At 43.6% G+C, this 288,358-nt stretch overlaps 3 protein-coding genes and 1 long non-coding RNA gene across 12 annotated transcripts; 2 read left to right on the forward strand and 2 right to left on the reverse strand.

Moving 5' to 3' along the window:
• The first annotated feature begins 29,059 nt into the window (after positions 1 to 29,059).
• On the forward strand, positions 29,060 to 57,024 carry ENO4 (enolase 4). 4 transcript variants are annotated; one of them, XM_047825202.1, is made up of 14 exons: positions 29,060 to 29,257; positions 35,917 to 36,045; positions 36,815 to 37,005; positions 39,153 to 39,286; positions 40,933 to 41,102; positions 41,192 to 41,323; positions 42,676 to 42,729; positions 43,909 to 43,965; positions 46,051 to 46,218; positions 49,047 to 49,172; positions 50,692 to 50,887; positions 53,154 to 53,221; positions 53,745 to 53,862; positions 56,353 to 57,024. In XM_047825202.1, exons 1-14 carry the CDS (start codon positions 29,093 to 29,095, stop codon positions 56,481 to 56,483), a joined length of 1,839 nt encoding a protein of 612 aa, XP_047681158.1. In that variant the 5' UTR covers positions 29,060 to 29,092; the 3' UTR covers positions 56,484 to 57,024. The 4 variants fall into 4 exon arrangements, with proteins under 4 accessions (XP_047681158.1, XP_047681159.1, XP_047681160.1 ...); XM_047825203.1 differs by having other exon boundaries at positions 46,054 to 46,218; XM_047825204.1 differs by lacking the exon at positions 53,745 to 53,862.
• Positions 57,025 to 58,016: 992 nt separating this feature from the next.
• On the reverse strand, positions 58,017 to 160,758 carry SHTN1 (shootin 1). 5 transcript variants are annotated; one of them, XM_047825339.1, is made up of 17 exons: positions 160,272 to 160,521; positions 146,071 to 146,123; positions 135,131 to 135,191; positions 127,542 to 127,636; positions 121,514 to 121,682; positions 119,380 to 119,477; positions 117,343 to 117,424; positions 113,657 to 113,751; positions 106,651 to 106,797; positions 103,643 to 103,796; positions 101,848 to 101,947; positions 96,396 to 96,478; positions 89,782 to 89,891; positions 86,552 to 86,605; positions 80,675 to 80,795; positions 76,388 to 76,612; positions 58,017 to 58,028 (listed from the first exon to the last, which is right to left on the reverse strand). In XM_047825339.1, the coding sequence occupies exons 1-16, from the start codon at positions 160,327 to 160,329 to the stop codon at positions 76,416 to 76,418; spliced, it is 1,677 nt and encodes a 558-aa protein (XP_047681295.1). In that variant the 5' UTR covers positions 160,330 to 160,521; the 3' UTR covers positions 58,017 to 58,028; positions 76,388 to 76,415. The 5 variants fall into 5 exon arrangements, with proteins under 5 accessions (XP_047681295.1, XP_047681291.1, XP_047681293.1 ...); XM_047825335.1 differs by lacking the exon at positions 58,017 to 58,028 and adding an exon at positions 59,433 to 61,208 and having other exon boundaries at positions 76,420 to 76,612; positions 160,272 to 160,518; XM_047825336.1 differs by lacking the exon at positions 58,017 to 58,028 and adding an exon at positions 72,941 to 76,262 and having other exon boundaries at positions 76,420 to 76,612; positions 160,272 to 160,757.
• On the forward strand, positions 159,988 to 205,605 carry LOC125147903 (uncharacterized). Its single transcript, XR_007145345.1, has 3 exons — positions 159,988 to 160,337; positions 205,028 to 205,165; positions 205,392 to 205,605. It is a non-coding gene; the product is annotated as an uncharacterized LOC125147903 (long non-coding RNA).
• A 48,905-nt stretch (positions 205,606 to 254,510) lies between these two features.
• VAX1 (ventral anterior homeobox 1) lies at positions 254,511 to 260,109 on the reverse strand. 2 transcript variants are annotated; one of them, XM_047826368.1, is made up of 3 exons: positions 259,869 to 260,109; positions 258,503 to 258,697; positions 254,511 to 254,551 (listed from the first exon to the last, which is right to left on the reverse strand). In XM_047826368.1, exons 1-3 carry the CDS (start codon positions 260,107 to 260,109, stop codon positions 254,511 to 254,513), a joined length of 477 nt encoding a protein of 158 aa, XP_047682324.1. The 2 variants fall into 2 exon arrangements, with proteins under 2 accessions (XP_047682324.1, XP_047682323.1); XM_047826367.1 differs by lacking the exon at positions 254,511 to 254,551 and adding an exon at positions 256,099 to 256,680 and having other exon boundaries at positions 258,510 to 258,697.
• Positions 260,110 to 288,358: the final 28,249 nt, after the last annotated feature.

A 288,358-nucleotide genomic window follows, 5' to 3' on the forward strand; every position in this document is an offset into this window, starting at 1 on the left:
AGAACAAGGAACGTGGCAGTATGTGATCCATAAATCGTGGTTCCGTACAATCAGTGAGTATGAAAAGCAAAACTTATCTTGATAGGATAGAAATTAAAAGCAAAGGGAAACAGCAGATGCCAGATGGTGGAAGACCTACCTCCATCACACCCCCGTGTGCCTCCTGGCATGGGAGTCACCCCTGCTGGCAACCCCGCCTGGGGAGCCCCTTCCCCTGGCCTGTTAACCTCTCACCAGCCCTCGCTGCCTGTCTTTGGGCCTCTCTGGTGCTCACAGCTGATTGGTTACTTTGGCTCCATTCTCTCTGGGAAAGAGCTACAGACGGCCCAACCCCCCACGACCTGGGGACCCTGACTTTTCCTCTTCCTCCCGGACAGCTCGCCCAGGCCCGGCGTTCCCTGAGTCTACACCCCACCCACAGTGGTTATTTACTGGTTCCAGATTCACATTTTCCCAGCTCCAAAGTCCTCCTTTTGCCATCCTTTCTGCCCCCAGTGCCCATCATCTCCTCTGCACACCCCCACACCCCTCTTATCTATATGGCTCCACTTAGATTTCCCGGATCCACCCATCCCCTACCCCCAACAAAGAGGGAAAAAGTGATGCCCGTCATTCATTACCTAGGGTGGGTAGGAGCTACGTAGAGCACGGTAACAATATGGGGGTGTCATTATGTTAAATAACGTGTGTATTGGAAACGTACCTTGTGAGGAGATCTGAATGTGACCCTATGTGCTCAGAAATAATGCATATGATAAGAGGCTGTTAAAAACTGAGAACAAACTGAGGGTTGCTGGGGGGGGGGGTGGGGGATGGGTATTGAGGAGGGCACCTGTTGGGATGAGCACTGGGTGTTGTATGGAAACCAATTTGACGATAAATTTCATATATTATATTAAAAAAAAGAGAAATAATGCATATGTTTTTAATTGGTAGCGATAGGCTTGTACTGAATCAGCTGCGTTGGAATGAGACAAATATGTCTTCACCAGCAAAACACAGAAAACCAAGGAAAAACAATACATTTTCTGCATTTCGCCAAACATCTTGGTCAGCAAGACACTTGTTGACACAAGACCGTCAGAGAGGAAGAGACTCGTCTTGCCATGTTGGGGGCCACCATAGAGGTGGGAGGTAGAGTTGGGGGTTTGTGCAGAGGACAGTCACTGTGGTCACCGGGGGCGGGGGGGGGGGGGGTGGTGGGATGCAGGATGTACCCGGCCTGTGCCAGGACTCAGGAGTGGCGCCTGCCCGTTGTTTCTGCCACTGGTGTGGCCACAAAGATCGTGACTACGTCAGCCCTCATGACCAATCGGCACCACTCAACATGGCAGACCGCCCCGTCTTCCTAGAAATACCTGCTTGGTTTGACTTTCAGGACACCTGGGGGGTGCCTGGGGGGCTCAGTCAGTCAAGCATCCAACTCTTGATTTCGGCTCAGGTCATGATCTCAGGGTCGTGGGATCGAGCCCCGCATCAGGCTCTGAGCTAAGCGTGGAGCCTGCTCGGGATTCTCTGTCTCCCTCTCTGCCTCTCCCTCTCTCACGATAAGTAAACAAACATTAAAAAAATAATAATAACACCTGGTTTCCCTCTTCCATCAATGGCACAGCACCCCAGACTTCTTCACCGGCTGTTTCTCACTTCTGGGAGCTTCAAATGTGGGAGGGCCTAGGCACTAGTCCACAGACGTCTCTTTCTTTTCTATCAACACTCTCTCCCTGGGGGGTCTCTTCCAGCTTCACGGCCTTAAATGCCGCCTGTGTGGGCGATGACCCCACGCTGACAATTCTAGTCTGGGCTCTGCCACCTCCAGCTGCATGTCTAACGGGTGGCAACTCTAGTAAACAGGCCCCGAACCAGTGGCCCAGCCCCCTCCTCCCAGAGCCTGCCTTTCCCCAGCCGTCTGCACCTCCGTAACTGCCGACTCGCTCTTTCCATCTGCTCAGCCCCAACGTGCCGGCCTGGCTCTCGCCTTCCCTTTGCCACACTCCACGTCCCGTTGCCCAAAATCCCGGGGCCTCCCCTCTAGCCTTTGTCTGCATATCATCACGGCCACCCCGTCACCCTAAGCGGAATCAGCACTGTCTCTGTATCTTGCGAAAGCATCCTCACAGGCCTCCCCGCCTCTCCTCTGCCAACCCCACTGCCCACCAAACTACTCACAGCGTAACCACTTCAAACACGTAAGTTGGATCATGCCACTCCTTGGCCTCCCATCTCAGAGGAGAAGCTGGCCTCCTACAAGGCACCACCAGGCCTCATCCCCCAGCTATGTGGCTTCATTGCTGGAGCTCCGACACGCAGGCAACTCCTACCTCAGGAACTTTGCGCGAGCTGTTCCCCTGCCCAAGGTGCTCTTCCCTCAGATATCCACATGGCTTGATCACATACCCTCCTCAGGTTGCTGCTCAAATGTCAGCTCCTCAGTGAGGCCTTCCTGGACTTATTTTAAACTCTAGCCCCGTGTCCACCCCGTCATTCCCTATCCCCTATTCAGCTTTAGGTTTTCTTCTATATCATCTGACATGGTTGTTAAGATTTACACGCACACAGACACACGAACGTAAGCTCCATAAGGACAAGAATTTTTCTGTTTTATTCGTGGCTGTCTTCTAATGTCTAGATCAGCGCTTGGCACATAATAGATGATAAATTAACAATCGTTGACTGGTTTGTGGTTCCGTGTTGATTCACCTGAGTCACTTGCCATCTTGACTGCTTGAGAGGAAACCCTGGGCCTCAGAAGAAGGTTGGCCTCAGACAGTCCTACCACAGTGCCCACTGTGGGCAGCCCAGAGCTGGACTCACCTGTAAACCACCTCCGTGCCCCTTACATCTCAGGGGCCTCAGAGCCTACCATGGGGCCTAGAAAAAATATGAGTAGACAGATGCTTGTTCACCTATTGAAATCCAGATAATTCAGGCCAAAGAGGAGCCTGAATTAAATGAGGTAATATGATGCCATGGGTGTGGTTTAAAAGAACCCTTTTCATGCTCTGCTTATCCTCTGGTGTGCTCTTCCACTTTGGGCACAGTAAACTGAACACCTATGTTCACCTGAGAACGTGGAGTTTCTAGTATCTTCCCACATTCACACTTGCTCCCATCATCGTCCACATAGGAACTTCCTCCATCATGAGTGGAGGGGGCACAGAATAAGTCATCATGAGCCTTGGGTTCTTGTCTTCCCTCCACACTTACCAGCCGTATGCGTGACTTTAACCCATGTAATCCTGTTTCCTCATCTGAGGTTAATTCTCTTATAATAAGAGAAGAACTGGCTTGTGAGTTTGGGATGCAAGATTCAGAAATGGCTTATTAAAGGAGATCTTAACTAGCTTGAATGAAAACCTTAATGAGGGTGTGTTTGCTACATTTGTGGATAGGCTGGAGGACAAAGATATCATGACCAGGGTCAGAATCAGCATCCAGAACAATCTCAGCATCTATGAACAATGGGCTGAATCTAGAAACATGAAAGGGAAAGGCCAACGCACTACCTTTGGCTCCCCAGGGCTACGTGTCCAAGTATACAGTGTGGGAAGCAAGGCACAAGCAGCAGAAGACTTGAAAAGGTATGATAGTTTTCTGTTAACATGAGTCAAAGGTGTGAGGTTGCTGTGTAGACCGCCCCACGCCACTTCATCCCCTCCCATCAAAAGCTAACTTTGTCTTGAGTTATTTTCATGGAATTGTGTCCATAGGTGTAAGGTGAATTCCACTGTACACAGCCCAGTGGTTTTAAGGACTACATTTAAAAAGGGATGTGAAGTGGACAATCCAAAAATGAAATTAAGACCATTATATCTATGGTAGTATAAAAAAACCATCCAACATTTAGGAGTAAACTCGACAGAAGTGTAAAACTTACATTCCGGAAACTAAAACACTGTTGAAAGAAATTAAAGAAGACCTAAGTGAATGGAAAGACATCCTATGTACATGGATTGGAAGCCTTAACATTGTTGGCATGGCGATACTCCCCAAACTGATCTACAGTTTGAGCACAATCTCTGTTAACAATCCCAGCTGGCTTCTTTGTAGGAACTGACAAGCCAATCCTAAATTCACATGTAAATGCAAGGGATCCGGAGTAGCAAAACAATCTAGAAAAATGAGAGCAAAGTTGGAAGACTCATACTTTGTAATTCCACAGTTTACTACAGAGCTTCAATAATTAAGACAGCATGGTACTGCTTAAGGGCAGCCAGATCAATGGGACAAACTTGAGAGTTCATAAATAAACCCTCACATTTATAAGCAGGGAACCTTTGACAAGGACGCTAAGACAATTTAGCGGGAGGCAGAAGAGCATATTTAATAAATGGTGCTGGGACAACTGAGTATCAGACGAAACCGTGAGCTGACCTCTATATCACAGCACATACAAAACCAGCCTCAAAACAGACAAACGACCTAAATGTGACAGGTAAAACTATAAAACTCTTATTAGAAGAAACAAAAGAAGAAGGAATAGACATAAATCTCTGAGACCTTAGATTAGGCAATGGTTTCTTAGATAGGATACCAAAAGAACAAGCAAAAAGTAGACAAAAATAGATACATTGGACTTAATCTAAATTTAAAGCTCTTGTGCTTTCAAAAGACACTAGCAAGAAAGTGAAAAGACAACCAATAGCATGGGAGAAAATATTTGAAAATCATGTATCCGATAAGGGAGTATATGTATCTGTAATACACAAAGAACACTTATAAGCAAATAATAAAAAGATACAAACAAATTAAAAATGGGCAAAGGATCTGAATGGACATTTCCCCACAGGAGATACAGAAATGGCCAATGGGCACATTGGTTGCAGAATAGTTCAACAGGAGAAGATATCAACATCTACAGGCATCAGTGAAAGGCAAATCAAAGCACGATGATATATGTCACTTCACACCCACAAGGATGACTATAATGAAAAAGACAGATAGGGGGCGCCTGGGTGGCGCAGTCGGTTAAGCGTCCGACTTCAGCCAGGTCACGATCTCGCGGTCCGTGAGTTCGAGCCCCGCGTCGGGCTCTGGGCTGATGGCTCAGAGCCTGGAGCCTGCTTCCCATTCTGTGTCTCCCTCTCTCTCTGCCCCTCCCCCGTTCATGCTCTGTCTCTCTCTGTCCCAAAAATAAATAAACGTTGAAAAAAAAATTTATTAAAAAAAAAAAAAAGAAAGAAAAAGATAATATCCCACAATCCGGCAATTGCACTATTAACCAAAGAATACAAAAATACTGATTCGAACGGATACATGCACCCCAATGTTTATAGCAACATTATCTACAATAGCCAAACTATGGAAAAAGCCCAAACGTCCATCAACTGATGAATGGACAAAGCAGATGTAATGGAATATTAGCCGTAAAAAGAGTGAAGTTTTGCCATTTGCAACAACATGGATGAAGCTGGAGCGTAGTATGCTAAGTGAAATAAGTCACTCAGGGAAAGACAAATACCACGTGACTTCACTCATGTGGAATTTAAGGAACAAAACAAATGAGTGAAGGGGGAGAAAAAAGAGAGAGAGAGACAGGCAAACCAAGAAACAGACTCTTAACAATAGAGAACAAACTGGCTGTTACCGGAGGGGAGGTGGGTGAGGTGGGTGGGGGGACGGGTGAAATAGAGGATAGGGATTAAGGAGGGGGCTTGTGATGAGCACCAGGTGCCGAATCACTACCTTGCACACCTGAAACTAAGATTACACTGTATGTGAACTAGAATTTGAATAAAAACTTTAAAAACACACATATTAACAAGTGTTGGTGAGGATGTGGAGAAATCTGGAAACTCATATGCTGCTGGTGGGAACATAAATTGGGGCAATGGCTTTGGAAACCAGTCTGGCAGGTCCTCAAAAAGTGAAACACAGAGTTACCAAATGACCCAGTAGTTCCTAAGTATATACTTCAGAGAAGTGAAAACATGCATCTGCACAACTTGCAAGTATTATTCATAATAGCCAGTGAGTGAAAACAACCCCAATGTCCATCAGTGGACTAACGAATAAACAAAATGTGATATATCCACACCCTAGCATACTATTCAGCAATGAAAAGAAGTGAGTACTAACACAGGCTACAACATGGACAAACCTTAGCAACATTGGGCTGGAATCAGGGGCTCCTGGGTGGCTCGGTTAAGCATCCAACTTTTGATTTCAGCGCAGGTTATGATCTCACAGTTTGTGAGTTCACAACTCTGTGATACACTGAGTCACAGGATTACACACTTTATATGAGTGAAAGGCATGCTATGTGAATTAGAGCTCAAAAACAGTTATAAGAAGAGGGGGCACCAAAAACTGGGTCTCAGAATGACAATAGGCTATAAAGTCACATCCTAGGAGGAAAAGCCGAAGAGAGTAGAAGTGAAACAGAAAGACTCTGGGGAAGAAGCCGTTTTCAAATATTTGAAAGGCTCACACATGGAAAGCCAATGAAATGACCATGTGGCCCAGAAGCGGATTCTGCTCCTCCTTTTGGACTGTTCCCCCCCTGCCTATACCCCCATAACTCCCACACACCGTTCATGGTCCCGCTTACATGTTAGCCCCAGGGATGCCCTCCAGGACTCCCCCCACCCCACCCCTGATCTTTGCCGTGTGCTCTCCTAGATTCAGAGCATTTCAAAGATTCTTCATTTGTAATGACATATTTATTTAGTCATTGGGCTATATAGTCTGAGGACCTCACTAAATTACTAGCTCCATGAAGGGACTCTGTTGGCTTCCATGCACTATTGTCTCCCTGGAACTTGCCACAGTACCTGGTATATAGGAGGTAGTTAGTAAGTATTGGTTGGGGGTGCCTGGGTGGCTCAGTTGGTTAAGCGGCAGACTTCGGCTCAGGTCATGATCTCGCGGTCCGTGAGTTCGAGCCCTGCGTCGGGCTCTGGGCCGACAGTTCAGAGCCTGGAGCCTGTTTCGGATTCTGTGTCTCCCTCTCTCTGACCCTCCCCCATTCATGCTCTGTCTCTCTCTGTCTCAAAAATAAACGTTAAAAAAATTTTTTTTAATAAATAAATAAAATTTAAAAAAAATAAGTACTGGTTGAATGAATAGATGAATGAGCCCTAACTGTTAGAAAATACAAGCAGACAGCGTAAGGAGGAAATTTCTGGAATCAGAGCTGCCAACAGACGCAATGAGCTGCCCTGCGTGCCCTTGCACCTTGCTCCTCTTGGAACTGTTCAAGCATATGGTGGACAAAAGTGTCACAGAGCAGGTGTAAGCACCAAAGAGATGGTCAGACAAGATTTCTCTCCCTTCTACTTTAAAATCTCATGAGGGGCGCCTGGGTGGCACAGTCGGTTAAGCGTCCGACTTCAGCCAGGTCACGATCTCGCAGTCCGGGAGTTCGAGCCCTGCGTCAGGCTCTGGGCTGACGGCTCAGAGCCTGGAGCCTGTTTCCGATTCTGTGTCTCCCTCTCTCTCTGCCCCTCCCCCGTTCATGCTCTGTCTCTCTCTGTCCCAAAAATAAATAAACGTTGAAAAAAATAAAAATAAAAATAAAATAAAATAAAATAAAATAAAATAAAATAAAATAAACTCTCATGAATAGTTCATATATTCCGGAAAAATTCTAAAAGGCAGATAAGAAAAGTAAGTAAATCAAATCACCCGTGATCTCCCTACCAAGTGATGGCCACGGTTAACGCAGTACATTTGACCCTTGAACAACACAGGAGTTAGAGGTGCTGACGCCCTGCACACTGGAAAATCCCCGTACAAATTTTTACTCTCCCAGAACTTAACTACTAAAAGGCTACTACTGACTGGGGAGCCTTAGCAATAATATAAACAGCTAATTAACACACATTTTGTATGCTGTATGTATTATAGACTATATTCTTACAATAAAATAAGCTACAGAAAATGTCATTAAGAAAATCACAAGGAAGGGAAAATACATTTACAGTACTGTACTATACATATCAAAAAGAAATCCGCATATCAGTGGACCTGCACAGTTCAAACCCAGGTGGTTCCAGGATCAACTGTATATCCTTCTGGACACTGGCCGTGTAGTGTTTCATTATATGGACACACACTGTTTTAATTACTACAGGATTATGTGAATCTTTGTACATTCCACGTTGTTTAATCATAGCTCATGGCTCATACTTATTGGCTATTAAATTAGCGCCAGGCACTGTGCTAAGCATTCCATATGCATCGGATTCTCCTAAAACCCAATGAGGTAGATACTTAGTATTATTTACATTTCATATTAGAGACAGGGAAACTGGGGTTTAGAGAAATCACCCAATTCTATCATGATCACAGGCTAGCAAATGCAGAGCCAGATTCAGATGCCACTAATCTGACTTCAGACTCTAGTGAAGGTCCCACTGATGTTTGCTCAATGAAAAACTGAACGAATGAGGGAATGAATGAATGGCTGTGTGCTCAACTGCCCACACCAGGAAGAATTAAGCTTCTCTTTACCAGCCGGTTGGTTCTTATCTTACAAAGCTCTAAATGTGAGGTCGCTCATCTCTTCTTGGCTCACTCGGTCTCAAGGCTAAACTCGGGGTCCGACTCCCACCGGCCACTGGACACCCTGCCTCTAGGGGAACCTCCAATACCTTCTCGGCTGAGCCTCCCCACAGTCTCTGGTGGTCCAGGCTTCCGTCACCCACAGAGCCACCTTGGGCAGAGCCCACCCTGGCCACTTCTGGCCACCTGTCCCCAGGGGACGTGCGGAAGCTGATGGGGCCCCGGGGCTGCTGCGATGCGGCTGTGTCCACGTGTCCACTTCGAAGACGCGGTGCCGCGTCCCGCTGGTACAGGCGCTGCCGGTGCTGGTGCCACCGCCACCGCCAGTGCTGGTGCCACTGCCACCGTGCAAGTGCCACCGACACTGTCAGCGCCGGGCTCACCGCCTCTGCTGCCGCTGCCGCCACGCATCACTGGAACTGCGGCCCAATCAGCACCTCGGGGGTGGGACACTGCTGGCACCGCAGCCGCTGCCCGCGCGCGCGGCACCGAAACTGAAACTGAAACTACCGCCAGCACTGTGGGGGCGGGGCAAGGGTGGGGGCTGGGAGCTTTCTGTCCCCATTTGCTCAAGCCCACCCCCCCCCCTCCCCCGGGGCAAACGAGGGACGGACTGTTCCCTCGCCTCCAAACGAAGCTTCACCAGGGACTGTCTTGGGCTCTCCTGGGAGAGGACTTCTTGGCTCAAGCAAACAGGGCCCCGGAAAGCCCGGCCCACGTTCCCCAGCCGGCTCCAAACCCGGGCGCGGCGCAGCCGCAGAGGGGAGCCGCCTCTGCCCACCGCTCCCCCGGCCCGTGGAGCGGGCGCCTTCGTCCCACACTGCGGAGGCCGAGAGACGCGCGTGGCCTCTCTCCGAAAATGCCGCAGACCTCACAGAACACATCTGCGAACTCACCTGCGAGTCTGCCCCGTTTTCCGTCCAGTCCTGTTTCTCAAAGATACCACTCGTGTTACCTGATTGTGCGTAGGTCTCAGAGTCCGTCTTGGAATAAGGCAGGAAGTTAGGGAAGTAAAAGGAGATCAAATGAAGAGCTGCGAAGCGGATTTATGGATACGCATTTTGAAAAGGAAAGCCCATTTCCAACTTTGGGGATTTTTTCTGGAGACTTCCAAGGGGCCGAAAATCTTGGCCAAATGACCTGGGAGCTCTAAGTGGAAAACAGGGCTCTCTCAGGAAGCTTTTTTTTTTTTTTTAATGTTTATTTATGTATTTTGAGGGAGGGGGAGAGGGGTAGAGAGAGAGGGAGAGAGAGAATCCCAAGCAGGCTCCGCAATGTGGGGCTCGAACCAAGGAACCCTGAGGTCACGACCTGAGCCACAATCATGAGCCAGTTGCGCAACCAACTGAGCCCCCCAGGGGCCCCTCTCAGGAAGCCTTCTAAATATGAATTACAGAATGACTGCTCCCTCCTGCTTTTTGTAGATAGGCGTCACGAACGCTGCTGGGCACCGCTGATCCTGGCCAAGGTCAGCATCCACGGGCCACCACCCTTCCTGACCCTCCGTGGTCTTCAGCCCAGAACTCCTTCCTTAAAGAGCAGCACCCAGACTCTCAGCCTGCCCAGATAAGTTCATATTAAGGTTTTAATGTCATCACTCCATGCTTCTCGGTCAGAAAGGTCACAGACCATGAATGCCACAGCAAAGCAGGAAAGGGTCTCATCCTCATGGACCTAAGTGGTTCTCAGAGGATGGGTAGGGTCTGGTAAGGCCAAGAGGAAGGGTTCCAGAAACAGAGCAGAGGAACAGAGAGAGAAGCAAAGGGCATGACTGGTCAGTGGCAGAAGGAGGGTCAGAGGACAGCAGGGAGGGATCACCCAGGGCCAGTGGATTGCTTTAGAAATCAATAAGAACCTGACAGCTTATAACGTTTTAGAATCTGATTTTAAAACTGGGATTTCATGCTCATGTGGGGTAAAAATAAATGTGAGAAATGGGCACCTTGTATACAAACAACACATTTACTTTTTCCCCTCTAGAAGCAAGCCATAGCATGAGCACAGAATCCAGGAGAGAGGTTTTTGCCCTTGAACTGGCTATTCCTGAACCTTCACCCAACTTTCCAGATCCCACAGGTGCCTCTTAGATCTAATAGTTTTTGGCTTTGTGCTAAGGCTATTCTCTGTGCTGGGTCATTAGTCATTCTTGTCCCTCTGCATAACACAGAGCACCTTACAGGAGGCACAGTGGTCACCTGTGGCAGAGAATGAGACCCATGCTTGCCAGACTCAAGAAGACTGAATGATGAAGAAGAGTGTTTGGACAAAGTAGGACTCGTCTCTACACCTGAGACAACGCATTGTGAAAAAACTCAAAAATGTTCTACCTAGACATCTCCTCCTCTGATAACCATCTGGCTTAAACGTAATATGACACCGGGGGCAGAACCTGGAGAGCTTCAAGGTCTGTCTGCAGGAGGATCCTCGTCCACGTACATGCTGTCTCACCCATGCTACAAAGTGGGTTAACACAGGCTATAAACTCACTACCCAAAGTCAGAGAGACTATAATGCATGTATATTCCTTCCAACTGTGACTGGTTCTCTCTCTCCCTGCCTCTTAATCTCTTTATATACATATATATGTATATATACCTCATTTATATATACTACCTTCATTTATGTATACATACCTACATAGACATATGTGTATTTTGTGTATATAACTATATGTATGCATATAGAATATGTATAGTGTACATGTATATACGTATATAAAAGACACATATAAAGAGAATAAGAGAGGCAGGGAGAGAGAATATGTGTGTAAACACACACACACACACACACAAATATGTAGTGCAATTCAATTCCATTCAATTTCATTAAATTCAACCCACATTTAGAGTCTTTGCGATGCGCTAGTCGACACAAGACCCTAGACACCGAGTCACAGAAGAGTGAAACCGACCTCCAGCAGCTCGCCATCTAGAGGGAAGATAAACTGAACCCACACACCGGCATGGTGGCCACTTAGAATGGGAGGCAGTGTGGCTTGGTGGTTTTAGATCAAGGGTGGTTCATATGTGTGCATGCATCATGCTGGCTGGGCGAGGCTCCCGCCCTACCACTGTCAAGCTCTGTGACCTTCAACAGGCAGTCTGAGCCCCAGGGTCCTCATCAATGACATGAACATCGACACCAGCACCTTCTTCATGGAGCAGTGAGAAATTAACGATATCACCAGTGAAAGCGGTTACACTGGCACACAGAAGGCATTCGATAAAAGGGAACTTCTACTGTTACAATTATTATTCTTATTGAGAAAAGGGTGCTTTTGTGTCGAGGGGCACAAAAGAAAGAAAGGTCTGTGTAACTTGGGGGTGTCAGGAGGAGCTTCGGGGAAGAGGTGGCATAAGGAACAGGTGTTTGTCAGGAGAACAACAGGGACAGAAGGCATTCCGGGGATATGAAAGAGTTTGTTCAAAGGCCCTGAGGCATGAAACATCCTGGCATATCCTGAGAACTGCCAGCAGATCAGCACAGCAGAGTGAGGGTTCAAGGTCAAAAAGAAGCCACAGTCAGATCTAAAAGGCCACCAGAGAGCTTCAAACAATGGGATGACAAGATCAGACTTGCTTTCGGAAAGGTTTAGGTACTATCCAACTGAACATGAGTTCACCTTCCTCAGGTCACCGTTGTGAGGACCAGTTATCACAAATACCACCAGACCATATTAATGCCACAAAACAGAAGACTTCTTGTCATTCACATGTTCTTTCCTCTGTTCACGAGTCTTCAAAAGCTTCTTGTTGTTTTGTTTCAGTTTTAGTAAATAATTGGCTGACTTTTACATGCTGGCTTCATTGCTGCAGAAGGTTTTCTTTACCACTAATGTCTTACAGAACGATTTTCATTTTTGTTTTGTTAATGTTTACTTATTTTTGAGAATGAGAGAGAGATGGAGTACAAGCAGGGGAGGGGCAGAGAGAGAGGGAGACACAGGATCCGAAGCAGGCTCCAGGCTCTGAGCTGGCAGCACAGAGCCCAACATGGGACTTGAACCCACGGACCGCAAGATCATGACCTGAGCCAAAGTCAAATGCTTAACGGACTGAGCCACCCAGGCGCCCCTTACAGAATGATTTTTACATACTCATCTTCCTAACCACAAGGAGGGTCATTCACCCTCCAAGTACACAGACAGCGATCACATGCGGCGGATCAGATCTGAGAGACGGAGGCGGATGTGGGAGGCAGAGCCATGATCGGGGTTAGTACTGGAACTAGAAGGAAAATCATATCCCGGGGAAAAAAGCAGTAGGGGTGAACCAAGAAGGTCACAGAAGAAGAAGAAGAAGAAGAAGAAGAAGAAGAAGAAGGACACGTGCCGTGACACAAAAGGGGTGGACAAAAGTGCAAAGTGGACCTCTTAAGGGCATTTAGTGACAAAGGAGGTCCTGGAGGGAAAATTTGGAGACAGGCAACTAAACTGTCTAAATGTGTCTCGATTCATTTGCTCACGTTATCATTCATGAGATCAGCCTATTAGTCGATTCTCCGAATTCTCTTTGTTCAAACATGTTCTGGGTACAGAGAAAATAACGTGACACTGCAGAACAGCGCGTGGTTTCCGACCATGAAGGACTCAGCACAGGAGAAAAGAGAATTCCTTCTGCTCAGGTGCGAGTGGGCACCTGATACGTGCCAGGTATTGTCCTAAGTGTGGCTTACATATGCTGTCTCGTTTAATCTTCATGCGACGCCATTGATAAAATCAGCAGCCAGGGACAGTCTTCTTTCTGGCCCCATTTTCCATTGCTCCGTATTAGAGCAAACAGAGGCAGCAGGCGGGAAAGAGAGCTGAAAACTGCCAGTCGGCAGATACCTCCATCACTTTAGACGCCACCGCCCCCACCCCCCAAACTGACATCAAAGGGTCTGGTCTTAAGATTTTCCGAAAACAAACATTGCTTCTTGCAATACACTTTTTCCCTTTGGTTTCACAAGCATTGACCCCCCTCCCCAACCTGCCAAATGCAGTAATCCTGCCATTCCCTTCAGACCAGTAAACATGCTCGGTGCATCGTGTGCTCGAGTGCAGGTATATCCAATTCAGGCACAAACAGGGAGTGCCGTCATCCCCACAGGACCTGCCAGTGGGTCAAGTCCAAATTCTGGACTGAGATGCACTATCTGAGTGCCTCTTTGGGCTGTGGTTGCTGCAGCCTGGAGCTCCTGAGCACCAGGCGTTGTTTGCTTAAGTTGTTAAAAAAAAAAAAAAAAGTAAAAAAAATATATATACATATATATAATAATCCTATCAACCTCTCATGTGGCACTCCAACTTAGCATGTATTTTGGGTCAACTAAGAAACTCTAAGAGCACTGCAGGAACAATTAAAGTGTGAAAGGGATACCAGGGTGGCTCAGTCGGTTAAGCGTCCGACTGCAGCTCAGGTCATGATCTCCTAGTTTGTGGGTTTGAGCCCCACGTCGGGCTGCGTGCTGACAGCTCAGAGCCTGGAGTCTGCTTCAGACTCTGTCTTCCTCTCTCCCTGTCCCTCGCCTACTCAGGCTCTCATTGTCTCTTTCTCTCAAAAGTAAATAAAAAAGTTAATTTTTTTTTTAAAAAGTAAGTGTGAAAAATAGCAAGATCTCCATCAATTGCTTTGTTTCTCAGACAAAAATTTCTCCCCTGAAAAGTCAAATGAGCAATAAGTTATTTATTGAACACCTACTATGTGACAGGTACTCTGTATCCAATTGCACATTACAGGATTTCTTTTTCGTTACTGTCTTCCCTTCTTTGAAATATTTAAAGCATTGATCAGGATGCTTTAGCTGTTTTGTCTTCAAGCAGTTTTATTATTATGAAATGTCTCCAGAAGCTTAACACTGTTAGCTAGGCAGAGTTTTCTGAGTCTTTTTTGGTCTCTTTTGTTTTCTTCCTACTATTTTTATTTTTTTTTTAATTTTTTTTTTTTTTTTTTTTTTTTTTTTTTTTTTTTTTTACCTAAAACTTTCCTCTTCTTACTCTCTGATTTCAGGGAGAAAAAAATCTAGCATCTGGGTCCTGAGACCACTTGAAATGTCTGGGCCGAGGACTGCTAATGACCTCCCAGAGATAACCCAAATTGCTGATTTAGCAAAGCCCATTCTTGACCTTGACACAAGACAAGACAGGCAAAGGGAGAGGACTTGCCAGGCAGCAGTGAAAGAAGACAGATCGTGGAAGGGCTCAGATCTCCCCGGGCCCCCTCCCCCATTCAGCAAACACCTGGCTGAGTTGGAAAACATGACCGGTCCAACCTTCCTATTGGCACCAATTGAAGCTGTCAGCTCTCGGCTTGTCACCAGTTGCACTGGGAGGCCCCGGGCAGCCACAAGAGCCCTAATTAGGCAGAAATGACACTTCTACAACTGACCTGCCAGGACCTTTGGCAAACCATTTAACATCATTAGTTAACATTTTTTAAAAGTGTGAATGTAAATGAACAGCCACTGGTTTTCAATGGAGTTTGTCGGTGGCATCTCCCCCGCCCCCCCCCCCCCCCAGCTCACTCTTTCTCTTTTTACATGAATAGCCCACTTGTTTCCTCCAGAATTGGAGGGAGGCACCAGGGAAAATGGAAGAAGAGGACCAGTCCTCTGTGAGGAGAGACGTTAAAGCATAAACAAGCCCGAAGGACCCAGAGACATCTCTTCCTGCCTCGGTAGAGGCCTGAACACACACAAGGCCCCAGAGCCAGCAGGGCAGGGCAGGGCAGGGCAGGGCAGGGAGGGGACAGGTGTGTGCCCAGCCAGGTCCTGCTCCGTGAGCTCGGCTTGTGAGCGTGGATGTCGGCTGTGGCCCATCCCGTGCGAAAGCAATTTCATTTCCTGAGTCGAGGGTGCTTCTGAAATACTTTCTCTCGTACCTCTTACCACTCGTCGGCACTCTGAACAAGCAGCCGCTCTGCGGTGGTTTAGCAAGTGTCTTACGTGTGCTTCAATCTAGCTGTACCAGCTTTAAATGTACCCAGTCCGTCTCTAGACAAACGAAATTCCAGGGGTAACTACTTCCGACGCCAGTTTGGTACTTACGCAGATGAGTTCGTTTCCTACCTGAAGCTGGTATTTCCCACCTTGAATCACACTTGACTTTGCTCTTTGCTGCACACCCACAGAATCTGTACACGCCAACATTCTCCATCTGCAGGAGGGGGGAAAACTTCACTGTGAAAATGTCACCTTATCCATTTCCGCGCTGCTCTCGAAGCGTGTGTTTGTGCCGGCTGACAGCTGGAAGAGGCTGCCCGGAGCAGAAGGGAGGCCAAGGCACAGGTGGGCAGCGGAGGAGCCAGGTTTCCCCCAGGGCCTTTGCACTTACCACCTACTCTTTGGGTGGCCCTGGTAAGGTGTGTTGCCCGAGTCTCAGATGTTTTTATCTGTAAGACAGAGATAATGCCTTCCTACTTCAGATGAGAAAAACAAGAGATGGAAATATCATGAGAACTGGGAAGCACCGTGTAAATAAAGATACGGAGTGCCAGATTAATTAGACGGCCGAAACTGAGGCACTATGCCAGGTTCTCAGCTTGGAGAGATGAAACTGAGAATCTGTCCTCTTGCTTCTCAAGGCAGGCTGGACAAAGCCACTACACCACTGGCACATCCCACGTCCCTCTCTGTACCCTCCCCCCCCCCCCCTCCTGTCTCCCCACCTCCACTCCTGCTTCTTCTTCTCCAAAGAGCCTTAAGAATAACAAAGAAAAGTGCATGGGTGCAAAGCAAATTCTTAAAACCCGTGGTCATATTAGCTCTTTAGCTTCTCTGCTGGATCCTAGGCAGCACGAAAGGGGAAGCTCATTTGTCTACCTCTGGATTTCCAGAAGCCCTGAGGACAGTGACAGGTATACAGTAGATGCACAATAAATGTTTACTGTGTCGAAATGCAGTGCAGCTTCCAGACACGTGCTTATAGCAGCTGGAAGGTGTGCTTTACGGAGGCAGCCCAGCTCCTGGATTTGGGGGAGCTTTGCTTGTCCCTGAATTAAAAATGAGTAAAATCAAGCGGGCAGCATGTGGTGGAGAATGCCTGCAAGTCGCCATGAGAGAGAGAAGCAAAAGCAAACAATCTGAGTTTGGGGCAGAAAGAGAGAGAAAATACTGGAAAACGTCCTTAATAACAGTAAATGGGAAAGGGAGAGAACAGCTCATCGTGATGGAGTATTTAGTGCTTTTAAGCTAAATACCTCAGCATATTAAGCAAATAGAGAAAAGCCAGCTAGAAGATGTCAGCAAATTGAAGGGAACGGTGCTCAGAAAGCTCAGAAAGCCGATAGGAGGTGTCTGGTTTTGACCCCTTTTCCCATCACATGCCTGGTCTGCGCCCGCTTGTTTAGTGTTGCTTCTCCTCTCCAGCTGGGGAGCTTATTGAAAAGCTCTTGCTCCCTGCCTGGTTTTGGCACATTTTCTGCAGGTGCCTCCTACTGTGGCCACAATGGGCTGCTAGGGAGGTTTAGACCTGTCAACAGCTCCAGGGGAGGGGGTGGCGGAGGGAGCGCAGCCATTGTCTTAAAGGGCCAGTGACATTGTGCGCCTTGGAGCCTGCGGCACCGGCACCTGCTAATGAGATGAATCCTTTCTCCCCACTTGCTCTTTCTCTCTTTAATGATTTAACTTGATCGCTTTGGTTCCTTTCTGGACAGGGAATTGCTCCGTTGATAATATAAAGTAATTGCCTGTAAAACATTGCTCTGCAGCAACTACTCCTTCCTTGGCTGAAAATGTCACAGCAATTGAAAAGCTCTTAGCCCAGTTCAAGAATGAGGTTGCTCGAGAGAAGGGTCTTTGCATATGTCACCAAGCACTCTTGGGTTGCGAGAGTTGCGAGTTCTTGGTGTGTCTAATTGAGTTTTAAGACAGCGACTTCTCCTTCCTTTATCACAGTATGATTTAGTGTGTGACTGGGGACAACTGACCAAGCTGAACTAAAAACTCCCTGGACCCTAGAATTAGAGTACGTTCATGAACAGCCACTGTTTTCTCAATCCCTGTGCCATTCTTTTCTCAGAGCCCCGAATTCGGAGGGAAGGCTACGTGGGTCAAGTGTGATTTAGGAGAGCATCTTCATTCCCATTACCTAAGAAGAAGGTATCTTTGTCGAGTAGGGACTGGGGGCCTTGGTTTTGCTAAGTGGGATCGATGCTCTAATTGTCTAAGATTTTCTGATTTTTTTTCAGACCTGTCACTTGGCGGCAGCAGTGACACACTGTGGGAATGGGGACCACACGCCTGAGTTTTGATAAATACTTTATTAGTCACTGCCATGCCAATGTGGGGAGTAATTCACCTGGAGAAAAATCGCTTTGTCATAGGCATGAACCTGCCAGCAAAATAAACAGTGGTTAGTGACGGTTTCATTTTCTCTGACAGGTGAAAGCCTGAGTCTGTATCTGAATGAGAGAGAAACTTTCTTCGCCCTAAGTGGTGGGAAGCACCACTTGCTAAATGAGATGCTGCCGCATTACTAATTCGGGAACAAAGCTTCAGGTGAATCATCTTCCAACCAGATGAGCCGTGAATAGGTTTTGAAGCTGATGAAGTAAGGGCAGTAGACATGCTTATTACTGTACTTTATAAAAAGGCAAAAACATCTGCCTGCTTACTTGACAAACTCGAGTACAGAGAAGGCAGCTACAAAAAAAAAAAAGGACATTTAAAATTATACATCTGAAGAAAGCTGCAGAATTTTTACAGCTAACCCCCTCAAAGATCAGGCTACAAGTTCCATTACTGTAAATAGTGAAGCACTTTCTTCTTGGAATTTAGGAACTTGGGATTTTAGATTTTTACATCTTTTAATATTGTCAGAATATGTCTGATATTCAGTTGGGGCAATTACACATATGATACCAAAATATACTGCACATAATAGAAGTAGCTTTTATCTTTTACTCATCTTTCCTTTATCCATAATGAAACAAATAAAAAAAAATTTACCCATTAAACAAACTGATTCCTGAATAGAAGAATTATGTTGACTGGCTTTTACCAACAACTAGTTTTTTTCTGTGTGTGTGTGTGTGTGTGTGTGTGTGTGTAAAATGAAGGCATGGAACTAAATGGCCCAAAAGTTTTGCTGGCTCTATGATTTTCTTATCTATAATGATGATTCCTGTAAGGGAAACAAATAAGCAGCAAATATGACCACATGGTTATTTCTAACAGCTTTGCCTATGGGACAGGCGGTCAAGACAGAGTAAGGGCAGGGTGAGTGAAGTCCCTGCAGCCACGACTAGGAGAGCCTGGACTGTGGGGCTAGAGTCCCAAACCCCCTTGCAAAAGATGGCTCAGGAAGCAGGAATGCAGGGAAGGTGGCCCTCGTGGTGGGGGGTATGGGAAGGTGGTGGCCGGTGTCCTCCACATGAACCCCCAGAGTATTCTCCACATTTCTGGAGGGGGGAAAAGAACATGTGAAGAAGAGAAAAGCAAGTCAAGCAAGCACATCCATCCTCCGTGAGACGAACGTCAAATCTGACAACAGCCACAGGACTGGTTTCACTTTTGTATCCTCCCCTCTCATATATTTGCACATGATGCAAGAGGTCTGAATAGAATTCCAAAGTTCAGAGATAACGAAACGGGGATTCACATTTTATTGCTCATGTGGATCTTTGCAGCACATTTGAAACCCCCTGACTTCACAAGGTAGAAATTAACCTTGGGTTACATACGTTTGAGCCTCAGACTAAAAAGGATTTGTCAAGATGTTGGGCAGGTGTTTGAAAATAAAAGAATGCATTTTAAAATGCATCATTTCCTGTGCCTGTGCACAACTAAGTGATGAAATGTACACAGAGCGATGAGAATTATACCCCGGGCTAAACTGTGATTGTTCTCTAGGGTAATCGTTGACATTCTTCATAATCAGATTTGTACATTGCCACAGACATTTCAACCTGAGCCATTTATTTCGTGTTTACGTTTGCTACTGACATATATCCACTTAACGCAGAGAACTGTTAAGATCCTTTACACTCACGCAAAAAGTTAACATCAAGCTCATGGGCAATAGTACCTGTTGCAATGTTTGTACTCCAGATACAAGTTGTACTTACTTCCCAGTTAGAAAATAATACCAATTTAAAATTTGCTTTATAGCTTCTGAATTAAGATAGAACCACTCACCAAGGGAAGAAAAAGATTTTAGTATTTCATCCCTCGGCAGAATGCATGGGCTCCTTCTCAATCAACATTGCAGCTGCAGCGTTTGTGAGGGAGTTAGACAACAGAAGCTAAGGCAAGCACAGGCTTCACTCCCCTCCCCCGCGAGGACCTTGGTTCTACTTTGTTTCTTACAATTTTCTTAGAATTGCATACTGCAAAGTTTCCTTTCTTTAAAAGTCAGAAAGCACTCAGTAGCCAAAGAAGTGTTACCATCCTGTTTCTCTCTCCAGTTTGTGTGACACGGGATCACAGCCCCCTTCCAGAGTTCAGCTTATTTTAAAATATCCAACTGAGCAAGATGCACTTGAGCAGTCAACAAGTATGCCTGGCCCAAAGGACTAGTTGGAAGATGCCGACCATTAAAAACCCTACATGTTTACCTGCATATCTTGTGAAAACTAGAGGAGCTAGGCTGGCATGAGGTGTATCTCCTGAAGTCCAAATTTGGAGAGCAAGGTGAGTTGCTCATAAATGCCATAATCACAGGAGCTGGTCCTGATGTGGCAGTTAAGCCTTCACCCTAGAGGATACAAGGGTGGGTGTGTGTGTGTGTGTGTGTGTGTGTGTGTGTGTGTGTGTGTGTGTGTGTGTGTGTGTGTCTTAGCACTAGGGCTTGGAAAGAATATGAAAGGTTCAAGGCATGCCCCTAGTGAGTTCAAATCAAATGCAGACAATACATACAAGGGAAGGTAAAAATGATTATTTTTAGTTAAAAAAAAAACAGTTGGTGATTCCTTCTATTCTCATATAACAAATAATACTTGGAAATAAAGTCTATCGCAAATACAAATTAAAAAGATCTTGAAATTTTGAATTCTTCATTTTGATTACATTTCCTGCTTTTGCAGATTTATAATTATCTCAAAAAAAGACAACTGTTTTCCAACAATAAGTTTATAAGAAATGTACAAAGAAATATATTAACTGAACAGATTTTTTTCCCAGTGGTCTTAGTTAAGAATTCACAATGCCTAGATTTTCAATAAAGTAATAAATAACCATACATAGGACAACATCTATTCTAAAGCATTTAAATTGATAAACACACGTTTTAGTTATTTCAAATATCATACTTTAAAAGTTGTTTTTGTTCTTACTCTACAAAACATAGTCTTTGATTCTTTCCCTGTAAAAGACAGTCTTTGATTTTGTATTCTTAAAATCAGCACACAGGCCTTACTTTCCCCTTATATACTGTCAGCTTGGCTAGCAAGAAAAAAGAAAGCATTTAATGATTAGGAAACCAAAGTTTAGGTCAGATACGCACGTTAATAAACATTCCAACAAGTGTGGGCATAGAATAATTTTACAGGAACTTTACTTTTAATACTGCAGAAGGAGAAAAATTCTTTAGAAGGCACAGATACCTAACTGAGGTTAACTGAGACACTCTTTGCTATAAAATGCCCCGCCTCATGAGTTTGTTACGTGGTCTCCTCTCTTTTCAAATTCCCATAAAGATTCCAAGGCAATATTTGTGTAATTATTATGAGTGCAAATATTTGGCCATGAACTTTGGGGAAGAAGGTTACCTAGGATGGCTCGGGGATATTTTAAATCACCTGGTTGTTCACAAACCAACTCCAATTTTTACAACAGTCTAACAGCAGCTGTTGAACAAGGGCCGCTCAGCTCCTTTAAGGAGTCTGGCCAGTTCCCGAAAGGGCAGTGGCAGAGGGCGGACCTTCGGTTACCCATGTGGCTACACTTGGCTGTATCTCTGTGCACACAGAAAGAAGTGGAGACCAGGGCAGGCCCCCAGATACTTCTCTTCCCACCTCAGTTTGCCTCAACTATTTTTTTCAAGTGAAAGTGCTGTCACACAAAACCATCTTAATACTGATCATTCTTTATTCCTGTCTGAACACGACTGTCTTAAATTCTCTCCTCCTTTCCTTTCCCTTCCTCTCTCCAAACTACAGCATTTGAATGTGGTTATGCTGACTGTAGCCCAAGCAGAAGACAGGCATCATTAAAAACATTTTTAAAGTATTTCCATTTCAGAAATAACATTTTAGTCTTTCATCCTGACCGGATCTCTCCTTAAGTATTAATGGAAACATTATTCTTCTGAGAAGCAAATTCTGACCATTACTGCTCTTATTTCTACAATATCTACCTAAGATTTTGGATGCCCAAACACAAAATATAATAATGGTATTTAATTAAAAGCAGGACCCCTTATTCCTTGCTAACATACAATTCTGTGTATTTTTTAATTGTACAGAAATTTAATCTAACACATTAGATTGGCATTAGAGATTCATTCACAAATGTCACCTTAAATAATTCTGGAACTGTGTAGGGCTCCAATGATACTTATAAATGATTGTCATATGTAAAAAAAAGATGCAATTAAATCAAATCAGTACTGAGAAATTTGCCTAAGATGATTTTATTTGCTAAAAACGCCTGGGAACTTCCTCTCCAAATTTACTCCCCCGAAAGAAAACATTCTCATCTGCATCTATGACTACAATTTTTAAAAATAGTCAAGGAACACAAAGTTTCAAATGTCTTAAATGAAACAAACAACACAAGGTAAATCAAGTTAGAAAAAGAGCAAACACCACCAATGACCCTTCATTTTGCCAATAAGAAAATGTCAAGAATCAAGTCCTAAATTTTTGACAACTGAATTTTTTAAATCCCCCAAATAATATTTGACAACTTAACGTTACCATGAGATTCATGACCGGGCCAGTAGAAATCATCAGTTATAAAGGCATAGAGTGTTTTGATTTTGCTAATAAGAAATAGATAATTCCTCTTAAGCAGATTAACTTAAAGTAGATTTTCAGGGAAGCTAAAATCCCCTTCAATCAAGTTCTTAAGTTTAATTACAAAAGTCAAACAATTTACTGGCTCTCACTCAAGCGCAATAACAAAATAGGCGGACACACGACTCTCAGAGGCTGGGAAACAGACCAGATCAATGTTTGCAGCAGTTACAGAGAAAACATTTTCAGACGTAACTAGATAAAACATCTAACTGGTCCTCTTAACTGGGATTTCTCCTCTCTTTCTTCTTTGCTGCCCCCTATGTGGGAAAGATGCTTAACATTTTCCTCATTCAAAGTAAATGCAATTACTATATTTATGTTGCTACTTTTATATTAAGAGAAGAAGTACAAATTAGAAAACCTGGCCTTTGTAGAATATTTTATATGTATTCATTTTGCTTTATTAGCCCCTTAATCACGTCACAGAAATACTCTTAAGTTGTCTCTAGTTCTACAAAGTTAAAAAAGTATCTACTTTAAAATGGCAAAATAGCTTACTTGAAGAGTTTCTTTTGCCTCATTTTTCCTCTTTCTTTTTACTGTCTAAACTCACTGGATAATTGCCCTACTTCCAATTTAATTCTTCCTATATAGAAATTGTGTGTCTATATCCTGAAAAATACCAATTAAACTGCCAGCAATAACATCTCCAACAGTATCTTTTGGTCTTCAGTGTCAAAGCCCTCTGAACAAATGACCGGAAGGCTAAATCTAATACAGTCTTTGACAGGATGCCAGCTTTGAACACTCACATTGCAACCGTGGCTCCGGCTTTCTGCTTTATTTGGGGAACAAGAGAGAAATAACACATCAACTCTATAATTTTGCACGAATGGTAAAGGTTAAAACAAAAGTGATAGATTACCAGGAGGTCTGATTATCTCAAAATGTCATTAATATTGTTTTAAGAGGGGGGGTTCCCCTTATCATTTAATCCAATTCCACCTGAATTCCTGTACAAAGTCAAATAAAGGTTTTCAGACAAATAGAGTAAAACTGCTAAAAATGTTATTTTCCTTCTCCTTAATTTCTTTGGCAATAATGACATCATTTACTATGTATTGGGCATGGTGGGAAGAAGGCTCCGTGGATTTTCCAATTTAATCTCATAGCAATCCTATGATATTGAAAATATTAGTTGATGAGGAAATGGGCTCAGAGAGGTTAAGTATCTTGTACAAGGACACACAGCTGGAAACTGGAAGAACCGGACTCTGACCCGTGTGGTCTGGTTCCAAGGCCCAACACTTCTAGGCCTTCTTGGCTGTATCCACTATCCAATTTTCCCTGGGTGAAGCTTTACCCATTCTCTTTCTAACATAATCCCTGAAGAAATATTTTAGGGCAGAGGTTCTCAACCTTAGCTGCACCTTAATATCCCATATAAAAAAAAAATTCCTCTGTGTGGGCCCCACCCCTGGAGATTCTAATTTAATGTCTGGGGTAGGGCCTAGGCATCAGTGTTTTTTAATACTACAGCAGGGAATAGATACCCCTCTTCTTCAAGGGGCTTAGATTCTAACAGTGTTCAGATGTTACCTGAATTTGGTAGAATCCCCACATGATTCTAATATGCAGCTCAGATTGAGAGCCAGTGATCAAGAGATTAACACCATTTTCCCAGACTCCTTTCTCCATGCCCTCAATGTGAGCAGCTCAACTGGCTTATCCAGAAAGGATGGCCAAGAGCCTAACAATTGCTGACATGAGACCGTGGAATCTAACTACCAAGAGTTCTAGATTTGAGAGGCAGCAGAGCGCAGCGGGAAATGCATGGGCACTGGGGTCAGCTGGTTCAAATTCCATCTCCACTATTTGCTTACTGTATCACCTTGGGCCAACCCCTTACCTCTTGTGGTTGTTTTGCAGAATTCAATGGGATGATGTAAGGAAAACCTCAGGCATATAAAAGTTCTCCATCAACGGTAGTTGCTGCCCGGGTTTTTGTTGCTATTACTAGCCCAGAGGTAATGACTATTGCCAGGAGACATTGGTAGTGAAAAAAATCAAATTACAAAAACATTTTATTATTAGTCTAATCATTCCTACTTTTATTCCTTCGCATTGAATTTACAGCTATTTATATTGCAATTAGCTTGGCAACCCTCATTCCTGACAACTGGGCCAGGAGGGGTAACATTACCACTCCCATCTTTAGATGGGGGAAAAGGCAACATTTCCATCTATTCTCTCTCCAGTTTCTAGGATTCTAAAGATTAAAGACACCTGCAATCATGTTCATTAGTTCCCTATGAAAAATGATATTCAACACAGATGGCAAATGCAGGCAAGAATTAACAGGCACTTGATAGCAACCCCAAAATAACACCTAAATAATCACTTCTGAACATGAAAGTCATGGCAAACAAGTTCCAATTTATAGAAAGGTGTTAGAAAGGATTAGGGCGAAATGAACAAATATGTTTTTCTTTATCCTCATTCATTTAGGAAATGTCTGACATAGCTTAGAAATTCTTTTTCAAATGCAGACTGAAGCATGATTAATCTCCTCCATGAAGGGTCTTCATTTAGCAGATAGGACTAGACTGGTATGCCCTGATATTTTATCTCGAATCAAAGCTACAAAATAGGAGACGTCTAAGATGAAGAGACCTGATTCAATGGCTCTCAGTCAAGGTCCCCGAGAAGCCCCCATACTATAGGCAAAGAGCTCACAATTCCAAATATGCACCAGACACATGCCCGACCTGGAGAGCAGCTTGCCTATAAATGTATTCTTTGTCACATGTATGGAGGTTATGTGAATGAAACACATATGCTCCAGACATACTATTGAATTCATAGTCACTGTATATAACCACTGTTACATGGGGGGGGGGGGGGTAGTTTCTTCCATTTTTTTGGTTGTTAAAAAGGAGTCTTCATACTCAAAAAGTTTAGGCAACATTGATCTAGACCAGCCACTCATTTTATTGATGCGGTCTAGATCTTGGGGACAGCTGGGACTCCAATCTGTCTTCTAATTCCCAAATGTCCCTTGTCCCCTACCACACCCATCCACTGCGGGCACCCCATCTGTGGGATGTCAATAGTCATGGCGGTGTCCTCTCTCTAAAGGAAGAGGGTATAGTCCTACCCTCTGTCCCTGGATATCTTCCAGAATTTTCCTTATCTCCTGAGTCTTTCCTTTCCCTTTCCTTGCCTTCTTTTCCTCCTTTCAACTCCCCTGTTTTTACCCTTAGAGTTAGCTGCACTCAATGCCTTTCAAGCTCTGATGTTCTCTGAGTGCCCTTGGACATTTAGTCTCAATATGAAATGGAAATATAGTCACCAAGGTACTAAAACAAGGAATGTGATAAGTATGTATACAATACGCATACACGTGAATGTAGTTTACAGCTAAAACCCCAGTACTTCTAACATCTATAAAAAATCAGAAAATTGGAATATTCATGAATAGTCATTTTATTTACTCTGGATCTGTCAACACTAATAGAATGTTAATAAACGCCTAGCATACCAACTTTTCAAAATGCTTTCACGTCTCTTAATGCAGTTTATTGTCCTGATGGCTCAGCAGGATGTAAGTGCTAGGATCAAGGCCCACGAGAACTTAAGTGCCGTGAAGGGAAGAAATGTTACCTATTTTGTTCACTGCTGTTTTCCTAGTGTCTAGTCTCTGCCACATGGTAGGCATTCAATAAATATTTATTGATTGAGTGAATGACAGAAGTTAACAGGGATGGCAGTTTTAGCTATTTATTTAGCCTACATGTAGTTTTATTTTTAAGAGGATGGCAAGATTCTATAAAGGAACAACGGACTCCCTAATATCTTTTCAGCCTTTCATTCTCCTTTAATTTCAGTCTTTAATTTGACTTAATGTTATTCCTTCAAATATCTTAATGTAATTTTTCAAAGTTATACAAGTAGTACATTCATTTTAGAAAAATCAGATACTACTAATAAAGAAAATTAACATTCCCAATGATCCCATTACCCAAAGACAATACACTTAATATGCCAATGTATATTCTTTCAGAATTTATTCTTACGCATATGCACACACGCACATCTGACACTTTCCAAAAACTCTCTGTCTTAAACTCCATGATTTAGATTGTTTTCTTTTTTCCCTAAGCTTTTTTTTTTTTTCTTTTTTGGCTCACTGCCTCTTAGAGCACCTTATCCTCCTCCTATGTCCTAAATATATTTCTTCCCCAATATTTAGGTCCTTGCTTCTATAGGATTTTTCCCTTTTCCCTCCAGAAGATTCGTCTATCCTTATTTCAACTTTAAGTGCCATGTGGATGGGTGATCTTCATATCGTCAGTCTTCCCTTCTCTCTGAGATACCAATGCTCCACAAGCCCCACACATCTAAAACCAGGTACACCCTATTCCTTCCATCAAAACCACATCACTCACTCATCCACCCCATTTCTATCAACTGTAACAGAACTCTAGGAGCCATCCTCAAAGGCATAATCTTTGGTCCCCCAACCCCACATCCAGTCACTCACCATGATTCCCATCCTTCTTCCTATTAACTCTGTCATCCACGTCTTGCCAGTGCTATCAGTGGGCTTTAGGCCCTCACATCTGCATCATTTTCTACCTGTGTCTCCTGCTTTCTGTACAACTAACACCCTCCAAGCTTACCCATTGCTGCCAGCTAACTTCCTAAAACACCATTTCCATCCTGCCCATGCTACTTTTCTATCCTGATGTCTCTTTATTACTGAAAACAATCCTTTGCTCTAGCCAGCCTAGTGTATTCATTATTCACTCAACTCCAAAACATTTTAAGTATTTATTAGGCATTTATTATACGTAAAATCCACTCATTCACTCAACACCTATTTACTGAGCAAAGATCTGTAAAGTAATGTACTGGGGACACCATGGCGAACAAGACAGACCAAGTCTCTGTCCTCATGGAATCTAGAGGCTGGTGGGTTACAGAGGGGAGACTCCAAAAGATGGTGGTCCCAGCCCAGGGCACTTCCAACCTTCCATTTAAGTGTCAAACGAGTCAAGACATCCCTGAAGGCTGAGCTTTGTGGCCCAGACTTCAAGTGGGAAAGGAGTTCAGAAGGGAGGGCTGAGCGAGGAGAGCTGATGTGGAGCACCACGTCTCTGCAGATGTGGGACTCAGCTGGGCATTGAAGGATGGGCGTCCCAGAGAAAGGGGTGCCTTCCATCCATGGGGATAGGAGGAGAGGCGCACGGGTGGGATGGAAACACCAGCAGCAAAAGCACGGGCTTATTTCGTATAAAGGTTCATTCAACACCTATTCAGCAGAGCACACGTTCTGTCCCTAAAGGCCCGGGCTCTGAGGGACATGTGAAGAGTACTCAGACCGGGCTCCTACCATAAAAGGATTTCCATCTAGCAAGGAGGATAAGGCAGGCCCATGATGATGGCACATCCCAGCAAGTGAGATGTTCCATCAGAGATTTGGAGACAACACTGAGGGAGCTCAGAAGGGGGTACACGTCTGGGTTTCTGTATCAGTTTTATAGAATCACATATTTTTAGACATCTACCTGCCTCGATTGAAAATATCTTAAAGTGTTTTCTCACTCACTTTCTCATTTTATCCCAAGGGACTTGTGAAGCAGGCAGAATAGACCGGATTGTTTTCCAGAAAAGCCAAATACAACAGAGATGTTTTAAGCGATCTACTGAAGTCAGGAACACTTATAGGTAAGAGTAGAACAAGAACACCTGCCCGTGTCGGCCCACTCCCGCCTAAGTACCTAGAGCAGAAGGCACAAGAAGTTCTATAATTGCACTGACACCCGGCAGGTGTAAGGAAGCCAAGGAGGCAGTTGGATTTAAAAGGGCAGGACTGAGGTGGCCTCTGAAGGTACTGGAGAAGGTATGTGACCCAGTGCCAGTCTTACAGTCCCACTTTTCCTTCTCAAGTGTTGCCTGTATCGTTCCCCACCCCTAGGCCTGTCCAAGCCATAACCATTCGGGGTTTACCCCGATTTTTTTCGGCCCACACTGGTTTTCCCTTCCAGTGATTTCACCCCACTCATTTCCCAGCGGAGGGGCAAGAGGGCAGGGGGTGGGATCGCGTATCCGGTTCTCTCCTGCGCACCAGTGTGCCCCGCCAGCACGCTGCTGGCCTCGGGACAGGCGGCTGAATACGGGCGAATGAATGAATTCCTGGCACCTCCACGGGCCAGCGAGGATATATCCGTCCCCAGGAGTGGGCTGGCAAGGTGTGCCCGCGCCACCCGGAGGAGCTCACCCACCGCGAGGGACCAGGGAGTGTGCGGGGGGGGGGGGGGGGGGGGGGAGGGTAAGCAAGAAGGCCCGGTGCCCAGAGCGCGCCACCCGAGGCTCCGGTCCCCCGCTGGAGGCCGGGACTAACGCTCCCACGCCTCCGCAGAAATCGTGAACTCTTTCCCCATCAGGAAAAGTGTCGGGGAAAGTGGTGGGAAACGACGCCGCCACTGCGCGAGCGTCAGGAGTGGAGGAGCCCTAGCCCCAGGCCCAATCCCTCAGGAAGAGGAGGGAGGAGCACGGGAGGAGCCATGCGCACCTAAGACCGCGGCAAGAACCCGGGCGAGAAGCCACGCGAGATCTGGGGTCGGGAAATCTCATTGCGTTGCCTAGCGACGGACAGGACGCTCGCGGGCCCCCAGGCTAACCCCAGCTGTAGCCTCAAATCTCCTACCATGGGGGAAGAAGGCGGCGGCCGCAGCTGTGGGACCACTAGGGAGCTGCAGAAGCTGAAGCAGCAGGCGATGGAGTACTACCGGGAGAACGACGTCCCGCGCAGGCTGGAAGAGCTGCTCAACTCCACCTTCTACCTCCAGCCTGCCGACGTCTACGGGCACCTGGTAGGGACCTGGGACTAACACCCTCTTCCCTCCAGCCCCTCTCCCCCCGCCCCGCGCTGCGGCAACGCCGTGCGCCTGCGCCGCAGAGTCGCGCACGCGCGCCGCCGCCACAGGCTTGAGGACCGTGGTCGTGCGCGGGGAGGCTACCCCGAAGGAAGAAGCGGTGCGGAAACCTGGGCAGGAGGAATCTCGAGAAAGTGGTGGACAGGAAGCAGTTAGAGGAAAGTGTGGTGTAGGCGCATTCGTGGCTAAGGCGACAGCTCGGGCCCGGCAGGCTTCTGAGCCGCCCTGCGCGGTTGCCAGTTCTCTTTAAACACAGACCTTAACACCGCATAGCTCAGCTTGCAGCCTGCCGCGGCCTCCGTTTGACCACGGGTGAGCTCCCTGGCGTTTGCCACAGCTTGGCCTCAGCCTACCCCGTGGCCTCATGCCCAGCCCGCTCCTCATTACTGCCGAGTCGCACTCTGATTTCAAGCGTATGTACCTTGCAGGGTGCCCTCTTCCTGGATGCCCGACCCCATCTGACCAGCTCCTACCCAAACTCCAAATTCACATCAGTCTTGCCCGCTTCACCTGGACTGATTGTCCTTGAGGGTTCCTAAATCATTTCCTGTCCGTAATGAGGCCCTCCATAGGCTTTTGAGCTCCATGGAAAGCCTTTTCCTACCACCTCCCTCGTCCCTATGCCCAGCACAAGATCAGGCATGTACCTTAGGCTTAAGCAATGAGCAGTTGAAACAAGCGTTTTCTCACTTCTAGATCCGTTAAGTACTAGCCACCTACCTTCTGGAAGGCAGTGTGGTTGGAACTGATAGGCGTTTGCACGAAGGTGAGGCAATATGACAGCAGAGTATGTAAATGCAATAAAGAAGCACAGTGTGTTTACAGGGTTCAAAACAACATCTTGTTGAGGCAGTTGGTATGGAGGATGTTCCATGACTATTTATTTTACTCAATCGTGGCCTACAAGTGAAAGCTGTATGTTGGGGGAGGGCAGTGCTGAGCTCTTTGTGCTATGTGATTTGTCGCTTAATCTTTAGGACCACTAGGGGGTAAAAATTGTGATTTCGTTTTACAAATGAGGAAACTGTGGCCCAGTGAATTTAGATGATTTTCCCAAGGGACACAGTGAGTGACAGTGACGAATCAGACCAGGTTTGTGTCCGTAGTACCTCGCGATTCCACGGAAATAGTGGACACTCAAGCACTCACGTGACACAAATGAACGAATGCGACTCTGAATTCCATTCCCTTCCCACTGTCTCTTGCTAGAGGAATTCTTGGAAGTTAACTAGTCTAACTTCTTCATTTCACAAAGACACCAAGCTCTTGTCTCACAGCTACTTGGTGCAAAAGTTAAGACTGGAGATTTGGACTCTGGTTCCTCGGTGTTAATGTTCCTCCCAGTCTACTAGGCAGCCAGGACTTCAGTTTGTATGGCTCTCTGGGAGCTTATACCTTGGTTATGGATAAAAGTCACTGATACATAAAATAACTGGAGTACTAGATAAGGTGATACATGATTGTGTGCTAGACTGAGGGACACATCACTGCATGCCTATCAAAGGAATTCAGGGTTAGGGAAGGTCCCTGTAGGCTGTAGCATCTGAGAAAATTTGGGCTTGGACTTTGAAGCAAGTTCGAGAATTGGACTGGCAAAAAGATAATGTTTTTTTGTTGTTTTTTTTTTTTTTTTTTTTTTTTTTGCTGCTGCCCTGGTTTTGGCCATCCTTATTTTCATCTAGTCTCTCCCTCTATTGAGTTCAACCCGAATCGTGCTGCCAAAGCAATGCTCCTTTAAAAAAAAAAAAAAGTTTTTTGTTTTTTTTTTAATTTTTAAGTAATCTCTACACCCAACGTGGGGCTCAAACTCACAACCCCAAGATCAAGAGTCACACACTTCACCAACTGAGCCAGCCAGGTGCCCCCAGAGCAGCGTTCCTAATCTTAAATCTGACCAACAGTCTCTTGCTCAGAAACCCCCTGTGGCTCCTTACTATTCCCTGAAGCCTAAAGTTCCTCACTTCCCTCCCCTTGGCTTATCCTGTTCCCTCTACCTGAAGTGTCTTCCCTTGACTTCTTCTCGTCTGCCAGTGGAAATACTACATATTCCCCAATGTTCAGCTCCAATGCCATTTCTTCTCTGCTTCTGTTATATACTAGAGGAATTGAAGCAATGAGGAAGATGCTTGTGGGCAATAGCAATACAATACCATTTAGTCCCTCACCATAGAATTCATGATTGAAAGAGTTTGTGATGCATCTGATCTGATTGCAGATCTGATTTAATTCTTAGCCCTGCCACTTAGTAGAACTATCATATTGATGTTCCCCAATGAACCATACCACCAGTGTGACTGGTCTTATGTAAATCTCTCCCACACTGACTTGGGACTTGGCCATGTGACTTGCTTTGGTTAATAGCACCTCACCAAGCATGATGCAGACAAAGACATGGTAAGTGCTGCCATTTTGAGGCTGTACTCCTGGAACACTCCCTCTTGGAGTAGTTATCCAGGAAGTCCAGTTACCCTGCTGGAGAGAGAGATCAGGTAGATAGGCTCACAGATGTAACACCTCCAGGATATCCTGTAAGAAAGACATGCCTGGCCAGCCCCTAGGATGTTCTAAGCATCCTGGTTGAGACCCTAGACACATGAGTTGAATCATCTTGGATGCTCTGGACCCAGTCAAGCTTCCAGATGACTGAGTCTGAATAGGAGACTCCAGGCAAGATCAGCCAAAAGAATTACCCAATTGAGCCCAGGCCAGCTTTGTAGAGTCATGGGTGAATAAATGGCTTTAGCCACTAAGTTTTGGAGTAGTCTGTTACTTAGCAGTAAATAATTAAACATTGGTCGTTTTACCCGGTATAATTTATTTCTCTGGAATTCAGTTTGCTCATCTGTGGAATGGAGATGATAGGATTTCCCTTACAGAGTTGTTTTGAGAATTTAATGACATAATGTATACAAAGTTTCCAAGGGTGTATCTGACATGTGTTTATACAAGATTTAATTTGTGGAATCCTAAATCTGCCAGGCACTGTGGTGTGACACAGTGATAAGGCACAATCACTCCCTCAAGGCACATATTAAACACTTAAGAATGTGAGTTCCTTTTCCCTCCTAACATAACATTATACGTTGTGGATGCTCCTTGCTAGTTGCATCAAATTCACTACAGTACACAATGGATAAGCTAAATAATATTTTTGTCTCCTGATTCTGTCTCAATTCATTTAGGCACCTACTTTGTAACATCCAAACCACAGTCCTTAAAATATATGGATGGCTTGAAAATGGACTTTCGCTTTAGCAGTGCTGGGGCCCCACCTGCGAGCTGGCACGTCGCTGATGCGTACTAGATGACCTGCTATGTAGGTTGAGGTCATTGGATTTCAAACCGAAAGATGAGAGGCCTGGTCTGCGGTGAATGCAGATAAAGAACCCAATACAATCTGATGATAAAGAGGTTGAGGAGAGTGTACCTTCACCTTTCCTTCTTCCTTCTCTCCCAGCTCCTACTCCTGTGTGTAGAAACACCATCTTGTATCTTTTTACTCAGGCGTTTTGAGTGGCTTTCGGCCTCAGCTTCATTCTCTTCCGCCTCTTTCTTGGATCACTTCCAAATGGCTTCTGCTTTTCCACGTCAATGAAACTGCTATTACTAGGGTTCTGACAACCCTCTTTGAACACGTGAACTGGTGGCGAAATACAGCCTCTGCAGAAGTCTTCACCACTAAAATATCAGATGCCTTGCTGAGAGGAATAAAAACTGGCCCACGGAAGTTTTCCTGTTTGCATCACAGCATTCTAGAGACCAATTGACTTTGGTATCTTGGACAGAAGGATAGGTGAGGGCCTGCTAAAGAGTGACATGGGGTCTTTAAGAAATGTATGTGAAAAAATTCCAAAGTGTGTCATGTTTGACTAACAGTCTGCTTCCCAAAAGGAGTCTCTTTGGAGAAACTAAGTAATAATTTTCAAACAACTATCCTCCTCCATTGCGTAGCTGGAATCATCTAATTAAAACAAATCTCTTTATTTCAGTGTGAATTAATTTGGCTGAGACTCCAATCCTGAGTTAGTTTTTGTTTGTTTATTTTTGTCCTCCCTTAAATTCATATGTATGTCCATATTTCACTCTGAGGCACCATCACCAAACCAGAAATGGAAGCCAACATGGCAGGTAGAAGATTATCCGCGTCTGGAATGGCCAAAGTTAGTGGGGGCCTCATATTCCTGACATAAAAATAGGGAGCGTATCACCACATTCCTCGGGCTTAGTTTTTTTCCCCAAATGCTATGCATTTGAAAGTAGACTTTGTGCCCTTCTCCCTTCCCCCATCAATAGCAGTTGACGTGTTTTCTGGAATCAGCCTGCCTAGATGTGAATCTCAGCTCAGACAGTTATTTTGAACTCGTGGGGAAAACATTTAATCTCTTTCTACTCAGCTTCCCCATGTATAGAGTGGAGATAGCAAAAATAGTACTGATCCCATAGGGTTGTTATTAGGCACAAATAATTTGGGTAAAGCAATTAAAACAGTGGCCAAAGCAATGATATATTCTTTTTTTAAAAAAACAACCAAACCTATGAAATGGGGAAGTTTATTTGATTTCTAAAATTATATTGTGGATTTATGTCATTTAAAACTGACTTTAAAGTATAAAAGACTTGTTTTCCTTTTTTAAAAGTTAAAATGATGTTTCATTTTGATTGCAAATAAATTCATGCTTTATTTAAAAAAAAGAAATAAATGTATGTGAGTTTCTGCTGAGAGTTCAAAAGAGAACAGCAATCCCTATCAAAATAACACCAGCATTCTTCACAGAGCTAGAATAAATAATCCCGAAATTTGTATGGAACCAGAAAAGACCCCAAATAGCCAAAGGACTCCTGAAAAAGAAAACCAAAGCTGGAGGCATCACAATTCCGGACTTCAGGATGTATTACAAAGCTGTAATCATCAAGACAGTATGGTACTGGCACAAAAACAGACACATAGATCAATGGAACAGAAAACCCAGAAATGGAACCAGAAACATATGGCCGACTAATCTTTGACAAAGCAGGAAAGAATATCCAATGAAATAAAGATAGTCTCTTCAGCAAATGGTGTTGGGAAAACTGGACAGTGACATGCAGAAGAATGAACCTGGACCACTTTCTAATACCATACACAACAATAAACTCAAAATGGATGAAAGACCTAAACAAAACAGGAAGCCATCAGAATCCTAGAGGAGAAAACAGGCAACAACCTCTTTGACCTTGACCACAGCAACTTCTTACTTGACATGTCTCTACAGCCAAGGGAAACAAAAACAAAAATGAACTCTTGAGACCTCATCAAGATAAAAAGCTTCTGCTCAGGGAAGGAAATAAGCAGCAAAACTAAAAGGCAACTGACAGAATGGGAGAAAATATTTGCAAATGACAGATAAAGGATTTGTATTCAAAATCTACAAAGAACTTATCAAACACACACACACACCCCCAAAACAAATAATCCAGTGAAGAAATGGGCAAAAGACATGAATAGACACTTGTCCAAAGAAGACATCCAGATGGCTAACAAACACATGAAAAAAATTCTCAACACCACTGATCATCAGGGAAATACAAATCAAAACCACAATGAGATGCTACCTCACCCCTGTCAGAATAGCTAAAATTAACAACTCAGGCAACAGATATTGGCAAGGATGCAGAGAAAGAGGAACCCTTTTGCACTGCTAGTGGGAATGCAAACTGGTGCAGCTACTCTGGAAAACAGTATGGAGTTTCCTCAAAAAATTAAAAATAGAATTACCTATGACCCAGCAATTGCAGTACTAGGTATATATCCAAAGGATACAGGCGTGCTGTTTTGAAGGGGTACATGCACCCTAATGTTTATAGCAGCATTATTGACAATAGCCAAAGTACGGAAAGAACCCAGATGTCTATCGACTAATGAATGGATAAAGAAGTGTGGTACACAATAGAATATTACTCAGCAATCAAAAGAATGAAATCTTGCCATTTGCAACAACATGGATGGAACTAGAGGGTATTGTGCTAAGGGAAGTCAGTCAGTCAGAGATAGACAAATATCACATGACTTCACTCATATGTGGAATTCAAGATACAAAACAGATGAACTTAGGGGAAGGGAAGCAAAAATAATGTAAAAACAGAGAGGGAGACGAACCACAAGAGACACTTAAATACAGAGAACACACTGAGGGTTGCTGTAGGGGTTGTGGGTGGGGGGATGGGCTAAATGGGCAAGGGGCATTAAGGAAGACACTTGTTGGTATCATCACTGGGTGTTGTATGTAAGTGATAAATCACTAAATTCTATTCCTGAAATCATTATTACACTACATATCAACTTTGGATGTAAATTTAAAAATTAATAAATAAATAGATAGATAAGTAAATATTTTTAAAAGAGAACAAATCACTCCATGTACCAAAGACTGGGCATCAGGCTAATCCAAATTTCAGTTCATGAGGCCGGGGCAGTTCCCACAGAGCTGCTAGCCTGATCCCCGCAGGACGAGGACACTGAGGGAGAAGTTTAGTAGAAACTAGAGTAAATGTGAATGACCTTTTAAAGACAAATTAGTTATGGTGTTGTCATCTTTGTTTTTTTGTGTGTGTCGAAGGCAAACTGTTTCTCTAAACTCGCAAAGCCTCCCACCATATGCAAAGTAGTGGGGAGAAACGTATTGGATGGACTGGGGCTTCCAACCCTACAAGTGGAAATATTCTGCACCATTCAAAACTTCCCCAAGGTACGAAGCAGCTTAAATGTATTCTTCACTGTGTCCTGATGCCACTGCATTTATTAGCATTTATTGTCTAAATTGTAGAAAATTCATGTTTTGAAGTTCAGCGTTTGTGAAATATACACGCACAATTTGTAGGTAGTTATGTACATAAAGCAGGAACCATGCAGTCAAACATGATGGCTTTATTATGTTTAAGTGTCATATTGTTACAGACATGACCTGCTACCCTGAAGATGATCCAAGATGGAGACGTGGGGCAAAAATAGGTTTAAAACTCTGACATTATTAAGGTGATAAGTTCTGTAAATCTACAGGGATGTTTATTCATAGTGTTTTTATATGGATTTACATAGATTCGTAGATATGTAGGCCGAACTACATAAAGACAAATTCATTTTAGTAATTTTAATAATTCATTTGAATTGCTACATATTTGTTAGAAATAATTTTACTACAGTCTCTGGGAGGAAAATAATTATGATTAAAATCTGTATCCTTTTAGTTATTTCCTGGACAGGTAGTGATAAAAATGAAGTTCAGTGTAAGGTTTTTATAAGCGTACATTAACCAGGTAATAATTTTAAATGCTCCTTGAAGTTGGGTTCCACACTGTTTCAACAGTTATAAAAATATCTCAAAGAAAATTATATATTCTCGTTTTCCCTTTGAAACTGGTGATAAAATATCATGCACATTAAAAGCTGGATACGTTCAATTTCTTCCTTTCTGCACAAGGTAGGGAAAACGTAGAACACGCTTATATTATTTTCAGAACATATGTTCAGTGGTGATCTCAACGCACTTTGAAGTCCATGAGAACGCTTTGCCCGAGCAGGCTGAGGCCGAGGAAGTGGAAAGGTCTGAGGCCGTCAGCACTGCTGTGCAGTGGGTCAACAAAACCATCATGGAGGAGCTTCGGGGCATAGCCCCCTCCAACCAGGCCGAGGTGGACCAGGTGCTCAGGTAAATCTTCCACTTGCAAATGGACGCATCCAGTACAAATGTATCTCTTTTCTTTTTCTTTCACCCGCCAATAATATGGGTCTGTTGTATCTAGAGGGTACAGTCAGCAAGTTGATTAAGAAGCATATGCTAAAGCAGCGAAATGCAGCATAAAATACCATTTTTCTTCTGAAAACCTTGTTTTTAAAGTTTTCCTGCGGGAGGCCATGTAAGGCCTTTCAGTCTCTTTCCACGCAAAGGATTCAGGATAAGTTTCAGTAGAACGTTTCTCAGGAAAAGCACGAAGAATCCAGATGATGTTCTGTCCGGCCCCCTACCTCATACGCCATCCTTGAGTGTCTCCTACCCTTTCACGTAGTCACACTGGGTGATGCTTCTAGTCTGCCCCTCAGCCACAGACAAGTCCTCCATGCTTGTCCATAGGTGGACTCTAACATGTGAAAACCCAGGAAGGGGCTGCTGGGGCTGTGTAAGTATTGTCCAACACCCAACTGAGGAAGGGTTAGCGTTACTCTTCCTTTTGGGGAGGTCCGGTGCCACAAGCCTCTTGGCCCAACAAAGGTCAACCGGATTCTGTCTCTCTCTATACTTCACCGCTTGCTTACTTATGCATAATATCACGTTTTAGTTTGCTTCAGAGTTGGATCATAACCTTTGTAAAAAAAAAAATTTTAATGGTTTTTTGGTTTTCTGTTTGTTTTTTTTCCCTCATCTGCTGTGATCATATTCTTCATTTTCTTTCCCAGTGTAGTTTTTCTCCTGCCTTCTATTCCATTCCATTTCTTTTCTCCTGGAATTTTTCTCCCCCAAACCTCCCATCTCGACTGGTTCCTCTCTATCTGCTAACAGAGAGGCCGTAGGACATCCCTTTATTTTCCCCCTACTTTCTCAATCCTGTATCTTCTTCTTTCTCGACTTGTGGGATGGAAAGTTTTGGAGTTCGTACGTGTGCGGAAATGCCAGCACTTTGCCCTGATGGCTGACAGTTTACCTGAGTATAGATCTCATTTAAAAGCAATTTCTCGGGGCCCCTGGGTGGCGTAGTCGGTTAAGCGTCCGACTTCAGCCAGGTCACGATCTCGCGGTCCGTGAGTTCGAGCCCCGCGTCGGGCTCTGGGCTGATGGCTCAGAGCCTGGAGCCTGTTTCCGATTCTGTGTCTCCCTCCCTCTCTCTCTGCCCCTCCCCCGTTCATGCTCTGTCTCTCTCTGTCCCAAAAATAAACGTTGAAAAAAAAAATTTTTTTTTTTAAAAATAAAAGCAATTTCTCTCAGCACTTTGAAGGCTCTGTCCCACCAACACCTGGATCATTAATAAGTGGAATGTAATTCTAATTCCCATGTCTTTGTTCTTTGTTGGCTTTTTTCTTTTCCTATGGAAGCTTTGAGCCTCTTCTTACCCTGGGGAAGCTGAACTTTTATAGAGGTGAACCTAAAGGGGCCTTCCCCAAGTTTTTTTTTTTTTTTTAACTGTTCACCTTAAGTTCTCCTCCCCATCAAAAAAAGGAAATGAAGTCCTGCCCATTATGCTATATATTTCACTGTCTATTCTTGACTCAATTTTCTTTTGATGGTCATTTACTCAAAAAGAAAATCCAGTAGCCCTTAATCAAATTAGATCTTCAATTTTTACCTTGAATATACAAACGACTGGGCTCACATAATTTGTTTAATGTTTATTTATTTTTTGAGAGAGTGAGAGATAGAGTGCGAGTGGGGGAGGGGCAGAGAGCAAGGCAGATGCAGAATCTGAAGCAGGCTCCAGGCTCCGAGCTGTCAGCACAGAGCCCCATGCGGGCCTCGAACTCACCAACGGTGAGATCGTGGCCCGAGCCGAAGCTGGACTCTCAACCGACTGAGCCACCCAGGCGCCCCTCAAATAATTTTTAAAACGAACACATACAACCTGCAAACATTTATTTCTAAACATTTATGTATTTCCTTCCAAAAGTAATCTCAGCTCCTCCACACAGTTTTGTTACAACACCATCATTTGGGGGCCTTGGAGAGTGAAGCTGTGATCTGCTTTTAAGTGGCTAAAAAGCAGAGCTAATTATTGACACACATTGAATGGAGGTCAGGTCAGCACTAAAACACGGCCCAAATTATGAGTGGTCTTCATTGTAAAGCCATGTTTTCTTGCCATTAAGGACATTCTTTGAAAGTAAAGTACAAGAAGAGAAGGAGAGAAGACAGCTGGAAAAGGGCCTGGAAGACCAAACAATAGCCATCCCTTCACCTCCACCTCCTCCACCCCCAGCAAGAAAAAAAGGACAAAGGCAAGGTCGGTGACTCCTGTTACAGAACCTTCCATAACCACTATGTGAGGAAGAAAGGCTGATGTTTGGACCGCCTTTCCGATCAGAGTCTGCTGCAGACCTAGGCCGGGCTCCCCACCAGGTACCATCCATCCTGCATGTGACTTCCTTGCTTGAAGCTATGATGTCGAGGATCTTAGGCGGTTTTACCCCACCCCACCCTCTGTTTTCTTTGTAAGGAAAAAATACTTCTTCCCCAGAGGTGAGCACTTACCAAAGGAAGCGTACCGGAGGGTGGCGATGCCGGATGGGGAAGGGGAAAGTGGTGTGGGGGACCTTCAACTGCCCCGCAAAATATCCATTAGCTCATCAAAAAAGCCACTCCATACTTTAAAGATTAGCAATATCCTTTGATACGGATAACCAACATTTTCTCTGTCCTGTTAATACCATATAAAGAAAAATTAGGGGAGGGGGGTAAACCTTGCTCTTTTAAGGCAAATAATCAAAGTTATCATGGCCCTTTGTTCCATGCTTTCCAACATATTGTGAACTTCAGCCCCTCCAGTGCTGCTGGTATTGTAAACAGAGTTTTATGTCTTTCCAACATGCTCCTTGAGGACATGAATCATGTCTCATTCAACTGAGCACCTCCAGCGCCTAGCATGAGGCAAACGCACAAACACCCAATAAATGTGGGTTTCCTTGAAGAAGAAAGCACCAGAACCAGGAGGGGATCAAAGAGAACATGGAGACATGGTTTCTTATTTCCTAGATTCAGATGCTGAGGCCCAGAGAGGGAAGGAGAGTCGCCCACGGCAAACAATCCTATGAAACCAATCTCTTGGGACAGGGAGATAGCCACTGCTGAATTATAGGTAGAGATCAGCACTGGGTGTTTATTTGGCGGCTGCTGTTGACTGACAGAACGTGGAACGTAAGAGAAGTAGGAGGGGACAGGAATTTGCTAAAGAGTTACTAGGTACTCTGCACTTACATAGCTTTTTCCACTTACCTTACCTACCCGAGCCAGACCGGCAGCTGGGGGTAGGGCAGAAAGGGCCCTAGCGATTTACAAAGGACGGCGTAGCACCTGATCAGGCTGGCTCACGGGGAACAAACGAGAGTCAAAGATGGGTGAGGGTGAGGGTCAATGGCTGGGTTTGGATGCCACTTCTAAAACAATGAGGTGTCTGGGATTGGCCAGAAAGGTAACCAGTTAGATACATGTGCATGAAGAGACATTCAACAAAAAGCTGGGTACCAAGGAGCTATGGCAGGTGTAGAAAACAAAGGACTTGGAATCCAAAGACTGTCCAGATCCTCTTTATTCACATTCTATTAGACATTGGGCCAATCTTTTAACCTAAGCCCTAGTTTACTTATATGTGAATGTGGGCTAACAGTATCTACCCCATAAAATTGTTGAAGGAGTTAATATTGAATGTCTTAACCTTTCTTAAGAGTGGCATAATCCATGGCTAAGGATTACTTGAACATCACACAAAAACTTCTTGGGGGTTGGGGTGGAGAGCATTTTCTGGCTAGCCTCAGTTTTCCCCCTTTCTTTATACTGGGCCTTCACATCTATAAGTAAAGCATTAAAAATAGATAGTTTTATCATAGTCAAATTTCCTAGAAAGGAATCTTTTATCACTCTTTTTCCTTCTAGGGAGGACAGATACTCTTACAGAGAAGCCTATCTTGCCTCCAGAACCTGTTGAACCTGTCCTCAGTGGCAGCATGGCCGTTGGGGCAGTGTCACTAGCTGTGGCCAAAACCAGTGCCATGCTGGACAATAACCCCCTCTACTTAAATATTGCATTACTGAAGCACCCTCAGGTTAGTATCTATTATGTGCCAAGGACCCACGAGTATCTCCATAACAATGAACCGTGTTTCTTGTTTCTCCTTGTTCTTCCCTATTTCAGGAGCAGCCGACAAAGCTAACTATACCTTTGCTAATGGTATCTCTGGTCAGCTGTGGGAAGTCATCGCCCGGGAAGTTGAATTTAATGAAAGAAGTGATTTGTATACCCCATCCTGGATTAACAGCTAAACAAGTACCTTATAGTATATCATACTGCTTTTTCTAAAAAAATATACTCCACCATCGATGAGTCTTTAGTGAGGATCGCTAAGGTTTATGACACTGAAGGAGAGAGAATTCATTATAAAATGAGAAAAAAAAAATACTTTAGGAAATCAGGGACTTGGGAAGAAAGCAAGACGTCAAAAAAAAGGGGGGGGTGGCACATTTAGGCCACCTTCAATTTCTGGTTCCTTTCAGCACTGACATGTGCCAGTGACTCCCCAAGAAGCCCCGGGTGAGTAACCTGGCAGGCCTTGATAGTGCTGGAAGGTTGTCATTTGGGGGAGTTGAGGCATCTTTATTTACTGGCCGATGCACTGTGGCAGCAGCGAGAGGAAGCTGGCATTTTCCTAGCAGCCAATTCTGTTCAGTAAGAGCTCCGGGGCCGAGCAGACTGCTTGGCACAAAAGAGAGGTTTGGTGCATGTTTACAGAATGAATGAATCCTAAGTTGCATCTTTCTACTTAGTCGTGTGCTAGCGTCTGTCTTGTTCTGCCGTGGTCTGAATGAGCCAATACGCCTCTTTAAATCTTCGTGAAATATTCTACCAGTTAGGCACTGGGAGGAACAAATGTTCATGTTCTATAGCAGATGTTTTCAGAAAAAACATGCAGGATGTTTCATCCCCTCTGGTAATACATTGAGTGATATTTTTTTATCCAAGCTAGTGAAAATCATTAAAAAAAAAATCTCAAGATAATTTCTTCATGATAAAGAATTCTTTTTTTATGAGAATAACCATTATCTCCCAATGTATTGATTGTGGAACACTAGGAATCCATCGCTGGCTCACCATCCATCAGATCATGTTCAGATGCTGGCACCAGAATCTTCCCTGCAGTTAATATCTGTTGTGCTATTGGGTACCAGAGCAGTTGGCATGCCATTCTGTATTTGTCTTCGTATGCAGATCCCACAGTCATTAGACTGTGTCGACTTTTTAAGTGACAGTGGCTTTATACTAATTCAAACACTATCATGCAGAATCCCTGGGTGACCTGTGACATGTACTGTAAAAAGGTTGGTCAAGAGACTGAAAGAGAATGAGGTCCACTTGATCCAACCAACTGAACCTGTCAATTCTGAACAATGGAGAAAGGACTGTGAGAAGAGTCTCGCTCATTTTCAACCAAATAAAAATTGAGGGCTGAAGAGTCACATTTAATCTTCTGATTTGACAGACCATATCCAATCTACTAACCAGGATACATTGTCAGGGGCCCTACAAATATTCAGTTAGAAAGAGCCAGCGTGTGGTGTAAGTTTTTATATTTAAATTTTCTAGACTGCAGTTGTGGAAGATCATGATTGTTCTACTTACAGGGTGTGGAGATGCTTCTGGAAATTCAGAAACATATTAACAAAACAATTGAAATGGTATGTGAAGAGGATCTATGGTATGGAATTGCTGACAATATATACAAATTATAGTTCATTACAGTTCATTAACTCAGTATTGTTGTTATTGATGTGTGAAATGTATTAATTTGCCTTGGGTTTCCCATAGGAGGCAAGCTTCTACATTCCCTCACTGGCTGCGGATCCAGTTTCTAATGGCCTTCAACAATCTCATCAGCTGGCTTTATGCTAAGATCACCCCTTAGGATTTGCAAAGAAAGGATTTGGCCCCTAGGATGTGCGAGGCAGTTTAGTGTAATGGTTAAGGCACAGACTCTTGTGTCTGCTTGGGATCTTGGTGTTGGGCAAACAGGAGCCTTTGGCCAGGCAGCCCTTGAGAGGGAAGCCACAGAAGCCAGACGATGACAGGCAACCATATATATGAGCCACTGGTCGTGCCTGTGCTTGTCTTGTTCACCAGTGTATGTCTCCTGCCACGCACATCACTTTGCTTCCTGAGTGTGGTATTTTTAGCAGGGGATAGAAAGTTCAGCTGACTCCATCGTGAAGAAAAGAAGTAGGATATCTGTATTTGCATATACTTGGGTGTGAACCATACTGATTCTTGACAAACATACCCGGATTTACAGAGCCTGTGAGTGCTGGGTATTAAAAAGCATCCTTTAAAGGCTGAATCCTGGATCTAGAACACTGTCAACACCCTACATTGTGGGTATTGAAAGTCACCAATTATCTTTGGAAAGTATCTTCTAATCTCAGATGACATTACACATACCAGATTCATCAGATTTAATGACCTTTGGCTGTTTCCAAAAGTCAAGTCCACCCTGCAGGACAAAGGGTTTGTACCTTAACAACATTCAAACCAATCTAAAAGCAAACCCCACAGTGGTGTTTCTCCTTAAGGGCAAGGAGGGGACTTCGTATGAGAGAATAATAACTTATTTACCTGAGTAGAAATACACGGATATGTTATCCACATACCCCATCATTAACATGCACTTGAATTCGAAAAAACGGTTTGGAGGTTATCAAAATAGGGAGGGGCTGGTAAGGTCCCTGTGTGTGTGTGTGTGTGTGTGTGTGTGTGTGTGAGTGCACACACGTGTGATTCACAGTGCGACAGGGCCCAGAACAGTGGACGGGCCACAAGACCTAATAATTGCAAGTGACTCATCTTCATCTTCTGTCCCACAGCCGCCTCCTCCAAAAACAGAGACAAAAAAAGGGCATAATGGAAACAAAAGAAGTCAAGTAAGTTCATGTATTTCCTTACCACACTTCAGTATGACACAGTTCGTTTATATCCTCTCTGCCCGTGTTCCTCTCCCAGTCACTGAGCTCCAAGACCAGGGCTGACACAAATGCAAACAACACAGTGCTCCTCCTCCAAGAGCGAGAAACCGGCAGAGCCCAGGGCTGGGAGATCTTTCCATCCTCCCTCTCTGGCCACAGGCTGTGGGCCAGCAGTTGTCTGTCCAGCCGACATCTCGGAGGGCACGGAGAATCATTTATAAGTAACAGGATTATATTTGGAACCTGATAGGTGAAATGCTGGGGAAGGGGAATTTCTGCTAAGTACATGGGAAAGGTTTTCGATCTTCATCTTACCCCTATCAAGTGAGAGAGAAACAAAAGGCACAAAAAGAGAGCCGTCTCTTTCATCGCGTCCCGCAAAGTCACCAAAGCACCATATCCAGAACCATTACGGGGGCTCAGATTTTGTCAGCGGCGTCAGACAAACAGTTCTTGTCAAGACTGGCCAGGATGGCTGCAAGAGCCTCAGGAAACCGTCTGACCTTGATCAGTCAATGACTCTGGCGATTGTGGGTGCTCTGACAGACACATCTGTTCCATGCCTAACCTTTCAACCATATAGTTAGAATAACCAATAAGAACCCCGGAGATAATGCAAATGGTCCTAGTTGCTCACCCGAATGGAAAATTAAAGATGGAAAATTAAATCCCTCCTCAAAATTGGGAGAGAGAAGAGAAATGTATGAAAAAATACACCAGAAAGTAAAGTGCTTGACAGTTGCATCTGTTGGGATGAACACAACACTCTAAAGTTGGACCTCGTAAGAGCGCTTAGGCGATGATGAACAAGCCACCCGGTATCAATGCTGTTTCCCTCGTGCCAGCAGGTTGTCCTCTGTGTTCCGAGAAGCTCAGACCAAGATCAGTCCTCCTGTGATCAGCTTTGCTACTTTTTATTTCTGTTAGAAAAAGCTTAATTGGTCGATTCTAGAGAGGCAGCCATACTAGTGGAGGCATGAACTCTGGAGCTAAACTTCCTGGATTAAAATCTGTTCCAAGTTACTTAGCTCTCTATAATATGGGATAATAATAGTACTTGCTTCATAGGTTAACGTAAGGAGTAAATGTATTTATGTAAAGCATTTAGAATGGTAGCTGGCATTTAATAAGTGATAAATAAACTCTAAATAAGTCATACTTTTGTAGTTTAGAAGACTCCAACAAAACTCCTCAGTTGATATACAGAAATTTCCCCAACTATTCCTTTGCCAAATAAAAGGCTCCTCTCGCTGACATTAAAAATGTTGGATGGTTCTTATAATTGACTAGTGTTATCATCAGAGAAATGGGATAGTTACACCTAGGTTCGTGCACACACTTGGGTTTGCTCTTGAGTTTGGCATGCACACACACACACACACACACCCTTCAGAATTACTGATTGTGCTTCAACTATGTTATAATTGGATAGTGGCAATTTATGATGAGGCATATCAGGGCTGACCTTGCAATAGAAATTCATGGCTTTCCCTGGGCTGCTCCGGGTCCCAAACATTCTTCCATCCTCAGCAACGCATTTTAGCAGAGTTCTTCACTCCTTTTTCTCATAAAACGTTTCCTGAAGGAGGGTTCCAGCCTTAATACTTATATTCTTCCAAAGGAAGACAGAACACAGGAAAGAGCGTGTTTGGAAGTAGATGGAGAAGGACAGAGTTAGGGACAGGCTGGACAGACGTTTACAGAGACCAGGTGGAAATTTACTATTTTGGTGGTTGCAGCTCAGGTCAGCCCATGTACAGTGAAAGAGCTGATATAAGAGATTACACAGGCAGACCAAAGAGACTAGTGTATTCCTGGGTCAAACTTGAAACCTTGGGCTAAGGAAATTATTCCAGATACTTTGGGCAATCGTACGCTGGAAGGTCATGCAGAGATGAGAGGAACCTGGATGTGCCGTTAGTGGAGACACAGAGACACGTCTAGAGGGCTGTATCTGGTTATAAACAATGCCTAGTTTATAACCAGGAAGCTCCAAGAATCTTACTGTGCTCAATTTACATGCATCATTTGGTTTGGTTACAGCAGCCCATCACCGGCAAGATGTCCCATCTTGGCTGTTTAACCATTAATTACGACACCATAGAGCAGCCGCTGCTCCTCATCGAAGGCATCTGTGCAAACCTGGGGCTGGACCTGGGGACCAATCTGCATCTAGCCATCAACTGTGCTGCACACGAGCTGATAGATTATGTAAGTTTCTGCTCCAGAACACTTACTTTTTGTTGGGTCCCAGTATTTTTAAATTAGAACTCAAAACAAGTGTTTCTGAACATTTTCCAAACAGATTCTGTTGTTTTTATTAATATCGTGTGAGGGGACAAACATAAATGCCAACCTGAGAAAGCCAAGTTAGCTAATGACCAGAAAATACCATAACCATATAATTAAAAAAGTTTTTTAATGTTTATTTATTTTTGAGAGAGAGAGAGACAGAGAAAGAGACAGAGAGTGAGCAGGGGAGGGGCAGAGAGAGAGAGACACACACAGAATCCCAAGCAGGTTCCAGGCTCTGAGCTGTCAGCACAGAGCCTGACGCGGGGCTCGAACTCATGAACCATGAGATCATGACCTGAGCCAAAACTGACGGAGCCACCTAGGCGCCCCTATGATCTTTAAAAATTAACAGAAAATGGCAAAATAATTACATATAGAAATCCTGTAACAAAAATTAACATGGTTGCTTACATTGCAATTATGAGAGCTGTTGAAAAATAATTTAACAAGCTGGCATGTCCTGCTGGGTTCACTCATTTCATTGGTAAGTGCTGAATTTGTCAAGCATGAAAAGTGAACCCATTGTTTAACTGTGACTTGGTAAGCCCTTCTGGACTAGTGGTTCTCAGAATTTCTGCTGTGACTCACTTTATTTTGTTTGTTTATTTTGAAAGAGAGCAGGAGTGGAAGGGAGGAGGAGAGAGAAGGAGAGAGAGAGAGAATCCCAAGCCGACTCCACACTGTCAGTGCAGAGCCCGATATGGGGCTTGAACTCATGAACCATGAGATCATGAACCCGAGCCAAAACCAAGAGTTGGACACTTAATTGACTGAGCCACCCAGGTGCCCCTGTGACTCACTTTTTAAATATAAAAATACTTGCAAGTTATTGACATTTATGGAGAATGTATTTTTATCCAATTAAGCCCATCACAGTGTTACCCACAGCCTGGGTTAGGACAGAGCTTTAGTGACGAAGCTTTACCCAGAGACCACACCACAAGCAGGCAGTTATTTTAAAAAGAACAGAAAACAGGTTCACTTTTAAAAAGCTGCAGTCCTCGCTTTCTCGGGGTTAACACGCCTGCAGTTAATGTTAAAACTTGGGAAACTAACATGTTAGGAATGCTGTTAAAAGTTGCCAGTCTGATACACATACACATACTTCTGTTCTTCAAATACACAAATGTTGAGTCTGTGTTTTACAGAACGCCCAGCATGTTCACATACACGTGTGGTGATTTGGTAATTAATGTCAAATTCAGGGGAAATGAGCAGAGAGGATTCTGCTTGAACTTGCAATTCTTGAAACTTCAAAGGAAAACTTGAACAGCGTATGAGAACCCTAAGTTTCAGCTGACTTCTAAGTCCTTTTTAGTTTTCTAAAGATGCTAAGTGCATGAAGGAATGTTTAATATAATTTCCTATTCTCCACATAATGATTGGTTCCTAGGCATACTATTACAAAAAATAATTGCATGTTTTCATCAGCAATGTATACCAAGAACTATGAATATACTGACTCGTGCTAGCTAGAATGGGGATTTTTTGCTTATATTCAGTAAAATGTATTAGCTTGATAGCAGATAATTCTTACAATGTTAGTTCAAAGCCATTAGCTTTTCTGGGGCCTCTGGGTGGCCCAGTCAGTTGAGCGTCCGACTCTTGGTTTTGTCTCATGGTTCATGGGTTCAAGCCCCTTGTTGGGCTCTGTGCTGACAGTGTGGAGCCTGCTTGGGATTTTCTCTCTCTCCCTCTCTCCCTGCCCCTCCCAACTCACATGCGTGTGCATGCATGCTCTTGTACTCTCTCTCTTTCAAAATAAATGAAAATAAACTTTTTAAAAAGTCCTTAACTTTTCTTTACTGACAAGATAGGATTTTTAATGCTTTGCAGTAAAGAACTAAAAGACCTTGCTGCTTTTTAATCTGAAAAAAAGAATAAAATCCTTGCAGTTAGGGACTTCTAATTCCAGTGGAATCCCTGCCATTAGCAGCAGTAACAAGAGGGCGTTAGCAAACCAAAATGTCATTCTGTTCCATTCTGCCTCCTCCCCAGTACCTAGATACACCCCAGGTGCCGTCCCCCCAGGTGCCGTCCCTCGACACAGACCTGGAAGTCAGTGCGATGTTTTGCAGAGAGATTACACTAGATCCTTAAGCCCTGTTTCCTCGATGACTCAGGGGCTTTCCGGACTTCAAATCAGTGGGGTTGAACTGGAACTCTACTTTCAAGACCGTACGGTTCCTGCCGGAACTTGCCGCTACCTGAAAAGGAGATGCCTTCACACGGGTCACTTGACGTTTCATAGCGGCTGTTAGTATCTCAGAATCACTCTGCTTTCAAATGTTAGGATATCCACAGTAGAGGAAACAAGCTAGTCTTTTACTGTGAGTGGAAAGACGGCGGGTTCTGGTGAGTGGGGCCCCTGTGCAGTGCTGTCCTGTTTTACAAATTTATGTCCTCGCCCATCTGTGCAAGCAGCCAGGCAGCGAGCGCCACGTCACAAACCTAAGCAAGAAATGACTCCTCTCCTTCTGTGTACTTGGTCTTTTGCGCGCCAGGCTTCATCTGAAGTCAGTGGTTAGAATCCGCAGGGCACGAAGGGGCACAGTGACTCGATTTCCCCAGGCTAATATTTAACAGACATTCAAGGTGCATAGGTTTCTAAAGGGCGTACAGCCTGAAAAGAACGTTCACAACCTTTTATGTGCGATGAGTAAATGCGAATGGGAATCCCACCTTTCACACTGGAGGAATTCACCATTTATCCCGTGCTTTGTTATTGTCCGAACACTTCTCAGGGCAGAGGGAAGTACGAAGTGATGACGGGAACGTACAAAAACGCAGCCGAGATGGTGGACCTGTACGGGGATCTGATCAGCCGGTTCCCTTCAATTATCGCCTTGATCGATCCTTTCAGGAAGGAGGTAACCGGATCCGCCTCGAATTTTATACCCACACAGAGCAAACTCATTCTTTTGGATTGGTCATTCGAAATACTGCAGTCTGGGCGGGGGCTGAGTTGTTTCAGCATATAGGAGGAAAGGCAGGCACCGAGCAAACGCATAGCAGAAACACAGTTACATAGGAGTGTTCCTCTCCACCGCATGAAACAAGCTAGCCCCGAGCACTTCAGGGTACCGTGTATCTACGAGCAACCTAAGCCAGGCCGGGCGAGCCGCTGTGCTAGCCGCTGCTTCAGCAAGTTCATCACACGCCCTTGTGAAGTGCTCCCGGCAACAGGACGCGGGCTAGGTCAAACGCTCGTAACCGAGATCCACTCGCCACACAATGCACGAAAGTCACAAAGCTGTACTTTTTTTTTCTTTTTAAATATTTGAGAGAGAGAGAGCACGAGCAAGCGAGCGAGCCAGCGTGAGCGGCAGAGGGCCAGAGAGAGAGGGAGAGACAGAATCCCAAGCAGGCTCCACGCTGTCAGCATAGAGCTTGACACGGGGCTCGATCTCACGAACCATGAGATCATGACCTGAGCCGAAATCAAGAGTCGGACGCTCAGCCGACTGAGCCACCCAGGCGCCCCACAAAGCCGTATCTTTCGTAAGGTTTCAGATAGTGAGGTTTGGGGATCCGTGCCAGCAACTGCACGTGACAAGGGTGGTCCATGTACCACAGGCCATCGCTCTCCCTAGTGCTCCAGAACTCCAAGACTTCATGGTACGAACTGAAGAACTGCTAGATATGCTGAACAGATACCCTCTCTGAGACAATGCATGATTTAAATTTGGGGAGTGAGGATGGCTGCTGCCTCTCACTTGTTGGCCCAGTGCCTCTGTCAGCCATCACTCCTGTCACCGCCTGTGCCTCATCCCGGCACTGGCAGAGCCCCGACTGCCACAGCTTGTCCCGGGGCTCTGACCTCAGCCGGTTTTAATGCGACAAACTGCCCCTGTGTCGTGTGTTCTCGTGGGACAGGCTGGAATCTGGTACCGTGGCTTAGAGGATTTTGTATACCATCCGTTAAAAAATAACAAGCACTCCATTTCATGTGATGGTCTCACCAATAAAAAATAAGGGTGTTGAGAATGAGAACCTAGGGCTCTCGCAGGGGCGTTTCCTTCAGTTGTTCGTTCACCAGATAGAACAGTGAGATCTGGCCAAGCAGTCATTACTGGTGTCATGGATAATACCGGGGGTAGGAGTAGCTTGCGTTTGAAGGACTTCATTGTGGAGCATTTAATGTGCTAAACATTTTATTTGCTAGATCTATTAGCTCAAATTTAATTAATCACTTGAAGTTTTGTTCCATGAAGCTTGTTAATTTGTGTGGCTGTGATTCAGGTATCATTCAGCCACTGCTGGTACAACAGAAAACTGTTTTGTGGCTCTCAGGAAGATCGGTAACTTTGAATATGGGCCATAAGATGCCTGTTGTTTTGTGACTATGCTTAATGCGTTATAACTATCAATTCTTAAATATTTACCCAGGACTCTGAACAGTGGGACAGCATCTATAATGCTCTTGGTTCCAGATGTTACATAATTGCAGGAACTACATCCAAAAGCATTTCTAAACTTCTAGAGAACGGTAACATCAGCATCCCCAAATCCAGTGGGCTGATCATCAAACACACCAATCAAACTACGATGTCTGACTTGGTGCAAATAACCAATCTTCTTGACAGTGAGTAAAAACATAGATCTAACAGGCTCATAATGAACTTAACTTGGTTGTAAAAGGAGCCAAAAATAGCACAGTTAGTATCAGTTTTATCAGTTTTTATCAGTTTTATCAGTTAATACAAAGCATGGCATTCATCTTGGAAGGAAAACAAATTTCCAACCCTCTGCGAGAGCTTTGATGCTGGAAGACGGAATGCAGCTAGCTTACTGAGTCACTTCAGTGTTCCGACAACAGCCCCGGTCCAGAAGGTTGACCCCTTTATCGAGGGCTACCACACAGGTGTGGCTAAGGACAATGCCTTATCAGCTTCATACCACACTACAGTGATCCCACTTGTCCATGTTGATTTTTTTATTTTTGAGAGAGAAAGTGGGTGCTTGTGTGTGAGCAAGGGCAAGGAAGAGGGAGGGAGAATCTTAAGCAGACTTCGTGCCCAGCAAGAACCCCAAAGTGGGGCTCGATCTCACAACTGTGAGATCATGACCTGAGCCAAAATCAAGAGTTGGATGCTTACTGACTAAGCCACCCAGGTGCCCCCACACTGAGGTTTTCAATTCCTCACAAGTTTCAAACTCTTTACCAACTTGAGGGCTTTGAACGTGCTGTTCCTTCAGGTTAGAATGCTTTGCCCTGTATCATTTACTCAGCTAACAACTCCTGATCCTTTACATCTCCTTTGCTTAAAGGAAACCTTTTCAGATGTATGTGCCTTTCCGGGCTTCCTCGCCCCTACCTGGTTGCTCTGAACCTTTCTCATAGCCATCTATGCTTTCTCTATATCCTACTGGCCACAGTTACTTGTTCAGTTATTTAATGTCTAGTAGCCTCCATTAGACTGTAAACTCCCGTGAGTTCACAGGAGCCTCGTTCACTTACAGTGCCTGAAACATGAGTGGGTCTCAGGAACTAGGCAGAAGGCTGGAGCAGGACTCAGGGCCAGACTGGCAGCCAGGGTCCTGGGCTGGTGCCAGAGAAGGGAATGGAATGCACGTAGTCACTGTCCTGCAGAGGGCCCAGTCGAGGGCCTAGGCAGTGCTGTCCTGTAGGAGGTAGATGGGAGGCCCCAGCCCTGGCCTTTCCTCCAGGGCCTCCCTCTCAGCAGGCAATCACTTCAGGTTGCTACTCTAGCTCCTGACTCTAAAGCACAAACACTGTCTCTGGAGGAAGAATCCTGGCTCTTTGTAGACTGGCAAATTTCAAGGGGTTCTGAGATCCTCAAATGACTGATTAAGCACCAGCGACACTGTTTGTCTCATAAGTAAACACTCAGAACGACAGTTTCCTTTGAATAATATTCTACATGATAAACTGTGGAATCCAATGAGGCATATCATCTCCCCAAATGATGCCCTTTTACTTCCTGTAGATTTTGTCTCAAAGATGCACACTTTTCTACACTGAACATGGACAAGATGGAATCATGTCCCACAGTTGTGGTCTTAGAAATGTGTCAATCTAATTTGAGCATTTCTCCCCTTTAGTGGTCATAAAGGTCTTACAACTTATGGTAGCTTAGATTTGTTGACAGGTGGCATTCATGTAGGGTTTAGCATCTGAGATACCAGAAAGGCATAAACAGATAAAACTAGGGTAACAAGTGGCACCTGGGGGGCTCAGGAATAAGTGTGTCACTCTGGATTTCAGCTCAGGTCATGATTTCACCTGAGATCAAGCCCAACATTGGGCTCCTTCTGTCCCTCCCTCTTCTCCCTTTGCCCCTCCCCCCTACATGTGCATTCTGTTTCTCAAAAAAAACAAAAAACAAAAAACAACTAGGGTAATAAAAATACAATGTTTAGATCAGAATTCTCTGCTGGTCAAATCATTGATTCTTCACAGGAAAGTTTTAAATCTCTAGCAATTTTTTAAAAAATTTTTATTTTTGAGTGAGAGAGAGAGAGAGGGAGGGAGGAACAGAGAGAAAGGGAGACAAAGCATCCGAAGCAGGCTCCAGACTCTGAGCTGTCAGCACAGAGCCTGATGTGGGGCTTGAACTCACTAACCCCGAGATCATGACCTGAGCCGAAGTCGGACGCTTAACCGACTGAGCCACCCAGGTGCCCCAAATCTCTAGCAAATTTTAAATTTTGGTTCCAGAGGCATGTATGTATATATATGTATGTATGTATATATATATATATATATATATACACACATACATATATGTATACGTATATATACATATATGTATATACGTATGTATATATATACACACATTTATTGTTTCTATACCATCTAAACCTGAAAAGAATTCCTCTGCTTACAGGTAAGAAGCACATCGCTGTCTTTGGAAGTACAGAAGCAGAGTCTTCTGATGACAGCCTTGTCGATTTGGTAAGTGCTAAAAGCTGGTCAATTGCAGAATTGCCAAAACACTGCTTTTATCTCGAATTGGTATTTCAGAGAAATGCAGTCTTTGGCGGAGAAAGTCATGTAACCTTTTATGAAAGAGACTTGCTTCCTCCCAGACAGCTGCCTTTTGTAAAGAGCTAATCTTTGAACTTTTAAAAAGAAGAAAAATTGAAGTCCTGGGAAAATGATGAGCACACTGAAATGGCTGGGGTGTGCCCTTGCCATCTCACCGCCTAAAATGAAGTGGGAAAGGCCAGAATGTTCTTAGATAAAATCAGCACGCTCACATGACTAGTAAAGCATCTGATGTTTAGTCACGCTCTTTACCTTTTGCCGCCGTCCCTTTGTAAGCGGGCCGTGTTGCCTACATAAAGATAAAATACTGACTTATGAGGAAAACCAGAACAGCACGCGGTGTCCGCTCCCCTTCTCCCTAAAGAACGGTTCGTATTTTGGCAACACGTGACTTCTCGTTTAAAATAAACTTTGTCCCCCACCCCCTTAGGCCATTGGACTCGGTGTCCGGTTTATCAAGTTGGGAGGTCTTTCTCGAGGCGAACGGGTGACTAAGTACAACCGCCTTTTTGCTATAGAGGAAGAACTTGTCCAGAAGGGAGCACTGGGTACGTGCTGCTTTCTTGCTTTGTTTTCACTTCGCCATGAATAAGCGAACAAAGATTGGGAGAGGGGGAATGGGAGGCCCTCAGCGGGAGGGCAGGGGAATCCAAAGACTATAACTAAGTGCTGACAACACTGGGGTGGCATTTACCACAATGGGCATTGTTTTCTTAATGGATTATCTATTTACCTGAATGTTTAAAACTCTCGCCCTTCCTCTCCATGAATAAGCTGCATGGTGCTTTTCAATAGAATTAATTGATTGGAATCTCCAAGCCTACCTTTTGTTATGCTCCAAATTATGGTTAAGGTCTGGCTGCACAGCCCCTGAAAGTTAAAGGCAGATGTTTTCCTGATGAGTCTTAGAAACAACTCCTTTTCCTTCAGACGAGTAGACAGCATGTTAAGTCTGTCATACGTTGGAAAGGCTACGGTCTCAGGAGAACCGAGGGAATTTATGAGGTAAACTATTTCTTTTTTATGAGGTAGAAATCTCTGCAGATTTGCTTGGATAGGAGCACCTTGTACGTACTGGCTACTTGGAGAGAAAACACCCCAGATACCCATTTTTACCCTTCATGTTACTGGGATGGCCAGAAGTAGGCACATAGCACACAGAGATATTTAAAGAGACCACGTTATCGTCTTTGTAATTCAAACAACAAAGACACCGATGGAAGCCATAATGATAAATTTGCTATGTTTAACATATGTACTGACCTTGAAAGACACCCTAAGCTTCATAGAAAATAAAAACATGGGGTGCCTGGGTGGCTCAGTCGATTAAGCGTCAAACTTCGGCTCAGGTCATGCTCTCACGGTTCGTGGGTTCGAGCCCCGTGTCGGGCTCTGTGCTGACAGCTCAGAGCCTGGAGCCTGCTTCGGATTCTGTGTCTCCCTCTCTCTCTGACCCTCCCCTGCTCATGCTCTGTCTCTCTCTCTCTCTCAAAAATAAATAAAACATTAAAAAAATTTTTTTAAAAACATAATGGAGAGACTGAGGAGTGTAAGGGCAATCAGAAATTAGTGTGTGTTGTTGGATGTGTAATATCAGGTTGGTTTTTCCAGATAGGCAAAATCATACTGCTCCTATATATGATTATTCCTACCTGGTTATTTTATGTCATCCTGCCTTTTAGAAGCCTCAGGTTCCAAAATGACCCACCACATTTCTAGCCAGACCTCCCCACAAGAGAAACAGCTGCTTCAGGGCATCAGAAAGGATCCTAGTGACCAGAGGCCCGGCCCAGCCCCTCCTCCCTCAGGGACAGTGCCAACCAAACATTCTGGAACAGATTAGCAGATTACAGACATGCCTCATTCTATTGCATTTGGCTTTACTGCACTTCTCAGATACTGCGGTTTTTTACAGAATGAAGGTTTGAGGCAACCCTGCCTCAAGCAAGTCTGTCCGCACCATTTTTCCAACAGCATTTGCTCACTTCACATCTCTCTGTCAGGTTTTAGTAATTCTGGCAAAATTTCAAACTTTTTCATTATTATACTTCTTATGATGATCTGTGATCCGGTGATTGACTTTGAGAGCTCAGATGATGGTGAGCATTTTTTAGCAATATAGTATTTTTAATTAAGGTATGTACATATTTTTAATGTGTATTTATTTTTGAGAGAAGGAATTGAGTCGGGGGTGCAGAGAGAGAGGGCGACAGAGGATCCGAAGCGGGCTTCTGCACTGACAGCAGTGAGCCCGATGCGGGGCTCAAACTCACAAACCGTGGGATCATAACCTAAGCCAAAGTCAGACACCCAACCGACTGAGCCAACCCAGGCGCCCCGTACATTTTTTTTTTTTTTAGACATAACGCTACTGCACTCTTAACCAACTATGTTATAAACATAACTTTTATATGCACTGGAAAACCAAAAAACTCACTCAACTTGCTTTTTTGTGGTGGTCCAGGACCACACGGGCAGGATCTCTGAGGTGTGCCTGTGATGAGAATTCTTGTCATTGGCCTGTGGCCAGTACAGCACATTGACAGTAGTCAATAAATGAGAAGTAGTCAATAAATGACCAAAAACTGGAAAAACAAATGTCCCCACTAAGAGAATAAGTAGGAAGTCCTGTAGAAGCTCAACCCTTAACACAGGCACTGCCCGCATGGACTGGACTGGACTGAAGTCTGCAACTGTCTATGTTGGAACAGTTAGCTGACAATGGTTTGTATTCATGTAGAGGACTGGTCTTCCCTCTAGTTCATCTTCTTCCTCTGGTCCTTTTCTGCCAAGCTTCTGCCCAAAGTCCACCATACGCCAAATGTTCCGGAAGGGTACCACACAAACTGAACAAGAATACCGCACAGCTAACATACAACCCAAGTTGGGCCCGGTTTTAAATGGTCCCAGGATCTTTTCTCACGGTGACGTGACCCCTCTGGGCGGTTCTGAAGATGACCTCCTTTACGTCACGTAACAACAGCCAACTTGGCACCACTGGGTTAACTGTAACCTTTACTGCTCTTGTTGTTTAATAGGTTTCAACGAGGAACACACATTTTTTTCCTTGCACGAGGAAGCTGAAAAGGCCACCATGGCTGGGGGGCCGCCTGAGCTCCTGGAGCCCATCTTCCCCACAGAAGTGATGGAGGGATCAGCCAAAGCGTGAGCGTCTTCTGGATGGGGCCACGGACAACCCCGACTTATGGCCACTTGAGACCCGTACAGCTGAGGTGCATCTCTGTGTTGGTTTTGCTCAAAAACGTCCCTAACTCGCGTGCTCCGTTTGACTCTTTGGATTTCACTCTTTGGTAAAATCGGTACGTAGCCCTTCGGCCTGAAATCATACCTGTAAACTGCGTCTTCCAGCCACCCATTTCCATGGGGATTCTGTCTGTATACCAGCCCTCCTGTCCATCGGGGGGCCACGACCCAGTAAAAGAGCCCAACGCTTTTGCTGTTGACTCCTCACTGAGTGCAGATTCTAATTCCGTGCCAGAAAGCACAGACGCGTTTCTGTAGTAGCCACAGCCTCACGCACAAGTATGAGACGCCATGGTCTGTGTGACCGCCAGCTTCCTCTTCCCTCCTTACCGTTAATTCCCTTTTTCCTGATTCCCTCCCCCGAATTTTCGTCTTTATTATATTACTTATATGCCTGTGCGTGTCCTTAGATCCTCTTTGGAAAAAGAAATCAGTATAAATGAACAAAACACATTAAATGAATAAATAACCTTAAGGTTCCTAACTGCCCAATTATTTATACTACAGCATCTAACAAACAGGGGACTAAAATTGATATACAGGCTGACTGAAGTGCCCTTCGTATAAGCCAGCGTCGGGGCTATAGCAGAAAAGTACCAGAAACAAATTTATTCAAACACATACCTATAGATCTAATAGTGTCCTACTGCTTTATATATAATTTAGCTTCTGTTAAAAGTTACCATTTGCTTTCCTCTAAAGCTATGAAAATTGTTATGCACTGACCTGCGGGAGAGTTGGTGAAGTTTAGATTTCCAATGTATTCTGTATGTTTTTACTGAGCACGCTGAGAAGCTTCCCTTTTGAAGAGTACCCACGGGGAAACTTAAGGGCCTTATGGTAAAGCCAAGGGCTTACGCTCAAAGCAACTACTGAAAATTGGCTCAGGGGCGGGCTCTCTCAGAGCACACGGGGCGGCGGTGGGAGAACCCTGTCGCGATCTGTGGTTGCTCCTGCCTGTCCCGGTGCTCAGCAACACGTGATGGGGTAGGAGAACCTGGCAGGGAAGTTCATTTTACAGGCAGGCAGCACATGACTGGCGTTCGACACAGCCTTCGCACATAGCCACACGCACCTGAAATACGGGGAATCACCGGACAGTCTGCCCTGGACCGTGACACAAATTATAATTAAATGAATGGAACCAGAGCAAAAATATGCAAACTAAGTCAGTAACTAAATTAAATGAACCAAAGAGGTCATTTATATCCTCAACCGGGTTAGTGCTTTCATTTGCACACAGGCACACAGCCTGTCCACCTTTTCCTAACTTGAAGCCCAGGGCCGCCAATGGAGAGGAGCATTCGAATTTCTTCATGTAATGAACACTGCTTCTACTTACATTTTCTCTCTCTCTCCCTACATACATGTCACTATATCGTAGACACAAAACACGCACTATACACGCTGTAGAAGTTATTATTTATAAAAGAGGTCAAAGAGACTAGTCCTACGTCCATTGTGAATGAATGGGGTTGGGGAATGTTAGTGCCAGGAAGAAACTTCCAAACCGATCCAATCCTTTCAACAAGGGCTGCTTGAGGATCGTTCTAAGCTCCCGGATGGTGATGGACGGTGTCCCGTCTCCACAACTTACTGCCACATACGCTGAAGTTGTTCCAGGATAGAAGTCATTAAACACACATGGGAAAATCATCCAGGGTTCTGTGACACAGACCATCATTTACCTGACGTACAATCTAAAGATGGTCTAGAAAGAGAATGGATGGTCGTGTTTGCCTGTCCTACTCCATTTTTCCAACAAACGTGTTATTGTGTGTTAACAAAGAGGCTGAGGAAAGAGGAATTCCTGGTGAGTAGCCCGAGCCACGTCACCCGTCCTGCTCACTCGGGCAAAACAAGGCTGGCCGGGTACAGCCCTGCGGGGTCCTGCCAGTCAGTGTTTCCACGGGACCGCCCAGCTGCTGAGACCACGGTGCGAGGACTTTGAGACCAGCCCAGGCACAAGAGGGTGTTAGAATTTTAACTACATTCTTCTTCTTTGGGGAAAGAAGGGAGACACCTTCTTTAATAGCAAGAGCACAAAGTATGTCTATCCCTTTGCCTCACGCGGGCAATAAAAACGCACCAGTACTAGTCCAAAACTCTGTAGCAGGTGAGCCATAGTTCCTGTTCCAAAACAGAAGAAATCATTTTTTAGAGAAAACAAAACTTTAAAGTTGGCAGTCCCTTCCAACTTTAAAATGGTATAAAGATCATCTATTAATTTGCGGGTGTGTGCAAATGGCTAAGAATGACCTTGAAGACACACACCCCGGTCTTCCTGTGTCCTCCTGTCCTGGACTAACAGCTTGTTGACAACGGCACCCCAGCAGGGACGAACCTCCTCACAACTGATGCGAAAGGGGCAATACTGGAGGCAGAACAAGAGGAGTTAAATCCTACATCAAACTCCTCGAGATCAAATTAACTTTCAACGCTTTGTGATCACGATGAAGGAAAGAAAGTGGCTCGGACAAGACAAGAACACTTGCAAAGCCCGGTTGCTAATCGATGTCTGGCCCGGGAAGCGCATCTCACCAAACAGGTCACCTCCCTACCCTGGAAATGAGAGGGGTTGCGTAAGTGCGTCACCCCCTTGATGTGTGTGATGACTAGGGAATGACAAGTGTACGTGTCTTTATGTTCCTAAATGTGTGTAAAACACATGCCGGCAGCCTCATGACAGACACAGGAAGGAGAGCACGAAGAAGCACGGAGCAAAATTCCTCAAAGAAACCATCTTGCGGACGATTAAAAATCGCTGATGTCATCCAACGCGTCTGCAATTCTCTTGCTCAAGAATGACAAGTTTGGGGACATAACCCCAAAATCTCAATAACCACAACTGACCTTTAATGGGAAACTGTCAGTGCTTTTTAATAAGTGTGGTGAGGAGACTTCAAATCACAGCACAACAGAACTTGTGTTAAGTGTTAACGCAGTTTGTAGTCAGTGGATCATACAGAATAGTATTCAGTTAGGAACGTTATAGCCGAAAAACATTACATTTTAATTCCCCGTGAGTAAACCAATAAGTAACTGGAAAATCATCACTGGAAGAACATGGAAACAGTCAAGCATAACAAACCTACAGAAGGAGAATTATCTCCAAATTTAGGAAGTACATTTATTTACCTGCCCACCCACCTCTTCAAGCCTATGCTTAGCACACGTGCAAAAATAAAATACAACTACTGCAATTATTACTATCATTTTCTTCTGCCCTTAGGTGAGAAACACCTGACAGCTACATGCTGAGCCGCGCTAACAAAACTAAACCGTTCACGTTCTTTAATAGTAAAATTACCATTACTGAATCATTGTCATAAAAAATGCATTCAAGTACCTTACCACTTATTTTAAATAAACACCAATTTTGAAACAATCAACTTTGAAAAGCTGTATAAGTTTTTTTTTTTTTAAAATCCCTGATTACATTTCTATTTATTCACCGTGGTAGACTGAAACACTGTATTTTTAGAGACTAACTACCACTTAATTTCTTTAAAAAAACACACGCACACATACAACAAACCTGCATAATGTGGAACAGCAGTGAAGGAGGAAAAAATGTGCTTGTCACTTATCTTGACTGTACACAAGAATCGCGATAAACCACGGCACTGGTGCCACGTTCGTACGTGAGAAAACAGTTAACTCCTAGCACGGAGCACACTGTTTACCAAGACAATACTCTATTAAGTCCAAGGCTGGGACTCTCCCCTCCATTCTTCATTCAGGCCACCAGAGCATTCCCACCGACGTCCTTGGGAGGCTCTGAACACGGTGAAGTACACACGGCTTTTCCGTTCCGTAGCTGACAGTGTGTGCAAGGAGCACGGACCATGGGAGTACTGGCTTGGCAGCTGCAGCTCCTGAATTTTATGCTTTACCTCGGGATAGGCTACAAAGTGATCTGTATGCCACGTGCCTAACAATCTCCATGCTACTGCAGTTTCTCTAGCAAAAGAAGATCAGCCCCCAAACAGAAGCTTCTCTGGGGACTTTTTAAATCCTCTTCAGTTGGTCAGTTCTGGTTCTCCATTTATCCATAGAGCCGCGAACTTTCAGTATTACGTTTGTTCAGTGGTTTGCACGTTAGCTAAAAAGACAAACGCCTGAATTTTTTGTAACCTTCTAGAAGAAGTCACACTTAATACACTAATTTGAAAAACAAAAACGAAACAGCTTATCCCTATACAGAAAAATAAAACCTACATAGGATGTGTATTTTGCTAAACAACTTACTTATGTTTATAGGTAAATTACTTACAAAAGTGACACCAGAATAGAACCTGTACCGTGAGTCCAGTGACAAGAACAGAATATCGCAGCCCCCTTGCCAATACGCCGGAACTGATCACTACTCGGCGAAGAGGGCTGGTACACGAGTCGGCTTTCGCATCAGCAGTGAGAGCTGCCTGCGTCTCTCGTGTTTTCCATGCTGTCTTCTTTGTATTCTGGTTTCATTTTGCCTTCGTCATCCTTGCGTGGAGTTAAATCTTTTTCAGTGAGCTGGTCTTTGGTTTGGGGTTCGTGTGTGGAAACAGGATCTAAAACTACAACAGGTCCAGCTTGTTGCTCTTTGCCAAAGCACTGGCTCCTGCATCCGGCGTTACTGGGAGGCCTGGAGGAAGAACATTTACACAAAACAAAACAAAACAAAAAAGCAGAGAGAGAGAAAATATTTGGCTTCCATATTCCTGGATTCAGACCAACCAACCAAAAAAAAAAAAAAAAAACCCAAATGCTCTAAGTCTAATTAGCATGCACAAAGTGGTCTTTGAGGTGCCAGCCATTAAAATAAAAAGGAGCTATTAGATGACATATTAGGAGCAGGAGGCCAGGAGAAAGAAGGCGGAAAAAGTCAGAGCAATTAACTACGGAAGTGTTAAAAAGCCAAATTCACCTACCTGCTTAATTACACACTCTTCTCAAGAAGTGCAAAGCTCTTGGGTGCCTGGCGCAGGCCGTCCCACTGCGCCCAGACTCCTGTCCCACCTTCTCTTAGCCAGAAGGAGCCAGTGACACCCCCCACCCCTGCCACCCATCCTGTCCCTGGGAACAACTAGCTGCAGATCAGCTCTGAGGAGACCACCCCGCTGAGCGAAGGAAGCCAACCCCATCCCGGATGGGCAGCTGAGAGACGTGCCTGCCACTGCCATTAGTGACCAGAAGAAATCTGGCGAGACCTGGGGAGGGGCGAGGGAGGAACAAGGGCCGATGGAAGAATCCAGAGGATAAGCTAAAATCCTAAGTGACCATCAACTTTTTCCCTAAAGGAGAACCCTGTTTCTGGCGAAATTTCTTAATGAATTTCAGAGGTGGCTTCCTTCCCCACAGAAGCTTCCTCTCTTCCCTTCTATTCTAAGGCACGAAGCTACTGCTTCTCAAGCTGTGTGAGTGACAATCTCCTTGTGAAAACAGGGACGTCTTCTGTGTCTTTTCCTGCCACGTGTCAGGAAGGCGGGACAGGGGCCCTTCAGACTTCACTGGCCTTCGTGGCAAAGGCTACGATGCGAAGCTCGAACCAGCACACCCCTGTCCTGCCTCTGGTGAGTCCACTGCTCGACCAGCCCTTCATGGGAGTTGGTGCCGCTACAACTCCCTGAGCCCTGGAGCCATCCAGACACTCCCTCACCCCCTACGACTCCTCGCCGGTGGAACTCACCACAGTCACGATGCAATGAGTGCTGTGTAACGCGTCTGTCTCTTTAATTAAGAGGGAGGCGTGCACAAAACTGGGACCCTCGGCTTCGTTCACCTCCACCCGGCACCTAGCGTGGGCCCACGGGTGGCATGAATAAACGAGTGAATACTAACGAGATGTGAGGGGCTCAGAAGCCCACGCTCTGGCGTGGCCAGGTCTGGAGGTCTCTCTCGCGCAAGAAAGCATCAGAACAAATGCCTGACTACTGAGAAAAGGCAGCCTGTCTGCTCCGGCCACAGGTACCACGACCTGAAACCCGACGACCGCGGTCTTCCCGCCTTCTGCCGGTACTGTGAAATCTGTCCTGATGCTTGAAAACCGCTCCGTCTGGCCTTTCGGTTACACTGCATGACTTGGCCACCATCGACAGTGACTAACACACGACTCGGTCTTCTGTGGCAGTGGCGAGCGCACAGATGACCGGGAGACAGAGGAGAGCCACGCCGCGGTGAGGACAGATCCCTTTGTTTTGGCCTCAGTTTGACAACGCCTTGTCATCAGAAAATGCCAGGACACCTTCCATCAACCTGGACCACAGATCCGCCTCTTAGGACATCTGCTGCTGTGCTTCGGGAATCAACAGGGGATACAGTTCCCCCAGCGGTACTCGGTTTGACCTTCTCTGACCCAGACAACGCCTGAAAGACTGTGTGCACTAGGGCACGGTCACGGGAGCAGAACCACTGCGAGAGACCTACGAGATTCACGATTGGAATGAGGCTTCAGGCAAGGGAGAGAGCGAGGCTGTCTGGGTAAGTCTGTGGCCTCTGTGTCCGACGCTGGACCTGAATGAAGTCAGCGGTTCTGGCAGCTGAAAAGGAACATGGGTGAAAATTGACAAGAGACTGAGGACAAACCGCAGCTCTGTCTCTTTCGCAGTCTCCAAACCCCACGACGTAGACGACCTGCAGGAACCACACACGGACCTGGTCCAAAAGGTGGAAAAGCTGGAGGAGGAGCTGGGGGCCGCTGGGAAAACTGTGGGCCAAATGCCACCACGTGCTAACTAGGGGACACTGCGCATGGACCGTCACGGCGTCTGCCCTCCGCGGACCTTCAGAGCCTTCAAAACAGAACAGAAATGACACCGGTGTCACTTCTGCCTTCTAAAGCTCACGCGAATTTGTCTTGTGGCCCACGCTAACCTGGAAACAAACGGGCACGGGAATCCTAGGAAATGAAGCTCCAGCCTGGCTCAGCTGTTTTGGCCCCAAAGCCACAACAGTCCGCAGGCCGGTCACCGGTCTGGCTCTGCCATGTTGGGTCTGAGCCCACTGCTACGTGAGCCAGCCGGTCTGCTCGAGGCATGAAGCTTCGCCTCCTCCTAAGTGAGCAGCTTCCGTCAACCCGTACTGACCTTCGGCACTTTCGGAGAACTACCGTGGATGTTTTCACGCCCGTGTGTGTCTGCAGGTGAAGGGGTGATGAACACACCCTAAAGAAAGCTTCTCGCATCGGCTGGAGGTGAAAACTTCCAGGAAATGCTCTCAGGCTTCCACAAGAGCAACAAGGGGATGTCGACTCAATTGAAAACTCAGAAACCTTGCGTGGTCGGGATGAAATTGGCCCGGAATTGTCTTAGTGCCTCAACTACAGATTGATTCATTATTAAGTCACCCGTAGGCTACAGCGAGAGAACTCCGTTGGTTATCACCGTGGGCAGTTTCTCTGAATGCACGCACTGAGAGTCCGAGTAACTGATTTCTCACGGATAGTGACCACTGACTGGGAATCCCAATGGGTTCAGGCCAAAAGGGGCTACGGCAGGCAATCATCGAGTCCAACTGGTCCTTTAACAGATGAGAACAATGAGTTTTGGAGGAGAGAACCTGGCCTACAATCACATGGTTCATCAACGGCAGAGGCAGTGCAAGAATCAGGAGCTCTCTCCTTTCCTGCTTCTTCCACGGTGCCATGCCACTTACCAAAGGTGTCTTCTCTCAGAAACTGGACAATAACGCCACAGGCTAATTTTGGCACGTTTACTGATTTCTTTCTCTCTGAATCCCTGTTTTCAGATGCCTCTTTCCGAGTCCATCCCTTCAAACTATCCTTTGCCTCCTTTCCCTGTGTGACTGGTACCTCCTCCGGGTTTGAACACATTAGGTCTATTCCAGGTTCCCATGGGGCGCTTCCCAGGACCCCTTCTGGAACGATGGACCTTCTGCTGCAGCCTCATTGTGGCTCCATCCCCATCATGGGAAGGGCCAGAGTGTCATCAGTGACCGTGCCAAGAAACCAGGCTCTTGCTCTAGGCGGCCACAATTGCAAGTTCTAGCAAGTCAAAGCTCCTCCCCTAAGATAGGGGCATCTGGGTGGCTCAGTCAGTTAAGCCTCTGACTCTTGATTTGGGTTCAGGTCATGATCTCACGGTCATAAGATCAAGCTCCACGTGGAGCTCTGTGTTGAGCGTGGAACCTGCTTGGGGTTCTCTCTCTGTCTCTCTCTGTCCCTCTCACAGGCACATGCACACACACTCGCGCGCTCTCTCAAAATAAGTAAATAAACGTTAAAAAAAAAAAAAAAAGCTTCTCCCCGAAGGGAAAAGGCTCACGGGCTCAAAGGCAACAATCCGATAGGAATTGCAGTATACTATTATTCTGCTCACGTTGTCTGCTTTAATTCTTCATCCAAGGGCAAGGACCACAAAAAAGGAAGTAAAACTAAGTACTCGTGAAAAGTATGGCAGCCTTTCTCCTGTATGCTACAAAATCGCCAAATGTAAAACTTCCATTTTATGGGTGCTCTAAAGTAAGACTAAAATCCTGTGGCGTTCAGGCTGAAAGGCATCACTGACGTGAACTAGTCCAACCTTTTCATTTGTTCGACGAGGACACCAAAGAATAGTGCGTTAAGTGATTTGTTCAAGGGCGCGTAACTTGTTACTAGCAGACACAGGATTAAAATCCTAGAATCTGGATTTCCTGGCCAGTATTCTTTTTCTTACCGCGACATACTGGTAGTCATTTATGATCCATTCAAAATATTTTCACGGGTCATTTTAGATGGTTTGCTCAAGAGCTATTTCAAGACAAAAAGAAAAACTGAAAAGCAAAATAAAAGCTCAGAGACAATGTAGCAATCTGTGCCGCTCCACGGAGCCGATGCCGGAGTGCACACAGCTCGGGTGCCCTTTTAGAAAGCAGCTACTGTTCCCCAGCTACAAGAGAGCCAGAATGTGGGGCCCGGGCATGTGGGGGCCACTTGCTAGTCAGAGGAAAAGACCTGACTCCAAACCACACTGGTACCACAAAAACCTCAACGACTGTAAACAGCGTTGCCAAAACTGAACTTTCATAAAGGGACTCGGTGATTTCTCAGACTGTGTTACAAGAGACAAAGGAACAGCATTCTAATTTTCAAAAAGCACATCATTGTTTGCATTCAATGAAATTCCTTTCAAAAATCAACTTTCCACGTTCCAATTATATTCAACAACATTCTAGCTAACATTTCGGCTGCAATTCAAATTAACTAATGCCCCAAAGAGCCCTAATAGATGTGGTTCTGAGCTCAATTGAATACAATCAAAGCTCACGAAATGAAGGGGGAAATGCTTATTTCATGCAAATTCTGCATATCACTCAAGCTTAATTTTACTGATAATATAAAGGTGGGACATTTTGAACATTACAGTGAATGAAACTTTTAAGCGGTGAGAGTTATTTTATAAAATGCTACCTCTGAAAAGCTGATTGCCAAACAGTATAAAAATGGTTGGAGGCATAAATGCCAAGTTCATTTCTATTTCACTTCGGAGGTAACTATCTTTCAAATCGCAACAGCTGGACTATTTAACACAATCTGGTGAATCAAAGTCTAGTTCTTCTCTGGTCTCCCGGTGGGACGTCTGCATTAGTCCGTGGCAGCCGTCCAAAAAATGACGCACAGCCGGACGGTCTGAACGCTGCTGCGTTTACAATGAAAATGAATAAAGCTGCAATCGTATTTACCACCTCCAAGGACAGAAGACGGAAAGATTTAAATTTGTCTTTCTAAAGTAGTTTCCTGGGAAAACTCCAAAGAGGAAGTCTGCTTTCTATTTTCCCGTGTGTAAAAATAAGAAGTCTCACTTTGTTTCCGGAGCCCTATATACAGTTACTACAACAGTGAGCGGGAGCGGCTTTACAGGAGAGGTGGTTTTTAGTGTTTCTCTCAGATACCCTATTTGTTGGGGGATTGTAACACGCTTGTCCCAAATCTCCCCAAACGGTTTCAAACAGAAAGTGAGGCTGTCTGTCATTAGTACCAGTTTGAACACTTTCAACTGTAATGAAGGTAGAACAAAGCTGAATTCTTTCAGCTTTGTGTACTTTTCGAAACTCCATTTAGGCTCAAAGAATAGTTTTTCGATTTGGGTGGCCTGCTACCTGATGCAAAAGTAGATATAATTTTAAATTCTGAAAACAAAATTGATAAACAACGAAACAGCACCTTGGGTTTGAAAAGCTGACATCAGCTTCTGGATTGCTGATTTGCCCTAACCATCAACCACAATTCCTTCTTACAGCAGAAGTAACAATGGCTGGGTGGGCAAAGACGTCCTTGTCCACACGGAGCCGTATTTTCTTCAGTGGAGTAAAGGCAGCACAGGCATATGGGGGCTCGGGTTCCATCCCAGACCGTGGGGCGCGCTACGAAGTCCTGGCCCGCTTCTTTTAATCCTAACGTGGGCTGGACCGTGGACATTCACAGATCCCGAAATGCCCTGGGCCCAGGGAGGCTCAGGAAACTGGGCCATTCTCACCAGCAAAATGAACACTGAGAAAGCATGAACCCAACATTGATTTCAGCTCAGGCAAAGATCCTGAAATGCGTGTGCTACTCTTTTGGGCTACTTTTTGAGCTTTTCGTAATTTTCCACAACTTTAAGTCACCATGAAAAATCCATTTTTGATCCCAGCTATTAACAGGGAATGTTATTTAAAAGAAGTATCTTATTTAAGGAACATAAAGTCTTCTATAAAATTCACCATATATACCACTGGCTCCTCAAAAAAGCCAGCCTGCATAAAATGCTTGCATTTTTCTAGGGGTGCAGAACAGTATTTTTAATTTTTCAAATACTTTTCCTTAAATTTACCAAGTTATATACGTTGAACTCTCTTTTAAGATGGGAAGTCACAGTGCTACTTTTCATAGCTCTGTGACAAGGTATATTTCAAAGGAAATGTGTCTATCAGGTTTTAGAAGTTAAGTCAATGTATTCTTAGGTCTGAAATCGCATTTAACTTTTAGCTGGCTACTTCTATTTGAAGAAATCAAATACCACCCCCCCCCCACTGCCATCCATAAATAAAAGGAAACACAAAGGCTGCAGAGACTACTGAAAGATACTTTAAAACAAAAACAAAAACAAAAACAAAAAAACTGCAAAGCACCAAAGGCAATTTGGTTCTCTATGCAGAAATGATACATTTTATGCAAAGTCTCTTAAAATCACAGGTGTTTGCAACTGGAGGCAAATGTTAGGAGGCAATTAATTCTCTGGGAGAACTGAGAAGGGCTCAGGGGCATTTTAAGAGTCATGCTGAGATTTACTGGACAGAATTTTAACGCTAGATGTATTAACAGCCTGAACGATTAACCTGGAAGAAGCTGTTGTCTGTACGGCAAGTCAGAGCACTTGTAAGACAATGCTGACAGGCGGCCCTCTGGGCCGGTCCACAGGGCAACTCCTTGGGGCGGGGGGGTGGGGAGGAAAAGAAGACAAGAACGCCAAGTGAGGGGATCTCCAACTTCCAGTACATCCAGTTGTTCTGCTAATTTTGTTGTTGAGACTTAATTATCCATGTACGGGCACACAAGGAGGACCTTTGTAGTCGTGCCTTGCCGAGCAGAGCCACTTCCTGCGGTGTGAGTACACAATTCGACGGCACTAAGATTACAGTTGAGGGCACAGCAAATCCTTCCATTGTGTAAGCGCATCGGATGAAGCAGTAACTTCCAGGCAGTTCATTCTGCTGGCCAGTGGTGTCTGCTCAGAAGCGAATGTTTACTAAGAACGGAGAAGGGGCCCCCATTCTTCTCCCCACCCCACCCCACCCCACGGCGCGCGCACACATACGCACGTTCGCACACGCACACGTACACAAAAGAAGAGAAAGGAGAGGAGGCAATGATGGCGAAGGGTGAAGGGGCAGGAAGGAAACCCACCCTTTCCCACCACAGGGTCTGGAAGAACTTCTCTATTTTCCATTTGAACAAAATGTTGACCCAAGCCTCTCTCAAGGAATAGTTATGTGACCTGCCGAATGAATTTCCAGCTGAGATCAATATTTGAGACAAGAGCTTCATGCAAGGTTCCCTAAAAGGAAGAATCTCAATTTCTATTTGGTAACAGATTTCAGAAGCTCAGATTTTCCAGCTCCGATCCAAAAGGGCAGCGTCTTTCAACTTCATTTTTCTACATTAGTTTTACACTGGAAATAATGACATAAAACTGAAGAGACCAGTTAGAGGTCAAATGATGATAAAATCAATTTTACTTTTAATGTATAACCTGAAAGGCAATTAGATTTTTTTTCTTTCATGGAAATGTTTGACTGATCGCACTAACCAAGAGACATCTAAAATTTTATCTTTTATCATCTACCCTTTGCTATTTAGTTAATGGCTCAAACAAGATGAACTCTTACAAAAATAAATCTGTGTGGGGACAAAAGACACATGTATTTAGAGACACTGCAGATCTAGAAATTAAATGCAAATTACAATAAAAATGGTTTCACTGGCAACGGGCATTTTTCTGCTGAAATTGAACTCCGGTCACTGCCTCACGGGTTTTTGTTTTTGAAATCCGTGTAGGGCACAGCGTGGCCTGTTTTGACCTCCCAAACAAAAAAGCCAAGCTAGCGGCCTTGTCTGGTGGTTGGAAAGTAGAAGAGCTTGATAAAGCTTGGACTTTTGGGGGGAGATTGGGGTTTGAAAAGAAGCATGATGAGTAGAGAAGCTTTAACTGCAAGTCTCTGGCGATTGTGGTTCTCACAGGATCTTTGAGAATGAGGGCCGAGAGATGAAGACCCAGCTACGAAATCGCTGCGAAGCACACCAATCACAATGGAACCTGAGTTCACTTTCACATGGGTTCTCCCCCTTGAAACAAGGTTTTGTAGAAGTAACTACATGAGATGAGAACGCACCTTTGAGGTTGACCGCCTTGTTTGGTTGGAACTGTCAGGACATTCACCTTCGTGAAAGTGATTAATAGGAAAAGTGAACACGGATGAATAAAAGCTCAGTACAGATGGGCAGGACCACCAGTAGACGAGACTCTCCAGAGACAGAAACAAGATGGCAAGAACACAAGAGCTCATGTTGGGCCTCTGCCTGGCTGTGATGCGAAACTCTTTTCTGAGCTCTGCCCAGCTCTTTGTCCCTACTGAAGGCCCACTTGTCCTGCCTCTCTTTACAAGACAGATGTCCTAAAAACACGATGTCCAATGGACACTTCAGCACAAACTCAAAGGCGCTAACCAGTTATTGACCAAAGATGGAGGTGTCTCAAAAAGGTACAGCATAAACTGAATTACATTTATTTTGGGCTACAGAATGTATGTTTTTGAAACAACTGGATTCAGAGTGATTCATCTTTGTATTACCATATTATCATTTAGTAAAACACCTTTCTAAACCAATGATTAGAGTCAGATTACTTTCAAGAGTTTTGACTCCCTGGGAATAAACTATTCTTCAAAATGTCTGAAAATGTAAAAAAATAATTTTAAAAAAAGTATAAATGAAACTGATGCCAAAAACTAAAGCAGCTTGGGCTGGTTTTGTGATATGGTACTTTGCAAAATTTGTGAAGCTTGCCTCTTTACTGGACATTTGACACAAAAAACATTAAAAGGATTTCTTTTTAACTACTCTTTAAGTCTCTGTGCTTATTCGGCTTGGCTCCCTTTTTCAGAATTATTTTACTGGCTAACACTTTCTTCCCCTGGGAAGAGGTACTGTAATTGATTAGGTTAGCCTTAGGAAGGGGTCGGGAAAGAGACGAACTACCAAGGAGTGTGTCAGGTCAAAGTGGCAGGATGTGAGTGTCACCGGGTCAATGGGGTGATTTAACTGCAGAATCACTGCTTCCGATAGAACACAATCTTATAGTCATTTTCTTCCCTCCATTCTTCAAGCTCGTCATACACTCAACACAGTAGGCTATAGTTCAAAAGCACGGGCTCTGGAGTTGGATACGAAACAGGTCCAAATGAAATCTGACCCGACTCTTGATTAGGAACAGAATTTGGGGCTAAGTGTTTGCCTCAACGAGCCTCAGTTTTGTCATCTGTAAAATGGAGATAGGTCCAATCTGTACATTCGGAAGAATTTAAAAAAAAACACATGGAAGTATATGGCTTCACAGTCAGTGAAATACAGTAATCACAGCAAAACCTCACGGAAGCAAAATTCCAAAGTCCAGAACCTCCAAAGTGGAACCGGGGGCCATGACCCATTGCCTCATCTGTAATCAACATATATATCCTGCCTGTAGCAATTAAAGTACTTCTCCTCTTGGACAGATATTATTATAATGTGAATATATGCATTAACATATAATACATGTTATGAAGAATAACAAATATTAACTAAAAAAAAAAAAAGAGAAAAAAATATACAATGGAATGTTGTAGCCTTTTACCCCCAAAATGTTTTCCCAACTTACCTCACCTGCATCAAGAGCATTAGACTCCTGCTTTCTTTGATAATGGAGCTAACATGTTTCAGGGCCTTCACACAGGATTAAAATGGAAGATGACTTCACCCATATCCAGGTACGCTGTGTCACATTAAAAATGTATACCTGTGCAGGGTGCCTGGGGAGGGCTCATTCGGTTAAGCTCAGGTCTGACTTTGGCTCGGGTCATGATCTCACAGTCTGTGAGTTTGAGCCCCGCGTCGGGCTCTGTGCTGACAGCTCGGAGCCTGGAGCCTGCTTTGGATTCTGTGTCTCCCTCTCTCCCTGCTCCTCCCCTGCTCATGCTCTGTCTCTCTCAAAAATGAATAAACATTTAAAAAAATTAAAAATATATATACGTATATATACATCTGCAATTGTGGCAAACTGATGACTATTTCAAAAAATGAATCCAGCTTCAAAAGCCAGAGTCATTTCGAAACAGACACTGACCATACAATGGAGATTAAAATAGTCCTTGCCCACGTGAAGTGCTAGCACTAATTCTCTTTTAGGACCAGCTATCCAATTTATCTCCTGTGTGATCATGTATCTCCAACCCAGGCAGGTCTGAAAGCATCTGGAACAACAGCCATAGGGTTCAAGTGAGTATGCTGATCCCCAAGAGTACTTCTCTGAAGGATAACTATCATTTAGATTTGGATTTGTAAATTCTGGTAAGGTAGTTTAAAAATTATTTTACAATCCTGGGTTTGTATGTTTTACCATAAATCTATACCGAGGGACACGTTGCAGGCAGAAAATACATGCTTCCCTCTTGTTCCTTATCTTAACTGTGAACATCTTTGCTAAGCAACCACATTTGTGAGGATTTAGGAAAACTAGAGCTTTTGGGGAGCTCTGGAGAGGGCCTAATCTACTTGTCTCAATCTTAGATGAGAAAACACACAACAAAAAGAAAACAAAACAGGTTGCGTGACCTCCCCAAGGAAACCTGGCCCAGTCAATAACGCAGGTGTCCAGTGTCTAAGCTCTGAACTCAACTCTGGCCCGTGATTCTGCAGCAATGGTCCAACATTACAATTTTAACGTAAGAAAAGAATTCACTGAGGTATTTTTCATACATCATGCAAGTCACATGACAACCCTACAAGGTGGGTGTTGTTACCCTCACTCTACACATGCGGAAACAGGATCACGGGCTCAATATCTTGTCTAAGGTCCTAAAGACCACAAATGGCAAACCCAGTCGAGCTCCAGTTCCGGCAATGAACTGACGCTCCTTGCCACCCGGTGCACACATGGAAAGGCACAGGCTTAGAAAACCGAGCGCACCGCGTTTCCCTGCTACACCCCTCCCCAGTCTCGAGGCTTCTCCAGGCGAAAATACAAACCATCCTCATCTTTCTGACCCTGTGAAACACTCAGCCTCTTCCCGGGTATTGTAGCTGCCTGGAAGTAATAAAACAGTTATCTTTGAAAAAAATCTATAATTTGGAATTTTCCCTATCTTATATTGACCATCCCACCCATAGATCAGCTTGAATCAATGAGTCTTACTATACATTTGACATGGTCAGATTACTCTGTCAAAAGAAAAGAGCATGAAAGCAAAAATCAGGTTTGTTGGCTGGTTGCGTATTTATGTATGTATGCATTCCTTATTTATTTGTTTTGCTTGGCCCCTCTTTACCCCTCATAGCATAAAGGGATATTTATTTATGCTATCATTATTCCTGCCTGAATTAGAAGTAATCAGAATTGGGGTGCCTGGGTGGCTCAGTCGGTTAAGCGTCCGACTTCAGCTCAGGTCATGATCTCACCGTTCGTGGGTTCAAGCCCCACGTCGGGCTCTGTGCTGACAGCTCAGAGCCTGGAGCCTGCTTCCGATTCTGTGTCCCCCTCTCTCTCTGCTCCTTCCCCACTCGCACTCTCTCTCTCTCTCAAAAATAAACATTAAAAAAAATTTTTTTAAAGAATCAGAATTAATGAAATTCAAATTTGCTGTTAGATTCAAGATATTATTACCAGACAGTATATACTTATTAGAAATAATTAACAGGACACAAATATTTCTAAAGCTATTATTAAAATAGAAATAATCAGGCTTCTCTAAGTCTTGATTACCTTTTCCTTTCTTTTTCTTCTTTTTTCTTAAAAATAATAACCCTTGCTCTGCTTAGGCTGGTGACAAGAATGTTAATTTTAATTAATCCTTGCAATTAAGTATTAAAGCTATCCCTTGCCATCCCATAAGGCCCTAGGAAATAAATCCATACATTTCTGGCACTATAATTTACCGGACTGGAGTTACTCAATTATTTGGAATACACATATATGTTGATTTTAGGAATTTATTGAAAGAAAAAAAAAAACTTTCCAGGAATAGCTTGGTGTTACAATTTTCTGATCAAGTGAGGGTCTTACACAGAAAACACCTTTGTTTCTATTCTTTTAAAACCCTTCTTAGTAGGTTTTCAATCCTTCCTGTCCACCTTAGGCCACAGAAGTGAGCATAGCTGAATCTTTCTTTTATAACTGGGTATGCTGTTGTCTCTGATAACTTGATCTTGTGTAGGTACAAAGACGCAGAAGTTCTACAAAATTGAGCTGACTGGAAATGACCCCTGAGCATTTAAAAAAAAATGTTAAAAAAGACAAGAAGTCAACCATAGAGAAACAAAAATCTCTAATATTTAGCCTGTGTGCTTGTGGGGCTGCTGAGGAAGAGGGGGATTGCTGGTTAAGTGAGTATCCTCATTAATTGATATTCTGCTGTTCTAGTAATACTAAAAATGGACTCATTTGTTCATTTGTCCAACAAGTATATACAGAATTTCCAGAATTCTCCCAGGTGTTTGAGATATACCAGTGGACAGACCAAACAAACAAACAAACAAACAAAAACCAAAAAAACCAAACCAAAAAACTCCTACCCTCATGGAGCTGACCTTCTAGCAGGGGAAGAATGGAGTATGGTGAGGCGAATCAGAGTTTAGAGGAACAGGAGGTACAGTTTTGAACGGGGTGGTCAGGGTAGGCCTTATTGAAAAGATGACATTAGGGCAAAGAAATGATGGAGATGAGACAGCATGGCAGGTAGCCACGGGGGCAGGACATATAAGGCAGAGGGGACAGCAAAAGCAAAGGGCTAGGGGGAAGAGATACCCAGCCAGAGAGGTCAAAGGAGAGGGAGGGCGGGGGGGGGGGGGGTCAGGGTGGTAGGGACTGGGTGTGTGTGTAGGGGTGAGAGCGAGAGAAAGAGAAAACGTATGTATTAGAGGATAGTGTGATCGTTTTCCTCCCTTGACCTTGATTCCCCGTCAAGAATAGAAAAAGCCATTAGGCTGAAACACCACGGTAGTTTGGCCACAGATCAAAATAAAAATGCAATTATTAGAGTAGAGACAGTTTTGGATTTCACTTTTGGATTGCTGATCCGATTTTCAAGTGCTTTGACAATGTGGGTCTATGAGATGAGACAATGTGGTTTGCCTCTACCTTATGGTTGGGATAACAGAGCAAACTTATTAGTCGAAGCCAGACAGACAATAACCCCTCTCATTCCTGGCAGCCAGACCAGTTTCCGGGAATCCTGATAGATCACATGAGCTTTTGCTTTTAAAGCTTACACGCAACTGCATTAAGTTAAACTTCTTTCGCTCATTAAAAAAAAAAAACAAACAAACCTAGGTTTAAACATAAATGAAGTGTGCCTGTCTGCGAAGTGAATAATTACCATGTACATGCGCAAAATCGTCAGATTCATTTGGATAGCCTAATTATACTTAAGACACAGATTTTTCATAAAGGCGCTCTTCCTTGCTAAATGACTGTCAATACGAAAATACATGGCATTGGTTATTTCAGCTGAAGAATGTCAAGAACTGAATAATCAAGCATTAGGTTACAAAGTTTAAAAGTTAATACAGCCGCACAGAGTATTTGTATTAGTGCTTTAAGTAGCTAAATTAAATTGAAATGTGTCTCTTAAGCAGTCATTGAACAAGCAAGATGAGAAATAAATTGAGCTTCACTTAGGCCTTTATGGCATCTAACAACTGTGTCTGTCAACACACGGATCCTTTTCACTGTCAATTCAACACACATTTTGCAGACCTTGGGCCTGCAATTATTTCATTTCCTTTCTTGGAAATGTAATTTCCACTTACTTTTGGAGAATAAAAGACAGACAAAAGGAGGAAGGAGTTGCAGTATTTTCTGATTAAGATTATCTGTATAAAATGGTAAAGGGAAAAAAAAAAATCTATACGCGCACGCTGAAGCACATCTCAGCAACTAACCTGTCTCGGCCAAATTGCTTTTGTGTCTGGGTATTGGTTCAAATGCAGCCAGACTGTTGATGTCAAATTAGGTGTTGAACAAATTTAATAGGAAAGATGAAGAATGAATATAGATCATCTTTTTGTTGGAATAGTTCAAATGACCCCAGTCAAAAGAAAGGAAACACACGACCGCAGGAGAAAGTGTGCTTTTAATTAAACACAATGAAATGAGATAAAACTGTAAATCGGCAAAGAAGTCCATTCATTCCAAAAGAGGGGGGGAGAAAAGTTAATCGTGCCCGGCGAGAGCAACACAAGAGTGGAAGAAAATACGAGTTGGCAAAAATAGACCTAAATTGAATTTCCACTTCGTTTGTCCAGGCTTCACCTTTTACACCAGGACAGGTACAGCTACAGAAAAGGGTTCTTTCTCTCCTGATGGAACAGGAAATCCGAGGTTTCAATTAACCATGATTACAATATTCGGCTGACCTGATCTGTCTCACCTCTTCCTTTTCTTCAAGTGGCAAACCAGCTGACCGTCTGGCAAGAGAACTACAGCAAAGCTAGAGGAATTCCGAGAAGAGCTTGCCTTTGCTGTAAGACAAACCGCCCCTCCACGGGATCCGTCCGCAGCACACTGAACAGCGGGATTTACTCTTTGGCAGGGTGCCACTTTCAGAGCAAGTCTGCAGAGATCACTCTTTACATAGGATCTCTTCACTCTCGAGAGGGAACCATATTTAAGGCACACCGTTGACTGAGGACCAGAAAATAAGGTTCTAAAAATGTCCCCTTCAAAGTACACGTGAAGAGGATATCTACTACCTCCTGGAAAATCTAGCATCTTCCTCGACGGCTCAGAAATCATCAAGAGGGATGATCCGAGCATTTAATCCTGGAAGGATGATTAAGCTCCTCGTGACACCGAATAATTCGTCAATTCTCTGTGCAGAAGAAGAACCGGGTTGCCAAACCAGTTGAGGGGAAGGGATTCTCTCGACACGTATCTGCTCTGGATCAGAATAAGACCTCTGAGCTAGGAGCCTAGAATCACAAGTTGGCTCATCAAACGGAGGAAGGAGAGTAGTTACTGGCTAACTCAACCCAAATCTCTCTGAAGGGGAATAAAGCAAAGTAACACACAGTTAAGTCATCACAGATTCTTCTACACACTTACTTAGTAAAGAGCATCATTACTTACTGAAATGTGACCTTGGAACTTGTACATCCTTCCAATTTACACGAGCCTTCACCTGGCTCAGGTGTTGGGGGGGACGGACTGTTGAATTCTGCCTCCAGAGTTTTCTTGTTCAAGGCTGTTTTTGTTACACTGGATACAGAACCCAACACTGGCATGGATTTGGACTCTGAGGTGGCTAATATCCCGGTTGGACCTTAAAACCAAACACATACCTCAAGTTTAATAATTCTGTGCAATGCTTATTAATATGGCACTGAAAAACAGATTAGCCGAAAATCCCTCAGGAAGCGAGAGGCCGAGTTTTGTTTCAAATTTCGAGAGCATGCCGCAAAATGTTCCTATTAGGAATTTGCTCTGCTTTCGTGGTACTACTGCTTTTCAGGGCACCAGGACCACGCTGAGAAATTATGTCCAGGCCTTTAAGAAAGCACAAAACCCCAGGCCAGGGTTCCCTCACTGACCAGAGTCCTTATTAATACCGGAATTGTGAAAACTCTTTTCTTCTCAGAGCATGGCTTTCTGACAGCCCTACTTGAACCATTTGGCCTCTCAAGAGTTAATTCTTCCCCAAACTCAGCTCTGCGTTTCAAACAGCAAATGGAACAATGTCAAAGGCTCTTTTTAAAAGGCTCATGGAGGCTTCTTAAGCATTAAACGGCTTTTATGAACATTTTTCATTTTAATGTGATTGAGAAGTAAGTGGATTTATTTCCTGTTAAAACACAGACACAGGATTCTAAAAATTAGGTGGCAAAGAGGTTGGCTGTTTACCTCTCGGATTCTTCTGCTCTTTGGGACAGGATCAAATGACTACAACAGTGCTTGTTCCTGAAATTACTGGCGTACCAATCCAAAACTCCCGGGCACCGGAGCAAAGTTCTCTCATTGTCTGTTTTCTACTCTCAGTTAGAAAGATACTATCCTAGCCAGCTTTTTTCAAAGCAAGGTTCTAATATGTCTTTCTTGAAACCTCAGAAGAAATCTTTGTAAGACAAGAAGATTTATGTAATAAGTCATAAATGTACACACAAAATTAGAACTTCTAAAAATTAGGCTAGAGGACAACCTGCAAGGTGTCACTGAAAAGAGGGCAAAACTTGGGAGGGGTCCCATCTTCCCGAAGCCATGTCGGATCATCTCCTAAAAGGGTAAGTGCTAGCAGGGACCATCCAAAACGCTAGCTGGTTTCTGGTCATTAATATTAGGCTCCGGAATTTCATGCTCACATTTACATACGAATGAGTCTCAGGTATTCCAACAGTATAACCTATCAACTCCAAAAATGAAGTTCTGATTTGAAAAAAACCCCTAAAGAGTGGCTGCGAGACTGTTCCGCCATCCCGCTGCTGTACCTCTGATGGCCTCGCTCCTTGTGGGAGACATAGACCCCCTCTGGTCTAAGGGAAAGCCTCAGTTCCCAAAGCACTGGGTGTCTGTCTTCCTCATTTATTTCCACGATACCATCTGGGCAGACAAGCTTGTCACGTTACCGAATATCCTGATTCAAGCTGTGACAAGCCCCCAGGTGCACGGGGATGTGCAAGTGAAGACAGAAGAGTGGGAAGATCAAGAAAGATCCCCAAAATAAAAACACGAAGGTGAATTCGAGATTGGCTTCTGAGCCGCTCTGTTCTGCCCTTGGGTAGTTGCTGACTACAACGCTAGACAGCTTTAAACAGTCCGTCCTCGTAGGAAAGCAAGATCTGCTTCTGAATACCCCGATGCCTGCTGCTGCTTCTGCAAGTGAAGCCAGCTACAAACGATGGAGCGTGGGTGAGCTGGGCCACAGCTCCTGTTTTTTCTTACATATGGAAAAGAAATAAAGAAAAATACAGAACGTTTAACATCATTATTACGGCATCCTGCTTAAGCTGCCCAATGTTTTCCAAGAGGCACTTGCTGCCCTTTGAAACGTCAGCTTGGCAGGCCACGAGTCTTCAAAGTATCAGTTCGGTCTGATAAAAGAAACTCTAAAGAAAAAGGGGCGTCACTGGTCCCTGAGGGAGAGACCAACTATCCTGGGGTCTGAGGTCTGCGAAGCTCTGGCCGCCCCTGCCGCTCCCATGATGCTTCCTCTCTCCACTCTGGGACCTCACATTAGCTTTCCCATAAGCCTTTGTGTACAGAAGGAAAGCTTCTCAAAAGATTCACACGTACCTGAAGCCATAGACCTATCAAATTCATCTCTGTAATGTGCTCCCACCATGCAGCACGCAGCAGACAGCTGTGCTAAGTTTAGCTTCTCGTTCCCTCTCTACAATCCCCTCCCGGATTTTCACTTTGTCATTCCACGACCCTTACACAGAGATGTACTTGGTAAATACCTCTTCCAATTTGATGCTAGAAAAACATCGGCACCATTTAAAAAAGAAAAAGGATGAGTTCTTTTCTAGGTGATAGAGTTTGGAGGTTTGTTTCCTCTTCCCACTGGCCCTTTTGTTTTTGCTTTGGCTACTAGGGAGCTCAAAAGAAATTTTCTGCTCATTTACAAGTCTCTCTCCTCGATAGGATTCCTCTCCACTCTGCCAATTACAGAGTTCTTGTTTTTCTATCCAAATACTGATGATTCCATTGACTATATGCCTTATTACAACATTCCTCAAATGATACATTGAATATTTATATATTCATGGAATAAAATAAGTAAAATGAAAGATTCTCACACGCCTATACAATGTGTTCCTACCTTTCTTTGTCCAGTCTTTGAAATATTCAAATTCCCATAGTGACTAAAATGAAAATGTTTGTCTCTCCCATTGAAAACTAACTTTGAAATAGTGCTGCACATTTGACTAAGTTCGTGAGTGAAGTAGGAATGCTTCCATGGGAACAAAATACAAAATGTAAATGACTGAAAACAAAAATTGGATCCACAAAGTCCTAAAAAATCATGATGGCTATTTGGAATACTTCAAGGATGAAATGTCAGAAGAAGTGATTGTCAGAAAAATGAATAACGATTCATGCTGGAGGCTGGCAAATGCTTATAAAGCAATTCTAAGAAAAAAAAAATCTCTTACAGCATCCTTTAATTTTCCTGAGAGGGGGTTTTTCTGGGCAGGGGGGGAGGGGGAGCAGGGAGAGAATTCTTGCAGGATATTAACAGCAGAATTTCCAGACCAAACTAAAAACTGAACGGCTGAATTTTTTTTTTTTTTTAAGAGGAAAACAGATCTAATCTTTTTATAAGAAAGGTTTGGCTGGTATGTTATGCTGCTTCCAGTTCAAGGAACAAATTTACTAAATTGTTTGAGTAAAATCCCTACGTGGAAACTAGACCTTGATTATCAAAAACCCCAATCCTTCCTATTCTAGCAACTTAAACTTGGTGAACATGACTCAGTGCAGATTTAAACTGTCACAATGGACCAAATAGAGTTGACTGAATGGAGTCTAAAAGGTTCAGCCCATTAGCCACGGTGGCTGGTTAATGCTACTTTGGGGTAGTTTTTCAAAGCCAGCCTCCTGGCCACAAGGGAAAAACCTCATACAGGTTTCTGCTAATTCCCGTGACCAAGCTGATGGAAAAAACCGGAAGACACACACAGTTAGCCTTGAGGTCTCGCACGTGCATACCGTGACGCAAACGCAGCCTGTGAGCTCCAGGCTCGCTCAGATGGTCGTTTCTAGTTGGTGACAGAGCCGAAATGCGTCGTCCACCCGGTTCGCGGGCAGAGGCAGCAAACAGAACGGATCTGAAGGCTAAAGATGATGCTTGTGCATTTGTAACTGATGCGCCGTGACTACTCTTATTACTGACTATCCTGCGCTGTCTCTGGGCCACGCGAGCTACTCGGCACTCCTCGTGTACTGACTGACGAACTTGATGCTTAGAATAACACGATGGGGTGGCGCTTGTAGTACCCTCATTTCACAGATGAGGAAACCGAGGCACAGAGAAGTTGAGCAATTTACCGGCCAGCCGCTCGCCAACAGCAGAGCGAGGACTCCTTCCCGCTACACTGTTGCCAAAGCCCATCCTGAATATCTTCATACCGGGGTATCTTGCGTGAAGCAAGCCCGATCTCTAAAACCCTGATTACCTACAAACAGACAATGTACACACACACCAAAAAGCGAAAACACACCAGTTCTTATGGGATATCCATAAGTACCTTTGCCCATCCGATACTTCTCACTCACATTAAAAACAAATTCAATAATTATAAAAAGAGCATTTCGTGTTACAAAGAGGCTTAAAGGAGAATGTTTCCGAGAGGAAGGGTAGAGCTGCGGAGAATTCAAACCAGCTTACTACTGCTATCTGCTTCTGCTGTCACCTTTCTGCGACGCAAAATCCTCTCTAACTCAGTCTCACTGTTTTCAGTGGCAAGGGATTTTAAGCTTCTTGAACTAGTGGATTTGTTAAGTGTCCCCTAAAGTGAAAAAACAAAAACAAAAACAAAAACAAAAAGGTTAATGGCTTCATAACAATATACAGAAGAATACAAAAATCAAACCAGCAAAACATTACCAGAAATTGAATGGAATTAGGAAACGGAATGAATTTGTTGTATACACGTATATTCTTTTTCTCGTGTGTGTATCTTCGACGACACACGGTGTTGGATCGTTTAAGAAGATGCTACTGAGGATGTAAGATGTCAGCTTTCACATCAAAAGAACAGGACGAGATGGGCTAACTAGGAACTCGGCGGGGGGAGGTGCCCGCACATCGATGAGTAAGAGGCGGGTATGTGTTGATCCGTCGTGTGGAGAGAGAAGCACATATTGAACTCACCTGAGAAGGTTTTCTTGATACAGCAGCCACGAGCTACTGAACCCGAATCCTTGCGGCCCTGAAAAAGTGTGGCTGAGTCTTCAGAATGACCCTGGCTCCACAAGTGGTGGCAATGGTGTCGTGGCCGCCAGAGGAGGCACGTGGTGCTCTCCCGTGGCCTAGAGCCAAAGAAGCACTGCCCTGAGACACCTTGACTTCATTGTGAAAGAGGAGAGGTTATAATGACACAGGGAAGCAAGGAAGGGCCCCGCATCGCCATCCCACATTCCTAACAGAGGAGGCAGCGGAGACGTCACTCAGGGCCCAGAAGACGCCGAAGGAGACAAGAGATGCCGCGAAGCTGTGTGCCTGCTGAAATTGGTTCTGACTTCCAAGGCAGCAGAGAAAGACCCAGGAGGTGGTTCCCTGCCCCGGCTCCTCTGGGAAGCGTGCTACGGAGGGAGGACTATGGCTTTCTATGTCCCGTTCCCAGTCACGTGTTTGCACAGAACACTGGGTGACATAATTCACACCTCGTGTGTAAGGATTCAGCACCGCACCCTTACCGGGGGCCCGTTTCCTTTCGGAAGAAATGCCCTTCCTTAGCTGGGCCACGTGCTTGGCGGGAAAAAAAAGCCAGGAGGATCCACAATCTTTGTGTCGGAACAGATCAGAACCTCAGGTCTGGCATAGCTCGCCAGGGCCGGTGGCAGCTTTTGCCCACCAAGGCCACCAACGGGGCTGGCCTTTGTCACCTCAGCCTTCATTCTGCTCCTGCCCCCTTCCAACTTCCTGAAGGATTCTAAGAATTCTACTGGCTAAAAACGGTTAACTCATGTTTCTTCTTTGGCCTATAAAACAAAAAAAGTAGCTTGTAAAATCAGGTAGGTACAAATCTCACATGATACAGGTTATTATGTTTTGTTTAGAAAGGTTTCTCCCCTAACTGGGTAAAGGCATTGAAAAAGCAGCCTGATGGGGCTGGGGGGGGGGGGGGGGAGTGACTTACAAGATGAGGAGATGTTACTCTTTCGCTATCAGCTGCCCAGCTAAGAGTAATGTGTAAAATACACATGTAAAATAAGGCTTACACTGTAATCAAGCATATGATACCTCCCCCCTCCCCAAGAAGTACGTGCTTTTCCTTTATTGCAAAAATTCACCTAGAAATATACTCAAAGGAAAATCATGGTACATGGAACCCTGTAACAGCTTATTTTATAATTTAAAAAATTAGATGATGTGGTTTGTTTATTTCACAGCTAACAATGCAGAACCGCACCTACTCGCGGAAGAGTTAAATAGTAAAATAGGATCAATACCGACAAGGTAAAGAAAATAGAACAAAAGGCAACTAAGATAAACTTGGAAAAAAAAAACATATTAGAAAAACTATTCCCAAATCATGCATTTACAAGTTTTAAAAACTTACCAGCTGTACATTTGTAAATAGATTATTTGAAAAATATAGGGCCATTAGTACTAAAATAACTCATGAAACTGTTACATCGTTTGAATGTCAAGAACAGTCTTTAATTTTCCCAGAGGCTGGAGTTAATTCAAGAAAAAGATATGTGTTGGGGCGCCTGGGTGGCTCAGTCGGTTAAGCATCCGACTTCAGCCCAGGTCATGATCTCACAGTCCGTGAGTTCGAGCCCCACATCGGGCTCTGTGCCGACAGCTCGGAGCCTAGAGCCTGCTTCAGATTCTGTGTCTCCCTCTCTCTCTGCCCCTCCCCTGCTCATGCTGGCTCTGTCTCAAAAATAAATAAAAATATTTAAAAAATTTAAAAAAAAAGAAAAAGAAAAAGATATGTGACTGTGTACATATATGCACACATACACCCTGCAAGGATATCTTTTAAGGAAGAATTTCTCTCACAATATTCTCTCTTTTTTATTTGGATAACAGCATTAATCCCCCAAATTCTGTGGTGAGCTACCCTCTCATCACACCTGATACTGAAAGGTTCTGTTTTCCAAGTTCTAATCTTTGAATCTCAAAACTTTTTTCTCCATCCACTGACTGATGTGACTGACTCAGCTAGTATGGGAGTGAACTTGAAATATGCAGACACTTGGGGAGAAAAGAAAGATGTCTACATGATTCTCAACTGGAATGACCAAGGAGCTCAGCTAATAAAGTACCAAGATTGTCTAAATTATCTATTTATGTTATCATCATAAAGTCTGAGAATCAGAAATTAACTTAGAAACCATATGGTACACAGAATTCCTTCCACTTTACAGAAAAGAGAATTCAAACTCAGTGAGCCTCGGGGTTGGGGCCAGGCCCCACAGTAAGTCAGTGATAGGGCTGGACTTGAACGCAGGTCTTCTGATTCCCAAGCCAGCGTTCAATCCTAGTCCCCATGTTGGTCAAACGTTCATGACACTGACTTATCTAAGTGTTGGTTGGCAAAATCAACTATCCAATAATTCCTGGGTACCCTGAAAAACTGAAAAGTGCCTGGGAAAAACCTGAAAGAGAATTTCTTAGAAGTTTTTTTTGTTTAGGGGCACCTGGGTGGCTCAGCTGGTTGAGTGTCCGACTCTTGATTTTGGCTCAGGTCATGATCTCACAGTTTGTGAGTTCAAGCCCCACGTCTGGCTCTGAGCTGGCAGTGCGGAGCTTGCTTGGGATTCTCTGTCTCCCTCTCTTTCTGCCCCTCCCCTGCTTGCTTTCTCTCTCTCAAAAGTCAATAAACATTAAAAAAGTTGTTTTTGTTTGATTTAGAGACAACTGAACTTGAAAGAGACTTTTAGATCAATCTGTATGGATTTATTCTTCAGACATCGCTGTGTCCACTGAGAGTGACATTCACATGACTGGGGTGACTTGACAGGCTTCCAAAACCTCCAAAAAACCTTGTGTGACTAGGAGAAGTAAACCATAGATTTTTCTTTTTAATCTACAACTTTTAAAAGTTCAGTGTCAACGGGCTTGGAGAAATAAGTTCAGTCCACACTGAGACTGTAGCAATTGACTTGGGAAGTGTCCACATGCAAACAGAGTGAGATTTTCCAAATGCCAAACCAGACATGTGTTTCCTACTCATGTGCTTTCAGCAAAAGGCCAAATCTCTTAAGGACATTTAAGGACATCTCTTATGATGTCCCTCCAACTCAGGTCACATCTGATTTCAGCAAAAACACCAGTTTATTCCTGGCTTCTGTTCTACAGAACTGAACGTGGCGTTCCTTGGTTTCTTGGTCTCTCGTAACAGGTACTGGCTCTCGCTGCAGTGCCAGTGGGCACGCTTTCCATGCTCTTTCCACGTTTGCTTCGCACGTGCCACAACCGTGAGGCAGGGTCACGTGTGCTGCTGGGTCTGTGCTGCTGGGTACTAACTCTGATAACCCCAATAGCCTACGCACCAGCAAGAAGCACCAATAAAGCCCTACCTGAAGGGGGCTTGCTTTCTCTCTCTCTTACAAGAAGCTGTAAGCTTTCTCGGTCCCAAGTGACAAGGGGTTATAAATCCTCCGTCAAAGGGAACCTCCATGGGGGTAACTGGAGAGTTGCCATTTGGCAAAGAAGAGTAAGGGAGAAACGTGAGTTCCACTTTTTAAAAACAATTAATGCAAAGAAAGAGCATTGCCAGGGGGCGCCTGGGTGGCTCAGCCGGTTAAGCATCCCCAGACTTCAGCTCAGGTCATGATCTCAGGGTCTGTGAGTTTGAGCCCCACATTGGGCTCTGTGCTGATGGCTCAGAGCCTGGAGCCTGCTTCAGATTCTGTGTCTCCCTCTCTCTCTCTCTCTGCCCCTCCCCACTCATACTCTGTCTCTCTCTCTCTCTCTCTCTCAAAAATAAATAAACATTAAAAAAAAGAAAAAAAGAAAGAAAGAAAGAACACGCCAGAATTAACAGCTATTAGTGGCACATTAACGCCAGATCCAGTAGAGAAATCTAATAATCCATCCAGAGCATGAAGGATGGGGTCATTTGCAGAAAAGAAAGAGGTTTTGACAATTTTTATAATTTGTAAATTATTTCCCAAAAACCTATTCTGCAAACTTCTCTCCTTGAAGTGGCACAAAATGTATAGTGAACATGATCTTTAAGAGCGACGCTATAATTCAGTAAACTTGCTACTATCTAGCATTATCAGGAGTGGGATATCTTAGCTCATCAAATATCATCTGTATCTTAGACAGATGTCTGATGTTTTCAAATAAACCTGATTTTTAAATAGTCAACCTCAGTGCAGTTTACTCTTTCACTGATGGTCAGAACTCTATCCTAGGGCATCTTCATGAACAGGAATTAGCATTCTAATGCAGAGACAACAAAAGGGCCTAGCGTAGGGAGTTCTCGCTGGATAACAAGATTTTCTCAATAAAGAATCCGTTGGATAATAACCACGCTACTTTTTCAATGGGTTTAACACTTCATTCCGTAGGTGGAACACCACTGTGAGGGAGGCTATACCTCTCTTCAGTACTAACGCCACTCACCTAAAAGTAAAGCAGACTAATTAAGCCATTCTGAGTTAAGTCTGCTGTTTCATGCTTGATGAAAATAATTTTGTTTACCACAATTATGTGGATGTCTCCATGCAATGCGTAATTAGCACAGTAACAACACACACGGGAATATTAGTTCTGTACCCCCGCCCCCACGTTTGTTGACTTACTGTGCATAATAACTGGGATTGAGACTGTAACAGGATCTGAGAATAGAGCCCTTAGTATCTGGTAACATTTTCGGAGTGAGGCGTTCCTCTCTGACAGCAAGTGCCTGACAGGGCAGCGCTCTTGTGTTCTGCTGGCAAAAGCTCATATGCTTTGGAAAGAAGAAAACTGGCTGGAGATGGGCATTAGGCCTGTTCTCCAACGGACGGGAGTTGCTTATAGAAAATGAAGTTGGTAGCATAAAGAAAGGGACTTTTATTCCATTCTGCAATTTATCACCAGAAAATTTTTTAAACTGTGAGGAAAAGCAGACTGCGACCCTGATCGTAGCATATGTGGATATTTGGGTAGGAGCTCAGATTTACATTTTGGCACCAAAGGTTCCACATTCAGGCCCTCAAATCAAGCACTATCCACGCAAGAGTCTCTACTGTGTTTCCATTATGACCCAGCATGCCCTGGTCCTTAGATCTGGTCGCTTCATCTTGAAGCTGTCAAGCAAGGACTGGAGGGCAAGAACAGGAAATAATGATTCTGGTGCAAGTGCAACCATTCTTCTAGAACAGAAACAGCAGAGTAGTGACACATAACAGACATTAACATGCCCGATGGAGACGTCCACAGAGCAATCAAGCGAGCTATCAGAAAGAACTGAGGGTTATGGCAAATGAAAATGAAACGCCTCACAACCAATTATTCAGAGAAATAGATTACAAAACTATTCTCCTTTCATTGTCCCATGAACTAAAAATAATAAAACCAAAGGTCTATTCTTACCAGTATTCCTTTTAGCTCATTCACTGCACTCTCAGAGCCTTTTGAAGATTCTGGCTACAATTTTAAAAAGAAAGCACAATTAGTAATTCAGTTTTAAAAGTCTAAACCGAGATTTTTACGGGGCAAAGTGTTGGCAACTTATATGGACTACTGGGGTTTTTTTGTTGTTTTTTTTTAAGTGAGGTCTATGTCTTACGGTTAGGAAAAAAGATTAGACATGTTAGTGTTCCCAAGTGGCAGTTAAACAGACAGTTAGGAGAAACAGTCAAGGCATAAGGACTCGAGCTAGCATCTTCTAAATGCCATTTTGTTACTTCCGTGTCGTCACCACACAGAGAAAAGATTTCGACTCCAAAGATTCAATTTCAAAGCATTCAGAACTTTTTACACGGAACTGTTCTCCACTCGCGTCGCCGGGCCTCTAACAGCGAGCGACGACCAGGAAGGCAGCAGCACAGAGCAGGAAGCAAGCGACAGGGCAGAAACCTCTCTCAGCTCCGACAGCTCCAGGCAGAGGCCGCGGAGCCTGCTGCGGGGATCTCAGGACGGAGCCAAGGGCAGGGGTCGGCCAAGAACCGGGCTTCACGGGAGAACGTTAGCATCACCGGCTACCGAAGCGGTTAGAAAGCTCAGAGGGCTTCTCTTCTGGCCACACCGTGAACACAGCGATTTGAAATGCAGTTCTGGGTAATGTCTGCCCGCCCCTCACTCCCTCACAGTCTCCGTGGATCCCTCCACTAATTCACCGGAGGGAAAATCTAGCACGAGGTTTTCAAAGAAAGACCCGTGATCTCCTCCCCTGTCCCACTTCCTTCCACAGGGGACGGAGATGAAGAGAAAGCCTGCGGGGGACTCCCTGGCCTCTGGTTCCTGGAAAAGAGGCAAAGCTAAGTTCTCTCGCATCAAGAAATGGGAAGTGATTAACAGCGACCTATAACCCTTTCCTCTCACAAGTTATTGAAAGAATAAGATCCTGCTCCAATTTTTTAAAAGTGGACAGTGAGAGGGAAAGAGGGAATGGGAGGGAGAGGTAGAAAGGGGTGGGGGGTGGGAAGGGAGGGAGAGAGAGGTTTGCTGCTCATGTACAGATTAGACCAAGACATTCAACTTTCGCAGCCTGCGCTTTCTGGGAAACACGCATGCCACCAGCGCCAGTCCTAAGTGCCAGTCAAAAGCTCTAAGACACTAATTATAACCACAACGGTATCAACAACAAACGTCAAGGAATTTAGAAAAGATGCAGTTAAATTAGTATTCTTAAGGCAGGCTTGACTTCTGCAGGTAAACTGTTCGGGCGATTACGGCTGAACAAGCGCCCGGGGCTATGTGCCACTCGGGCGCCCTGGGCGAAGGCAGGAGCCTCGGCGAGCCTGGCTGGCAAGCACTCTCATAGCTCGTGACCTTGCAGGAAAGCACCGAGGCCCTGGGGGTGAGGGTGGGGGTGGGGGTGTCTGGAGGCACATGCAGTGGCTTGTTTCCAGGGTTACTGACCAGGTCATTCAGCACTACATCTACGTGATTTAAGGATTACCGGCGGAAAACCCAGTCGTCCACTGATCCTTGAGCAGTTGTTCTCCAGTTTGAACTGACATTAACTAATGTGTAACTGTTGGAAGAGGCAGGGCAGGAAAGAAGAAGGACAAAGTGATACTCTGAGAATGAAGGGACATCCGCAACAGTGACGGCTTAGGATTTAACACGTTCTCGACGTTTTTCTCTCTAAACTAATTTTGTTTCTTTAGCATGCCGTGTTTTCCTCTAGTCCGTTTGGTTTAGCTTATTCTTTTCAAGACAGTTGTGACTTGAAAGTCTTAAATAGGACTTCGTTTCAAAGATTCCACTTAGAGCCCCCATTTTCAAGTGGTTCCACGCTTCGGTCCGTGTGAGCCCGACAACAGTCCCGTGGGTCGGAGAGGGCCGGGGCTCCGCCCGTTCCGGGGAGAGTTGGGTCTGGAAAGCAGGGGAGCGGGCCCGGCCCCACCTCCAGCAACAGGACGCTCCACACACCAGACACCAGCGCTCAACACTCGTGCCAGACTGTCTACACCCTAACCCTTACCTGGAGAACTGCTCCCGGAGCACGGCACAGACCGGCACTCCACGCGGCTGGCCAAAGCTTCCATTTCACTGGACGGGAATCTACTCTCCCAGTGGGGTATTTTGCCCTCTTTCCATCCCCCTTTCTGTGGACAGCCCCGGGCACAACAACTCCCGCCTTGCCTGGCTACCTCGCCTGCCTGTGACCAAGTGGCAACTACTAAGGCCAGCAGAATTTGCACCCAACAGTCGTGCTCCTTGGGGACACTGAAGCAGGTGAACGGGGGCATCCGTGAGAGTCAGAAAGAGCCTTAAAGTTCGGTTTAAAAGAAGAAGGAGGACCAACCTGATGATGCTTTTTTACAGGAAGGAAACGAAAAAACATTTCTCAAGACAAACACCAAAAACTCTGTTCTTAGGTCTGTTTAAATGGGACTCAGCTACAAAGAGACAGAGGCACTGAGCTAGATTCTAGGTGCTTCCGTAGACCTTGGCGCTCACTGTGGTCTAGTTTGGAAGACGGCTGGTGATAGATACACACAAAATTTTTTCCTCAAACTGTCCTGGAACAGGTTTGTAAAATTAGTAAAAACAATCCGATGAACCTCACCGTTTTTCAGAAGTCGGCTTAGGTCTGTTCTGACATCATCATGTGAGGCCACCTGCCCACCCAGCCCTCCTCCACTTCACACTCAAACAGAAGCCTCAGGAAGGCAAGGATTTTTGTCTCCTTTGTTGACTGCTTTATCTCCAGTGCCTAACCAGTACCTGGCACAGAGCAGATACTCAATAAATACTTGTTGAATTACACAAAAGAACCAGGAATTAAAGAAAAGAAAGGGTGTAATAATTATTTGTTTGGCATAACCGTTCAGATCAAGCAGAGGAGGGCACCCTGCTTAAGTAATCTCTACAACCAGTGTGGAGCTCGAACTCACAACCCTGAGATCAACAGTCACTTGCTCTACTGACTGAGCCAGCCAGGTGCCCCCACTTTCTCTCTACAGGGATTTAGGTCAACGGTGGCTCAGAGTTCTCCTGAAATGTGTTTGTAGAAAAGTAAAGGCTTTTACGACACGTCAGTCTCATCCTAAGATTTCACAGTCAGTCCTGATGCAGCTTTCATCAAACTTGGAACTTGTACACTTGCGAAAGGAAACATCACGGGAGGGGAAGAATTAGTCATTCCGTACCTTTGCCTTCGGTCTAGCTGTCTGATTCACTGGCCTAAGATGAACTCCCTTTTTAATTCTATCCATCATCTCTTCGACGGCTTGCCTCTTCAGATCCGTGACTTCTTCGGCTGTCAAAGAACACACATGTAAATCATCTTATGTTACAGGAAAACAGCTACTTGCTATTTTGGTGACTTAGGAAACCTGCACGTTGTAATTAACCACAGTGTTTTTTCAGACCAAATCACAAAACATCGCATAACAATTTACAGAGGTTAGCAGCTACCAGGTAGCCACACTTTTTTTTTTAATTAAAAAAAAAATCCTATAATAAAAGATCTGTTTTTCAAAAATACAGTTCTAAAATCTGAGGTCTAATTTGTAGCCTGGAAGTCAATATTGGCTCATCTCTGTTAAATAAGTGAACAGAATTTGGTTCCATTTGTCAGCATAATGATAGACTTACATTTCTCCAGCTTTGTACCCCAAATAATCATTCATCTTTGCCTCCGTGATGTTTTTAGAACTTATAACATCCTACGTCAAAGGAATCAGCCCAAAGAAGGAATAACTATCAAAAAGCCCATTTGAAAATAAAAGATAAAAGAGATCTGTTAACTTGCCACAGTCAGAAGATGAATAGCAAATAGGTGAAATCTATTTTTAAATTGCCATCTTTTATTTAGGAATCACAACGGAAGGAAACATTCACACAACCCTTTTTGAAGTCTTTTAAAACTGTCAATGTTAAAAGAAAACACACCCAGAAGTGATTGCAATTAAGTAATTAAATTTGATTTAAAAAATTTCAACTGTCTATTGTCTAACCTTTGCACGATTTTGCTACAAAAACAATGAAGCTGCTGAAATATGCATCAATTAGATGAATATAGCTGAGGTGGGCTTAACGCTATTGATTAGAATAATGAAATCTGTCTCTTGCACAACAGCTTGACCAAAGAAGGCACTGAATCACGTTTGGAACATTTATCGCCATTAATGCCATTCTAGATCTTGTGTTTACACCCGCCTCATTCACTGCAACCGATATATTTAAGTTTAAATACCTCATAAAGACCTTCCACTTGGGCTCTCTGGAACACTCCACAGTGTGGGGCATATGGTAGGCACTCAGCAGGTATCTACCTGCTGAATGACTTATTCAAGTTTTGGCTTTACATGGCTATTAATATTTTTGCTATTTGAGCAGGAATAACCAAATCCCAAAGGACAACTTGTAAATGGAGGCCATCATAACAATGACCCCAAGCCAATGGACAGGAGTGTTGGGCTTTGCACTAATGAGGCCTACGTTATGGCTTCTTTTCCTGCCACGTGGCCTTCACGCTAACACAGAGTAGCTATTCCTCGTACGTCGTGCCTAGGGGAGCAACTAGATGAATCCAGAAGGTTCTACCATCCTCACCTCAGCAGCACCTCAGTGACAGGATCACTGCTCTATTCATCAAACAACCTAGGTCTTCTGGTACAGTCCTGACTTCAGATAGGGTCCTATCATCTCCACAGGCCACTGAAATGCTGGGAATGAAAAGTTCTCAATACCCAAATAGCATTTGTCAGATCCAGATGGCAAGGAAGCACCCTTCACCAGGCAACATGGGAAACATGGCAACAAAGTCAATAAATGAAAGAAGGCAAGACTGTGGGTTGATCAACTGTATGCCTTTAAGTAGCATTTTCTTGGGCAGCTTCTGCTGACGGCTCCCCAATCAACAAGGGGACAGATAAGAATATTACTCGGGATAGAGATTTACTCCTTCATTCATTCATTCACTCACTCACTCATTCGGTATCTGAATACCCATTATGCACCATGCGGTGCTTTGACTGACCCTATTCAAAGTCAGGGGAGACACAAACCCAGGTCTGCCATTCGAGCACCTGGTATGGGTATGGAAGTTATTCCTTGGAATTTTTTTTTTAATCCTTAAAAAAAACCATTTGATTTTCAGAAAGCCTGCCATTTGGAGTGAGCCTTAAGAAGAGCTGCATGGCAACAGGAACACTGCCGACAAACAGATTAGCACTCTGTAAGGAATGACTGAAACCCAATTAAATGCACCATACAAAAACTAATTAAGGCAGACAGATGGAGAATTATGGTCAACACCATTCAAATCTGCTGCAGCATCTAACATAACAGGAATTTAAAGTAGTTTCTTATTTTTGCTTGCCAGAATCATAGTGATAATTCAGAGAAGTACCACTATCTGTATTGTGTACAGATTATAAACCGGGCTTTAATTTCTTAGTCTTTTTCAAAGGTAAAGGCTTAATTGGTCTTAAGAAAAAGAAATCGCTCTTATCAGATCCCCTACGCGGGCACAATACAAGGGCAACGCTAGGTTAGCTACACAAGCTTTCTCTCTCACCGACCCTGTTTTTGAACTAGCAAAAAGCAATCTATACGAACTTCTCAACTATTAAGCAGTTCTAATAAATCTGCAAGAATCACCTACAGAGAGCTCATGGCATGTTTTGTAATTCTTTCTGCGATCCCGCAGTTGGTAATTGTCTCACAAAAGCATGTAATCAGAAGGACAATAGAAATATGCAGGATGCTGGAGATTAAAGAAAAGGGACCAATGAAGACAACAGGTCTAATGTCACCGAACTGCCACAGGAAAATCAAATCAAATGTTCTTTGAGTTAGTGCTTCAAGGTCAGTCTTGGATCAGAAAGCTACATGTAATTAATTGAGGCTTAAAGTTTAAGACCCACTTGAAAAATAAGTTCGTTCCTCAAAGAAAAGACCCACAGACAAAACCATCACCTTGTTGCTCAATAAAACCTTTTGTTATTACTTACAAGAAAGGAAAATGATTTTTTTTTAATTCCACAGGATTACTTTTCTCTTTCACTAACATTTTCTAAAAGGCATTTAAAAACAATCTTATGCCACCACGATGGACAAAATTTCTAAACAACGCATCATGGTTGAATGAGTTTGAATGTGATGTAAGGTCATAAAGTTAAGGATATTCCCTTAACTACAGTGATTACAAGAGCCTCCCGAATGAGGACTACTACCCCTCAAAGGGTAGCTGGAACCTTGTCCTTTTTTTTGTTTTTGTTTTTTTAAGCTAACATTTTGAGTACTTTCTATATGCTCGGTACTACTCTAAACACTTTACATGTTAGGAGACTCGTTAATTCTCACAAGCACCCTATGAAATAGGAACTACGATTTTTTCCATTCAGTAGGTTAGCAAACTGAGGTAAGACAATACCAACATATTAATGACCTAAATATATGACAAAACAGCAAGCATACCTCTGAAATCTCAGAACTTGTTCAATAAATGCATTCTTATCAAAATTAGAGTTATTAACTTCAAAGTTTGTTATTTCTTATATTTGACCTAAAAACTACTTCTAGAATATTCCACAGACCTTCCCCTACAATCAAGCTTTTTTTTTTAACGTTTATTTTTGAGACAGAGAGAGACAGAGCATGAATGGGGGAGGGTCAGAGAGAGGGAGACACAGAATCTGAAACAGGCTCCAGGTTCTGAGCCGTCAGCACAGAGCCTGATGCGGGGCTCGAACTCACGGACCGCGAGATCATGACCTGAGCCAAACTCAGCCGCTTAACCAACTGAGCCACCCAGGCGCCCCTACAATCAAGCTTTTTTTTTTTTAATTTTTTTTTTTAACATTTTTTAATTTTATTTTTGAGACAGAGAGAGACAGAGCATGAATGGGGGAGGGGCAGAGAGAGAGGGAGACACAGAATCGGAAGCAGGCTCCAGGCTCTGGGCCATAAGCCCAGAGCCTGACGCGGGGCTCGAACTCACGGACCGCAAGATCGTGACCTGAGCTGAAGTCGGACGCTCAACCGACTGAGCCACCCAGGCGCCCCTACAATCAAGCTTTTTAAGAGCCATTGGTAATAATAGTTTCTTCATTCATCAGCTCTGAGAAGCATATCAAGTGGCTAGTGAAAGCCACCATAAGATGCTAACAAAAGATAATACTGTTAGTAAGACTGGTCTCTACTTATAAATGCAAACCCCAAGGTGTTACAGACGACCCCAATGTCTGATGCTCTGTACTTACTCATCATGCATTTAATCACTGTTGATTTATTCATTTAACAACTAGCTTTTAGTTTGAACTACTAACAAGACACTATAAATAAATACCTTGCCAGACAGAGAGAAGCTCCAACCACGTGTGGCTGCGGTCCATATCACTTAAGGCAGTATAGTTTTAGGGTGGCTTCAGTTTAAAATCTCATGAGCGACTTCTGGATCAGGAACGTGATATCCCAGGTTAATAATCCAATAGCTCAAGAATGAGGGAGAGACTACTGCCCCATTTCATGAATTGTAAATGAAATATCACTTTCATTTCAAGGAAAACTGTATGGTTTCTGAGACTGGGGGTTAAGAAGCTCAGAACTTTTGTTTTGTTTTGTTTTAACTTTAAGGGTGCTGTGGGGGTTGACAAGCTAATAATGTAATTTACTTAGACGGGGAAATCATTTTATGCTGACTGCCCTGCCAACCCTCTAAGACTTACCAACTGTCCCAAAACAAGATTGAAATACAGCTTTCATTTGTAATGGTGCTGCGAGGTTCCGGCTAGGAAAGATAGGGTGGGGTCTAAACCTGGATTCATTGAAGATGCATATAAGCTGTGGGAGACCTACAGACAGGAGTAAGCCCTCAAAGAGCTTGCAATCTCTTCAGGAGGAGAGATGTAGAAATAACGCAAACACCACAGCGGAGGCTGGGGGATGGGACATTACAAAATCCGAAGCAAAAAGCTATAGCAACACAGAGCAATGAGCCAACACTCATAAATAAGGGTGGCTCAGTCGGTTAAGCGGCCACTTCAGCTCAGGTTACAATCTCACAGTTGAGGGATTTGAGCCCCACATAGGGATGTGTGCTGACAGCTCTGAGCCTGGAGCCTGCTTCAGATTCTGTGTCTCCCTCTCTCTCTGCCCCTCCCCCACTCACGCTCTGTCTCTCTCTCTCAGAACTAAATAAACATTAAAAAAAAATAAGTGGCAGTGGAGGAAGAGCCTGGAACCTGCACGGGAGAGGCAGAACGAGAACCCCTTGCCAGAGAAAACTCTGAGTAGACTAAAGGCAGCAGGCAATGCTGGAATGAGGAAAGACAGAGCAAGCGCATAGGGGGCCTCGAGGTAATGGTCCAGTCATAAGGAGGAGCAGATGTAGACAAATGAGGCTGAGGTAACAGCAGAGAACCATCGATAAGCAGCCTATAGGGTCTGGACTCTATTCTGACGCAGTGAGAAGCGTAGCACTGTCACAGAACGTGGGACAACGGATCTGAGAATGTCACCCTGCCAGTGGCAGGAAAGCGGCTGGCCTGGATCAATGAACCTGGGGGGCAGGAAAAGGGGGCCAAGAAGTCTGTACCAGCCTGGGCTCGAACCGGGCAAATCCACCACGCTTTGCAACCAACAGCTGCCGAGCAAACGTGCTGAGCTTTGTGTGGGTTCTACTGGTCTCCGCTGCTCTCCGTGTGGCTGCGCACCCCTGCCCGCAGCCCTGTGAGCCGATGACTCTACTCCTGGCCGCCCAGTGCCTCTGCTCGATGGGCAAGCTCTTCTTCCTCCACCCCCGTCTCTTCATGTGATCTTCCACTTCTCCCTCTCCAGTGAGCCAGAGTCCTGGGAATCGCACCTCTCAGAGTCGCTCCTGGATCTGCCACTTCTTTGTGTCTCTACTGCAACCACCCTCCCCTCATCTGAGCCAGCCGGCATCTGAGTGACGGACAGCCTCTCCTCATCCCCTCATTCCTCTGCGGTCTGCTCTCTGTCCTCTTGCATCCCCTCATTCCTCTGCGGTCTGCTCTCTGTCCTCTTGCTGCCGACAGCGGGATGTCTTTACCAAGACCCATCTCATCATGTCACACCCCTACTTAAAACTACTGCCCTTAGAATACATTCTGAAACCTTGACCACAGCCTCCACAATCTGGCTCACAGCTCCTCTCTCGCACCCCATGTTCCAGAAATACCAACCTTTGTACAGTTTCCTGATAGGCCAAGCTCCCTCCCCTCTTTGGACCTTGAATCTGTTGCCCCTCCACGTGAACTTTTATTCTAAATACCCTCACCCTGACTTCCTCAATCCAAACTGCCCAGCAGAGGCATGGCTTCCTGAAACCGGCAGCCCGCCTCCATCCTTTCTTAGAAACCTCTGCTCTTCCTCCAAGTGATCGCCCTTGTTTACTTCCTGTCTCCCCCACTCAATGTAACTTCTGTGTTTCTGTCTCCAGTACACAGCACGGCACCAGTAGACAGCAGGTGCCTGATCAAGGTTCAGCTCACTTGCTATCAACTCTAAAAACCCCTCCCCAAACCCCTTACCTGGAATCACTCCCTCTCTTTCCTTAACACATCAGCCTGTAAACTGCCCCATCCTGTAAAGACACATCCCAGCAGAATGCACGTTACAGGGACGTGATCTAGACAATGAGCTGCTTAAAGGCAGTGACATCTTGTTCCTTCTTCAGCTGTTAAGTTCACATTTCTCCCCAAACTGCTCACGGGCAAAGAACTCAAAAAGGATATATGTTGCTGAAAAACTGGGCTAAAACCACTGAAAGCAAACCAAACGGGGTGAGAATTACTTGTTTCTGGTTGAGCTGCTTTTTCTTTCTTAGCACTACTGCCGCTGGGATGGGATCGCTTCCGGATCATGGACATGAGGGATCTTTGGGAGAAAGAAGAAGAATAACAGGAGGTTACTGGGTGCTTGATGATCCAAGAAATAAAATGTACTGATTCAAAATAATCAGTAAAAATCCAATTCTTCTCAAGGTACGTAAATGCCAGAATTTAGAAGCCTATTTACCACTTTTAGTAAGTTATTAAACTTTTCATCACTTTAGGGAAGAGAAAGATGTCTCATTCCTTTCTGCATGAAACCATCTAATTATTCAAAGCAAATTAATGACTCAAAGAAGGGGGCCACTATAATTACCAATATGACGCAAAGTAAAACAAATACAGAAAACAGTGTCAATATCCATACCCCAAGTTCAGAAACAGCCATCTATGTAATACATTTGAGGGAAAGGGAAGGCTGAAAGAATTAGGGGATGCTCTCAGTAAATATCTATTTGTGAAATATGGGCATAAAAACCTCTGAATCTGAATGACACAGACCAGATACTTAAGGGATAAAATACATTTAGACCACAGTCTCTCTGGCCCATGTTTTTTTTGTTTTTGTTTTTTAATTTTTTTTTTTCAACGTTTATTTATTTTTGGGACAGAGAGAGACAGAGCATGAACGGGGGAGGGGCAGAGAGAGAGGGAGACACAGAATCGGAAACAGGCTCCAGGCTCTGAGCCATCAGCCCAGAGCCCGACGCGGGGCTCGAACTCACAGACCGCGAGATCGTGACCTGGCTGAAGTCGGACGCTTAACCGACTGCGCCACCCAGGCGCCCCTCTGGCCCATGTTTTTAACATCTGTACAAAATCCAAATCATGACAAATTTGACATTAAAATTTTAAGATCTCCATGTAATAAAAGATACCATAAAGAATAAAAAAGAAACTCTACAGATCAATGAGAAAAAGCAGGCAATCCTACAGAAAAAATCGACAGAAGCCTTGAAACTCCATAAATGAAGAGGTCCTAACTTCCCAAACACATACAGAAAAAGTGCTTGACTTCATTAGTGACTAGGAAAACACAAATGAAACCCACACCGGTTTAGTTACACTGTCACCAAATGGGCAAGAAACGCTAAGTCTGATAATATCAAGCGTTGGTAGGTTTGTGGAATAACAGGAAGTCTCAAACTGAAGACAGTGTAGTAACTGACAATACCACTTCGGAAAACTGGCATCATCCTGTGGAGCTGAAGATACACACATTCTAGGAGCCAGCGATTCCACTTCCGTGGATCTTACAGAAATGCAAGCCCTTGTACACCAGGATGCACGTACGAGAACGTTCATGTAGAATTTCCATAATTTCCTTGAACTGGTAATAACGCAAATGTCTATAAGCACCATAATGGATAAGCACACGGAGACATTCATAAAATGGATTATGTATCCATGAATATGGATGAAGTTCAGCTACACAAGATAACACGGATGAATCTTGCAAAATAACGTAGAGTAAAAAGAACGAGACTCAAATGCAGACAGAAAAATTCTAATCATATAGTCAGGGAAAAAAACCCATATGTATATTTATAGGAGCTTAGGGATATATATGTAGGCAAGAAATTTTTTTTCTTTCAAAAACGGATAAAAGGATAAGACTGTAGGCCAGTGTTTTTCTATTTCTTGATTTGGATGGTGAACACATGGGCGTTCGCTTTATATTACTTTTAAACTGTAAATACGTTGGTGCACACTTCTATATATGTTATCATTCCCCCTCAAAATAGTTTACCAAAAAAACCAAATGGACCGAGAATTCTTGAATTCCTTCAACTACATTATCAATGTCCTCTGTGTGATAAACTGGATTGGACACAATAGTCCTGAGGAGGCCAAGCTGGGAAGGCACAGTGTTGCCTCTAGGAAAAGGGATGCCTGGGCACACACAGCAATACTTGGCTGAGGACAGAACAACTCAGTGTTTCCTAATGACCGTAACTTTTCAGATGTTTCTATTTCTTACTTCTGCCTTTAGATTTATTATTAATCCTCAAACTGCCTTTTATGAAAACTCCCAAACACACTGAACAGTCTCTCGCAAAGCACGGTCAAAAGAAAGCACTACGTTCTGCTTTACCCTGTGAGGCTTTCAGAACTTACCAACTGGAAAAAATCAGTCAGTGGACTTTTGACTTCATTTAGTTTGTCTTCTTTGGACTCACGGTGGCCCCAAATGGAATTAAATTATTTTCACAAGGAGTTAGAAATCCTTATTTACCCAGAACTTTAAAACAAGCATATTTTATTCCAAAAGTTGGGAGAAATGAAATAATGCAAACTTTTTTTGCTCATTTTTCCCATTTTGTGACTGAGGGCAAGGGATATTCGATGTCTAAGGGTCAACATTCCACGGCAGAGCGGGGCTTGGAGAGGGTTGTCCCCAGGTGGGGGCCTCCCCTTACTCTCTCACAACACTCTGTAATGAACCCATTTCTGGTTCTGAAATTTTCAGTGTTGAATTATCATACGTAAAGATTACAAAGCAGGAAGTTATTTGTACTGTTCGAAATATCTGTGTATATTTACATAAATGAAGTAAAGCACCTAAGTAGATGAGAGAAAGCATTAACTTTAACTATTCCGAATTGAAGTATAGTTGGGAGACTTATATGGTACCCAGAGAAGCATCATCCGTAATATTAAAAAAGAGCCCTCTGTCAAGACGGGGCTTAGGTTACAGATAAAGTAGGTCTCCCAGGCCAGATGAGAACACCAGGACAAGGCATTTGGGACCAATAATCCAAACCTCTGGCTAAAACTGCCCCATTTCACAGCCAGTTCAACTGAATGCATAAAAGCTTCAAGCAAGAGCTCCCAAACACTGAATGGTTCAGTGGAAGGCATCGACCTTGAAATTCTTTAATAAGTGTTTCTCATGCCCACTGTGATAGTTAATTTTGAGTCAGTCTGATTGGGTCATGAGGTATTCAGATATGGGGTCAAACATTATTCTGGGTGTTTCTGTGAGGGTTTTTGGATAAGACTAACATTTAGATTGGAAGCCTGAGTAAAGCAAACTGCTGTCAGTAATGTGGGTGGGCATCAGTTGAAGGCCTCAATAGAACAAAAGGGTGACCACTGCCCAAGTAAGACAGAATTCCTTCTGCCCTCTGGCCTTGAAATTAGGATGTCTGCTGTTTCCTGCTTCCAGACTCAGACTGAAACACTGCCTCTTCCTAGGTCTGGAGGCTGACTGACCTTCAGACTGAAACCACAGCCTAGGCTCTCCTTGTTGGCTCTCTTTCCAACCCACCCCGGGACTTGTCATAGTCCATAATCATGTGAACCAATTCCTTGGAATAAATCTTTTATGTGAATGTATATGATGTATACACATACATGTACATAGGTATATACACACACCCCTACAGGTTCTGTTTCTCTGGAGAATGCCGACTAATACACCAATACACCCAACTCTTCCCCGTGAGCCATGCCTGCCCAGGACCTCTCCTGCGTTCACTACTGCCTATAAAACATGACCAACGTATGCCTTCTTCCTCACTTTCCTCTCTCCCACCTGTCCCCTGGGTCAAAGGAGCAGGCCCTAGTCTTTTTTTTTTTTTCTGCTTTCATTTATATCCATGATCTATGTCGGGGTAAAACAAATGGCTGAGGAACAAAGTTAGAAAACCTTGATTTGTGGATTCAAAGTCCAGTGAAACTCAATACAAATGCAAATATATTTCTTTGACAAGAAAGTACTCCTTACAAAAAAAAAAATTTCTTTCTACTGAGAAATTACATCTTACACTACTTAAGTTCATCTTATAATAAAAATCATTCATGTTATTCAATGGAAATTTTCTTTAAAGGGCCTTATAAAAAAGAGCTCATGCTTTAGACATACATAGTCTGAATCCTACATTCATTTCTCAGTATAACTATAAAGTGCTCTTTGGGAAAATACTCTATTTAGGTTACACTTTACTTTTAATTCCAAGGGCTTCAAGATTTGTTAGACTAAAAATTAAAGGCCAACGGCAAGACTATAATCACTTTCTTCACAATTCTCCCTCCTCGTAGACAGAAGGCACCTTTCTTATCGGCTCAAAATTCTACACCTTAGAGAAAGATCAAAGTGATGAATTTCCTATTTTAAATGTCAAATTCAGAATATCTCCAACAGATTTAGCTACCCAGGGCAGAAAAGAATTTAAAATACCTGAAATTCTTTCAATTGACTCTCGGACCGATCACATGTAAAAATTATTTTGCCTTGACTACTTCAATGGCTTAAAGTAGATTATGTCATCCTCTACTCAGTAAGGAAAACTAATGAGAATCTTCTTAAAAGGCAAAGTCCCATTTTCATAGTCATGTGGGAGGAAAATGCTATACTTTCTATTCAGACGGAGCAGCAAAGGTGCAAAGCGTGAATAAATGGCCTCTCCGGGTGAAAGGATTAAACAAAACACATGAGTTAATGAAAGGTAAAAAAAAAAAAAAAAACAAAAAAAACAAAAAACAAAAAACAAACAAAAAAAAACCGCTAGCAAAATTTTAAATTCCGTTTGTTCCAGAATAAATTATACAGAAGCAGCTAGCATCGTGACATGAGGAGGTAAGCTGTCACCAGGGCAAACAGGTTGTCTGACGTAATGCGGGGTGTCAGAATGAAGCACCAGCCGTAAAGGAGGCGATATCTGACTCTAGGGTCTATTGTGCTTAATTCAGGCACTCGGGACCATCAAGTCAGCTCAGGCTTCAGAAAAAGTGAATTCTTGTCTGCACAGATGATTCTCTATCACAAGAACGTAAACGTAATATCTTCTTCTTATGGAACGTTCTTCTCTCGGCATTATTAAAGGTTTAAATGTGAGGTTAGGGATAAAACATAATGAGCACTTTTAGCTTAATTACTAGTCTGTGACAATTACTACGGATAAATTTTTGTTTCATTTAGTACTTTGATTTTTAAAGTAAATGAATAAACCGGAGCTTTTCAAATTCAGATCAGGATGCGAAAAGGGAAAAACACCCGAGAAAGGCTCAAAATTTCTTGGTCTTCCGCTTAACGGAAATCCCAGCATCGTGGAGTGAAATTTTACAACTGAAGCATCCGACTTTTTACACAAATGTCTTGGCTCCTGGGTTTGGGACATCCACGTGGAATCGGAACATCCCGGGCAGGAGAACAGGGTAGGCCACAGGAATGTCTCTGCCCTTTCTATATAGATTACAAGACGGGAGTGATACATCGGCCTTTGCAAAAATCTGCTGAGAGAAGTACCAGCTGATAAGTTTCAGTGTTTCTGAGTTTTTACTACCCACTCCTCCAATGAGGCAAAGACAGCAGTTTGCTTGTTTGTGAAGAAGGGCTACCGCTCACATCAACTTCAGGTTCTCAGACAAGGCAGGGCATTGATGCCAAGAGGTCCTCCCGCAGGCGCTTACCGGATGGGGTTGGGAGGAGGAGGGGGAAGCGGCGGTGGAGGCGGCGGCGGCGGAGGTACCGAATTCTCGGACTGGTTCACCCGCTTCTGGAGCTCATCAACTGCACAGAGAGCAAGCGTTCAGAAAAGAGCCGAAACGGGCAACTTAACACAACACCTTTTCCCCACAGAGATGAAAACACACGGCCTCTCTCAAAATCAAGTTCCTTCTATTCGGGCAAAGTTAGAAATCTCAGTAGGAAACTGCAGAACGTCTTAACATGTTTATGCTCCAGGCTGCCCCCGCTAATGCGAGAGAGGCCTTACATAGGTTACAAGAAAACATGACTGTCTTGTGGCTACAAATACAACTATGGGAAAGAAAAATAAACTCAGGACAATGCTGGATGGGCGGGGAGTAAGGACCGAGTAGGCTGAAGAAATATTTGTTAAAACGGAATGCCACTCAAACACTAAGAAATTGTTAATACTGGACTTTTAAAATGTATAGACCGGGCATTAATTTTAAAGATGGCATTCAGTATGAATTTGAATAGCACCCTTTCCCCCACCACTTAATGTCCTTCAAAAATTGCAAATCCTCGAGTTCTTGATTTTAGCCAGACTCAGACTCTCAAAGGTCTGTTAACTTCAGAAACTGTTTGCAAAAAGCGAAGGAGCATTCTGGAAATACAATTTATCCCTTCGATGCATTCACGTCATGAACGAAACAGGTATTTAAGCGCCAACAGTGTGAAAGGGTCCATGCTTGGTGCTGTGCAAAGACACAGATTCTGAGTTCAAGAAGCTCGAGTTCAATGTGTACCACAGATGCGAATACCTCTAACGTGGGCTCTGATAGGCTCTAGGCACTGAATACTGTTTGGACTCAGGAATGGCTCTCTCTGTCCCCAGCCAGTCCTCTCTCCGTGAATGACTGCACCCCCAGTGATCTGCCTATTTGTTTCTACATATATAACCAAGCTGGTTTTGGCCACAGGCTGCCTGGGTATTCATTTAAAAAGAATGGAATACTTCTTAATTTTAGATCGAATTAAAAAGATAAATTGTGGTTCATTTTCATTGTGGGTTAGAAAGCACTGAATCCTTTTTAAAGGGAAAAAAAAGCCTACATGGTTCTTCCATACAGATTTCAAAATTCTAGTATAAAATTAACCGAAAAGCTGAAGTGAATATTGAAGCTGTTATAAAAGGGAATGGCCTGCCTCCTTAAATCACCTACCTTCCGACAGAAACTTATTACTTATCCCTGTGGAATAATCCAATTCACACATTCCTGTCAAGCCTTCTTAGAACTGACTGAATAAATCCTTTGATTTAAATATCCCCTGGTGTTTTAAAAGTTTTTCCACTTAATATACATATTGTTGCCCATTTTATTGTTGGCTGTGATACTGAAAGTATTAGTTCATGGGTATAATTAGACACCAAACACGAGGGCTGTATGAACCTTTAAAGTTGAATTCTTCTTAGAAACGCGCCCTAAAATGAACAACGTACGAACTCCACGAACACTCCTATCTGAAGCCCTGAGAAATGCTGAAATGTTGGTCTTCTCATATTAGCGGTATCTTTTGTCTCTTAATTCTGTATGTGAAGCTCACGAACACGGAGTCCAAAAAAGAGGCCTAAGGGCTCGCGGATCATTGGAGAACAGTGGCCATTCGACTCAACTGCAGTCACTTGCGTATTCAAGCACTGGGCAAGGGTTCTGGACTAGCTACCGGCCCGGCCTGGGGCTGGGCGTGGGGAATTCACAGACTGTTAAGACGCGGGAGCCCACTTGATGCTTTTACCGGAATGCTTTAAATCTCTGGCTTTCTCCTCAGAATTTTGGTATTTCAATTCCAATTCCTTTTTATCTTCTTCCAGAAGCCCCAGCTGCTGTTTAAGGTTGCGTATCTCTCTGTGGAGAGCTCCGTTTTCTAGCTGTTCCTCTAAGTCTTTCACCTGGAATTTATAAACAGAACTTTACAGTCTTTCCTTTGTCAAGCAAAAATGAAGGGGAAAAACATCATTGTTTCCCTTTACTTTCCAATTCATGGCAAAGAGATTCCAATCCATCCTAAAAACCACCCAAATCCTAGAGTACAGTCAATACTTGAAATACCAGCTACGTGAGTCGATATAAATTTATTGGAGACTTAATATCCCAGATAATTAAATGTGTAAACATGGCTCAAAAAGGTAAAATAATACCTATGAAATTCATTTAAAACAGATTATTACTTTCATACCCATTTTCAAGAGAACATTAAAGTAGCATGAAAAAGAACCCTTGGGGGACAATTAGGTAACAAGTATCAAAAACCTTTAAAAAAAAAAAAAAGGAAGAAAGAGGGGTGCCTGGGTGGTTCAGCTGGTTAAGCGACCGACTCTTGAATTTGGCTCAGGTCATGATTCCCAGGCTGTGGGATCGAGTTCCCAGGCTTAAGATTCTTTCTGTCTGGGGGCGCCTGGGTGGCTCAGTCAGTTGAGCATCTGACTTTGGCTCAGGTCACGATCTCACAGCTCGTGAGTTCGAGCCCCGCGTCGGGCTCTGCTGACAGCTCAGAGCCTGGAGTCTGCTTCGGGTTCTGTGTCTCCCTCTCTCTCTCTCTCTCTCTCTCTGCCCCTAACCCACTCACATTCTGTCTCTGTCTCTCTCAAAAATAAATATTAAAAAAAATTTAAGATTTTTTTCTCTCTGCCCCTCCTCCCATTCATGCATGCTCGCTCTCTCTCTCTCTAAAATAAGAAAGAAAAGAGAAGAAAGAAAGACCAGTTGATTCAGAAATACTACTTTTAAAATTTGCCTTAAAGAAATAGTAAGTTGGGGTGCCTGGGTGGCTCAATTCGTTATGTGTTTGACTCTTGAGATCGGCCCAGGTCACGATCTTGCAGTTTGTGAGATTGAGCCCTGCGTCAGGATCTGTGCTGCTAGTACAGAATCTACCTGGGATTCTCTCTCTCTCCTTCTCTCTCTTCCCCTCACCCACTCGCTCATGCAGGCTCTCTTTTCCTCTCTCTCTCAAAATAAATAAACTTTACAAAAATCTTAAAAAAAAAAAAAAGAAATAGTAAGATACGTATTCAAGTATGTTCACTACAGTGTTCTTAGTAACAGGGAAGAATTGAAAATAAATATCCACCAATATTATCGATTTAAGGAATCATAGCGTGTTCACTAAATGAGGTCCTATATACAACCATTTAAAATCACACAGCTCACTACACACTGACACAGGATGATACGTTACCAGCTGGAAAAAAAAAATCAGATTGTAGAACAGTATGCATGGTATTATTCCATTTAAACTACCTTCATAAAATTCTCTATTTGCATAAAGCTTGGATAGGTACCAAAATATGGAATTCTTGGGTAATCTTCATTTCTTCTTTAACTTGTACCGCATTTTAAAAGTTTGTTCATTAGATGAAGTATGTGTTGTTCTCATCATCGTGAAAACAACACAGCGTTGAAAAGATTGCTGGGAAGTCTGCAGGGGATCCCACAGACAGGGGAGAGCTATTTAAGACCACACGCATGAAAGACCACCCAGAGGAAGTATATATTCTAACGTAACCGCCTTACAAGTCCTGATTGCTACAGCTGCATTCACAATGTGCTCAAATTTAGTATCACCTATTCTCTCTTCCTACCCCGACAAGGTAGAGATACAGTGGCTGAATCCCACACCTCACGTCAATTCGGTGGGCTCTAGGCCCATGTTATTTACTAAATGCGCTAACTACAACTAGTAAGACTTTTCAAAACTGAGACAATTCCAACACGAGCTGAATGAACATAACCCTTCTTTTATCCTCCCTCTCTTTATGTGAAATGGTAATTCCTGCATGTGGGGACCAAAAGAAAAAAAGAAAAAAATTCTCTCCTCCCCGCTCTATTCCCTAGCTCTCCTCCCAGGGGCAACCGCTGCCACTCTCCACTCATCTGGAGGTTCTACGCATACACCAACATTCCTCACTGAGGGGGAAAAAAAAAATCAACTCTGCCTCATGACCAACTTTGTAAAAACTCCAGAAACTTCCGAGGATTAAACGTCAATATTATCGCTGAGAGAGACTTTGACAGGTGATGATAAAACGGCAGCCAACAACCTTTTCTTCACAAACGAGGTACGCTGTGAGTAGTATAAATATTGATGTAATTTTTCTTAAGTGGTTTCTTTAACTTCACAGTCTTTGTTCCACCTCTTCGCCTGCCCACCCCTCCCGCCTCCTCTCTCTCACCTACCGGGATGACGATCTTTTCTGCCTGGCGCAGGAAGGTGGGCTGTGTCTGCTGGAATCGCTCCACTCGAACAAAATGAAATAACCACTTGGGAAGTCTTTAAACATATATATTTGTGCGAGTTTTACAAAATCGGAAATTTTCTCTAAGCAAACAATTACTACTAACATGGACGCTCCCTCCCTCTTTGAACAAAACGCATGCCTTCCAATGAGCTCTCCGAGACAAACACACTTCTCGCGGTGTATGCGGTCTCCAGAAACACAATCAACTCGCAGATGTCCCAACCGTGCTTTCTGGGCCTTAACCAAGCTCTTTTCGAGTGCTCTCTCTTTCCCTCGTTTCTTCAGTCCTTTGGACAGTTTAAAGATCATTATGAAGTCTGGGATAGTGTGCTCTACATCTTCAATTGGGCACTAAATTAACTTCATTTGCTGGTGACATTTTTCTAAAAAACGAGAAGACTGGAAAGACTCACTAATGCCAAGGAGGGAACTCTATCTAGGTGACCGCATTGAGCCCTCTCTTGCAGGTTGGTGTGTATCCAGACTCCAGAAGAAAATCTGTTACCTTTTTCTGATGCTGAATTCTCTCTTCTTCAAGTTGCTGGACAAGTTTTGCATTTTCTTCTAAAGCTTTCAACAGCTGCTGGTCGGGGGCAGAGCTCTGCAGCAGAAGATGGCTCTGTCTCTTGAGCTTGTTCTGTTCGATGAACATCTGTAAAAGGGAAGGACAAAAAGATATATGTGCCAATCAATCTCGAGTATCTCCCCAACCGAAACCAGAGCAACAGGAAAGCACATGGAGCTTCTGTTAAAAAATTAAAGGCGGGACGCCTGGGTGGCTCAGTCGGCTGACCATCTGACTCTTAAGTTTTGGCTCAGGTCATGATCCCGTGGTTTTCGAGATCGAGCCCCACGTCAGGCTCTGCACTGACAGGGTGGAGCCTGCTTAGGGTTCTCTCTCCTTCTCTCTCTGCCCCTCCCCCACTTGTGTTTTTTCTCTCTCTCTCTCTCTCTTTCTCAAAAATAAATAAATAAACATTTTTTAAAAAGTTAAAGACGATTGCTGAATGGTACAGTATCATAATTCTAGAAGTAATGACCCCTATGATTTCAACCATAACTTTGATGCTGTCTTCAAGGACTTTCACCCTTGCCCCAATTAGGCATATATGCAATAAATGAGTCTTATTTTATACCTCAGTTTTTCATTGTTTTATTGTTTTAAAATACATTAATACTTAATAGTCTTGACTAATAGTTATCAAGAACTTATCTTATACCAAGTACTCTACTAAATATTTTATACGTGTTATTTTAATCCTTACATAAATCCTATGAGTTAAATACTTCTTCCTTGAATAGCTAAAGTTTACTAACACTATGTGATAGATGCGGTGTTGATTTCACACGTATCACATCATCTAATCCCTAGAACAACACTGTCAAGTAGATGCTATTAGTATCTCATTTTTACTAATAAGGTAACTGAAGTCAGAGAGGTTAAGCAACTTTCCCAAAAACACATGAAAGTGGCAAAACCAGGATTTAAGCTAAGATCTGTCTGATTCCGAGGCCTAAGCTCTCAACCACCTGGCTAATCTCCTTCCTCTGATATTTACTAAACCTAATGTTTTGTTTTCAACCAATTAGCTTTTCCCCAGTGATAAAAGTAGTTAAGTTAGGGGGGTCAAGAAGAAATGGGAAAAGGTACATTAATGTTTACTGGCCACTTTACTAAGCAACTTACATACATTATTCATCTAGTCTTCACAAGGTTACATTTTTGAATACGACATTATTCTCTATGAACCTGTTGCTTCTTTTCCTTAATATCCCTCCACACGTTAGCCACCAGGTGATTCTACACATGAGATGTTTCATAAACTCTGAAATCAGGCCCATGTTATTATAGTAGAGATTCAGAGCTTCAGATTCTTTTTTTTTTTAATTTTTTTAATGTTTTATTTACTTTTGAGACAGTGAGAGACACAGCATGAACAGGGGAGGGGCAGAGAGAGGGAGACACAGAATCCGAAACAGGCTCCAGGCTCTGAGCTGTCAGCACAGAGCCCGACGCGGGGCTCGAACTCACAGACTGCGAGATCATGACCTGAGCCGAAGTCGGCCGCTTAACCGACTGAGCCACCCAGGCGCCCCCAGAGTTTGAGATTCTTAAAGGCATTTGAAAGTAAAACTGGCATTCGCCTTCCACCAGACAGCTCATTCCTGTGTAAGAATGGAATGTGCCGAGGAGGCGTGAGGGAATGGGCGTGTGTACACACGCATAGGTGCTGCGCACCAGGACGGTGAGGTCAGAGGCATCGCCGTGCTAGGGAAGAGCCATCCAGGTTTGGCATCTGAAACCAGCAGTATAATCGAAATGAGCTATTCTGAGTTACAGAATTACACTAATGTTTTAAGGCATTTTTCCCCTCTTAAAACATTATTATTATTATTATTATCATTATTAATGTTTTAAGGCATCTTCCCCTCTTAAAACTTTTTACTATTATTATAGTAATGTTTAAGGCATCTTCCACCCTTAAAACATTATTATTATTATTATTATTATTATTATTATTGCTATTATTACTATTACAGTAATGTTTTAAGCCATTTTTCCCCTCTTAAAACTTAACTTGATTGGGGTCCCTTGCCGGTGTCTTAGCAAATACCTTAGAGAGGAAACAGGAAGGCCTGAAAATAGCAGCCAGAGTCACTGAGTTCTCTGGCTTTCCGGCAAGTGAGGGCTTTTCCCAAGAGTGCTTGGTGGCCAGGAGCAGAAAGAGAGGCAGCAGTTGGTGTGGGCGACCAGGACAGAGCCGGTGAATTCAGCAGACGAACAGTGCCGGGCACAGGCCACTGTCATCAGTCAAGGCACGGCTGTGTCCCTCTCACTGCACTGCTTCTCTGAGCTCCCGTCCTCTCTTGGGGGAAAGACACAGCTCTCCTTCCCTACACAGCACTCAGGAAAACTTGTTCAAATTTACATGATCAAAAATAATCTCAACTTGGTTCTTTTGAAAAGAAAAGGTGAAGATTATGTCTTGGGGATGTTAATAATGTGAATTTCTTTCTCAAAACCCTGTAACAATCCCCAAATAGTAAAAGCATACGATGAAAAGAACATACAGAAAATAAATTCCCCTAGGTAACGATGGGAACGTGAAAAGACTTAGTCTGACTTTTTCTAGACTTTAAGACACTAACATGAAATATTCTACACAATGCCTTCTAACGATGTGTTTGAAGGAAATTGAGTGACCAAACGCCTATGACTTTGGCTTTTAACTATGATAAGAACTTGACAGCTAGGGTTAGGGAGGTTAGTCTCTTATCACACAAACATAGATTCCAGAATTTTGGAGGAATTTCATAAATTTTTTCAAAGAATTAAAAAGAGAAGAAACGCTTGTGTCATTAATATATAATTCATTCTTTCCAGAAGAATATTAAATATCACCTGAGTTGTCTGGGAGAAGAACAGAACCGATTACACAACAGTCCCCTAGTATATCCAGACTACACTTGGAATGAGGCACCCATGCTTTCCAATAAGGAAAACTACACTGACTAGCAAGAAACACTATATTCAAAAAGTACAGGAAAATCTTTCATTAAAAACTAAAATTACATCGGAGCACTTGGGTGGCTTAGTCAGTTAAGTGTCCGACTCTTGATTTCAGTTCAGGCCATGATCTCATAGTTTGTAAGATCAAGCCCCACATCAAGCTCTGTGCTGATAACATGGCGCCTGCTGGAGATTCTCTCCCTCCCTCTCTCTCTGCCCCTCCCCTGATCACCCGCATGTACTCTCTCTCTAAGTAAATAAATAAACTTTAAAAAAAGAAAAAATACTGTTTCTATTCAAAAAATGATGGGGCGCCTGGGTGGCGCAGTCGGTTAAGCGTCCGACTTCAGCCAGGTCACGATCTCGCGGTCCGGGAGTTCGAGCCCCGCGTCAGGCTCTAAGCTGATGGCTCAGAGCCTGGAGCCTGTTTCCGATTCTGTGTCTCCCTCTCTCTCTGCCCCTCCCCCGTTCATGCTCTGTCTCTCTCTGTCCCAAAAATAAATTAAAAAAAAAAATGAAATTACATTGAAGAAAACACAAAAACTTAACACAGGAAGACAACTGGCTGTTTCTTCCTTATTGAGGGAGGGTCCTGTTTTTGTTTCGTTTTTCTATGTGGCCTTTTTTTTCACCCATTTTTTCCATCCCCTCATGCTCCCCTCCCCTCTGGCAACCACCAATCTGTTCTCTGTATTTATGGGTCTGTTTCTGCTTTTGTGTTGGTTTTGTTTAGATTCCACACGTAGGTGAAATCCTATGTGTCTTTCTCTGACTTACTTCACTTAACCTAATACCCTCTAGATCCATCCATGCTGTCACAAATGGCAAGATCTCCTTCTTCTTTATGGCTGAGTAATATTCCCATGTGTGTACGTGCATGTGCATTTTTTTAAAAAGAAATTCTGGTTGTGACCCACTAACTTGCATGCTTATTTATTTTATTTTTGAGAGGGGGGGGGTGCGGCACAGAGAGGTAGGGACACAGAATCCAAAGCAGGCTCCAGACTCTGAGCTGTCAGCACAGAGCTCAACGCAGGCCTCAAACCCACGCACCGTGAGATCATGACCTGAGCTCAAGTCGGACACTTAATTCACTGAGCCACCCGGGTGCCCCCACATGCACTTTTTTTTAATGGACAGGTAGAAGTAGGAGTGTGGAGAAAACTCCCCATTTTTTTACTCTACACATTTTAGAACTGTTTGTATTTTTTACAAGGTATATGCATTCCTTTTGTGGTTAAAAACATGAAGTAAGTTAACTATTGAATTCTAAGGCTCCAGACCTTAAGCTCCAGAAGGGCAGGGGTCATAGCTGCTTCCTTCGCCATTATAGTCCCCCCACCCCCCCATGAGCGCAGACACTGGCTTCTGAAGATGTTTGCTAAATGCACTAAAAACCAAAATGCAAAAGAGTCACTTCTCTTGTTAAATCAAGTCATGCACCGTTGAGCAGTAGTTTTCTGTGGAAAAGCTGAGAATCTGTCAACCGTGCAAAGGGGAAGGTATATGGCTTCCAATCTGACCATATTTTGAAAAAAAAACCAGTTTTCTTCTCGCTATTGTGCACGTCGAATGTAGATACTATAAAAAAACATCGAGCACCACTGCAAGTACTGAGGGCACCAGTAAGTGCCCTTGCTCTCCCTCCTCCCACCTCCGTCTCCTCGTGCCGGGGTCACAGGTCAGCGTCGCGTTTCCGCCCATCACTACCAGGTGAAGGGCAGGGTCCACCACCCATTTTCATATTCTTAGCGGAATCCTGCTTCTCCCGTCTATCTTCTCTGCTGCTGCGTGGCCTTCAAGTTTTCTTCGAGCTGCTTTGTATTCTAATATTGTTCCACGAACAACAGATGTAAAAGTGAAAATGTCTCTCAAAATCAGACGCTGGCATTCGGGTCGAAAACAAGGCAGCCTTTTCAGTTTTACGGTGGAGGCGTCTTCACATCATCCCTACTCTCGCTCCCCCTCGGCTGTTTATCTGGTGCCATTATTTACATCGCTGTAGCTTTTCCGAAGGGCTCTGACACACTTCAATTCTTTTCTCTTTCTTCCAAGTAACAAGAGAACAATTTTTACTCACCTTTCATTAAACTCTCTGAATAAAATGAATCATAATATTTCAAATTGACGTCTCGGACGAAACCTTTTACAGAGTTCATTGCTAGCACAGCTACATTCGAGTGCAGAAAGACTCCTGCACAAAACCATAATCTGATTTTCAAATGTCATTCCCATAACCCCACGCTTTGTCTTCCTTCTATACCTTGGTTACTTCTACCTATGAATGTTTTACATTTCCTTAGCTACTTTCTCGCACAACCTACAGGGCACAGGCAGACTCAAACTGCTTCTAGGTAGATGGAAATCTCGGGCAGACCAGCGCCATATCACAAACTGTTAGAGTTCAGCCAACTGGTGCCTCATCGTTTCCCTGTAAACCAGCCCCAGGGCCATGAAAAACCCAGTGACAACAGGTCAACGAAGGGTGGTCGGAACATGAGAAGCTCAAAGCTTGTCTCTGACACGAGAGGAAAACCATTATTCTGGCGAAAGGCCGAGATAATGGGTATACAGCGTGGCAGTGTTCCACAGCAAGTGGAAGAATCAGCTTATGTAAGGAGATCACCGTCTAGGAGGTGAAGAGAAATACTAACACCATGATACTGTTGTTTGGGTGGTATTGGAGATGGACCCTGGATTCTTAGGGCTTTTTGAAATATACAGGATCCCGTACTCAAGCTGACTTCTCATCGTAAGTTACAGGCATCCCCAAATAGAATTTCTGTCCCTTGTACAGCATGTTACAGTACAAAATCCTGTACCAGGATTGAAGAATCCTGCCATGTGATTTTGAAATCACTTGGCTGAGCCACTAGCAAGCATCACCCATTTTACAGACAGTGAAAGTGAAGCCCCAAGAAGGCTAATACTCTTAAGTCATACGACGAGTGACTGACTGACGTGGCCAAAATTTGAACCCAGATCTACTGACACCACGATCAGGGACCTTGATGCTATTTCATAGCCGCCTCCCTTATTTTAAGTGATAAGTTCTGGGGTGCCTGGCTGGGTCGGTTGGTAGAGCATGCAACTCTTGATCTCTAGATTGTGAGTTTGAGCCCTCATGTTGTGTGTACCGATTACTTAAAAAAATATATTAAAAAATCTTTAGAAACAAAGGGGTGAGTTCTTATTCAATTTCAAAACCTATTCTGGGGGCGCCTGGGTGGCTCAGTCGGTTAAGCGGCCGACTTCAGCTCAGGTCACGGTCTCGCGGTCTGTGAGTTCAAGCCCCGCATCGGGCTCTGGGCTGATGGCTCAGAGCCTGGAGCCTGCTTCCGATTCTGTGTTTCCCTCTCTATCTGCCCCTCCCCCGTTCATGCTCTGTCTCTCTCTGTCTCAAAAATAAATAAATGTTAAAAAAAAAAACAAAAAAAAAAAACCTATTTTGATATGTCATCTCCAAAGTTCTTTAAGAAACAAACATTTAAGGGGCGCCTGGGTGGCGCAGTCGGTTAAGCGTCCGACTTCAGCCAGGTCACGATCTCGCGGTCCGTGAGTTCGAGCCCCGCGTCGGGCTCTGGGCTGATGGCTCGGAGCCTGGAGCCTGTTTCCGATTCTGTGTCTCCCTCTCTCTCTGCCCCTCCCCCGTTCATGCTCTGTCTCTCTCTGTCCCAAAAATAAATAAACATTGAAAAAAAAATTAAAAAAAAAGAAACAAACATTTAAAACTAGGTCTCTGGAGGGGTGCCTGGTTGGCTGAGTCAGTTGAGGTTCTGACTTCGGCTCAGGTCATGATCTCGTGGTTTGTGGGTTCTCTGTGCCCCATGTCGGGCTCGGTGCTGACAGCTCAGAGCCCGGAGCCTGCTTTGGATTCTGTGTCTCCCTCTCTCTCTGCCCCTCCCCTGCTCATGCCCTGTCTCTCTCTCTCTCTCAAAAATAAATAAATGCTTAAAACAATTTTTTAAAAAACGAAAGAACTAGGTCTCTGGATACTTACCTCTTGTGCAAATGACTCCGCCTTCTTTCGAAGGTCCTTCTCCAGTTGCAAGTTAACCTGCATCTCTTCATACTCTTCTACCGCCAGCATGGACACTGAGGAGAGGAGGAAAAGAAATGGACAAGACACAACACAGACTATCAGGAAGATGGGTGAAAAGCGGTGCTGAAGAGCTTCTTTGCATCGGCACGCAAGCACCCTCATCCATTGCTGCTTGGAATATAAACTGATCAAACCTTTTTGGAGGACAACTCGGCGATGTGAATCAAAAATCCAAAACTATTCACGCCCTCTGACTCGACACTTGCACGTTTAGGAAGGTACCGATTCCCCCGAGAGAGCAAATCATGAACACGTCCAGAGGTTAAGCTGCGAGAATGCTCTCGGCATCGCCATAGACAACAGTGAAATCATCCAGATGGTTTCATGGGGGATGACCAGTAGAGTATATAATTTACAAGAAATATGATTCTGCCATCGAAATGACATTGTAGAAGCATATTTCTTGAACCAAAGGACATTCGTGTTATTTTTTTTAAATGAGCTTACTTCCCTTTTTAAAAAGCTACAGATCAACGAGGCCTTTCCCAGAAGACGAAACGTGAGAGGCCAGTGAACGCGTGGAAAGATACTCATCTTCATTAGTAATCAGAGAAATGGAAAGTAAAACCACAGGCACCTTTTTATACTCACAAGGAGGGAACTGGCAAAAATCAAGGAGAGTTACACCAAGTCTGGAGAGGATGAAGAACATGGGAACAAACGCACTGCTAACCAGAATGTAAACCTACTTAGTAAGTCCTCTGGAGTCACGCAGTGGGACAGAGGATAAACTTGTATTTCACGTGGATCTTAGTGAAATGCTTGGATATGTGCGCCAGGAGACGCCTGTGAGAATTTTCATGACCGTCTGACTTGGAATAGCAAAAAACTGGGAAAAAACCTCAAACATCCACCAACAGGATACTGGGTCAATGAATTTTGGTATAGACATAGAATGGCATATTGTGCAGCAGTGAAAATCAACACACCACACCAATGGCCTTCAGCAGGGATAGACCCCACAAACCCAGAAAGTTGCAGAAGCACACACGTGAAGGGATACCATTAATATAAAGTTCAAAAATATGCAAAATTAAACGTGCTGTCTAGAGATATCTACATAGTTGGTAGAACTTATTATAAAGAAAAGAAATGATAAAAATCCAAGGGGTACAAATGGAGACTGATGTTCAGGGTGCTTGTAAAGTACCAGTGGGTAAAGAGATTATTTCTTTGCTGATACTTTCTTCATCTTCCATAAATGTTATAAACACATTTAGCAAACAATTTAACAGAGAGAGAGCTTTCTTTAGATTGGAAGAATATACACAATGTTAATAGCGCTTATCTCTGAACTGTAAACCTTGAAATTTTTTCCCTTTTCCTATTCCTACATGAATCTATACTTTCCACCAAAAAAGTATATTACCTGAATAAAAAGGAAAAAATATATATATGTGTGTATAATATATATAAATATATATAACATAAAAAATATATATACATATGTATACGTATGTATACGTATGTATACGTATACATGTGTATACATATATGTACACACATATACATATGCATATATGTTGTTTTTAAGTATCTTCCATGTTTATAAAGAGAAACAGGCTCAGATCCATTCAGGCCCAGAGTCAGAGCTCTGAATTAAAGAATCAATGCAGGACAGACATCTTCAAAGGCAAGGTCCTGTCAAATAAGAGCAACGTGAAAGCTTTGCTACTTTTTGACATTTTGCAGCCTGTGTTGCTAAATAATGATATAGACAGGCCAGAGGGAGTGATGGCGGTGTTAGAAATTAGGCACAACATAGGTAGATATCACACTAGTCTCTCAATCTGCCTCTGGAGAGGTACTTTCAAGCCCGAGCTGAGTCATATCAATACAATCTTTAAAAAGGCTCTCTTAATGGCTCCTTTCACACAACGTTCCACCAGGACACTTCAGTCCTAACTGACTAAGGACGGGTTTGCCGTGTAATGACATAGAATTTCAAACTCTGTACGCCGTAAATCTACTGCCTTCTCAGAGGAAAGACTAAAAGTCTTACTCAAGTAAAGCAATAGAAGTGGTGGTCTGTGATGTGAATTATAGGTCCCTGAGAGCTAAATAATTTTCAAACCTATTTAAAAAAAGAAATTTCAGGAAGAAAACAGACGGCGGTGAGTATCAGAAGCCCCGGCAAGATAATTGACTCTCTTTTCTATGTCCAGAGCACCATAATACAAAGTGAATTTGCACACATCCTGGCCCTCTTTACTTGGATTCTGAAAGAAATTAGGTTGGTCCTAGTCATGCATTTACATAATCTCTCTCTCTTCCTAGATACAGGGTTCTCTGAAGGCAAGGACCCATGTGATTAACCTTCTTAGAACCCCCTGCTTCTAGCACAGTACGTCAAGACCATTACTATCTTCCTAAATGTGGAGACAGCCGAGCAAATGTCACAGTCTATCACATCTCCCACACTTAACTACGAGGTCCTTCATTTATTCAAAAACCTCAATTCGTGACACAAAGGTGGAGAACCACCACCAATCACAACAGGGAAGGCTGGAAGATTTCCTTTCAGTGTTGTAGCTTCTGAACTAGAAATGAGAGTGAATGGGCGGGGGGGGGGGGGAGGGGAGGGGGGGGACAAAAAGCTCAGAACTGTGTCTACAGAACTCCACTTCAGCATCACTCTCTTGTCCTAAACCAGGGGACATTAAAAAACTGTCCCCGTGAGACTTGACGCTGTGTTTCATTAGCAAGGATTCTGTTTTCTTTAATGGTAGCCTTTGGAGAAATTTCCTTCTCACCATGGGACCAGGTCTGCTTCTCCTGATCAAGAGGTTCATTTTTATGTGATTCGGATACATATCATGAACCTCTCATCATGCTGACAGCCGGACAGCTCAGAGCCAGATTTCAGGCACACAGGCAGGAATGTGCACGACTTCAGAGCAAGCATGTAATCTGTGTATCAATATTTCATTTTACTTTCACCTTGCCCCATTTTCTACATCCTCTCAATTTAAAACTGTATCATATCGGGGCCCCTGAGTGGCTCAGTCAGTTAAGCATCCAACTTCAGCTCAGGTCACGATCTTGCAGTTTGTGGGTTTGAGCCCCGTGTCGGGCTCTGTGCTGACAGCTCAGAGCCTGGAACCTGCTTCAGATTCTGTGTCTCCCTCTCTCTCTGCCCCTCCTCCCCTGCTCTATCTTTCTCTCAAAAATCAACAAACATTAAACAAATTTTAATAAACAAAATCATATCATGTTGCATGTATCTATGTAGATATCCTCATCTCTTTCAGATTAAAAATAACCTACAAAATACATAAATACTAGGGGAGAGCCAATATGGCCATGGTCCCAGGATACCTAGAGACAGAATAGTATTTGGGTTTAAAGTGGGTTGTAATTTCCTCAAGCAAAAGCACTTCCTAGAAGTCCCAAGACTCTAAGGTGGGTGATAAAACAACGGAAAAGAGAGAGACTCATTGCTAGAAATCGGGAAAAAAACACTATTCTTGCTACAAGATATTCTTGCTACAAGAACCTTTAGGCACAAGTATAAAACAACACAAAATGTATGTAAACCAAATAAATTACATATGTATCGGAGAAAAAAGACTGGAAACACGTACCTCTATTGCATTTTTCTAAGACTCTTCTCTGTTCGAGAACTTCTGAATTCAAAACATCTTTTTCTTGTTTAACTTTATTTACCTAAAATTGTGAGATTGCGGGGGAAGGAAACACCCAACATTGTAAAACATGACATATGGCGATGTGCAACACTCAAACTGCTGTCCAACATTCAACACAAAGCTACAATTTAAAGCAGTCATTGGCTTTACCGTGCTGGGCTTTTATTAAGGTCCTTCTTAAAGCCTCAAAGGTAGCTATTTAAGTTAAGATATACATTTGGTAGAGAACTTATTTACAAATTCCAAATGGCACTGGTCCCTAACAATGTAAATGGCTCATATTTTAAAATGCAAAAATCCAACCAGAAAGCACCCAGAAAATAGAGGAATCATTTGGTCTGAGATCCAATACTCAATTTTGGTATTCATTTCAAACTCTGATGACATTTGGCTTAAGTAAAACGTACATTAATTTTTTTAAGTAAAAAAACACCTTAAACCTTGATGACTTTGGGCTTGAGTAAAACACACATGAAAATCTTCCCCCAAAACACATTTCTGAGGTAATTTTGACATCGGTCAATAGGAAAGAATATCATATAGGACCAATTAAAACAAAAAAGAATGTGAAGTTACATGTATCAAAGAGGATAAATCTCAAATGCGCCATATTGAATTTTAAAAAGCAGGTACATTTACATCATTTAAAAACCCTCAAAATACTATTTATTATAGCAAAAGATGTAAATACATGCACTGGAATGATAAACAAGTTTAGAATAATGACTGTTTAGGGAAACAGGGCAGGGAGGGTAGGGATTGCAGTCAGGAAGAAATCCACTGGGATTTTCAAGACTACGTATTAAGCCAGGTAGTAGGGATATGGATATTCGTTATTTTGTTTTTGATACTTTCCACATGTCTGAAATAGTCATAACAAAAATAACTTCCGAAAGGGCTTCCGGTAACACTTCTAAGTGGGAGGGGGCAGGATTATCAGTAAATAATCATAATTAAGGAACAGAGTACATCAAAATGTGTGTCTCTCTCCTATGGTTACAGTTAAGAAACACACTAAGACCGTGGTCCTGGAAAAGGACTGAATCAATCAGCATGCCAGAGCCTGTGAACTGGTTGCTTTTAGTATTAGATTTTGGATTTTGGTTTGAATTAGTAACTGGTGTAAGATCTCCAACAGGAATCCCACTTCTAAAATATCATCACCCTTCTTCTCTCTCATTAGGATGTCTTGCCACAGTAAGGAAACCGGAGCGAGGCTGAAACTGGTGGCCACTGCTTCCCAACATGTCTCCCATGATGGCCCTTCAGAAAACGGTCAGATATGTTGTGCAAACTTAGGTAACTGGATGAGGCTGCCCACTGCAGGGATCGAGGCCTTGGCATTACCTGCAAGCCACCGGAGGGATAGCTAGGTGCTGGAGTGTGTGGGTTTGGAAGCTTGGGCTGCAGAATCTGGGAGCCACTCACTGACACAAGCTAAATCAAGACTGCAGTTCCTCGAAGCGTCGTGCAGAGAAAGGCAATTATGTGCTCCTGTCCCTCAAGACCATTCACACGGAAAAATAAGAAGATTCTCCAAACACCCACTTGAACCCATTCTACCGCCTATCACGTGTGCTTATGTTGGAGGCACACAAGGACAGCCCAACTCGGCCAACCAGCTGAAGGAGAAGCAACACACTTCTTCACCAGCAGCAATAAAGTGGAGGACTTAAACTGCAGGTGCCATTCTTACAAATCTGTCTCACACGGCGAAAGACGGGGGGGCAAAGGGAGAGCTTCATTGCTATTTTGGTGCTTTATTTACTGAGCTAAGTAGTGAGGATACGAATGTTCACGATCTTCTTGTCTACGGTGTTTTGTATGTTTGAAACAGGGGGTAGAAGAGAAGATTAAGATTAGTACACGGTTCTCGTGTCACAAATGAACTCCCAAAGGCAATTTTTTAACTTAGCCGGTCTCCAATGCCCTGAAAACACCAAAAGGCTTGCCCTTCAGGCCTAAGATACGTACTTCTTCAATTACTTCTACAAGTTTGCTCTTGAGATTTTCCAATTCGATGGCTAATATCTTCTTCTCTTCCTGAACAGATACAATTTGATCTCGAAGTTCTGCGTTTTCAAAGCAAAAATAAAGGGGGAAACAAGATCAATGAACTTCTTCTTAAAAGAAGAAATCAATCTTGTCAAAAGAATTGAAAATGCCAGTGCACGTGTAGCTTATGGTCAAGGTTATTTAACAATTAAAACAAAAATGAAGAAGCAGAGAACAATGGAAATCTCATTCTGTGCCCCCATACACAGCCACAGTTATTAATAATTTTATATCTCATGATCTCACCATGTCCTTAAATATACTAGATCATGTTTTCTTTACATTCTATCAAACACATATTTTAGAAAGCTACCTGGCCTTTGAGAAGTAAATTTTTTTAAGATTTCAGGGAAACAAATTAAGGCCCTGTACTAATTTCCTCTTTATTTTAAAATGGCCATAGGCTCTCGTCACAATACAATAGAATAAACAATTGGGCAGCTGATAATTTGCAGATTTTCATTTGCAGAAAAAAATCCTGACCTGCTGCCGGTGGATAGCCCTCAAATACTATTTGAAGTGACTCAAAATACAACCTCTTTGAAAAAGGGTTAATTCTAGTAATTTTCTCTCCAGAGTTTTTGGTGCATGGTCTTAAGTTATTTCATATTTCTGATTATTGGGATTTAACGAAGACTGGATTACCAAGATGGAAATATCAGCAACTGTAAGTGAAAATGTTTTTGGTGGGGCGCCTGGGTGGTGCAGTCGGTTAAGCGTCCGACTTCAGCCAGGTCACGATCTCGCGGTCCGTGAGTTCGAGCCCCGCATCGGGCTCTGGGCTGATGGCTCGGAGCCTGGAGCCTGCTTCCGATTCTGTGTCTCCCTCTCTCTCTGCCCCTCCCCCATTCATGCTCTGTCTCTCTCTGTCCCCAAAATAAATAAACGTTGAAAAAAAAATTAAAAAAAAAAAAAAAAAGAAAATGTTTTTGGTATTAGATGAAAGTTATTTCCACCACTCAAATGTTAAAAAATATATATACACAGCTTAGCACCAAGTACTTAAATTGATACCCAGGCCTACAGTTTTGTGACTTGGTTTTTAACTGCATTTAATTTCTTACCCTTCTCCAAGAACAATAAAAAAAAAAAAAAACCTTCTCTGGGGTTATTTACAAATGGAATCAAACTTTTACATGAACCCAGGTTGAAGGAGTTCTCAGACACTTATTTCAAAATCACGGTCTCCACTGGGTGGCTAATCCTGAAGGAAGAACAAGAGACCAGATCATCCAAGACCTAACAGAAGGGAAAACTAGGAACAAAAGAAAATCCTAGACATTTCTTCTCCTTCTCCAACCATATCAATATTATTATGTCTTAGATTAAGGGGGTGGAGGGTCAGGTAAGGATGGCTTTCTTCTTACTTTTTCCTTCATACTTGCAACTGAAGTTTTATCTGCCCGAGAAACTAACGAGTATTGCTTTTGACATGCGCCGAAGGCTAAAATGCCCCAGAAGCCACTGAGCCCCAGACGGCCTTCCTATATCATTAACATAAACAACGTGTACATATAATTATGTGTGTATATAATCATGGATAAAATTAAGGCATATTTTTAAAATTTTATTTTAGAGAGAATGTACGTGAGTGCGGGAGAGGGACACGGGGAGAGAGAATCTTAAGCAGGTTCTATGCTCGGGCTCAGTGCAGAGCCTGATGCGGGGCTTGATCTCACAACCCTGGGATTGTGACTTGAGCCAAAGTCAAGAATTGGACGCTTAAGTGACTGAGCCACCCAGGTGGCCCCATTCTTTCTTTCACTTAACAAAAATATCTTAACTAGAGTCCATGTTTTTAAGCAGTTTTACAGACTAGCTGTTTCTATCAAGACAGTACTTTCAAAAGCGCCTAATCCCAAACAAGAAAGTCGTAACACACCAATGTCACGTCCTGTCGTGATTCTCAAACCAGGCTACTCCCGGGAACATTTAAATCAGAAATGTCTTGAAGCAGAACCCAAGTTCTAAAGTTCTCCAGTGATTCCAATGTACAACCAGGGCTGAGAAACATTATCAAAAATATGCTCGGTGACTGAGCCAAGAATACCACCTTTGATCTGCTTCTGACACTGGATGGAGACGCAAGTCTCCGCGGCACCCTCTGGATCTGTGCTGGCATCTTCGTCATCGATGTTGATCTCTTCAGTTATTACATCTGGTCCCAGCTTGGCCATGTACAACATGCTGATTCTTTTCAATGTTTTATTTTCTTTATTTAGCTGAGGCAAAATATAAAAACAGTTATTTTAACAGCAGTCAAATGAGTGTCTTGGATTTTTAAACAATAGACAGATTAAGTGTATTTCTGTCTTCCATATTCATCAACATTCACAGCGTGAACTAACAATTAGAAGATTCATTAAGTAAGGTTTTATTTACACTTTTTTAATATTAAACTTATTAAAGTAAGGCCTGATGCCTGGATGACTGCCAGCAGCCTGGGAAAATCCTAGCTATAACTGATAATATAAGAGAACTTAAAATAAAACATCAGCATAGACTTTGTTACGTTAAGTAAGACCTGATGCCTGGATTACAGCCAGCAGCACGGGAAAATGCTAGTTATAACAGATGATATAAGAAGAATTAAGATAAAATACTGGTCTGGATTAAATTGAATTTCAATTTATTTCAATTTAATTAAGGCATTTTGTTTCAAAAAAATGTTTTCTTTGCTGCTATGCATGCCCTGTAAATGTTTGTTAGCTCAGCCCTCTCTCTTCTCTGGACACTGCTACACTCTTCTTCATTGTTCGGCAGGATTGCTACGGGAACAACCATGTTCCCCCAGAGCACGCCCTATCCCTTTGGCCACAGCTAATCAGTCCACAGATTAGGCACACGAGGCCAAGCTTGGTCAGATGGATCCGTTCTCCAGAAATCTGGAGGCTGGAACACGGAGAGGAGTTTCCTTCCACACGTCTGCATGTACAGAAACTATTGGCACCCACATTCCAACTCTGAATTGAGGAATAGAGGAAGGGAGTCCATAGCAAAGCCAAAAACGGAGCTGATGTGTAGAGACAGGCAGAGGAAAATAATGCAGATGGGTTTCCCACAGGGCTCCAGTCCATTCCTGAAATACTCTCCTAGCTCATAGATTCTGTGGGATTCTCCAATATCCCTCACTAACAAATTCCTACTTTTCTTAAGCCAGTTCAAGACGTGTTTCCATCTAGAGTTCTAATAATACACAATGGAAGAAAGCACAAGATATGTTTCTACTATCTCTATAAAAAGTTCCAATTCACAGCAAAGAAAAGAAATCCTAATTCATTAATGTATTTGTTACTCCTTTTGCAGAAATTCATTGCTTTTTAGTTTCAGTTGCTCAATTATCATTGCCTTCTTTGGTTCACGTTTATGTCCATATGAATATTAGTACAAAGCACACACAAAGAGTAAACTTGGAGGAGGGGAGGCGCCCGGGTGGCTCAGTCAGTTAAGCCTCCTACTTCGGCTCCAGTCAGATCTCAGGATTCGTGAGTTTGAGCACGGCATGGGGCACGTCGGATCCTCTGTCTCCCTCTGTCTCTCCCCCCCACTTGCATGTGCGAGCACGCTCTCTCTCTCAAAAATAAACATTAAAAAGAAAAAAAAAAAAAAAAGACTAAACTTGGGTCCAAAGTCCACAGAAGGAAAATACGGTTTTCTCATGTTTTCTCTTCTCAAGACTGCAAAATAAAAGGTCTTCTCTGAACACACGAACATTTAGAGATGAAACCATGTTTCTTTCACTAAGGGCCAATGACCAACACGACAAGTTGTGAATTTCGTAACTGACACTGGAAATTAATACAGAGACCTAGTTCAATGCAAAGCCAACTCCCCTTCTCCACTAATCACCTTATGTCAGAGTAAGCTGTGCTGGTACTTACTTGTCAGGCTTTGGCCCTTCATTTGTGGTAATTAGGACTCCTCAGGGAAAAGCCCAGACCATTGCAACCTGGGAGATCCGATTCTCACCCCAATAACATTGAATCTAAATGTATCTTAAGTAGCCTGGTCTGGAGCACAAGAGGCTTCCCTGACCTCTCTGGGGAGTCAGGAAGAAGCAATTCGTCAGAAATGGCTATGAACCCTTCTGCAGATTCTCCCTGGGAAGCCCAGTGAGTTCTATTCAGAGAATCTGACACTGCCCTTTTCTTCCCTGTCCCCAGCCCACAGTTCGGGCTTCTAGCTCCCCAAGATACATTACAGGATGAAGAACTAGATGGGAGCCCGTCCTCCCTCTCGGCCTCTCTCTCATCGGATGAGACATTCAAGTGAAGACTGCTGTGGGTTCTCTGAACCATGAATGCTACAGAGTAGACCTATGCTGTGCTCAAGGATCATGGTCAATTCCCGGACAACACCATCTTTTCTGAACGTTAGGAGGAAATAACAATTTAAGGAAAAGGTAAAAAAAACCCTCAAGCCTTCATTTGTAATTCTGCCTCCTACCACTTGAACTAATGGTTTCCAGCTCTGCACATTAACATCTCTAGAGAGCTTTTAAAAACTCTCACTGCACAGGCTTGCAACAGACCCAAACCTCTGGGAGTGGAACCCAGCACAGTACTTTCTCTGAGTCCTCGGGTGACTCTAACGTACGTCAATACTAAGAATCTTTGATACGGAGAAAGGCAATGTGTTATTATACATTTCTATAAAATCAGCAGAGTCAAGAATCCTGCTCTGTAATCAAATGTTTCTGCCTCTAGAATAACCTCATCTTTCAGGGTGACAGTTTCCTCATCAGCGAACTAAGGAGAAAAATAGCTTCTACTCCATAATGTGAAGATTGAAGGAGATATTACATATAAAGTATTTAACACAGTGACTGACATGCAGTAAAAATTCAGTGTTCGCTACTCATTCTTACAAAAGAAGTTCAGTTTGTGCATCTGATTTTTCTTTGGAAATAGTCTATCAGCTCGTTTTCTTCAACCAAGACATACATCCATGATCCATGCAATTTTTTCTTCCTCCAGGATACTCACGAAAGCACAAAAATGCTAATTTTTGCCATCTGGTGCTTAATACGTCAGCTCCAGGGCCACCATCACAATAATAATAACCTGATAGTTAACAGTCCTACCCTCAAAAGAGTTTAATGCCTCTCTCTATCAAGTCAGGCACTAAAATCCACCAGCCCTCGGCTGGCCGTAATACTCTATTTAACAAAGTTACTAACTCAAGAAGAAAGCCGCACACTGGGTGCCTGGCTGGCTCACTAGGTAAAGCATGGACTCTTGATCTCAGGCTCATGAGTTCAAACAGCACATTGGGCATGGAGCCTAGTCACAAAAAAATAGAAAAAAACAAAAAAGCCATCTAGAAAATTTCAGAAGTCTTCTCTGAAACATCACTGTCATGTTTCGGAAGAAGAAACGTTAAGATTTATGTACACAAAGATCTCATGACCGTGCTAACTGGGTATTTTTGGAAACTCTGAATTCACAAATTTTGGCTATGCAATTTCACCGAAGTTATTATTCATCAAGTTATATATGTTAACGGCATGCTAACTGTTTTTTGGAACCATTCTAAGTCACAAAGCAAAACTAAATCTTTTATAACCCTACAGTAACAGAATCCTCCACTACATTCAAATTTAAGTAGTTTTCATATTGGGTGCAGCATAATGAATATTTAAAGATACAAAATAAGCAAGTTAAACAGATTTGGACCATATGGTTTAAATAACTGGTCCACATTTATCAGGTTAACCTACACATTTTAGCAAAGTACCCACCCTTGCTTTTAAGAACATTATGCAAATTGCACCTTAAGAACTAAACATTCCATTTGTCATTAATTTGAAAGCAAAGATTCAGGAAAACAAGAATAAATTTGCAGAAACTTAGCTGCTTTAAAAATGGAGCCTACCTTCAAAAATGACAATTGGGATATCTAAATCAGGATGTGTGGTTTATTGATCATACATATAGAGAAGCTTCCAAACTTTGCATTCAAAGCTGTAGGATCTTCCAGATCCAATGAGCACATCTATAGGTTTTGTTGACTTGTGTTTTTATTCCAAGTCCCATGAGGTCACATTGTATCCTCAAAAACAAACCGTATGTCCATTTTCAAAAGACTTCATAAAGAACAGAGGATAAACGGCAGAGGGAAGGGTCCCATGGTCAAGACTAAATTACAAAACTGACCTTTGAGATTAGCAACACAGTGGTTCATAACCACGGATGACCATAACAGTCACATGGCAGCTTTCTCAGCCCACACATGGCCACCAGTGGGTGTAGGGTATTGTTAAGAAATCAACACTGGTCTACCCTGACACTTAAGACAACCATAGCTCAGAGAGGTGCATTCTCTTGCTCAAAGTCACCTGTTAGTTAAAAACAGAAAGGCAGGAATCAAATCTTTCTTTAAAGGGACCTATACAGGGGCACCTGGGTGGCTCAGGGGGTTAACTGACCAACTCCTGATTTCGGCTCAGGTCACAATCCCGCAGTTTGTGGGTTCGAGCCCTGAGTCGGGTTCCACGTCGACAGTGAGGAGCCTGCTTGGGTTTCTCTCTCTCTCCCTCTCTCTGCCCCTCCCCTGCTCATGTTCTCTCTTCCTCTCTCTCAAAATAAATAAATAAGCTTAAAAAAATAAAAACAAAACAAAACAAAAGGGCCTGTACAGACCCATGAGTAAAGTGCATCACAAAAAAAAGTCCTCTCCATTCTCCCTTCAGTCCTCACTCTAGTCTATCCTGTCATTTAAGAGGAGACTACAGCAGTCCAGGAACCAGAACTAACCTGCCCAAAGTCAGTCACATATGCCCAAAATGACATAAGTGGGAATGAAACCTGTATATACCGCCTCCCAAACTGCTGCTCTCCGTGAAGTCTGCCCATCCTGAGAGTCAGTCAAGCCTTTTCGTTCCACGTGTCCTATTGGCAACAGGAATACTTAGGCACTTATGAATAGCGAGAGGAAACACAGAGACCATCCTCAGCCACTGCAAATTCGGAGCAGCTAGTGCGCTCCGACTACATTTCTCTACTCGTTCCAAAAGAAGACCCTCAGGACTTGAGAAGAGAATTCGCAGTTTCATGGACCAGTGAACATTTAGCGACGTGTAGCACGGATGCAGCGGGGGGAGAGCGCTCACATCATCATCGTTTTGAAAGTGAAGGCCCGCGCTGCTACGTATTCTTCAGACACAAATAACAGAAGGGAAGTTGCATGCACATCATTTATATTCTGAGGCTCTGGCTGCATTATCTTGTGAATCCCAACGTAGTGTCATCACGCAAACAATTAAGCAAACACCTCTAGCAAGCACACTGCTAATGCATACAAATTAAATAGAGACATATACAGACGGACTGATGGACTGATTTGCAGAATTTCAGTCACATCCAAAGACACACTTTGGAGGCACCTGATGGGGAAGAGGGGAGAGACACACAACCGGCAATTACTAATGATATTTGGCTAAAAATTGCTGTCATCCATTTCCTGATGAAGTGGTCCAGATGCATTTTACTCAACCCAAAATACGTAAGACGGAGATAAAAACGTTCTTTAATAATAATGTACTTCTGATGAGACAGAATATAGAAAATTACACTCTTGGTAAATTCATCAGCGAGAAGCAATCAGCAGAGCACTGGAGGTCACCTTTAGCATATGCCCTCACTCTGCTTTCACAAATAATCACCTGAAATATAAGGCTGGAGGCTGACTTTTTCATGTACATCAAACACGAAACACTCACTGATCCTTTACGTCCCACCAGGTTAGTTTTAAACTTGGTTAACATTTTCACCCAGTGCACAGACATCTAGGAAGTCCAGCTGGAAGAACTCCTCTGGGGCCATTTTTCACAGGCAAAAAAGCACACATGCTGAAATACATATAAAGAAATGCCCCCTGTTGCAATCAAAATAACCTAGGCAGTAAGATATTTCCATAAGCCGCTTCCAGGAGTCTGAGAACTTATAACACTGTCCTCATCGTCAGAGTGGAGACAACGGATTAGAAAACCAGAGGGGCAGAAAAGGGCAGAGGCCACTCTTCAGAAAAGCACGCTGAAATTAAAAAGCTCAAGTAGAATTCCCTTCTTTAAAGAGTCTCACCTTTGTTGCCAAAGCTTCGGCGCTTTCTCGACAGGTCTTCTCTATTTCAAGATGGTTCTGCATAAAATTGACTTCCTCTATAACCATGTGAGAAACTAGGAATGAGGGGAAAAAAGTCTCAGCATTCAGAGATTAGTCAGTGATTCCAGAAGCCCACACATTTCGTCCCATGACTCAGAATACTTCAATTCTTCAGCTAGCCAGACCTTCAGTTCTCATGGAAAAAAAAAAAAGTGTTGAAGAGGCTGTCCTGATTAAATCTTAGCTAATATATGAATGTGGAAGGGAAAAAAAGAACACAAGGAAGAGGCTTTTACTGCCAGTGCACACATTTTAGGAAAGCTAGTTAGGATGTTTTTTTAAGTGTCTGCTTCCCATGTACCTGTGCACGCAGCCAGACACGTCCACGAATTTGGACGACAGAGTCTCTCCTAAATAAAAAGTGGCACACGTGATTTCCTTTGCGTAACAGGACAGAACACGTGGATCTAATAAGGAAAGCTAGCAAAAGAGACATTTTTTAAAAATAAACCTCCAATTGATCTCTTTAACTGGAGTAACGCATGTGGCAGCTTAGCGATGGTCAGTACTATAACAGCAGTCTTTATCAGGGACAAAGTGGTTACTTTTACTAAACTCCAAGGCAGAAGAGCAGAGCAACAAGGTTTATGCACCATAGGACGATGAAATCAGATGCTGCTTGCATCACAGACTGCTAGGAGATTCGGAAGAAAACAGAATTTTATTTGGTACTTTACCAATGCCTGAAAAATAGTTACTTTGAGGGTTTTTTTCTAAATAGCTGCTCTATATAAATGGAGATAGATCTACAGGTACAATGTTGAGAACTTGAATCGTACTCGAAAGACCAAGGGACATGCCAATTCCTCTCGCCCATGTTTCTAGTTACAAGAAAATGCTCAGAATCTTAAACTTAACTGTAGAGGTGTATACTCATTGACATTTGTTTGGCTTAAGAAAGAAAAATTAAGTCTACCCAAATGTGAAACCCAACAAAGTTAGGCAAAAAGCACTGGGCTCACATAACACAAAGAGAGATTACTTTTGCTTCATTTAAGCTTAATTAACCTGCAATTATGATTAAACTCGGGGGGGAAAAATTTCTCTCCAAATTAAATACAAAAATGTATTACTTCCTAAGTCCGTCCAAAGTTCTTATTATGTTAATATTCAGATTCATAAAGCAGGACTAAATGGCCAGAAACATCTCTAACCTTGACATTTTTTCAGGGGTAATAATAATCTGCAGCAAATGCAGGCCAACCAAAAACCACTTAACTAATTAGTAGTTGCAGTCACCGAGAAAAACATGAATCAACACTGTTATTACAAGTGGCACATTTGAGTGGCATCTAATTATGACTTGATGAGCACGATACTTGCATTATCAACATTACTACTGCATCCCATCAGGGCCTAAAAGCTGCTGATGGCATTGACTTCGAGAAACTCCCACTCAATGGTACGGCAGCACCCAACAATCGGCTTGGCAGGGGCCCCCCTCACTAAATGACACGTTAAGCGTAATTACTGGTAGACATTGTAAATAAACAGGATTGGAAGTGAAAATTGTACCAAGTGCATAAGACACAATCTGACACATTGGAAGTGGCAGCCTTAATTGAGAGTTTCTTTGACTGCTCAAGATCATTTCAACTGCATTTCTCAGAGGACAGTGATTATAACTGTGGAGACAGACGGCATAATGGTATCAGCACTGCTGACAGAGCAGTGAATTAAATTGTATCTGCTGTTGTGTGAAAGCCTTGATGAGAGGTACAGATGCCTTAGTGGTCTTATCATTATAACACAATGGTCATGTTGTCATCAACCTTTCTGGCTCCAATTGAAAAGAAATGATTGTGTGTTGAGGCTCTGCGCACCCCCCCCTCCCCACCCCCCCCTCCTATTCTATCTCTTGTTCTGAATAGAACCAATTTTCAGAGAGCTATGAAATCACGCAATAGGTCCTAAAATGCAGCTGCTTGGCATACAAACGGGTCCCCATTAAACTGGAATCACACACAATATGTGTTTATGCCAGAAGAACAAATAGAAGCTGAACACAGGCCAAGTTTATTCACACACACAAAGCCCATGTAGCTCTTCATCAATATAATTGCCTTTTATATTGTAGTTTAAATAATAGGCTCTATTATTTCCTTAAAATCCTAATATTCTTGGCATTTTATCACTGTGTTTACAAGGTAGGTTCTTCAAAAATGTGAAGGAAAGAGAAAAGAAACCTACACAATTTTTACAACATCAAATATTACTTTGAATTTTTTAGCCTTAACTACTTGACTTCTTCTCCCACAATCTGGTATTTCCATGATCATAACAAAAACATAAACACTCTGCATGTTTCATAGGAATTTGACTTTTTATTCAACAACATTCTTGCTCATGGAAGAGTGAGAAAAATCATTCCACCATAGCCAGGTTTAAGCCTAGCAAAAAGAAAAAAAAAAACTTATTTTCTGAACATTTTGTAAAAATCTGCCCTGTAATTTAACTTGATAAACTTACATAGGTAGCACTAGCCCACATTTTCTCCAATTCTCATACAGTAGACTCCATCAGGTAGGTGTGTTTTTTTTTTTTAATCTCTTCCTCTAAGAGGGAACAGTAGAAATCAGAAATAGTGCTTTGATTTCTAGTTTAAAAAATTATCCCTATGCTAAATAGGTAGCAAAGAAACGTACTTATCAACTTTCCAGATTCAAAAGAGAACATACTTTGAAGGGCAATTATATCTTTAAAAAGCATGACCTCATTTCTAAAACCAAAAGTCAGGTTACGTGACACAAAACAGATATTTCTGTAATACATCATTTCATTTGCACCTTCCAAAGGACAAAAGTTTTAAAAACCTTTGGGTGTTCATTCAGTGATTTGCCTTACGGTGCTGAACGCAGGCTTGTCTCGTAATATCCACAGACCATGACCACAACCCCTAAAAGTGTCTATAATTTCGATGACATGAAGGTTTTAAAAAAGAAGAAAGCCGAATCCAGGTATTTTGGAAATACATACTGAAATATTTACAAATAAAATGAGATGATGGCTAGAATTCGTTTCAACATAATCTGAGGTTGGTGAGAGCAGAGGTATGGATGCAGAGATGAAATTAACTTGGCCATCAGCTGGTTAACTGTCGAAGCTGTATACTGCATAAATGGGGTTTCGTTATACTATTTTCTCACTTTTGCATAAGCTTGATACTTTCCATAGTAACACTTGTTTTTAATGACTCTGAGAAGTAAGAAGCATAACCTAAAAGTACGTTGACTGTTGCGTCTAGCAGTCAAGCTGAATTAGCCAAGTTTGTTTCTTCTCTTCGTGACCCCAAAGCACATGTACATACGTGCCATCATAGAATGCATCACACCGTAGGGCAACTGGGCTTTTCTTTCTTTGTCACTTGCTTTCGTCTTTTTTTTTTAAGGTTTATTTTTATTTTTTGAGAGAGAGAGAGAGAGAGAGAGAGAGAGAGAGACAGACAGAGAGAGACAGAGCACGAGCAGGGGAGGAGCAGAGAGAGAGGGAGACACAGAATCCGAAACAGGCTCCAGGCTCTGAGCTGTCAGCACAAAGCCCGACGCGGGGCTCAAACTCACAAACTGCCAAGATCATGACCTGAGCCGAAGCCGGACGCTCAACAGACTGAGCCACCCAGGTGCCCCTGCTTTTGTCTTTTATTAACCGTGAGCATGAAAGCAGGAATTTTTCTTTGCTCACGTGGGACTCCCTTGCACCTAGCATGATGCTAGGTATCAACTAGGTTACCAGGTTTGTGTTTGTCTCAACGACTGAGAAAACAGATCAGGCCTACGTTCATCTGTGAACACCCTTTTACAAGAACGTTCTCTCTAGAACAGAACTGCTCAGGACACAACCAACATCACCATTTATCGGGCCAACTACGTGTCCAGCCTGTTCCACACCCTTTACATGTGTTCTGTCGTGAATTCTCACAACAGTCTGAGGAGGCACGTACTATCGCAAGTTTTGTATTTGAGAACACTGAAGCCCAAAAAGTCAAGTAACAGATGTCAAATTACAGAGTTCTAACCGGTCAGGCCCAGCCAAACCAATTTCTAGGCGACTCCCATTTCTCCATGTCTCTTTCTAACTTGTTGTATTCAAAGGTGATACCACCAGGGGCGCCTGGGTGGCTCAGTCCAGTTAAGTGTCCAACTTCGGCTCAGGTCATGATCTCACGGTTCGTGGGTTGGAGCTCCCCATCAGGCTCTGTGCTGACAGTTCAGAGCCTGGAGCTTGCTTCGGATTCTGTGTCTTCCTCTCTCTCTGCCCCTCCCCTACTCAACGTGTCTCTCTCTCTCTCTCTCTCTCTCTCTCTCTCTCAAAACTAAACATTAAAATTAAAAAACTTTGGGGGGGGTGGTGCCTGGGTGGCTCGGTCGGTTGAGCATCCGACTTTGGCTTAGGTTACAATCTCACAGTTCAGGGATTTGAGCCCCACATAGGGCTCTGTGCCGACAGCTCAGAGCCTGGAGCCTGCTTCGGATTCTGTGTCTTCCTCTCTCCCTGCCCCTCCCCTGCTCAGGCTTTGTCTCTCTCTCACTCGAGAATAAATAAACTTAAAAAAAAAAATTAACAAAGGGGACGCCACCAATGGTGCCACCCTGAGCAAAACTCCTCTCCATCCAGCCAACTGTCAGCAATACTCGGATGCAGGGTGTCTCCCAAGCAGATGTGATGAACGTACCACAAGTTCTCCTGCAACATCAGGTTACCTGCAAGGTCTTCACATAGTGTGCAAACAGTGACGAAAGCCGGCAGGTGTGCAGGAAAACGGGTGTGCCCTAACACAGAGCAAAGGCTCTCAGGTTCTGGCTGGAGGGCATCAAAGACCTTACTTACTTCTCCTCGCACAGGAATCTGCCTTCGTAGGGAACATGGCTTTGCTAGGCAGTGATGCTCCTCGTGCAGGAAGACAGGAGGAAGGCTCAGGAAGAGCTGCACGGAAATCTGGGCGAAACCTGCTAGAAAGAGCACGCTGAGCCGGGACGGTAGAGCCCTCCTGTGGAACAGAGCTCCTCCTAAACCTGGTTCAGCTGCTCTCTTCCTGCACTTGGAGAACGAGGTTTAGCCGGTAAACGTTATAGGCAGGCAGATTTCCGCTTAGCACCCAAAGAAACTTTCCCTGGGAGCTGTCCAAATGTCAAGATCAGTGTCCGAAAATGAAATCGTGAACTAACTCCTGTCCTCTTAACACTGAAGGGCACTCTGGCCGGGGCAGTGAATGAGATGCTGGCAGCAGCAGCTAATATTTACTGAGTCCTTGAACTCTAACGCCAGGCAATGCATTCAGCACTTTTTACATGAAGTATCTCATTTATTCCTTGAACAGCCTGTGAGGCAGGATCATTTATCCCAATCTTACGAATGCGGAAATCGTTCAGGGCTAGGGGGATTGACACCAAAGGGCGCTTTTTACGGGTGGTAACTGAGGCATTCCCTTCCAAACCTGAGCTTCCACCCTCGGTTCAAAGGTCATCGACCACAGTCGTAATGTTTTAACAAATATTCAAAGTTTTCTTCATCCCCATTGCCTGTTCTTTTGAGACGAGTCAAGAGTCAGCACTGTGTTTTCCTGTCATCCAAGCTTTAAGGTTGAGCTGACTCAGAAAAGTGAAAAATTAAATGAAGACAGCAATAAAGATTGTTGTACTAACCTTTCAATTGATTCTTTCAGGCTTTGAGCTGCTCGTAGGGAAAAGTGTGAATTTTTAAAACTATCAAAGGTATTTAGAGAAAAGAGACAAAGAGGGAAAAAGAAGTAGATGAGAGCAGTTTGCGTGTTACTCTAAAGGTAGGCTGATTTGGGGGGAAGCCCCTTCCACGTGTGCATCACACAAGAGGCAAAATGCCTACTACCTACCCCATCAAAGCATTTTATGGTAAGTCCAACCATAAGAACTTGAATTATTCCTGCTACACACAGCATGCCAATCCACTATCAAGAGTTGGTTCGAGAACATGAATTGGTAACCATGCCCATGGCATAACCCTTTCGGTGTGACTTGGTGTCAGAACATCCCATTAATTCTGCATCAGGGAAGAAGAAAGTCCTACACCCATTGCAATTCACACATTCACAAATAAGACATATTTCTGTCATAGCGTACTGGCCTCCAAAGATAGGTAACAGCAACAATATTCCCCTGAGATTTGGTTACAGCCAGACCCTTGAAATAAACTGGCTATTGAAATTAACGATAATGCTGCATTATTATGGCTGTTTAACCTTCAGCAGAAAAAACTGTTTTGTTGTGTAGTTACCCAGTCAACATTTTATGATACAATCAAACAGGCTAATGCAGCACCTGCAGAAAGATGGGAAAGATCTCGCTTCCAAGGGAGAGGGTCACTTTTCCTGCTAAGGTCTGGTCCTCTTCCCATGACGTATTTCTTTCTGCTCCTTCTGAGTGTGACCAGATATATTCTATCTTAGGGGATAAGGTAATAACAGATTTGGATAAGGGCGCCTGAGTGACTCAGTCGGTTAAGCATCCGACTTCAGCCCAGGTCATGATCTCGAGGGTTGTGGGTTTGAGCCCTGCGTCGGGCTCTGTGCCGACAGCTCAGAGCCTGGCTCCTGCTTCAGGTTCTGTGTCTCCCCCTCACTCTGTCCCTCCCCTGCTCACACTCTGTGTCTGTCTCTCAATAATAAATAAATGTTAAAAAAATTTTTTTTAAATAACAGATTTGGATCACATACAAAAATAAGACCATAGCAGAAATTTAGATTATTACAGCTTTTATGGGCATGACTTTCCCTGGTGAGACGGGGCCATTTCAAACATGCAAACTCTCAAAAAAAATGTGTAAGTTCTGTGAACTAGAATTCCTTTTCTATGAATTAAGGTAAGAGACAAATCAGACCACTCTAAAGATGTGTAAGAATACTTGACATGGCATTATTTAGGATATCTAAAACTCCAAAAGAATCCATCATCTACCATTGAAAAAAAAGGTTTAAATAAATTATGGTACGATCATATAAGAGAATAAGATGGACAGCAATTAAAACAAATACTAACACAAATTAATACAAAAACAAATTAAGACAAATATACATCTCTACTGACACGCAAAAAATACACCGTTTCCTGAAAAGAGCAGGCTGCAAAACTAAATGCAAAGCATGGCTTTGCTTTTTGTGGACACACATATTGCCTACAGACAAAAGACCAAGAAAGAAAGACTATAAAACACTAACGCTTGCCTTTTCTCAGAGTCAAGATAACAAGTCATTTTTGTTCTCCTTCGACTGCTCTACATAGTAGAATTTTTTCGTAACAAGGGCAAACTGTCTTTTATAATAACATACTCATGAAACAATAATGCTCATTGCATTTGTTTGAAAATTACAGTAATGCCAGGACATTGTGGGGGGTGGGGGGCAAATGGGAGGACAATTCTTGCTTTCTTGGATACTCAATGCAGCGGCAACTAAACACAGGGGCCGTGCCTACCCACACAATCCCAAAACACAGTTGGGGTGTGTTTACAATAATTCCAATGAAAGGCTTACATACTTTTCTGAAATTCCTCCAGTTTTTTAACAGCTTCATCTCGTTCTTGCCTAATTTTGTCGCACTGAAATGAGAAAGCACGGAAACGTTAAATTTTTACCATAAGCTTGCCTGATTTTGTCGCACTGAAATGAGAAAACACGGAAACGTTAAATTTTTATCATAAGCTTGGGAAGGCAAAAAAGAGCAAACTTACAAACGGTAACAATTTCATGAGAAGAAAACGAAAATTTAAAACCTTTCAGAAGCATTCATGGTCACATGGTACTTATTCTACTCAATCGCATGGTCTTTGTACCATTTGTATCTGGCCACTTTCCTTGGACCTTCGAAGATAATGAGTCATCCTCCTGCTCGTTATCTCCTCGGGAACGGACCCATTTAACATCCTTGAGTTCAAATCACTCTTTTAAGAGAATATATGTGCCTCTTTTTAAGTGGGTATTTGGCTAATACAGTGAACACCCCCCACATCTGCAGCTCAGATTCCCTGAAACTGGACAGGAACGATCTCTCCAGAACTATTCAGAACACCTGCGCACAACCGGAAGTGACGACACTTGAACACAAACTGCGGCCCTGTGGCCCTGGAAACCTTCACTCAGGGAAAAAGATATCCTTGCATCCTCAGAATTCTACAGAGAAGGTAGCAAATTAAAATAAGAGAAGACAAAATAGTCCACAATAAGCATGTGTCATTGACAAACTATTTTTTAGGGGTTTTTTTGGTGGGGTTTTTTTTGTTTTGGTTTTTATTTTTTTTTTTTAATTTTTTTTTCAACTTTTTATTTTATTTTTGGGACAGAGAGAGAGAGAGAGAGAGAGAGCATGAATGGGGGAGGGGCAGAGAGAGAGGGAGACACAGAATCGGAAGCCGGCTCCAGGCTCTGAGCCATCAGCCCAGAGCCTGACGCGGGGCTCGAACTCACAAACCGCGAGATCGTGACCTGGCTGAAGTCGGACGCTTAACCGACTGCGCCACCCAGGCGCCCCTTGTTTTGGTTTTTAGAGAAAGAGAGTGAGTACAAGCCGGGGGGAGGGGCAGAGGGAGGGGGAGAGAGAGAGAGAGAGAGAGTGGGGCTTGATCCCACGACCCTGGGATCGTGAACTGAGCCGAAATCAAGAGACTTAACGCTCAACCAACTGTGCCACTCAGGTGCCCCAACAGATTTTTAGTTTTAAAAGGTGGGAGGACTCACTGAAAAGACTAGGAGGAGTAAGACCTTAAAAGGCAAAAATAACTTTTAAAGCTTGAGGACCTTCCAGTGTGTCTGGTATGGAAACAAGCATCCCTTAGTTTTACAAGCCCTGAAGGTATTAACGCTATAAAAGCCTCACGTTCATTATGAGGACTGATGCGACTTACCCGTGAGTTTCACAAACCGGGTTAAGTATATAACACATTTCAGAAAGATTTTCATCGTAGGTGTCTAAAACTTTAAAAAGTTATTTTTCACTATTAGAGTGAGAATTAATTTCTGAATTTTCTGGGACTACTCTAATACCATTACCAGAGGGTCATGTGAATAAAGCACAACTTTAAATTCTATTTGAATCCTACCGTGCCAGATAAACATATTGGGATTTCATGCCTTTGGATATTTTCCATTTCAATTGACAATGGTTAAAACGTCATGATGCCACTGATAATCTGGAAAACCCAAACAAAGACAGTGAGATAGTCTCATCCATCAGACTGGCAAAAACGGAAAAAGTTTGCTCTCGGGAGTTAGAAAACCCTCACACGCTACTGGTGGGAGTGCCAACTGGCATCACAAACTACCAAAACTGAAAATGCACGTACCCTGTGGCTCAGCAATTCCACTTTTTCTTTAAAGACTTTATTTGCAAGTAATCTCTACACCCAACGTGGGGCTCGAACGCACAACCCCGAGGTCAAGAGTCGCATGCTCTTCCGACTGAGCCAGCCAGGCGCCCCTGAAATTCCACTTCTAGATTCTGTTACTGGAATCTCTAGTACAAGCTGATCTGTACATACATGTGCGACATTTGTAATAACAATAAATCATGGTATTTTCACATAACACACTAGATACCAGTGACAGTGAATGCACGTAAGCTCTGTGTCAACATATACTGCATAATGGCGAATAAAAGGACTCGGTGCACAAAAGAAAAAAAAAAAAAAGGACTTGATGCACATATACCAAAGTATACCTTAAGCGAATAAAATCACTTTATATACTATGCTATAGCATACTATAAATGTACATTTCACAATACATATGGCATATATAAAACATATAAAAACACATAATAAAAGGACACGTACACAACTTATCATGGCAGCTGGCTCTTAAAACAAGGAGGGGAAGGGGCCCAGGGCAGAGCGACACGGGCAACCTTTGATTTTACCTGCAGCATTCTTTTTTAGTTAAAAAAAAAAAAACAACCATTTAATTCCGTGAGGGCCATATTTGTTACATCAATCTCTGCCCTTTTCTGTGCTTTTAAAATATTTTTCTTAGTTAAAAAAAATTAAGACATAAACAGTTCAGCCTTCCCCTTTAACGTCTCAGGAACTGAAACTTAAAAAAAAAAAACCAAAACCAAAAAACCTATGTCCATTCATTTGGGGAAAATCCATTCTGGCAAGAGTACACGGAAGAGGCACTGGTGCTAACTCAGCAAGGCTGTTTACTAAATCCTGACTTACACCCTCCCGAAGAGGGATCAGCCCAGACCATTTCCTTGAGGAGAAGGCATATTCTTTCATTAAGGTCTTCTTGAGGAATTTCTCCTCTGTGGGAGGGAAAGTAATGCCATCTAATTGAGTTTCAAGTTACAACTTAACAGATAAACTGCATTCATTCATTCATTCATTCATTCATTCATTTTGGTGTTTACAATTCTAAACACTAGAGTTCTGGATTCTCAAATAAGCTTTGTTAGATCTTTCCCCAAAGGGATGGAACGCTTAGCTAGCCAGCTGTTTCAGGAATGTTCTTCTTGTTTTCTAGAATGAGGCTTCTGTTTCTGTGGAACTACCCCGCCACCCTGCCAGTCGGCACACCCACCTCCAACAACTCACAGTTTAGTCTAAATGAGCATAAGTGAAACATAATTTCTGACTAGACTTACATGCCTGAGTTATGATTGCCAAGTGAAATAGATCTGATGCTTTCTTTCGAGTTAACTTCATGTTTCTTAATCTGACATTTCTGAAAGGTATAACATGCCCTGTGAAAAACCGTCTTCATCTAAGATTTGGCGCTTGGGCGTGCTGTCCCTGACTTAATACCACTTGGATTCTTCTATATCCCTCTCCAAGCTCCACCTGAAAGAATCAAGGTGAATTTAATTCTTCCCTAAATCAAAAACCAGGGTTGGGGCGCCTGGGTGGCTCAGTCGGTTAAGCAGCCGACTTCGGCTCAGGTCATGATCTCACGGTCCATGAGTTCGAGCCCCGCGTCGGGCTCTGTGCTGACAGCTCAGAGCCTGGAGCCTGTTTCGGATTCTGGGTCTCCCTCTCTCTGACCCTCCCCCGTTCATGCTCTGTCTCTCTCCGTCTCAAAAATAAATAAACGTTTAAAAAAAAATCAAAAACCAGGGTTTTCACTGAGATATGAACATTAAACACGATAGCATTCTGCCTACTGGGATTTGAAAAAGACCACCGACAGACATCACACACAAACCACCCGTGCAGGTACCATTTACTGGTCATGAACCACACATGACAATTTTAGGTGGGCTTATACCCTTTCCCCAGAAGTAAAGCTTTATTTATGCCCATGCTCTCCGCTCACAAGGCCCAGGTAGACAGGCTTTCGTTAATAACAGGTCTCAGTATCACAGTCTTACTCTAACGTGCCAGGAACCAGTTTCTACCATCCGGCCATATGTTTTTAACACGACCCGTACAGGCATCACCAGAGGATTCAGAAGCGTCTCCCAAGCCCAGCTGTATTCTAGCAGGGGTCTTCGTGTGGCTTTGCTTTCTATTTTCTGCAACCGCATTATGATAGAACTGGCAGCCACAGAATTTACCATCTGCTATGGATACTGAAAGGGGTGTGTGTTGCGGGGGAGGGGGAATGAATCTACACATGCGGCAAATGCAGCTGACTTACTCCAAACCAGAGCTGAACAAAATATGAAGGACGCGCCCCTTTACTTAAGCAGAAATCCAAATATCCACTTATTTTATCATTTTAGGTGAACCCCCAAAAATACCTTGTAACCTTTCTCTCATTCTACCCACAGAGGGAAGTTAGCAAGGATTCTGGGCCTTTTTGGGAGAACGTTGCGTCTTTATGTCCTGCAGAAGCCCCTCACCCACCCTACCCCTTCCTCTACCCTGCCCACACAGCTGCAGCATGTGTAGAAACTGTTTCTTTTTGTGTGAGAATTGCTCATGGAGACTTTGCAATAGCAACAGATGTTCCTGGGCCCACGTCACTTCATTATGATGCCCAACGACTCTCTGTATAGCCGGCGGCTGGGGTAGAACCCAGCAGCACGAGGGCTGACTGTGTTAAGCTAGCCGGATGACATGAGGTCGATTCTAGAGTCTCTATATTGGCTCTTTATGAAGTGGTGAATTAGCCAGAGGTTGGCCTTGCTGGTTTTGAATATTAGAGGCCCTGGCCTCAATGTGCGAAGGCCTGGCTCTGTTCCACGAACGTTCCTTGAGCCTCGTCCAGGCAGATACCTGGCTCCTGAAACAAAACCAGCATTTCAAAGCACTTGGCAGAATGATGCGCAGAGGTAAGTCTCTCCAGGGTGAACTGGCAATCCCTCCCTCCTCCCACCAAAACGGGCACCTCCCTTCCTTCTCCCTCACACATCAACTGTTTATACAACAGTATCTGCTTCACGGGGCTCAGCAGAAATACAGAGAACTGTGGTAGACACCAAGCTTTCTTTACGTGTTGCTGTGTGTATATTTGAGGCAAGAAAGTCCCAATATTCTGAATTGTGTCTAACTTCCACTCACATAAACATTCATGTTTATCTCCACGGTACACAAATGCAGTGCAGGGTTGCCAGCCTAGACAGAAAGGCACGTCTGGGACCCAAGAAGGGCACACACACACTGCACGCACACAACATCAACAAAGTAGACAATCCACACAAGACAACTGCCTTAGTTGACTGAATGAGACTTCTAAGCAGGTGTCTCCTGTAATCACCGAATGCCTCCATTTCCTTCCTCCAAGCACTGAACAAATTACTCCTACAGCACCCACACGTGCCAGGCACTGTGTTAAGCACGGGGCGGGGAATACGGGGGGCCGGGGGGGGGGGGGCACGTAACAGCACGCTCTCACGAAACCTGCAACCTACCCAGAAAGAAGCAATTCATAAAAACACTTGCTAGAATGAGACCAACGCTGTACAAGGGGAACACATGGCAGAGGCTATAACACCTGATCTGAGAAGGAGGCGGCCCTCCACCGTTTTTACTTATTTTTCTTGAAGTTCACTCCTTTTATGCCCAGTTACAACACTTAAAAGTTGAAGCACGCACGGCAGCAGAACGGTGCCTATTTGCCTGTTTTGGGATCTCTGGTGATGAACTGGGATAATGGTGGGGAGAGTCTTCCACCTGGGGAAGCTGGGCTAGAACGTGCCTGGGCTTCTCCTTAAAGAACACAGTAACTGAACTCATTCTCCCTCACATGGGATTCCCCTCACCCTCCTTCTCTTTTGGTGGCATTCTTTCTTCCAATTCAAAGTTCTTTCCCTCCAATTTTCACAGGCAATAAAGCAGTAGCTGCCCCCTGAAGCTGTCTTACAGCATTCTCCAAATTCTAGGTATTGTGTGTTCGATGGAAACACATGTCCTCAGAACAGAGATCCTTGCTCTTTGTTTCTGGATAGATTGCTGTTAATAAGAGACTCATTTTCACTTTCAAACTGCTAAGTAATTACTTTTTCTCTGGCACAACCACTTGCCACTCTGTTCTAAAGAAACTGCATGTATGTGGATGTATTATGCATGAACAGTTAGCATAATGGATGCGTATCTCGCTCTTTAAAGTGGCTTCTTTACTGATTTTTTTTTAATAAAATACTTTGGGACCTTCACCTCTGAAATTTACACAAGAGAAAGAAATGCTAACAATAGAAAACGGGAGCCAAGATGCAAACAGTATCATATATCTGGCTTCTTGAAACGTAAGTCTTGGAAAGTGTCTGTCTCATTCCCTTTCATTCATTGTTCCTGGCAAGCTGACAGAGCCGCCTGATGCACTGTGACAGTAGCTCATCCAAACGGCTTCTAATCAGCCACTTAAACATTTATTCATTTCAAAACTCAATCTCAAGACACAATATTAAATATAAATACTTACTGTTTAAAGGCAGACATTCTTCTATTATACAGATTTCCTTCTTTTTACGTGCGCGCACACACACACACACACACACACATACCCGCCACCTTGAGAAATGTGAAAGCTATTCCATTAAAAGCTCAGTGAGGCTTCGCCGCCCCCCCCATATAGGAAAAAACCCCAAACAATTATGACAAAGATCCTGAATGAGTCATAAGGAGAATGCCCTTCGACTGTGGAAGCATTAGAAGAATGACTAACGTGGTGCCTGCTTCCCGAGCAAACGACCACATTTTATTTGACTGATCTCACAATACATCATCTTCTATTTGTCCATACCTCAAAAAAACAGATTTGGAAGGGTCGTGGACTTCCACGTGACAGGCTTTCTTGCTCTTTAACATACTGTTGACAATGTCGTTTAGCAACTAGGCCAAAAAATTAGAGAAAGTAGCACCCTTTCCATAAAGGCACGTTTGGGACCCTTTTTACACTTTAACCCAACCCCATACAGCTTACTTGTACGCTCTAGAATATTTTGATAATAGTTTTGGTTGAGAAAATGTGATCAGTACATAAGAAATACACACAGATATTTTGCTATAAAGAAGTAAACAATTCTGCTTGGCAGAAAGTTGGAGAAGCCTTTGAAAAAAATAAGGGACACGTGAGCCAAGCATTAAGAGCTAGTAAGAGTTTGTCACAAGGATGAGGGGAGGATCGTTACCTTTTCGTCCTTTTCCCATCCCACCCCCAGGCCCCAGGCACTCACAGCACAGTTTATCCAAGTTATTCGTCCACTTCCTGTGTCCCTCATTCGAGTTGTTTCACTCGAGAGTGGGACCTTCGTGTATTTTTTCTTTATATACTCCAGGACTCAGAAGGCATTCAACAAAAAGTCTTCCCTCTCAAACAGATTTTGATTCCATCCTCACAGACAATGAGAAAAACCACAAAATGAGCAACATTCCATTTTTCTTAAATAAGGACACCTGCGAAGGAAAAGCTCCTCGAAAGACTGGCCCACCCCTCCAGGTCTCTCCTCTTACCCTTGGCACACCTGTGCCAGAATCTACATGCACACACACTCACGCACGTGAGTCTTCTGACATTACGATTCACTCGCTATTTAACTTTGTTTTTAAAAACTGAAACTGTACTTAAAAATACAGACCTATCGATGGCCGAGATAAACGATCCAGAAAAGTATGGAGTCTGATAACTGGCAGTGGAAGATTCATGAGCTAACAACAAAGAACTACAAATAAAACCAAGACCTTGGTGGAGAAAGTCAATCAGCTCCCGTGAGCTTACCTGCTTCAAAAAGAACGTTTGTGGTCAGAAGACCCACAGAGGAATCTAGACTCTGTCAAGCTCTCAGGGTCTGTTCTCTGCACTGGAGCTGACACAGAGCTGTCTGGAGTATTGGACGAGGAAGACAAGTGAGTGTGCATGGCCCATAGTAGCTTCTCAACAAACACAGCCGCTTAAGCAACTGCCGACTCTGAAGAGACATGACGTCTCTTGGAGGAGACTCCAAACAGAGCATAAAAATATCTTACCCCCAAAAAATCACACCCATTGTCTCTTCTCATTGATAAGGTTCGTGACCTAGCAACAAAGACAGACTGGATGTGGACACGAAGAAGGGAGAAACAACTTGCAATGTGTTTCTTTTGGTCCCTTCCACTTGTGCAAAATTCCCCCGGGTCAAATTAAATATGGCAAAAGGAGTTTTACTTTAATTTCCTCTCCTTGACTAATTTTAAACTCTGCTCTGGGTCTGCTCGGTAAGGATGGCCATGTGTATTTGCGGATAGGGATGGGACAAAGCTCACTCAGGCAGGCACAGGAAAGTGCTTTGCCAGAGAAAATGGTGTTCTCCATTTACCACCGCCAGAACTAACGCTGCTTTTACTCATTCTGTGCTGCATAAAAGGCTTTTATTATATGCTTCCCTCCTTTGTAATACAGCCCCCCTTTTTTGGAAAAAAAAAATTTCAATAATAAACCTGTTAGCCTTTTACCAGAAGATGAACAGAACGCGATGAACTTAAAACCACTCTGTGTTGTTTTACCCACAACCACAGCGTTCCATACTGCTTCCATTTTTTTCTTCCTGTTTCTGTTAATAGTTATTTTTAAAGTATTAGAACAGAAGAAGGTCAGTAATGCATACAGATGTTACAAAAGTATCGGGCCACACTCTGTGTAGAGAAACATGGAAATAGTTAATGGGTGGGGGCGTCTGGGTGGCTCGGTCACTCCGGCTCAGATCTTGATCTCACAGTTCGTGAGTTCGAGCCCCACATCGGGCTCTGTGCTGACAGCTCAGAGCCTGGAGCCTGCTTCGGATTCTGTGTCTTCCTCTCTCTCTGCCCCTCCCCCACTCACACACTGCCTCCCTCTCTCTCTGTCTCTCCCTCTCTCAAAAATAAACATTGAAAAAAATTGTTTAATAAAAACAAAGAAATAGTTAAAGGGCAAAAGTAATTTATAATCCTTCTTTTACCAAATGAATATTACCTATAATTCCACTTGGGCAACAGATGGTTCACTTGAAGCCTCACTACAGAAGGTGGCTCTCCGTGAAATAACCATCACCTCCACCACCAATAGATGTTTATAGAACATCTACTATTTTGGGGGCAATGCTAGGTCTACATGTAAGCAACAATTAAAGGAGGAGAAGAAAAAAAAACTTATTCTTCTGCCTCTTATGTTATTCATTTTCTTCTATATTCTTCCTTCTCTGTCCCATGAAGACACTCGTTTGCTTTCTCTCCTCGGATCTTCTAGGTTAAGTCAAAGAGTTCTCCTGAATGAACCCTTCCAATGTGTCTTGTTCTTCCCCTCCTGGGCCAGGAATGCCAACAGAAGAGGCTCAACTGATAAAACAGGCTCGACTGATAACTTCTTGGCTCTTTCTCCCGCAGCTGGAAGATGGTTGGGTCTCTTGGGGAAAGATGCTCAAGCCACGTGGCCTAAGCAGCAGCCACTGGCTCCACCCCCAAATCACGGGGCTTCAGGGAACCAGGATCTAAGCACAAGCTCCCCACCTGTCGGCATCCTCAGGACATCTGCGAGTTTTGGTGGTTATTGTGTTGGAATTAGGAATCTTGTCGAACTGTTTTTCTGGAACTTTCTTACCACATGAGAGATTCATGCACCAACCACTTTCTGTCACAGAGATTTTCATCACCCCCAACTACCGTTCCCTAAATCACCCGACAGAAGGAAGAGAGGAAACTCAAGATGTCACAGGACATCAAGGATTTATTTACAAATGAGCAAAGGAGCCTTAAAAGTAGGTGAAAAATAATGATCTAAAAATCCGCTTTTATATGAACTAGAGTTCATACTATTAATATACCACCAATCATACAGGTAGCAAATTAATATGAGTGAAAATTTTAAATACGATTAAGAACCCAATAAATACCCTCAAATAGGCCACAAGTTTACAAACATTTGCCAATTGTCATTACTTACCTTATTCTCAAATGTTAAAGACAAGGTCTCATGATTTACAGCCATGATGACCATCTTCTTCAATAACCACAAACAACATGTTTTATGAATTTTCCACCACAGACATGTTTTGAAATATTCATTCTGTCAAACAAAGTAATTTCTAAGCATAAATTTTGTTTCTATCTAAAAACAACAGGGGTGCCTGGGTGGCTCAGTTGGTTAAGCATCCGACTTCGGCTCAGATCATGATCTTGCAGTTCATGAGTTCGAGCCCTGCGTTGGGCTCTGTGCTGACAGCTCAGAGCCTGGAGTCTGCTTCAGATTCTGTGTTTCCCTCTTTCTCTGCCCCTCCCCGACTTGTGCCCAGTCTCCCCCCCCAAAAAAATAAACACTTAAAAAAATGTTAATAAAAAATAAAAATAATGGACAGTTCTGCCCTCTCCTGCTTTTCATTTTAATTCAGCACTCTCCTTTTTTTTTTTTTAATGCAGACCTCTCTTTTGTCCCCTCCTTAAATTTACAGGGTGAGAAAAAAAGATATATAAATAAATATTCATAAATCTTAAATGGACCTGTGCAGAGACATATAGGTAAGTAGTTTATAAAGGTAAGTAGAATTCAATTATTTAAGTTTCAAAATAAAACTGCCAGAGCCCCTGAAAATATTCACCAGGCACCACCATCTTCTTAGCGAGTGATTTTCAACTTCCGGTATATTATTCACATTCTGAGAGGAAACAAGCATCAAAAAGGTTTATGAAAGATGGGCTAAACGACCAACGACTAATGCCAAAGAGTTCCCTCCAGAATCTACCGCGTCTGAGCCCCAAAGATAAATGCCTCCCTTTCAATTCCATCACTAGATCCCAAATCTGGTTGTTAGGAAAAAGTACAGTTCTCGGGGGCCCGGGATGCTTGGCCTGGTGCCTTGCGGCACATTTAGCCGTGTACTTAATCGCCCAGAGCAGTGCCCACTGTGGCATGCTGCTAGTCTTTACCATCTGGAGCCTGGAGTTGATATTAGCTTGAACCACACATGCAGGAGAAAAGAAAAAAGAAAAAAAAAAACTCTCATTCGCATTTAACTGAAATTGGTGGCAGAACAATGCGCCATGCCGTCTAGGCTTTTACACACGGAAGAAAGGAGAGAAAGGGTAGAGTACAAACCTTCTCCTTTGTTTTCTGGTTCTCGGCTCGGAGGTCTTCATATTCGCCTATGGCTAAAAGGAGAAAAAAGGAAAGCAGCATTATAACACTATCAGAAGTTTACTGTAGGAAACCCCTGGATCCAATTAGCCTCTGTGGTCTGTGTACTAGGTTGGGGGTGGGGCAGAGAAGAGGCCGCAGAAGAGTCTCTGAAGACCATGGGGGAGGGGAAGGGGGAAAAAAAAGTTACAGAGAGGGAGGGAGGCAAACCATAAGAGACTCTTAAAAACTGAGACAAACTGAGGGTTGGTGGGGGGTGGGAGGGAGGGGAAAGTGGGTGATGGGCATTGAGGAGGGCACCTGTTGGCATGAGCACTGGGTGTCGTATGGAAACCAATCTGACAATCAATTTCATATTTAAAAAAAAAAAAAGAGAGAGAGAGAGAGAGACCACAGCAGGTGTGAGCCCACCAGGCCAACTTTCGGCTCTCCCCAGGTCACAGAAAGACCCAGGAGCCATAAGTGACCTAGGACAAATCACTTCTCTTTGATGCTCAGCATTTGGGCCTGTGAGAGGAGACAGGTGGGTCCTCCGTGAAGTTCCTTCCAGCACTGTTAGTCTGTGGGGCTGTGATCAGAGGTTTCTTTTTAAAATCAGCCTCCAGAAAATAAAGTAGGCTTACACATTCGGTTCAGTGTCACACATCTGCTTTATTCACAAAGCACAAGATTTATGCCATGAGCATAAAACTAAGAACAACTATTTTCAGGCACTGCAAAGGTCATTGATTAGCAAGACATGACCAGGTATCAGCCAGATTCATTTCACTACGTTGGAAAAATATGTGAACGGTTGGGAAATATTTCCAACTATGTGAGAAAACAGCAGCCTATTATTGAAAATCCTCTACTGCCAGGAAAATAAAGTAGCCTGAACCTCCACATCCACCTTCTGGCCAAAGCACCATTCTTAGATATCCTCACGGTTGAGAATACAAGGTTCACAGCTCATGATGGGAGGAAAGAGCATGACCCGCGATTAAGGATGGAATGAAATGTACAAGGTGGGCCTAACAGAGCCGGTACCTGTTCCCAGACCAGCACCCTGACTGGCGCCACAGAGCCAGGGCATGCCCAGATTGCATTTTTGTACTTTTACTTTAAAAACATTTTCAGCGGGGTGTGTCTACAAAAAGGTCAGTTGTTTGTTTGTTTGTTTGTTTGTTTGTTTTTTAAAGGACAGAGTTTCCTATTTCCATGAATAACCCAAAGATAGAAAAAAATAATCAGACATCAGTGGCTTCAAGAACATCCCAGATAATTTGGTCATTAAATCCAGGAGTGTAGGATTCTAACCACTGGAGCAGAGAACACCTCAAAAAACATACAATTCACATGGTGAAGTATATCCTCCATCAGTGATCCAAAGGGTTTAGAATAGCTAAGGCAATCACAGGACCACAACCTTAACACCCAACGAAATGAACAAATATTTATGGGATTACACCACCAATGCCCAGAAGTTTTAGCGGCACTCTGTGATGCTCTAAATAAGAATTAACGGACAATTTTATTGAAGCCGAGAACAATCTTTGAGAATTAGCCCATAAAATAGCTGAATAGATACATGTAAAGATAACAGCCCTTTTTATAAAGAATTACATTTTCAACAGAAAAGACTAGAGTGACCACAGAATGAAGTCCTATGCACACCAGCTCCTCCTCAGCCTCCACCACACAAAACCCAACCAATGGGTATAAACTAAATTTGTCCTCAGTTATGAAAAATCAACAAAATGACCCCCTCCTTTTTTAACAGAAAGCAACAAAACTAAGAGAGCCTAAAAAGATGCACTTATGCATTGGGTAGTCTATGGTTGTGGTCCCAAATCTTATTACTGTATCTAATATTCTTTCAAAAACTAAATATATTTTACTGAGAGATTTTCGTTTACTTGACATTTAAAAGTATGTGCAGATGAAGTAGAAAAATCAAAACTGATTTACCACTCTTTTCTTGATGACCTACATTATAGACGTACAAACAAACAATAAAAGGCTTATAAAACCATGATCTCATACTGACATTAAGAATTTTTTTCTATTTCAAACATTAGATAACAGCTTTGAAGCTTTTAAAAAATACCGATACTACTCTTCCATTTTCTGACCAATAGAATCCAGATGAAACACCGCTGACTCCCAACTACCCTTCATCTATCATGACTTAATGGAAACCACAGAAAATATGCTTTCTTGTGACCATGTGCAACTTACAAAAATAAAGCCAGGTAAAGGGAATGCAGAGGAAAAGTATAGGAAGAATTCAACCACTTGGCAATGGGAAGGGGGCTCCTGGGAGATAGGGTAACGGAGAGAAAAACATTTACTTATATTTTTATTTCTTTGAAGATAAAAAACCAACCTCACTGCCCTAAATAAGATTTACATACATACACACACAAACCCCATAGCGAATACACATGTAACCAACCCTAACCTCAGCGAAACTGGCAAAAATTGAAGTGACCTATATTATTCAGCTACTTCTTCTCTGGCAATGCTAAAGGGTCACAGAGAAAGCCTTCTCTTTGTTTCAGAACTGGCTCACTGGGAATTTTTGAAGTGAGTCACACAGCTCAAGTGATTTGATGATACAGATTCTCCAAAGCTTGAAGTAACCCGGTACAAAAGTAGATATTAACTTGACCAATGCTCTGCCATCTGAAAGACATCCACAGCTTAGGAAGACTTCATCTCTTGGGTTTACAGGTACAGTTTATTTCACTGTACTATTAGGTCATATAACAGTAATTAAAAAGTGCAGCCAAGGGACACTGGTCTATTTGGTGACTCTCTCTGAATCTCAGATTCCTCATCTGAAGAATAAGAATAATTATCATACATCTTTCTTATAGTGTTGTGATTAGGAGTTAAGGTAAGATGTAAGAGTACCTTAGGTATATTACGTGTTCATTACATGTTAGCCATGGTTATTCTTAGGGATACAGCAAAGTATATCAAATCCTGCAACCCCCACCCTCCACCAAATAAAAGGAGGAGAAAGGGAAATAACAATCAATGGTACTGTGTTGTAGTTATAAAAAAAAAAAAAAAGGGGGAAGTTGGCAAAGTGGCGGAAGCACGTCTGGGAGCTGCACTTTTCAATCCTGGCTGCACATTAGGATCACCTGTGGAGCTTTTAAATCATACAGATGCCTAGCCCCCTCTCTGCCCACCCCAACCCAAGATTCTAATTTAACTAGTTTAGGGTGGACCTTGGGCACCATATTTGTTTTAGAAAGTGAGCACCCCAGGTGATTCTAATGTGCAGCCAGGGAGGGGAATCGTTACATAAGAGTACAGAATGGAAGAAAAAGGGGGATGTGGAGGAAACAAGGAGAATCTCAGGCAGAGCACGTGTTTCAAGAATCATGCTGGTTTTCTATTTCCCAACTCCCTAATACCAAGAAAGGGAGTTTTCTCTCCAAGCTGCAAATCATGATATAGCCAGCCCAGAAAGCTGATAAAAAGACTTAGCTGTTTCAGAGGCATGACACTTAAAGTTCGTAACTACAGGCTAGGATGGATAACAATCATGGTTTGCCTGGGACTTTCCCACTTTAGACTGAAGAGCCCTGTGTCCCTGGAAACCTCTCAGTTCCAGGCAGATTAATCACCCCATCTCAGGTATAAGCACCAGAACAGTCCTTCCAACCAATACCTTCTAGGCCTGTAGTGTCAAATACGGAGTCGCTAGCTACATGTGGCTGCTTACATGTAAATTAATTAAAATTAAATAAAACTTAAAATTCAGTCCTTCAGTTACACTAGCGGTATTTCAAGTGCTCAACCGTTACACGTGGCCAGTGGCTATCACACTGGACAGGAGGCACAGAACATTTCCATCCCAGCAGGAAGTTCTACTAGACAGTATTATTCTGGCCATCTCTGTCCAGATACCCTATAAGCACCTCACACTCTGTATGTTAGAAAGTGAACTCATCAAACTCCCTTTTCACCAAAACTTCCTCCTTCCTGTATGCATGATGTCCTAGATGGGATCATGTACCTGGTCTTCAAGCTAGTACCTCAGAATCATCCTTGATTCCTCTCATTCTTCCACCTTCCAACAGATCATCAAAATGCTCCCATCGCCTAAAAAGTCTCTCCAATCTGTCCTTCCTCTAAAGTATCTCTCCCCTGATTCTAGTCCTCAATAATGGTAAAACCCTCTAGCTTTCCTCTATCCAGTTCATTCTTCACAAAGTAGATAGTTAGCATAGGAACAAAGCAACCTGGTTTACATCATTCTTGGGTTTAAAAGCACCCAATGACATTAGCTTTACAACCTGGGACACCAATTCCCACTCGTGCCATTCAGTCTTAGAGACCACCACTCAATCCATCACACCCCAAGTCCCAATGCCTCCCTGACCCCTCGAAGATCTTTCATACCCAGATGCCTTTATAAACAGGTTTCCTTTGCCTGCAAGGTCTTCTCCTCCTTATCTTCCCAACGTGCTCCTTGACAACGCAATTCAACTGTCATTTCCTGTAAGAAACTCTCCCTACATACCTAAGACGAAAATCAACATGTGTATTTATAATATACTACCAGAATACACTGTTCATGTATCTCTACTAGAGCATCTATGTATAACGTTATAAATTATCTGAACATAAGCCTGTTTTCTTGTCTTCTCTCCCATTCGATTCATTGCTATAGACCTCACACCCAACAGAATATGAAGCAGAGTTGGTACCTATGTTGACTGAAAGGCTGGTTCATAAAAGTCTGGGATGTGGAGCAATTAAGTCAAATACCAACGTCCCCATCTTTTTTAAATGTTTACTTATTTATTTGAGAGAGAGTGAGAGAGAGAGAGAGAGAGAGAGAGAGAGAGAGAGAGAGAGAGCGCACGCACATGAGCGGGGGAAGGGCAGAGAGAGACAGAGGGAGTCAGCAGATCCAAAGCGGGCTCTGTGCTGACAGCAGAGAGCCCAATGCGGGCCTCAAAGTCACGAACTGCAAGATCGTGACCCAAGCCAAAGTCAGACACTTAACCAACTGAGCCATCCAGGTGCCCCTAACGTCCCCATTTTAAAAATGAAGATACACCGGGCACCTGGGTGGCTCAGCTGGTTAAACATTTGACAATTGATTTAGGCTCAGGTCATGATCTCACTGTTCATGAGTTCCAGCATGGAGCTTGCTTGGGATCCTCTCTCTCTCTCTCTCTCTCTCTCTCTCTCTCAATAAATAAACTTAAAAAAATAAAAATAAATAAAAATGAAGATACAAATGCACGGAGAAGTCAAATCCTGCAGTAAGAAATATTGGAGGCAGGACCAGTCTACTGATTTCCAAAGTCGTTCATGTAAAAATCATTACTGAGCATTACTGCGTGCGATGTGTTAAAACACCAGACCAGAAATAATCCTCTAGGGTGAGGACTGTGTCTTATGCATACAGATGCCCACATCCAGCACAATGCCTGACATACAGCAGGCACTTGATAAATGTGTGTTAAATTAAGGAAGAAGGAAGAATGGATCCAGTTCTTCACATGAACAACTTGTGAAAAAGCACATACTACCCTCCCCATATTAAAAGGGTCTCTTACATCACATGTTACAACAAGATACTTAATAAAAGTGAAGCTTTAAATAGCCATCAAATATACCCAGAAAAACACTGCCTCATAAGATCTTTTAATGCAGATTCTCATCCATTAAGTCTGCATCTCTGAGACTCATGGAGCCTTGAAACACCTCTTACTAATGGGGAACGAGGACATGAGTCGTAAGAGATAATGTTCAATTAGGACATTATTCCCTCCTGCACACATGCCAATGGGTCCTCTCCTAGAGCCAGAGTAGAAAGAGAAGTCATTTATACCTCCCTTATTAATTAAAGCATTAGAACAGTCAGAGAAAACACTGCTGGAAAACCTGATCAAAAAACAAAGATGACAGATTTCACATCTGAAAAGAAATTATGGCAAACCCGAAACGTATGCATTACTTGGTAGAACACACGGTTCAGTGTTAATGAATTAATGATGCTTAAGAAGTACTCTCAACGAACTATAGTAATGACTTCAAATTAACCAAGAGAAAGAGAGGAAACTGAGCATGTTTAAAATACATGCATAAGTCTGGTCTCCAGTCTGGCACGGAGCTTTGATGTCAATACTCCTGTCCTCCCAACAACAGAAAACCTCAACACACCAAAAGTCAACGACTCTTCTTAGGTCCATCAGAGAACGGAGATCACAGGGCAAACTGCTCTTCCAAAAATTAGAGAGATGGGCAAGATACAGACAATCACAACTTACGGGAGCAGAAGCTGAGGTTCAGAACCTCATCACCAAAGAGCGCCAAGACAGGAAAACCTAAGCAGTGGTTGGCAAATTGCTGAAGGCTCACTTCTCACAAGTTTGAGAGCTAAAAACTCCAGTGGGTAGGCCACTCTTAGGAGGGCCCCAACCTTTTGTGAGTTTTACACCCAGGAGGGCTACCAAGTCCTCACAGTAAACCTCAGAGGAAATTTCCCTACTACTTTAGGCGGGGGAAGGGAGAAGGCGCCATGTTGAAATGTGCCCAGAGCCTTAGCAAGGCCTGCCCTTAGGAAAAATCATTTCATCAGAGCCTAAGAGACTTGGAGGAAGATAAGAGCCAACTCCAGCCCCCTCTGGCATGCCTGTCTTACCTAAGGAGAAAAAAACAAAACTGAGAAGCACAAGTGAAAGTCGCAGCCCAAGGGGACAGGTGCACCGAGACCCTGAGACCTTATCACAGGACCATCGGAGGCTTCCCCTCCCCCATACCCTACCCCGTGAATATTTAGAGCAGAGTTGTTCCTAAGTGCCAAAACTTGGAAGCAACGACCATGCTTACCCACAGGTGAATGGATAAACAAACTATGGTACATCCATACAAGTATTATTTGGTGATAAAAAGAAATATCAAGTCACAAAAAGACACAGGGGAACCACCATAGGTGCATATTGCCCAGTGAAAGAAGTCAATATAAAAAGGCCACGGACTATATGATTCCAGCTCTATGACATTCTGAGGAAAGCAAAACTATGGAGCCAGTAAAAAGATCAGGGGTTCTGCCAAGAGTTCAGGGGTAAGGAGGGAGTGATGACCAAGTAGACCAGAGGGAATATTTGGAGGAGTGATACTTCTGTATGATAACGTGATGGTGGGTATATGTCATACATCTGTCCAAACCCATAGGACATATAACATAAAGAATTAACCCCCATATAAACTATGGACTCCAGTGAATAATACCGGGTCAATACAGCTCATCAATTCTAAGAAATGCACCACACTAACTCAAAATGATAGTAACAGAAAAAACTGGGGGTGAGGGAAGGTGAGGGGCTATGTGGAAATTCTCTGTACTTTCTGCTAAGGTTTTCTGTAAACCTAATATATATACGTATGTGTGTATACATACAGCCTATATATATATATATATATATATATATATATATATATATATATCACAATCATACTCTGATTTGTGCCATACAGGATTCGAGATAGAATCAAGTCACTGAAAGGATCCTAATATATTACTGTTTGTTGTGCCATATAAAAATTCCAGAACTCATGCTTTAATACTTAAAATATTTAATATTCAGCATGGTAAGCAGACAAGAATGAAAGCCATGTTCCTCCTGGATTTTAAAGCCAAACGTTGTTGTAAAACAGAATAAAATCTACAGGACAACAAAGTTTAAAATATACCTACTTTTTGGGATCCACTTTTGAAAATTTTTCCCACAGCTGTACTTATAGATACAGGTGTACAAGGATGTAAGCAGCATCTTTATTTTAATAAACTTTAATTTTGTAAACTTTAGATTTACAACAAAATTGTAAAGAGAGTACAGAGAGCTCCCATATGCCCCACACCCAGTTTCTCCTATTATTAACATCTTACATTAGTATTGCACATTGATTACCGCCATCGGACCAATACTGACACATTATGAAGGAAAGTCCATACTTCAACTATATTTCCTTAGTTTTTACCTAATGTTCTGTTTTTCTTCCAGGATTCCATTCAGGTACCCTGTTATGTTTAGTTGTCATGTCTCCTTAGACACCTCTTGGCTGTGACAGTTTCATATACTTATCTATAAATATTTCTATATGTAATCATCTAGATCTAGATTGGGCAAAACATGAATCCATACTGATGTCTAGTATCTATTGCCCAAAGCATTATTTTTAATAGCAAAGACACAGAAACACAGAGATGTCCATCGAGAGGACATTAACTACATTGGGGGAAATCTGGAGAGTGCAACACTATCCAAATCAATTTTTAAAGATTCAATTCTATATGTACTGATAGGAATTCCATAATACATATTAAGTGATTAACTACATATGTGTGTTCATGTGCACAGTTTTTGAGAGGAAACAACAAAAAGTTAACAGTGCAACTCTGAGGAATGGGAAGGGGGTGAGAGCGTGTGTGACCAATGGGACGGCACTGCCCTCAAAGAGGAACACAATGTTAGGTATCACAGTGGTCTGCGGCCTCCAAAGGATCACAGCACATTAAATGATGTAGAGTATGGGGCGCCTGGGTGGCTCAGTCAGTTGAGCGTCTGACTTCGGCTCAGGTCATGATCTCGCGGTCTGTGAGTTCGAGCCCCACATCGGGCTCTGTGCTGACAGCTCGGAGCCTGGGGTGTGCTTTGGATTCTGTGTCTCCCTCTCTCTCTGCTCCTCCCCTGCTCACACTCTTTCTCCCCAGAATAAACAAAGATTAAAAAAAATTAAAAAAAAGATGTACAGTATATCCACGGTATTAAAATTTCATGGGGAGAAGAACAGTTGGGGGGAAAATGTCTAAAAAGACTCCTTAGGAGAGTAGAATGAAATAAAGATTAAGAAACAATGAATCAGAGGGAAGAGTTCATTGTACTTTTCATGCTATATGCTTATTTTTTCCTATATAGGCAGATGTTTATTTTTAATTCAATTTAAAACAAAAGTAAGATTGAACGACCCAGCAGACATCTTACATGAATGATGAAATTCTGACTGCAAGACGTAATTCTTCAGCCCGTGATGAGCGTCCATCTCATGGAGGGTTGCCCATTTGGTGCCTCTGAGATGGTAGTTCACAAACTTTAGGAGGAAACTGCATTTTTAGGGTTTACAGCCAACACCGAATGTCCCCCAAAGTCTAAAATACTTACTATCTGGCCATTTACACAAAAAGTCCGCTGACCTCGGATCCACAGTATGTTCGCTTAAAAACTTTTTTGGGGTGCATTCATACAGTGGAATACTATTCAGCAATGCAAATAAATGAACTGCAACCACACACGATGCTGATAAATCCCACACGTAATGAGCGAAAGAAGACACAGCAAATAATGCATCCTGTATGATTCCATTTAGCTAATCTTCAGAGACTGGCAGAACTTACCTTTGGAGACACAAATAGCATCGGGGAAAGGCAGGTGAGAAGGATTGGGAGGTTATGAAGGGGTTTCTGGAAATGTTCTGATTTAAGTGTTGTTAGAAGCACTTCTTTTTTTTTTTTTCAATAACTCATTGAGATGCTCATTCCTATTTCGTGCACTTTTCTCAATCTAGGTTATATTTTGTTGTGAAAGCCAAACATCCTAAGTGTCGATTTTACAAAAAACATACCCAGATGAAGAAAAATAAATTTACCAGGCCTCTTTTCATCAATAAGTAAGAAAGTGCGTACGTACCCCCATTATTCAGAGACCGGTGGCCCCCCGGACCACACTTGTAAAAATAGTGACGTGAAGCCAAGTTTGCACTTGGTACCATGGCAACCGTTTAATCCCAAACTGCTTTCTACTGACTGACTTTGTGTGTATCCAAGACCGACAATGCTTCAGCTTTTCCTGACTGATACAGTCACGGCAGTAGGCAATCCTTTGGGCCCCTTTTGTCGAAATAATGCTCTAGCTACTTTGTGGCCTAGAAGTCAAGGCAACGCTGGGAGCCTCTTTAATGACTAACTCAGCTCTAAGACTAAGCCTGGCTAAATTCCCATCGGAACCTTAAGCACTATCGCTATAGTCTTGGAGAAAATGATAGCTAACTCTAAAGATGAAACGTTACCTTGCTTTAAAGCCCATTATCTTCCTTTCCGATAGTGTTTTCAGTTTGCTTGGCATGGTTGTGGTCTCACATCGTAACATCATTAACTGTTGGGTATGATCACACCCTTCAAAACTTCCTCACCAGGTTCCAAGTGACATGGCATTACTACCCTGACCGGTGTAGTGGACGTCTGTTGTGTCTGCCCAACTTGCAACCCGCCCCCCTTTCTGGTAGTGGTACACCATTCTTGTTTGGACAACCACTCCGATCCACTGGCCTTTGTGGGGGCTGCCAATCAAGGTGCCCTGCCCTGCCCTGCCCTGCCCTGCCCAAAGGACTTAAACCCGTGACCCAAACTCTGCCAACTAGACACTCTTCCTGGAATTCATATGCCTACCACCATCTCTAGGCTAGGAACTCCTCACCAGCAGGGACAAGGTTTTATTCATCTCTCCAACTCTGATGCCTAGCACAGTGCCTGGCTATGAATATTCAATGCGCGTGGGACGAATAAATTACGGAGGAAATCATGTACCTTACACAAATGCTGAGCTAAGTCGATCATTTCCCAGCAGAATTCGGGAGGGAGAGCAAATCGTACGATGTTTTGTAAGGGAAATGTCCACTTTAGGAGCTAAGAAATATGCATCGGAAATAGTATCCCAAGTTGCCATTTGTCAGTGCATTAAAGATGTCAATCAGTCCAATAAAATAAAGCTCCAGAAAGGACAAAAAGAGAATTACCTCATTACCTCAACATCTGCTTGAACATAAGCAATCACACACTGGCTAATTTTTTTCAAGGGACATAATATAACTTTCTAGAAAGACATAATATAGCTAATTATACCATTCACTAGAAGGGAACATACAATGTTTTGAAGTAATTCAGAAGTGGGTGTGATTTATAAGACATAGAGCCGAGGGAATGGTAAGTATAAATTAGAGATTGTTCGTATTATGACAGACTCCGTCATTACATTTCACAACTTTTGTCAAAAGCAACCTTATTCACCACACCACCGCAGGCTTCACATTAGGGAAGGCTGGGTCAGTTCTGCCATTCAGAGTAGATAGGAATCTTCTTTCTGAACATACTCCCGAGGAACAGGTTCAAATTTTTGACCAAAAACTCACTAACGAAGAAATGAGATGAGGAAGCCAATAACCTTGTAAAAAGATTGCAAACCTCACTAAGAACCTCACTTAATTTTTCTAACGGTGCCATGTTTGTTCATCAGACTGGCGAAAATGAAGAAACTCATCGGACTGTCACAATTAGTAAAGACCGAGGTTGGTCAATGGTGACAAGTGGGGGGGGGGGGGGATGGACACTGCGGGGGGGGGGGGCAGGTGAACTGGTACAACCATTTTTGGGGGCACCTTGATGACGCCCAGCAAAACTTTATGTCTACCACGGGGCACCTGGGTGGCTCAGTCAGTTGAGCATCCGACTTTGGCTCAGGTCATGATCTCACAGCTCTTGGGTTCGAGCCCCACATCGGGCTCTGTGCTGACAGCTCAGGGCCTGGAGCCTGCTTCACATTCTGTGCGTCCCTCTCTCTCTCTGCCCCTCCCCAACTCACAATCCGTCTCCCTCGCTCTCAAAAATAAATAAACATTAAAAAACAAAAACTTTACTTGCCCTCTGATCCAACAATTCCATTTCTAAGAATCTATCCTACAAAAACAATGTGTAATTGCACACATCTGTGTGGTTATTTGATTCATAACTGTCTACTAGACAGTAAACCTGGTGGAGAGCAAGGAATGGCTGTTTGGTTCACTATCTACACCGAGGGCCTCCCACTTGGGCCTCATTCATGGTAGGTACTTGGTAAGTATTTGTTAAAGGAATACATGAATATGTTTACACAGGGTTGAAAAAGGAAACTAGAGTGTTCATCGGTAATGGTTTTTCTTGTCCGCATTAAATAGGAGTAGTGGAATTATTCACCATGTTAACAGGGATTAAAAATATATTGTCTATTTCCAACAATAAATAACACATACCATCAGCTTACAAGATTAATGATCTTAGGGGCAAGAGCCCAAACACCTAGTTGCCTGTTCATCTACCTCAAACTCCCATCTTCCCAATTAATTCCATGGGTCAAACAGCAGTTAAATGCCCTTGAAATAAGTCCTTTGTTATCACAGTCTATGATCCTATGACAAATAAATGCTCTGGTGTTGAGATGGAAAATGCTCTGGTGTTGAGATGAAAAAAATCCCAACACCCATGTAACCGGACTCCATCCTAAAAAAAAAAAAAAAAAGTGCACCTTTTAAGACACACAAATTCCAAAGCCTAACTGTTCTGCCTTTGATACGCCCATCATCAAGGAAATACATCCTCTAAAAATACCAAACCATAGATTTGTTTTCCAATATCTGAAAAGAGCCAAAAACTTAAGAATCCTCCCTTTTTCTCGGCTCTCAAATCCAACACAGAGATAGGGAATGTACTCCCAAATCAAATATAAACAACTTGTGGATTTTCCGCATTGTTAATCTACCCTTGAAATTATACTCAGAATAAAAAGGAGTGAAGTTTTTTTATTGCATCATTATTTGAAAACCAACCATCCATCAAGAGCTCTGATATCCAACCGACAGATATTACCAATGATGAAAGCTCCAACTGTCTAGAATCCCAAGTACTATGTTACTGGGGGAAGAGCGCTATTAGAAATAAAATACTAACAGAATCCAGCCCCTCAACTAAGCCACTTGAGAAATGTCAGATAAGGGCATTTCACCCATCCACTGGATTCACCGATGCTTGTGACTTTATGAACTAAGGCTAATTTAGGATGAGAGTCGAAGGTACTGGGAAAGGCCATTAACGTTTATCCAACGGTTTCTAGACGCTAGATACAACAAAGGAAATGGGTTCTGTCCATTTCAGTGAGGTAATAATTTCCCCAAGATCACAGGATTGGTAAACAATCGTGCTGAGATTTGTTTCCAGGAATGTGAATTCCAGAGGGGTCCACACACCTTTGCGAATGGTATGTCTGTGGTTTCAAAAGAGCAACAGGTGCACAGAACTGGGCAGGGCCCAATAAAATCATCTGGTTTAGCCCATGCCTTTAGTCAGGTAAGGCATTATCACCGCAAGACCCATGGAAGGGAAGAGCCTTGTCAAGTTGAGCCAACAGAAGTGAAAGAGTTGAGAGTGAACAGCAGGATTAGCCCCAGAGCAGGCCCCCTTCCACTATGTGGCCATGTCACCAAGTGATTCAGAAAAGCACAAGTTCCTACACGTTTTTACTTCCTAAATCTGTGCGGTTCCTCGCTTTCTTGACCCACATTCTCGGGCCACCTTCGGGCCGGATAATAACAGTAATTGTAAACGTAAAGAGTGTTGAACTCACACTTGATCGCTAATTTGGCTTTGTGGCCAAGTGCAGTAAGAGGTGAAAATTATTGATTAGAACACTTCTTTACCAGGAGGTAATCCCCAGGGGAAGTGTGGAAATGCATGCACAGGGCCTGGCTCTCCTGACCAGAGCCAAGTCTGAATTCGGGAAGCCCAACACAGGCAGGGTGTTGGCTCACTGACTAATAAACTGCTAAAAATGGTAAGTGGTCAAACACATCGGGGCCTGGAATTGTGGCTGGGGAAGGAAAGAGGAACTAGCCCGAAGGGGGCTGAAAAGCAGGGAAGGCTGCGTAGCGGCAGCGCGGCAGGCCTCCCAGCGCCAATGTGCAAGGGTGGGGCCGAGGCTGGGGAGCGCGGCCCGCGGAGCTGCCCAAACCGCCTCCTCCCGAGACGTCCGGCCCAGCCGCTTCTCCCGCGTGTGAGGTGGTGCCGCGTCCGCCCCAAATCTCGGCCCCTTCCCCCCACCCCAGAGGGCCGGGGAGGGCTGCCCGCACTGCCGGGCCCGACAAGCGCTCTTGACCCTCGGCCCCGGGCTCTCCTTAGGCGCGCGGGGCGCGGAGGACGCTCCCGCACGGGTGATGGGGCTACGGGTGAGAGCGCGGCAGCCGCAACACCGCCCACCCAGCCTGCCGCAGCCGCGACCCGGCGCCCGGGAGCCGTCCCCGCCCACGGGCCGCGGCTGCCCGCACCTGGCGGCCGCGCGCCCGCCTACCTTGCTCCTTCAGGCTGGTGATGAGCTGCAGCTGCTTCTCCTCGTCCGAGCTGTTCATTTTGGCAGGTGGGGCCGGGAATAAAGGAAAGGAGGGAGAGGCGAGGGGTGCAGCGGGGGGGAGGGGGAGGAAAAGCAAGATGCCGGTGGCGTGCGGCTGCACTACCCGGAAGTTGGGTCTGCTCCCGCTCCTCCTCCTCCTGGCGCGGAGCGCGCGAGTGAGATCATCCCCACGCACCTACTCGGCGGCCGCCGCGGTTGCACCTGCGGGCGGGCGGTGGGGCGGGGTGGGGAGGGCCGGGCAAGAGGTGGGGCGGCGGAGGGAGCGGCGGCCGCCCGGGGCCCCAGCCGGTGCCAAGCCTTCGGCGGCCGCTGCGCCTCGCCTTTCCCCCCCGCGGAGGTCGGCGCCGCAGGATGCGCAGTCGGCGGGGCGTGGGACCCGCGGGTGTGCCCTGCGGCTCGCTCCTGCACCCCTCCTCCAGCCCCGATCCCCCGGACACGGCAGGGGGACAAACCGGCCTTGGGGCTGCGGCGTCCCTGGAGACAGCACTTTGAACGCTACCGCGGGCCGCCCCCCGCGAGCCACCAAGGGAGAGCGGGATGTGGTGGGCAGTAAAACAACCCAGGCCTCAACTCCGTTCTCATCCAGTAGAGTCTGGGGGCGGTGTGGGAAATCGGGTGCCCGCAGGGGCAAGCTCAGTGTGCACGTTTTGCACCTTGAAAAACAGGCAGGGACTGAAACCGGCCCGGTAAGGGAACGCCTCCGGAGTAAAGGACGTAGTAGTCACTTGACGGTGACCACGGCCCAAGCGGCTTCCTCCAGCTGCTCGGGGGTTTGGGAAGTGGTCAGAACGTGGGCCCTGCAGCACGTGGATCGCGAGGCCTCGCGGAGCATCTGCTCTGCGGTGGCAGGACCTTGCGCTTAAGGAGGCCGACACTGCGGTCAGAATGGCGGAGGCCACGCAGAGCTGGCAGAGTGAAGCCAGGCATTTGTCCCACGTCACTGCCCTCTGCACTGTTTAAACCCGGCTCTGGCTTAGACCTTGGCCAGAAGGGGTGTGGCAGGCCTGTCACATTTCAGAATGGCCCTCCCCAAACCCCAGTTGCTGGTTAGTCTTTGGTCAAAGTCTTCTGACCTCTTTGAACCTCATCTGCAGAATGGGAATGATACCAATACCTACTCTCCAAGAAAATACAAAGCAAATCTAGAATTTGACCTACACTAGGTGTTCTTTTTTTTTCTGTTTTAAAATTAAGTTTACAGGTCAGGAGAAAGGGGTTGGGGTGCTCATTTTAAGCTAAAAGAGGCACAGTTCTTTTACATTCATCATTAAGCATCCAAAATAAATCCAAAATGAATTAGACTGCACATCTGGTTTTTCTCACCAACTCACAACTCACTGTGCTCAAACCAGCACAGTGCTTCTGCTCAATACTCACCTGCAAATGTCCCACTCTATTTACCAAGGGATCTCTCTGTGATAGGTGGGGGAGGGGGAGGGGAGCTACTGTTAACTGGTATCTGTCTGATACTTCTACTAAAGTCTAACTCAAACTCTGAAAAAAATGATAGCTCTGTTTTCTCTTCTTCTAAAAAGCTGATATAGCATTTTAGGATGGGTAATTTAGTGGTGGAATGATCTAAGAGGGCAGCACAGTATTTTTAAATGAGAGTGAATTGGAACTTTGAAAACTTACAGATAATTTTGGTATGGCGTCTTATTATTCAATCCTTTCCCTAGGTTTTCATGAGATAGTTGAAAACATTTGCAGATCAACTGTCATGAAAATCCGCAAGAGATTAACCAAAGGGCCTTTGCCCTGAGATTACCTGAGGTTATGTCTTAAATCTTCAAAATCTAAAGTCCCAAGGGGGTCCCTGGGTGGCTCAGTCAGTTAAGCGTTCAACTTTGGCTCAGGTCATATCAATACGGTTTGTGAGTTCCAGCCCCTTGTCGGGCTCTGTGCTGACACCTCAGAGCCTAGAGCCTGCTTTGGATTCTGTAACTCCCTCCCTCCCTCTCTGCCCCTCCCTCCTTCCCCCCCCCACCTCTGTCTCTCTCTCTCTCTCTCTCTCTCTCTCTCTCTCTCTCACTGGAGAATAAATAAACTTAAAAAAAATTTTTTTTGGAAAGTCCCAGGAAACATGAGACAATTCAGATTCAACTACAAGAGCATATGAATGATATGTGCTGCCACCAGGTATTTTGTATAGAGAAATCATTTCTTTCCAGAAAAAATATCAAGAGATTTGAGCAACAAATCATGGCCACCTGGCTTTTGTAAAGCACCAGGAAACCCGGTAAACCTGATCAGTCACCCTGAGTGCTGGACAATGCCCAGAGGCCTCCTCCAAAACTAATCAAAAATATTCAACCAAGTATCAGCATTGTGCCTATTAAATATTTGAGTTAGTTCACAAAGTTCCATTATTTTAATGGCTGATATAATAATCTACTCCAATTATACAGTAATTAGGTATCACTTTTGGAGTTTAAGAATGAGTTGATTAATTATCAAATCTATAATCAAATTGAGTGCTTTGGTCCCAAGCTGAATCTGAAGCCCCTTGAAATCAATCCTGTTTACCTTCCTTGGAATTAAAATAGCCTCCTGAAATACAATATGGTATTATCTTCAGGGCATGGAATGAATTATTAGGATGGCTATTAGAGTCAATTATTGGGATTCAGATCTCCCATTACACTATGGTTTATTTATATGATATGAATATTGATGGAAAGGATAGAAGTGATATAATTAGTTTTTGTTCTGTTTAATAATGCACATAGGGATTTGTGTTGCAGGCATCACAATGGAATTATTAACCTCCATATAACATATAATTAAAAGCCTTTTAAAAATGAGCGTCCGACTTCGACTCAGGTCATGATCTCACGACTTGTGAGTTGGAGCCCCGTATTGGGCTCTGTGCCGACAGCTCAGAGCCTGGAGTGTCTTCAGATTCTGTGTCTTTCTCTCTCTCTCTGCCCCTCCCCCACTCATGCTCTGTCTCTCTCTGTCTCTCAAAAATAAATAAACTTAAAAAAAAATTTGTTTTAATATGAATTGGAAGGGTAGGTACCAAACTCAGGATAATGGCTGCCTCTAGGAGTAGAAAATAGAGGAACAAGCCCAGGGGTGAGGAGTGGAGTGTGAGACAGCAGTAGTCAAAAGGATTTTCTCTTTAATGCTTATTTGCATTTTCAGGAAATTAAAGTAAGTTCACATTATTTATGTAGCCTTTTGAAGTATATAGATATAGATTTGTATATAGTATATGTAAGTATATAGATATAGAGCTATAAATACATTAAAAATATAACATGAAAAATGGTTCATTTTCTTTGACGTACTAACTCCATTTTAGGTATCTATCTTAAAAGTCTTTATGTATAGAGCTACTTATTATAATATTAATCATGATCTAAAGCTGATAACATTGGTGTGCTCAGTCGGTTAAGGGTTGGACTTCAGCTCAGGTCATGATCTCGTGGTTTGTGAGTTCGAGCCTCATGTTGGGGCTCTGTGCTGACAGTTCAGAGCCTGAAACCTGCTTTGGATTCTGTGTCTTTGTCTCTCTCTGCCCCTCCCCTGCTCGTGCTCTGTCTGTCTGTCTCTCTCTCTCTCAAAAATAAATAAACATTAAAAAAAATTAAAACTGATACTATTGCATATTATTTCATGACAAAAAGAAATAAAGTATTAATACATGCTATAACATAAATAAGCTTTGAAAACATTATGCTAAGTGAAAAAAGCCTGTAAGAAAACACCAGATACTATGATCCCATCTATACAGAATGCAGAAGAGGCAAAAGCATAGAGAGAGAAATTGATCAGTGGTTGTTGAGGACTGGGTGGCATTGAGGACTGGGAAAATGGGAAGTGACTGCTTAATAGGTATGGAGTTTCTTGTTAGGATGATAACATTTTTCTAAAGTTAATTGTAATGTTTGCACAACTCTATGGATACATTCAAAATTCTTAGAATTGCATACTTTAAATGTATACTTTGCATGGAAGAATTTCATGGTATGCGAATTACATCTCAAAAGCTGTTATAAAAAAAGATTTTCAGAGGAAGTAATGGTTTACTTCAATACACTACTTACATGACTAGTAAATTTATAAGTTTCTTATATAAGTATCTTTCATTTTTTTAAAGCTTACTACATATAATAGTTTGTTCCAATTTTTACTGAACATTATTTCATATACATTTTATCTTGGACCAACATAAGCTACACCGTTATTCAGTGCCATTCCATTATGTTAACGAACAATGAACCATTCTCAGGTTTTTAGATATTTGAGTTGTTACTAATTTCTGTCTCTTTATAAATAGTGCAGCAGGAATACAAGGGCAATGCTAAGGCATATCATAGTCAAACTGTTGAAAAGTAAATATAACACTCAGGTCTTAAAAGCAGCCAAAGAAAAGTACATATTACATTCAGGAGAACAACAATAAAAGTGATGACAGACTTCTTATTGTTTAATGTTGTAATCATTAAAGGATTACAACAATATTCAACACTCAACAATGTAAAGTTCACAGTATCCAGCATCTAAAAATTACAGTAAGCAAAGAAGCAGAAAAATATGATTCATAAGACGTCTGTGAACAGAAAGTCTCATAAATAACAGAGATGATGGAATTAGCAGACAAGGACCTTATAAGCAATATTTTAAGTCTTATAAATATGTTTAAGATATATCAAAGATCTAAAGGGAAACATAAACAAGATGAGGAGGAAAACAGGAATTATAAAAAAAAATATTCTAATGGAACCACAAAAGATAAATACAATATCAGAAATGAAAAAAGCTCTATGCACATCAGATAGGATTTACTGCAAATTAGATAATACAGAAGAAAAAGATCAATGATTTTGAAACGAGCATTGGAAACAATCCAATATAAAACACACAGAATGAAAAAAAGATCTTTTTGAAAAATTAAACAAGCATCACAGACCTGAAATACAATATCAAGCAGTTGAACACACATGAAATTAATGGCCCACAGGGAGATGAAATAATGGTATATGAAAAATGTTTTTAAGTCACAAAATAATGACTACAAAGATCCCGAATTTGCTGGAAGATCAATTTACAGGTTCAAGTTCAGTGGTTAATTCCATATAGGAATACCCAAAATGATGAACAACAAAGTTCCATCAGAAACTGTGGAGACCCAAGGCAATGGGATGGCATATTTAAGGCCCTAAAAGTAGTAAAACTGTCAATCAAGAATTCCATATTCAGCAAGACTGTCCTTTAAAAATGAGAGAGAAATTAATTCCCAAAGAAAGAAAAGTTCAGGGAAATCATTACCACCAGACCTGTCTGACAAGGAATGCTAAAGGGAGTCCTTCAGGTTTAAATGAAAAGGCACTAGAGAGTAATTCAAATCTATATGAAGAAATAAACATCTCTGGTAAAGGTAAATATATGGGCAAATACAAAAGCCATTATTATTATATTCTTGGTTGTAACTTCACTTTTTATTTTTTACATTATTTAAAAGACATGCATTAAAAATAATTATAAATCTGTGTCATCACATGTTGTATAAAGTGTAATTTCTGACAATAACATAATAGGGACAGAGCTATATAGGAGCAGAGTTTTTTTTAAAGCTATTGAAGTTAAGGTTGCATTCATTCAGATTAGAATATTATAAATTTAGGATGTGAAATATAATCCCCATAGTAACCACCAAGAAAATATCAATAGAATATATACAAAAGGAAATCATAATGGTGATCACACACACACAGAAACCCTAAACACAAAACAAGGCAGTCATGTAGGAAATGAGAGGCAAAAATGGTATAAGGCATATAAATAACAATTAGCAAAATGAAAGAAGTCATTTATCAGTAATTACTTTAAATGTAAATGTATTCAACTGTTGAATCAAAAGACAGAGATTGGCAAAATACAAATACAAGAAAAAAAATCCAACTATATGCTGTCTACAAGAGACTCACTTTAGATCCAAGGACACACATAGGGTGAAAGTAAAATGATGGGAAAAATATACTCCATGCAAATAGTAACCAAAAGAAAGCTGAGGTGGTTATATTCATATCAGACAAAACAGACTTTAAATCATAAACTACTACTAGAGACAAAGGAGGAGATTGTATTTTCACAAAGGGTCAGTTCATCAAGAATATGTAACAACTGTAAACATATATGCAGCAAACAACAGACTCCCAAAATATATGAAGCAAACATTTACAGAATTAATGGGAGGGGCGCCTGGGTGGCGCAGTCGGTTAAGCGTCCGACTTCAGCCAGGTCACAATCTCGTGGTCTGCGAGTTTGAGCCCCGCGTCAGGCTCTGGGCTGATGGCTCAGAGCCTGGAGCCTGTTTCCGATTCTGTGTCTCCCTCTCTCTGCCCCTCCCCCGTTCATGCTCTGTCTCTCTCTGTCCCCAAAATAAATAAACTTTGAAAAAAAAAAAAAAAAAATTAAAAAAAAAAAAAGAATTAATGGGAGAAACTGACAGTTCAACTATAATAGTTGGAGGCTACAATACTTCATTTTCAATAATGAACGTAAAATCTAGATAGAAGATTAATAAGGATAGAGAGGGCTTAAACTATCAACCAAACAGATATAACAGACATATATAGAACACTCCAGCCAACAAAAGCATAATTCATATTCTTCTCAAGTACACATGGAACATTTTCCAGGATAGATATTATGTTAAGCCACAAATTTAGTCTCCATAAATTTTATTGAAATCATAAAAATCATACAAAGTATCTTCTTCAACCACAATGGAATGATATTAGAAATCAATAATAGAAGGAAATCAGGAAACTTCACATCGATATTAAACCACACCCTCTTTAACAACCAAAGGTTCAAAGAAGAAATCATAAGGGAAATCAGAAAATACCTAGAGAGGATTAGAAACAAAAATATAACACACCAAAACTTACGAAATCCAGTGAAAGTAGTGCTCAGAGGGAAATTTATAGCTATAAATAGCTAACACTGCACCTTGAGAAAACAGAAAAGTAAGAGCAAAATAAGCCCAAAGTTAGTAGAAGTAAGGAAATAATGATGAGAGATAAATAAAATAATAGACAAGAGAAAAACAATAGGAGAATCAACAAAATGAAAAGTTATTTCTTTGAAAATAACAACATTGACAAACCTTTAGCTGGAGTAACAAAATAGAGAGGCAATGCAAATAACTGAAATCAAAAATAAAAATGGAGACATTACTACCAACAATAAATACAACAATAAAAACGATTATGAGAAAATAATATGAAGAATTATACACCAGGTTAGAAAACATAGATGAAATGGACAAATTCCTAGAAACACACAAATTACCTAAACTGACTCAAGAAGAAATAAGACACTCAACAAACTCATAACAAGAGACTGAATCAGTAATTTAAAACCTTACAACAAAGGGAGCTTAGGTGGCTCAGTAGGTTAATCGGCTGACTTTGGCTCAGGTCATGATCTCACAGTTTGTGAGTTTGAGCCCCACATCGGGCTTGCTGTTGTCAGCACAGAGCCTGGAACCTGCTTTAGGTTCTCTGTCTTCCTCTCTCTCTGCCTCTCCCCTGCTTGTGTGCTCTCTCTCTCTGAAAAATAAAAACATTTAAAAAAAATTTTTTTAAAAACCTTACAACAAAGAAAATTCCAGGACCAGATGCTTTCACTGCTGAATTCTGCCAAACATTTTGAGAACAATTAACACCAATCCTTCTCAAACTCTTTCAAAAAATAGAAAAGGAGGGAATACTCTCTAACTTATTCTATGGGGCCAGCACTACTTGATATCAAAGCCAGATAAAGACATCACAAGAAAAGAAAATTATAGGTTAATAACCCTTATGAATATGGATACAAAAGTCCACAACAAAGTACTAGCAAACCTAATCCAAGAGCACATTACAGGGATTATACGACATGACCAAATGGTTCAACATAAGAAAAAAATCAATGTAATATATCACATAAATACAACAATAGCAACAATATTAAAAAAAACCCACAAGAAAGCTAATAGAATTAATAAATTCATTCAGCAAATTTGCAAAATACAGTATCAATGTGCAACAGTTGTGTTTCTGTATACCAGCAATGAACAACCTGAAAGAAAAATTAAGAAAGCAATTCCATTTATAAGATAATTTTTTTAAGATTTTATTTTTAAGTAATCTCTACACCCAACGTGGGGGTTGAACTTACAACCCTGAAATCAAGAGCCGCAAGGTCTACAAACTGAGCCAGCCAGGTGCCCCCTCCCACTTATAATAGCATCTTAAAAATTAAATACTTAATAACTGTAACCAAAGAAGTGAAAGATTTGTATGCTGAAAAACTACAAACACTGCTAAAAGAAAATAAAGAAAACCTAAATAATAGAAAGATATCCCATGTTCATGGATAGGAAGACTTAACATTGTTAAGACATCAGTAATTTCCCAAAGCAATCTACAGATTCAGTACAATTCCAGCATCCTTTTTTTGTAGCAAGGGATACACTGATCCTCAAATTCATACATACATGACTAGGAAGGAGCCCCTAATAGATCAAACAATCTTGAAAAATAAAAATAAAATTAGAGGATTGAAACCTTCCAACTTCAAAACTTACTACAAAGCTATAGTAAATAAATTAAATAATAGTAAATATAATAAACAGTAAATAAATATAGTAAATATAATAAATAATAAGTAAATATAGTAATATAGTAAATAAAACATAAATAATGACAAACATATCAACCAATGGACTAGAAAAGAGAGCCCCAAATAAATCCTCACATATATGGTCAATTGATTTCAACAGGTATGTCAAGAACCCTCAATGGGGAAAGGATAGTCTTTTCAATAAATTGTGCTAAGGAAACTGGATCCACATACAAAAGAATGATGTTAGGTCCTTATTTTGCAATATATAAAAATTAACTCAAAATGGATCAAATACCAAAGTACAAGAGCTAACTGTATTACCAATATATGACATTATCTCACTAAAGGGGATGGAGGGAAAAAGAACTGACCTAAGTACTTTGGATAACAGTAATTTTACTGGCTACTGTAAGGCTAAAGATAAAATGAACTGTATACAAACACTAACCTAGTTGACAAATGTGCCTCCCATTGGGGTCTGGGTTAGTAATTCTGAAACTACTCAACACGTAGACTAGGGTTAAATAAATAAGTAAACTGTAGATAATGGCAGATTGGTTTCTCACTGTCAGAGAAAGAACTTATAGTCAATTCTGCTTACACCATGATACATGTGTTCTTAAAAATCATTGCACTACAAAATTGCACAATAAAAACCATACATCCTTTGGGGTAAAAATGAGGTTGGGGCACATTCAAAAACTGTCAGTAATACATTTTTTTAAAAGATAGGAACCTAACAAAAACGATAGCATAGTTTTACACTATTGTAGCTAATGTTAAATGATTAGCTACAATAACAAGAGACACGTATATGCAGCTTATGAGTTACTGTGAGTGAGACAATAGTTATCTGAAATCCCCTTTAAATGGACAAGTTTAAAACTATATATGGCTGGGTGCAGCTCACTGTCCTTGATTTGGTGAGTGGCCCTGAACATCACAGCTCTTTCACAGTCTAAAATCCTTGCCATGTTTTTCTGACACTGAGATGTAGGTCTTTAGAGGAAAGCATTTACAATAGATACCTGTTTCGTCACAATTAGAATTTTGCTCCATAGCGTTCTTCTTCAATTAACTTCTCTATCACTGTTAGAAATTCTTTTGCTGCTTTCTCACCTGTACTTGTCTTTCTCAGCTGGACTCTTTGCAGACAGCTGATGGCTTTGAAACTTGTAGTGGTGTTTAAAAGCATGAAACCAGCCACTACCAGCACTTTTTAAAAGGAACCATGTCTAAAGGATTTGGTGATTTCCACTTAAGATCTTTGTAAATAATGCTTTCTCTCTGATTATGAGAGTAGATTATCCTGAATTTTTCTGTTTGGCCTTCAGTTCATACACTCAACAATCTTTCCATTTCTTCCAATTCTTTAGGCTTTGTTCTTATTGACTTCACAGTACTTAAAGTTGTTCCATCAGGGAAGTTTCTTCTATTTTAAGAACATTGCCTTAGATAATCCTCAATATGGATTCCTTTATGCCTGTTGCTTGTGAGACATCACATGTTCTCGTTTCCTTTAAAACACTTCAGTATTTCTAGCTTCTCCCCAATACTTAAAGATTTCTTTTTCCATTCATTGCTTGGTGTTTTTGAATGAGAACACTTAGATGTGTTTGTGAAATACATGATTGAATGAATGAATTAATGAATGAATGAATTACAAATTCAAAAGAGTAGCAAAACATAACCTGGTCAGATAATACATGCAATGAGTTAAGGTAGCTGTAGATATTTGAGGTGCGTGTGTGTGTTTTACATAGTCCAACATGGCTTGATTCAGCTGGGCGCAGTTTTCTCTGTTCATCTACTCTTCCTTGGGGATAAAAATCTTGCAAAGGAAAATGTGAAATGCACATCATGCTCAAACTCTTCCTATTTGAAAGACAAGCATTATATCAGAATTGACTATAGCAATAAGCAAGAGAGGAAGACTAGGATGACCCTGTTGAGGGGCACCTGGTTGGCTCAGTCGGTTCAGCGTTGGACTCTCCGTTTCAGCTCAGGTCATGATCTCAAGGTTTCATGGGTTCAAGCCCCATGTCGGGCTCTGCGCTGACAGTGTAGAGCCTGCTTGGGCTTCTCTCTCTCTCTCCCTTTCTCTCTGCCCCTCCCCTGCTCACGCTGTCTCTGTCTCTCAAAATAAATAAATAAACTTAAAAAATTTTAGAATCAACTTGTTGATGCTGGAATACAATCAGAGATACCAATAAATTCATGTCTGTTTTAACATCTATAAGGTAATTAGGTATATATACATATAGGTATATACATCTATAGGTTATACCTATAGATGGGTTAATCTACATAACGTATTTCCTATCTTTGTCCACCGAGAAGGCCTTAGAAGGCCTAACATGACATCCCAGTTATCAATGACAGCCAACACCTGGATCTTGGTTTCTAAATACCAATCTGGAAGGAAAGCAATCAGAGTTCCTTGGGGGAAATGGCAGGTTCTAAGGCTGAAAAAGAAAGAATACAATATGAGCCTCGGGCATCATATAGTGCCAGGAGAAGGAAAGAAGAAAAGAAAGGGAGTGTGTCAAAAGGACTCTGGAATCAGCATGAAAGGGCCTTCAGTGGCTACAGCTGAAGCAGTTTGAGCAACCAGACAAGTAACAATAGCATGGGATTCTAACTCAAAGAATAAATAAATATCCATGACTCCATACCAACATAAATAAATGATTGAATACATTAGTGGGGAAGAAGGAAAAAAGGCTTCTGTTTAGAACTTGAATTATTATGTGTAAATTTCCCCCTCTAAGAGGTGAAATTTAATTCTCCTTACCTTAAGTGTGCACTGGACTTAGTGGGTTTCATCTAAAGGAAAGAAGATAGAAAAGGAAAAAAATAGTGACTGCAGTGGAAAAACCTAGTAGATAGCACTTTAACCAAGTACTCAAGGATGATCAAGGTTAACATCAACAGTGATAAGTCATGCTGATATCTTTTTCTAGTGATAGGATGCAGTGAGAAAGGTACTTCACATCTGTGGTATTTTTTGTGAAACCCATAAAATTCCAGTCTAATAATAAGAAAACATGAGAAACACAAATTGAGGAACATTTTATTTATTTTATTTTTAATTTATTTTTTCGTTCATTCATTCATACAAAATACCTGCTCAGCACTTTTTATACCTGTTGAGATTATGGAAACCATGGAAAGATAGACTGTCACAGATTAGAGAGGATTAAGCCATAAAATAATGCAGTATCCTGGACTGGATCCTGTTACAGAAAAAAAGCATTAGTGGAAAAGCTGGTAAAATCCAAATAAAGCCTGTAGTTTGATTAAGGGTATTGTGTCAGTGTTAATCTGTTATTTTTGACAAATGTCGTGTGGTGATGTACCCAGCAGGCTATGGATATATGGGAAGGATATATAGGAACCCTCAGGATACTCTACTGTCCTTACAACTTCTCTGTAAATCTACAGTTGTTCCAGAATAAGAAGTTAAAAATCAGTTGGCATTCACCATATTAACATATTCAAAATAAAATCCTCCATGATCATCTCAAATACATTCAGAAAAATAGCATTCAAGACTATTCAATATTAATGGCATGATGCAACTTCAGCAACCAGAAATAGAAGGGAACTTTCCTCAGTCTGATAAAAGGTACAGAAATCCTGTATCTAACATGTAATGACAAAGAGCAAAATATTTTTCCTCCTCAAGATTACATGTCTGCTCTCACCACTTTTATCAAACCTCATCCTTGGGGCACCTGGGTGGCTGTCGGTTAAGCAACCGACTTTGGCTCAGGTCATGATCTCACGGCTCATGAGTTTGAGCCTCACGTCAGCCTCTGTGCTGACAGCTCAGCACCTGGAATCTGCTTCGGATTCTGTGTCTCCCTCTTTCTCTATGCCCCTCCCTCCCTCTCCCTCTCCCTTTCTCTCTCTCAAAAATAAATAAACATTAAAAAAAAAAAAACCCAGAAAACCTCATCCTAGCCAGTGCGATCAGGAAAAAAATAAATAAAATGCATACAATCTAGGAAAAAAAGAAGTTAAACTGTCTTTATTCACAAATGATATGATTATAGAGGTTCCCGGGTGGCTCAGTCAGTTAAGTGTCCAACTATTGATTTCATCTCAGGTCATGATCTCACAGTTTTGTGAGTTCAAGCCCCGCATTGGTCTCTGTGCTGACAGTGCAGAGCCTGCTTGGGATTCCCTCTCTCCCCTTCTCTCTCTGCCCCTCCCTCACTCGTGCTGTCTCTGCCTCTCAAAATAAATAAACTTAAAAAAAAAAATGACATGATTATATACATAGAAAAACTGAAGGGATTGTCATAAAAGCTATTAAAACTAATCAACGGGCTTACCAAAGTCACAAGATAGGGAGCAATATATAAAATCAATTGTATGTCTATCTAATAGCAACTAACAACTAGGACCTGAAAGTTTCAATGATTTCATTTGCAATAACATTCAAAATAACAAATAATTTATTAATAGCTTTAACCACACCCCCAAAAATGTTCAAGATCTATGCACTGAAAAGTAAAAAAAAAAAAATTTGAGACATCAAACACATAAGTAAATAGACATACCCTGCTTAGGAACTGGAAGATTTTTTTTCTTTTTTTAAGAGCGAAAGCATGCTTGCAAATGGGGGAGGGGCAGAGAGAGAGGGGGAGAGAGAATCCCAAGCAGGGTCCACACTGTCAGCCCAGAGCCGGATGCAGGGCATGAACTCATGAACCGTGAGATCATGACCTGAGCCGAAGTTGTATGCTTAACTGAGTCACCCAGGCATCCCAGGAACTGGAAGATTTAATATGACTAAAATGCCAAATGCATCTATAGACAATATAATTTGAATAAAAATTCCAGCAGGTTTTTTTTGTTAGAAAATGAAAATCAATTCTAAAATATATGGCAATGCAAAGGACCTAGAATAACCAAAGATATCTTGAAACAAAACAGAAAATCAGTTAGGAAACACTGGACTTGAACTACATTGTAGACACAATGTACAGAACATTCCATCCAACAGCAGCAGAATACAAATTCTTCTCAAGTGCACCTGGAACATTCTTCATGATAGGTAATATGTTAGCCACAAAACAAGTCTTAACAAATTTAAGATTGAAATCATATCAAGTATCTTTTCCAACCACAATGGTAGCCATTTTGAAATATGCCCAGAGAATTCTACTATCCTTAATTAGGCTTGTCTTCAAGAGAAACTATTCTACAAAAACCTAAACTAATGAGATTTTACCACAGCCTAACTGATCAGGAGAATGCAAATACCCAACTGTAGACTTCTACAGTCTCCCACAATGAAAAGGAAAAATACCCAACACCAGCTCCTTCTAGCTTCCAATGTGTAGTAAAGGAAATACCCAACCCCAGCTCCTTATAGCTTTCTTGTCTCTCCAGAGGGACTGAGAAGTAATTTTTAAAGTTTGTTTGTTTGTTTGTTTGTTTGTTTGTTTAGAGTGCACACACAGGAGGGCCAGAGAGATGGGGAGAGAGACAGAATTCTATGCAGGCTCTGCACAGTTACTGTGTCAGCACAGTGCCCAACGTGGGGCTCAAATTCACAAACCACGAGATCATGACCTGAGCCAAAATCAAGAGTGAGACGCTTAACCAACTGAGCCACCCAGGCACCCCAGGGCTGAGAAGTAATTTTAAGATCACACCCCAGGGGTACAGGCTGACCACAAGACAGAAATCTAATCACAGGACTAGGGAATGCTTCCTTTTCCCTTTAGGCTTTACCACCACATCCATAGGGTTTCTATAAAAACAGAAGTATAATGGAAAGAACTTCACATCTCAGACTTTATTTAAGAAGAAGTCTTTGGGGAAATCTAAAGACATAGAGGAGACAAAAACAAGGACGCCAGAGGAAAATTGAGCCTCTGACATCCACACCTATAGGAAATGGTAAACACAGCCTAACTCCTAGCCAGATAAACATAAAACCTTACAGTAAAGTCCTATTTACCTCAGTTCTTTTTACCCTATAGATCTTGACTAGGTTTAAATAAAACATTACTAAGCAAACTAAAGGACAAAAAGCACAGCATGAAGACAGTAAGCATCAGAACCAGACTTAAACACAGCAGAATGTTGGAAATTTCAGAATGGAAATTTAAAATAACTATGGTTAGTATGCTAAGGGATCTAATGAAAAAAGTAGAACATGTAAGAAAGATAGAAACTGTAAAAATCAAAAAGAAGTGCTAGAAATCAAAAATATCATAACAAATAAAGAATGCCTGTAATGGGCTCATGAACAAACTGGGTATGAATGAGGAAAGAATCAATGAGCTTGAAGATACATCAATAGAAATTTCTTAAACTGAAATGCAAAGGGGAAAGTTTGAGAGAATAAAAAGGAACACTATATCCAAAAAATATGGCCACAATTACAAGAGGTGTCACTTACATGTCATTGAAATACAAGAAGAGAAAAACACAATATAAAAATATTTGAAGTAATCATGACTGAGAATTTTCCAGAATTAATGACAGACACCAAATTGTGGATAAGGACAGATTACCAAACAGAATAAATACCAATATGTCTATAATTAGGAATATCACATCAAAAAAGTCAAGGAAAAAATGGCCAAGAGGCACATGCAATCAGCGTGAACTAACTACTGAAGATCAGGTTTCCATGATGGGACTGTAAAAGGGGCACAGTCCAGTGAAAGAGAGGAGAACCATACAATCACCACACGTACAAACAAACTCTAATAGTAAACACCATAAATAAGGGCATGGCAGTAACTCTTGCAGTATATAATTAACATTATGAATAAGACTAAGTAGATCTATGTGCCGAGGTAACGTAAATATCCCCATCAACTCAATCAAACCCAAATAATGACTCTAGAATAACTTATCTGCGTAAATAAAAGCTCTTATTGTTTTCATATTCTGACAACTAACTAATCAACACTCATTCATAAAGAGTACGTAACTATGATTAAATATAAATTCCAGACAGGAAAGATTCATTTTACAACTTTCCTAGTTGATTAGCCACATCAGCACCATCGTGTTACCTACCCCCTTCTCTGAGACAGACTTCATCAATCTAGAAAATGAAGGCAGACCACTGATTGGAGGGCAAACCTGAAAAGGATTAAACACTTAGCATGGCATTCTCAAACACTGTAATTACAGTGCAATTAACCATACTGCATATTAAATGTGCAACTCTGAAATGTGTTCAGACTCCCCAATTATAACTAGTTATTCTTCAAAGAATTTTGCCGCCCACATTGAATTTTCTCTAGTGCTTCTTTGTTATAATTCAGGTGTGACAGTCGCTAATATATCTAAAAGGACAGTTAATAAAAAGTAGTTATTCTTTACTGTAAACCCAAGGCATGCATGCCAGCTAATACCCAGCCATTACCACTAATAATCATGTTTCAGACAGGCGGATCTATTATACAATTGGACTCTGCCCTCTTGAAAACATATTTAGTGGTCAGCTGTGAAGAGGGCATAAATTTGAGGCAAAAGTAAAAGCTGAGGTAGAAGTCTAGAAACTTGCATATGTTTCTTATTTTCCCAAATTAGCAAGTCACTTAACCTCTCTAAATCTCAATTTCCTCATCTGCCAGTTGAAGTTTATGTCTGCCCTGGGTTTTGGTGAAGACCAAAAGGTTCAACCAATAGGAGAGCTCTTTAAAAAAAGTTGATCATATCTAAGTTGCTACTCTATTATGGGCTCAGGTTGTATTCTAAAAGAATGGTCAATGGAAAGGGACAGATAAAGATGTATACAGTTATAATTCAGGCCAGGGATGATATTCAAAATATTTAGCCACAGCCCGAATTAATCAGAAAGGAATCAGCTTTAAGCAATGGGTATAACCTGTAGAATGCAGACCAGTTTTAGATTCTCTTAGATTAAAGACAGAGAATTTTGAAAATAGTGTAGAAAAGGTATAAAAATACTGATTTGGAGTGAAGATATACATCCATCCCAAAGTTTATAGCAGCATTATCAACAATAGACAAATTATGGAAAGAGCCCAAATGTCCATCGACTGATGAATGGATAAAGAAGATGTGGTGTGTGTGTGTGTGTGTGTGTGTGTGTGTGTGTGTGTAATGGAAAATTACAACCATAATTTTTTACATAATTTTTTTTATGGTTTTTTTTACAACCATAAAAAAAAGAATGAAACCTTGCCATTTGTAATGATGTGGATGGGACTAGAGACGATTATGCTAAGCAAAAGAAATCAGTCAGAGAAAGAAAAATACCATATGATTTCACTCATATGTGGAATTTAAGAAACAAGACAAATGAATATAGGGGAAAAAAGAGAGATGAAAATAAGGTAGAAAGTGACAATTTGTTGGGGAGGGGGAAACCAATGGCATTTTAACCTAGCTTTATGTTAATGGCAGTAGAATTTCTAGAGTATAGCAAATAGTGGTCACCCGTGAAATTTTTTGATTATTTTTCTTCTCTGATGGAGACAGTAGGGTAATAGGGAATATGTCTTAATCATCTCTCTATTCCCATGAGCACAAAATATGCTACAGGAATTTAGTAAATGTTTGTTGAATGAATAAATGAACAAACGAATGAACAGAAGAGGAATGAACAGACATTCCTGCTCTATTCTTCAATGGCCAGATAGGTCCAGAATACTGTGTTCTAGGTGCCACGATTTATAGGGATACAGGAGAGGGTCTACAGTTAAGGAAATGAGGGACCATTAAGGCAGGTACTAAAGATTTCATGATATTATATATCTTAAATATTTTCAGTATAAAAATATAACATCAAAATATATGGGACACAGCTAAAGTAGTACTAAGAAAGACATTTATACTGCTAAATGCTTACCTTAGGAAAAAGATCTCAAATCAATTAAGTAACTACCTCAAGAAACCATAAAAAGAAGAGCAAGATAAATTCAAAGCAAGCTGAAGGAAGGAAATAATTACATAAGAAGCAGAAATAAATGAAATTGAAAACAGGAAAACAATAGAGAATATCAATTAAAAAAAGGTGCTGCATTAAAAAAATCAGTAAGATTGATAACCTTCTAACAACGACTGAGAAAGATAAAAAGAGAGAAGACATAAATCACCATTATTAGGAATGAAACAGAGGATATTACTACAGCCATTAAAAATATAATATGGAGTTGGGGCGCCTGGGTGGCTCAGTCGGTTAAGCATCCGACTTCAGCTCAGGTCATGATCTCACGGTTTATGAGTTCGAGACCTGGATCGGGCTCTGTGCTGACAGCTCAGAGCCTGGAGCCTGCTTCAGATTCTGTGTCTCCCTCTCCCTCTGCCCCTCCCCTGCTCATTCTCTGAGTCTCTCTGTCTTTCAATAATAAAGAAACGTTAAAAAATTTTAAAAACGTATATAATATGGAGTTAACCAATAGGATAAAGAAAAAGTCAAAGGTAATTAGAAATACTTTGATTAAATAGAAATGAAAATACAATATAATAATATATGCGAAGTAGCAAAAGCAATGCTCAGAGTGAAATTTACAGCTATCAATGCCTACATTAGAAAAAGATCTCAGGGGTACGTGGGTGGCTCTGTTGGTTAAGTGTCTGACTATTGATCTCGGCTCAAGTCTTGATCTCGGGGTTGTAAGTTCAAGCCCCTTCTTGGGCTCCACAATGTGGAGGCTACTTCATAAAAAAATATCTCAGGGCACCTGGATGGCTCAGTCAAGCGTCCAACTTTGGCTCAGGTCATGATCTCATGGTCCATGAATTCCACCCCCACATTGGGCTCGGTGCTGACAGCTCAGAGCCTGGGGCCTGTTTCAGATTCTGTGTCTCCCTCTCTGTCTCTGCCCTTCCCCCACTCACGTTCTCTCTGTCTCTGAGAAATGAATAAACCTTAAAAAAAAAATTTTTAATATCTCAAATCAAAATCTTATTGTACATCTCAATGAACTACAAAAAGAACAGCAAATGGAACCCAGAACTAGCAAATAGAAGGAAATAGTAAAAATTATAGCAGACAAAAACAAATGATTAGAAAAATAGAAACAAAAAAAAAGTTAATTCTTTGAAAAGATCAACAAAACTGACAAAGTTTAGCTGGAAGAACTAAGGAAAGACAACTCTATTACTAACACCAGAAACTAAAGTGGAGACATTATTACTGAACTTACAGAAATAAAAAGGATTATACAATGAACATTGTATGCCAAAAAATTAGGTAACCAGGATAAAATGGACAAATTCTTAGAACACAAACTACCAAAACTAACTTAAGAAGAAATAGAAAATCTGAATAAACCTCAATCAATCAATAATTAAAAAATCATCCAGGGGCGCCTGGGTGGCGCAGTCGGTTAAGCGTCCGACTTCAGCCAGGTCACGATCTCGTGGTCCGTGAGTTCGAGCCCCGCGTCAGGCTCTGGGCTGATGGCTCAGAGCCTGGAGCCTGTTTCCGATTCTGTGTCTCCCTCACTCTCTGCCCCTCCCCCGTTCATGCTCTGTCTCTCTCTGTCCCAAAAATAAATAAACGTTGAAAACAAAAATTTAAAAAAAATAATAAAAATAAAAATAAAAAATCATCCAATAAATAAATGCCCAGGAGTATATAACTTCACTGGTATATTCTATCAAACTTTTAAAGGTGAATTAACATCCATTTTTCTCAAACTCTTAAAAGAAATAGGAGAATAATGACTATCTCCTGACCCATTCCATGAGGCCAGCAGTACCTTGATACCAAGCCCTACAAAGACATCACAGGAAAACTATAAACCAATATCCATCATGAATACAGAAGCAAAAATTCTCAACAAATTACTAGGATACCAAATTCAGCAGCACATTAAAGGAATTATGCATCATGATGTAATGAGATTTATCCCAGGAATGCAAGTGTGGCTCAACACGACAACCCATCAATGTAAGACACGATATTAATAGAATAAAGGGGGAAAAACAACCCTAATCATCTTAATAGGCATAGAAAAGACATCTGACAAAATCCAACATTGTTTCATGATAAAAACATTCAATACACTAGGAATAGAATAAAAGTTCCTTAAAAGGTTAGAAGACATTTATGGAAAAAATCACAACTAACATCATACTCAATAGTAAAACACTGAAATCTTTCCCTTAAGAATACAACAAAGATGACAGCTCTCACTACTTCCATTCAATATTGCACTGGAAGTCCTAGCCAAAGTAATTAAGCAAGAAAAATAAATAAAAGACATCTAAATTAGAAATTAGAAAAGAAGAAATAAAATTATCTATTCCCAGTTGACATGGTCATATATATAGAAAGCCCTTAGGGATCCACAAAAACCTACTAGAGCTAATAAATTCAGCAAACTTTTGTAATACAGATTCAGTTCTGTTGTATTTCTATACACTAGCAATAAACAGTTGAAAAAGAAATACAGAAAACAATTCCTTTTATAATAGCATTAGAAAGAATGAAATATTTAGGTATAAATTTAACCAAGGAGACATAAGACTTACACACTAAAAATGACAAAACATTGCTCAAAGAATTTAAAGAAGACCCAAGTAAATAGAAAAACTCCCATGTACATGGATTAGAAGATTCAATATTGTTAGATGGTAATATTTCCCAAATATGTCTACATATTCTATTCAACCCCTATCAAAATCTCAAATACCTTTTTTTTGCAGAAATAGATAAGCCTATCCTAAAATTCATATTAAATTGTAAGCGATCCTGAATAGCGAAAACAATCTTGAAAAAGAAAAATTAGAAAACTCACACTTCCCAACTTCCTATAAAGCTAAAGTAATATAGTAATCAGTAATCAGAACAGTAATCAGTATGGCACTGGCATAAGGATAAACATACAGATCAATAAAATAAAAATAAGATCCCAGAAATAAAACCATGCATCTATAGTCAACTGATTTTCAAAAGGTGCCAAGACCATCCAGTGAAGAAAGAAAACTCTCTTCAACAAATGGTGCTGGGAAAATTGGATAGCCACAAGCAAAAGAATGAAGTTGGACCCTTAACTCATACTATATACAAAAATTAACCGAAATGGATCAAATACCTAGGTTATAGAGCTAAAACTCTTAAAAAGAAAACATTGGAAATGATTTCTTAGATATGATGTCAAAAGCATACACAACAAAAGAAAAAATAGATAAACAGAACTTCATCAACATTAAAATATTTTGTGCTTTGAAGGACACTTTCAAGAAAGTGAAAAGACAACTCACAAAATGGAGGAAGAATTTTTATAAATCATATGTCCGATAAGGGTCTAGTACCTAGACTATATACAACTTTTACAACTAAACAACAAAAAGACAAAAAAAGACAATTTTAATATATTATATATAATATATATGTGATTAATCCATTTTAAAATTTATTTAAAAATATTTTAAAATATATATACACATCTATATGTATACATACATATATTAATCTAAAATTATATATATACATATATATTAATCTAAAAGGTAATATTGTAACTTTGGTTTGTAACTCTGCGTTCTGTTTTCTACATGATTTAAGAGACTAATTCATTAAAAAATTATTATTTTGCTTTTGGACATACAATGTATAAAGATATAATTTTGTGATATCAGTCATTGAAAGGCGGTGGGGATGAGCTACACAGGAGTCGAGTTTTTATATGTTATTGAAGTTAAGCTGGTATCAATTCAAATTGTTACTTTAGGATGTTAAATGTAAGTCCCATGGTAACTACAAAGAGTATAGCTATGGAATGTATATGAAAGAAAGTGAAAAGAGGAAAACACTTTACTATTAAAAACTCAGCTTGGGGCGCCTGGGTGGCTCAGTCGGTTAAGCATCTGACTTCAGCTCAGGTCACGATCTCGCGGTCCGAGAGTTCAAGCCCCGCATCGGGCTCTGGGCTGATGGCTCAGAGCCTGGAGCCTGCTTCCGATTCTGTGTCTCCCTCTCTCTCTGCCCCTCCCCCGTTCATGCTCTGTCTCTCTGTGTCCCAAAAATAAATAAACGTTAAAAAAAATTAAAAAAAAAAACTCAGCTAAACACAGAAGAAGACACTAACACAGGAAATGAGAGACAAAAAAGCTGTAAGGCATATGGACAGTAAACAGCAAAGTGAGAGAAGTCAATAATTATTTTAAGTGTAAGTGGATAAAACTGTCCAATCAAAAGTCTATGCACTAATAATGAACAATCTTTAAAGAAAATTAAGAAAATAATTCCATTTACAATAGCATCAAAAAGGATAAAATACTTAGGAATGAACTTAACCAAGGAGGTGAAAGACTTGTACAATAAAAACTACAAAACACTGCAGAAAGAAATTAAATAAGGTATAAATCAACTGAACGCTATTCCATGTTCATGGATTAGAAGACTTACTATTGTTAAGATTTCATTACTACTCTTATTGAAATCCCATTTTTTTTACAGAAATAGAAAAAATCCATCCTAAAATTACCTGGCATCTCAAGGGACCATGAATACCACCTTGAAAAAGAGGAATAAAACTAGAGGACTCACACTTCTTGGTTTCAAAACTTACCACAGAGCTACAGTAATCAGAAATATGGTACTGGTATAAAGACAGACATATAGACCAATGGAATATACTAGAGAACCCAAAAATAAACACTTGCATATGTGGAAAAATTATTTTTGACAATGGAGCCAATATTATTCCATGGAAAAAGGACAGCTTTTTCAACAAATGGTGCTAGGACAACAGGATATCTACTTGCACAAGAACAAGGTTGAACCCTTATCTAACATAATATACAAATTATCTCAAAATGGATGAAAGACCTAAATGTAAGACCTGCAACTATAAAACTCTTAGAAGAACACATAGGGCACAAGCTTCATATCATTGGATTTGGCAATGATTTCTAGCATATGATACCAAAGGAACACGCAAGAAAAGTAAAAATAGACAAAGTAGAATTATGCAAATCAGACACTTTTGTGCATCAAAAGACACTATCAATAAAGTGAAAAGGCAACCCACAGAATGGGAGAAAACATGTGTAAATCATATGTCTGATAAAGGATTAATATCTAGAATATATAGAAAACTTCTAAAAACTCAAAGACAACAACAACAAAAAAACCCTAATTTTAATGGGAAAGGATTTGGGGAATGTGGGTGGCTCAGTCAGTTGAGCATCTGACTCTTAATTTCAGTTCAGGTCATGCTCTCACGGTTCATGGGTTCAAGTCCCATGTCAAACTCCACACTGACAATGCGGAGCCTTGGAATTCTCTCTCTTTCCCTCTCTCTTTCTGCCCTTTCCCTGCTCACTCACTTGCTCAATATAAATAAATTAAATAAAAAAATAAATAAATACCTTTTTTTTTTTAATGGGAAAGGATTTGAATAGGCATTTCACCAAAGGAGATAAGCAAATAGCTGAGAAGTACAAGAAAAGAAGCCCAACATCACTATTAGGGATATGCAAATCAAAACCACAATAAAATATCACCTCGCACCCATAAGGATGGCTGCTTAAAAAAAAAAAAGTGTTGGTGAGGTGGGGGATAAATTGGAAATTTGTGTACTGTTCCTGATCATGTAAAATGGTGTAGCTGCTGTGGAAAACAGTATGGTGGTCCCTAAAAAAGAGAGACAGAGAGAGAATTACCATAATATCCAACAAATCCACTTCTGAGTATACCCAAAAGAATTGAAAGCAGCATCTTTCTGCAATATTTGTATTTCAGAATGCTGTTCTTAGCAGCATTATTCACAATAACTAAAAGGCAGAAGCAAACCAAGTATTCACCAACCGATGCATGGGTTAACTAAATGTGGTGTACATATACAATGGAATTCTTCAACCTGAAAAAGGAAGAAAATCCTGACCAAGCTACAATATGGATGAACCTTGGGTACATGATGCTAATTGAAAGAAGCCAGTCACAAAAAGGTAAATACCATATGGTTCCACTTGTCTGAGGTACCTAGGTGATCAAATTCATAGAGACAGAAAGTGGAATAGTGCCTGCCACGGACTGGAGGAGGAAGGAATGGGGAGTTGTTGTTTAATGGGTACAGAGTTTCAATTTTATAAGATAAAAAGAGTTCTGGGGATAGTGCTGATGGTTGCACAACAATATGAATGTCTTTAATACCACTGAACTGCACCCTGGAAAATTAAGATGGAAAAAAATTATTAAGATGATACATTTTATGTGTATTTTTACAGAATTAACAAACACCCCCCCAAATAAAAATAATAATGACAATGCTAAATGTTGGCAAGGATGCAGAAAAACCAGATCACCCATACATTGCTGGTGGAAATGCAAAATGGTACAGTGACTCTGGAAAACAGTGTGGCAGTTTCTTATAACACTAAACATGCAATTGTCATAGAGCACAACAATTATACTCTTGAGGATTTTTATCCCAGAGAAATGAAAACTTATGTTTCCACAGACACCTGCATACAAATGTTCACAGCAGCCATATTCATATCAGCTGCAAGCTGGAAACCATCCACACATCCTTGGACAAGTGAATGATTAAATACACTGTTGGTACATCCATACCATGGAACACTGTTCAGCAATGGAAACAAACCCTTGACACACACAACTTGGGTGAATCTGCAGGGAATTATGCTAAGTGAAAAAAAAAAGCAAATCCTAAAAGGATACATATGTATGATTCCATTTGTGTAACACCCTTGAAATGAAAAAGTTATAGAGGGGCGCCTGGGTGGCGCAGTCGGTTAAGCGTCGACTTCAGCCAGGTCACGATCTCACGGTCCGTGAATTCGAGCCCCGCGCCGGGCTCTGGGCTGATGGCTCAGAGCCTGGAGCCTGTTTCCGATTCTGTGTCTCCCTCTCTCTCTGACCCTCCCCCGTTCATGCTCTGTCTTTCTCTGTCCCAAAAATAAATAAACGTTGAAAAAGTTATAGAAATGGAGAATAGATTAATGGTTGCAAGGGGTTGGTGGTTGGGGGAGGAGGGATGTGGCTATGAAAGGGCAACAGAAAAGGTCCTTGTGCAGGAACCATCCTACATCTTGACTGTACGGATGGCAATATCCTGGTTGTGATATTATGCTATAGTTTTGCAAGACAGTACCACTGTGGGAAACTGGGTAAAGGAGACCTGGGATCTCTCAGTATAATTTTTTGCAACTGCACATGAGTCTACATTTATCACTAAATAAAAAGTATAATTAAAAGTATATAGTTATTGTTTTAATTTCTGTTTCTTCTTTTTAATTTTTTTTAACGTTTATTCATTTTTGAGAGACAGAGGGAAACAGTACAAGCGGGGGTGGGGCAGAGAGAGAGGGAGACACAGAATCTGAAGCAGGATCCAGGCTCTGTGCTGACAGTGCGGAGCCGCTGGCCATTCTCTTTCTCTATCCCTCCTCCACTCACGCAGGTGCTCTAAACAAACAAACAAACAAACATTTAAAAAACAAAATGTTAGTCACGTTAACATGTAGGGGTTTTGTATTATTTTTCGTGAAGAAAATTTTTAAATTTCAGTTTTAATTTTTTTTAATGTTTATTTTAATTTGAGAGAGAAAGAGAGAGCATGAGCAGGGGAGGGGCACAGAGGGAGGAGAGAAAGAATCCCAAGCAGGCTCTGTGCTGTCAGTGCAGAGCCCAACTCGGGGCTTGAACTCACCAACAATGAGATCATGACCTGAGCCAAAATCAAGGGTCAGACGCTTAACCGACTGAACCACGCAGGCGCCACTCAGTTTTAATTTCTAATAGAGTAAATGTTAATAAATATAACACACTTAGAGAAAAGCTTGGGGTCCTTAATAATTTTTAAAATGGGGTCCTTGGATCGAACAGTGTAAGAACTGCTCTTCTGCCCTTGGCCAACAGATTTAGAATTCCTTCCCCATTCCTGGCAAGGCATGAATGGCTGCATTTAACTTGGAACCTAAGCGACTTTGAAGAGTTAAGATACAGAGAGCAAGCGACGTGCAAAGTCTTTCCAACTTTGTTTATCGATAGAGCAGCTGCCTACAGTAAGTCAACCAAGGCACCATGCCAGAAGCATATACTATACACAGGAACCTCACCTTGAGTAGATAACAAAGAATACAAAAGATAATAAATTTCCACGAGAGAATACTATTTTCATGAGAACAATACTGCCTTGAAGTTAATTTCTTAGCCTAACAGGTCTTTCAGTAATTCATGTAAGGGAAAGCTTGTGGTATTTTAAACGGTCTCTGGTATGAGAAGTAAGAGAAAAGGAACCTTAGAAATGGTGGCAACTCTAACAAAAACATAATGTGGTGCAATGCTTTGAACAGAACATCTCTGCATGGATAATTCTGGTTCAGACCTTGGCTTTTAATTTTAAAAAAAGAAGAAGGAGAAGGAGAAGGAGGAGGAGGAGGAGGAGGAAGAGGAAGAGAAGAAGAAGAAGAAGAAGAAGAAGAAGAAGAAGAAGAAGAAGAAGAAGAAGAAGAAGGAGAAAGAATGAATGAATGCTGCACTAACATAGGAATCCAATTTGGAAGAAATGACAACCCATTTTTATGCAAAATGGTCAAGGTCTACTGGCAGTGAGCTCAAGCCCCACGTTGGATGTAGAGATTTCCTAAACAAATAAACTTCTAAAAAGTAAAAATTAAATTTAAAAAAGTAATAAAATAGCACTCTTTAATGTCTGCATAGTGTTTCTCTTAACTGAACTGTAGGTAAAGTATTTCATGGTTTGTTTTTTTTTTTCAGGTTTAAATGATCGCCAAACACTATTAGCTTTTATATTGCTCCTAACTTCAGGAAAGGGTCAGATAGGTACTAATGACGAATGTCAGCTCTCCCTCTAGAAGAATTCTTTCCCTTTCCCCTCTCAGTCACCGTGGCCCCATCAAATTATCTGTGTAACGTTTCTCACTGGCCTATCTCTTAACTAAACTTTGTGTTCTCAAAAAAATCAGCTGATTAAAAATGAATCAACTTCTTGAATATCTTTTGTTGAATACCTGCTAAGTTACAAGCACACCACAGCATCTCATTTAATGCTCAGAACCAACCTAAAGAGTGAGGGGGGAAATAAACCATATGACATTTCTGCTATGAATAAAACTGTATGATTTACAGGTAAAAATGAGAACATTCATGCTACAGTAAAAGCAAAACAAACTCCACAATTTTCTTGACCATAAATTTTAAGTGTCATTAGTAAAAAAAAAAACCTCATCACACTAAAGACCCTGAATGCTGTGTCCCCTGCTCAACTGACCCAGAATTCCCACTGGGAATCCTCTCACAAGTCAGAAGAAATTGAACATGAGAGAAATCACTTACATTTGGAGGTTTGTATCAGAGATTTCATCCCAAATTCTAGCCTAGGTACTGGGCTATCATGGACAGAGCCAGGCTTTGGGTCAGAAAGCCTTACTTCAGGGGAGCCTGGGCAGCTCAGTCAGTTAAGTGTCCGACTTCAGCTCAGGTCATGATCTCATGGTTCATGAGTTCAAGCCCCGTGTCGGACTCTGTGCTGGCAGCTCAGAGCCTGGAGCCTGCTTCGGATCCTGTGTCTCCCTCTCTCTCTGCTCCTCTGTCTCTCAAAATAAATAAACATTAAAAATTTTTTTATAAAAGTAAGCCCTACTTCAAATGTCAGCAATGTCACTTATTAGCTTACCCTCCCCCCAGTCACAATCACCTTCTTATAAAATGGAGATAATAATAGCACTCAATTTACGTTTGTTGTAAGGATTAAATGAGACATTGTAAGATGCTATAACCAAGCAGGTATTGAACAAATGATATCTATTCTTATATCCTCTTGTGTAACTCATAAGTATCTATGGGAAAAAGAATGTAAGATTGACAGACTTTAAGTTAAGCACCTGGGGAATTCACTAGCTAATACCACCCATAGAGAAAGATAACTTAGTGAACACCAGGAGGGAAGCTGTCACTAACATGGTATCAATTCTTCTGCGATTCAAGGATTTAAAACTTTTACTGACTCAGAGCACCTGAGTGGCTCAGTCGGTTAAGTGTCCGACTTTGGCTCAGGTCATAATCTCACAGCTTGTGAGTTCGAGCCCTGCGTCAGGCTCTGCGATTACAGCTCGGAGCTGGAGCCTGCTTTGGATTCTGTCTCCCTCTCTCTCTGCCCCTCCCCCACTCATGCTGTCTCTGTCTCTCAAAAATAAATAAACATTAAAAAAAAAAAAAAACCTTGGGGCGCCTGGGTGGCTTGGTCGGTTAATCGTCCGACTTCAGCTCAGGTCATGATCTCACGGTCCGTGAGTTCGAGCCCCGTGTCGGGCTCTGTGCTGACACCTCAGAGCCTGGAGCCTGTTTCAGATTTTGTGTCTCCCTCTCTCTCTGCTCCTCCCCTGTTCATGCTCTGTCTCTCTCTGTCTCAAAAATAAATAAACGGGGGCGCCTGGGTGGCGCAGTCGGTTAAGCGTCCGACTTCAGCCAGGTCACGATCTCGCGGTCCGTGAGTTCGAGCCCCGCGTCAGGCTCTGGGCTGATGGCTCGGAGCCTGGAGCCTGTTTCCGATTCTGTGTCTCCCTCTCTCTCTCTGCCCCTCCCCCGTTCATGCTCTGTCTCTCTCTGTCCCAAAAATAAAAATAAAAAACGTTGAAAAAAAAAAATTAAAAATAAATAAATAAATAAATAAACGTTAAAAAAAAATAAAAAAAAAAAACTTACTCATACTCTATTGTTGTCTCTAACCCACTGTTGTCTACTCTGTACAACACCCACCCTTTCTACTCTGCTCTATAATGTTGTGGCTAGATGGCTGTAAACTCCATGTTTCTATTAGCTTCTACTACTAGGAGGTATTGGCAGGAGAGCAGAAGCAGAAGGAGAGAGGAAAGCTCTCTGTCTCTCTCTTGCTATCAGTCTCTCCCTGATTCTGACAACTTTACAAGTGGCTCTTTCCTTTGGCAATCCTAACTCCTACACCAAGGGCCCTACTCCATATTATTCTGTGGTCCCACCAGCTGCAACAGGCTCCTTCTGGAAACTCCTGGATTCTATTAATACCACCAGTTCCATAGAGTGGAAACTGCTAACTACCAATATCAGGTTATCTCAGTGGACACCGCTGCTTTCCCAGCCACCCAGTATGTGTGTAACCAATCTCCTATATTAAATCCCTCTGTTGAAATTAATATAGAGAGCTATCTGTAAAAGTCCCAAACCCTCAGTGTGGCTTCAAGATCCGGCATGATCTGATCCCTACCTACCTCCCAAGCCTCATCTAGTGACCCTCGGTCCCTGACTCTCCCAAGTGTTTTTACTTCCTCCAATATTCCAATCTCCATCTTGCTTCCTTGTCTTTATACATGGTCCCCTCTACCTGAAATTTTCTTCCTTACACCAGTCACCTGGGCAATTTTTATTCACCCATTAGGTCTCGGCTTAAATGTCACTTTCTCAAAGAGGTCTTTTTTGAGATCCCCAAATCAAGTTCTATTTCACATTCTCACAGCACTCATGCTTTTCCTTCAGAACACTCATCACAATTGTATTCATATAATCTCTTGTGTGCTTATTTGCTCCATATTTGTCTTGCCTTACTCAACTTTTCAGGACACGAGAACAGAGACCAGGTCTGTTCTCTGCTCTGTCCTTAGCGTGTGCATAAAACAAAATAAATGCTCCATAAGTATTTGTCAAATAATAATAAACACCCTTTACTTACTCTTAGAAAGTGGTAAGCAAAACACTTTCACGCCATTATTCCTTTGATCTTTACAAAAGCTTTGTGAAGTAAATCAGGCAGTTATGAGAAAGGGATAAACTCCAGTTTCCAGAAGATAGAAGCCGACTGGGAGCTCATTCAGCCTGCAAAGACCTAAATCTGACCCTACTGGGGTAAACAGGGCTGTGGTATATTCCCAAGTGAAATCAACATAGAAGCCTCTGGTACAAGTTTGAACACAAGAGAGGGGAAGGGAGAGGAGAGGAGTGGGTGGGAGGGAAGGGGTAGGGAGGAGAGAAGAGGGAAGGAAGAAAGCGAGTGTGAGCAAGGAAGGAAGAAAAGAAAGGAGGCTCGTGAATGCTGAGAATCTAAAAGTGGTAGCAACTGCCTGTTGCCTACTCCTCTTTTGTTCTACCTCAGGTCCCAGGAGAAAAACTCACGAATGGATGAGTTTGCAGCTGGTGATGGATGGTGCAATATTTTTATATATTTATTTACTTTTTTTCAGAAACAGAGAGATAGCCAGCAGGGGAGGGACAGAGAGAGAGGGAGACAGAGAATCCCAGGCAGGCTCCACGCTGTCAGCACAGAGCCAATGGAGGCTCAAACTGACGAACTGTGAGATCATGACCTGAGCTGAAATCAAGAGTCGGAGCTTAACTGAGTGGGCCACCAGGCGCCCTGGATGGTGCAGTTATTGACTATGACCCTTCCTAGACCATGGCCGAGCTGCTGAGCACCTCCTATGGCCCTTTGTGGCAAAAGCCAGAAAGAGGACCCAGCCCAGAGGTACTGCTGGGCCAGGATGCCTGGAACGACAACCACACAGCCCTGGACTTAGTCCCTGTGTCCAGCCTTTCACAACAGAAAGGATCTTTAAAACAGAGCTCTTCTCCAGGTTCTTCTCTCCCAGCATCCTTATATCAAAACCATCGGCTTATCTTTCATTGTCCCATTTCCTTCTAAGATCCAGTCAGAACAGTGGGAATCTAATTATTATTTCTTCAACTGCTTCATTTTTTAGCAAGGGTGCAAGATACAAGGGCAATATACAAAAATCAAATGTATTTCTACATACTAGCAATAAGTCATCAGAAATTGAAATTTTAAACATACCATTTACAATAGTTATCAAAAAATATGAAAAGCTTTAGGGATACATCTGGAAAAAGACGAAAAAGACTTGTAAACTGAAAACTGCTAAATATTGCCAAGAGAAAGAATTAAATAAACAGAGAGGTCAAGTGACTCAATATTAAGATGTCATTTCTCTGTATTTTGATCTTTAGGTTCAACATAATCTCGGTCAAAATCTCAGTATGTTTTTGTTGCAGAAATTGACAAGCTGATTCTAAAATTCATATGGAAATGCAAAGGTCTAGAATAATCAAAAGAAAAACAAAGTTGGAGGACTAATACTACTTTGTCCCAATACTTATAAAGCTACAGTAATTAAAACAGCATGGTATTGGCATAAAGACAGACAAACTAACCAATGGAACAGAATAGAGTCCAGAAATAAACCCACACACATACTGACAATAGATGTTTGACAAAGGCAATGCAGAGAACAAAGGATACACTTTTTCAATGAATGGTGCTGGCACATTGGCCATCCATATGTCCCAGCACCACCAAAGAAATAAAAATAAAAATAAAAGAACTTAGATCCGTATACACCATATACAAAAATTAACTCAAAGTGCATCATAGACCTAAATATAAAACCTAAACCAATAAGAATCCTAGAGAAAACATAAGAGAAAATCTTTGTGACCTTGGGTGAGACAAAGATTTCTTAGATATGACATCAAAAGCACAACCCACTAAAACAAACAAACAAACTGGACTTCATCAAAATTTAGAACCTTCGCTCTTCAAAATACACCATTAAGAGGATGAAAACAGAAGCCACAGACTGGGGGAAAGTACTTGCAACCACCTACCTGATAAAGGACTTGTATCTAGAATGTACAAAGGCCCCTCAAAACTCAACTAGAAAACAACCCAATTTTTTTTAATGGGCAAAAGATCTGGAAAGACACTTTACCGAAGAAAATACTCAGATGTCAACCAGGCAGATGAAAATGTATTCAACACCAGTAGATGAAATGCAAATTAAAACCACAATGAGCCAGCACTACACGCCTATCAGAATGACTAAAATTAGTAAGACTAAACGATACCCGATGTTTGTAAAAATATGAGGAAGTGAAATGCTCATGAACTGCTGGTGGTGATATAAAATGCAGTTTCTTGAGAAGTTAAACAAACACCTACCATTTTGTACGGACTGAATGTTTGTATCCCCCTAAAATTCGTATGCTGAAGCCCTAATCCCCAGTGTGATTGTATTTGGAGATGAGGCCTTTGAAAGGTAATTAGGTTTAGATTAGGTCATGAGGGTGGGCTCCTTATAATGGGATTAGTGCCCATTATAAGAAGATGAAGAGAGACAGATGTATCTATGCACATGCACCAAAGAAAGGCCATATGAGCACACAGTGCTCATGAAGAGAAGGCAGCGGTCGACAAGTCAGGAGGAATAACCTCACCAAGAACCTAGTCTACCAGCACGTTGATCTTGGACTTGCCAGCCTCCAGAACTGTGAGAGACTAAATGTCCATTGCTTAAGCCACCCAATCTATGATATTTTGTTATAGCAGCCCAAGCTGACTTAACTTGGTTTGATCATTTGATCTGCCATTCTACCCCTAGATATTTGCCCAAGGAAATATATAGCCATACCAAGTCTTGTACACAAATGTTCTGAACAGTTTTGCTTGTAACAGCCAAAAATTATCAAACAACCCAACTGTCCCCCAGCAGACAAACAATAATAAATAGATTGTGATATAGCCATATATTGGACTACTACTCAATAGTAAAATGAAACAAATTGTTCATATAAACAACTACTTGGATGAATCTCAAGATCATTAATTATACTGGGTGAAAGAAGCAGACAAAAAAAGTGCACACACTGTATTCTTCTATGTATAAAACTATAGAAAATGCAGTCTAATCTATGGTGCAGAAAGCATACTGATGGTTACTTGGGGGAAGAGGGCCAAGTGAGATGGACAATTACATAGGAGTATGAGTCAATTTGGGGGGGTGAAGAATATGTTCACTATCTTGGATGTAGAGATGGTCTCACAGATATATACATGTCTAAACTTATCAAATTATACACTTTTAACATATGCAGCACATTGTACATCAATTATAGCCTCAGTAAAATTGTTTTTTAAGTTAGTTATTGGAAAAACAAAATAAAAATAAGAAGTATAAAATACAAACTTAATTCTTTTTTTATTTGATTCAAGTGCACAAATTTACTGTCAAAGTGTTACAAAGTTCCAAAATGATTAATCTCATTTCTGAACATACCTCTTCACAGATAGCTCTAGCTCTAGTCCATGGGCCACAATTTGAGTATTGCTGCTATAGAAATTTACCTACCCAGGCTGACATTTGCTTTCTTTTTTCTCTGTATCTTTAAGATGATCTGCAAATGAAATAGGAACTTGAATTTATTGCAGGTAAAAGTAGACAGTCATAAAATAGATAAATGAGCAGGCAGGACCAAACTAATAGAGAAGTGAACAACAGGAGTGGCTTGTCCTCCCCAGGACAAAGGATGAAGATCCCACCTTTTATTTTTTTTTCCTTTTTATTGTGTCTCTTCTGACTACCAAGAAATAGTCTTAAATGTTGAGTCAATTCACTTTACTGTACCTAACCTGTCACTTTCTCTTCAATGTCCAGACTTACCTATCACTTACCAAAATACTCAATAACTGATATAAATGCTTAGTATGTGCACATATTTATTCAACAGACATTTACTGAACTCTTCCTTTGAGAAAAAGTTAATATGCTAGGCACCCATGAGGACTCCAAAGATAGATTCTGCCTTCGGCTCACATCTAGAAAGAGCAATTCTAAGACATTTACACCAACAACTGTCATACCAGGTAAAAACTGAGAAACGGCACCACAGACATACAGGGCACATGTTATACAAGCCCAAAAGAAGAAGAAATGGTTCCTTACAGGAGGAGGATCAAGGAAGGCTTCCGGAAATTGGGCTCATTTGAGCTGATTTTTGCTCAGAGCCCTACGTGGAGAACTGGGGCTCCAAAGAGGGATTGGGGCCTTACAAATCCATCAGGAAGACAGGGCATGATTGTCCTGCCGAATACATACTGATACAAGTACAACACATACTGCACTATCCAATATGGTAGTCGCTAGCCACATGTGATGTGCACCTGAAATGTAGGTAGGCCGAATTTAGATGAGCTTTAAGTGTAAAAGCCACAATAGATTTTGAAGACTTAGTATTTAAAAAAAGATTATAAAGTATTTCATTACTAAATTTTATATTGATTGCATGATGAAATAGTAATATTTTTCATTTTATTGGGTTAAATTCACTAAATTTTAGAAATTATGTTCACCTAGGGTTTTTGTCTTATTTTTTAAAATGTTGCTGGTAGAAAATTTTAAGTTATATGTGTGGCTCCCATGTGTGGCTCCCATTGTATTTCTACTGCACAACACTCTGCCAAAGGCTTAGAAGCCTAGAAGTTACAGATAGGAAGTGTTACAAGAATTCAGAAAGGAATGACCAATAGCATGTGATCTTCAGAAGATCCTGAGGCCCTCTGAGTAAGAAATGTTAGGTCTCTGTCAAAGAGTTCCATACCCTCTTCTCCTCCTTTTGATGCTGGTATTCCCGCTGGCATCTCAGAAATCTCTTAGATCCAACCTAGATCCCTGAGCTTTTTATTAATATTACTGATGCCTCAATCTCAAATGTCTCGAACTAAACTCACTGTTCTGCTCCCAGACCCATTTCAATGAACACGGGCATTAAGGAGCCATGAAACTAGAACATCTCTGTGGGCAGAGTTCCTGCCCACTCACTAGAAACGCACTTTCACATCCCACTGCCTTCCCAACCAAACCTCCTTTCTCCTCTTCCCCCCACTATTGCCCAAAGTCCCACACAACTGCCAGTGATCCAAACTGAACCCTCCTGGTTGCTCTTTGGGCTAAATCAGTTAGCCTTACAATGAGCCTCTGAGACAGGTTTTCTGAAGCTGAAATATACAAACTGGTACCTCCCTCTTTTGTTAAAAGGTCTCTTTCAGTAGGTCCGCTGGTTACTTTTCTTATTCATTTACACCTCTGGCAAAGCTCACTTCTCTGCTAATGTTAGCACATGCTTCGCACCTTACTTAAGCAAGATGGTCCAATGGAAAGTGTCCATCAAACGGCTCCCCACATAACCTATAAGAAAGGGACAATTAGGAATAACACAGAAAAGGCTACACACACGATTACATGTCTAATAAAAGGACCTAGAGAGGGTTTGCTTACTTTTGAAAAACATACAAGCTTGTCATTTCCCCTTATTTTTCCTGGAAGTGTATCACCTCAACTGCTGTAGCAGTCATTCATTCATTCATGTTTCCACTAATTCAACAAATATTTGTAGAATACCTACAATGCTGCAATGAACAGGAAAGATGAAGCCCCTTGTCTCCCTTGTGGGGAGAGAGAGAGAGAGAGAGAGAAAGAGACAAAAGAACAACAAAGAAACAGTGGCAAGTGATATTGACACCTAAGTCTCAAGGACAAGGAACAAAACGGGTGAAGACAGAGGGAAAATATTTCAAAGAGAGTGAGTAGTGAGTACAGAGGCCCTAAGATAGGAACAAGCTTACGATATTTACCCTACACTACTTTACTGCCATGTTTCAACAATTTTCTGAAAATTCAACTTAATTGTTTAAGGCCTGGATGCTACAAGCAATACTTATCACACACAGTACCTACAATACTAAGCAACAGTGGTACACACGGGAAACCTGGGACTTAGGAGAATCACTACTTCAGAAATGCTGGGTGGCTCAGTCTACCGACCATCCAACTCTTGGTTTTGGCTCAGGTCATGATCCCACGGTTGTAGGATCAAGCCCACATCAGGCTCTGTGCTGAGCATGGAACCTGCTTAAGACTCTCTCCCTCCCTCCCTCTCTCTCTCTCTCTCTCTCTGCCCCTCTCCCACACTCATGCTTACTCTCTCTCTCTCTCTCTCTCTCTCTCTCTCTCTCTCTCTCAAAAAAAATTAAATTAAAAGGGCACCTGGGTGGCTTCAGTCAGTTGAGCATCCAACTCTTGATTTCAGCTCAGGTCTTGATCTCACAGTTCATGAGTTCGAGCCCCGCGTTGGGCTCTGGGCTGACAGTGTGGGGCCTGCTTGGGATTCTTTCTCTTTTCTCTCTCTCTCTCTCTCTCTCTCTCTCTCTCTCTCTCTCTCCCCTCCCCCACTTGCTCTCTCTCCAAATAAATAAATAAATCTTTTTTTTTTTTTTAATTTTTTTTTTCAATGTTTATTTATTTTGGGACAGAGAGAGACAGAGCATGAACGGGGGAGGGGCAGAGAGAGAGGGAGACACAGAATCGGAAGCAGGCTCCGGGCTCTGAGCCATCAGCCCAGAGCCCGACGCGGGGCTCGAACTCACGGACCGCGAGATCGTGACCTGGCTGAAGTCGGACGCCCAACCGACTGCGCCACCCAGGCGCCCCAATAAATAAATAAATCTTAAAAAAGAATCATTACTTCATCCATTCAACTCATACTTATGGAGCGCTTGCCTAATAACTGACACTATTCTTACTCAGATTACAACCACAAATAAGACAGAAGACACCAAATAAGCAGTTACAAATCCATGGAATTAATATTACAAAAGGAGTTGAAACCGAGTACCTCCAGGTACCCTCAGCACCCAGACAGCAGGACCTGACTCAGGTTTGGAGAGTGAGGGAAGACTTCCCTGAAGCGTTTTTCAGCAAAGATATCATGACAAGAAGGAGTGAAATCAGTGAGGAAACGGTTGGGAGAGGAAACAAAAGAGCATTCCGGGCGAAAGGAACATCATAGCATAGGCCCGAGGTGAGAAAGGGCAGGGAACGGAGGCACGTCCAGCTATGGCGCACAGTAGCAGAAGAGGAAGAGGGGAATGGGGCTGGGGATGGCAGCATGCACTGGGTTTTTAAGGCCTTATCAGATGTTAAAATTTATCCTGAAAACAACCAGAGCTGTGGAAGAACTTTAAGGAGGGGACCATTTAGGATGTGCAGCAATCCAGGGGGACAGTGATGATCTGAACTAAGATAATGGCAGGGAAGATGGAAAGATGGACTGAAACGATATGGAGGAGCTACAATTAGCGGTACCTGGGAACATGTGACATATGAGAAGTGAGTGGAGATGGGGATCAGAGAAGAGCCTCAGGTTTTTGGCGTGAACAATCAGGTGGACCGTACTGCCATTTCCTGAGACAAGAAGCACAAGATGAGAGTAAGCTTCTAGGGACAAAGGAAGTTAAGTTAGAAATATGTAGAGTCTGGAGTACCTTTGAGGCCTCCAAATGAAGCTAAAGGGGTCGGCTGGGCTCTTGGGTTTGGAGCCTGAGAGAAAGGCCTGATGTGGCAGCACTAGAAATGGAGATCCACTTAAGAGACATCAGGGATGCCCGGGTGGCTCAGTCAGTTGGGCGTCCAGCTCTTGATTGTGGCTCAGGTCATGATCTCACGGTTCATGACGTCAAGCCCCACGTGGGCTCTGTGCTGACAGCTCGGAGCCCGGAGCCTGCTTCAGATTCTGTGTCTCCTTCTCTCTCTTCCCCTCCCCTACTCTCGTGCATGTGCACACTCTCTCCTTCTCTCTCTCAAAAGAAATAAACATTTAAAAAGCGGGGGCTGGGGAACTCAGTTGGTTAAGCTACCGGCTCTTGGTTTGGGCTCAGGTCATGATCTCATGGTTTGTGAGTTTGAGCCCCACCCCACATCAGGCTCTGCAGCAGGCAGCATGGAGCCTGGTTGGGATTCTCTCTCTCCCTCTCCCTCTGCCCCTTCCCTAGTCACACTGTTTCTATCTACCTCTCTCAAATAAATAAACTTTAGGGGCACCTGGGTAGCCCAGTCAGTTGGACAGCCAACTTTGGCTCAGGTCATGATCTCATGATCCGTGGGTTTGAGCCCCATGTCAGGCTCTGTGCTGACAGCTCAGAGCCTGGAGCCTACTTTGGATTCTGTGTCTCCCTCTCTCTTTGCCCCTCCCCTGCTTGTGCTCTGTCTCTCTCTCTCATCAAAAATAAATAAACATTGGGGCGCCTGGGTGGCGCAGTCGGTTAAGCGTCCGACTTCAGCCAGGTCACGATCTCGCGGTCCGAGAGTTCGAGCCCCGCATCGGGCTCTGAGCTGATGGCTCAGAGCCTGGAGCCTGCTTCCGATTCTGTACCTCCCTCTCTCTCTGCCCCTCCCCCGTTCATGCTGTGTCTCTCTCTGTCTCAAAAATAAATAAAACGTTAAAAAAAAATTTAAAAAAAAAATAAACATTAAAAGAATTTTTTTAATTAAAAAAATAAAATTAATAATAATAATAAAGAGACAGCAATTCATTAGAATGTGGATTCAAATCAACTATAAAAAGGTATCCTTGGGAAAATCATAGAAATTTAGAAAGTGTCAGATGACATTAAGTAATTACACTATTCATTCTGCTAAAATAAATAAAATAAATATGGCGTGGTGGCTATAACTTTCGAAAGCCCTTATGAAGTGCATACTGAAGTATTCACAAGGGAAATAACAAGATTTGCAAAATGTCAGTAACTATTGCAGCTGAGTGATGGGGTCCACAGGCATTAAACTATTATTTCTACTTCTGTTTATGTTTGAAACCAGCTGTAATATTTTTTGATGAAGTCATCTACCTATAGAGGCAACAGTGAGAAGGGGATAAAATTTCTCTGGGACGAGAAGAAGTGGGAAGAAAAAGAAAAATGAGGTGAGTGGAGGCTAGCACTGTGAGAAGTCTCATTATTTAAGGAAAATTGCAGGAAGACGAGTCACTGAAGAGACTTGGAGACGCTCCCGAAGAGGAGGAAAAAACCCAATGAGGGCACGTAAGAAGGCAGAAGTGACCAGTGGTGTTGATGGTATGGAGAACTGAAGTAGAAACAAGCAACAGGACTCACGGCAGGGTGGACCTTGGGTCGTTCAGTCGGTTGAGCGTCCCACTCTTGGTTTCAGCTTAGGTCATGATCTTGTGGTCTGTGAGTTCAAGCCCCACTTTGGGCTTCATGCTTCCCGTGTAGAGCCTGCTTGGGATTCTCTCTCTCTCTCTCTCTCTCTCTCTCTCTGCCTCTCACTCACTCATGCTCTCTCTCTCATTGTCTCAAAATAAATAAATAAATAAATAAATAAATAAATAAATAAATAAACAAACAAACAAAAATTTTAAAGACTCACAGGAATGTAAATAAACAAACTTAAAAAAATTAAAACAAAATATTCACGGCATGTAACAACCAGACGGTACCGTGACTCTTACTCTTAGTAAGTCGGTCCAGTACGGTGGTGGACACCAACCTGGGATTTCAGAGAACTGAAGAATGAATTCAACATAAGGAAATGGGCAACAGGGTACAACCCACTCTCGAGTGGCCATAGCCCTGAAGGGCAAGAGAAAAGGTTTGTAGCCAAAAGCCTGTGGGACTGGAAAAGGGATTTTGGTTAAGATGGTTAAGATTTTGGTTAAGATGAGCCTGATTAAAAGAAAGAAGGGGTGGCCTCAGTCACTCATTAATCATGAACTCGGGCAGGTCACATTTATCAAATGGGATAATAATTAGAACAACCCTTCAGGAGTCCAATAAAACAACATATTTGAAGTCCTTTGGTAAAGTGTCAAGTGTTATATACATTCCTGTTATTAACTAGGCAAAGGATTACTATTACATTAAAATTTTTTTTAATGTTTATTTATTTTTGAGAGAGAGAGAGACAGCAGAAGAGGGAGACACAGAATCTGAAGCAGGCTCCAGCCTCTGAGCTGTCAGCACAGAGCCAGACATGGCGTTCGAACTTTCGAACCTCGAGATCATGACCTGAGTTGAAGTCAGATGCTCAACCGACTGAGCCACCCAGGCGCCCTGGGATTACTATTGATTACTATTACATTTATAAAATCCAAATAACCTTAGCCTTATGTTTATTTCCTCTCCATAACCAGAGGACATTGTATCTTCACTAGTGTGGAGGAAAAGATAGAGATCAGAGCAAAACAGCTAGGGAGGATAATCAGAAGATATACCTGCCATTTTTCTGTTGTGCACGGATGAGGTTAGTGATTTATTCTGCAAGGCAGATGAATCAGCAACTGTTTTTTATTAATGGTAAACAGGAAAAATATTTAAAACCTAGCAATATGTAGCCAACAGATTGTGCATATTACAAAGGCAAATGTAATAATAAAGGAAGTAGAGTTCTATAAAAATTAAATAATGAAAATGGTATTCAGAAAGCCATTAGCAAGGAACTCTGATGCTAGGAAAAGTAGCACTTTCAATGTAAGCACAGACCTTTGCTTTTAAAATCCTTAATGAAGAGAAGTCCAAAAAATACTACTAAAAGCTATGAGAAAGTCTTGAAAATCAGACTGTCAAAAAAAAAAAACCACACACACACACACACACACACACACACACACACAAACCCCCCACACACAAATACAGGCAGTGTTGATGTCCATAATGGACCCTGAAGTCAATACCATGCGTGTTCATTAAATGGCTGCAAACCAGCACTAAGTGGGTATATAAGGTCCATTTTGTGTGTTTATTCTGGTGTGTGGGGTTTTTTTTCTTGTTTAAATGAAAAGCCCATTGCCAGCACTAAAAAATTTCAAAATTTCAGATTCTAGTTTAAAATTACAGCCAGTGGAATGGAAAACAGTATGGAGGTTGCTCAAAAAATTAAAAATAGAATTACCCTATGACACAGCAATTGTACCAGGTAGTTATCCAAGGGATACAGGTGTGCTGTTTCAAAGGGGCACATGCACCCCAATGTTTATAGCAGTGCTATCAACAACAGCCAAAGTATGGGAAAAGCCCAAATGTCCATCAACAGTTACTCAGCGATCAAAATGAATGAAATCTTGCCATTTGCAACTACGTGGATGGCACTGGAAGGTATTCTGCTAAGTGAAATTAGTCAGAGAAAGACAAATACCACATGACTTCACTCATATGTGGAATTTAATATACAAAACAGATGAACGGAAGGGAAGGGAAGCAAAAATAGTATAAAAACAAGGAGGGGCACAAAACATAAGAGACCCTTAATTACAGAGAACAAACAGAGTTGCTGGAGGGGTTGTGGGAAAGAGGATGGGCTAACTGGGTAAGGGACATTAAGGAAGATACTTGTTGGGATGAGCACTAGGTGTTATACATAGGGGAGGAAACACCGGAATCTACTCCTGTTTTCATTATAGCACTATATGCCAACTAACTAGGATATAAATTTAAAAATAAATAAATTATAAATAAATAAATAATCAATCAACTTGGGGGGAAACAAAAAAAAAACCTAAAACTAGAGCCAGTGAAGATTTCCTGTTGAGCTCCTGACGGGCTCTTGCCCCAGGCTTTTCTCCTCCTCCATAGGCCTTTCACATCATGCTCTCTACTCTCTTTTCCCCCACCAAGTTACTCTCAAGAATGTAACTAAGTTCAGTTATTTAGTTTTTTACCACAAGTTTTAGTTCCCTAAAAAGGCATTTGTATTTCCAGGTTATCTCACGGTAAAAAGGAAGTCTTCACATTCTGGTAAGCAAATGAGACCCAGATTCTCTTCTGCGGAGAAATCGGAGGCTCGGGTCCTTGAAATCACCTCCCACCCAGTGCACCACCCTGAGCAGATGCAAAAGATCAGTCTGGGAGTAGAACTTCCATCTTGGCTGCTCACTATTCCAGATTTATGGAAGTTGAGTATCAGATAGTTCCCTTTTCCCAAGAGCAGCCTTCAGTGCTGATAAAGTGAGGGAGAATGCTATTTAGGGGGCAGTAAGCCCAGAAGAGAAGAGTATGTAATCTTTACCAACCAGTGGCAAAAGGGCTCTGAAGCAGTTCCATAGCTGTTGGGTTTTTAAAATTTTTTTAATGTTTATTTATTTATTTTGAGAGAGAGAGAGAGTGCATGTGCATGAGCAGAAGTGGGGAAGAGAGAGAGGGAGAGGGAACCCCAAGCAGGCTACACACCCAGTGCAGAGCCTGACATGGGGCTAGATTCTACAACCGTGAGCTGAAATCAAGAGTTGGATGCTTAACTGGCTGAACCACCCTGGAGCCCCGATGTTGGTTTAATAAGGATACAAAATAGACTTAGTGATTTTTTTTTCATTTCCAAAAGAATGTTTTGGAGACATTAGAACTAAAATAGAGTTTTGCTTTATTTTTAAAACATTTATTTTTTTCTACCTTCTTTAATGATAAAACACCAATTTTGTTCTTAATATGAACAAAAATATGATTTAATCAAATGACATTTTAGAAGACTTAAGCAAAATGAATGTTTGCATTATCTTTTAAGAGTAATTTGCTATGTTCTCCTGCTATCAGTTATTATGAAGTTTGCTCATATACTTTGCATTGGTAGCTACATTATTCATCAGATTTGTAAGTGTATGTTCAGTAGTACCTCCTGTATAACTATATTGTCAAAACAAGCTTAACTCAGGATATACTCTCTGTTTCATGGCCCTATACATGGTAATTAGTGGGGAAGGGAATGAGATCTACTGTCAGCCAGGCACTCTGCCGGGTTCTCTGACGGGATTGTGCAACAACCCATCTCAGTGTTACTGTTAGCTCTTGATACAGATGAGGAAACTGGAGGAAAGTGAAATTCAGAAATTGGCCTAAGATCACACAGCTGATAAGCAATAGAGGGGAGACTGACCACTGCTCTGTATGTCACTAATATCCACGATCCTTTCACATTTGTTGATGAACCAAAGAAGGAATTTAAATCATGAGGTCGATGGCCCCTGATCAGCCATCAGAAGTGGGCTTTGGGGGCTTCCAATAATATTAACAGGCATCCCACTTACTCTGCTTATGATAAGGGTCCGCTGTGCTGCCAGAAAACTATTAAAGTTGTCTTGAAGCTTAGAAGCCTGTTGTAAATCCTGCCGTTGTATATGTCACTGCAAATGTATTTGGGCTAGCAGGGAGCATCTAATAGTACATAAATTCAAATCCCTTATGGTATTTCTTGAAAAATCATTTATTCGCTTAAATAAGATACAGACCCTTTCTGAACACTGTCATTCTGTGAAATCAACATCTAAGACCTTTTTCCTGATAGGAAGTTTGCTATTCATGCTTAACTGTGAATATCAAGCCAGCATTTCTTACTTTCAGCCAACAATGACTACAACAAAGAAAGAAATCTTTCGTTCAAATACACAGATGATTTTACCTAGCAACAGAACCAACATGGGCCCCAATTAATGAGCTAAAAGTTCAAGCAATCATTCATCTATTCATTCATTCAAAAAATGACTAAACACCTACAATGCACTAGACCCTGTGCTAAGTTAACTGGATATGTAATAAATAGCTAATACTAACTGAGCACTATACAGTATATCAAGCTTTTTTTTTATTTTTTTTTTTAATGTCCATTCATCTCTGAGACAGAGAGAGACAGAGCATGAACAGGGGAGGGTCAGAGAGAGAGGGAGACACAGAATCCGAAACAGGCTCCGGGCTCCGAGCCGTCAGCACAGAGCCCGACGCGGGGCTCGAACTCACGGAACGCGAGATCATGACCTGGCCCGAAGTCGGACACCCAACCGACTGAGCCACCGAGGCGCCCCGTATATCAAGCATTTTCTAAAGGCTTTACATGTAATATCTCATTTAATCCTCACAACAATCTAGGAGATAGTGGCCTGTCTCTAGCATTTGCCAGATTAAAAGCAAGAATAAAATAAAGGACCCTAGCCTACCTCCCTTCTTTTCCCACCTGCAACATATCTTGTACCACAAAAGGAGCCTTGGATCGATGGGTGTGGACATCTCAGACAAAACATCTGAACTGTGTCCACCTTCCCATTCTGCAAATAGCAGATCTTCAGTTACCATAAGGTTTCTGGGTGTGCACACTGGTGACATGGGGGGAAGACCCCACAGGGCTCTGGAAGCTTGCTTGGAGTCATCTGGGTAGGGGAGTCCCGGGATCTCAGGTACCGCAAGTATAGTCTAAAAGAGGCAGGTACGGGCATGTTCCCTTGGCCCTAGGGACTGCTTGCATGCGGAGTGGGATCTAGCCACAGTGGTGTTAGAGCAGCATCCTCTAAAACACACGGCCCAGGGCAGAAAACCCAGTTGCCCGGGATGGAAGGGCAGTAACAGGGAGGAAGGTACTATTATTTACCCTATTAGAAAATGAGAAAACTAAGATGAGAAGTTACGTACCTCATCTTAGGTCACACAGCTAATAAATGGTGGAGCCAGGGTTTGGAAGCAGGCAGTCCCTGGAGTCAGACTGCATGGGTTCAAATCCCTAGCTCTACCCATTAGACTGTTGCCTCTCCATGGAGTCATGAAGAAAACAGTTCTCTGTGGCAACAGAGCTTATTATGTAGTGAGAAATAAACAAGGCTACAAAACCAAATAGCTATATAGTTACAAACTTTATAATATATAAATCATATAAATTATAAGTGATCTAAACAGAGGGTAGTGATAGAAAATATAACAAGTGGGGCCAGGGGCAAGGATGCTCATTTGGATAAGGGTCATTACAGAAGGCCTTTTTTTTTTAATGTTTATTTATTTTGAGAGAGAGAGAGAGAAAGTGCAGGGGAGAGGCAGAGAGAGAGGGAGAGAGAATCCCAAGCAGGCTCTTCACTATCAGTGCAGAGCCCAGCTCAGGACTTGATCCCATGAGCCATGAGATCATGACCTGAGCTGAAATCAAGAGTCAGGTGCTTAACTGACTGAGCCACCCAGGTGCCCCATATGGAAGGTCTTTCTAAAAGCTTGTGCTAAGGTGATAGCTAAAAGGCAAGAAATAGTCAGTGGCCGGGCAAAGTCAAAGGGAACAACAGTCTACTCAGAGAGTCTAGCACACATATACGTACAATATTTATATACATATGTACACACACACACACACACACACACACACACAAAAGCCCAGGGACACCTATCCAAGTTTATTCAAAACATCAATTTTTCAACCCATCTTCACTCATTCCCTCATTCACTAATGCAGTTATTTACTTATTCATTCAAAAATACTTCTAAAAGCCTACTTTATGTAAGCTCTGTGGTAAAAAATAGGATGCATCCTGACATTTGGAAGTTTGTCATCAGCCTGGCAGGGAAACATAAATGCCCAAATAACTATAAAAATGGTGACCATTTATAATATTTCCTAGGCAATTAGCACTGTACTAAATCCCTTACTTACATGCATTATTTCACTTAATTTTACAATAACCTTACGACGTCTATACTATCATTGTCTCCATCATACAGACGAGAAGCTGAGCAGCTAGATTAACTTGCCCTGAGCCTTTCGGCTACCACATTCAAGTGTATTTCTGCGATGCCACGTGGATTAGAGGGGAGGACAGAATTGGCCATGCAGACTAGAGGGGAGGAGAGAAATGGCAGGTAAGGAGAAGGAAAGCAGTCCCGCTGATGCCTCTCATTAATTGTTACCCTTACACACAGAGCCTACCAACAGCAGGTTCAAGGTCTCAGTAGTGCTGTGGCTCCATTTAAATGTTAGCTCCCTTCCCCAGGAGCCTGATGTGGCCTCTGGAGGCCACTGGCTGGAAGATGACTCAGTAAATCCTCTCAGGCCCTAATGTGTGTCCCCCAATCCTGTGTCTTTCAGGTGAACACCGGGAGATCCACTCTGCCCCTGCCAGTGTAACGTGTGGCTTCTGTACCGAGTCATGGCCCCTGGGGCAGTCATCGGCACTGGTAGCCCATAGGCCCTGTCCCTCTCCTGAGCTTCCTACAGATAGAACTCCAGCTGCCCACAGCCCAAGATCGCTCCAGTCACAGCAGATGCTATCAGAATTCAGGGGCTGGGGGGAAGAGAGAAGGCTGCACACAAAATTTGGGGAGTGAGGGGGGGTGCAGTGCTATATTTCAAACAGATGGTCATGGCACTTTGGAAATATCGGTTTAAAGTCCATGGTGTGCCCCCTTTTAGCTAACTTCAGCTACTTCTCATTTTTCTAACTGTACATCCACATATTTTCATTAGAAAGCTAATGACCTCAAAGCACTCTCAGCAAATACTGAATGATCCTATCTTGCAATCTCTAATAGCCTATGTGCTGACTTAGTGTCATAAATTAATAAAGTACATGTCAAAGCATATAATCAAACTCTGTGATGGGGTGCACATTCTGGAAACTTGTTTCATTTTTAATAACAAATTCAGAGGTGGGAGCATCTCTAATACTTCTCATTCCCCAGTACCCAAATCTTGGTAGAGTTCCTCAGTAAACATTCCAGGAGAGATCCTTAACGTGTTCCTGAATGCTCTGAAATTGTATGCAAGATTGTGAGGGCGAATGTACATCTCTCTGGGGAAAGGATCCTTAACTTTCATCAGATTCTCAAAGGACCTGTAACTCCCCAAAGGTTGAGAATTACTGCATATCAGTGATACCACCACACATCATAGTTCCCCCCTTGCACAGTTTTGGTATGTGTAAATGTTTTTCTGTAGTGTTCTGGGGAACTAGAAGGATTTCAATTTCGTTTCCGTAACATATCCCATTTCTACTGGGGATACTTACAAGAATAGGGAACTGACACTAGGAACAGGAAATGCTACAGCTGGCGAGGCGGGAGTGGGAGGTTTTGTGACACCTTGGGAGAGATGAAGGAGTCCAGGGAAAAGAAACCTGCTTTTGCACTGCCCTCCCGTGTCTGCAGGGAGGATGGGCAGACGACACTACCAGAGCCCGGAGTCATCCTGGCCATAGCTAAAGCTCTCAACCCGAGGAATTAAGAGATACAGAAGCCCCCCCCCCCCCCGGGGTTCAGTTCCACAACACCTCCGGGGAGTTGGGGGTTGAAAAAATTAAGATCTCATGGAAAGAAAAGACCCATTTGTAGTTTCTAAAATAGTAGTTTTGTAGTTTCTAAAATAAAACAATATAAGACACGATTAACTGGATTTCATACATCTTAAATTAGTAGAAATGGAAACTGTTGTGTTATTTTCCACTTTCCTTTTCCCTGATCGGTAGAAATGTTCTAGTATCTCCTTTCCTCAGAGTTTCAACACAATATTTAGAAATCTGCTTTGCTTCGTTGCAGATTCTCTGTATCCTGAGTCAGTTTCTCCAGCCACCTAGAGGCTCCCTAGGATTCAGACTCAATGAGCCAAATAAATTCTGTGCCTCTTCTCCATGCCAGGCATTCTGCTGGGCATCGAAGATGTGACAGTGACCAAGACAGGCATGGCCTGGGGCTTCGCGAGATTCCCAATCTAATGGGGACACACACTAATCATTAAAGGCAATTATCACACACTATGATGTGCACTGTGATAGGAGTGTTCTAGGGAAGTCACATTAAAAGGGGATCTAGAAAGGAATTGGTGGGGAATGGTTGGGGAAAACACAAGGTAGTAATGGCTCAACTGGGACCTGAAGGAAGGATTAAAATTAATCAGAACAGAAAAGAATGGCTCAAAGGAAGAACTGAATGCACATATGACAAAACAACATTAGTACTACCAGAACAATCATGTGAGGGGAGTAGCTGGAGATAAGGCAGGCAGGGGGCCAGCACAAGAAGCCTCTGTTAAGTCCTGTCAAAAAGACTTATTCCTGAGACCAATGGAGAAACTTTGAAGGACTGAAGGATTTGAATCAAGAGGCTGACAGGATGATTTGTATTTTAGAAAGATAACTTTGGTCAGGTCATGATTTTTGCAGTCCGTGAGTTCGAGCCCCACATCAGGCTCTGTGCTGACAGCTTGGAGCCTGGAGCCTGCTTCAGATTCTATATCTCCCTCTCTCTCTGCCCCTTTCCTGCTCTCTCTCTCTTTCTCTCTGTCTCTCTCAAAAATAAATAAACATTAAAAAAAGAAAGATAACTTCGGGCATTACATGAAAACAGATTGAATGAGCCAAGAAGAAGGAAGAGAAACCAGGTCTGAGGGGAAATGATGGCTGTCTAATTTAGTGACAGCAGGGGTATAAAGAAGGGGGGTGATTTGCAACATAGTTATATCCTCAGATCTTTCTGTTAGACGGCTGGTCTAAGGCCCGAGTTTTCTTTGTTTCAACTTTCTCCACCTTTCCTAGGAATTCACTGGAAAGCCCTCCATGCCTCTTCCATCATTTGCTTCTCTCTCTGTTCCATTCCCAAATCCACCCACTGAGAATACAACACAAGTTACAATACACTGGGACAGAAATGCTCAAGCTTTCCCCCAAAACCAATGTGCACAAATAAATATATGCATATCAGAATTTCATATAAGGTGACAAATTACTGCAGATAAAGGAGAGTCACCAAAAGACTTTTATCATTCCAAGCATCCAAAGTAATTCTGAATCTCTGACTCAAAGTTGGCAGCATTAATTATGATGCATAAAATCTGAAGAACATTTCACTTGTGCAAAGAGACCAGGAGGAAAAAATGCCTCCTGCTAATTTGTCCAAGACCATATAGAAGTTTGCGACTGTGTGCTATCTGCTTTAGAGTGAAATTGATTTACAAGTTTCTGGAAAAAAAAAAAGGTGGTAAATGGAAAGTAACTGCACTGCACAGTATCCATTATTATTCACTTAAGATGTATAAAATTTCATTGGTGTTGTGTTTAGTATGCTGACTAAAGTGCGTGTGTTTTAGTGGAAGGAAGTCCTAAGTGCTTTCATTGGTATATTCATACTTCAGTGCCTCTCAATTTATTTTTTCATATGAGATTTTTAAGCACCTACAGCACAAAAGCCCTCATAATTGAAGAAGGAATGTACAGTTACAAAGATAAAAACGCCTCGCCTCTAGGAATAACTTTCCTTAATTGGCAAAGTCAGTCATGAGTTTCATAAAGATTTTCCCGGAGCAGAAAGTGTGGTTGTACATCAGATTTTCCCAATAACTGATCAGAAAGAGATATTGAAGGAACTTAGATTCTAAAGAGTTTGCATGTGAACAGAAGACAGTGGGTCCAAGATGGGAACACTTAAAATGTTATGGAAGCTCTAACTTTGTCAGTGGTGCGTGTGCGTGAACAACTCTACCTGGGTACTTAAGGAAAATGGGCTTTTCTCTAGCAAGTTTGCCCTCGGGAGAAAGGATAACTAGATACTTAGGGGAATCATGGAAATCTTGAAAATTCAGATTTAGATAGACAAAGCTCCACTTTGGAGGAACTATCAGGTGTGTTTTATTTTGATCCCTATCTCCTACATGCCCGAAAAGAGAAAAGAACAAATTGCAAAAGAATTAAGGCCCAAATCATTTTCTCCCTAAACTTAAAATACTTAAAAAAGAAACTAACTATGCTGTAATAGTATTGGCACCATAGGTGTTTGCCTTTAACTAAATAAAAGTACATGTTGTATAAAAGTCGTATGCGGAAGTATAGTTTATGATATAAACCAAAAGCCAGAATTTTAAGAGTAAATTTCTAAACATAAAATGGAGCTTTAAAATATAAAGGTCAGCAGTTTTATCGTCAATTTTTTCTTTTAGAGTTCTACTTGAAAAGGCAGAAAAGAACTTATTAAGTACATCTTCCTTACATGACTTCAGTTGGGTCAGCACTAGAAGGAAACAAAGCAGGAAGAAAGAGAAGAGAGAGATTTACTGAGTACCTACTATGTCCCATGAATGAAATGAATTATTTCCTTTAAACTCTCTGAAATACGTATGAGATAGGCAAGTATGTATCGATATTATAGATGAGGAAACAAGCTCAAAAAGACTATGTAATTCCAGAGCAAAGACCTGAATTTAGTTCAGTCTGCTTCCAAAGTCTGTGTTCTTTTTTATTTTTAACATTTATTTACTTTTGAGAGACAGAGACACAGAACACGAGTGGGGAAGGGGCAGAGAGAGAGGGAGACACAGAACCTGATGCAGGCTCCAGACTCTGAGCTGTCAGCACAGAGTCCGGTGCAGGGTTCAAACCCAGGAACCATGAGATCAGGACCCGAGCCAAAGTGGGATGCTCAACAGACTGAGGCACCCAGGCACCCTCAAAGTCTGTGTTCTTAACCACTAGTCTATACTTTGACATTCTAACTAAAGCCACACGTCTCTAGGGAAAACTGACAAGAAAGGTAAAAAGGTAGGCATCAGGTCCCTCATTAACCAGGTTGGGAGCCTTTTACTGAGCTTTGTTTACAGACTCCAAGAAGCCTTCCAGCCCTTTAGGTCCACATTCATGTAATACTATTTCTAAAGATAAGATTCTCAGAAACACAGTGCTCTAAGACTCCTCTGGAAAACTCATAAGACAGATTGGTATATTAAAAGACACCAGAGGGGCGCCTGGGTGGCGCAGTCGGTTAAGCGTCCGACTTCAGCCAGGTCACGATGTCGCGGTCCGTGAGTTCGAGCCCCGCGTCGGGCTCTGGGCTGATGGCTCAGAGCCTGGAGCCTGTTTCCGATTCTGTGTCTCCCTCTCTCTCTGCCCTTCCCCCGTTCATGCTCTCTCTCTGTCCCAAAAAATAAATAAACGTTGAAAAAAAAAATTTTTTTTTTTTAAATAAAAGACACCAGAGGGGTGCATGGGTGGCTCAGTTGGTTAAGCATCCAACTCTTGATTTTGGCTCAGGTCATGATCTCACGGTTCATGAGTTCGAGCCCCATGTCAGGCTCTGCGCTGCCCATGCGGAGCCTGCTTGGGATTCTCTGTCTCCCTCTCACTCTGCTCCTCCCCTGCACTGGCTCTCGCTCTCGCTCTCTCTCAAAAATAAACATTTTTTAAAAAATTTTTTAAAAGATGCCAGAAATTCCACACTAAGGAAACCTGTTGTATAAATGTCCCAGCAGGAAATAGATGTCACATGTAAAAAGAGTAACTGAATAAAGTTTAATGAAAGACTATTTACAAAATTTAGGCAGAGTTTAGGAAACCAATGAAGGACAAGGAATCATCCTGGGACTTGCAACAGTCGAAAGCCATTACAATCCCAGGGTCTAAAAGGGCAAAAATTAGAAGCAAGGACTGAGGGACTGAAATTCCAGAGAAGAGAACCGTGAAGAAGCCAACTGATGTTTTGCAGACTTTTTTTTTTCCCTATGAGGCACCTGCTATATCTGGGCACAGGGCAAAAAGCTATGAATTTGCAGGGCAGAGAGCAACTTGCTGAAGGTCTCAAAAACTCTTAACCAGGGGCGCCTGGGTGACTCAGTCAGTTAAGCATCCAACTTCAGCTCAGGTCATTATCTCAAGGTTCCTGAGTTTGAGCCCCACTCATACAGCATCCCTGCTGTCAGCACGGAGTGCACTTCAGATCTTCTGTCCCCCTACCTTCTGTCCCCCTACCTCTCTGCCCCTCCTCCACTCTCTCTCTCAAAAATAAACATTAAAAAAATTCTTAACTGAAACAATGGAAGCCAGAAGAGTATGAAATGACATTTTTCAAGCGCTGAAAGAAAGTTAAGTGCCATCTTGGAATTCTATACCCAGTACAAATACTCCTCAAAGCCAAAGTTAAAATACAGATATTTTCAGACAAACAAAATGTTGGGAGAAGCACTCTGCCATGGGTCCTGCATATCTCAGCACATCCTTGCTTTGTATGCCAAACTGAAAAATCTAACCATCATCTGGTCCTGCACTATTTTTGTAGCTACGCACATAAGCAATTAAGTAGATCACATGACCACAGCATGCCTACCATGTAACTGATCACTTCCTAGGAGATGGGGACTGGCTTGCTGCTTGCTTACCACAAAAGATGTTGAGCCTTTGGCCTGTGGTTCTTCAATTGCACCACCCACTGCATGTGTAACCACCATCTGGATCCACTGAGTTGCCTCAGATGACTTGAGGGAAGGGAAAGCAGAGCTGCCATGCTTATAATCCTGCCATTCACTCTGCTATGAGAAATAAACCATCTTTCTTGAATCTACTGAATCTTGTCACCTATTTTTGGCATGAGAATGTTGAGACAGGTTTGAAGCTCTTCCTTGACAAAATGAGAGTAGCCAGTAGGGTATCAAGATAGACAATGACTTTGGGGAAGAGAAAAAGCAAGAATCCCATGGTCTTGGTTGAGGGATATGAGGAGCCTCTTTGGAAACCAGAAGCAAATATTCTCAACCAAGTGGTGGGTAAAGAGATGAAAAACGGGTATCTCCCTGTAAATATATATGAACTGAGTCAACAGAAGAGGCTGAGCAGTGGAAAATATGATTGAAACGAGCTGCCCAAATGATGCCATGATTGTTTCTTGCTCTCCTACAGGACAGGAAACTAGAAGAGTATCCGGGGCACCCATCACAGAGGGAAGTACACTTGTAACCTGTTCTAGCAACCACGTTAAGACATTCTTGGTGGTTAACATGTCCCTGTCCAGAGCACAGAGAGCAGAACCACAGTGAGAAGGAAGAGAGGGAAATCTGGGACCACTTTGATCAGCGCACTAGGGAGCTGTTAAAGATTGGCTGATGCATTTGTGTGACATGGGAGTGAGACAACTGGGCTGTTGCATATGTGACCCTTTGTATTCCTTTGTCAACGACTACATTAACCACTAACATTAAGCCAAAGCAGAGAGACTTCCCACAGAAGAAGCTAGTCAGAGTGTGAGGGCTGGAGCTTCTCCAGACTGGGGGGACATAATTACGGGCTCAGTGATAAACCACTTATCCAGAGGATGACTGATAAATTTTTAGGACCTGGCTCCCAGGGCGGAAGAGTCCACTAACTTTGTTGTTAGTACCCTGAAGCTTATATAGGAGGCTGTGATGATTTGGGACCAAAAGATGCCCAGGATAAAGACAGACAGCCCCTAATCCAGCTGGAGTCTCTTCGGTCTGAGACAAAACCAAGAACAGGACTAATAAACCTCTCCAAAGGGCCTCACCTATGTACAGAGCTGATAAAACAAGAGTTCCCACAGAAGAGATTAATGGGGTAAGCTCTGAAGAAATTCAAGCCAGATCTCAAGCTATGGGAGGCCCGTGCTGACACCTGTCCCGGTTGAAAGGTGCCCCTCTAGCACTAGTGTCTTCCATGGAGCTCCGTCTCTCTCTACTGCAGGAACCAAGAAACTAGGAGGCTATGTTTGAACAAATTACTCCTTAAACATCTTCTGAACCTGCCCCTGCATCCCTATGTTCTGATTCAATAGCCTCTAATGATCAGAGGAGACATGGGTGAGGTCAAGATCTTTCCATCCTAGAGGGAAATGAATGTCTTGGGCTCCAATGAGAGAACAATGGGATGGGGGGAGACGATATGAACTTTTATGGTTGTTTATGACTATATTACCTGCCTCTCTTGAAGGGTGAGGTTCATGCATTCCAGTGGCCGGATATGGAAACAGTAAATGGACAAAGGGAAATAACTTTAAGCACCCAGGTAAGGCTGGTCAGAACTCTGCTGTCTACCAATGTTGTTGCTCCCACTGCTAAACATATCATTAGTAGTGACACTTTACATGATTGCACTGTGAATTCTCATAAAGTCCAAAGGGCGTTTTCTCAAACAGGGAGAGCCACTCGAGGAATGACAGTGGAGCCAGTGCTCAAAGGACCAACAACCACACTTCCAGCTCCCTCCCATGCTATGCTAAAAAAAGAGACAGAGAGACTTCAAGAAAAGGAAAAAGAAAGCAAAGGTTTGATTAAGGATGTAAAGGCAACAGGAGTTTTGAGAGATGCGGTACCTCAACACAACAGCCCCGTGTGGCCAGTGAAAAGTCTAACAGGAGATAAAGGCTTACAGTGGATTACTGCCACCTGAATTCACTTGGATACCTATGGGTTTCCATAAGAATCCACGCCCAGACAAAACTAAATAAAATAATGTGGCCAGTCAGGACAATAGAGCCCATGACAAATTCTTGCATTTGTCATGAGATTAGGCACAGCAATCTTACCAAAATAACCCAATGGGCTCAATATACAGGCCTCCATTTGTAAGACAATGAAGCCTAGATGGCCTACAAAGATGATGGCACCTGTCGGCACTTGACTTGAATTTCTAAAGCTGAGTATCTGCCTGTTCCTGGCACATAGACTACATCAGGGCTCAAGTACAAGCCTGTGGCTGCCACCGGTGTCTAAAAGCCTTTGACATTTATGCTAGCTATAGAAATCCATACCTGTGAGAACAGCAGATTCTGGCCAAACTGTGATAACATTGGAGACCAAGATCTGCTATTATATGGGGAAAAGTGGTACCACACTGGTGTTCCTAATGTTTGCTCTGTTGTAAGTAATAAACTGCCTCACTGTGATCCATTAAATCTTGTCTACTATTGGTAACTATGGAGTTTTGCTTGCTTGCTATCTCGTAAAAGGTTGAAGTTCTTTGCTGACATAAAAATTATTAGAATTGTTTCCAGGACATGTGCACACGTACTTCTAGTAACAGTTCGATAGGCACAAGGAAAATGATCCCAGATGGAACCAAAAAGCACAGGAAGAAATGAAAAGAATCATAAGAGTAAAAATATGTAGCTAAATATAAATGAATGTTTCTTTAATAGATATAGGTGTGTTCAATATCTATTTCTCCTTGTGTGACTTCTGATGGATTATAGCTTTCGTGGAAGTGGTATATTTCATCAAAGTTATTAAATTGGTGGGCATGGAATTGTTCAAAATAGTCCTTAAGTATAATTTTTTTGAGATATAATTGACATACAACATTATATTAGTTTCAGATGTACAATATGATTTAATATTTGTACATACTGTGAAATCACAGTAGTCTAGTTCCCACCCAGCACCATACAAAGTTACCAGAAAGTTTTTTGTGTGTGATGAGAACTTTTAAGATTTACTCTCTTGGTAACTTCCAAATATGCACTACTTAAGTATCCTTTAACGTTCATGAGATCAGTAATGAGGGTCCCTCTTTCATTGCTGACATAGTAATTTGTATCTGCTCTCTTTTTTTGTTGGTTAACCTGGATAGAGATTTATCAACTTTAATGATAATCATTTTTTTAAAAAAACGGCTATTGGCTTCATGTATTTTCTCTACTGATTTTCTGTTTTCAATGTTATTGATTTCTGCTCTAATTTTTATTATTTCCTTTTTCCACTTATATTAAATTTAATCTGCTCTTCTTTTTCTGCTTTTCCTAAGTGAAAAATTAGATTACTGAGTTTAAATCTTTCTTCTTTTCTTATATATGCATTCACTACTATAAATTTCCCTCTAAGCACTGCTTGCATGGTATCCCACAAATTTTAATAAATTTGTATTTTCATTTTCATTTTGTTAAAAATATTTTAAAATACCATTTGAGACTTCTTTCACTTACATGTTATTTAGAACTGTGTTGTTTAATCACCAAATATTTCAAAGACATTAATTATGTTATCAATCTAGTTTGCTTCAGGTCTAAATATAAAACTTTAGAAAAACATTTTGGTGAAGAAAACAGCACAATTTAATGCTTTCCAATGTTAATTAGCATTTGTCTCTGTTTAATAATTATGAATAAAAGTACTTAAAAAGAATGAAAATTTCCTTTATCATAGCAAAATGGCAGCATTAATTCATAGCTGATTAAAGTTTAGAAATGTTCCAATATAACACATTGACTAAATCTTAATATGGATAGAGTTGCTTCACATAAAAGTTACTTTTCAAATCACACTTTCTAACTTCTCTATTTCCTTTTAAAGAAATTTTCCATAGACCAGAAGGTTAGAAATAAGAACAAAATATCAATATGTCCATTGGAGAAAGAAACTGAAATTACAGCTTGAAGGGAAGAAGGAGCTGAGTCATTCCCAGTAGAGTGATGAACTGGAAGCTTTCCGAGATGCAATTTCCTCCCCCCTAATTTGTCAATTTCATGGTCATCCATTAAAAAGCCAAAATGTCTGTGCTCAGCAAGTCCTCCAAAACAGGTGTGCAGATGGCAGCACCTGTAATGCGGAGGCTGTTTGCTTTGCAAGGATTCTATCCTTGGCATTACTGCTTGTGCCTCTGGAAAGACCCTTTGATCAAATTCATGCAGGTACTGACTTGCCTTAAGTCTGTCACTAAAACGCAGATGCCTAAGGTCTACCTTTAGGCATATTTCCTAGACCACACACAAATCAAAGACCTTGTCTAGGGGCACTTTCAGTGAGACATACTAAAGTAGCTCCCAATAGACCACAAACCACAGGTGAGTACCATGTCCTATTCCTCTCTGTACTCCGATGGCCTGACACATTATTGATAAACCCTCGTGGTAAAAGTAAAATAAAATCCTATCTCTTGCACATAAATAGAGCTCCACAGAACCAACCACCCACCCAGGCAAGCCCAGTACCTCCTGTTGAGGAGTACGCAGGTCAAAGACCTGAATTCTGATCCTATCTCTGACTCACTGTGTGACCTTAAGCATGTCACCCAATCTCTCTGGGCTTCAGTTTCACCATCTTTTTAATGAGATGGTTAGGCCTCATCTTCATTTTAGTGTCCCTATAAGTCTTCTTTCAGCTCTAAGATTCTAGGATTCAATTAGTTGAAACTCCTGATTCTGTCAGTTCCCACTAACTGATCAGTCTACAAACGTGGAAAAGTGCCTTAGTAGGAACCACATTAGGCACTATGGGATAACACTAAAGATTGGACATACTCCTGTCCAAACTCCAAAGAGTTCATAGTCCCAAAATTTACAGAGAAATACAAAGGCCCTAAAATAGCCAATACAGTTTTGAAAAATAACGAAGTGCAGAGACTTTTGCTACCTGACATCAAGACTTGGTACAGAGCTACAGCTATGGAACCAGCATGTATTAGCTTAAGGACAGACATATAAGGACTAACGGAATGGAAGAAAGTTCAGAAAAATACCATATATATGTCAATTGATTTTCAAAAAAGACTTTCAAGAAAGAATTACCAAAGATGGTAATTCAATGGGTAAAAGACAGTCTTTTCAAGAAATGTTGCTGGAACAATTGGATAATCACAATCACTGAGGAATGATTACTTCACACCATTTAACAAAATTCACTCAAAATGGATAACAGACCGAAACTTAAGAGCTGAACCTATAAAACTTCTAAAAGAAAACAACACAAAATGTTTCTGATCTTAGGATGGGCAAAAATGTTAGAACACAAAGAGCACAAACCAAAAGAGAAAAAATGTTAAATTGGACTTCATTAAAATTGAAAGTGATTCTTCTTCAAATGACTATTAAGAAAATGAGAATGATTCTAGTAAGATGGAGAGTTAGGAAGCACCAGGAATCTTTCTCCAGGTAAAGACAATAATCACAGGGGTGGAATTTGTCTGATTCTCTGGATTCTCTTAAAGGCTTGCAAATTTCAGCAGAAGGATTGGTGGTAAATGGAGGTTAATTTCAGTCAATTTCAGCTCTAAGCACAATAGCAGCTACCCATCCCCCACCCCAGCCACATGGCAGGCAGCCCTGCCCCAGAAGCAGCTAGCACACAGCCTGCCTCTCAACACATGGACAATGACCCTGTGGGATTTATTCTCGTAGTGCAGGGATGGTTCAACACACAAAAATCAATGAATGTAAAATGCCATATTAATAGAATTAAGGGGGAAAAACCCATATGATCATCTCAATTGGTGTAGAAAAAGCATTTGGTAAAATTCAATATGCTTTCATGATAAAAACAATTTAAAAACTAGGAAAAGAAGGAAACTGCCTCAACATAATAAATGTCACATATGAAATATCCACAGCAAACATTATACCCAATGGTAAAAGGCAGCTTTTCCTCTAATATCAGGAACAATGCAAGGATGCCTGCTTTTAGCACTTCTAGTCAACACAGTACTGGAAGTTCTAACCACAGCAATTAGGCAAGAAAAAGAAATAAAAGACTTTCAAACAAGAAAAGAAGTAAAGTTATCACTGTATGCAGATGATATGATCTTATTTGTAAAAACTCCTAAAGATTTCACAAAAAAAGTTTAGAACTCATAAATGAATTCAGCAAAGTAGCAAAATACAAAGTCAACACACAAACATCAATTGCCTGTCTATACACTAACAATGAAAAATCTGAGAAGGAAATTACAAAAACAATTCCATTTATAATAGTATCAAAAGAATAAAATACCTAAAAGTTAATATAACCATACAGCTTACAATGAAAACTATAAAAAATTGCTGAAAGAAATTAAATAAGACATATATAAATGGAAACACATCCCATCTTTATGGATTTCAAGGTTTAATATTGTTAAAATGTCAATATTACCCAGAACAATTTACAGGTTCAATACAATCCCATCAAAATCACAATGACTTTTTTGCAAAAATACAAAAAATCCCATCATAAGATTCATATGGAATCTCAAGTGACCTGAATAGCCAAAACAATCTTGAACAAGAACAATAAAACTAGAGGATTCACACTTCCTGATTTCAAAATTTACTCAAATCTACAGTAATCAAACCAGTGTGGTACTGGCATAAATACAGACATGCAGACCAATGGCATATAATAGAAAGGCCAGAAACAAATTCTTCCATATATGATCAAATGGTTTTTGACAAGGGTCTAAAATTTAATTCAATGTGGAAAGGATAACCTTTCCAACAAATGATGCTCAGAAAACTGCATATCTACAAGCAAAAGAATGAAATTGAACTCTTACCTACTATCCTATATAAAAATTAACTCAAAATGGGTCAAGGACCTAAATGAAACACCGGAAACTATAAAACTCTTGAAAGAAAACATACGACAAAAGCTTCATGACATTGGATTTGGTAGTATTCTTTTGGGATATGATACCAAAGGCACAGGTAACAAAATAAAAACAGACAAACTGGACTTTCTGAAAATTTTAAAATATTGTGCACCAAAGGGCAGTATCAAGAGTATAAAAAGACAACCCACAGAATGGAAGGAAATATGTGTGAATCATGTATGTGATAAGGAATTTACATACAGAATATATAGAGAATACCTAGAACTCAACAACAAAACAAAAAGTAACTCAATTCAAAGATGGTTAAGTGACTTGAACTGAAATTTCTCCATTACAAATGGTAATAGTATGACAGTTCCTCAAAAAGTTAAAAGTAGAATTACTATATGATTCAGCAATTCTAATTCCGGGTGGATACCCAAAAGAATCGAAAGCAGGGTCTCAAAGAGATATTTGTACACCGATGTTCATAGCAGTGGTATTCACAATAACCAAAAGGTGGAAGCAACCCAAACATCTATTGAAGGATAAATAAACAAAATGTCCCCCCCCACACACACACACACAATGGAATATTATTCAGTCTTAAAAAGGAAATTCTGACACATGCAACAGTATGGATGAACCCTGAGGACATGATGCTAAGTGAAATATACCAGTCACAAAAGGACAAATACTGTAGGATTCCACTTACATGCAGTACCTGAAGTAGTCAAATTCACTGAGACAGAAAGCAGAATAATAGTTGCCATGGCTTGGGGGAAGAGACAATGAGGAGTTATTTAATGGGTATAGAGTTTCAGTTTTGCAAGACGAAAAAGTTCTGGAGATTAACTGTATAACCATATGGATACACTCAACACTGCTGAAATGGGCACTTAAAAATAGTTAAAATGGAGAGTGCCTGGCTGGCTCGATCAGTGGAGTGTGCAACTCTTAATCTCAGGGTTGTGGGCTAGAGACTCACACTGGGTGTACAGATTCCTTAAAAATAATGAAATCTTGGGGCACCTGGGTGGCTCAGTTGGTTAAGCATCCGACTTGGGCTCGGGTCATGATCTCATGGCGCGTGAGTTCGAGCCCTGCATCAGGCTCTGTGCTGACAGCTCAGAGCTTGGAGCCTGCTTTGGATTCTGTGTCTCCCTCGATCTCTGCTCCTCCCCCTCTCATGCTCTGTCTCTCTCGTTCAAAAATAAACTTTAAAATTGTAATAGTAAAATATTTTTAAAAAGAGTTAAGATGGCAAATTTTATGTTTTGTGCATTTTACTACAATAAAAAATAAAATAAAAACGACCACCGTTGAGTGGGTCAAATAGTAGTTAAGAATTCAGAGGGGGAGAAGATGTATTTCAGATGGGGATATAAGTTGTTTCACTCAAGGGCTCCTAGCCATGGGTTTGAAATTGAGGCCACACTGTTCTCCAAGCCAAGCAACCTAATTTTTAAGGAAGGAAGGTTAAAAGGTTAGGGAAGGAGAGCAGGAAGGGAGGAAGGTCAGGAGAAATTACAGTAAGAAGGGGGCAGAAGGGAGGAAGAGAGAAAGAGGAGCCAGTAAGGCAAGGGGTGGGTGGGAGGGAAGGTTGTGCCCAGTAGGGCGAGTTTGTTCTCCGGACTTTTGCTCTAAAAGTCTATGACTCTGTGAGAGAACAGCACAGGGTGGCTTGGAACCACTATTCCGGATCTGTGTTTCCCTTTCAAACTATAGTAGATGCAGTAGCACTGAATTCCCCTCTGACACATAAAACTGAAAGAACTGAATCCCCCTTTTAATTTCTCTCACTGACCTCTGTTTCCAAATGGCAATTGACATCATGCTGAAAATTTCACCATTTCTCTCAGTTAAATGCTGCCTTCTTCTGAATGGAAATTCTCTGGGACTAGCTAACATGTTAATGTTAACATTTATTGAGCACTTCCTTTGTTTCAGGGACTGTTCTAAGCACTTTACATGTGCTATATCACTTAATCCTGAAATATCCAAGAGGTGGTAAATACTATTATTATACAAACTTAATTTTGGAGATGACAAATCAGAGACACAGGTTAAATAATAGAACAAGGTAAGGAAAGCTCTGGAAATCCATGTTTGACTTTTCCTCAAATGATAGACAAGACCTCTCCTTTTAGAACAAAAGTTAAATTAAATAAGAGCTGGCATTCTTTAGACCCCAACACCTTCTACAGGCAGTTGGAATCTACGAAGTGGGCAGAGGGGAGTAAATAAAACAAAGGGAAGGCTACACAGGGCCAGCCCACTCCCAAGCAGCCTCTCTTACAGGTAAGTCCAACCCAAGGACTTTGTGTTGCTAATAGCAGTGAATTTCTTGCAGTTTCTGGAATATACCATGTTTTCTTCACTGTGCATTTACTCATGCTGTCCCTTCCACTGGGAAAACACAGTTCTTGCCCAACTTTACCTGAATGACTCTGCCTTAGCCATCCAGACTAAAAGTCAACTCCCATCCTCTCCAGGCAACCTTCTCTAAGCCTCCTTCTTCCCACCGTGCCAGAATGAATCTAGGCCTAACCACATTCCATGGAAATTATCTTTTTTCTATATCTGTTTCCTCCCATTAGGGAAGAGACTGTGTCTTATTAATGGCCACCATTTATTGAGCGAGGACTGCCTCACACATATTATTTGATTTAATCCTAAAAACAATCCTATGTCATCGATATTCTCAACCCCTTTTTTTGCAAACGAGGAAAAAGGCTTAGAGCTGGCATCTTCTGTAACCTATTAAGGGAAACATAAAAGGTTTCACCTAGTGTGATACCAAAGCCTGTACGTGTAATCACTGGGGCACACAGTACTTCCCATATTCAGGTTTGTATTCCACACATGCAATACAATAGATTGCAAATAACTGTTTAAGAAATGTCTGCTGAACTGATTTGAAGCTATTGGCTTAAATGGTAAATAAATAAACGAACACACAAATGAAGGCACGGTATTTAAAAACTGTAAAACTTTATCCCCCTGGGGGGCAAATTAAACCAATAAAAACAAAGGGTAAGAAGAGGGTACTTTCCAGGCCCATCTGGCTGTACCCAGTGCATAAGGATCTGTCGACCGCGAGGCAAAAGGACCCAGGTGGCATAGGTATTGAGAAAAGCTGCATGCAAACAGCTTATGTTCTGGAATAAATCCAGATGAGCATATAGCATTTTATGGAGGAGACTGGCCTTACTTCACACTGTCTTGCTGTCTTCAGAGAAGAAAACTTTTTTAAAAGTTGGGAGGGAGTAGATAAGGGAGGAACTGAGGCCAAAGGGTGTAAAAGAAAGGGGGAAGGGTTCACGGGTAACACCTTCTTAACCTCATGGATGGGAAATGCCTGGGTGAGGAACTGTTTCACCAGGGTCCCCCGAGAATGATAACGTGAAGAATCTGTAGACTCGAAATCCCTCAACAACTCAGAGCTTCACGATAAACACAACAGCAGCAAATATTGATGAAGTGTTTACTGTGTTCCACACTCTGTGCAATGTGTATTAAGTGAGATAAAGTGTGTTACACACACACACACACACACACACACACACACACACACACACGGCACCGTGCCCGGACCTGAGTCCTCCCCCTTCAGAGTCAGTCATAGTCATTATGTCTATGATTATGAACATGACCTTCATCGGCTCATTTCTTCCTCACCACAACACCATATTATTATCATCCCCACATTACCTATGAGGGACCAAGTGTGGATAGGTTAGCTAACAAGCTCAGGTACACACAATTAGGAAACACAGCACATGGGAACACACAGAGGGGAGCACAGCACAAGGCAGACAAAGCCTAGAACACGAAGGTGCAACCGTAGAGTAACAGGAAATCCTGTGCTAAACGCTTCACAATTATCTTTAAACCTCACACCAACCCTGCAAGGCATTATTACCCCTTTTAAATTGAGGCTCAGAAAGGTCACGTCCAAAGTCTCACAGCTCATAAAAGGCCAGATTTAAACTCAGATCTACCTGACCCTGAAGGCTATGTACTTTTCAGTGACCGTAGGCCCTGGGGTCATAAGTTGTGCTGTAACACATCCCCTGTGAGACCACTGTGGGCGCTGTATTGGGCCCCCACATGCTGGGCATCCACTGTGTGGATTACACGTTGCGGTGTTTTTGTGAAGAAGACGTACAGGAAGCCAGATCCTCAGGCATACAATTTTCTATGCATGACTCCAAGTTCAAAAACTACTGCTTCCTGTCAAGGGTAGTTGTGTACTCAAGTAACATACCTAGATGATAAAAGGTTCAGAGGGGCTTTTCTGGAAAAATCATTTTGGGGAGACTAATTTTTTAAAGAGATTATTTTGGGGAATCAAATTAGACACATGTTAACTCAAGATGCGTGGGTTTCCCTGATTTAAAAGCTTCACAGACAATAAACAAATCACAGAGTAGCTTCTCTCCAGGGGACAGCTCCATCCTACTGCCTGTACTAGGAGGCATTACATTGTTCAGATGAAAAAAAAAAAAAAAATGAACTGCCCAGGAAAGATCCAGAAAATATTAAAAGAAGCAGAAACCACAGAATCTGCCTTAACTTATGTTGGTGTCACAGATGCTGCCACACAGTGCAAACTGCATGACAACATTTGCTGATTGTAGTGACAATACAGTTAGTTGGGTTTGGACTGATGTGTCATCAGCACAGTGGGAAACTACAGGTCTTACCTTGCAAAAAAAAAAAAAAAAGCTCACGCTGTCAGTTCTTCCTAGGGTGAAAACTTCCCCTGGTTTCCCCTCCTCAAGAAAAAAATCTTTAAAACCATTTCATCGATAAAAGTAGGTTTGGAGTTTCACAGAGGTAACCTTGTAATTCTGTGCTTCTTGACTATCACCATGTGTTTCCTTAGAGTATTTGGGTCAGTTGTCTAATTTGAAAGGCTCTGCAGACACCCCCAAAGTATTCTAATTATTGCTTAACATGCTCACACGAAGCTTCCCAAAAGGCAAGCAAATTCCCTAATCATTTCCCTGGTTTGGACTCAAAAAGAAATATAAATATATATTATTATTAAATGAGTTGTGATTTGAATTACCGAAAAATGCTATTAACGCTGATCAGGACTGTTCCAGAGGTAATAAAGATTAAAGCTGTCCAAATTAATTAAGCACATACTCATTAAGTCCAAGGTAGCTTCTGTTTCTTTATTGCACAAATACAATTAACACTTAATCTGAATCTCGATAAGTTACATAATCATGTGACTCAAAATAAAGGGAGGATACAACCTTGGCCTTCTCGTTTTACATGGGAAAACATTAATGACGCTGACATCGGAGACAATTAGACAGTGTCAGCCAATTGTTTTTAGCCAGCTTTCTCTCACATCTGTGGTGTCTACAAGCAAGAAAGCTCATTGTTTCCACAGGCCTCCTTCGGGCCTTGGCTTTTTGTGTAAACCGTCAATCTTTTGGCGAATATCAAAGCCGCGAGGAAATTAGAACAGACCAGCTCTCCTGCCCCACACTAAAGCTTAGCAGGGTGCATCCACTATGCTACTAATTAGGCAGTGACCAACAAAATAACCTGTCAATGTCCGCTAGCCATTTCCCACACACCTGCATTTCATACCCTAATAAGCATACAGCAAGAGAGAAAAAGGGATAACAGCTGAAGTGTGAAAAATGAACAAAATATAACAATGTTTCCATCCCCACCTATACTTCTGGCAATTACCATTTAACATTAGGGGGACTCAACATGTCTGAAGACTCACAATACAGTATCTGAAACTAAAACCCAGGGGGGAAGCCACACATTGAGACTGTATTAAGGTTTGCTTCGAAAATATCACACTAAGAAGAATCTAGAGTTATGCATAAAACCCAGGAAACTGAAAATGACCATAATTTAGATTAGGGGCCAGGAGGCTGACTTCTTAAAAACATTTTCCATTCAAACTATTGAAAGAGAAATGCATACTATTTTCTTCATCGTTTCCTTCCACGAAACAAAAATGTATCACAGGACGGGAAATAGAGTATCAGGTTATCACGTTTTTCCCCTCTAACTTTCCGCCCTGATTCAGTAAATTGGTGATCACCATCAGTCTTTTGACCTGGCACACATTAATTAATTTCTTCTCCTGGTTTCCGTTGGTCCCCCGTAGGTCCCTACTGTAAATTCTGAACACAGAATTTTATTTTCTAGTATTTTTCAATCACTGAGGAGGCTGCCTTGCAGATAAGGAAGCTGGAAAGGTGCAATATTAAATGGATTGAAAACATTCCTATTTTGCCCTGGAGCCTTGAAATGCATTTGAAAACTCTCAGCATCCAAGTGTAAAACAGGTTCCGTCACATCTTTAACAACATTATTCTTAAGAGATTCCAATGGGATCTCTATTTAAGACTCCTCTTTTATTACCTGGGTCACAAAATGTCTTTAACTCCAACATCTTTATTGATTCGTAGAATACACATCATTTTTAGGGTAAAAAGAAGTGTAAGAATCTGATTAACGTGATTAAAATGAAAACAAAAATTACCCGAGCCCTCTCGAATCGAAGGGTTAAGGAAAAAAAAAAAAACTTTGCACAATGCCTCTCTCCCCTTTATTTTGCCCTAAACAAAGATTTTGTGGTACAGGTATCCATACGATAGACTTCCGGTGAAAAGGCTACTGCCTTTTAAGACCATATATCCTTTGGAGCAGCTCCTTTTTGTGCCTAGGGATCCAGCTGAACTTTTTTTAAACGGAGAACAAGAGATATGTAAGGTCAAAATTGTTCTGGGAAGAAACATCCCTTCATCTCAATATGTGCCAAGGAATAGGCTATAGGGAGAGAGCATCCTTGATAGGATCACATACAATATAGACCAACATTCAAATGGTATTTGTTAGATACTTCTGAGCACGACTTTTCTTTTCATTTAGACTTTATCCAAAAACAGCATTTTCAATTACAAATAAAAACTTTCTCCACCTCTTCCTACTTGAACTCAAGTACAGAAGGCCCCTATTTAAAATGCAGCTCCAGAGCCGCCACCAGGCTGCCTGTTCAGCTGCCAGTGGCTTTTGTGTACAAAGATGTTAATTGGTCCTAATCCCCTCCTAGAAGCTGTTTTGGTAGCCTGACCTGGCACCCTGAAGAAGGACACCTTGGTGTGAAAAACTAAAGGGTCCATTGAGGAGGGAGTGAAAGGCAGCCAAGCATTCCAACACATTTTAATTTCAGGAATTAAAAAAGGGGAACATCATCATGGAGATCGTCGAGAAATCTTACAAAGCTTTAATAACAGTGAAGTAAGTCCTACAAACACCCAAGCTACACACACACACACACACACACACACACACACACACACACACACACACACACACAAAGGGAGTGAAGGAAGCCCCAGAGTGGGGCCAAGGGAAATTCAGATTCTCGAATTCTCCATTTTATTGCTTCAGCTTCTACACTGGTGCTCCGAAACTCAAAGACTGTGTTGGACGGGTCGAGACATTTATTTTTTCCATCCTAATCTCCCACACCGATAAATTGATGAAAAGCAAATCCCCAAGTCGCCACCCTGTTCAATCCCCCCAAAGACTCTGCTAGAATGCGGTTTTATTTGGTTGAAGCGTAGTATCGATCTCGATGACTACATTTAAATTTGTATTACAACTCACAGTTCCTGGAAGAAAAAGTGAAGAGAAAAAGAGTACTGATTCTTACAGAAAACTTCTAGTTCACTCCACTACATGTCAAATGATCTTTTCTTAGCACGCTGTAAAACACTATCTGGACTATGTACCAATTTAGAGAACATACATTTACAGCCTGGGTGGCAAATTATGCTAATGGCATGCATGATCTACAACTGTGGGGGTTTTGAATTTTTTGACAGAGTTCACAGATCAACTTCATGGGTCAAAGGAGTGTGCCTTTCATCTGATAAAAGCAGAAAGATATGAAGGTTATGGATTACTAAAACTGCACCAAATACCAGATTTTCAACCATGGCCTCGTTTGTTTTTTAATCTCCCACACTGATTTTTGAAGGTTGGGTTTTTCTCCATGAGCACATCAAACACAGATAAGGGCAAGAGATCCAGAGGGCTGCCTCGAATGAGAACATTTGCAAGGTGCATCACGGAAAATAGAGTAGACGATCCTCAAAGCAAGTGAAGAGGCACAGAAAGAAAACGGCACGTTTTTCTGGTGCTGGATGGTCATTCTAGGAACAGAAGAAGGCAGTCCGGTGTGCTTTTGAAGGTGTTAAATTTGAGATGATCTCACTTGTGGAATAAGAGATTCCAATCATCGAAATGGAGTTTGTGTGTCAGATACTAAAGACCATCCTCAAAGTGGCAGCACCCTATTTTGGGGATAAACACCTTCCCCACAAGCCACTTAACTCCTCCCACGACATCTTTGTTTTAAATATTTGCCAACTGTGGGGCGCCTGGGTGGCTCAGTCGGCTAAGCGGCCGACTTCGGCTCAGGTCATGATCTCATGGTCCATGAGTTCAAGCCCCGTGGCGGGCTCTGTGCTGACAGCTCAGAGCCTGGAGCCTGCTTCTGTTTCTGTGTCTCCCTCTCTCTCTGTCCCTCCCCCATTTGCGTTCTGTCTCTCTCTGCCTTTCAAAAATGAATAAATGTTAAAAAAATTTTTTTTTTAAAGAAAAAGAAAAAAACATGGAAAAAAAAATAAATATTTGCCAACTGTAAGTACCCTGACAGTGCCCCGTCCACTCACTGTGAGTATCACACGAGATCATAATGTGGCCCTTCCAAGTCACTCTCCCAGATTGTTCCTGCGTCAGTTAGCAAATGAGGAGAAAGAAGAATGCAGGACTTGAAAAATTACTCACTTTCAAACTCGGTATCTACGTTCCCTGAGTCTCCTCCAAAAGCTGCTTGTGGAGACAGGCCATGCTTCATCACAGAAGCCAACTTCTTCGAGCCACACCAGACCTGAAGGAGACGTAAAGACTGGCTGCCTCCTTTACATCCCTAGTGTTAAAAGTCTTAGAGGGGCACCTGGGTGGCCCAGTCGGTTAAGCGGCCGACTTCAGCTCAGGTCATGATCTCGCGGTCCGGGAGTTCGAGCCCCGCGTCGGGCTCTGTGCTGACAGCTCAGAGCCTGAAGCCTGTTTCAGATTCTGTGTCTCCCTCTCTCTGACCCTCCCCCATTCATGCTCTGTCTCTCCCTGTCTCAAAAATAAATAAAACATATTAAAAAAATAAAAATAAATAAAAGCCTTAGAATCAAGAAGGCCTTATCAGTACCTACGATAGAAAAATTCAAATAGTACAAATAAAAAGTGCAGTGTCCCTTCCAATATAAAATCTCATTTAGAAATTATTTAATGGAGGTCTATCATCTGCTGCTATCACTTCATTTGTTTTGGCCTCAGGATATTTAGGCCAGAACTTAAATAACTCACCCAAGTTCACAGAATCATTAAACAACAGAGTTAAAATTTGAGTCATGTCCGATTCCAAAGCCGACTTTATATTTATCACATCGTGATGCCTTCCCCAGATTATTTTTAAATCTTACTGTGTAATCAGGTAGAAGTATGATGAGGCTGGTGTTTTCAAATGTCTGTCACTGCCATAATCATACGGTGGGCACCCAATGGATGTTGAATTAAACTTTATTGACCATTCCCTTTCTCTTATATTTGAAGCCCAGGTTAGAATCCTAGCTCTTTCCCAATACCGAGCCGGGTATTCATTTCACCGGTGCCTGTAAAAGGGAAAACAACTGCCTATCACACTGTCATAAAGAGTGAATACATGGAAAGCATCTGGTACACACTAGGTCAGGGCCTGGGAACCAATGACCAGCAGTCCAATACTACCTGTCTCTGTAACTACAGTTTTTTTGGGACACTGCCACGCTCATTCAGGTATGGCCTGTCTGTGATTGCTTTCAGGCTGTAACAGCTGACTCGACTCCCCTGCACACCGCACACCCCATGGAGCCTAAAATATTTACCATCCAGCCTTTTACAGTGAAGGTTTGTCCAACCCCGAAGTAGGTCATCAATAAACATATGTTTCTTTTCCCTTTCTTTCCTTTACTGAGTATGGTCACCTCAAGTTGAGGGAACTACATTTTTTAAAAATATGTTTAAGACCCTGGTACGATACTGCCACCACTTATCCCTGCCTATCCAGCCTGCATATGATAGAACCCACATACAATGCACGTCAGTGGAAAGAGCCCCAAGAAAAGCTGGGCACGACTCAACAGCACAGGTTGAAGGCTTGGCCTATACTTATCTCCAGAGTGTGGGACTCAATTTGGCTGCCACTCATTTAGCTAGAGCATTTCTTCCAGGCTTTGGAAGAGTTACTCGGAGAAATGCTATCTGAGCTGCAATCTAGAGATTAAGAGTCAGCTAGGCAAAAATTGAGGGCCTAAGCATTTGAGGAAGTGGAAGCCTCTTATGCAAGGATTCTGAGGTTTGACAAATCTTATGAAAAGGCCAGTGTGGCTGAAGCATAACAAATAACGTAAAGAAATGTCCAAATGAGTCTGGGGATGTGGTCAGGATAGAGTCACACCATGGTGAACCTTTTAGGCCTCAGGGAAGATTCTGAATTTTAGGCTAAGACCTAAGTGGACTGAGAAACCATTGAAGGATTTTAAGGACAGAGTCCAATTTATAATTTAAGATCACTTTGCTGCCTAATGATTAAATGCATAGATGGGAAGGAGTGTGAAATGGGGAGCGTCCATAACTGAGAAAAGGCTAAAATCCAAGTCTCCTAATTCCCAGTTAGTTTTCTTTTCACTATCCTGGCCAGTCCTGGAGAAAGCAATGCATATAACATCACGTCTGGGGCTTCTCCGAGATTTGATTAGTTCATCTGAAAGGAGCTTCAGGGACTGCCAGCCACATGGACCAGGATCTGGTTTATGAACCAGTTTAAAGGACAAGGTGACAGACAAAAGGTCTTCTATCATAAGCGTCAAGGAATGTGCCAAATTGGAGAAATATAGTTGAGCTAGAGAATGAATAGCCAGAACCCTGGCTTGAGAAGCCAAAATATGATTGTATCGAAGACAAGAAAGGCAGGTCAATAAATCTCAAGTCTTTTTTTTTATGTTTATTTATTCTCGAGAGAGAGAGAGAGACAGTGCGTGAGTGGGGGAGGAAGAGAGTGAGAGAGAGACACAGAATCCGAAGCAGGCTCCAGGCTTCGAGCTGTCAGCACAGAGCCCAATGCGGGGCTTGAAGTCACGAACTGCAAGATCATGACCTGAGCCGAAGTCGGAAGCTTAACCGATGGAGCCACCCAGATGCCCCTCAGTTCTTAATTCCAAGAAAGAGGTGAAGAATTTTCAAGAGGCAGAGACAGTTACATTATTCTCTATGGTCCCAAGGGGATAGCACAGGAGCCAATGGGTGAAAGAATAAACAGGATGGAAGGGTAAAAGAAAACTAGCGGGAGATATATTTTTATCTGGCCGTGAGGCAGGACTTTCTTATACAAAGTTGTCCAAAGAGAGAGCAGCCTGATTCTGACGGGTCGATTCAAACTACTTAGTCAGCTGTACTCCAGACACCGCACCAAGCACAAGATTAAGGTCCCTACCGCTCACTGAATGCTTTCGGACCACTTGGCTGAGTTAGGTAACTATAAAAGTCCCTTCCAGCATGAGACTGGATGGCTGCCACAAAACTTGAAAGGGTCCGTGTGTCAAAGTAGACCTTTCTTCTAGTCTCAACTACAAAAAAATAAGCCCAACTGTTTTTAAATGATGGAAGTAATGAAAGCTGAAACTTCCCCCTTTTACACTGCGAAAACCTTTTCCAAAAAGTGGCCCATCTATGTAGCAAGATTGGGATGCTGACCTCCCCATCTCCAGCTAAGGAACATGCACAGCTATCATCTAAGGAATAGGAGGACCTACTGTGCGTACTAACCAGAGCACCTAGTGTGACGGATAAACACCCGGGGGCTTACATTTAACAGGATGGTAATACAGCTGTCCTTTTAGATTCCTGTAAACAAACCTCAGAGACCACGGTATTTGAAATACCTCTTTGAGTGTTAGGCAGAGACCAAGATTAATTCTTTATCAGGCTCTACGAGGACTTAGGCGTTGCTACTCAAATCTTAACACGCTAAAATTAATTCAGTCGAAATGTTCAGGGAGTGATTTTCCTCTTAGCTCAAATACCTGAGGAAATGGGCTGCCCGTGAAAAGCCCTGCATTGTTAGAAAATCCAAACCACGACATGCTTCCTGGGATCTGAAAATTAGCAGGAGCTCCCCTCCAGCTTCCTGTCCTCCTGTTTTCTTGCCTTTTTTCTTCCCCCCTCAAACAAGTGGATCTAGTTACATTTGTTTCACCTCTCAGATATTTTGGCAATTTTCTTTTTTGAACAGAAGAATTCAGTTCCTTTATTAAGAGTCCAAGCAGGAAAGGGAGGTGAAAAAGTTAACTGAAAAAACTAACAGCACTGGTACCATAATTACCCAAGGAGTATAAAGCTCTATTCTCTCTGTGATGAAAAAGGGAATTACACATGTAACTTCCATTAACATTAATGGGACTTACCTACATAAATCCTTTAAGCATCAATGGGAAGAATGGACTCAGCATAACTATCGGCCTGGCACCTTTACTCTCTCAGTCATTTCTATTATTTGGCTAAAAGGCAAAGGGACGCGTGCTCTGCACACCAGAACCAGGTGACACTTCGGGCCACCAATTTACTGTCACCTGCCTCTTCTGAGCCATGTAGGCAGAATGATTATGAAAACTGAGGGCTTTATTTCATTTTTTTCCCCTTCTTCGTATTTTACCTGACGGAAACAGAGCCTAATACACCACACGGGTTTTTTCACATGAAAGTTCCCTTAGGGGTTGTGGTTTTAAGAGTTCCTGGTTCTGCCCTGGAATGTAGTTAGCGGCAAACCTATCCTGAGAAACAATTCTTCGCTCGATATATTGCTGAATAACAGCCTGATGGGGAAGACACGCTTGTACCCAAATAATTAAGACACACAGCAGATAGTATGGAATATTGCTGGTGTGAGGACAAACTAAACATGCTGAGAAAGAAAAAAAAAATCCATACTGGGGATGAAGGAAGAATGTAGAAAAGAGGTGGCATTTGAATTGGACCTTAAAGGCCAACTGAAATAACCACAAATACAACCTTAGGACCAACCAGAGATGAATACAGAAAACACTCCAAAGAAAAACAAGGAGGCGTAAAATAATGGTAAAGGTGGTGCATTCCGTGCCAGATAAAGCCAGGTTGGCCTCCTGGTTCTGACTGGCGGTGTGACCACATCACGTTGCCTTATCTATAAAGAGGGGATGATTACACCTACTTTGTAAGGCTGTTGAGCAAAGAAAATGAGGCAATTATGGAATCTGCTGAAAGCCTCAGCCTTAAGTCTGGTAATATTAATTAACCATTAATTTGTTACTGTTACTATTAAAATTATTTGCTTTGAATAGCCTCCAAATTATTTGGCATTAATAGCCTCCATCGGACAAGTCTGATAGGCCTGACTATCCCTGGGAATTATCCGATCTGGATTCCACACCAGCCCGCCTAATCTCCCCTCCGTCCAGCACGCACTGTTCCAGCCCCACCACGACCACCCTTGATCACCACACACCCTTCTCCTTACCTCAGATGTGTGTCCTCTCTCACAAGCAATGCTCCCATCCCTCCCAGCCCGGATCCAGAGTCCCTGCCCAGAAAGCTGTCCAAGGCCACCTGAACCCAAGGTGATCTCCAAAACTGTAACACTTATGTGGTAAAAATTCTATTAGGTAAGTAGATCAGGAATTCTTATTCTTATTAATACATGAAGTCACCACGGTCCAGAAAGGTCAAATGATCTGCCAACAGTCACATGGCTAACATTTGACAGATCTGGGGCTAGAATCCTGTTCTTTTTTTTTTTTTTTTTTAAGTTTGTTGATTTTTTTTTTTTTAATTTTTTTTTCAACGTTTATTTATTTTTGGGACAGAGAGAGACAGAGCATGAACGGGGGAGGGGCAGAGAGAGAGGGAGACACAGAATCGGAAACAGGCTCCAGGCTCTGAGCCATCAGCCCAGAGCCCGACGCGGGGCTCGAACTCACAGACCGCGAGATCGTGACCTGGCTGAAGTCGGACGCTTAACCGACTGCGCCACCCAGGCGCCCCAAGTTTGTTGATTTTTGAGAGAGAGAGTGAATGCGAGCGAGCAGGGGAGGGGCAGGGAGAGAAGGAGAGAGAGAAACCCAAGCAGGATCCACACTCAGCACAGAGCTCGCCGCAGGGCTCAATCATGACCTAGGCTGAAATCAAGAGTTGCTCGCTTAACTGACTGAGCCACTCAGGCGACACCTGGTCTTTTCTTAAATTCAAGTATAATTAACATACAGTGTTACATTAGTTTCAGGTGTACAACATAGCGATTCAATTCTACACATTACTTAGTGCTCATCACGGTAAGTGTACCCTTAATCCTATTCACCTGTTTCCCCCGTCCACCCAGGCAACCACTACTTTGTTCTCTATAGAATCCTGGTCTTTCGATTTTTAGTTCTGTTTCTCATAAGCCCGGCACCTTAGTCCAACTTAGTCCAGTGATAAACTAAGCATGATTATAGCATAATTTTTAAACAGGTTGAGAGTAGTAATACATGGGATTGTTTCTCAATCTTTTTGGCTTGAGTTTATCACTGAAAAATGTGATTTTAAAAAACTCCAGATCAAATAACAAGTTTATTCATTTATTTTGAGAGAGAGTGAGTGCAAATGGGGGAGGGGCAGGGACAGAGAGAGAGAATCCCAAGCAAGCTCCTCTGCCAGCATGCAGCCCGACATGGGGCTCGATCTTATGAACCACGAGATCATGACCTGAGCCGAGATCCAGAGTCATTTGCTTAACTGCCTGAGCCACCCAGGCCCCCAAATAACAGAGTTCTAATGATGGTCTACACTGAGGGACAGGAGAAATGCAGCCATCCCTAGGACTCCATCTCGGTGCAGTCTTCCCAGTGACCAGAGAGACAGCCGGAAGTAGACACAGAAGAAACAGCTACTATAGGATATAGTTTGGACTCCCTGGCCTGACATTCAAAACCAAAAAAAAAAAAAAAAAAATCAAGCTCCCAGCTACCTTTCAAACCTCCCTTCTACTACTCCCTTACTTACAATTTTGGGGGGGTGAGTTGGGAGGTTAAAAAAATGATATATTACCATGGATGAAATTTATTAAATTAATGGACATTAGCTAAGTGATACTCACACAGGGTGAGGGAAGCAGAGACATAGGAAAGTTTGCCCTTGTGTAGAGGTGGGTTTATACTCTGGCTCTACCAATTTTTCTCTGTACACCTTGGGCAAATTCTTTAATCTGAGCATCTTTCTTCTCACCTGTAAAACGGGGCGTACAAAATCTCCTTCAGATTTCCAGAGGGGCTCCCAGACTAGCAGCAGCTACATCACCTGGGAACTTGATAGAAATGCAAATTCTTAGGCCCCACTGCAGACCCATCAAATGAGAACTCGATACTCTGGTGGTAGGCCTAGCAATCTATTTACAGGAGCTCTCCTGATGATCTTGAAGCACAATAAAATTTGAGAACCAAAGGTCCGTCTTATGGCAACTTTTTAGTCTTGAATGTGCGTTGTGTAATCATAAAAAAGTATTGATGCCTTGACCCCACTCCCTAGAGCTTTTGATATAATTAATCTGTGGTACAGGGGTCAGGTTCCCAACGACCATCCCAACCTGCTCCAGGTGATTCTAATATGTGGTCAAGGTGAGGAACCTTTGCCTTACAGTGTTGTTATAAGGATTAACTGATTTAAAATACCTTCAGCAATTAGCACGTGCCTTGAACACAGCAAACACTCAGTATGTGCAAGTTTCCCCCAATAGAAAATATCTTTTGATTTCACATTCTTTTTGTTAAAATTTCAGATCAGAAGGAAATACACACATTCAGTTTTCCCTGAATGATGGGACTATAGGTGACTCTTAAACTTTTTAATACTTTTCCAAACTTTCCAAAGGCATTAACATGTATTACATTTATTACCACAAAATTAATGCAACTAAAATGGTAAAAAAAAGTCTTTCTTCTGAGGCTTTTATAAAACTGACACTATAAATACCCTTTCTCTGTCAAGTAATCAATAGGAAAATCACATTATTTTCACTTCATGGATGGGAAACCTACCTGAGTTTATTCTAGACTCTGATGAGAGTTAAAGTCAAAACAGCTAATATCAATTATCACAACTAATTTCCCTTTTCTGGAACATCTCTCACACTCCCTCAGAAAACAGTCTCTTCTCTAAGTATGATGCAGATGGGGAGCTGAAGGCTTGAGTGCTGAAACTGTCACAGTCCGTTTGTTCCCGAAGAGCTACCTTGCATCTGTACCACTTCCCTACTGACCCACGTGAACCCTCCCCCAATTCGAAAACAATCCCCGCTACACTCCCGCGTTGCTGCTGTGACTGATGAGGCCATCGCTGCGGTGCCATCTGAATTCCTACGGACCACTGCAAAATGTGGTGTCAGGGAGAAAGCAACAGCCAGGAAGTCTGATTTTTGTTCTATCCCAGCTCTGCAAGGTAAGAACAGCAATGTAGCAACAGCTACCATATATGCACCGCTTTCAATGTGCCGGGCACCAGGGTCAGCATTTCCACAAGTATTTACAACCTGGGCTTAGTTTAGAGCGGCGGTTCTCAAACTTCAGAGCGCATCAAAGCCACCTGGAGGGGCTTGTTTAACATGGCTTGCCAAACCTCAGCCACACGGTTTCTGTTTTAGCAGGTTTGGGATGGGACCCAAGGATTAACATTTCCAACTAGTTCTCTGGTGATGCTGAAGCCACAACTCCCCCACGCTTTGAGGACCACTGGATTAGATCATCTGCAGGGTACTTTCCAGCTCTGATATTCTCTTTGAACTCAAACCCCAATCCTTATCCGATGGCTCCACACTGAGACTCAGAATTGAAGTCTGAAAATTCTCTATGTCCTTGTCACAATCCCCCACGACCTCCACGCGCTCTAAATGAGAGGTTTCTCCTTAAATGTGAATCCGGTACAGTCGATGAAACAGCACCTGAGGCATTCGTGGTGACCCCCGGCAGTTGGGAAGGCACAAACCAAGTCCCAGCTCCCCAGGCACCTGGCAATTTTCTTAATAATAAATTCCTGATCATCAGAAGCAGGGCCACCAGTCAATCACAGCCACATTCAACAAAGCAGCCCAGCCCTTCATTAATGTCTGTCTTTTCACACTACACAAAGGCTGATACTGTACATTAAAGCCTTTTCCTCCCACCACCGACAGAGGGCCCGGCCTGCTATGATAAGACAGGGAAAGCACAAGACTAAAATGTGTTGGGGCCTTACACTGCCTTCACATGGACAACAACAGTTTCAAAAAGGCTTCGTAACAATACTCTAAAGTATGATTTTCCTGTTTTATAGCCGAGGAAATAAAGGCTCAGATAAGGCTTAGCGATTTGGCTGAAGCCCCACAGTTATTGAGAAATAGACTGGGACTTGAACCCAGCTCCTCTGCTTCCCGGCCTAGGTGCACTCCCACTCACTGCCTCCTGATCCAAATCCGGGGGAAATTTCAAGTTCAAATTTCTCTTCCTGACTCCCTTCTTTTTCAGCATATTAGCAAGAATGAATCATTATGGGTAACTAGACGGAGAACTCTAATTGCAGGGCTCACAGAATGGAGAAGTTTAATTACATAGTTACATGTGTGATTTATCAACCAGTTTTGATCGTTGACAATTCTCTTTAAAGAATTCTTTTCCTCTAAAAATTAAAATAATATATTTTTTAATCTTCCCTGGAATGCTTTGTTTTCATTCAAATAAAGAGATGACTATTTCTTGTAAGTGTCATGATTTCTAGGCAATTGGTCTAATGTCAGACAGGCATTAATTCTGGGTAGATTTATCATGATTAGGTCTGAAACCACAGAGGCTTTATCTAGAAACAATAATCATTTTCTGGACACCACTGAGTAACAGAAACCTGTCTGAGGTGGAAGGGCTATTCTTCAAGAAACCCCAAACCTTTCACTCCTAACTCCCTCTGAGCAGGAATCCCCTCCAAATACCATCCATCTTGAGTAACGCTGGCATAAATTTGGTTTTGCCCTGGAGAGGGAAAAGTTGAAGGACCATTATGATGTTCAAAGAGTAGAAAGTGTTCAAAGTTCCCCCAGTGTCACTGTGGCAGGCCAAGAGTGAGGAATGAGCCTAATATTCACAAAAGCAAAGCTGAGGCTTTGACTCGGGATTGGAGCTCAGGGACTCTGACCTGCCTCTGAAGCAGACAGGAGCACCACTACCAGGCTGCCTCTAGGCTGGCCGAGAGCATCGTGGTCCTGCGATTCCTTGTCACCAGTCCCAGGAGGACCTGTCTTGACCATCATTGAGACTTTCTTCTGTTTAACACCTTCCCTGGTAACCACAGGCATTATTGCCCACAGAGCTTAATTTACTTGTTATAACACAGATTATAAACGGTAGAATCCAGATTCAAACCCAAGCAGGATCTCATTCATTTATGCAGTCAATGAATACTCATTCAAAACCTTCCTAGTGCCAGACACTGAGCTAGGTGATGGGTAGAATTAAATGACCCTTAAAAATGTGGTCAGGAAATGGGAAAGGGGCTGTGCTTTCAGGCTCAGAAGGAGCTGAAGGCTGCCTGCAAGGCCTCACGGAAGATAGAACAAGGAGGGGACATGAATACCAGCTGCATTTCTTTGTGTTGAAGCTGTTTCCGCGTGCAGGAAAAGTTTCTGCTGCCACAGAGAGCAGCTTGCCCTGCCTTTCTCCCCGCTACTACAGCCTCCTCAAAGGAGGCCTGATGGGCCATAGACCAGGCAGGGTTTCCTCTGGGGAGAAAACTATACAAAGGCAAAAGGCAGGCCCCTGGATAGATGGGTTCGCTCTCCTTCACTCCAGAACTTGCTTTCGAGCAGTCTCTTACTAATGGTACCCTATAAAGTGGCAATTCACCAAACAGTGCTAATTCAGAGCCTGGTCCTTGAAGAGTTAACACACCTCCCTACACAGGTGCCTGACTCCTTGCAAGACACTCTAAAAGGGGACCTGGGGGCGCCTGGGTGGCGCAGTCGGTTAAGCGTCCGACTTCAGCCAGGTCACGATCTCGCGGTCCGTGAGTTCGAGCCCCGCGTCGGGCTCTGGGCTGATGGCTCAGAGCCTGGAGCCTGTTTCCGATTCTGTGTCTCCCTCTCTGCTCCTCCCCCGTTCATGCTCTGTCTCTCTCTGTCCCAAAAATAAATAAACGTTGAAAAAAAAAATAAAAGGGGACCTGTGCAGCACACCACAGTTCTTCCAAGCGCTCAAGGCTTCTGCTGCCCTGATGGAAGTTATCAAAAAAGGAGATGCAGTGGCCCAAAGGACAAGGGGACTGGATTCTAGTGCTGACTCTGAAACTTGAGTCCCTTTGTAACAAATCACTCCCCTTTCTGTGCCTCAGTTTGCCCCACTTTCTTTTTAAATGTTTATTTTTGAGAGAGACAGAGAGCGAGCAGGGAAGAGGCGGGGCGGGGGGGGGGGGGGGTACAGAATCTGAAGCAAGCTCCAGGCTCTGAGCTGTCAGCACAGAGCCCTATAGAGGGCTCAAACTCCCAAACCACGAGATCATGAACTGAGCCAAGGTCAGATGCTTAACCGACCGAGCCACCCAGGCGCCCCAGTTTGCTCAACTTTGAAATGAGGGCAGCAGGACTATAATTTTTGAGGTTCCTTCCAATTCTGATAGTCTAAGACAACTGTTCTCGCTTTTCGGGTCATAGATGCCTTTGAGAATTTTCTAAGTGACCACCTCCCATAAAACTGTGCCTACAATTTCAGAAAATTCATAGCTAAAACTAATATTCTTAGTCCAGTATGGGCCTTGAAATCAGACAGATCTGGGATTGAACCCTCAAGAGAGCTAGCTTCCCTCCCTCCCTCCCTTCCTTCTTTCCTCCCTTCCTCTTCCTTCCTTCCTTTCTCTCCCTATCTCTCTCTCCCTCCCTCCCACCACCACCATGAGCAAGTCTCTTATCTTTGAGCCTCATCTAGAAAAATGATGCCAGTAACACCTATCTTGCAATATTGCTGTGAGAATGAGAAATACAGACAAGTGTCTGCCTATAGAAGGTGCTCAATAAATGGTAACTAAAGAAAAAAAAAAAAGGTGATGACACCTGTCATGGGTGTTTAGAGAACATTGGTTTTCTTTCTTTCCCATAGTAACCAGCAGTTACATGTGCACTTCTGGTATTCCATAAATCTTGTTGCTTGGCCCTCAACGTTATCTTAAAATTCCCTTCTCTGTCAGGCTGTTCTAATGATGGCGGATCTCCCCCCATGCTCAACTGGACTAATTCAAGTCTCCACACATCTCCTTGTGTTGGACTTTGCTTCTATATTCTGTTCTACTCAGCAAAGCCACATTAGTCTTCCAGAAATCGACACAAGTTGTGACAAGTTCAACAGCTCACAAACTTCTAATGATCTACTGTGTTTTGAAGCATTTCACTAAGGATTTCTTCAAGTAAAATAATAATGGCAGCTCACTTTATGGACCGCTTCCATATGCCACGCACTGATTAAGTGAATATGTTATTTCCTCTAATCCTCTCAAAAGCCCTATAGGCAATTTTATGCATGAAAAGCTAAGAGTATAATCTCTAGAGTTTGCTTGAGCTCAACTCTGATTCCGCCATTTACTAGCTATATAATCTTGGACAAATCATTTAACCTCTGTGTCCCTCAGTCTCCTCATCTGTGGAATGGACATAATTATAGGTAGTAGCCTACAGAGATAGGAAGATCAAAGGAGATTATATGTGTATATAATTCTAAATTTGTGAAGAAATTTAGAATGGTATCTGCCACATGGCAAGTGTTAAACAGATATGAGCTATAGGAGCTATTATTATTCTCATTTTACAAATGAGGAAACTAAGACAGGCCCACATAAGTCATAAAGCAACACTGCCCAAATGTAAGCCCTCCAAAATGTTGTGTATTAGAAAACCATGTCAAAAAGGAAGGAAGGAGGGAAGGGGAGGGGAGGGGAGGGGAGGGGTGGGGAGGGGTGGGGAGGGGAGGGGAGGGGAGGGGAGGGAAGAAAAAAAAAAAAAGAAAACCAATCTTCTATGTTGGTTTGAATGATCTGACCTCCATTCAAAGTCTTCCAGAATCGAACTCCAACGTACATTGCTGGGCACTTACACAAATTCTTCCTTCCCACCTAAATTTTTCCTCCAACTTCTTAAAGGCAGAGACTGGGGCTATTTAGATCATCAATGTACAACCAGTACCTAGCAGTGCCTACAGTACCTAGCTCCAGACCATACAGAAGCAGCTTTATCAATTAAACTAAATACAGTTCCACTCAGCAACTCATTTGGCTCTTACCATTTATTGCCTTACAATGTCAATTATCTTTTTTTTACATATTTCAGCAGCCAATAAATATTTATAGAGCCTCTATCATGTGCCAGGTACTACGTTAAACATTATTTCTTCATAGTCTTCCATTTTATCTAACACAGTACATGCTACCTACTAGGAGCTCAGGAGATGTGTGCTGATTACAAAATGGACCCATTCTCCTCCTCGGACCACATGAAAAGGCATTGGCAACAAAATATTGCCTAGGAAGTATTCTAGCCAGATATGTGTAATTTCCAGTTGACAGGAAATATGGGGCACAGAGAAACGATTTAAACGACACCATAAGGGAAAAATCAGACTAATCTACAATGCATTTCATTCTACGGTAGCAGGCCTGGACTTCCCAAAGCCAGTACCATGGGGGAGAAAATGAAATCAGACAACTGTTCTAGATTCAAAGAAACAAATGTAATATGATAACAAACGTGATATGATAACCAAATGTAACGTAGAACCCAGATCTGACATAGAATTTTAAAAAATTATAAGACATTGGGGCACCTGGGTGGCTCAGCCAGTTAAGCCTCTGACTTTGGCTCAGGTCATGATCTTACAGCTTGTAAGTTCAAGCCCTGAATCAGGTGAGCTCTAGTCCTGTTCCAGGCTCTGCACTCTCTCTCCCTCTCTTCCCCATCTCTCTCTGCACCTCATGGGATTCTCTCTCTCTGCCCCTCCTCACTCACATGCTCGCTCTCTCTCTCTCTCTCTCTCTCTCTCTCTCTCTCTCTAATAAATAAATAAATAAATAGAAATTAGAAAACTATAAGACATTAATCAAATAGGTGGGGAAATTTTAATACATAGTGGATACTAGGTAATATTACAAAACTATCAGTCTTCCTAGATATGCTAATGGTATTGTAGTTGTGTAGGAGAATGGCCTTAGGAAATACATTCTGAAGTATTTGGGGGAAGAAATGTCATGATGTCTGCAACAGAGTGTCAGATGGCTCAGGGGAGGGCTTATGGCTAGTGGAGTATACAGAAAAAGTGAGAGTAATAAAACATGTCAGAAAAATTTTTAAGGTAGATTTTTCATGAGATAGTTTATGAAATCAAAGGGACTCAAATACACGGCCTTCATGAACTAATTTTGTGATTCCAGTCAATCAACATATGTTAAAGTGCATACCTACTATGTATCAGACTTAGGAACAGCAATACAAACCTTTAAAACAAATTCAAAAGAACAGTAAGAACTCTCAACCTTCTGGCATATTGTGAAATTTAAGAACAATAACAAATGAATCACTTAATTCCATTTTTTAAAGGCAGTTCGGCCAACTGGGCAATTCTCCCCACTTTGTGGGGAGAAGTGGTTGGGAAAAGTGGTTGTTCCTCTAACTCACAACTCAAGGGAAAAGGGTGAAGTTAACCTGAGTGGTAGGCACTGATATTCATGGGGCCACTGTGTGGGTGCTTCCAAAGCAGGAAAACTATCCCTCTCCACCTTTTTCTCCCCTTCTTGGTCCATGTGTGGATGGATGAATTCAATTTCAGGTGGGAGAGAGAAGACAGCCTTGAGAACTCCTTGCTGCCACTTAAATTTGTAACCCTATTTGGCATCTCATTTTCAGTTGATCTGAACAAGAAAGGAAGAGTAGTGAGTGATTAGCACTTGTTACCTCCAGTAATGACATAAATGACCTCTGGACATAGGGCTCCAGACCCTTCCAACATTCCAAATTCTCCTTACCCAATTCTTCATGTCTGAGTGCTGTTCCAAATGTACCCACCACCAGAATATGGACATCAAAGAATCGCTAAGGGGTGCCTGAGTGGCTCGGTCGGTGGAGCATCTGACTCTTTGAGTTCAGCTCAGGTCATGATTCCAGGGTCATGAGATTGAGCCCCATGTCGGGCTCCATGCTGAGCATGGAGCCTTCTTAAGATTCTCTCTCTCTCCCTCTACCCCTCTCCCCCGCTCATGCTCACTCTCTCTAAAATTTAAAAAAAAAAAGAAAAAAAAAAAAAAGAAAAAAAAAGAATCGCCAAGCTTCAGATGCAGCAGAGTTATGGTCCTGGCTCCACCCTGGTGGTTAATAGGCCTCAGGCAATGAAAAGAAAGGACCCCAACTCAGGGAGAAAGCACTTGAGGGTGCAGCACATTTAACAAGGAAACAAAACTCCAGGATTAAACATGATATTCAGAGTGGTCTTCCAGGACTCAGAATAACAAAGTTTAACTTAGAATTCTTTCACTGACACACAGACTCTCCAGGCTTCAAGTTCTACATCTTTAAAATGGACTTCACTTTGCTTTCTTCATTGAATTTTCTCTTTCTCCTCATTTATTTATATATATATAGATAGATGTCATTTATTTATATATACAGATAGATGAATGGGATGGATGAGAGTCAGGGAGGAATAGTGAAACATGCTGTAGACATACGGAACAGTTTATGCATAATACGAAAAATCTTATAGATGGAACTATAAAGTAAAAGGGAGAGAAACCGTGAGCAAAGACAAGGTCTGGTCATGACTGGCCTTGTAAGCAATGCCAAGGAAATTGCATGCAATCCATTTTAAGCAGTGGAGTCAACTGAGATTAGATTCGTATTTGAGAAATACAACTGTGGCTACAATATGGAGCAGAGGTTATAGGAGAAGCAACTACAGACAAATTAGGAGACTTTTACCATAATCGAAGCACTGAGATGATGGTGGCCTGGACTACAGTGGAAAGAATGGGAACAGGAAGTGAATATCCTCTCCTAAGAGATTCAGAAGGCACACTGTGAAACCTATTACTGTCCTATTTTTACTGAATTCTCTGCTTTTTCTCTTCCTGGAGGGAGAATTTCCTTTAGCCATCCAACATCTGTCCCTTCTGAGAATGGGCTGGCTGCCTGATCCAGGGGGAGACTGGCTCCTGGACCACAATCACGATACAGTAACCACAGAGCTAGGGGCTACCAGTCTCTAGCCCAAGTTCCCATGGGCTAGGAAAGAAGGTAGGTCAGCAGCTGTCACTAAATAACCAGAAGAATGGAGCATTTCATATTAAAATGTAGTACTTATAGCTCTATTTGAAAATAGTGTCTCTACAGGGGCACCTGGATGCTCAGTCAGTTAAGCATCTGACTCTTGATCTCAGCTCAGGTCTTGATTTCAGAGTCATGAGTTCAACCTCCACCCCACCCCACCCCCCACACTGGGCACTGTGCTGGGTGTGAATCCTACTTTATCAACGTTTATTTATTTTTGGGACAGAGAGAGACAGAGCATGAACGGGGGAGGGGCAGAGAGAGAGGGAGACACAGAATCGGAAACAGGCTCCGGGCTCTGAGCCATCAGCCCAGAGCCCGACGCGGGGCTCGAACTCACGGACCGCGAGATCGTGACCTGGCTGAAGTCGGACGCTTAACCGACTGCGCCACCCAGGCGCCCCTGTGAATCCTACTTTAAAAAAAAAAAAAAGTGTCTCTACACTTCAGAGAGGGAGAGGAAGCTCATTTCATTCTTCAGTAAATCCCAATATGCTGTTTTTGGGTGCCACAACTCATCTTGAAAAACTAAGAAATGACTTTCCAACCCACAAAAAAACTACCAGAACTAATAAATGAGTTCAGTGGGGTTACAGATTACAAAATCAATATGCAAAAGAAACAGTTGGGCTCCCAGTTCAATCCCATCACCCACCCTGAGTAGGCAGACCATAAAACTGGAGGTTTGGTTTTGTTTTGTTTTGTTCTTCTGAATATAGTGAACCAGAAAGACTCTGAACTGGAAGACACAAGATGCAGCTAAAGACAAAAAAGAATAAGTGAAAGTCTACATATGGTCAGTGAGACTCCAACCCCTCTTCTCATGTTTAACTGCAACTAGATCTATACTCTCTAGTTAGGAGACTGGAAAATTCTTCCCTGAGGAGTCTGATATAAAAGAAAGGACCTAAAGATACTGATACTCAGTGGTCTCTAAAAAAATCCCTACCAGATCACCATGTGGTAAATCTCAATAGTCAGTAAGCCCCCCACCATGCACAGAAAGCTTCTAGTCAGGTTTTTTATGTCCTAATATTAAGTACAAATGATCTAATAGAATAAAGTTAGAAGTTTAGAAGAAACATCAAATTCTCATTAATATCCTCACAGAGATAGGAGAAGATAATGCATTCTTGAAACAATAACAGGCTATTATAAAGAAAACAAATTTTAAGCAACACTGTCCAATAGAACTTTCTGTGGTGATGGAAATGCTCTATATTTGCACCATCTAATATGGTAGCCACTAGTCACATTTGGCCATAGAGCACTTGAGATGTAGCTAATACAACTAAGAACTGACTTTTAATTATATTTCATTTTCATTAAAATAGCACATGTGACTACCATATGAACAGCATAGATTTGGAAAATTAAACAAAACTCTTGGATATTTAAAATGTGATAGCAGGGCACTTGGGCAGCTCAGGTGGTTGAGTTTCTGGCTCTTGACTTTGGCTCAGGTCATGATCTCACAGTTCCTGAGATGGAGCCCTGTGTCGGGCTCTGCAGGACAGTGTGGAGCCTGCTTGGGATTCTCTCTCTCTGCACCCCCACCCAACTTATGATCTCTGTCTCTCTCAAAATAATAGATAAAAACATTTAAAAAAAAAAACAAAATACAATATGATACCCAAAATGAAAATTTCCATCGTTATATTAGAAGATAAAGTTGGTCAGGCACTGTCCTAAGTGCTTTATAACACACTAACTCATCCAAAACATTAAGTGATAGAAAATAGGAAAGGAAAGAAAAGAAAATTAGATCAATCCAGGAGATCCAATATCCAAATAATAAGAGTTCCAAAAAAGGGGGGGGCAGTGGAAAGGAGGACAAGAAATTATCAGAGAAAAATTCAAGATAATTTGCCAATGAAAGATATGTTTCCAGAATGAAAAGGCCCACTGAGTGCCAGCACAATGGATATAAAAAGACCTACTCCAAGCACATTTTTATGAAACTTCAGAATACCAGGACAGAGAAAAGATCCCAAAAACTTCCAGGGAGAAATAATAGTCACATATAACGGATCACAAATCAAAGCCGCATTGGATTTAACAGCAATACTGGGGGCTAGAAGACAATAAAGGAATGTCTTCAAAATTCTGAGGAAAAAGCATTTCTAACCCGTAATTTTATATTCAGGTAAATAATCATGTAAGTTTAAGAGTACACAGAGGCACTTTCAGACATCCAAACTCTCAAAACAAACAAACAAACAAACAAACAAACAAACAAACCTCATGCACCATGTCTCAAGGAGCCACTGAAGGCAGTGTTCCAGAAAGACCAGGGAGCAAATCATCAAAGAGAAAGACACAGAATCCAGGAAACAGAGCTTCCAACTCAGGAAAGGATGATGATTCCCAAGAAGAACAGTGAAGTAAGATCTCAGAAAAACAGGTGTGTCACAGGCCTAGACAGTCAGCAGAGTCCATCAGAGCAGGACAGCAATATCAAAACAGATGTCTCCAAAAGAAGGAACTGGGAGAATATCTCATGTATAAGAACTACCTGAAAGATTCACATTCATGGCAGAGTTTGAAATGAATTAATCATTACTACACAGAGTACCAATCAAACAGAAAATAAGAAAACTATAAACTCCAGGAAAAACAAAAGTTGTCCAAGAAAATAAATGGATTCATAACATACATGGTACACAGCTCAACTGTGAATCAGAGTTGCATTCTCATAACAATGTAAATGTTCAGGGGCTTAGTGAGTTAAGTGTCTGACTTCAGCTCAGGTCATGAACTCACTGTTCATGAGTTCAAGCCCCACATCAGGCTTTCTGCTGTCAGAAAGCAGCCTGCTTCTGACAGGAGCAGAGCTCCTTCAGAATGGCGCCTGCTTCTGATCCTTGGTCTCCCTCTCTCCCTGCCCCTCCCCCCTCTCAAAAATAAATAAGCATTAAAAAAATAATGTAAATGCTCAATGTTGATCTACCTCCTCCCCAAAATGTTAAAACTAAACTGTGTATACTGGAGGATAGAGACTATGGGCGGTAAAGGAAATGAATGAGATGAATTAAGAAGTAAAGGAACCACAAAAACTCAAAATGGATGAAAGACCTAAATATAAGATAGGAAGCCATCAAAATCCTTGAGGAGAAAGCAGGCAAAATGTGCTTTGATCTTGGCTGCAGCAACTTTTTATTCAACTCATCTCCAGATGCAAGGGAAACAAAAGCAAAAATGAGTATTGGGACTTCATCAAAATAAAAAGCTTCTACACAGCAAAGGAAACAATCGGCAAAACTAAAAGGCAACTGACAGAATGGGAGAAGATATTTGCAAATGACATGTCAGATAAAGGGTTAGTATCCAAAATCTATAAAGAACTTATCAAACTCAACACCCAAAAAACAAATAATCCAGTGAAGAAATGGGCAAAAGACATGAATAGACACTTCTCCAAAGAAGACATCCAGATGGCCAACCGACACATGAAAAAATGCTCATCACTTATCATCAGGGAAATACAAACCAAAACCACAATGAGATACCACCTTACACCTGTCAGAATGGCTAACATTAACAACTCAGGCAACAACAGATGTTGGCGAGGATGTGGAGAAAGAGGATCTCTTTTGCACTGTTGGTGGGAATGCAAGCTGGTGTAGCCACTTTGGAAAACAGTATGCAGGTTCCTCAAAAAATTAAAAACAGAACTACCCTATGACCCAGCAACTTCACTACTAGGTATTTATCCAAGGGATACAGGTAAAATGTTTCAAAGGGGAACATGCACCCCAATGTTTACAGGAGCACTATCAACAATAGCCAAAGTATGGAAAGAGTCCAAATGTCCATCGATGGATGAATGGATAAAGAAGAAGTGGTACACACACACACACACATACACACACACACACACACACACACACACACACACACACAATGGAGTATTACTCGGCAATCAAAAAGAATGAAATCTTGCCATTTGCAACTATGTGGACAGAATTAGAGGGTATTATGCTAAGCTAAATTAGTCAGAGAAAGACAAATATCATGACTTCACTCACATGAGGACTCTAAGACCCAGAACAGATGAACACAAGGGAAGGGAAGCAAAAATAATATAAAAACAGGGAGGGGGACAAAACATAAGAGACTCTTAAATATGGAGAACAGAGGGTTACTGGAGGGGTTATGGGAGGGCAAATGGGCTAAATGGGTAAGGGGCATTAAAGAATCTACTCCTAAAATCATTGTTGCACTCGCTAACTAACTTGGATGTAAATTTTTTTAAAAGTAATATTAAAAAAAAAAAGAAGTGAAGGAAAACCTTCAAAGAACTTAGGGTGGTTACCACTTGAGAAGCAGGGCAGAGGATTGCCCTTTTATGAAATAAGCCATGAGGTTTTAACTTTTCATCACTTTGAAAATAAATCTGTTTCATTTTAAAGGAGGTTCCAAATTATCTACAAGATTAATAATCAATCCAGGAAAGAGAATGAATAAACTGTGTTTTTGCAGTAGCTTCGGGAAGTTTATGTTGTGTGCATTTTCAACACCAATTATTTGAGAACATGTAATGTTCACTGGAATCTCAGGAAGAGAATGTTAAAATGAAATGATGCTTATGTTTAAAAGGAGTGTTGGCATCAGTGTGTTAGGCCACCCTAACCTCCATGACTGACAAGGTCAAAGGCATGCACGTTGTACCTACTTTCCATTCTCTTCACCTACAACCTAATTTCAGACCTTAACACCTAACCTCAAGTTCACTAACCTTTCTTTCTCCCCCTGCCTGCACCTGTCTGATCCAGTAACTCAGCTTTCCTCCCATCCCTGCCTACCAAAAACCTCCCCTTCACCTACAGAATAACAATCTTTAGGTTGGTATTGAAGACCTTTCTTGATCAGGGTACTTTTCCAGCCTTCTCTTTCACCTCTCTTCAATGGGTGCCCCCATCATTCCATTTCATTTTCTTTCCCTCTTCCCTCCCACTCCTCCCTGGGCTGCCTTTGCCAAGATGGGACATACCCTCCTGATCATCTCAGAACCCACAGTCCTTCCCTGCAGGCTCTCTGCCCACCCCACCCAACAACACCCTCTCAACTCTCTGTGCTTGCCCTCCATAGCATCAACTGACATCGGGGACAGAAAATTAAACTTGCATTTAGCTCTTCCCTGGAATGGACGAAGCCTGACCCTCAATAAAATGGGCATGTGGATGAACTTACTTACCCACCACCTATCTAACAGATGGCAGTTTTATCTAACAAATGAGAAAGCAGGGAAACAAAACACAACGTGGGTACTCGCTATTGGGCATCCCTAACAAATCCCTAATCTCTGCTTCTCTCCTTCCAAGAGCTGGCCCCGCGTGGGTTGCTTTCCAGAGCCCAGAGCGTTGGTCTGGAGGATGGAGAAGGAGCCTCTGGCCGACCCCTCTTGCCTTTTACGCAAGCTGAGCAGCTGGGATGAGAACCCCGGCCGAGCATGGACGGGTAGTGGAGGGGGCTTCCAGGGGTCGTGGCCGCACCTCCTGAGGTGGGGTGGGCTGCCCCACAGACCTGAGTCACCGCTGACATCTTCAGAGCCAGCCCTGCGAGGAAGACCTTTCCAGCGCCGCCTTCTCCTGCCGGGCAGGAGGGCGCCATGGCGGCGCTCAGCGTAGGCGAAGGCGGCGAAAGCGTCACACCAGGCCGAGCTGTCCACCTTCCTGGTGGTGGTCGCGGCTGGCACCTCACACGAACGCATCCCCGCCCGGGACCCCAGCGAGCACCGCGTGGGGTGGGCCTCGAGAGGCCCGGGGTGCCGGCGCGGGGATGGCGAGGCCAAGTGACCCCAGGAACGCAACCTCGGAGGCCTTCAGGCCCTCGCCGCAGACTCCGCCCACTGACACGAGACCCAGGGCGCAAGCGCCGGGCTCACGCAGAGGGCGCATGCTCCAGGAATGTTCCCACCCGTGGGCCCTCCTGCCTGTAGGTCCAAGGCCTCTGCGGGAACTCTCCTCTCCTTCCTCAGGCTTGGAGCTGCCTCGCCCCACCCCCTCCCTTCTTGGGTTCAGGTTCAGCATCTGAGTCCTTCTCTGGCTCAAGGGAAATGGTTTCAAAGTTCCACTTGGGCCCCATCTTGAAATCCATGTCAACGCCAGTCACTTCCCCTTGGTTACTAAGATCTGTTGATTTTATCGCGGAAGATGTCTTGAGGCCATCCCCTCTCCTCCATTTCTGCTGCTACTACACCAATGAATGACACCACCACCGCCACCGTCATCCTCTCTTGTCCCTGTTGGAGTGAACTCACCAATTGTTCTCTGCTTCAGAATCCTTGTGCTTCTCTTTCCACACCACCTCCCCTGGGATTCTCCCCTACTGCCAAAAAAAAAAAAAAAAATTCAAAATACAGATGTTCACTGAGTTCATGATCTCCTTGGGAGAACCTTTCCTCATCACCTTGATGGTAAAATGAAAATGTTATAAATACAGTATACCAGGTCCCGCCTGCATTCCTGCCTCTTCTCCCATGATTTGCCCTCCAGTCATTCTACACTGAAGGTCCTCAGCGCTTCCTCGCCATTTCTGTCACTTTCCATGCACTTTCCCACAACATTTGATACAAGCTGGGTTCCCTAAGAAGCAGAGAGATTAGCACATAGGAGGTATATTAGTGAATGCTCCAAGTTCATCAAGTGTGGAAGAGAAAAGAAAGAAGCAGCACCGGGCAGAAGGAGAAGTCCAGCTGCATTGGAATCTTGACAGAACTGCAGCCAACAATTCGGGGAGTTGAGAAGAGGGAATGGTCCTTCAAAGCTACCCAGAGCTGGGGTGTGAGCACCAGACTTATCCCCATGTCTCTCTCAGTCACTGGAAACGCGGGGCATGACCTCGGGCAAGGTGGCTCTCTCAGCTAAGGCAATTCCCAAAGGACGCTGACAGCTGAGGACTGTCTGCCATGTCACTAAAGTAATAATTTATCATTTTGAGTAAAACTGTGCTTACTGATGACTATGGTATCCAGTCTAAAGGCAGGGAGAGTAAAGTCCATTATGACGGGCTCAACCACAATTCCAGGTCGTTCTTCATGAAAGGACTTTATGCCAATCTCCACACTCTACAGATGGGGAAACTGAGGCCCCGAGTCTCAGATCATCAGTTACCACAATGACACATTCTTGTAATAAATGGCTAATATTTGAATGTTTGTATTAGTTTGTACCAGTTTATATGCCTTATCCAATTAACTACTCATGAAAATTCTATAAGGCATCTACCATTATTGTCATCATTTGACATATATGGAAACAGGCTTAGAGCAGCTGGCCAAGTAGCTTGTCTGAGACTACCCAGCTATTACGTGGTGGCTCTAGGATTCAAACCTAAGTCACTCTGATTCTAGAGCCCATAACTAGTAACCACTAAGAAGTACTTTTTCTTAGGCAGCAAACCATCATTGTGGCCATTGTGAGATACCAAGAAATAGGAGTGTGTGTGTGTTTGTGTGTGTGTTGCTGTTATTTCTAAGAATGGACCCAACATTACCACGTGAAGCCCACATTTATTTTGTGTTTTCAGGGTAAGAGGATAAGCAAATGTGCTTCTAGATAGAAAATAGGCTTCAAGCATAAATCAGAGAATACAGAAGTAATTTTCAGCTTCTGTGTCCCTTTAATGCCAGTTTCTCTCACCCTGGGGGGCTTGCTCCTTTCCATTGCTCTCTACTATCGCTCCAATAGAATCCTCAGTTCCAGCCAAGAAAGGTAGAGGGCTTTCAGCAAATCTGGAGGGCTCACCTCCTACCCTCCCCAAACTCCCAGGTCTGAAGGGGAGCAGCATGTCCAGCGAGGTGGTCCCAGTTGGGTTTATTAAAAACCATCCCTGAGACCTGAGGAATCACCAAATTCTATCCCTCTTTCCTTTCCTGCTTCATCAAAATGAAACCCATCCCAGTAAAAAGACTCTGAAATGTAAAGATTTCCCAGTGTAGACATGGTGTTAAGTTACAATGGTATGATGTGATCCAAGAAACTCCAAATTGTGTCAGAACATGTGGATTAATTTGTTTAACAAACATTCCTTGTATTCCCACCAAACAGCAGGCCCTGGGCCAGATGCTGGAGGTTGCAGTGTTTTGAGAACTTGCCATTTAGTACAGTTCTCAAATGTTAGTGTGGAAATCACTTGGGAAACTTATTAATAATGCACATTCCTGAGCCCCACTCCCATAGTTTCTGATTCATACGGGGGTGGGGGGTTGAAGCACAGGAATCTGCATTTTAACCAGTCTCCAGGTGATTCAGAAGCAGGTGGTCTTCTGTTGTTTCTTGAGAAACGCTGACTTAGTAGACCTTAAGTTCTGATCGGATGTTTGACTTAAGTCACTTAGACTCAGCACCACAGGGGATTGGAAGAAATACATGATTTCTAATTCTGTCCAGAAGCCTTGGAGAGACTTCCTGGAAGGTTTTCTCTGCAATTAGCAGGACACCAAGATGACACCATTTCTTTTCAAACAGGAGAAAAACATTGTATCATCATGTGGCCTAAGAGGAGAAGTTGGAAGAATATCACTGAAACAATTCAAGAAGTGTGTGTGTGTGTGTGCTCACGTGTGTAAAGATTCATCAACTGTATGCTTAAGCTTTGTGTACTTTACCATATAGATGTTTACCATATGAATGTTAGATCGTAAAGAAGTTTTTTGGTTTTATTTTGTTTGTTTTTTTTTCACAGAAGTATGAGGTAGAGATGGTAAGGTGTTTAAAGATGTCACTCTGGAGAGGCGTAGGGGCAGGAGTTGGATACAAAGAAAACAGGAAGAAGGGAAAAATTCAAACCTCTTGATGAAGGCACCAAGTAAATCCTTAGCAGCCGGTGTAGCAAAAAAGAGGGCTGGAAATGGGAGTCCACAGATGTGGGTGTAAACAGGCTAAAGAATTCAGGTACCATGAGCCAGACACTTTGGGCACAAAAGGAAAAGTATGAAGGAATAAAAGAAGGGAAGAGAAGAAAGAAGGGAAGGAGGGAAGGAGGAAGGCAGGGGGAGGGGGGCGGGCAGAAGAAAAGAAGGAGAAAAAAAAAAGCAGGAAGAAGAGGGTCCTGGCCCTGTGGGGAGCTTATAGTCTTGTGGCTCTGACAAGGGCCAGAGCCTCCAGCAAGAGTCATTTGACTGCTCCAAGCCTCATGTGGCTCTTTTTTTTTATTTTTTATTTTTTTAATGTTTATTTATTTCTGAGACAGAGAGAGACAGAGCATGAGTGAGGGAGGGGCAGAGAGAGAGGGAGACACAGAATCTGAAACAGGCTCCAGGCTCTGAGCTGCCAGCACAGAGCCCAACGTGGGGCTCAAACTCACAAACCATGAGCTCATGACCTGAGCCGAAGTCAGTCTCTCAACCGACTGAGCCACCCAGGCGCCCCTCATGTGGCTCTTTAAAATGAGGCTGGCACTCTGCAAGTAAGGAGTAATACAGACGGTATATGTGAAAGGCTATTTGTCAACTATAAAGGGCTGCTAAATGCTATTTATTAGGACTACACTCTGCTCTGGGCCAGGCCAGCTGCAAGTATGGATCTGAGCCTGTGTCCCAGCTCAACTCCCCAAGTGACTTCCCACGTCTTCCCCGCACCTGACCACCAAAGTCACAGGAGTTTGGTGAGAGGTTTTGTTTTTTTTTTTCTTTTTCTTTTTCTTTTTTGCTCTGAGCTAACTTGGACATTGCTTTGTGCAGGCCTGAGCATGAGAGTCCTTTCAGCTCCCCCAACTCCAGCTGTTCTCCTTGACCTCCAGGAGCCCCTTCCACCTTCTCCCAGGCAGGGCCAGCTGTTGTCACAGAGGCCACCTGCCTCCTCCCTGGCCTGTGAGTCACTAGAGGGAGGACAGAGGCCTCACCAGAGCCCTCCAGGGACCCAAGCAGCTTGCTGGAGGCCCTTGGGGAAGGAGGGGGAACAAGACAGGCACTAAAATTAAATGAATTGTCTATAAACGTTTTTTAATTAAAATTGTGATTCATGTTCTATGCAGAAGAGTCTCGTTAAGAACAATTGCACTCCCTGAGTGGCAGGAGAAGAGCTCAGCAGCTCTTCCCAAAGCCAGGGAGGGAAGGGAGGTGAGAGCAGAGAAACGGGGTAGGCAGCTCTTTCCCCTTTTTAGGGATAAAGAAGTGAAAAGAGAAAGGAGGGAAAGCTTCTAAGGGATCCGCTTGGTGACTCCCCAGGCTGATGCTCCTGGGGGAGGGGGCTAAGCTTGGTGGGGACCCTGAAGCTAGGATTTTTTGTTTTCTTTTGTTCCATAAATGTATGCCACCTTCTTGCTCTCTTCTCCCCCTTCACTGGCCCCAAACCACCAGCCAGAAAGCTGCATCAGAGCCACCCACGCCTTGGTCCTGGGGCCACCAGGAGAAGGCAGAGAAATTGGGGAGAGAGAGAGAGACAGAGAGAGAGAATGAATGTGCGTGAGAAGCAGAGAGACAGAGAGCGACTGGGGAGAAGCAATGGAAGAAAGGAGAAACAAGGGGATGGAGACCCAGAGCAGCAGGGGAGAGAGACCCTTAGAGGGACAGAAGGGAGAAAGCAGGTTCCAGCTAAAGAAAATAAGACAGGGAGGGGAGGAGCCCAGAGGTAGCAAGCCAAGGGGTGTGCAGCGACTTCCAGAAACAAAAGTAGACTGTCTGGGGGCGGTGGCTGCTCTCAGGAAAACAACCAGCTCACCGCAAAGGCCCTAAACCATGCAGAGTTCCAACCTACACTCAGCTTATGAACTCAGCCGACCACACTGTGCCGCCGCCTCATTTCGGGTGCCTCAAACTTGCGGTTACCGGCACAGTACCCTCGTGAGGGTTCGAGGGGCCCAGCCTGTGCAGGTGCCCCAAGGGAACTGCGGGCCCCCGCATCATCCTGGTGCCCGGGCACCAGGAAGAGGGAGCTAGGACCGATACGCCTGCGCCCCGGGGGCCTCATGCTTTAGGAAAGTGTCTAGATGTATCCTCCTCAACACCTGCGTTCTCTCTGCACCGTCTACATCCGCTCACCACCGTGTATATACTGGGGTGGGGTGGGGGAAGAGGTCTGTGCAGGAATTAATATCTTTTCCATTCTCTTGCTCCTTCAAGTTTCTCTTAGCGGCAGAGAGACTCTAAATCAGAAGAAAGGAAAATCGTAACTGTTCCGGGCCCTGTGATTGCATGAATCCAAAATACTGCCGGTCAGCTTGGAGATGTGGCTGGAAAACTCTAGAAACTGGGAGTGTTAGGAGGCAGAAACTTTAGGGTGTCAGGACACAAGTTCCTAAATAAACCCAGAAACACCACGCGGGGAGAATGGGGGTGGGGGGCAGGGCCTGAAGGTCTAACCTATTGGGACAGAGAGAGAGTGAGACCCACTCAAAGAAGTGAAACAACATTTTAGCCAGGCGGCTGTGTCTCTGGGGACCAAAGTCCGCCCCAAACCTCCTCCCAGGAGCTCATGGCAGGTACCGGCTTCAGGGCCTGGAGCTCTGGGGCTGCCTGCCACCCTCCGCCCCAGGAGTCCCCAGGCCACCGAGCCATATCATTTGCTGGGTCTCTCTTCCTTTTCTTCTTCTTCTTCTTTTTTGATTTGTTTTTTTATCCTTCAAACACAAGACAAAAATGCACCTCATTTATCATCTTAGATATATATATTTCACTCTCACCACATAAATACAAAACATCCAAATATCCAAAACATTCAGAACAAAGTTAGTAGCCAGGATTCAGTGACACCTACCCATGTTTGAATCGTTCATTATTTTCTTCACTAGGTCCTAAAAGAAAAAAAGAGGGGTGGGGGAGCTTCCGACGTAAATAATTTACAATAAAATTACTATTTTAAAAAATGCTCTGCGCTCGCTTCGGATGAAGAAATACATTCTAGACGCTGCGGCCCCTCGCCGTCTAGGTCTGTAGTTTTGGTTAAAATGCGGGTGGCCGTAGCTGCGGGGACGGAGGTTTGTGGCTCCGGTAAGGGACGAGGCTGTGACGGTGTCGCGGTCCGGGTTTCTGACTTGGGACCGTGGAAACCTGGGGGGGGGGGGGGTGGGGGGGGGAGGGGGGTGGGGAGGGAAGCCTTTCCTATCTGAGCAGGTAGCTGATCTGAATACCCAGACTACCACACTGGAGGCCGGGTAGCCCCGCTGTCCCCGTCTCCCTCCCTGACACCTGGTCCTCCAAGAAGAGCTCTGAAATCCAGTCGTTTCCTGCGTGCTGGAAGGGTTTCCTGAATCCGGGAGTGGGGAAGAGGACGCAAAGGGCATCGATTCGTCTCCAAGCCCAGCAATTCTGCCTGCGCGTCGTCGGGGAGACCTGGCGAGAAGAGCCCGGCAGCCGCCCTTCCCTCGCTCCCGGAGCGGGGAGCTGTCGGCCGTCGCCCCGAACAGCCTCGGAGAAAAGATGCTGAATTGTCTTTCACTAGCGGCGTTGGCTTTTCTTTTGCTTTTTTCCTTTTAAGTTCTCGTTTAAAGTCATAAACACCCAGAACTTGAATTTTGCATTGCCCCGCGGAGCGTTCTCTACCGTGGATTTTCGTAAGCCGTACAAACTCGATTGTTACAGGAGTATTTAAAAACTGGTTTCGCTTCATCGGGTTTTATGTGGTCGTTATTACTCTGGCTTTATTGCTGATCCGATCAAATGTATCACCGCCGTTGCCCACCGTGACGTTTGGTGTATCTCCTGAGGTCGGGGGTGGTTGTGATTGTTGCTTCTCTAGAGGTGTTGTGGGGGGGGGGGGGGGGGAATCGGCAAGATTTGTCCAGCCAGAAAGCTGCGTGTGCATCGGCTCTCCCAAGCAGTCCATAAAGTGGGGCTCAGGGGCTCCCCAAAGCCCTGGTTTCTCTGGCAAGAGGGAGGAACGTCTTCCTTTTTGCTCTAACGAAACCTACCGGCTTTTTCAGCCCCAGGGCTCTGCGCGCAGCTTTCCTCTTTCAATATTCCTAAGAATGATCACCGGCAGCAGCGGCCCGGCCCGATCTAGAGCAGGTGGCCTGTGCTCTGACTTAGAACCAGTCTTTTCCTTCCAGGGCCTGGCATCGGTTGGGGCATCAGTTGGCTAATTCGGGCATCCCCCCCCCCAATTCTTTGGATTCTCCTGGATTCAGAAGGAAGTTGGGGGGAGGAGAGGAGGACGGAGGGAAGGTAGAAAAAAAAGTAGCCCAAAATAAGATTGGTAGCAGAGACTAATGGGGAAGGAGAGCTGTCAGAGGCCTGGTGGGAGCGGGAAGCCCAGCCCAGGAGCCTCGGGCGCCGAATACGCGAGTCCATAAATATCACCACAATAGATACTATAAATATAAATACAGGCAAACACGTAAAATCAGTCCAGCGCTTTTTTCTCGGCCCCTTCTTTATTGTTGGTCCGGGAGTAAGGCTCGAAGGCCGAGGAGCTCAGGTATCGGGCGGAGAGTTCTTGCAAATTCCCTGCCAGCGAACCGGCCATTGTCAACGGAGCGGAGGACAGGCGGCTGGCGACGGAGCCGAGCAGCGAGGGTACGGGTAGGCTGAAGAGGCCGTGGCCGGCAGCCGGCGCGCCCGCATGCAGTCCCCCTGGCCCAGCGGGCCCGGGGCCCGGAGCGCCGCCCACGGCCGGCGGGTGCGGGGACGCGGCGCCGGTGGGACCCGGGGCGGCGGCCGCGGCGGCGGCGGCGGCGGCCGAGCCCGCCGCGGCGCCGGCGCCCAGGGCCGGCAGGCTGGGCCCGCGTAGCGCCGAGCCGAGCGCGCCGGTGGCGCAGGGCGGCAGCAGCGCGGGTAGGCCGGGCGGCGACAGCAGGCGGCCCTGCTCCAGCAGCCGCAGCACGCTGCACGTGGCGGCCGTCTCCGACACCACCGAGCGCAGCTCCGAGTCCTTGCCCTGGTCTTTCTTCTGCTTCGTGCGCCGGTTCTGGAACCAGACCTTCACCTGGGCGCAGGGGCGCAGGGAGGGCGGGAGAGAGGGGCAGGGGGAGACCGGCGTCAAGGGGGGCGGGCTCCCAGGACGCGAGGGCTCCGTGAAGGTCCCTTTCCCAGCCCCAGCCCCAGCCCCAGCCCCGGTCCCAGCCCCACCTCGCAGCAGGAGAGGTTGCTGGCTGGGGAGCTCCCTGGGCCACCAAGAGTTGGACACTGCTGCACTAGGCTGGGCTTCCGGGTCGTGGAAGCGGGCCTAGGCTGTCAGAGATTATAATATTAAAGATGTCCGTGATCCTAACTCGAAGGAAGACCAGAAGGAATTTCACCGGGCTGCCTAGCTACCTGCATGCAGCCAGACGGGGATCATCCTGGCTTGTGAGCTCACATTTCCAGGAGAGGGGTGAGGCCTGAAGGCTGCTGTGTGGGAAGTAGGGGGTGGGTGAGGAGGAGTGTTGCTCTGTTTTGCTGGACCCAGGCCCTTGGCCCAACCAAATTTAGCCTCTGCCGCATTAGTACTGTCCAAGGCTTCAAGAGGCTGTTACTTGCTTACTGGGGTCAGACTTGGCCATTAACTAGCAGCAAGCTGGGAAGGTGGCTGTAGAAGGAATAATTTGTGCAGGATGGACTTTATAGGCCAAGCTATCTCCACCTCCTCTCTCTGCCTCTGGATTGGAGGCTCTGAGTGATACTCTTAATTTATCACCTGTTCTCCAACATGAACTTTGGAATCATGGGAGGAAGTCAGGAGGCTGGGGTGAACCAAATTCTCTCCGCCAACCTCCCTCTCACTTTCTCATCTCCCTCTGCCCCCTCCTCGGGCCTACCTGGTGGCCCAGAATGTAGTTTAGCAGCTATATGGAAAGGTCTAGATTTTGCAAACCTAAGAGGGGTGGTAGTAGAGAAAACAGGAAAAAGCTATCATGCCAACTCAAACTCAAAAAGAACATCCAAGATGATCTATCTTCAGTTCTCAGCTTTCTGCCCAGATCCCAGACCTAAAGTGCTCCTTACCTGCTTCAGGGCTGGGCACAGGGAAAGAGACTGGCCCTCAGAAAGGAGTCTCCCTTACCTAGGCCAAGCTGATGCCATGCCCTCACCAGGCCCCAAAGCTCTCTGGCCCTGAAAAGTCCAGGGTCCAGAGTCTATGTGACTAACTCCAATAACGTCATGTGGATTTTACGTAAAGGAAAAGACCTAAAGCGCAGTTGGCAGTGATGGCTCCCAGGGCCCCAGATCTGCCCCTGGTCCCATATATCATTGTCACAGAAGACAGGGCCTCCTAGGTGCCCAGTGGGTGCCCAGGGCTGGGAATGGGTCCAGACTCAAGGGGCAGGGCGGCCTGCCTGCACAGGCAAATCTCAGGCATGTGTGCCTTTGCAATCTAGTTGTCACCCTCAGCACCCAGGTGCCTTTGGCCCCAGCCCCATGCTTGCAGAACAGGCCTGGGTGTTGAATAAGCCTGGGGTCCCCAAAGAGGGTGGTGCCTGGAAATCTGGCCAAAATGGCGTGGCCAAGACAGGGGCAAACATTGGTTCCTTGTGGAGCAGAAGAGGCAAGCAGGTTATTCTCAAGACTGTGATCTAAAAAGAATTCCAAAGGACAACAGTTGGGGCCTCCTGGGCTAGGACAAGGAGGGCAGAGTGTAGGCCCTGGAAGACGTGAGGGTGTAGAGGGAAAGGAATGGTTTATGGAAGGGAAGGAATCGTGAGGTCTTTCACCCCATCCAATCTGCCTCCCCTGGGCGTCTCTGTCCAGAGCCAGGCTGGGTACCCGGGAGGAGCCAGTTACAGAGATGGGGAGGCAGGCTTGTGCAGAGCTGTGCAAGGCCTGGCCACCCGGTACCTGGGTCTCGGAGAGGTTAAGCTGCCGGGCGAGCTCGGTCCTCTCTCGGCCCACCACGTACTGGCAGCGCTGGAACTCCATCTCCAGCCGGTACAGCTGCTCCGCCGTGAAGGACGTGCGCGTCCTCTTGGGCCGGTCCAGGTCCAGGCCCTTGGGCAGGATGATCTCTCGGATGGAACCCTTGGCATCTGAGGAAGGGGAGATGTCAGCCACCGGAACCCTCCCGTCTCCCTCCACCTCCCTGGCCGGAGCTGGCTTGAGGACACGGCCGCCAGCTGCCTGCAGTCTGGGGTGGGGGATGGGGGTGGAGGGCTGCGGTCACAGCCGGGGAGCAAAGACACTGTGCGTTTTGGGGAGCTAGGGGGCTAACTCCACACCAATGACGAGAGGCGGAACCAGACTTGGCCTTTATAGAGGCCTCTAGACATGGGAGGAAAAAAAAAATGCCAAATCAGCTGATGATCCTTCAGGCCTGGGAGCCTCGGCTGCGCGCGGTCTGGGTCCCCTTGTAGCCTGAGGGTCTCCAAACTGACCAGGCCGGGGCCCTCCGTCCCCAGCTCTGGGGCGCGTAGACCAGACTCGTCTCCCGCTGCCCCAGCGCCCCACCCCGGGGTTTCCTTCTCTCCTGAGCCGGGGCGGCGGAAGGAGGGGGGACCCGGCCTGGGCCGCCGGGGCCTGGCTATCTGCTGGCGGGGGCGGCGCGGGGCCGGGGCCGGGCCTCACCACCGCCGCCCCCCTAGCCGAGCGCAAAACGCGCAGCACAGCGGGGCCGAGTGGAGCACCGAGGCGACTTCCGTGGCCAGGCGACCCAGCTCAGCCGCTTCTCCCGGCGGCGGCGGCGAGTCTCAAGCGCGGCGCCGGGGCCCTCGGCCCAGAGCGCCAACTAGCCCGGCAGTAGCCGGCGTTCGGCAGCTGCTCTCCGGCTCCCGCACTGCCCTTGGGTGCACTCGGCCCGCCAGGGCGCAGGAGCCCGTAGGCAGGCTCGCGGCAAGTCCTCTGGCTCGCACAGCGCGCACTCGTCCTCCATAGTGTCCTGCTCCCTCTCCCCCGCCGGAGGCCGCAGCCCGGAGCCCCGGTCGGCCCGCGCAGCCCCTAGGCTCCCCAGCAGCCCAGGAGGCGGGGCCCCTCGGGACTCGGAGGGTCGAGGCTGCAGGAGAGTGCGCGCCCCGGGTGCGAGTGCCCAGCGGCCAGCCAGACCGCGGGTGGGGGTGGGGGTGGGGGGGAGAAAGGCCAGTAACTTTCTCCGAGTTCGCAGCCGACACCTCCTCCCCGCGGGCCTGCGTCTGGAGCCGCGCGCAGCTCGGGCCCCCGAGTCCTCCCCCAAAGCACACGCGCCCTGCATCCCGACCCCATTCCTACCTCGGACCAGGATCCGGCGGCAGTAATCCGGATCGGCAGTCGAATTGGATTTACTTTTGTTACAATCTTCCGCGGCGCCCGACGCGGAGAAGGCGCCCTGCGACTCCTTTAGGAAAGCGGCGGGGAGGCTCCCCTCCGCACCCTTGCTCTCCCGGCTCTCCTTGTGCGCGTTCTTCGAGACGCGGGCAGCCTCTGCGTCCGAGTGGCACCGAACGTCCATTTTGTCTGGTTTCCCGAACATGGGGGGGAAAAAAAAAAGAAAAAAGAAAGAAAAGAAAAAGAAAGGGGGGGGAAAAAAGAAAAAAAAAAGAAAAAAACAACAACAACAAAAAAAGGAGGCGCCGCGGGCACAAAACCCTACAAAGGAGCTCCTGCGCCCAGCCCAGAGAGGCAAGCGGCAAGAATGAATGTCCCCGCGGGGCGGCTGCGGCGACCGCGGGCGGGTCAGCGGCGACCGGCGAGTGGCGCGCTCGCGGAGAGGCGGCGGGTCTGATCCAGGATCCCGATGGAGCCGCGGCGAGGCCGCCTCGTCAGCGTCCGCGTCCTCTGAGCACGTCCAGTGTCCCCAGCCTGGCGATCAGGTAGCAAGCAGAGCGACTCCGAAATGCTGCGGCTCCCGCCTGTGGCTGAGACGGGCGACTTCTCCTTGTCCGACACCCGCGGGGACGTACACTCGCTGTTGCAATTGATTACGGGTAATTTCGCAGCCCCCACGTTTCGGTTACCTCATGAATACACTAAATTGTTTGGATAATATATCAGATCGTAATGGATGGTTTCTGTCCTTGTCCCCAATCAAGTAGGGGTTTAGCCAGTGAATAAACGGAAATGACTGGTCTTGCTTTCAGGAAACACACAAAGACCCACACTTCCAGAAAAACTTTTGACAAGATTCATCCTGAATTGTTAGTACCATTAGCAGGCATTATTAACTTTCCCTTTGCCTTTGACCCTCCTGCTCACATACTGGCTAGAGGGGTTTTCTGCACACTCGACAGATAGAGCTGAATGAGGGAGGAGGGGGGGAGGGAAAGAGAAACCAACAAAAACCCTCGCACACCCTGCTGCAGAAGAAAGAGGTTGCCTCTAGGGGGAAAAGGGGGGGGGGAGTAAAAGTTTTCCCGAAAAGTGTCTCCCCCGAACTCTAAAAGCCAAGCTTTCGTCCCAAATAACTCCTCCTTAACACACCTCGACGCTGACAGCCATCTTAAACGGCCACCTCTCTTCATTTAGTGTTCCCGTTGGATTTTTTCACGCTTGCACCTCCGGTCAGCCCTGAGGCAGCCCATTCAAAGGGCAGCTTTGTACTCAGAGTCCAGCAGGAGAGAGGGGGGGAGAGGGAGAGAGCCGAGAAAATCTCAACTGTGAGATCTGCTTCAAAAAAAAAAAAAAAAAGTTTTCCCCTAGCTATTTCATTGTCTCTGCTACAATATCTTTGAGAAAAGCAACAGCCAGTAATCCAATAAGAGCATTGATTAGGCTACAATGATTCAATTCAAGCGCATGGCCTTGTGCAAGCAGCATGCTCCAGCCCTTCTCGTCACCTTGCCGGGGCAGAAGCCCTCTCCACGCCGCTCTCCCCATTCATTCCTTTATGGGAAATGCGGAGCAAAAGGAGTGAAAGATGGCAATTATCTAATTGGACTATTAACAAACAGTCCTCTGAGTGCGGCGGTCTGGCGTGGCTCCTGGGCGGGGGAAGGGCCGTGTTCCCTGCCCTCATTCACAAAGAGTGCAGGGGCCGGGGAGGAAAGGGGGTTTTTTAAAGGGAGTGGGGTGGCGGGGGGTTGGCGGGGGGCGAGAGGAGAGGTGGGAGGTTTGGCTGAGAATTTTTCCACACAATTCCCAGAATGGGGGCGGAGGCGGGCGGGGAAGAGGAGGGGGCTGGGGGCGGGGGTGTCGGCGAGAGGGTGGGAGAGAAGGAGGGAGAGTGGGTGCGAGTGTGTGCGGTTTGCTCCGAGGGGCTCCCGCCCGCCGCCCGGCGCGCTCCGCCCGCCCCGCGGTCCTGCCGCCCCGCCGCCACCCCGCTGGACCCCGTGGAACGTCCGCGAGTGGGAGGGGCCTCTGAGCGGGGTCCTTCGCCCCTTCCCCTCCCCCGCCGCCCCTACCCCCTCCCCCTCGGGCCCATCGGAGGACCCAAGCTCGGTCCGGTTCCGGAAGCCACCTCTGGCCGCGGAGGCAGACCTTGGGCTTCTACTTTATTTGTGTGTGTGTGTGTGTGTGTGTGTGTGTGTGTGTGTGTGTGTGTGTGTGAGATTGTCCTGAGCCACTCTCCGCAGGGAGGCGGGTTTCCCCGGGGCCCGACAGACGGGTGGCCTGTCAGTCCTCTCGAGCTGTCGGCAGCTGGGCCTCCGGATGGACAGTGCCTTTGATTCCGCGCTCTGCCGGGTGGTTCGGTGGGGCCGGGTGGCTGGAGAGCGGGACGTGTCCTTGCAGCCGCCCTGGCCTAAAGATGTAGAGTGGGATGGAGACAAAATGCAGCAAACTCTCCAGTTACTTCCCGCCAGGCGCAAACGCCGGGTTGGCGCCCCGAGGCCGCGAGGGCTCCGCTCCCCAGCCCCTCCTGCGGGCGAAAGGCGCTGTCGCCGGGTCTTGGCTCCCCTTACCGCGTAGCCAGTGCAGGGCCCTGGGATTCGGGTCCTCCCGAAGGGGATCCGGGCGGCGGATGGAGCCCGCCTTTCCCTGTAGAGCTCGGCCAGAGGCAGTTCCCGGGGCCTCCTTAGGCGAGGAGACGATGGGGTCCCAAATCCCGGCCTGTGGCCCTTTCCTGTCATACCCTCAGACAGCTGGCCCGGGCCCCTTCCCAACCTCCCCGGGTCCCTTGCGCAGGAGGATTTGCCGCCCGCCTCGAGAGATCTGGAGGCCGTGGAAAGTCCCAGACCCAAGCCTTGGCCCCAGTGGGGCCACCTTGGTGGGGAGGGGCGTGTGTGGCTCCGGGTCCCTCATCGCTCCCAGCTGAGCCGCCGCCTCCTTTCTGCCAAAGCTACTGAGGCCCGTGAACCCCACGCTGATACCTGCAGGGTCGGGTCAGAGGCCCAGAAAAAAGTCTTTTAAAATACAAATACTCAGTCCACCGCCTCTTCTGTTAGGTGGCGGAGGGGAACCGGCCAGGGAACGAACTGCCGCCCTTAGAAAAGTCCAGCTCGGTGGGCAGTGGTGGCCCAGGGAGGTCCGGAGCTGTATATCCGGCACTAAGGATACACCAAGGTAAGGCCGAATCCCAAATAAGGATTTGAAGTTGGGCATCAGAGACACTTGCCCCTCCCTTCCGGAGAATAACAGTGGCACATTTTGTTCTAAGTGGGAACTGTTTATTGAGCGGTCACGTAGGGGTGCGTGAACTCATTTAATTTTCTTAACCCCTCCATCAGGAAGGTTAATCATATCCCAGTTTTATAGATTAAAAAAAAAAAAAAAAGGCTCAGAGAGGTTCCCTAACTTGCCCCAGTCACACAGCTGGCAAGTGCAGAATTTGAACTCCAAGGTATTTACACTCTTCTTTAGCAACCCTGCAGGGCTTTGCTCTTTTTATTCCTGCTTTGAGTTTTTGGAATCTCCGGGTGCTCATGACAGGTATCCAAGGTACAGAGCAATGACCTTAAGGTCAATCCCAGGAATCGTGATGACCAAGCATCAGTTTTCATGGATTTTATCAGAACAACATGAAATGCAAATGGAAACATGAACTTCTCGTTTGTGATACTGCTATTTATTTCTAGCCATGAGCATTTCTTAGGAGTCTATCACCGCCCCCCACCCCCACCCCTACATCAGCTGCCCTGGAGTGAATAAAGTAGTTTCCTGGATCCAAACCTACTGAATGAATATCTGAGAGCTGTGTCCAGGAATGTGCATTTTTAGCTGCCTCGCAGGGGATCTTTCCACAAATTAAGGTGGGAGAACTGCACCTTTTCTTTCTTTTTTAATGTTTATTTATTTCTGAGAGAGAGAGAGAGAGAGAGAGAGAGAACAAGCAGGGGAGGGGCAGACAGAGAGGGAGACAGAGGACCCGAAGCAGGTTCTGCCCTGACAGCAGAGAGCCCGATGTGGGACTCGAACCCACAAACCGTGAGATCATGACCTGACCTGAAGTCTGATGCTTAACCAACTGAGCCACCCAGGCACCCCAAGAACTGCACCTTTTAAAGTTGGGTAAAGTTGGGAGCTCTGCTGAGTTTCATGAGAGCTGGGACGTCTTTTCCCCCCACTTGCTGGAAATGCAAAGGCTTATTGGAGAAGGGAAGAAATTGGGGTATTATGGAACACACCTAGTTTAATTAAGCAGCCATTTACCAAGAGTCTAGGGGTGTCGGGACCAGGGCTGGATCCAGGATGGGAGCTGAAGCATCTGGGTCTCTTTACAGCTTCACGCGCAAACCCTTTACGGAGAGAACTCATGGGCCCCAGCTCCTCGTGGCTTGGGGTTGACAGCACAAGTGATGCCTCTCTATGTTCTGAGCCCTTGAAGTGACCAAATTCAATAAAGAAACATTCAACCCATAACCTGGTTTTGCTTTTTGTTATGCATAGTACTTTCTGTGTGTGTGTGTGTGTGTGTGTGTGTGTGTGTGTGAGAGAGAGAGAGAGAGAGAGAGAGAGAGAGAGAAAGAGAGAGAGAGACAGAGAGAGACAGAGAGAGAGAGAGAGAGACTGGATTAAAATTCTGTGGGCATCCATCCAGAAAAACCATGACAGGTTTCTGAGAGGACACAGTGGAGGACGGAAGCCCTGGGATGGAAATTTCAGAGAAGCAGCTGCGACTCCCAGAAACTAAAGCTGTGTGTCCACTGGGAGAGAAAGGAGAGAGAACTCAATCAATTATTTGGATAATCTGAGACAAGCCTGCAGTACACAACCCATGAGGACACAGGGCTGCTCCAGGTAAGAGTGCTTTAATCCCATGACTAAATTTGCCTCCCTCCCCAGAGTCCCCTCCCCAAACGCCCCCCCCCCATCACTGTCTGCAGGTGCAGACAGACCCAGAATAGAACTGTAGAGCTGGAAGGAGTTTTTAGAGATCATCTATTCCATAACCTTCATCTGACTTGACAGATGAGGAAAATGAGCCTGGGAAGACAAAGCAACTTGTTAAGGATTAGACAACTAGTTAGTGGGGGCATCTGTGCGACAATCCTGGTCTCCCAACTTAAAGCTACACCCCCACCAGCACCCAGTCTTCCCAGAACCTGAACAAGATGAATGCTCTCTCTGGGATTGGGTGAAATGATGCCATATAAATGAACTGAATCACAATCAGAGCCTTGAGGGTGCTTTTCACATGCCTTGCCTCCGCCCTGTCACCCCACCTGAAAGCAGGATCAGAGATAGTACATACACAGTGCTTTCCTTCCTATTTTCATTTTTTTTTTTTAAATTTCAGGAAGATGTAGGAGGGGAAAATATGCTGGCAGAAAATCTGAGATTTCCTTAGATTATGAGGGGTTTGGGACAGCATAACTTAATGTCTGAGACATCATTTTATTTTATTTTATTTTTTCAACGTTTTTTATTTATTTTTGGGACAGAGAGAGACAGAGCATGAACGGGGGAGGGGCAGAGAGAGAGGGAGACACAGCATCGGAAACAGGCTCCAGGCTCCGAGCCATCAGCCCAGAGCCCGATGCGGGGCTCGAACTCACAGACCGCGAGATCGTGACCTGGCTGAAGTCGGACGCTTAACCGACTGCGCCACCCAGGCGCCCCTGAGACATCATTTTAAAAGGAACTGCATCGGAGGAGATAATACAACCCGAAATTAAGTTTCTGTGACAATGAATCAGGGCACCTGATAATAATGACTAAAAACAAGAATACCTAGCATTTACGCAGATATTGTCATCCCAGCCAAAGTTTCATGTGGTGATGAATTCAATTTTATCTAATTGCCATCAGCCCCATTTCATAGGAGGAGGTCAAGACACTGGAGAAGCAAATTAATTAAGAACTGATGCTGAAATCTGGTATAGCCACTCTGGAGAACAGTGTGGAAGTTCCTAAAAAAAAAAAAAGTTAAAAATAGAACTACCTATGATCCAACAATTGCACTACTAGGTATTTACCCAAAGAATCCAAAAGTACTAATTCAAAGGGATACGTTCACCCTGATGTTTAAAGTATCATTATCTATTATAGCCAAACTATGGAAGCAGCCCGAGTGTCCGTCGACTGAGGAATGGATAAAGATGTGATACATATAGACAACAGAATATTACGCAGCCACCAAAAAGAATGAAATCTTGCCATTTGCAATGATGTGGATGGGGCTAGAGAGCATAATGCTAATCGAAATAAGTCAGAGTAAGACAAATACCATATGATTTCACTCCTGTGTAGAATTTAAGAAACAAAGCAAAGGGATAAAAGAGAGAGAGAGAGAAGCAAACCGAAAAACAGACTCTTAACTCTAGAGAACAAACTGATGGTTACCAGAGGGGGAGGTGGGTGGGGGGATGAGTTAAATAAGTGATGGGGCTTAAGGAGGACATTTGCTCTGATGAGCACCAGGTGTCGTATGGAGGTGTTAAATCACTATGTTGTTCACCTGGAACAAATATTACACTATAGGTTAACTGGAATTTCTTTTATTTTATTTTTAAGATTTTTGAATTAATTTATTTTGAGAGAGAAAGAGTGAGAGGGAGCATTTACATGCATGCAAGGTAGGGAGGGGCAGAGATTGAGAGAGAGAAGGAGAGAGGGAGAATCCCATGCATGTTCCACACTGTCAGTGCAGAGCCCCATCTGGGGCTTGAACCCAGGACCCATGAGATCATGACCTGAGCCCCAATCAAGAGTCAGATGCTTAAACAACTGAGCCTTCCAGGCGCCCCCCCCCTTTTTTTATAAAGTTTTATTTATTTAAGTAATCTCTGTACCCCATATGGGGCTCAAACTAATGACCCCAAGATCAAGAATTGCACGCTTTTCCAAGTTAGCTTACTTACTAGGTAGGTGACCTTAGGTTCGTTACTTTGCTTCTCTGTGACTCAGTAGCAAAGTAAGGTTAGCGCCAGTATCTGTAAGGCTATTATGTAACAGAAGTAAAGTGCTTACTTAGAACAGTGCTTGCCACACAATGAACACTCAATAAATATTTAACTAGCGTCTTTCTTCCAGCACCTTCCATGGGGCTAGCACTGTGTTAGGTAGAATCACAGATAGCAAGAAGGAACCAAGAGTCGGCCAGAGTAATCGAAAGGTCCAGATAGTGACGGGCAAAGCACCTACTACAATCGAGAATAGGTTGGCATCATGTTGACTCAGTACAATCTGACAGTAATAAGCAACTACTATTTATCAAGGACTTACCCACTGCTATTATCTCATTTCATTTTTGTAACAACCCTGTGTGTACCCATTGTGTTGGATTACAAATGGCCATAAATTGTTTGCCATTTCTTCCATCAAGAGGTGGCATCTATTTTCCCGTTTGCTGAATTTAGCTGGCTTTCTGACATGCTTTGATCAATAGAGTGACGTGGAAGTGACACGTTGCCAGTTCTGGGGGTAGGTCTTTTTTTTTCTTAGTGTTTATTTTATTTATTTCGAGAGAGAGAGCGTGCATGCACACGCGAGTGGTGGAGGAGCAGAGAGAGGGAGAGAGAGACTCCCAAGCAGGTTCTGCATCATCAGCATGGAGCACAACGCAGGGCTTGATCTCACAAACTGTGAGATCGTGACCTGAGCCAACATCAAGAGTCAGATGCTTAACCAACTGAGCCACTCAGGCACCCCAGCAGCTAGGTCTTAAAGAGCCCTGGTAGCTTCTGTTCTTGCTTCCTTGGAACCCAGCTGCCATGCTTTATGGAAGTGAGTGTAGCCTGCTAGAGGAAGAAAGTCCATATAGAAAACTAAGTGCCCCAGCTGATAGCATCAACTGAGTGAGACCATCTGAGATGGTCCAGCCCAGTGGAACTTCCAGCTGAATGCAACTTTATAAGGGATCCTGACAACGTCATGTGAAGCAGAGATGAGCCATCCATTGTGAACCCTGTTCAAATGGCGGAATCTTGAAAAAAAAATACATGGTTGTTGTTTTCAGCTACTAAACTTTGGGTGCCATAAGTAACTTGAAACACTCAAATTACAGATGAGAAACTGAGACTCAGAGAGTGTAAGCAACGTGTCCGTGGTCTCACAGCTGAGCAGTGGTATAGCCTGGATTCAAACCCGGGACCATCCCATATCCAAATCCATGCTCTTGACCAAGGAATTATATAGTGCCTCCTATGAAATAACCAAATTCTTTTTTTTAAGTTTATTTATTTATTCTGAGAGAGCGAAAGTGAGTTGGGAGGGGCAGAGAGAGAGGGAGAGAAAGAGTGCCAAGCGGGCTTCGCACTGTCAGCACAGAGCCCTATGTGGGGCTTGAACCCGTGAGATGATGACCTGAGCCAAAGATGGTCGCTTAACTGACCGAGCCACCCAGGCACCCCTGCAATAACCAAATTCTAAAGAATAACTCATATGTTCATTTTTCTTCTTTCTCTATTTAGACATTACAAGAGGGAGGCTGCACGCATTAAGGACATAGCATTGTCACTCTTAAGACCGTAGAGAATCAAAGCGTTAGAGCCAGTAATGGAACAAAGGTGGTCTTTGCCGAGATCCTCATCACTTTTGGAAAATCAAATCGGGCCGTCTCACTGGGATATGGGTACAGAGCCCTGAATTGTTTTCTCATTTTATTAAAAAAAAAAAAAGGATGCAAATGAACATGTTCGGCTCTCACCTTTAGGAAATCAGAGCAACATTAACACTTAGGGTGGTGAATAGAAAATGGCAACAGGTGGTTCCTTGGCTCTGAAATTCTCCAGGCGGAGCACTCTGAGAGAAGGAAAAGAAAGGTTGATTTTATTACAACATTTCTGGGTCACAGAGAACTTTGAGGTTTTCCAGGAAAACTGGCTTATAAATTTGTATCTTTCTAACAGGAACACATTTGTGTTTCAAAGCATCTTTAAACCCATCATTTTCTAAAGTTCCTTTTTGCCTGAAAAGCTGCTGGAGCCATTTATTTAACAGGCAGGAGACACCTACTCTGTGTAGGTCTTTAAGAACTCCTTGTTTCAAAAGCAGAAAGTGTTTTTGTTTCAGTGGGCAGGAACACTGGCCCAGAAGTCACTCACCCTGTAAACCTCCCCCCCCCCCCCCATCCAGAAAGAGAGCCACAACTGAAGGGGGATGAAGGTAAGGTCACTGAGCAGTTAAGACGATGTATCACAGGGTCTGTAAATTACAACTGGGTTTTTTTTTTTTTGCTCATAGAAGACCTTCTCAGTCACTCCTTCGAAGCCTATTTACTCTTATTTTCTACCTAATTCTAACGAGCCTAACTCTCCCATTGCCTGGGTTGCAAAAGATTAGAGGCATCAGATGGGAAAGTAAGGTACTGCTTGAGGCAGGAATCTTGGAGAGAGAGAGAGAGAGAGAGCGAGCAAACACACCAAGTGAGTCAAACACTATCACAATCTGGGGTTACTTTGCTTAGGCACAACTAACTCTGACCTCATGTGTTCTTGAGGGCGTGAAAGCCACAGATTGCAATGTACCATGGGTATTCAGGGAAACGGCCCCCAAAGGTTAAATTGCATTTTTGTTTAAGAAGGCAGAGAAGCGGGGCGCCTGGGTGGCGCAGTCGGTTAAGCGTCCGACTTCAGCCAGGTCACGGTCTCGCGGTCGGTGAGTTCACGATCTCGCGAGATCTCGAGTGATCTCGCGTGAGTTCGAGCCCCCCGTCGGCTCTGGGCTGATGGCTCGGAGCCTGGAGCCTGTTTCCGATTCTGTGTCTCCCTCCCCCGTTCATGCTCTGTCTCTCTCTGTCCCAAAAATAAATAAACGTTGAAAAAAAAAATTTTTAAAAGAAGGCAGAGAAGCATATAAAACCCTTGAGGGACATTTTAACGTCAAATAAATGTAGAAAAATTACATGTGTCACACTGTATATAGTCAGGGAGACGTCACTGTAATTTTGAAAGGCAAAAACTATTCCTACGCGCAAGCAGTGCAAGTAACACAGACTTCTCTTCATTCACTACTCAAAGGTGGCCAAGGTGAGCTATTTAACCCAGGAATACAGAACTGAGCATGGGCATATTTTTATCCCCAGATATTTTGTGTTCGACCCATTGCAACACAGTCCACGGCTGGGGGGGGGGGGGGGGGGCGGGGCAAAGAATGCAGGAAGGTGAAATGACTCAACTAAGGCCACTCAGCAAAACCATTAGCCCAGGCAAGTCAAGGGGACCAAGAGGGAGGGACGACTGCCTCGTACCTGGTGGGCTCTTGTTAGCATTTGCAAAGGGAGGAAAGGGAATCCAAAGACTATGAGCTATCTGCCAGAAGCATTTGTTCTCAGGTTTTGCCAAGACTCTCAGCTACAACAGAAGCCGAGGAACCGTGGTCCCAGGGACGCCAATGGGCTGTAACTGGTGTTGGAGCCCAATGCGACCCAAAAGGCAGGCTGACACGCTCTCCGTGAAATGAAGCAGCAGTCGGAACTCACGTGTACCCGGCGTGATGGAAGGGGATGACATTTGCGCAGGAGGGATGTTACAAAGTGTGTTGAGAAACTCCTAATACTGCGGCTTAGTATTTCCACAGCACTCTCCCCCTTCAAAAGTGCTTTACAAACATTAACTAATTAAACCAGCACGACTTCTGGAAGGGAAAATTGGGCCTCTGCAATCTGTTTGAATTATCTGAAAAAGCTAATACCATGAAGATATAATGTTCATGAAGAGGAGTACACAGAACTGTAAACAGCTTTGGGAGGGATTAGGTATCCAAGTTTGGCGGTGGCATTGGAGAGCCCCGGCAGCTGTTTATGGCAACATTGTGTCACTAGCACAACAGGGCGGATGGAAGAGCAAGTTGCAGACACCATAAAGGATCCTCCTGCAAACAGCCTGGGTGCCTGTGGCTGGTTGTGGTCTCTCTCCTTAAGGTTCTTCCTCTGTGGGGCTTGTCCGCACCCTGGGTAGGTGGGAGGAGGAAGAGTTGCATCCACATCAACCAGCCTCTGCCCGCCATCTCTATAGAAGAGGCCTCAGAAAGAGGTTCAGGGAGCAGCCCCCCTCCCCCCGCAGTGCCCTGCACCTACCAGAGGCTCGAATATTTGGTGCTGTTGCCCCGTACAGAAATACTTCAAAACATCCGCCATTTTGAGACCCCTTCTCAGAAGAATGCGTTTGGGGTTGAAGCAAAGGGCGTCATTTTACAGCCAGAAATGGAAGCTCTAGAAAAAGAAGGAAGTAGGACCAGGGTTGGGGAGACTGTACTATTGGCCCAACTGGGTGCCTGAGAAGGTGAGTGACCCCAGACAAGAGCTGACCCCATCTGGCCTTCATTTTCTTCTCTGCTGAAGGAGGAGCAGGACACGGTCAGTGATCCACTGGTGATCCCAGCTCTAACGGTCTCAGATTCTGTGGTCACACGTGGCAAAGCTTAGGGGCGGCGGGTCCTCAGGCTGAGACTACCTGCTTTATGGCAGAGTCATCAGGCTGTCCAAATTATGTTGGACCGGCCCCAAAAGAAAACACAGGTAAGTCACAGAGAATGGTCATGCTGAATATCTACCAATATGCCAACGTAGTTTAAGCAAAGGCTGAAAACCAGAGCCAAATCCAGTCTGTGGTTTCGTGTGTTGTTTGGTCCACATTGTATTTTTTTTTTAATATTTGAGTTAATTTTCAATGTTTTCAAAATAAGGGGATTTTGCTGAAACACCTGAACTCCAAATGTCTCTTAAAAAATTAGATGACCTCCTGGTACGGCACTAATTTTTTTCCACGTCAGCAATCAGCTGGAGATGAGAAGTGTCTGCCCTACTGGAAGGGGCTTGTGCTCTCCAGCTCCCCACCGGGTTGGTCCCTTCATTCACATCACCTGCCTGGTCCTTGAGGCACCATCGAAGGTGATGCTGTAGGCAGCAGGTGTCTGTTACGTTGGGCTGCTCCAGAACCTGAGGGCGCAGGCTACCATTTCTCTGAGGAGCTAACAAAATTGGAGAGCCCCAGGATGGGTCTCAGGTGGTCACTGCTTGCTGTTCCTGAAGAACATCTCACCAAACTGCCCATCAGGGTCTGCTCCATCAGTGGAGTAGTTCGAACCCCAAGTCACGTCAAGGACACCCCATGTGGGGAGATGGCCCTGAAGCCAACCGAACCCCATCCCTTCTTCCCCATCAATTTGGAGATCCAGGCACCATGCGTCTGGGGAACGTGAGCGAACAGAAGAGTCAGGTGATAAAACAGTGAGAATGATCACACACAACAAACACTTTATGGGTGGGCAAGCGCTTCGTATCAACCTTCCCCAAGACCCATGCTATTTTACAGGTGAGGTTCAGGGAACCCAGAGTGATGCGGCTCTAGGAAGCAGAAACAGAGTCAGGAGACCAGCCCGACTTCTCTGCTCCAAGGCCAGCATTTTTTTTGTTTTGCACCCGGAGAGTCTGTGGCCGAGACTGGAGGCTGGTGTTGTACCCTGCCAGACAGGAAGCAGCAAGAGAGCACGGGGATGTGTCTATGGATCCAAAGGCCAGTTCTTCAACTCTAGGAGAAGAGCAAAGAAGAAAGATCTGGAGGCTCAGACCCCACCCTGCTGTAGTTTTGTGGGAAAGGAGAATTGAAAGCAATAACCTCCCCACCCAAAAAAAAAAAAAAAATGATTCTGGCTGTCTACACACAACAACTTACTTGACAGTAAATTGAACATTCTAGTTAAAATCTTTGCAGGGGCACCCAGGTGGCTTAGTCGGTCAAGCGTCCAACTCTCCATCTCAGCTCAGATCGTGATCTCGGGGTCATGAGTTGAAGCCCCTCATTGGGTTCCAGGCTGGGTGTGAAGCCGACCTGAAAAACAAAAAACAGTATCTTTACAGAAAAATCTTTGCATGCCAAAAAGGAGGGAGAGACAGAATAGGAGACTTGGGGTGATCTAGCACAGGGGCTAAAAAATGGAGAGACACCCTACTTTCCAGGACATTCCCTCTGGTGGGTGCTTGGCGAACAGGAGAAGCAGAGTGTGCTGACGGAGAAAGAGCATGGTGCCCAGGAGGGAGAGAAGTGACAGCTGCTGGCAGAGGGAATGAAATCAGCAGCCACGAAAAACCTGCTCAGGAAGTCTGCTGACTTCTCCCTCGCTTAAAAACACCGGTGTGCCATGTAAATAAAAATGAGCTCTCTCCTGCCCAGACTCTCCCCGAGCCAGACTACCCTGTTCTTTCCACCTGAACACATCACATAGTCCCTCCTCCCAGCCTGTCTCCCCAAAAGATCTCCTCTTCTTCCCCTGCTGCTTTGCACCTGCATTTGTCTAGGGCCTCTCCGAGCCACCTCGTTCCCCAGGTGCCATTTTTCTTTCATACCCTACCTGGGAGTTCTAACATTCGGCTTTCTCGATGTTCCTCCCTGACTTGACTGAACCTGCTATTAGTAATACAAATAGCTGGCCCTAATAGAGTATCCCAAGGGCCTTGCATGGATTAATTCCTTTAAATCTTCACCAAAACTCTATGAAACGGGCACTATTATTAGCCCCATTTCATAGACGAGGAAACTAAGGCACGTTGACTTGTCCAAGGCCAGCCAGCGAATTAGCGATGGTGTATGTATTAGTCTGCTAGGGTGGCCACAACAAAGTACCGCAGACTGGAGGACTTAACAGAAATTTATTCTCTCAAAGTTCTGGCGGACAGACGTCTGAGACCAAGGTGATAAGTTAAAGGTGGAGATAAAGGTTGGTTTCTGATGAGACCTCTCTTCTCGGCTTATAGACAGCCACTCTCCCCTCTGTCCTCATGTGGCCTTTCTTTCCTCCGTGCTTTTGAGGAAAGAGAGAAAGCTCTTGTGTCTCTTCCTCTTCTTATAAGGACACCAATCCTGTCAGGGACCCACCCTTCTTTCATCATTTAATCTGAATTATCTCCCTGAATACAGCCACATTTGGGGGCTTCAAGATACGAATTTGAGCAGGGGCTTGGGATACAGTTCCATTCACAACAGTGTGATATGATTTTTTTTCTCATTCATTAATTTACTGAGCACCTGTTAATTGCCAGATGTTTTGTTGAGTGGAGACACAGCAGCGGAAAAAGTCAAACAAAGGCCTTGCTTCTTAGATGGTAAGCTCCCATCACCTAGGGGGAGAAGAGCACAACAGGCAAGGAACACACGAGGTCGTTAAGCAATTAGATCACTTCAGACGGTGGTAAGTGTCGAGGCAATAGTGATAGGGTGTGTTATTGGGACTATTTTGCCCAAGCAAATATGGAACCGGGGGAAGAGTTTCCCGGGTAGAGGAAAGATTAAGTGCAAAAGTCCTGAGGCAGGAATATGTCGTGTGTTAGGGGAGCAGAAGAAAGGCTGCCCTGGCTGAGTCAGGGAGAGGAGAGGAGGAGAGAGGAGGGTTTGGAAAGGGAGGATGGGGCCAGGTCATAGAAAGCTTCATATGTTGTGGGAAGGAATTTCGTATTTATTCTAAGAACAATGGGAAGCCATGGGAAGGTTTGCATTCTGATTTGTGCTTTCAAAAGACCTCTTTAGTTGTCCCCCTAGGAGGGACCCCACTGAGGAAGCTCTTCTTCGGTTCACTGGCGCATATTTACTGAGCCTCTACCGGCCAGGTAACGTGCTGGTACCCACCCCAGGGAGCTGAGACTCCAGGACATGGTAGTCCCAGCCCAGGGCACTTGCAACCTTCCATTAAAGTGCCCATGAGTAAAGACATCCCTGAGGGCTGAGCTTTGTGGCCCAGGCTGCAAGTGGAGAAGGAGTTCAGAAGAAAGGAAAGGCTGAGTGAGTGAGGACTGCTGGTATGAAGCATGGCTTCTCTGCAGAGGTGGGACTCAGCTGGGCATTGAAGGATGGGCGTCCCAGAGAAAGGGGTGCCTTCCATCCATGGGGATAGGAGGAGAGGCGCACGGGTGGGATGGAAACACCAGCAGCAAGAGCACGGGCTTATTTCGTATAAAGGTTCATTCAACACCTATTCAGCAGAGCACACGTTCTGTCCCTAAAGGCCCGGGCTCTGAGGGGCATGTGAAGAGTACTCAGACCGGGCTCCTACCATGAAGGGATTTCCACCTAGCAAGGAGGATAAGGCAGGCCCATGATGACGCCGCACCCCAGAAAGTGAGGTGTTCCAGGATCTGAGAATCAGAGACATCACCGAGCAGGTGTACGAGAGGAGAGTACACGCCCGTCACGTATAACTGCAGAAACAGGGATACACACTTCCACGTCTACACATGCAGATACGGAACATGCTTCATGGTCTCCGAGCCCCTTCACGTTCATCCATGTATGCATAACAGGTGTGACGGTCAGTTTTGTTTTCCATGTGAATACATGTGGCGCTCTCTCAGCTGGGACCCGACCAGGAACCCTGGAACCACGGCCATATGACTCTCCACTTCCCTGACCCACCGCCAGTGGAGAGCTGCTGGGGAATGGGCACGCGGGCGGGGGCAGTGGGGAGAAGTGGGGAGACTCAAGACATTGGGAGAAGGTCCAACGGGCAGGACCCGCTGTTGGATTGAGCATGGCGGGGAGGGAGGGAGAGGAGTCGAGAATGTTGCTAAGATTTACAGAGGACAGAGAAAACAGAGATGGGGGGATAGTGGGGGGAAAACAATTCAGATACAGCACTAGGTTGGTGACTGAGAGGCTGAGGTGAGCACTTCCTCCTCCAGGGGCTCAGTTTTCTCATCTGTCAAATGAAACTTTTTTTTTAACCATAAGACACTCTTTTTTTTTTAAATTTTTTTTAATGCTTTATTTTTGAGACAGAGAGAGACAGAGAATGAGCAGGGGAGGGGCAGAGAGAGAGGGAGACAGAGAATCCAAAGCAGGCTCCAGGCTCTGAGCTGTCAGCACAGAACCCGACGCGGGGCTCGAACTCACCAACTGTGAGATCATGACCTGAGCCGAAGTCAGACGCCCAGCTGACTGAGCCACCCCAGGCACCCCTGTCAAATGAAACTTTTAAGACCAACAACTAAAGTCCTGTGTGTGTGTGTGTGTGTGTGTGTGCACGTGCGCACATATATCAAAATTTATGAAAAGGAGATAATGACCATCCCTCAACATGAGACAGAGAGCAACATAATCGAAGGCCCTTGGTACACCTGTTCCCACTACACTCTCCCCTCTTTCCCCACCTTAGATGGAACCAGACTTCATGCCACTGAGTTTGGCATGTGTCACCTCGAGCCACCTTTCAAGGGTTAGTGATTATTCGGTTGTTTCCCTGCATCTTATGATCTCCTAACGCCTCTCACTTTGTTTTTGGTGCCGTTGATTTTCAGTTGCCAGGAAGCTTCCGTAGAGGCCACCTCATAGGTTTTCCACTGAAGTCCTAGGAGAGGAGCTGACCGGGGAGGGGGCCCTCCAGCTTTTCGGATGAGCAAAGCAAGGTTCACAGTGGGATATGCCATAGCACTTATCATCTCGCCCACGGTTTCACCCCAGCTCATGCCTCGCTTTCTAATGCAGGTTCTCTTTTCATGCACCTTTGTACCCCAAACTAGGCCAAGTTGTCAGGAGCAGCGATCTCTCCCCTGAACTTGTGACCAGTGTGGTGTGGTTACAGGGTTCGGGCTTCGGTCAAAGAAACGGTGACGAAGGGAAGCAGCCCACATGATGGGGAGGCTTCTAAAGCCACAGGTAACACAGGGCAAGGGATGTGGGCACTGGATCTAAGGAGAGGCATGGCCCAAATAGTGCCTGACAGAGTAGTCAGGAAAGAGTGTCACTGATCAGAACCCATGACAAAGCAGGCACAACTGGGCTGTGACAAGCCGAAACCCTGATGGCTGAAAAGCAAAATAAATGAAGCTTCACTTGTCCATGACAAGAAGCCTCCTGTGATCTAGGAGTAAGACAGGTGACTGCAATATCCACAGAGTGGACATTCTTCCTAATGATGGGGCAAGACTGGGAAGAACCATAGGGTTGGGTCTTCGATGGGCAGTGCTGGTCCCTGGATGTGATCACTAATGCAGAGCACTGAAGGCTTTACATGCATCCTGTCACTTAAGCTTTCTAACAAATAATAGGGCGCTATTACTTTTTATTTCCTTTATTTTTAGAGCTAAGGCAACGGAAGTCCAGAGTGGTTAGTAACTTGGTCAGAGTCACCAACAGAGCAAATGGGGGAGTCGGTATTCAGACACAGATCTGCCTGCGTCCAGAGCCTTAATTTTTAAATGGATTTCCATGTCATCTCCTACAATGGCTCTCCTGTTCTCCAGTAAGACCTGGGCCGTGAACTATTTCTCTACTAGCCTTGTGAAGGTAGACTTTCCCCGGACCCAGCCACTGGGACTGCAGGAGACAAGGACTATTTATTAACATCTCAAAGCCAAGCAAATCAGCATACGACCTTGGCCTCTTTAGCAGGAGGCTTAATCTCCTCAGGTAGCCCGTCTTGGCCAATTACACTTTTATTATAAGCAGCTGTTACATTTGTGCTTCCCAGGTTACTCCTAGCTAAACCTGAGCAATGAAGCGATAGCAAGTGTTGGAGGGATGCTGACAATTAGCTAGTCTCACGTCCAAGGGCAAAAACAGTCCTAAGGGCCCTACTGATTCTTTAGCTCCAGGACAAACAAGTTTTTCTGCGACTAGACCTGCGTTCAGCTACATAACATTTTCCAGGTGAAAACACTTAGGGATAGCAGCCTGCGTAAATATACATAAAGACAGATGCTTATAGCAGATCAGGTTTTTCCTACTCTGTGGGCTTGTTCTGCTTTTATAGAAGATCTCAAGTATGACAAAATAGCTCCAGAGTTAATGTTCATCAACATTTGTCATATGAATGTTAGAAATCTTGATATGTCATAATATTATATGTATATATGCATATATATATAATGTATGCATATAAAACTTATGTCTTTTAAAAAGAGTAAACAGAAAGGAAACACCTTGGCCCAATGGAAAATAACTCAGATCTTGTGGTTCCTAACCTTTTGGGGTTTGATGATCAACGATACGATATTACAAACCTTTTAGGGTTTGGTATTCAATAATACAAAACAAAAAAATAAGACAACTATAAATAAATCCTGTCTGGATGATTTAAATTATAGGACTCACACAGCTGGAGCAAACCCTCTTCCCCTAGCCATGGTGTGATTCTTCCTGATTGAGAATCGAGTTTCTGGGCTCTTTCTCAGAGAATGAAATTACAAAACACAAGATAGCAGATTTAAAAAAAAATATTGTCGCCAGGTATCCCTGCTGGATATCAAGTGACTGGGTCAGAAACTCAGTCGGAAACTCTGCTTAAGGAAGAGCAGAACAAATCCCCCTCGCCTGGGAGGCCAAACAGAGCATTGTTTTAGTTCCGTGGGAGATAACGACAATGGAATAGAACATTGTCCCGGGTAATGGTCTCCTGCTGGTGGGGAAATGCGGAGGCAAAACCGAGGTGCTCAGCAAAAACAAACAAGAGGCTGAACTGCTACCTTCTCTTTAAAGTAAAAACTGTTGATCCAGCAAGTGAGCCCCTCCCAGCGGCTTCCATTCTGTTATAAAAGTCTTGCATTTGGAGGTGTGCTGGGCTGGGATGTTGCTGGATGGGGGGGATGGGGGGATGGGGGGAAGGGGGGGTGGGCGGGGTACAGAGGCTAACTGAACGACTGTGGCTGAACCTCTAGCCTCAGAGATAGGCTTTGGGGACCATTTTGCAATTCACCAGCTGCTGGACAAAACAGGCTCTCCATAAAAACACAATCAGTGCACCAGGCTGCAGGACCAGCTAAGATCCCACCCTCACCTCTATTCATTTTATGACTGCTGATCACACAGACGTACTTTGTATGGGTAAAGCTCCACATCCGTTGAAGAGAAAACCTTTATTTTGTAAGTATTAATCGGGGCTGCCTGAAGAATGACACCGGCAACCCATTCATTTGACACAGAAATCAGCACCTTCCAATGTTTTTCTTTTTTCCTCGTAAAATAATACTAAATGTGGAGACTCTCTAATGTGTCCCTTGAAACATAATTAAATCAGATAACAATGTAAATACAATAGAAATGTAGGTAGAAAGTATTTAAAATGTGAAATTTTGGGAAATAAACATGGCTTCATATTTGAGACAAAAATAAATGAAAATTCAGGACCAAAGTCACCCTTCAACCCACTGAAACTTTTGTAGAACACACAGCTCAAACTCTACCACACAGATGGAAAATAGTCCGAATACAAGCTGGCAGAATTCTTTCATTCCACAAACTTCTACAATCTCCATTAAAGCTGCATGGCATTCAGAAGTTGAGGTCCAATTCATCTTTGCTGTTAATGAGACATTTTACAAGCGTATTTTCTTCTTGGGAAAAATTTCTGAATTGGGTAAAACAAGTGGAAAGTGGATATTTGAAAAAAAAAAAAACAAAAAACAAAAAAAAACACCTCCTGCCCGGACTGGTGATTGATTTGCTTAGAATTTTCTGGGCCAGCATTTCGTTTCCTGATAACGGCCATTTCCCCTCCAGTTCCAAATTCTCTCTCCTTGGGGCTGATACAGAACATGCAAATACCAATTCGTGATGGTGGCGTTCCCTTCGTGTATTTCAATAAGAGAATTATTTCAGATCAGCTGTTGGGGTATCCTTCTAACTTTTGCCTTTCCTCTATAAGATCAGGGTTTTCCACAAAGAAGGATATCGGGTACATTGCTAGTAATAGGAACTAGGCGTTCAGTGTCACAAGTACAACCTTTTGATGTTTTGCATGGCCACTATTCTGTGTTTTTTAGTGTTGCTTCGTGGACCTGAATACCCAGTGGAGGGTGACAATTTATATTATCATTATGATTATTACAGTAATTAATCTGGTATTGCTAATTTAAAGACATTCATTAGGAAAAACAACAACAACAACAACAACAACAACTCGACGATGAGATGGTTTTGCCTTCAGTTACCTGTATGTGATTATCTCTTATTTCTTCCTCACCTTTCTGGGCTGACAAGAGCTCCTTGGTGAAAAGATACTCCAGTGGGTGATGAAAGGCATCAGTGAGTTTTCAAGGGGCTTTGGAAATTTGGTCAGTAATGTAAATTGCCATGCTGGAAACCTTTGGTCGAGAGAATAGATGGGGAGAAGAACAAGAACTAGTTTGAAGTACAGGAATAAAGTTAAGGTGGGGGGGGAGTAAAAATTATGTAGGAACAGAAAAACTTGAATTTGATGATCTAGTTACTAACGAACAAAATTAGAAGGAAGGGAATTTGGGTTAGGCAGAGTCCCTTCAAGTTGTTACAAATCATGTGGGGGGAAACCAAAGCAAACAGTTTTCCGGTAAGTCCCCAGGTAGTCGGGGCTGGCCAAGCAAAACGAGCTATGGAGAAGGGATGATAACTAGTGATAAACCTGAAGGCATGGAGACACTTTGGACAGTTCTGATCTCAATGCCTCCTCTGCCTCAGTAGCTGAGCGCTTCATGCAAAATGAGGAACCCTTACTGAATTTTGTCTTCATCTTGCATGAATCTGGCCAGGACTTTTTGCATTTCTCTCAACTTGTCAGCCTACCTAGAATATTTGCTGGGCATTACACTGGTCCCACATCCCAAACCCTGTGCACCCTGATAGGTGTGGGGTGCCTAAACCCGCATCACTTTAGGACATGCCCTAAAGCAGAGTTCTCCAGGAAGGCACATTTTTGCCTCCTGAAAATCCGCTTCAATAAAAGCAAGGTCCAGGCACCCAGGGGATGCTCAGCTTAAAGAATCTGGCAGGGAAATTGGTAGTTTTGAAGGCTGTGTTTCAACTCCCATTTTTAAAAGAGTCCTAGAAACATTGCATTTAACGTGAAATTTCTCTGAGAAAAAGTTCATGGGAATTATTTTAAAGTTTCAGAAAAGTCTATTCGGTAAGAGTAGAAAGTTTTCAACTTCAGAGGCTATTTTTTTTTTAAAGGAAACAAATTTCAATCACTTTAATATACACTTTAAAGGCAATTTATGATAACTGTCGCCCTCCAATGACTAAGGCTACGGCGAACTCTCCAGGCTGAAGCATTCATCCTTGTCAAGAAAAGTCCTCTCAACAATTTTGAAAAATATTAAAAATATGGAAGCAATTGTCAAATCACTTTCACCTGTGCAATATCCTTTTTCATGAGGAGCTCCAAATTGCATAGCTAGGGTTACAGATTTTCACGCAGTTTCATTTGTGATAGTTATGTGGCTGTCATTCCAGGTTTGCTATTTATTTCACTCTATTGAAAGGTATGGGGTTATCTTCGCCTTATCTTCCTCCTGTTACTTAAACCATCCAAGAAAATGTCAAGAAATCAAGTAAGAGGAAGGGGAAACAGGACGTAGAGTCTTCAAAGGACTGACCCCTCCCCCCCCACGAGAAAAATTAAGTTGATAATAGTTGGGGTTACCTCCCTTCTCCACGTCCTCCACCTGCACAAAAGGGGCTAAAGTCCCTGGGCTGGACATGTCTGAGGACGAAGAACGAAGTCCTCAGCCGCTGCAGAGATGCTAAGAAAACAGCCAACTGTCTCCTGACTCAGAATATCTGAAAGCTCTCTGGCCTCTCCCAGGACGCGGTCCACATGCACCCGGTGTCAGTTTGCCTTCCAGAAGCGACAGGATGCGTACACGGATCTGGGCAGTGCTTACACTTTGGGTTTATGGGGTCTGTTTGGAACTCTCGGCGATAAAACTGCAGAAGCGTAGGGGCGGGAGGAGAGTCAGGGAGACAAGCAGGGGGTGGAAACCCTGGGAGGGAAAGGAAAAGCCCAAGGCGGAGAACGCAGCCAGACGAGGGGATGGGGGAGGTGCGGGGTGGGGACGCGAGCTGAGCCCGGGGCCAGAGGGCCGGGCTGGGCTCTATTGGAGGTCGCCGCCGAGCCCGGGGCCGTCCTGCAGCCGAGCTGGGTCCCCTCGCCGGCCACCGGCCACTGTCCCCACCCCACCCCCAGCCGCAGCCGGTGCGGTCGCCCGGGGGTAGGTAGGAGCCGCTGGGACGCTCTGCCCGCCTCTCTCGGCCGCCTCGGCCGGGGATCCGCACGCTGCGAGACTGAGCCGCGGCTGGGGCAGCCCCGGGCCGGGTGGCTCGCCAAGCTGGGTGGGGTGGGCGCATTTCACTGGAGGTGGCATTTGCCGGAGGGGAGGAGACAGGGCCATCAGAGCCCCGGGAGCCGGGCCGGGCTCGGGGCCGCGAGTGAGGATCTGCGTCGGGCTCTGCGTTCTGCCTCTTGCAGGTGGCAGTCGCGCTCAAAATGCAATCGTGCGGGCCCGCCCGCCCCCTCCGTCGCGGCAGTCCTTCCTCGGCGCCGGGGAGGCGCCCCCTGTCCGGAGTCGCCGCGTTTTCCGGGTCCAGGCGCCGACCCGCACGTGGGGCCCGGGAGCCGAGCCCCGGAGGGAGGCGGTCCGCGCGCCGACGGCTCTGAGTGCAGAGGCCCCACCCGGGGCTGGGGTCCCCGCCCGCCCGGACACCTCACCTTCGCGTCCCGCCCCGCCTCGGGCCGCGAGGATAAGGGCCGGGCGAGGGCTGCGAAGTGGCTGCAACCCCAGCGGGCCCAGAAGCGCCTTCTCGCCTTTTCCTCCCGGTCCCGGGCCCTAAGCCCCGGAACCCCGCGCGGGAGGGGGCAAGGAAGACAAAACAGTCAAAGCTTTCCCGCGCGCGGCTCCAGAGCACTATCTCGGTGGCGCTCCAGGCCCGGGGATGTCGCCTTCCCCAGTGCCTTGTGTGGGTGGGCGCCAGGCTGGGCCTCTCGACAATTTCACGCCTGCTTATAATTTCCCCTTGGCATTGCACAGGGGTAGCTGCGCCCTTCCTCTGGAGAAAGTGGCCGCGGCTGCACCCAAAGGTTACTCTCAGGAATGGGGCAGTCCCTCGGGCCGTCGGCGACTGGGGCCAGGAGTTAAAGGTTACTGTTTCATCAGAGAAAATAGGCGGCATTTAAAGCAAACTTGTAGTAGGTCTGGGCCTAAATTTAATTTAAAAAACAAACTTCAAAGATCTCCGAGTGTCCAGTTTTCTTTTTTTGCTTCAATTTAAAAATTAGTAACTTTTCCAGTGGTTCAGAGGAGGGAAGAGATGATGCCTGGGTCACCCTAGGCTGGGGTCTAATTTGTCTTCTTGTCCTTGCTTTCTCTCCTAGCTGTGTTAACAGTGTGTCCACATAAAAGATTTTCTTCCATAGAACCCTTGCACAAAAACGGATTTTTCTGTTTGGCTGGTGCTACGTCAAAAAAGATTTGCAGCGACAGCCGGCATTGCCAATGATGAAAGGGAGGACATTTCCTACCGTAAGGTAGAGTCCATGCAGTGCCTAAAAGCCATTGATTTCCATCCCTGTGTCCTCAGCTTGTTGTTCACTTTCTCCTAAGATTATGACAATAATCATCATCATCATCATAACCAGGACACAAACAGCTCTTGAGAAGTCCTTGGTAACTACCTCTTCTTGGAGGTGAGAAATACACACACACACACACACACACACACACACACACACACACACACCACCCTGTGGACCTATGTTTTATTTTTGCCAGAGGAGCGCAGAATTGCCCGAGTTTTTTTTTTTTTTTTAAATGATCTATTTACAGACTTGCTAATGCCTCCCCAGAAATCCTGTTTATCGGCCCAATAGTTGTGACAGGGTTAGGAAACCAGTTTAAACTGTTAATCGGCCACAAAAAGGGTCCCAGATTGACGCCTTTCACTTACCTTTGAAAGGCTATAAAAGCGACGCAGTACATTGGGATGAAATTAGCGACAAAATCATTACCTTGACTTCCCACAATAAAGACAGCTTTAAAGAGGGGCTATTGATGGTTTCAAATTACATAACGGTGGTTTATAAGTTCTTCCTCTGGGCTCACAGAAAGCAATTTTAAGGTGTGAATTCTTCAAAGCACAGTCTCTAGCATTCAAACACCGACATGCAGCTGCCTTATTTTATTTTATTTTTTGCACAGCGGCTATTAGAAAAAAAGAGAAAAACAAAACCAAACATTCTAGACCAAGCAGGCCGTACCCAAAGAGAATCATGTCCCGTTTAAATTTCACCAAGCTTCCTGTGCTCACACTTGCCTCCCCCCCCCGCCCCCCCCACCTCTCCCCGGCCCCCCCCCCCCCCCGGAGGGCTCGACCTCTTCCTCCGGGGCGAGACAGGCACTGGACTTCAGATCCCCGCGGGGGGAAAAGCTCGGAGCGTGTCACCGGTCTGCCCACTGCTGCTGCGGGGTTTAAAGCCAGACACGACCTCCTCTAAGCTAGAAGGAAAGGCGTCTGCCTAACACGCCACGGATTCCAGGGGGTGGGCCTGGGGCCGGGTGCTGGCGCGAAAGGTCAGCCCTCCCACCCCGCCCCTCTGGGATAGCTCCAACCCCGCGGAGGACTGGCCTCCGCCTTACAGCCGACCTTTCCTCGGACGGATTTCCACGGAAATCTGCAAGGCTACGGCACGCAGACGGCCCACCTCGCACGTCCTTTCGCATTTCAAAGGCGCGTCTGCATTTTCTCGCGCTGAGAAGTCCCCTCAAAAACCGTCTTCCAGGTAACCCCACCCCTGCGCGCACTGCCTGCAGAACCCGACGGGGCACCCCGCCGCCCCAGCTTACACTTTCTGCAGGGCCACGTCGGTGGTCAAACACCAACCAGGTGGCTGCTGTCTTTTCCCAGCAAGGGCGTCCCGGCAGCCGGCACTGATTGCGGCGCGCGGAGGAAGAGGAGCGCGCCCCCTTTAGCGCGTTATGGGTCCAGAGGGCTGTCGGGGTCAGAAACGTTCTAGGAACAACTTTGCAACGTTATTGGAGAGACTGGAGGGGTGTCCGCGAGCGTGCTGGCCTGGGCTGCAAGCTGGGCCGCATTCGCTGCGCAGCACTGCCCCCTGGTATCCGGTGTTGAAACTGCCCCGCTCGGTGGAGGGTCTCTCCCCAGCGCTGCTGGGACAAACCTTTTCTCCCTTCCAGGCCACAAGCCCCTCCAGAGCTGTCCCGGAGGCCTCAAGAAAGCCCTCTTGCCCTGCTCAAAGCCTTCCTCACCCTCCCCGCTCCTCAAGCACTCACCTCCCCAAAGAGACCCTGGGCGCCAGTGGTCTGAGCCAGGCCCCCAGCGTGTTAACTCAGGCACCAAGTCCTAGGTCATGTCTACCGGTGGGGGCCGCAGGGAGGCCTGGACTATAAGGCCTGGGCAAGGAGGAACGGGGAAGGCTTGTGCGTACAGAGACTCATCTGAGGTTGGGCACGTTCATTCTTTAATGGACACCAGCTCCCTTTCCAGAGAAGGAAGGGATGGCAGGGCCTGGCCTCTCCTCACACCCTGATTTGGGAGAGGTGGGCACAGCACGTGGTGACCCACACCGAGCAGCCAGGGCGTGATCCCTGAGGGATCTCCCTGTGCACCTGGTTGGGGCACAGCCCAGACCTTCCTTTCCCACTGGTCCAGGCCAGTCTTTACTTCCTGAAGCCTCCAGGAGGAAGACTGCCCTCACCCCCCTTTCCAACCCACTCTGGGCACCAGAAGCCAGGGTGGGCAGAGGGGGCCCTGGCCCCAGGACTCCTCATCCTTTCCCACTCCCAATTAGATGGTTGGTCCCAGGCTTGGGGGCTGAGCTGATGGAGAGGTAGGTGACTAAAAGAAGGAGCCCAGACTCCGGAATTAGGGGTTCCACCTTGGCCACACACTTGGTTGTGTGACCTTGCGTGAGTTACTTGGCCTCTCTGTGCATCAGTTTCCTTGCTTGTTTTTCAGGGCTGTTTGTGAGGATTAACTGAGATGATGTCTTCATGGTGCCAGCCTATTGTGGATTGCAGGGGTTTACCCCGGAGGGTGGCCACCGGGCAGCGCTGCACTGAGGCATCCCCATCTCAAGTTTCAAGGCGGAGTGGATACTGAGCAGTGCTGGACTTAAAGACTGCCACCTGGACGCTTCTGCTTCCCGGGGTCTCTTCCACCGGGACCCAGACTGTCCCTCCGGGAGGACTTGCATACCTCTCAGTTCTAAGAAGCTAGTCTGCCTCCCTTATGATTGCGTCTGGCTACCACGGGGATGAGAACACTGGGCCTAACGGCTCCCACACAACCAGCCCGACGACAGAAGTTTGTTTTTAAATTTCCATTTTACAAAGCAGGAAACTGAGGCTCAGAGAGGTTAAGTATGTTGCCCAAGATCACACAGCTGAGAAGAGGTAGAGAAGGGATTTGAAGCGAGTCTTCCTTCAGAGGTCAAGCTCCGAACCACAAAGTTGCGTGACGTGAGGAAGCGCAAGCTTTGGCTCTTGGGTTTCCACTCACTCTGAGCGGCACTTTTGTCCTCCCTGCGCTGGCACTGGCCTTGGGCGGAGAAATGCTCCCGGGAATCGCGGTCCGCGGCGCGCACATCCACTTGCCCAGTTAGTGCCAGGAGCGGCCTGAGACTCTGTGTCGAGCCCCCTTCGGTCTCTGGCCCACTCGGCGGCCTCAGATCATACTGAGCCGCCCGAGCACCGTGGGCCAGGAGCCGGGACAAGCCGGGACAAAGGTCGCGGGAAGAAACCTTTCTCTCCCCTCCCTGGAGACTCAGCTCAGCGGTCCGGTGGGAACAGTTGAAGATCGCAGCTGAGGCCATGCGTGCTGAGTCCCGGGGAGGCAGGAAGGGCCTTGCAGCCGGGATACTCCGGGCCCCCTCCAGGTGGTGCCCACGCCTCGCAGGGGTTGCCTCGCTCCCCTACCCCAAACGGAAGCTCACAAGGACTGGAGTCAGTCGGGTGTGTGACTCCCGGGTTCGCGCTCGCGGTGTGGGGCACATCACTAGGAGGCTGCCAGCTACCGAGGCTCCAGAGAGTGCACTTGGACTCCCCAGCGCTGTGCCGGAGCAACCCCGTAGCTCGTTAGGCTACTTAACGAGCGCCTAATGGGTGCCAGGCTCTGCATCCAGCCCTCTCCGCCGGTCACTGTCAATTTCCAGGCCACCTCCGCCCCTTTCCTGGGGCCCAGATGGCCGGAGTGAGCCTTCGGGTGGGATCCGCACTCTCCCCGCAGCTCACCCTTCACCTGCGGCCGCCACTCCCGCCCACGGGCCCCTCTGGGCTGGGCTGGGCGCCCTCTGGCGGCAGGAAGCAGAGTGCACTCCTGGTCCGAGGGGCTGGGGGCCTGGCCTGCCCGCCGCCCGCGCACACGCGGCTCCCTCCCGCGGAGGTGGTCAGCCTTGTCGCCAGAAACAGCCCGGGAGACGCCCGAGGCTTTCCGGGACTGCGCCAAACCCGCCACAGGATTGGTCGTCCTGATTAGAGACCACCAATGTCAGATAGACCCACCCAAGTTCAGAGGTGAAGGTGAACTATACACACTCGGAGTTTAAAAAAGAAATCGCACCCCCCACCGCCAACCGCACGGTGTCCCTGTCCCTTGCCTGTATCTTAAGAACAGGAAGGGCAGCTGTGCCTCAGCCTCCTCAGTTGTCACACGCCTGTCCCCCATTGCCCACGCCTGTGCCCACTTCTCTATGTGAAACAGTTTCTCTCCCTCAAAAACTTGCCAGGCAGACCCGATGGAGGGAGAACCAGACTTAGGAGGCAAAGGGCGCCAAGGGGGCCTCAGAAACCCAGCGAGCGAGGGGGGGAGGGGGAACGGGGAGACCAGGGGCGTGGGCACCGCGTGGCCTAATTCTCCCAAACACCCTTGGTGGGATTATTGTTACCACGCCTTCCTCCCCACTCCTTTTTACAGACGGAGACTGAAGGCCCAGGAGAGGTTAACTAGCCCCAGGCTGCAGAGTTAGCAAGTCAGGGGGCTGGAATCAGAATTGAGCGGATTCTTACCTGGCCTGCTGTTCTGACTGCTCCGTGGGAGTCGGCTTCTGTCCATGTGTCTGCAGAATGTACTGGGTGCTTTTTTATTGCCAGCTATTTGGGTGGTGGGACTCGATTATATCTTTAGTGATTCAGATTTTTTAAATCCAATTTGAACATGTTTAAACGTTTATTCTTATTAATTTTGAGAGAGAGAGAATCCCAAGCAAGCTCCACACTGTCAGTGCAGAGACCCATGCGAGGTTTGAACTCACCAACCATGAGATCATGACCTGAGCAGAAACCAAGAGTGGTGGCGTAAGGGACTGAGCCATCCAGGCGCCCCTGGTTGTTCAGATTCTTGAACCAGAGCCATACCCCTTTGGATTCTATAGGAAAATATAACTGTGATGCTCTGTGGGATGTGGAGTTGAGGAATGGGCACTGGAACGTACCCCAAACTTACTTGTTTTGTAAAGCATTTTATGGTAAGTTTCAAAAGTACACAAAAGAAGACATGGTTTCATAATGACCGCCCCCCCCCCCACCATGCTCCCATCCCCAATCTGCAAGTAATCAACTCTTGGCCAGTCTGTTTCCCTCCCTCTCCCAGCAGACTCTAACCTGCCCCTGTCCCACATTCAGAGAGATTATTTGGAAGCAAAACATAGACATCGTAGTATTTAGTCTGCAAACATTTTCAGCATGTATCGTCAAAAGACCGCCCTATTTCCCA

The sequence above is a fragment of the Prionailurus viverrinus genome, chromosome D2, assembly GCF_022837055.1.
Source record: "Prionailurus viverrinus isolate Anna chromosome D2, UM_Priviv_1.0, whole genome shotgun sequence".
Taxonomy (NCBI): domain Eukaryota; kingdom Metazoa; phylum Chordata; class Mammalia; order Carnivora; family Felidae; genus Prionailurus; species Prionailurus viverrinus.

Coding starts and splice junctions, on each gene's coding strand:
- ENO4 (XM_047825202.1), top strand. CDS start 29,093: ATGGGGGAAGAAGGCGGCGGCCGCAGCTGTGGGACCACTAGGGAGCTG. Junction 39,287..40,932: donor AAAAAAAGGACAAAGGCAAG/GTCGGTGACTCC, acceptor TTTTCCTTCTAG/GGAGGACAGATACTCTTACA. Junction 46,219..49,046: donor CACACGAGCTGATAGATTAT/GTAAGTTTCTGC, acceptor AACACTTCTCAG/GGCAGAGGGAAGTACGAAGT.
- SHTN1 (XM_047825335.1), bottom strand. CDS start 160,329: ATGAACAGCTCGGACGAGGAGAAGCAGCTGCAGCTCATCACCAGCCTG. Junction 127,637..135,130: donor ACTGGAGGAATTTCAGAAAA/GTATGTAAGCCT, acceptor CCTCATTCCTAG/TTTCTCACATGGTTATAGAG. Junction 76,613..80,674: donor AGCAGAAGCAGATAGCAGTA/GTAAGCTGGTTT, acceptor TTTGGTTTTAAG/GTCCAACCGGGATATTAGCC.
- VAX1 (XM_047826367.1), bottom strand. CDS start 260,109: ATGTTCGGGAAACCAGACAAAATGGACGTTCGGTGCCACTCGGACGCA. Junction 258,698..259,868: donor CCGCCGGATCCTGGTCCGAG/GTAGGAATGGGG, acceptor CCCCTTCCTCAG/ATGCCAAGGGTTCCATCCGA. Junction 256,681..258,509: donor TTAACCTCTCCGAGACCCAG/GTACCGGGTGGC, acceptor CCCTGCGCCCAG/GTGAAGGTCTGGTTCCAGAA.